The sequence below is a fragment of the Lagopus leucura genome, unplaced genomic scaffold (assembly GCF_019238085.1).
Source record: "Lagopus leucura isolate 7727_CA_CO unplaced genomic scaffold, USGS_WTPT01 Super-Scaffold_100001, whole genome shotgun sequence".
NCBI lineage: Eukaryota > Metazoa > Chordata > Aves > Galliformes > Phasianidae > Lagopus > Lagopus leucura.
Window position 1 is genome coordinate 54,189,501 of NW_024962262.1, and position 274,915 is coordinate 54,464,415.

At 36.0% G+C, this 274,915-nt stretch overlaps 1 protein-coding gene across 1 annotated transcript; it reads right to left on the bottom strand.

Annotated features, from left to right (window-relative positions):
- Positions 1 to 111,848: 111,848 nt before the first annotated feature.
- Positions 111,849 to 242,926, bottom strand: ANOS1 (anosmin 1). The gene is made up of 14 exons (XM_042868410.1): positions 242,738 to 242,926; positions 218,227 to 218,274; positions 173,041 to 173,103; positions 169,665 to 169,887; positions 164,115 to 164,299; positions 156,623 to 156,752; positions 146,026 to 146,228; positions 143,273 to 143,420; positions 138,757 to 138,906; positions 123,520 to 123,614; positions 120,505 to 120,676; positions 118,914 to 119,134; positions 116,251 to 116,392; positions 111,849 to 115,576 (listed from the first exon to the last, which is right to left on the bottom strand). The coding sequence occupies exons 1-14, from the start codon at positions 242,924 to 242,926 to the stop codon at positions 115,518 to 115,520; spliced, it is 2,028 nt and encodes a 675-aa protein (XP_042724344.1). The 3' UTR covers positions 111,849 to 115,517.
- Positions 242,927 to 274,915: the final 31,989 nt, after the last annotated feature.

Sequence of the window (274,915 nt, forward strand, 5' to 3'; positions counted from 1 at the left end):
GGAGTTAATTAAAAGTATGTATGATGATTACGGAGACATAATTTACTTTTCTGAAGTAAGGTGACTAAGTCAAGGTAAAAAGATTTTATTATTTGCAAAATGAAATCAAGTCCTTCATGGAATCCAAAGGAAAATTTGTGTGGAGTCACAAGATCAAAAAAGATGAAGATCAACTATGTTTCAAACCAGAACAGCTTTCAAAATGGAACGTAAACTTGTGGCAAGCTCAAGTTATGTCAAATGAATTTATGCATTTTGATACATTGGCTAAACGCAGTGCTGTTCACAGCGAAACATATGCAACCTTGCTTTCTGTTTTGATAACAGAATTTGAGAGTAAGTTTCAAGATTGAAAACCAAAAAAAAAAACGACCACCAACAAAAAAAAGAAAACACGCCAATTTTTGCTATATTTGTGACTTACATTACCTGCAAATTTTGAAGTGGAAGTATAAAGTTGCAATGAGACATTCAACTCAAATTCAATCATGCCTCTTTACCAGACTTTTATAAGACCTACCTTACCAGAGAAAGATATCCATCACTATTTATTCATGCTATCACTTTTTGGCAGTATGTATATTTGTAAACAAACATTTTCAAAAATGAAGACTACTTCTGAAAAAAAAAAAAAAAAAGTAAAATTGCATCATTAATCTGACAATCATCTTGAGAATTTGCTAATAATTGCAGCTTCCACTGAACAAGACTGATGTATTAATTTCACAAAAACAAGGTCAAATATCCCACTATGTTTTTGTTGCTTTTTTGATGTTTCATTAAAAAAATATGTAAAGTTTTGATACTTAAATACATTAATTATATTATGTATTTTACACGTGGCCCAAGACAATTCCTTTTAACTCAGTGTGGCCCAATCTAATCAAGAGGTTGAACACCCATGGTCTTAACATTGGAGTTCAACATGAGCAGTGTGAGAGACAGAACCACAGTCTACCATAGCATAAAGACAGTCATCTCCCTTAACTGTATAGGTTTATATAGATAATTAGATCTCTTGAATTAGTTAATATAAAGCAACCTAAAAAGAAACACCAGCAGTACAAAATTTAGGGGCATCTGCGAGGGGAAGCAACAGGAGGAAACCGAGTCCTGAACAGTGGGATGCTCAAATGACTTACATGGTCAAATATTTCTTTCAATGCAATTTCAGCAGTAACATTTTTAACTGAACTATCAGTGGCTGAGTGTAACTAATATTACTTCCTCTGTATGAATGAGAAATCATTGGTCTTGAAATCTTATAATTATTGGTTTACTGCTAAGTGTTTCTTGCTGCTCAGCAAGTTTCCACAGTCACCAACTTCACACCTGAAACATCCTTTTTTTTCTTGTTAATAAGGCTTTGACAGACAAAATAGTTACAGAACTCAACTAAGCATTTCTATAATTAACAAACATTAAGATGTTATAATTACAAAATAAATAAGAGAGTTAAGCAAAGCAGATTATGATAACAAAAAGAGAATAGATAGAAAGTTTACCCACACCCTGGACTCACCTACAAAACTCTAGCAGAGTGGATCTCCAAGAAGAGGGCCATCCCCATAGGTAGTCAGCTCTTAAGTAGGTCTTCTGGCAGCACAGGTGAATTGCCTTCTCCTGTGCTCCTGTGGCTGACTCATTGCTCACCTCAGGTGATCAATCAGAGGTTCAGGTCATGACTCAGCAGTTCCCATACAGCACTCTAGCAAGTTCTTCTCATAAACAAAAGAAAAAGCACTTGGCATTTATTCAGTTATTTGACATTGTTGATTTTTTTTTATCTTTAAGTGAATGTTGCCATAAAAACATAATCACTAATTTCAATGAACAAAGCTTGCCTAATATATATGTAATGACATGTAATATAGACATCAGAGTTAATTTAAATTTTATTAATAAATGCAGTGATTTTAAAGAGATTATCATTAAAATATCAATGAAATAAATACCTCTGAACCTAATTAAGACTATAGAGATAGCCTTCTTTTTCAGCTGAATGGGTACTGGCAGGACAAAACCATTCCTAGATGAGTAGTTGTATTAACTATATGACTTCAAATTATGTATAAAGTGTGGTAAAATTCAGTTAATGTCACAACAATTAACAGCAAAAATATATATATAATTCTTGAAATGGAGTACTACTGTGAGTGGCAATGAGGGATCTGTTAGAAGTTATGTGTGGAGACAACATAAATAGCTGAAGATATTTTTTTTCCTGTCTCACATCCTTTATGTGGGAGGAGAAAAGCAGAGAGGGACTTTTCAAACTATGTGGAATTTATGTGGGGGACTTTGTTTTGATTCTACTTTCTGTTTAATCTCATATTTTTTAGGGAATACTTTTGTGAGCTATTCAGAAATACTCATTTTTTAATGAGCTTCATTCAGTGTTAATGAACATGGCTTTATAAAAGGAAAAAGAATCCCCTGAACTATGCTGTAATTATCCATTGTTTTACAGCTCAGAACAAGATAAATGTCATTTTTTGTTCTAATGTTTAATATAATCATGAACAGCCAAAATGTTTCAAGACTTGAGAAGTACAATGAAAGAATCCTTTACTTAAATGCAAATGATCTTGGGAGTTATTTCCTTAATAATAGTGCAATTTTCTGGTCATACGTACATTGAAAACCAGAGAAAGAAACTACTGTCAGTGTGATATTAAAAATGCCAATAAAGGATTAAAATTTGTCTACAAATGAAGTTAACTATGAATTAACTCCAAACAGCTTGTAACTGTGGATCACAAACAATAAATGACTCTGAGATCAGAATACAAAACTTAATGGCAGCAGCAGTATAACAATAAAACAAGATAGGACTTTCCTATCATAATGGAATTATCAGAGATAAAAAATTCAGGTCCTGAATTTGTGTATTTATTAGTAAAATGCAACTGTTCTTTCTTGAAATTCAGGTTTTCTGATGTTGCTCTCACATTCTCAGTCAATCTCATACGTGTTCAACCAAATTTTACCTGTTCACCTTTGGGTGTTGACCAACAGATGTCTTCAGTTCAATAAATGTTGATATGTATAGCACTTTTGCTCCCTTTTTATTTTTGTTTTCAGGGATAATTTATCTCTTCATTATGCTGAAGCATACTCATTATCTACTGAGAAACTAGAGAGATCTTATGTACTAAAAAGTAACAGGCTAGGGCAAAAAACAATATTCAAGTTTTGTTCTTTGAGGTACTAATGGTGTATTTAAAAATATTAATTACTATTTTATTTAATAATTGGCTTACTTGTGTTGGTAATAATTCATATTAATAAGGAGAATAATAATCCACACAATAGTCTAAAAAGATTTTATAGAATTCTTCTGCAATAGCGTATGTCCAATCGTTTTTGGCATCTTGTCTATGGTTGCCCAGACCTAGTATTAAATCTAGCTGACTTGAAAGCCTACTGGAAAAAAAATAAAAATAATAATGATGATAATAATAATTAAAAAGGCTTAATTTATAGTGCATAACTTATCTAACTTATTTGAGCTGTGTATATTAGAACAACTAAAATGTTGTCTTCCAAGAGGTATTTACTCAATGATACCAGAGGCTTAGGGAACTGTTTCATATTTGGTTAGGTGAAATTAATTCCAATCAGAGTTCTACTTAAAATGTCTCACTGGGTATGTCTGCACTGCTAATGCAAAAGAGAGACTAAGAGCTATCTGTTAAGCTTCATTTAACATACTGTCCCATTTTGGAACTGCTCCTGCAAAGTTCCCCTTTTATTCCCAAAAATTATGCTTCAGATGTAGCAATTCCACTCTCAAAACTTTCTATAAAACTACCTTAGAAAAGGTTTGCCTTTCAAACAGCACTTTGCTTCAGACCAGTTTTGTAACACATACAGTGTTTCACAGTATAAAAGAAGCTCACTTTGTTTCAGATGCTATAAACACAATGAGCACTGACAAAGTAAAAGCACCTTAGATGCACACAGAATTATAAAGGGCACAGGAAAGAAAATCAACAAAGATCTACCCTGTCTGCACTAGAGAGGAAGAACTGAATAGTGTGAGGTTAAATAATTTGCGCTATTGAACTTTAGGGCTGAGGATGTCTCTGGCAATCTTTATTTAACAGTAAACTCTTACTGTTTTATTCCAAAGAGAACAGAAATGAGAAAAAAAGTATTCTGAAACCAATTATTTTTGTATGCTTCTAAATTCGGTATTTTGTTTTGTTATTTATGATTGTTTTCCATTTTCACAAACTGAAAAGAATTGCCTCTGAAATGCTTCAGTGCAAGACAGCCTTCAGCACTGCCTTAGCAAAATGTTTTGATTAAGAAATTTTTGTATAAATTTTCAGTGCTTGTGAAAACTTCACTGGGAAATAGTTCTTTATTCTAAAATACACTAAAAATTCTTCCTCCCCATCCATTGCAAAATGCAGCTCTTTCATCCTTTCCCATTGTAATACATCCATCTTTTTACCACTCCCCTGAAACACATGCCTCTTCATACCATCCTGCCTCCTGATACTCCTGTCCTGAAGGGACACCACCTTCCTTCCTATTTTTTTTTTTTTTTAATATTCTCTTTAGAATATGTTTTACAAGAAATTCTACATTAATAAAATCATTCCATCCAAGGGAAAAATTGAAGCCATACTGTGTAGTTTTGATCTCTGGAAATGGAGTTTTGTAAATAAAGCACAATTGAGATCATGTCACTCTTCAACAATAGAAGAAAAGGAAAACAGAGGATTTTTTTCTCTTCCTATGAATCCAAATGTTAATGTTGCCTGAGCGTAGGACAGCATCTTTCACTAACTACTAAAAATTCTGTTTCCTATTTTCAATAGTGTTGCCTGGAAAAGACATCCTTAATGTAGCTTTAAGACCAGAAGTATCACTTGCCCTCTTTGAAGTGCGGTTTCAGACACCCAGAGATTTTACTTACCCATCAATGAAAACTCATTGAAAACAAAGAGAGTAAACGTGTATCTTAACTGCATACTTCCATGCTTGGACACCTCTGGAAAGTTCCAATTTCCAATGATTTGAATATTGACTAGCTTTTTTGTACTTTATTTTAGTACACTGTTTGAAACTTCTGTTTAAATACAGACTACGGATAAAGGATATATGAACAACAGAAATTATATTTAGATCTGTGTGTCCATGAATATTTATCCAAATATAGAGGTAAATACTTCTGATTTTTTTCTTCTGAAGTGCCAAGAAAAACTGAAATTCCCTTTGTTAATTGCATACTTAATTGCTGAATTAACATATGTTCTGCTTTTTAAAGGAAATATTAAATCTATTGGGAAGGCATTGCTAAGGTAATAGTACTGGGGCAATATCTAATATTAAGATATAAATAACCAGTGCAACTCCACTGTGGGTTGTTTCTTCAGAAAACTACTAAATATCTTTAAAAGTGCAATGCTACCAGATGAGTAAAAGATCAAAAACAAACTAACAAAAACAACAGAAAAAAAGAAAAAGAGCTGCCAATTATACTTTGGGTATAATCCTCATCCACCAAAAAATATCCTTAGGTCTGATAGAACAACCACATTTTACTACTGCTAATGCCACAAATCCCACAGAAAGTATACAATACATTTCACTTCTTTGCATTTTTCATTTAATTCATTGAGTATAAATAAATTAAGAAAATTCCATAGTTTCTGTTTGTTTGTTAGCTAGTGCTGTTTTGTTCTTTAAGTACATTCAAGGTCCTAGCAATCCATTTTTAGACAGGCATTATGCTATATCTCTGCAGGCCATGTTACTCTCAGATGAGCGTGCTGTTTACATGAATAGTGGATATGAGACCAGATTTACTATAACTCAGGTGTAGCCGTTCCAGTCAGCCTTCAAACGGACTTATCAGTCAACATCCTTGAATTCCTTCAGAAAACAGATTGCCACTTTAAAGCAAGAATCGTGAAACTTCATTGTTTTGAAAGACAATCTTTGCTCCATGCTTCTTAAGATCTTCTAGGCACCTTCAGAATTTTCATAGCCACTTTGCTGTTCACAAAATAGTTTTTTTGTTATTTTTGTTATACCTTTATTTATTAATTATTTTTGTTATACCTTTACAGAGCAGCAACAAGTATGAATGCATATACAGAGCATGTCAATCTGACTTACAAGCTACAGCAATTAGGAGCACTCATATAACAGTAATATTTTTATTATATTAAACACTATGTTTGAATCTCTATGTATTTCAAGTAACGTAGAGAAATGTGATTTGTGTTATCTGTAGATAAAATAGGGAGGACCTCTTTTTATTACAAAAAATAATTCAACGATCCAATCAGGAAATGAAAAATAGGGAACCTTCCCAGCTTATTTTACAGTACTCTGCTGATTAAGACAAACAGGCTAGGGGTAAATTAACTACTTAGAATAATTGAGCTCAGTAAATAAGAAACTCAGAGGTGTTAACTTGGAAATATAAGCTATCACATACATGCAACATTTCCTTATCAAAAGGATGTCTTCTTGTTCTGTAACGTTTTTAAGTAACAGAGAACCAGTGTAGTGAGATATAAGGAACTTCTCAACAATAAAACCTGAATCTGAACACATTACAAACTGAGAAAACAATCCACAGTAGTCAATTATCAGTCACAAATCCTCTGTAATTTTTCAGGCAATCTAAAAGTTATTTACAGGTCAGTAGCCAGAAACTCTAGATTTTATTTAACTGCAACAGTACATTAAGGAAACAATTCATATTCTTATTGATTAGTCATTTGTTTTAGGCTACTGCAATAAGAAAATGTTAATCCAAATAAATAAAAGCTGATATAAGATTATTTTTTCTTATTTGTAGAGTTCATCAATCTGAAGAGTTTGTGCTTCCAAAATATACGTCATTAAGATGATAAAGAGGGGGAATGTGAAACCATTTACATGCATTCATTTTGTGATAAGATCTAATCCAGCTCCAACTTTACAGCCATGGAGACAATTCTTTTTTATTTTAAAAAATCAATCAAATTTAGAACAATAATCACTCTTAGAAGTGTAGTTCTTGTTGCAGTATTGTGCTGAAACTTGTACTCCAAATTGCCCCAAAGAGTCAAGCACTATCTTCTATTTAATACAGTATTCCCAGAAATATCATTGCTTCCTCATGACTGTAACAGCAAAGCAAAGAAAAATTTGTTTTTTCTTTCAGAAGAATAAGACCTGCCATGTCATGACAGTTTAACACAACACTCTCAAGAGTAAATCTTTGCTAAATATTTCATGAAGTAATATTGTGTTGTAGTATTTATAAAAAGCAATGTTCTTTTTTTCTTATTACAGGAAACCCACATTGTAACTACTAGGCTGTGGTACAATAACAACATTTCAGAAACTATTTTCAAAGAAATGCGTTAAAGAACAAGCAATAAATACAAAGAACTGAGAAACACTAACTGTTCCGAGCTTTCAGGGGATTCCCATAGAGTTTCCCTTTGTACAGGATACCTGGTTTTCTTTGGAGTCTTTGAATTTTACAAGTAATGGTAGGAAGAAAAAGGAAATGACAGTCAAATGACAATCACTCTAAATCAAACAGGTATAATTTATAACAGGATTCTGGGAGAAAGAAGAAGGAGACAGAAAAATGTGTTATGTTCTACTGGTGGAATCAAATTATATGATCCACATAGAGAAAAAAATATACACATGTGAAACTGCTGAAAAAATAATTACAGAACAGACTCAAACAGATTAATCATTGAGAAAAAGTTTTTAATGGGCCAAAAAGTAAGTGACGTAGTTCAAGGACTTTTCAGCTTATTCAGCTTTGGTAAGTAAGTATTCAGCTCTTAGTAAATTGAGATAGAATCATAGAATCATAGAATCACCAAGGTTGGAAAAGACCCAAAAGATCACCCAGTCCAACCGTTCACCTATTCCCAATAGCTCCTACTAAACCATGTCCCTCAACACAACATCCAGTCTTTCCTTGAACACCCCCAGGGTCGGTGATTCCACCACCTCCCTGGGCAGTCCATTCCAGTGCCTGACCACCCTTTCTGAAAAGTAATACTTCCTCATGTCCAGCCTGAATCTCCCCTGCCGTAGCTTGAAACCATTCCCCCTGGTCCTATCACTAATGACACGAGAGAAGAGGCCGACCCCCAGCTCACTACAACCTCCCTTCAGGAAGTTATAGAGAGCAATAAGGTCTCCCCTGAGCCTCCTCTTCTCCAGGCTGAACATTCCCAGCTCCTTCAGCCTCTCCTCATATGGCCTGTGTTCCAGACCCCTCACCAGCTTTGTTGCCCTTCTTTGAACACGTTCCAGGGCCTCAATATCTTTCTTGCAGTGAGGGGCCCAAAACTGGACACAGTACTCGAGGTGCAGCCTCACGAGTGCTGAATATAGGGGAACAATCACCTCTCTGCTCCTGCTTGCAACGCTGTTTCTGATGCAAGCCAGGATGCCATTGGCCTTCTTGGCCACCTGGGCACACTGTCGGCTCATGTTCAGCCGAGCATCAATCAATACCCCCAGGTCCATTTCCTCTACGCAGTCCTCCAGCCACACCGCCCCAAGCCTGTAGCGTCGCCTGGGGTTGTTGTGGCCGAAGTGCAGGACCCGGCATTTGGCCTTGTTGAACCTCATCCCATTGGCTCCAGCCCAGCTCTCCAGCCTGTCCAGATCCCTCTGTAGGGCCTCGCTACCCCCAGGCAGATCCACACTTCCAGCCAATTTGGTGTCATCTGCGAATTTACTGAGGGTGCACTCGATGCCCTCGATGGTCAGTAGTCTGTTATAAAAGTTGTGTACCCAATCCTGGAAGATATTTCAGTTCTTAATGCTTACTGACTTCAGTGCGGGTAATTCAACTATTACAGTATGCTTTTATTCTACTCACAGAAAGCCCTGTTGTTAGGGTTAAATCACAGTTCTCTACTTCTTGGCTTTCCAGCACTGGATATTAAAATCTATGTCCTTTTAAGGCAGTCCAGAGATGGTCTGTGCAACTCAAAATGCAAGCGAACTGCATAATTTATAAATGTATGTTGGAGTAAAGCTAAAATAACCATAGGTGTACAGCTACCGGCTGTATTTGGGCTTTTCATCATCCTGTAGAAAAATGTATTCTACTGTAGGCAACAGCATTCATGCTTTATGCATTTGAGGAATCCGACATCGTCATGTGCTGCAAAATTTTAACATTGAGAAGATAAATGAATAAACTAACAGATATTTTATGTACAGCATCATATTTTCCAAATCTTTATTTAAAAGTAGGCCATGGATTCCTCGTATTATTGAAGTAGTAGCATGTAATGTAGAAACAATACTAGAAATCCCTCTTATTCTTCAACACTCACAATATTCTTTGTGTATTTTCATAATTCTGTAAGACCTATGACTTACCACAGTGGTTTCCACTAGTAAAATGAAGTAAATCAAAGCTAATTTTTCATCTGATATAAACAGAACAGTTACTATTTTTTTAATATATGTATTGGAAGTTTTATGATTTTAACCATATGCAAGTTTCTTACTGTTTACAATGACATAGCAGATCTTGTTTCAATTTCTTTTTACATTTTTTTTTTTTTTTTTTTTTTAATCTTTAAGAATTAAAAACTTCCGTATTTTAATTCAGGATTAATAAGATTAAACACAGTTGTTGACTTCAGAGCTACTTATAGAAGTAACAGAAATGTAAATATATATGTTCTCTATTGCTACTGATGACTTTAGCGTTATGGTAACCTAAACATTATTTAGCATTAGCACTGTAGCTTCCAGAATTATTTGAAGTTAGAAAGAACGTATATGTCCTGAGCATCTATACAACTTGTAAAGTAAGTATTGTTTATTCTGCTCATGAAAATTGTTTTTTTGTTGTTTTTTTTTTTTTTTTGTTTTTTGTTTGTTTGTTTTGCTTTATTTAGTGCTGTGACTATATATCTATAGTACTTTCTGACTATGCAGATCATTATTCTGGAAAACCAAAGCAATCTTCTTTACAGATTTGATTTGTTCTATTAAGCAAAAAAGTTCTGCAAGTAAAAAAAAACAAACAATAAAACATAATAAAGGATTATGTTAGAATTTTAAAATATGGAATCTAAGACATAATTATCCATTGCTAATTCCAAATAGCACGGCTTTCAGGACCTCTCTTGACATTTCAAAGAAGGCTAACACAGGAGAGTACAGAAATGAAGTTGCGTTTTTGGGTTTTTTTAATTTGCTAGGGTAGGTAGTACATGTAAACTGGAGAATACAGTGATTCACTTGATTGCAAGTATGATTAAGGGCATGTGTAAATTTTACAGATGTTTTACAGATTCAATAAATTAAAACTGAATTTCTGTCTTGCTGCATGAGAAATAATATGAGAATAATTGAATTAAACAACGTTGATACATCTGTATATAGGAAATGATTTACTTATATGAAATCATCCAAGGGAAAAATCACTGTGAAATAGTGGAAGTCATAAAGCAGGAAGAAAGTAAAACAATTCATTATGAAAATAATATTTTTAAATCATGTTACACTAGAATTATTTAGCTGTAATAAGAATAGATTATATTTACAGAAATAGAATAGAAATTATAATTGAGGAGCAAATAGAGGGAAAATTCTGTTAACACACTTTTAATGCACAAGAAAAACAAGCTATAGGACACAGTTCTACAGGGCGTGATCTCCATAGCCTTGCTAGCATAAATGCAGTTTTGCAGCAACAAACCAAGATAGCATTAGTTCTTAGAATGTTTAGAAGATTCGTAATGAAACTGATAATGGCTTGTTTTAATAAAGAGAAAGTTTAATTGTTTTCCTGCTTTTGTCAGTGGCACAACAGTATTGTTTCTTGATTATTATTGTATCAGCAAATGTTAACTTTCTTCTCATTCCAGTTTGGAATGAGAAAGGAGAAAAAGAAAAATTTCAATATATTCACCAACAAAATGAAACTGCAGACAGGGAAAAGAGGTGAGAAGAATGGTTTGAAGTACAGATATCTTACTTAAAACGTGATAGAGTCAAAGAGTAAAATGGATTCAGTCACAGAATCATACCTCAAATGAATGCACATAACTTTCCCTTTTACTGACTTACAAGTAGCTATGAATAAAAACAGCTTATGAACGTAAACATGGTACCTTAATTAACAAAAGAATGTCATTATTGCAATACAAACCTCTAAAGAAAGTCCACATTTTATGATTACCAGTTTGTCTCATCCCTAAAAATGTGCTCTAATGAGTACAGCTACAGGAAAATCCTGAAACCCATAGCAGATTACAACACCATCTCTTCCTTTACTGACTTAACATACATTCTGAAAGAAAACTCTCTACTTCTTTTGCGGAAAATATCAAATGAAAACAGCATAACAAGAAAAGACAGGAACAATATAACAAGCAAGTTTGACGTGCCAAATTTATGTTTTAAACTAGGTTAATACACAAAAATTTTACTGGAAAAAAAAAAATAGAAACAGGCCTTATAAAAAGGCTTCTAATTAAGACCAATTAACAAATAACTGTGACAAACAGTGCTGAAAGAAGTGATAGAAGGTTCCTGGTTCAACAGCTGAAGTTTATTAATCATCTATCCCATAAATAGTGGAATAGTAGGAATCTCCTTTCTGGAGTACTGAACACTTTAAGGAATAATTGTACAATTGTTTGAACACATTAGAGTATATGATTTGCCTGTTAATGAGGAAATGTGCCCTCCTAGGTCTGTTGTTTGTGAACAGAGAATGTCTTAAGGGTGAAGTGGCAGTTGCTGGCTGTCTTGGCCGTAATGTCCATTAATTTCAAAACTTTAGTGATAGGAGGAAAACTGTCACCTAAGCCTCAACCCTGGCTATGGAGAGAGCAGGTTTCAGGCTGCTTATGGAATTAGTTAATTAGGTCCTCTAGGAAACTAATGGATCTTCATGCCTTCAAAGGCAGTTTTTGATCACTTTTCAGTTATCACCTCCAAAAAAGCAGCAGAGCAGATAATTGCAACGTGTTGGTAGTCAAGTAGATGGGGCAGGGAGATCTAGACAAATTAGAGAGCAAGGCAATCACCAAGTATACGACCTTACTTCTTCTGGCCATATGTGTTTTCCACTTAAGATCTAGAAGAACCCTATTCAGCCAAGAAAGCCTTCCACCCTGTTTGCTTAACTTTCAGAATTACAGAATTGCCTGTTCCTATGCTATTAGGAGGTGGCACTTAAAAAGTGACGAGATTAATGGACTGTAAGGTTTTCAAAAGCAGTTTCTAGGGGACCTTACTAACTAGATCTCTAAGCAGACTGATATCTGCTCTCCCCATATCCAGGGTTGAGATTTTCAGTCTTCACGGCACAGTTGTTGCAGAGAGTTTATGTCACTTCTTAGTGAGCTGTGTGCTTAGTTAACTTTACCTTAGAGATATGCAACAATAGCAAGGAGAAAATGAAGTTTGAGTCTGGTACAGATACAGCTCCTTCATGAGTTTTAAAAATCTGTTGCTCCATAGTTCTGCTGAACTACTACGGTACTGTGTTAATTTTTAAGACTTTAATTTTTAAGAGGTCAAGTTGTTCTCTTGTTTAAGCAGACAAATAAAGGACACTTAATTATCCCTAGTCAGAAAAAGAATAGTATTCTTTAATCAAGAAGATCCCAAAAGAATTCAGCAATATCACAATTGCATGTAAATCACTAGCAAAACATAAAGAGGATGGGTTTGGAAAAGTACTAACTTTTTATGTTTAACGTATAAGTAGCATGGGTAAGCTTGCTTGGTTTTTGGGAAACCACCGAGTTCCCAGGCTTGCACAAATCTGAAATGTTAGGTCTCTTCAGCAGTATTGATTCTCCCAACAGGAATTTTAGAATTGTATTAATAAATGGGATCAGAGGAAATAGTAATGCTAAGTAGTAGTTAGGCTAAGAGAAAAAAAGCTCAATGCAGTCTTTTTTAAAATTAATTTCTTCTTATTATTTTCAGTTATAAACTTGATTCCTAAATTACTGCTCTGAATTACTGAGAAAGTCATCAAAAGAGACATCACTCATGTCTGATGTGAAATACTGCAGACTCTCTGAGGAGATCTGGTCCAAACAATGATATGCCTAGAAAGGGCAGTTCAGACATGATGGGCTATGAATACCAGATGTCCCAGTGTTAGGATGTAGAGCTGTAACAGAAAAAGTCTTCTGGACGCTATTTTTTCTAAAGTTTTCTTGCAGAGCAGGGAATTTCCTCAGATTCTGTCTCAGAAACACCAGTCCCTGCAATTATGAATTCCCAGCCTCAAGTAAAAAGTAGGATAACCTCATGTGGGGTATGAATTTGCACACTTGGATCCCATAGGACAGAGCCCAAAATACAGGAAGAATCATCCTACCTGTGATGTCTGTCTATTGTCACATTTTCAGCCTGAGACAGCTGAGAAGTTCTCATAACCTATCATATGCCTCTCTTAACTTTAAAATAGGAGCAATAGGTGTTGCAAGTAATATAGTTATGAGAGCACAAAACTCACTGTTGAGCTGCCAAGCCTGTCTGAAAATCTATATACAGGCTCTGACTGTCTCAAGCCTCTGTAGCAAGTTTTGGGGACAGTGACATTGCTCTATTTTATCTATCGTAGCCTGAGAGCTGTAAGATAGAACATAAACCTGCTCAAAACCTTTGTCCTTTTGGAAACATCATTTCCTAAAGAATTTATTCATTTTTAAAGGTCAAACAACAGGATGGCCATAGGCAATGAATATTTGCAGAATAAGATCCCATATGAATACTCTCAAAATATCTCTCCCTGTGTAGTTAGTACTTTTTCACTAGCAAGGTCAAAGTAAAGTAAAATTTCATGAAAAGGGTGAAAGATTTTATATTATGTATATATAAATAGTGTAATTAAAAGCAAAAATGAAAGTAGTATGACAGTTTTTTTTCAGTGACCGCTAGTGAATTTGACAGTAAATTTAGAAAGTGTAAGGAAAATGACCAATGGACTACATATCCCATGATTGGCTTAACACAACAATAGGATCATTGAGCCTTAGATGGAACAAAATTAACAACTGATCTACAGGAGGAGAAACAGAGCATGCTCTGACATGCTGTCAGAGCATGGGACTCACCAAGTTAAAATATAGGAACAAGCCAAATAGCAAGGACTGTAAGGCCAAATAACTCAAGAGAAAGCTTCTGATTAAAGAGAGTGATAGATGATACATTTCAGCAGAGGGTAAAGGTTTATGTTTGAACATACAAGTTGTTTAGGCACATTTATTCTTAATGATTTTTCTTAACACTGTCTCCAAAGGACTGAACCAAGAGCTGATTTATTTTTATTTTTAGATATATAACTGTCTATTTAAAAATAGCAGAATCTCAAGAGTAACAAAGCTTCTACTCTTTCTTGGAAATATATGCATAGGGATTTCTCTTGAATCTCTCCAATAAACTAGTCTAAGAAAATAAAGCTATTATGAACTCTTAGGAGGATGTATAATAGAAAAAGAAATGCATAAATAAAGTACAAATGTTTTTGTTTGTTTGTTTTTATTGTACTACTTCACAATAACAACTCCATTCATGGAGAGTACATTGCTTTTGATATGCTTTATTTGGGCACTTTCTCATTTCATGCTAAATGAATAATGCAAAATAGAAATAAGAGTATTCCTATTGGTTGTTGAAGCATATTACATTTTTTTACCTAAATTGAATCTGCTAGTCTGCAAAATTTCATTTCTTCTCAAACTTGGCGCTGGGGGTGGGGGTTTCATACGCATCCTGTTGAGTTCTGTGTAAGCTAAACCGTTTCTGGCACCATCAAAAATATTTTATACTTTATATATTTCCAGTCCTGCTGAAAAACAGTAGGTCCTGACTTGAAGCCAAATCCAAACTTTTTTTTACAGCTGGATACCCTTGTGACTAACCACTCAGGAGTGATACTATTGTGTTCAGTGCCAAACTCCAACAACAAGCAGATAGACGTGTTTTTTATTTCCTTTGGTTTCTACTAAACTGACATGCATTCCACTCTCATGACAGAGGCCCTTTCAAGTGGGAATTTCTTTAAAGACGAGGAAAAATCGATTTAAATTAAGGTAGGAGTACAAAATCAAACTTTCTCGTAATTCACTGCAAGCAGTAAATCCTCAAAAAGTTAATAGCCCTGAATGGTATGGTATTTTGGTGATCTCTACTGTGGCATTAAATTTAGAATTGTAATTCTCTGATCTGTGTTCATAGATTGAAGATTCATGTTCCACTGTTTTTAACACGTTCTCCCTCCTCCTCCTCTGCCTAATACTGAAACCAGCTTGATATGGCCTCAGAAAGCCATCCTGCCTGCACATCTATGCAGAGATTGGGCAGACCTCACTGGCCAGAAGGCATAATCCACTGCTTCAGACAGCTCTTGAACCTGTTTATAACCAGATTAGAGGCAGTGTACGTATAAGTCAGGTCTGATTAAGCACTACTTTTATTGTTCCATGAGAGCTTCAACTATGCTATAAAAGATAAAGAGGTGAGTGAAATGGGCACCAAACAACAACATCCAATAAGCATTCTGTAATATTAACAGTTTTTGTCTTTGCTGAAACATAGGTGAAGAAAGACGGTAGTTATCAAACATAAACACCTCTAATTAACATAGAAAGAACATACATGATCCAGTGAAAAGCTATTAAGAATGGGCCTTTTATCTTTCCTAGGAGAAATTTCCTACTGTGTTTTTAGGATGAGAAAAGTGCCATCAACCAGGACAAAAAAGATGAGCTGTACAGCTTGAAAACAGTTTCAACATTGTAACGTCTGTGTTACACAGACATGTGTGGTCTGCACCTTGTGATTTCTCTGAAACAAAGCATGTAGTATATTTATGTAAGCTTTTTTCCATGTTTTTTTTCCAAAAAAACCCTTTAAGTTTGGAAGTTTACAAAGGAAGTCTGAAGAAAAAATTGGCAACAATAGTGTTCAGTAAAGAAAGGCTTATCAACTTACCAAGTGTATGCCTATAAAGAGTAAACTGAGCTTTATGAATAAGTAATGACTAACTATTATATAATCTGTTCACTTGATTTCATAGAATCATAGAATCATAGAATTTCATTTATACCAACATGAAACAAGCCAAATCCAAAAGACTTTGGTTGTACAATGCATAAAGAAAGTAAAATACAGGACATAAATATCAATATTTAAGAAAAAAAGAGAGAAAAAAAAAGTGAAGGTTTACATTAATGGTTAGGTGGAGAATAGGAAAAATATTTCTTCATCAAGACTTGGAATCGTGCCTTCCAAAGATTTTCTGCAGTGTTTAAATTATAAAACCCTTCTAACCATTTAATGCCATCTAAATTGCCAGAAAGAGTTCTCATCTGTGTATACTCATGGTACAAAAAGTGACTAACACCCTCAACTATCAGCCAAAGAAAGGATATGACATTGGAAATATTCTATTGCCACACAGTTGCTTGAATGTGAAGTTTTCAGCTTTGTTAATTCTGGAGTCACTTTCTGTGAGCTAGGCTGTCTACTCACCACCGCTCCAACAAAGATCTCTTTTTATGGATAACCATTAGAGCTTCCTCTCCCTTCTTAAAGCCAGAACAATGGAACACCCTGAGCACCACAAAGGGTCCATATTGCATATTGGTTGCTATTTTTATGGTAGAGATTAGTTGCATTTCTTATCAATAGCTGAGCAAAAAGCAGTCACCAAAATTCCATGTCTTCTGGTAGTATCCAGGCTGAGTAAATACAGGCATTTTTTATAAGCCATTTTTCTTCCCTTATGCAGAGCATAACTTTCTCTAAAGTAGTGTTAACACTCTGAAAATCAATCTTCCCATTTAACACTGTGGTCAACCTCAGAAAGAGTGGTTATTCTAAGTGATTCATAAACATTCCCAGTGACCAGTAATAACAGTATATGACTGAGGTTTTGAATTTGCACATAAGCATGTGTGCTCACACACGTACATGCATACTGTATATACCACACTTCTAGAGGTAACGAACACATGATATACTTCAAAGTCAAATATCTCAGATATCCATCTTTCTGCTAATACACTTACATTAGAAATTAAATACTTGAGTGTATGGACACCAGATCAAGAAATTTTAATAAAAACAAGAGGTAAAAATAATTGAGTATCACAGTCTTGTATCTATACACTGTTTACAAGGTGCATATGGTGCATCTTAGTTCATATTCCTTTAGAAACATTTTACTAAACAATCACATGGTGCAAGGACACATTGCATCATTGACTTTCTCTGAGCAGTATGGGTTTACATTAGCTGAATAACTGTCCCATCAAATTTGATTTCTAAGATTTTGAGTCTTGCTTTTCATTTACTTGTTCAACCATAGCATTACAACAACAACAAAAAAACTGATTTACAGTAAGCCCATTGTTTCCAGAGTGTATCGTTTAAATTTTATTTCGCCTAAATAGAGGAACTCTTCATGTAATGAATTCTTGTTATCTCCAATAACAACTAAAATCCATTAACTTCGCTGAGACTAGTCATATGTAGAAAATTAAGTCATAAAATATGATCTTGAGGTATAGATGTAATTTTATTCTCATTAAACTATGGTAGTGATTTTTTTTGAGAAAAAAAGATTTAGATTTGTTATTTTTTTTTTTTTTTTTTTTTCTTTTGGCCTAGTAAAACAGCAGATGCAAGAGCAAGGAAAAGTAAGTTTTTTCCTTTCAAGATTATTCAACTATTTTCTTAGAAAACAAATACAGTACAAAATGATGAAATAGTGTGTCCCATTATTTAATGTATTATATTAAGAATAATGCTTTTAAAGTTTTATAGGAATTAGATTTGTCTGGAATATAATGTGTGTATGTACCCTCTTTGTCCAAGCTAATAGAAACAGAGAAAGTTCTCAAGGTACCTATTTTCTTGCTTGCTTTATATGAAAATGGTAGTGTTTGTTGTTTATTTGTTTGTTTGTTTGTTTGTTTTAAATACATTGTCATTTTAAAATGTAAAAATAATTACAAGGAATTTTTTTTTTCCTTATGGTTTTTATGTTGATCTTGGAACACAGAACTTGGACCTGCCTCCAAAACACAAACCCTAAAGTGCAGTAGGCATACAGATAAACAAAGTTTTTGGCTGGACAAATAAAATTGGAAACTAAGTCTTTTGCTGCTGAGTATATTGAATCTGGCTTCCATTGTGTGCTCTTGGGAGATTTTCTTTTCCTATTATTTCACTTATTTTCTTTCCCTACCTTCAAAAACCTATTAGGGTGCATACAGGCCCATTCATTTCACAGCATTCATTAAACATTGTTGAGATTTTGAGCTATACTGCACATGAATGTGCTATTGCACATGAAACTATTCATAATGTGGCAGCCAAGAAGGACTCTCTGTGGAGTCATATGCTAGGTGATGAAAGGAAAATAAGATTCAGCCAGACTGGAAAGAGCCTCAGCTGGGAGGCAGGGAAAATAAGTTTTTTAAAATGGAGGCATAGAGTGAAAAAATAAAAAAAGAAAATCATTTAAATTTTCAAAGATACTCAAAGAATTGTCCATTAATAAAGCCTTCAAGTATATCTACCCCAAGGAAGCAAACAGCTTATGCTGCTCCAGGTAGGGACTCAAAGAGGCCACACTGAAAACTCACTGATTCCTGAGGAAGGACCACACTCCCTCCTGCACTACTGCCTCCTGTGTAGCAGTTGGGAAGCAACTTCATTGTCTTGGTACAAACACTCTGTACATCTTGTCAGCAAGGTAGCTCTCTCCAACCTAATTCAAACTGATTCAAATTCATACACCTGAAGTATGAGTTGATGTTGTAGTAGAAGTCTCCCCTGGGAAATTGCTCCTGGGAAACTGAGTGATGCACTAAATTTCCTTCTTAAGGAATATTCAAACTCTTTCCTTGCCTGAAGCCTGAGAAAGGCATCTCGAGAAAGTTCTCAAATCTGTTGCACAGAATGCTGCACTGTAGCAAATCCAGGATTCACAGAGTGGATAAAAAAATAAAGAATCACAGAATCGTAGAATCACAGAATTGTAGGGGTTGGAAGGGACCTCCAGAGATCATTGAGTCCAACCCCCCTGCCAAAGCAGGTTCCCTACAGCAGGTCGCACAGGTAGGCATCCAGGCAGGTCTTGAACATCTCCAGAGAAGGAGACTCCACCACCTCCCTGGGCAGCCTGTTCCAGTGCTCCGTCACCTCACTGTAAAGAAGTTCTTGCGCATGTTTGTGCGGAACTTCCTATGCTGCAGTTTCCAGCCGTTTCCCCTTGTCCTGTCTCCTCTCACCACTGAAAAGAGTCCGGCCTCGCCATTCTGCCCCCCACACCTTAGATATTTATAGACCTGGATCAGGTCCCCTCTCAGTCTTCTTTTCTCAAGGCTGAACAGACCCAGTTCACTCAGCCTTTCTTCATAGGGGAGATGCTCCAGGCTCTTCACCATCTTTGTGGCCCTCCGCTGGACTCTTTCCAAGAGATCCCTGTCTTTTTTGTACTGGGGAGCCCAGAACTGGACGCAGTGCTCCAGATGAGGTCTTACCAGGTACAGTTCAATGCACTTAGCTGTTCAACTTACAAAGTAGTTGTATTTATTATTTAATTTCAAAATATTTGAACTATCCTAGGAACCAGGATTAGGGCTCAGGTTTATCCTAAATGAAATGCATTAACTGCAATTCTATACCATTCAAGACAAAAGGATCTGCAATATTTTAACATTACTGTGTTGACAGGATGTTGTCTTGTACTCAATAAACAGGATCACTGGCATTCCGGAGGTGCCTGTGAGCACCTCAGTCAGAAGCCCTCTTGAAATAACAAAATGGAAATCTTATAGTTCATCTAAATTAGACATGAATTCTCAGATGCACTTCTGAGTTTTAGCAGAAACTTGGTGTGGGCAAAGAAGTACAAAAGAAGAAAGAATGTTCTGTGACTTAGTCCAGATTTATTTCCAATGTTTTGAGTGAACTGTTGGATGTTAAAGTCTTTTAGTCTTTCTGGGAAATTACAAAATTATAAGTATTTTTCTGACTCCTCACCCATTAAAGCTTGTGTTTTGTCAGAGGATCAAAAATCTAAAGCTTTCCTCCAGCTTCAGAGATACAGATCGAAGTTCAAACAGGCTCTTTTACTGTTACTGTACAATGACAGTGAAATCAAATGCTTCACAGAGTTCATCTTTATGTTAAAGAGATATTTGCTACATTTGCTTCAATAAAAACACATAGTAGTTCTGGAAGGAGAGGAGGGTGTAAATATTCCAGTTACTGATTTATGCATCACATAGAGATATGAATATATGCACATTCTCTGTAAAATAACTTAAAAATGTGATATGTTTTGCAGTTCAAATTTGCTATTGGAAAGATTTAAAATGTCCTTTTATCTTTATAATATCAAATTGTACATGAAAATCCAGTTTAAAGGTCAGGTAATGCTAAATGATTGTCGATCTTTCCCTGCAGCCTTAATACAGAAAGTTAGCTAGCTTTGATCTCCCACTATTTACTCCAGCTGACAAGACATTTTTAGTTCCTTGCAGACGGAGCAGATTTCAGTTAAATTCATATCAGGGGGCAAGTATGAGCCTTAACCTCAGCTGGGGATTGAATTTCCAACCTTCTAGTGCAAGGATATATTTGCTGTTAAGTCACTTGCTCAAGCACTGTGTCATGTACAAAGTTGCATGCTGTTATTCAACTGGACAAGATTTATCTACTCTAACTAGGCTCCTGAGTCAAGCCCATATAGAAATTATAACATCTAGCTCACCTGGAGCTGTCTTCACTTTTAAAATGTACTTTCCTCTTCAGGTGTATTGACCAATGTATTTTTAAGAAGCCATTTTTTGTGAAGCTTGTCTGCTTTATTTGACAGCACTCATCATCAACTGCTCATCAAAAGAATCTTGTTCTCCATTTGGTTTTAATCATGTGAGAAACTGAGTCCTTCATTTAATTCCCTCTTCCCTGTTTGCCATTCTTAAATGATTACCTGAAGAATTCATCTTAAAAATTAGTCGCACCAATTCTCATCTTGCTCATTGTCCTTTGTGTACAATCCACAATCACACTGCCATTTTCAATGCCAGGTCTCACTCCATCCCCACAATGTCACACTAATGTGTTTTTGTCTGCCCTTCTCCTAACAGCATAGCTATTGCTCTGTGCTGACTTTCACACGTGCCTGGGCACAGAGAGTAAAACATGGGGCTTGAGTGGGCAGAACGTGGACATGAGCACTTTTAGTTGCCAACCTAGACCCTGGTTATCCTTTCTGAATTCACAGACAACATTAGCTGCGCTGCTATCTTGCTTTGACCTTGTACTAGTTCTTTATGTATGTTTTACCTTTTTTTTTTCTTTTTTATTATTATTATTCTTTATGTCTCTGGTAGGGCGGGTAGGATGGTTTGCTCAGGATATTCTCTTCTGAAATACTAGAGGGCACTCTTTTTCATTACACTACAGTATCTGTTAACATACACCATACACTTACAGTTTCAGTTTCTGCATTATGTCCCTAAAGCATGCCATATTGATAGAATTTAAACAAAAATCCATCAGTAATTTAGAGAGTTCATAAATATGATCCTCACATGGCTCAGTTTAGTTACATTCATTACCAGAAAGGAACTATTTCTTCCTTTGTCTCTTTACTCCACTTTGGTATCATCTCCAATTCTGTTCTCCCTCTTTACTGAAATTTGACACCTTTCAGCCTCCTTTCTCAACACCAGAACTTCACAGAAACATCTCCATGAACTCCCACTGTTGTAGACAGTGAATAATATCTTGCATTTACAGCCAGGATGCAGAAGAGGAAGGCTTGGACCACCAGAACATTGTAGCAAAACCAGCAGGAGTTCATCTTGTCACAGGAATGGATGTGGTACTGAATCCATCAGTCATGTACATAACTGAAATGTGTAAAGAACTGCCAAAGTCAGCAATGAAGAAAACGTTGCTCAAATCTGTTCATGAATACAAAGGGAAATAATTTTGGAGGAAAAAAAAATAGGACTTTACAGGCAGTGTGGCTGGATTTGCTTAGTTATAAAATTGCATTTCATGGGACTATTTAGAGAATATGATTATCTTTCAGTCATTCAAGTGTTTCTATAAAAAACATGAGGAGCCTTACTTGATTGTTATGTTTCTAATCAAATGGGTTACACTCTGCTGTCTAGCTACTTGTTTAAGCCTACAATGTAAAGTAACATTATGACAGGACACAATACAGTCTTAATTCTTGCATCAGTAAGTTGTTTATAAGGTAGAAGGAACAGAATAAATCATTTGATCAGTGATAATTGATTATGCTCAGAAACAGCATTAAATTACAGTGTAAGCTCTTGCTTTTACGTGGGAAGATACAAACATGAAAAAAATTGCACTTTTTTTTTAATCTTATTAAAGGGAACTATTCATTCAAGTACTGTACTGCACAGTTTCTAAGGGCTGCAAAGAGTAAAATACTTCCCTGTTCAACAGTAAGCCATAAGTGATGAGAAAAACCTCCAAGGATACACAAAAGATTTTGGTCAGAATGAGTAGGATCATTATACCAACTCTTATTTTGTTCAACTGGCAAAACAGAATACCAGCCAAGTCTCACAGATGCCAAGAACTGAGAAAGAACGCTTTTGATGCACAGTTCACTCTTATGATTTTAATTTGTATTTATTTAGGAAATGTATTACAGACAGCTATGTAGAACAGTTTCACAATACTGTATTTCATTACAGCTATGTTCTGAAGCTGATGCAATCTGGGCATGAGCTAAAAGGACCATGAAAAAAATAATTCAATCAGGGTAGCAAAATGCAAAATGTGCTTATTCAGTGGTTTCTTAAAAGGACAAATAAACCATATTTTAGTTGGAAGTACTGTACAAATTTCACTTCTCATTAAAAGACTTTTTGGTCTATAAAGTACTTCAAAAATGATATGGAAGATGCTAATAGTTCTATCAATATGGAAGAACAGAAATTCATGCTTACAGCAGGTGATTCATATCACGTTGCAAAAAAATGTACTGCACGTTTTCACATACTTAGCATACATATTTTAAAGTTTTAATATCAAAACAGGTGAGCGTTTTTAAATGTAGCTGGTTTCTACCAAAAGGAAGACAGCAGCATTTTGCTTTTACATATTGTGAGAATTACATCATCAGCAGATGATACAGAACCTGCTCTGCATTGGAGATCTTTCAAAATGGCAGTTATTTGTTACTCTGTTGCTTTACTAACACATTACATCATTCTGCAGTATTCTGGGCCATCCTACAGTGCTTCGAGACAGTAACAAGCCTGTCAAAAAAAAAGTGCAGAACTTAACCCTTAGGAGTTTCAGACAAAAATAAACAGTATCTGATGAACATCTCTGTGGAAAATTCTATGAATTTGTTGTTTTCCCCAGAAATGACTGTGCTGATGATACTCATTTACACATCTGAGGTGGTCACTCCAGAACCTCATTACAGATGAAGGAGAGAGTGAGCAGCTTCAGGATGTGGTTGGTCTAAACAATGAGCAACTAAAATATTCTGCAAAAAAAAAAAAAATCTTCAAGAAAATACTGAAAGAGATCAGATGAATTTTCTCCTGAGATCTTCCCTCTATTAGAGGTTCTCTGGTGGCTTATTTATGTGACCAGAAACATTTTGTATAAACAGATAACCAAGAATTACTATTGCCAAATAAAAGTTTGTCTGAGGAAACCTTGTCCACCCTGGGATTGTCAGTAAGACTGCTATTCTGTCTGAGAATGGGCTGTTTCTCCATTGATTTTAGCATAAAATGGGATGAGAAATACAACTCAAGTTTATTACACATGCACATACATTGCGCATTTTCTCAAAACAGTTTAAGATACTGCATTATTTTATAGGCAAATCTTGAAGTTAATTCTACCATGAAGCTTTTCCCTTCAGTTCTGAATCTTAGGTAATTTTTGCCACTCAATATAAATATCTGAATATTGAACTCACTGTGAAAATGCTAACACAACACCAATACAGGTAGGTTACAATGAGGAAGACCCTAGACATTGCAGTCAGTGTTGTTCATGAATATCAATTCAGTTTTAACAGAACTAGAGTAGAAAATAAATTGTGGAATATATTTAAGGACCCAGAATAGTAATCTCATTTTAAAAAGAAAAAGAAAACAGAAAAATTTATGAAACAGTAATAATACTTAAATAAAGTGGATAAGTAAAGTACAGAGAAATCTCTTCCTGTCATTGAAAGTAATTTTCCAAGTATTAATGATAATGGCAAATAATAGCAAGAATGTAGTATTTTTTGTCAAAATTCAAAAGAATTCACGTTTGCGTATATATTGATTTAGCTAATTATCTTTTTCTTACAGAGGAATATATATACAAGCATAATGATTTTGCAGAGCAAAGTCTTACACTGATTTATTACCAGGATACAGAGAGCACTGTTGTTAATGGATACATTTACAAGAATGAGGGTCACAAGTTTTGCTGCCACAGCTGATAAAGAACTTTCCAGGAAGAAACCTCTTCTCTTTCTTGAGTGACCTGCAGCTCTTTACAACACTGTGTTAAATACAGCAGTTTCCTATTTCATATCTTTGATCGCACTCACAAGACATTTAGCAAACCTATGTTGGAATGGAGCTAAAACACCTCTTCTTTGACCCTAACATAACCATGGAAATAATATGGAATCTATGGATAGACTCTGCTGCTGCCTTAACTGTGCAGAGGTTGAGCTTGAAAGACTGCCTTCAGGAGGCAGCTAAATCTTCCAAATTCCTCTCTCAAAGACACTAAATTCTGTACACTGGCTAAGTTTCTTTCCCCACCTCTAGAAATCACAGAATCATTGAATTGTTTGGGTTGGAAGGAACCTTTACAATCATCTAGTTCCAACTCCCTTGTTAATTGGCATGAACACTTCCCACTAGACCAGGTTGCTCAAAGCTGCATTCAACTTGGCCTTGCATGCTCACAGGGAGAGAGCATCCACAACCTCTCTTGGCAATCTGTTCCAGTGTCTCACCACCCTGACAGAAAAGAATTTCTTCCTAATATCTAGTTTAAATCTACTCTCTTCCAGTTTAAAGCTATTTCCCCTCATCCTATTGCTACATATCCTAGTAAAAAGTCCCTCCCCACCTTTCCTGTAGGCTTCCTTCAGGTACTGGAAGGCTGCTATAAGGTGATCTCCGAGCTTTGTCTTCTGCAGGCTGAAAAGCCCTAGCTCTTCACATGGGAGAGGTGTTCTTTAAGAAGCAATTCAGGTGGAATTTGAGAAATTTCAGCTTAACTAGAAAGTCTATCTAACAGGCATTCGAGTAAAGGAAATTATCTTGAAACCTATCATTACAAGACAATCTCTGAAACAGAAAATCAGTAAGAGGAATATGAATGTTCTTTTAGATTTCTTTGTTTGTGTATTAGTGAAATTATCATAATATTTTCAGAAACTTACTATTAACAGTAGATGAAAAGATATGATTAAATAATATCTAGAAAACTATAAATACTTGCTTCTGATGTTCATAGTACTTGAAACAAAAGTCCATTAAAACAAGCCTGCAGTTTAGATAGGAAAATTGAAGATACAATATTAATTAGAACAGTATTATGTTACAGTTACTGTGTGTAATGATGCAGTTTTTTGATACATTCTTTTTTAAAATGACATCTCACTTGGTGTCTTTATTTTACAATTCAATGCCCCATTATCTTCTGCACTCGTCTCAAGTTCTTGAGATGAAATGCCTGGAATATATCATTAGTCCATCATATTCACCTTATCTGAGAGCAGTTTTTCTCTCTGAAAACAATACAAAGCAGTTCAACTTCACATTTGATGTAATATCCAGCATATAAATTGAATTAAATTTATCAGCACTTGGTTACTTTCAGGGGGGAAAAATGTAGCACCTCATTTTGCTGTAAAAAGGCTACAGAACCTTTCCAGGATTACAATAGTCTTATTTCTGTAATAACTACAACTGCTAATATGCTAATAAAACTATGACAGTGCCTGTGATATTACCTTACGTTAAATCTCTCTCTCTCTCTCTTTTTTTTTTTTAATAAATAAATATATAAGATATATATAAATAACACAAATAAAATTTTTGTTAGGACTTATTCCATACAAACAGACACTTGAAACAAACACACAGGGTAATGGTAATACCAGTGTGTTTCACCATGACAAGCAATTGAATACATGACCTGCTCCATCAAAAGCAAGACTGGCATAAATAGCCCAGAATTTCAATCATTGTTCATCAATTTCTTCACAATAATGTTCATTTTCTAATTGCATATCCGTTGCATATTCAAATAAGACATTTTGTTAAGTAAAGAACCACGATAAATGCTTTCTTAAGCATTTAACCATTAAAACACGTATTTCTGGAATTGCATATAACAAAGATATATCCTGTTGATTGTGTCATATTTTTCAAAAACATTTCTTATGCTTTTCAAAGCAGTACACTGGCACGAATTTTCTTGTTAGAAAATTTTAATTAAATTAAAGTAAATGTTTAATAACATCCAAATGAAATGTTGCATGACACATGCTTTTCAGGCCTTGGTGTTCTAGAAAGCTGTTTTGAATCGGTCTAAAAAGAACTTCTAAAATATTTCATTTGTCACCAGAGAATGCCACACAACAATTAGTCATACCACAAAAAACTGGAAAATAGCGAGGAGTGTCAAAGTCTCAAACAACCCCAAAGTTCAGAAGTGAAGAAACAGAGCTAAAATGCATCCTACTTAGAAGAAATGAATTTGACTGCAATGTAAATGAACCAGAAATATGTACAAAATACTATTTATATTTTTGATACTTAAAAGAAGACAATTTTTTTGTGTTTTTTTTTTTTCCTTCACAAAAAATATCTGTAGAAATAGAAGTAATTAATATTTGAGCAAATCTATATTCAGATGCACTGTTTGCATGGATAGCTCTTTACACTCATACAAACAGAGCAGAAAACCTTTTTAGAGATTATCCACTCTATTACTCTTCTCCAAGCTAGGATAGTCTGCATTCATACCAGTCCTCCTATGGTGGTCATAATGCCTGTAACCTAGTTTTCACTTTATGAATTCATAACTCATGTCAAAGGCTTCTTTGTGTGGCACTGACACTGTCACAAAAAATGTCAAGGCTACACTCATTGAAGGCACTTTACATCTCCAAGCTTCAGGAATGAGCTTCAGTATGGACTGATAATAAGAAATACTGAGAACAGTTATTGAAGTGAGGATAGCTGGACAAGGAGATACTCCATGCCATGTGATGTCATGCTGAAAAATAAAGCTGGGGGGAAAGAAGCAAGGGGAAGTGATGTTTTTAAGAATGATATTGTTTGTATTCCCAAAACAATGTTACACATGATGGGCCCTGCTTTCCTGGAAGTGGCTGACAACGGCTAGTAGTGAAATCATTATTTGTTCTGATTTGCTTGGGGACACATTTCTTTGTTTTATCTGATAAACTGTCTTAACTCATGAGTTCTCACATTTCTGCCTTTCTGATTCTCCCCTATCTGCTGAGGGGATGCTAGCATGCAGCTACGTTGAGCTTCCTGCCAGGGATAAAGCACAGTTGCTACTCATAAAGAATCAGGGTGAGTTTTACCTTGTCAGGATTCCCTGATGAATAACAGTTGAGATACAGAAAAGTCACCCCAAAATGGGCAAACATAGGTCATTGTTGAATGGCAGTGAGAGGAAAAATATCTTCTTCCTATGCATCAAAGCATCACCATCATAAAATACACTTAATATCATAATATTTACATTATTAATAATATCATCAAATATTTTAAAAAATGGAACACCTCTGTGCTACGGACCACTAAAATTAATGACAGTTTACAACTGTGCTATGAAACTGTCATAACATACAAGTCAAATGTTAAAATGATCAATGAAAAGAGAATCAGTGGTAAGTAATGGGTAATTGCAAATCACACATTCCATGACTATTAATAGTAAACTTTGTCAAATTATGTTGATATTCCTTTTTCAATTTTTAGGTTCTAGCTATAGCTTATTTAAATTGGTATGATTTTAATAATGGCTATAATCCTCAAGTTCATCAACAGAAATAATGATGACTGTTTGCTGGTGTTATACATGACTATCAATAGTAAACTTTAGGTTACGTTCTGGCACATTTTTCTTTTGCAAGCTTTAGGTTTTAGCTGCAGCTAAATTTCAAATTGTGATCATTTTAATAAGAATTATAATCCTTAGATTCATCAGCAGAAATAAGGATGGCAGTTTGTTAACTGGTGTTACTTAAATATTATATAAGTTCGAAACTAACATCTTATGAAAAAAATATAAAAACGTAGCATTTGAAGAAGTTAAACTACTCACGCAGTTCTATCATAGGGTTCTGTACTAAACCAGAATAGGATGAGGCTGTTAATACAGAAAATAAATATAAGAGATAAAATACATGGAAATTCATCCTAAAATATATCTTCTTATACTGCAATGGAAATCTTGAAGCAAATTTTTACTGTATTATTACAGAATGAGCATTACATAATATTTGTGAAAAAGGACTCAGAAGAATTGTAGCAAGTTCCAATGCCAATAAATTTCTGACAGCTATGATATTTTAAATCAGTAAAATCAGAAATCATGTACACAGGAAAATTACTATTTCCACGGTAATTGTGAGCACAATCTTTGCCATCCTTCTTTCACACTTTTACTTCAAAAGTGTATTTTTGTTCTTCAAATAGCTGAACATTAGTGCCTATAAGGAAAATACAGTTGCTATAATTTATTTGGGTTTACAAAAGTCTAGTTTCACACCCTTAGTACATTTTTAATGGAAACAGTGATGTTAATAAAAACAAAGTTTACATGTGAAATTGTACGAGGTTGCAGTGGAGACTGTTAACCTTGTCTCAACAGGTTAGCATATGGTAATCTCTGATGTAACAAATCTTATCTTTTGACCAGATGGGTTTTTAAACTCTCATTGCTATTCAAAATTGTTTTGGCACTCATGGAAATAAAGTCATCAAGATTGTACAGCACATATGTGAAGAAATAAATTCACAGAGAATGGATCTCTATACTTCCATCAGCTTTGCAGTTGCAGAGTTGCTTAGGAACTGGACAATGGAGCTTGCAAACCCTCTATTAATGTGTTGCAATTGTTTTCTTTTACTGTGAAATTCCAAATTATTTTATTGCATGTGTATCGCACTTTTGTGATACCTTTTCACTTAATTATTTGGGGTTGGACTGGATGATCTCCAGAAGTCCCTTTTAGCCTCTAAGATTCAATGATTCTGTGATTCTCACTCCTGAATATTACTTTCTGTTCTACAGAGGTTCTCTTTTTTTTTTTTTTCCTTCTTTTCAATATTTCTTTGCTTGAAAAGTAACCCAAATCCCAGCTTAAGAAGCAAATGTATTGTAGACACATGTGCCAGAAAATCTCTAATTGACTCCAATGTGCATTGCTCTCTCAATTTCCTGACAACATGGAAGGCATGGCAGCACCTTAGGTGCAAAATGAGAATAGCAGAACTCATAAAAAGAACAAGTATAATTGTTGTAGCAGGTTACTATTAAGGTCATCATTCCAACAATATCAGCAGCGGACAACAATTTATAGATCTGTCTGCAGTCTTTGTCTCTTAGTTTTACTGAGTTTTATGAGAAAATGCAATATGAATCAGGCTAACCGCAGCATACCACTAATCCACCTGGGTCTGGAAAAGTAATAAGCACTGGCAACATATTAGTCTTCCAGAGAAACAAGAAATTAAAAAAAAAAAAAAAAAAAAAAAAAGAAGAAGAAAGAGCCTCTGAGAAATTTGAGAAATTGAGCCACTTATGCTGCCTTTTTGGTCTTATAATAAGTATTCTTTATAGAAATTTTTGGTTGGAGTTCTTCCTGCATTTGCTTTCGCTACATTGGCTTAGAAACTTAAATAAAAACTGAACTGCACAGACCTGCTAGAAATAATATTGTTGCCTCTGAATTCTGTCACAATTTGTAATCTAGCAGCAACTTACCATTTGTTTTAATTCTGTGCTGGATTTCTTCCTGCTGTGCAACAGTTTAGTGTATATAGAAAAAGCTGATTTTTCAAAATAAATATATGTATAGATATGATACTTCAGTGGACAGTTAGGAAATTATTTTCATGTTTTTTCCCCTCCTGTTATTACTTTAACTCCTTTAACTATTGCAAGTATAGTGTATACATTTTTAAGCAGTTTTTGTTATTTTGAGCAAATACCATGCTTGGGTCCTCCAGCAGAGCCCACTGCCATATCACCATTTACTCCAGGGCCCATAAATTGCACATGCGGTTGTCTTTCCTCCAGGATACCTCAAACAAAAATGTTTTCTTATTTCTTATTATTTCTGAATAATAATTTCCTATGAATTCCTTGTCTCTTGTAAGGAGAGTACTTCCTTACTCTCAAGTAAGCCTGATTTACTTTTGTCTCATTCTGCTAACTTGTGTACAACATTATTACTCTAGGAAGTAGCTTGTGTTATTGCTCTTCAAGGTGATAAGGTCAAAATGTTGTGGCTGCATTTGATGCTCCCTGGCATTCCTATCTAAAGTACTCTCAAACTGTGTTTCTGCCACTCGTCTTATAATGGGGCCACATTGGCACCACTGGTGCTGATCTTGCCTCCCAGCTATAGCAGAAGAATAGTGCTGCTCTAGCAGCACTGCTCCTGGGATAAATTATGCTGCAGCATTTGAAGGATTTAATCACCTGACTCTTCAGTAAAAGACATTTATGTAACTATCCAGCAAACCAGCCATATTCAGCAAAATATAATTCCAGGCTAATTATGTGTTTAAGTTTTGATCTTTAAATGAGGTGAAACTCTTATCTGTAATTGGGCCCAAGAAGCTATTTTTATGGGCTTTCAGAACATTTTAATACCTCTAACATTTAGAAGAATTAGACGATCAGCATTTAACTAAATTGAGCAAAAATGAGACAAAATTATATAACTGTGATACATTGTTATCTTCCCAAATTACTCTCCCTGGTGGTTATAAAAGCAAAGAGGATATTCTCAAACTAGTTGGTTTAAAACTTCAATTTAGGGGGCAGTCAACGACTACTCAACCTAAACTGAAAAATTAACTTTAGTAGGAAAACTTTTCCTCCTCTGAGCTGTGTTTTGTGAAAGATCCAGTTCAGAACCAAGGAGAAACAGTAATCCTCACTATGAACCCCTAGGATTCAAGAGATGCCAACAAGATGGAAACACCTAAGAAGATCACCTTCTTCCTAATTACGTTACTTGCAAGTTTTTTACCTCCCTGCTGAGGCTGGAGAATGTAATAGCTTACCATTGGAGCTGGATGCAAAAAATGCTGCACAGGCACTACAGATGAGCATAGAGAAATGCTAGTGAAGGTTCTGCATTTGTATTTGTAATCTTGCTACAGTACTTGCCATGCCTTAGCCCTTCATATACACATTCTATAAGCTTCTTTGAATGCTAGCTGTACAGCACAGTATTTCCCCTTCTCACAGCCTAACAAACCATGACAGGATTATGAAGTGCACAGAGAACTGTTTATGTTCCCAGTTTGCTACTAGCTTAGACTCTGCCTCTTGCAGTGTCTGGATAAAAAGCAAAGAAGAGTCTTGTTGGCCTGATGAAAAGTCCATTCTTGTTCTCTCAGGTTCTGCTGAGATGCTGCCCAAGTACTGTGCCCAGGGATACAGGAGGTGGCTAGAGCAACCTAGGTGCAAGATGAGATACCTCTGCCTGTCGCAATTGCTTTGGACAGAAACAACTTCTGCTCCAGCATTTCCTCAAGCTCCCTGAATCTGTAATTTAAACACTCATGTATTTTCTCCTTCATCTTTGATCCTTCAGTAGCAAATATTTATTCACTTTTAACGTGCATGGTTGGATTACATGATAAGAGAAAAATAAAACATAGGAATTTTCATTTCCCTTCCAAACCACACCAAGAGAAAACTTTCCTCTATCAAAGTTTTTTGGGACATAGTGATATGGTTTTACAGCTGATTTGATTCTGAAAAGTATTTTATGTGCCTTTGAACTTAAAAATTTTATGTGACCTGGGTCACATTGGCTTTCAGCTTTCTCATAGAATCGTAGAATCATAGAATATCCTGAGTTGAAAGGCCTTAACAAGGATCACTGAATCCAATGTCTGGCTCCATGCAGGACCACCTAAAATTCAAACCATATTTATAAGAGCATTGTTTAAATGTTTCTTGTACTCCAGCACACTTGGGGCCGTAACCACTACCCCTCTGTTCCCTTCATGAGGAGCTGCAGGCTGCCATGAGGCCTCCCCTCAGCCTCCTCAGCTCTGGGCTGAACAAACCAAGAGAACTCAGCTACCTCTCATACATCTTGTCCCCTAGATACTCTGTCCTTTATTCTGGTTCCCAAACCTACATCCAGAGCAGGAGGTGAGGCCACAAAGCACAGAGCAGAGTAGGACAACCTCTCATTTCACCCAGCTGTCAGTGTGGGGCCTGATCCACCCCAAGGTACAGTTGGTTTTGGGCCAACTTCTCATTAACTGGAACCCCAGATCCCTTTCAGCTGGGCTGCTCTGCAGCCTCTTTACCCCCAGTGAGTACACAGATCCAGGGATGCCCCATCCTAGGTCCAGAGCCCAACACTTGTTCTTGTTGAACTTTATGTGGTTGATGACTACCTACCCTCCCAATTTGCCCAAGATCTCTACACAAGGGCTCTGTACCCTCTGGGGAATCTAAAGTTCCTTCTGATTTAGTGTTGTCCACAAAACTTACTATACCTTTGAGCTATGTATCCAAGTCATTGATGAAAACAGGAAAGAGAACTGTCCCCAAATAAAGCCCAGCGCTGCCCAAATAGTGGAGTTTCCAGACAGTAAAATTGAAGTCCTCCTAATAGTTTTTGATGGTTTACTATGTTGAACTACTTGAATACAAATGTTTGCACAAAGACACTACAGACTACTTTAAATGGGTTTTTGACCACTATATCCAAAAATGTTTTCAGTGCAGAGACAAGTTCAGAATCCAGAAATAGATTGGACTTCACAGATACAGCTGCAAAAGAACATGTTTACCTTGAATTAATATGCTAGACAATACAAGCATTAAACTTTTCACTTAACTCATAAATACCATGGAACAAAACCCACATTAATTACATTCAGATAGGACCTGGGGTAGAATAGAACAGGTTTTAAAATGATTAAATATTCTTTTTTCTCTTGCATTTCAAGGAAGCCCTTGAGAAGTTTGTTTGAGATACTACAATATATATCAAGAACCCGGATACATAATGCTTTCTACATCCTTTTTCAAGACCAAAACTATCTCTTACACTTGCATACTGCTTAAGGCAAAGAAGCCCTGATTTCAATTACAGTTGCTCAGCACAGCTCTAATTACTACACGTGACATCAGGTAAAACATATGCTTTATGGAGTTTCTATAGGCTTAGTTAATGGTATATGTTAAATATTTATATGAGATCCTTTCCATATCCACATAGGTAACAACACCATAAATGAGTACCATATGACTCACTACATCTTTTCAGTAATTGCTGTAATATAGTATTACAAATGCTGTCTGTGCATCCAGGTGAATCTTTGTGCTGAAATTCTCTTGTCACATGTAAGGAAGGACCATGTAGGAGGCTAAAGGGTCTCTGATAAGGAATACAAATCCTACCCAAAAAAAAAACTGATTTTTTTTTTTAATATAGGAAGCTGAATTGGACTGATTTGTAATACGACCTGGATCCTCGGTCTTCAGTCCTCCAAAGTGAGGCTTAATGGAATTTAATCAAAAGTTGCTGGGATCCTAGCCACACATGTGAATATATATAGTCACGTATTTGAATTACTCCTGAGGTTAGGCATTTGAGGGACTGTAACAAAAAAAGAAAGAAAGAAAGAAAGAAAGAAAGAAAGAAAGAAAGAAAGAAAGAAAGAAAGAAGAAAAAAAAAAGAAAAGAAAGAAACTCCATTGTTAGCCCATTACTTAAAGCATAGCTTTGCAGAAACCTTTCTTACATACTAGTTTGTTTCTAAAAATCTTTGCCAAGAAAATCTTCTTTGCCAAGTCCCAGCTTTGGTGAGAGTGGAGGGGGGCATCGTATCCCATTCTGCACACTGATCCTCTCACATCAGGTCACAATTATTAGCTACACAACGGCAACCTTTCTATCTCCTTCATAATTGTGTGAGGAGAATTTTTTTATCATATGAGCTTTCAGTTGCATAACACAATGTCACAGGTGTTGATATTTCTTTCAAAAGACCAGTCTTCAATGTTCTTTCAAGAGCCCAGTCTGAATTTTTTAGGAGATGTTGGTATTGCTGCAGCCAGGTTTGGTTTAGATCTAGCGAGATTTAGGTGAATGCTAGGAAGCCCACTGTTGAAACCAAGCAAGACTGGTCATTTGTGTAAAGCTGAGCTACAAGCACAGAGGGAGCTCAGTTGACACAGGCCTTCTCTAACCACAAAGTTACTGGGAAAGAATTTTACACTTTTCAAAATCACACTTTTCAATATGAGAGTCTAGCACTTCTTTGGATTTGATTTTAAGTCACTAAGGTATTATTAACATAGGTTTTTTATCAGACTGGGAGGTTCTTTCTGAGTGAAAATGTATTGCTTTTTTTCCTCATGTGGAATTCACATATGATTACCTTTGTTCATTCTGCTGGCTGCTTGCTAACACAGCATCTCTTTCCTATTTACTCCCATATGGATTCTTAATTAACTTTTCTTCAGAACTTATGAAAAATATTCTCCTTGTTTGCTTAGTCTTTTACTAGCAGTGTTCTCTCTTCTTTTGCCAAAGTATACATATCTTAACAGGTTTAAAAGAACCAGTGATATCATTACAAAGCAAAATGCAATACAAATCATAGTTTCGAAGCTGACAGTAGATAATCAGTTTGCTAGAAATCATCACCCTTGGTAAAAAACATGATCTACTTTAGACATCATGAAATCAAAAGTAAACTTTTATCTCATCTACATGTGTACTTTCTTTTCACATTTTCTTGTTTCTTTGTTGTTTTTCCTTTCCTGTATGATATCAGTGGAAAGTACCTTTATAGTCAGACAAAGCACAAATGTAACTATAAGTCATCACAAATGTATTTTTTTCTAGATTTTGAAGAAAATCTGACTTTGGATAAGTAATTTGAATGGAAATATAAACAAAGTTACATATATTTAGCATTCATATTTTACTCTTCCATACCTCTTTTGTTTATCAGCAGTAAACAAACCTATGTTAAGAGTATTAAAACATATTGGTCAACACACCATGCATCAAAATAAATAAATGAATGAATGAATGAATGAATAAATAAATAAATAAATAAATAAATAATTTTTTTGCAGTGAATCTACTATCTATAGGACCATCCAGAACCTGGCTCATCTTTCACGCCATTGTCCCTACTACTGAAACTCATCAGTCACCCCTCACTGCGCTTAGATCCACTGTTCAGCAAATGTTGATGCATGTCAGTGAATGCAATTTTTTCTGCAAGAAGGAATTCAAGGACACACCTTTTCTCCACGAGCACTTTTATGTCAGAAGCCACTTTGTCAGACTGTCCCTCTGCTGCCCTCTGAGGCACAGCTACAGTATGTAATGGAATATCGGCGGGAAGATTCAACATCTACTGCCACTCCATCAACATCTGCCTCTGACTGTAGGCCAACAAGGTAACATAGAAGGCATTACTTTTGGAGCAGCCCTGATAAATTTTCTGTAAAACAATTTGATTAACTCCTAGCCCCTCCCAGAGACAGAATAATATCTAAATATCTAGCTAAACCTAGTGTGACAATCTCAACATTTCTAAATACTTCATTTTGTGTAATTATCAACTATATCAAAGACTGTTGACAATTAATGATTATAGAGTTATCCAGTATAGTTGTCCAACTTGTCCAGTATAGCTAGTATTCAGCTAAAAATCTTTTTGCTTTCTAAATGAACACTAGATGAGAACTCAAATAACATTGTTCAGCAGTGAAAAACTGAATACATCTGTGAGGGGAAAAAAAAGAGGACACAATTCTATCCACTATTAAGATCAAGTAACAAATACCTGGTTATGACAAGGAAAAAGAGGGTCTCTTGTGATTTCTTCTTTTACATCAGAAGAATGCAGAGGCCTGTCTCAGGCACGCTCTGACACCAGCCAATTTGGTTATTAACACAACAGTTGAGGTGAAATCATAAGTCTCTTGTGTTTCCTTCTTTTCCAGCCATAAAAAAGGTGAAGCTTGGCTCATGCTTATATCAAACACCATTTTTAAATATTGTGGTTTACTTTTTCTTCACGGAAATCACTCAGCAGGGTCACCAGGCTAATCACAGTTCATTGTAAATCACTGGAAATGGGGAGAAAGTAGGAGTGTGTGAGAGAAAACATATTGATATATTGTTAGTGACATTTCCCAGCTTTGTGATTTATTTTTCTTTGAGAGCTTTGTGCACTTTCCAGCTTAAAAAGGATGTCTCCCAGTTCGCTGAGCTACCATTTCCAAATAATTCTGAGACAAAGATTTTCTGCAAAAGTTTCACTATTTCTCTTTTCCGTTTTCCCTGCAGTTCATTTATTCTGCCTTTCTTTTATTTCTTTTCTTCTGATGTGGTGTCTCACTGTCTGATTCATGAAAGCCTCCCCTCCCACTCTTTACAAGTGGGAACATAGCAACCGAGTGACACTCTATCAATGACCACGCAGGATGCTAAAGGGAAGATTTTGTTTGTTCCTTCTGAGTTAGAGGAGCAAGAATGTACCCAAAAAGTTTACATCCCAGTAGCTCTTTGAATGAGATACAACAGGAAACTAAACCATAATAAGCTAAATAAAATAAAAGCATTGGTCAACAAAGGCTTTTCCTTCTAGGATCTATTATTTATACTGACCACAGGTATTAAGACAGCCATACTTCAAACTGCTCTGATTTGGTAAATGATCTGTATGAAAATAAGCTTTCTAAAAACACACTTGGTATTTCCATCCTAACCATTGCAATCAGTTTTGACTTCTTCTCATAGACAATTAATAATTCTTCACTTGGTCCAGAGTCTCTCTTGAGAGCAATATTATTCAGTCCAACACTAAATTCCTCCATTTGCTGCATCATAGATCATAGTCCTTTTACAGATCTCACTCTTCCTGTACCATTCTTTCCTTTCAATGCTGCTTACAGTTTGTTTGTAAGGCACAGCATCAGAGCCTGACTTGGGGCTGTGAATCAACATCTCTCATAGTTACAACAGAAAAGAGAGCACTTCCAAAGCCAAAATAGAAGAGGTTGCTGTTACTTTGAATCATGAGCTTCCCAATAACTACAGTTGGATCTAAATATACGATACACTGTACACACATTCTTTAGCTTTAAGTAGCCTTCCATGTTTAACTAGAAAGGATTTTTATAAATCAATTATGACATAATACAAAAGGATAAGCTACAACAACAAAAAATGCTATAAATTTAACAAAGAAAAGAATGTAGGAAATCTGAGCCTACTGCAAGCCTGGATTTACTTCTGCTGTCACTATGCTCTGTTTGCTAAGATAAAATGGAAGCAGAAGGGTTTTGAAGATAAAAGATATTTTCTTCATTTAGAGAAGAAGAAAATGATGCAAAGGGATTTTCTCAAGAGTAATCTCTACAGAGGTTTTTGGTTATTTTTTTTCCTTTGAATCCAGACAGCAAAAATCTAATGCAAGCAGCTTATTCTGGGAGAATTCCAAAATACTACATGTCATTCTGCCTTTTGATCAGCTTTTTAGTAACTTTCTACCCTCTCCAGCAAGTAGCCATGTCTTAGACAATGCCTATACCTTTGAGTATTTGTAGATGCTTCCACCGCATTTTGTTTTGTCACTTTCTCTTACAGCCAGAGAATGGCCTGTGATCTCTTTCATTTCACATGAAAGACATGGTTTCTCTCTCTACAACAAAGAAAAATCCAATTAATTTAAACTTTTATATACTGGGAAATTCCAAACACAAGATTTTTTCCCCAGAATACCATGATCTAGAAAGTTCATCTCAGATATATTCCATGATTTGAAGAGCTTGGATGCTTTTAATGGGCTGTTATGTTTAATGGATCTGAGTCCAAAGGAGCTTTCTTGATAATCAGTGCTTATGGGTTAGCCAGAGAAGTGCTATGTAATTCCTACTTCAAGTCTTCAAGTGGCAGATGCCATCTCATTCTAAGAAATAGCTGAAGGCTATCTGTTTGCAGTGTTTTACCCACCCAGAACATGTAATTTCATTGCAGAGAGCATCATTCTCCTCAAATAGAAGGTAGCTTCCAGCACAAAAGCTGCAAGATCTGTGTGATTTCTTGAATGCAAATGAGAATTTCATACAACAAAAAGCAAAACTTTAAATAAAATGGCATATTACAGGAGAAAGAAACATTTCTGTTTCTGTGTGTCAAATTTTAATGTCCATTTTGCTTCCAATTCTCATGAATTTCAGCTTCTTACTGTAAATGATATCAGAGTTAATGTATTTCATTTCATTTTGTCCATAGTTCATACAACCTGTTACATGTAAAACTGATTTTAAAAGTTTTCTGAATTTTGATTGCCATAAAAGGCGACTTGTTTCACTCCTGCACATTTTGTTAAATGCAAGTAAATAAGCAAGAGGAGGACAAAAAAATAAAAAATTTATAAAAATCATGCAGTGAATTGAATTTGAAGTTTAAATTTAATAGAATTGACAGTAGGTTTCTACAATCTGTCCAAGTCTGCTTAAACAATATTATCTCTATTGCTGCATTTGAAGAAAAAGTAAAATTATACATTCCATTAATTGAAAGATATTCAGACTAGTATTAGAAGATAGACTTGTACTCCATTTCCTGTGGAAGGCTTCTTAATTGTGGAAACATGTGAGTAAATGAAGACACACATAAATACACACATAAAATCTCAGTACTTGATATAGGTCATAGAAATAATTTGTACCCAGATATTTGTCAAGACTTAATAGGAGAACATATATATGAAATGTATCATTCCATCTGCATCCTTTCCTGTGATAGTCCTGTATAAGATTTGCATTCATCCATTGTTGTTGTTTTTTTTCTATTTTAGTTTCATGTATTATATTATAAACTTTCATACATATGAGATCAAGTAATTCTGTTCTTTACTCAATATCATAAAAAATAAAACTTTCTTTTAACATTTCTATAAGAGAAATGTAAGTGGCACTCAGCCACTGGAAAATAGATTTCTATCATCATATTTCTATCATAATGTTTTTAGTTTTGCATCATCTATCAGTTTTCTTAAGTTAATATTATAAAATACTTGTTATTCCTTTGTGAAACAAATTTATCTATATAAATAGAAAAAAGGATTTTTTTAATTTTTTAAATGTTGAGTTAGACTTATGTTTACAATTTTCTCATTTAGATGACATTTTACATCTAGCAGCCTTCTGTGTATGTCAGTCCTTCTATTATTTGTTGCTACCTAGCTGATCAGTGCAAACCACAACTGCAATCTAAAAAGTATTTTAAGATGTTTTAGTCAGTTATTGAGACTTGCTGTTGAATTTTCAGCACTGCATTCATTTTCATGAAGCTCCTGATCCACGTAGGGATATACCTCACCCACATAAAAACATAATTTTACTTCATGTCATGACCATCTTGTCAAATCTACACCTGTTATATGTTGAGATAATGAAAACCAAATAATGCCCTTGTACAGACAGGATTAAACCTACAGTAAGTATATCAGATAAAATCATGATAAGACTTGCAACAAAATGAATATGTAAGCAATTTATACAGCATTTCTTCCAGGTGAAATACAGTTATCTCAAAACAAGTTTATTTTTTTAAAATCAAAAACACAGTTCTTTTGTAAGTACTCTTAAAAAAAGCAAGCATTGCTTCATTGCTTCTGTGAAATACTAAGTAAATAAAACATTTTTGAAATAATAGAACAGACAGTTTATCAGTACTCAATTTAGATCATTGCTTAATTCCGTCCAGGTCTACACTGGAAGCAATAGTGCCAAATGCAAGGAATTTTCTACCAATCTATCCAAATTTGTGAACTACATAGCTTCAGTTGAAAAAGTATCAGTGAACTTTAACAGAAGTCCACATCTTTTTCCTGTTAGTTATCACTGTCTCTAAAACTGTCTTTGCAGATCTTTCTCAGTGGCATGGGACACACTAGCAAGGCAAGAGACAGTCCTCAAGGCTGTACTTCTGCCTTAAATGTAGGCTGACAATTCTCCATCAAAAATCCATCAAAGACTCTCAAAGGTAGAGTATCATTAGGTACATAAATTGAGTTCATATCCATATTTCGAGCTCATTCTGAGAATCAGAAAATTGACTGCATCTTTTAAAACAGTAAGAAGAATCACAATATAAATTAATGTTAATAATGCTTATTATAATGCATAATTCAGCCTCTCACTGGAAATAATCGTGATATCTTACATAGTGTCCTGCTTGAATACTGATAAATAGATAGCAATGGCAATTTTTTTAAGCTTTGAGCCCTACTGAGAAATTGGTATGTAAAGAAGGTTTGTGGATCTCAGCAATGACCCAGTTTAAACTGGAACACTAATATTTTTTCTGTCTTTGCAAGCTTGATTCAGGGGTATTGGCAGCTACTTGATAAAGAAACACATCTTCGTAAGGAGAACTATCCAGCATCTCATCTGGCAACTTCAAAGTGATTAGTAGATGTCCAGGTCATTGGGCTTATTAACAGTGACATCTTATATTTTTTGCTGAGACAATATGTCATTTCAGCTCCAGACATCTCTAGGAATGTCATCATCTTCATCTGATTTTCCCCATATCCTTCCCCAGCTCTGTTATACCCAGTCCCAACAATTAGTTCCAATTCACTGTCCTCAGAAACTGAGGCCATTTCAAAAGAATGTCATGCACAATTTACTGCTCTGTTTCTTCTTTACACTTTTTTTCCCACACATCTGTGTTTTTTTTTCCTAAGGCACCCAAAGCCAGCTGGATATATATTTGTTAAAATATATGCATCATTCTACATGTATGAACAATCATTCAGTTCTCAAAACAACATAGTTTTATTTCTGTATTGGCTAACATTAGTTAAAAACATCAAGTGCCCAAGCTATAAGCAATGTGATCAGTAGATAAGAATTAAGGAAATCTTTTCTTTGAGACCAGGTTTCAGAACCTTAGAGGTTATCAGTAAGTGCTCACCAGTGCAATACAAAGCAAAGACAAATCAACTAACTACACATTCACTTACCCCATGCCTAAATCCAGACACACTACTTTCTACCACTGAGATCCTAAGCAAGCCCCTGTGTCCCAGAATAATCACACTTTCCTTTAGCAAGAGAGATATTCACATCACCTACCTTTAGGAAACTGATTAATAGGTTTAAATCAGGAGGTCAGTCTTCCCAGTATCCATACATAGACAATGAAAAGAGGTAGTGCATTACAATTGTGTTCCTGCTCTGACTCACTATATTTGGAGGATAACAAGGGAAAGTCAAAGCCAGATGTACAGAATGAGGCTGTGTGGATATCTCACAGCAATCAAATGGAAAGTAGCCTGAACATGCAAAACAAACACTGAAATTTCTAACTTTAGAAAAAATAGATTGGATGGAACTGAAAAACCATAATCTAGAATAAGCTTATAGTTCAATAGGAATCTCTATTCTTTTTAAATTTGTCCACTGTAACAAATTTATGGTGATAAACATAATATATAATCTTTGGGGAATGATTCTATAGTGTCTGCGTTTTCCCCAAGCTTTACTATTCAAAAAGATGCAGCCTTTGGTAATACAAAACCTAGGAAAAGACAGAGGAGACCATAAAAGGGTTAACTGGCTATTGAAGAAAAGTAATTATGATAGGTATCGCTTAAAATTTGCCCACGTTCTCTGTTGAGTCTCTTTAATGAAATAAGAGGTGTACTTTATTAGGTGTGCAATAGTACAAAATGTAGGAATTAAAATATTGGCTAAAATACCACATCTTATTCACAAGAAGTACCTTAGTGAAAAAACTATGAATTATGGGAGGTGAAGGAGTCAACAAGGATTGCAAATCTGAAGGTTTGGAGATGATCCAGCATGAGTAATGAGTGGAATCTATGCTACATGAAATAACACCAATGTTGAGATTTTCCTAACAGCTGAGGAAGGAAGAATTAGCTTAATTGGGCAAATATTTTATTTGTTGATAATATTTTTTCTACTAAGATTATATGGTGCTGTACTATATATAAATAAATGCTATGAGGTTATTCCTAAATGCTGACAATGGCTACATAGTTAGTCAAATTCTGCCTTAAACACACCCCAAACCCTTATATCTAAGGAGATACATTAGGAGATTAAGTATCTGCATCTGGCTCAGGGTTACCAACAAATGATGTGCAGAAAATCTGCTGGATTGAAGTAATTCCAAAACAACTTCCTACTCGCTTTAAAGGAGACAGAAGTAGGTCCTTCCAGGAAAGAAAGTTGTGTAATTCACTGTGAGTCTGAGAGCTGGGCTAATTTAAAGGGATCTGATTTTGTGGACTGTATACTTCACAGATGGGACCAAAAATATTTGATGTTCTTGTTCACACACATACAAATTAGAGGGTGAAGAGGGAAGGCATTAAAAAGGAATGTAACTCCCTGTAAAAATTCCCATCGTCGTACAGAACTGATTCCAGGTTCTGGAACTCTGGGTACTAGAAATCAAACCATCAAAACCATCAAAATGCTGCTAGGACAGTCATCATTCATCCATGTCCTCATTTCTGCTGCTGTGAACTGATTGCTTTTATCATAGTATCCACTATGATGTACCTAATGGCATCTAATGACCATTTATGACTTGGATTCCTATTTTAATTTTGCAAACATTTGTGCTTTTCACTGTTCAGTAGAAAACAAAGAAAAAAAGCACAAACATTTTGCAATTCCCTTAATGTCTTTCTGTGGACAGTGTCTATTCTACCGGGTACAGACAAACATATCAGCTCCTGCTGGCCTGTGCTTCACAGGATAACCTCCCAAATACAATTAGATAACAAACCCCCATATTCTTCTTTCCAGAGGCTTTTATAGATGTTAAGATAAAAGCCTGCAAAATTCTAGCTTCTGGGGGATGCAGTATCCCAAAAGTGAATGAAGCCTATGTGCCTTTGACAGTACAAACTCAAGCCATTTATTTTTCTGTATACTTCCCCTTTAAAAGCCCTGCTTTCAGAATAAAAAAATATCAAAATTTAAGCTGTTTTTATATCTACACTGAGATCTGTGTCAGCTGCCAGTGTTGTCAGAGCTGTTTTGGAAACACTGCTGTACCAGTATAAGATATATAGATAGACTGTCGAGAGTAAAATGCCAGAGCTCTTTGATAGAACAAAAAGTAAGAAGAAAACCAGAAATGAAATGATTTGTTATTATTTCAAACAATCAAAAATATTTTTAGAAAAAGGTGTCCAAATGAAATGGCAGGTTTAAAATAGAAGATACATCAGCTGCTAAATTCGCCGTCACAGAATACTGTGACAAAGGCTCAAAACATATAACCCAGAGGAAAGCTTCGTAAGTGGAAAGTTTTCATATAGAACCAGAAGAATATCACCACCACTCCAGAAGTTTTCACATTTCTGATAACCAGAATGGTTGTTCTGGATCACAGTGAATGCTTCACTGAGCAGAATCATCAGCTCAGATTACTGAGCCAATGGACTTTCTGTTTGAACTAGGTAGACACATTTTATCTTCTTACCTTTCATGCCGTAAGACAGGCAAATAATATATTTTTCATTTAATAGTCACCGGGCTGGGCACTGATCTATAGCTAACAAACCCACTTTTACCTTAAAAAAGCTTAATACCTGTGTCAAATTGGAAATCTGTACAGTATTACCAAGTGTACACCACTATCAAATGTCAGGTTTCTGGCTTGATTTAAGATGATGAATCTTCTTCATTTGTCTTTAACATTTTCACTGATTTATTTCAAAATTTTATGTCACACATTTGTACATAAGCTTGTGTTGTTCAGATTAGGACATAAAACACCTTTGCAATGTGTCCTCTTTTTGTCAATCCACAGCTATCATAAAAGCAATTTCTTATTTTCTTATCTTCTAAAAATTAAGAAATTAATTTGTAACAAATTAAGAAATGTCCCTTTCTTTGTCCATTGTATTATTAAAAAAAAAAAAAAAAAAAAGGAGAAGGAATATATTTGAAATACTTCACTGAATAAGCCATTACCTTTAATAAGACTTCTGTACACTGTGGCTCATGTAATTCAGATCTGAAGCTAATATGCTGTTTGAAAATGTACCTGCTTCTGAGATGATTCCTAAAGAGGGAGGTAGAATAGCAATTATTAGGTAGGACAAGACATGAGCTGAATTACTGAGATGTACAATAAGGAGATCTCGGCCTCTACAATTTGCCTGTCAAAAATGAAGCTTTTAATCAATTTAATCAGTGTAACAATACATTAGCTCAGCAGCCTGCCATCTCAGCATGTAATTTTAACTATAAAGAATATTCTACAAACACTATAAAGCCTCAAAGTGCTCTTTTAAAAAGTCTCTAAAACATAAACAAGGTTTTTAATAGCCTGTGTCAGCAGGACTAGAACAAATTACAGGAATGTAATGAAGAAGAACCTTTTTCCCCCAAAAGGATTCAACAGCACTAGTTAGATAATCTGACTGCACTCCTCATTCTTTTATGGAGACAAAATCAAACCTTGATTTGTCTTTTTCCCCAAACCTCTCTAGTTTTCACGCCACATGGAAGTACTTATACTAATCTTCATTAGTTCTCTCAGGACACTGAATTCATCCATTCCTAATTCCAACAATGCCTTGGCATGCACAGTAAAGCACAATGGAATGTTACAAAACAGAATTCAGAGCAGTAAAGAATCTGTTTCAAACTGCAGTGTCAGAATAGATTTTTCATAGGAAAGGATTACTATGTCCTATTAGTAAGTTTAAAGGAAGTGAAATCATCAATTCTATTATTTTGTTGCATTACAACATTTCAGTGAAGAAATTACTGTAATTAACTTTCCCTTGCGCTTTCAGTTTTCCTGGGACTGAGAAAATTACTTCAAGCTTCCCACAAACACACCAGTCACCAGAGATTTGACAGCTAAGAAAGCCAAAGTAACAGGCACGTATACAAGAGGGCTAGACATGAAAAGTTCTATATATATAAACACATAATTCTATGTGACCATGAGCACTTGAAATAGTATTTTAATGCAATACGGTCTTCAAAGTGAATTTCTGTTTCACAACATAAGAACATAGTTTTCTATGGCAGGAAACAAAGCTATTTGCTAGGCTTTCACCTTCCAACACACCTGGCCTGCTCTACAATTATGAGAAAGGATGGATTTGCCTTTGACCTCCTCTGCTGCCTTCCTCATTTCACAAGTTAAAGTAGGGAGTGGTGACTGAACCTCACATAGGGATGGAATAATTTTCTAAGAATTGCCTTTCCACAGACCTGAGCACGTTGAAGAGCCTAATGAGAACTATCCCTTAAAGAAAACTGTAATTTTCTTCCATAAGAGAAGAAAATGAATGCTTGGTCCTCAAAGGAGGTGACAGTATGTGCAAAAGGCCAACAGCTGCTCCATCACATCTGAGTCTTAAAAATTTATTTGAAAGAAAAACAGATGTGAATTTAGAATAAGTTTTGGGACATGTCTCCCTCACTGTTCTGACAACAGGGACACAGAAGGCAGTATATTAAATCCCATGACAGGCCTTTATAGTTAGGCAAAGCCTATGTGTAAACCATAAAACTAAGCAAGAGAGACTATTCTGCTTTGTGAAGCAGCCTAATCGACAAAGGCTTTCCCCCTAAATCAGTACTTTCCATCTTCAGAAGAAACGTGTAGAAACTCAATGAACAGGACAATTTAGAAAATTACGTATGTACATGTAGCAATTTATTTATCTGCAAAGATCAGCGGGATTCTGGTATATTCAACATCTAGTATTTGTGCAAATTGCCTTGAGAAATCTCTGAACTCATGGTAAAATAGGATTTTCTGGGGTTCAGTGAATCTTGCAAATTGCTGCTTGTGTGCAGCCAACTAGTAAGCCACCGTCTGAATTACATTTTTTTTTAGTTCTTTTTCACATAGCTCTTATTATGTGAGTGAGCACGAGAAAGGCTGATAAAATAGGTGAAAATGATCAGTCTATGACTTTTTTGTTGTTTATTTTCTGTGACTACTGATGTAAATATAGATATGTGTGTGTATATAAGATGGTCTGTGTGTGTGCCCATGCACACGTGTGTATTCTGCCTACAGTCTGTGAGATCTCTAATGGAATAATCATTGAAATAATGTAATGCCTCAGTGGCATGAAGAGTTTTGAACTCTGCTGGTTTTTCCTCTTCATTTCAACTGCTTTAGCTGTCCAATGAAGAAGTAGGAGTTACCACAGAAAAACATATATATATATATTTTTTTAATGGCAATTTTTCATTGCTTTTGATGGAAATTGTTGATATGTATTTTAAACTATGAAGGCTGATCTGAAGGTAATGCCTCCTACTTTATTATGTCATCCCACAACATCAGAGGTGCACATGAAGGTTTTTACAAGTGTAGCATGCAGGCTCTTGTTCATCACTTGTGAAAATGCACAGCTAATGGTGGTGACTATGCTGAAAAACAATGTTTTGTAGCTGGGAATTTGCTCTACCAAATATTGAAATTGTGCTCTCTGTATGCGCTGTAGTTTCTTTGGAAATAAATAGAAGGCATTACTTTCAGAGTGATCTAAACCTATTCATGGTAAAAAGATTCAGTACATCAGGAATAAATTTATTGGACTTGCATGTGGCTAATTCATAAATTTTAACAAGCTTAAACACACTGAATAAATCATCCTCTTTCCAGTGTTTGCATATCATAAGCCTTCTTTAGAGATTTGCTCCTAATAGCCATTGTTATACTACTGAAACAATGCAATCAAAGCCCACAAGATATTTCTTATTGACATAACAAAATGATTGACCATAAATGATGTGTTAGTCCAGTCAAATTAGACCTTATAGCATTAAAAAAATATACTGGGGAGGACATTCTAATATTCAAGGCACTGTATCTCTTGTAGAATAATCCTTCTATATCTCTCATCAGTTAATCATTTTAGACAGCTAATCAATTCAATTATTATTCAAATAGTTCAAATTTTTGGCTTGGTAAATCTTTACATACTGCAATGAATCATGCAGTTATACAACATATTCTTTCTGTAGAGTTGTTAGCTAATGAAATCCTGTTTGTGTTCTCCTTATTCTAGTGCTCATTTTCATGCTAAGTATTTTATCTTTGCCATCCTTAATACAATTTTTTATGATCCACAAGGCAAAATATCATATAGATTATACTGATTTCGACAACAAACACATGAAAAATATTCCTGTACTCCCGTTTACAGTGTAGAACATATGAGAACACCGGAGATTGTAATGGAAAGTTTTATATATACTGTTCTTATCAGGAAAAAACATTTTTTATAGTATTTCAAAAATAGTCTGTTCACAAGCTAAATGAGCACGAGGAAGGATTCCACTCATTAACTACGTTTATAAGGGAAAAAATCAAATTTATAATATATGAAGAACTAATATAAAATTAAATTATTATCCATTACAAATTAATAAGACAATTAATGGTGAATGATGAAACAAGCAAAACATGAGGAAGCAAGCAGTGATAGTTAATAGCTCACTGAATCATCCCTGGCCTCGCTGACTGTAGTACTCTGAAAAGCTGCTGAAAAAGTTTTAGTTGCATTCTTTTCCATAGTACTTAAGTACTTGACAAGTTTTACTGATTTTATTCTAATCTGACTTTTGGAACACAATAATATCTCCGTGTGATTTTTGTTTGTTTGTTTGTATGCTTGTTTTTGACGGGGTAGCAGCTGAGGCAGTGACAAAATAAAAAACATCGCATCTTTGAGATGCTTAGGATCTTCTGTATTGAAACAGTACAGCATTCAGTTTGTGTATGAGCACTTTTGTCATCTTCCATTGAGAAAGTTCAATTTTATCTCAAAATGGAATTGATATGATCTGATTTTAAACATGTCAGAGTTAGAAATTTCCATTTGACTTTGACTTTGGTATTTTTACGTTGAATGAAAATAAAGTGATCTAATTGACAGAGAATGCAACATGACATCTAACATTGATCTGAAGCATATTCTTCCAGGGTATTTTTTTCTTCTACTTCCTTGGGATGGACTACATTGAAATTGTCATGTTAATTCCATAATGCTTTATAGTAGATGAGAGAAAGTTAATTCCAAATGTATGTACATGAATGAGAATTGCAATTCCCCCTAGTTCACTATAACACTATAGAGCACTCAGAATAAGTCCTATATATGGACTATCATGCCTAAATTTTAAAATATGGTAGAAATTTTAAAATAGGTAGAATGTATCAGAATGGAGAAACCAGCCTTCTCCAGAAGTGAGTGAGGAAAAAGTGTTCTACACTCATACAGTCATACTTTGAATCATGGTGGTCCCAACAGTGGTTACATTCATAGTTAGCATCAAGCCTAGATCAAAACAAAAGTTTGTATGGTGCAGACACTTTTAAAAGATTGTTGTTGGAGCAGTTACCTTTATACAACTGCTAGTGTTTACAAAAAAGAACATCTAGGACCTGGACCACAAACAGTTCAAGATTACTGGAATACATAGGTAGCTGACTTCCCTGGAGATAGAAAGCACCTGGGCTGTGCTTTTATTTGTTAAAATGGTAAAGCATTAGCCAAATAACACTGGGGCAGCAGCTCTAGAAGAAGGTGGCCTACCGTGGCAAATCAGTCATCTGATAGGACCCTCCCTTTTAAACTTGAACAAAATTTTTGCTTTTTTTTTCATTTCAGTTACAAAATATAACAAAATCAAGCTTGGCACCAAGGAATGAAAACACAAAGTCTTCTTTAACTCAGGGTCTAAAAATGCATTTAAGAGAGTTGGAGTCACATTTCTTTCTTTTGGTGCCTCAGAGGTGGCCAACATAGCAAACACTCCTTTGATTTTAATGTTTCCTGCCAACTGTAATAGCTCCCTACTCATGATCATACTTCTTAAATGCCTCATACCTGCGGTGATTGTGTGTTGAACTGAATTTCCTTGAGTCATTTTCCTGTGATCAGATGTGTAATTTTCAGATATTTTCTGTTCTAACATCTAAGATTCTCCCTTGGAACTTATCCAAAGCTTATGATGTTCTTTGAAAAGCTTGAATGAAAGGTGTTTTAGGAATGAGAAGTCACTACTGTTATAGAAAAAATCTGACAAATGGACAGTTGTTGAAAGACATTAAACATTTCATTTACTACTGAAGTAAATTTTATGTGATAACACAATTTGTCTTTGCATGCCCACACTATGAATATCTGTAACTGCAGTAGTAACATTTAGCATACTGTAGAGACAAGAAGGGAGTGGAAGATACAGAATGTTTGAATTCTTCTGACCTGTTTTAGACATATATCATAAATTTCTTTACTGGCTTTGGAGATATTATAAACAAGCTCAAATGTAGAGGTCAACAAATACACTTTCATCTGGTCAGACATAATACTGTAATGTATATACCTCCCACACCTTTAGATCAACCATGTCTACAACATCCACTATGAAATCATTACCCTGGAAAGGATCTTTCCCTGGTTATGCTTTTGCGGGCTGTCTCTGTCTTGTACAGGTTGTGAAACATCTTGGCTCACGTAGTGTGAAATGATTCATTTTTTGGCCATGCAAAGTCTTGAATGTTTACAGATTTCTCTTAGTTCTGCTGAACAATTCAAATTAAGCAACTGACTACTAAATGTCAGTGTCTGCACATTCGAGGTTTTTGAGCTATCCAGTCTTAAGTTGTGCCTGTTCTTACCTTTTAAAAAATTATTTTATCACACACTTTTTTTTCTTAATATGTTGCATCAGAATTTTCTTCATAATAATAAAAAAGGTCCTGTTCATAATAAATTGTCAACAAAGAAACTTCAAGTTACACTAAATTGTAGCAGAAAATAAACCTGTATTAGGCTGATTTGTTAGCTTGTGTTTATACAAAGGCCCAAGATCTAATACAGTTTTGTAAATGATTTTTAATCAATATTCTTTAGTTGGTTAAGCATATCAACCTTTATATATTCTAAATATTTTCCTAGCTTATTTCCTGAGGGTATTTATGTAGAAACCAGTATAAAAGATACTATAAACTAAATGCAAATCCGGTCATGAATGTGCAAATGCTAAAATTACTGGACAGTAATTCCCTAGAAATGACAGCCACAGACAAATATGATGTGATTTACATGTCAGGGGCATCATCATATAGACAAAGACAAACCTTCAAACTAAGCCTCCCAATAATAACACGTTAAAAGCCTGAGACCATCAATTTTTTTCCTGGGAATTAATTAATCCCTTTAAAATGTAGCTAGTGGCTACAAAGCCCCATATGCACAACAAGCAGATTCTTAGCACTATGCATACAAAAGCAAAATTCAGAAGGAATGTTCTTTTGTATTAAAAGCCGGTCATTATCTGATCTATAGTTATGCCATTAAATTTTGTCCCTCCAACTTCTTACTATTTTACAAGAAGATCCTTTTACACTACCCACCATTTGTTACAGTGTTTGAACAGAGAGAAGTTTCATTGTCGTAGAAATGGTGTAAGAGATTATTCTTTTACATCATTGTCTCAAAGCTTGCTGGGGACACAGATGAACAAATCCAAGCAACTCCTGGGCAAGGGTTGTGAAATCCTTTGTCTGAGGGACACAAATGGACAAGGCCAGGGGCAAGGAGAGAGAGATGAGCTGTAGGCCGTGAAGCGGTCTTTTGTGTGGGCTTACCTCGAGGAAGATGGCCACCTCAGAGGGTACTCAAATGACACATGCTCAAGTGCCCAGGGATGTCATGTAGGCAGGAGAAAAGTAGGATAAAAGAGGAATCAAAAACCACGAGGTTTAGGTTTTCTGGCAACAGATTCCTCATGAAGAAGAGGTTTCTGCCATGAGCAGCTTCACGACCTGCCTCTCTCCCTCCTGGACTTGCTCTATGCTCTACTACAACGCTGAAGAAGAACAAAGGTGTCTGCCATCAGACTCCTCACTACAGAATTCCTGCACGCTGATGGACTCTCCTGGACCTGCTACCTGAGTCCTGCTGCTTCCTCCCAGATTGGCTCCGCAACTGCCTCCTGCTACCTGCTTGCTGCCCAAGGCTCCCCCTCCGCTGGTTTTGCCTTGGACCTTCAAAACATTGTGCAACAGGACCGCTGCTGGATCCTAGTGGTGACTATCCCCTCTTTATGCAATTCTTGCTTCGTTCATATCTTTTCTATCGCCCTCCTTCCCTTCCCCGTCTCCATGATTAGGATTTATAATAAACTGGTTGGACCAACATGTGAACTGTTGTTTTTTAATCTCACGCCAGGTATACAGATATTAAAAGAACCTCATCTCCCTCCTATAAATTGGAGCAAGACAAATGGTGAGACATCTGTTTTCTGAGTCCCTGAAACGAAGTAAACCAAGCTTTATGTGGATCTCTGATACTCATAGTCTGAGAATGAATGTATGGATCTTCTGATTTGATCGGAACATCCACACATTCACTCTCAGACTATGAGTCTTTGGCTTACTTAATATATAGCTGTTCTCTCAACTCAAGACTTTGTTCTCATGTCAAATCTTTCTTTAGTATAATCTGTCAAAGTAGATTCTTGGTTAATGGCTTTGATGAATGTGCCAACTCCGTATGCTTTAGTGTAATAACAAAAAATTGAAGGTTTTCTGTTACGGAAAAAGAAAAACCTGAAAGAACAAAAATGATCATGTCTAGACTTCAGTGTGTATTTTTGTTGCCAAAGTTCCAAATAATACTGACTGAGCAGCATTGCAACTAGGATTCTCCCTCAAAATTTGCACTGAAAAGAAAATGCCATTCTTATTTTATAACAGATGCATTATATTTAACTTCATTTAAGTTCACAGTTGCGTGTACAAAACATGTCCATACTTGCTCTAATTTTAATGAATTTCTGCTCCTACTGATCTAGTTACTGTCCTTTTCATTGACTGATTTAATGGAAAGATAGTGCAGTCTTCTGATAAAAAGTGGTAAAATGAATCAACAAATGTGGAATGTTCCAAGCATTTTCTTAAAATACTGTATTTTTGCAGCCTCCTCTAAATCAGTGAGCACAGCAAAAATCAAGAACGCAATATTCTAATTAAAAAGATGCAGCTTAAAAACTTCTGAATAGCAATGATAGTTAATTATTATTATTTCTTAACAAGTCAAACCATTGGGCCTGGGTCCTGAGTGATCCCCTGGCCTTGTCTGTCCCTGTTCACCCTAGGGCTTCCCTACATATACAGGCCCAGATCACCAAGTTGCTGCCAGGGCCATCAAACTTTGCCCCAATTAGGGAGCAGCAGTGCTTAGTTCCAGCTCCCCACAGCTCTGCCATGCTCAGCCATACCTCTGCACTGTTGGGCTAAGCCATTGGCCAAAAGCTTGACTTCATAGAACTAATAATATTTTATGGGCAGAATAAAAATACAAAAACAAAACAAACAAAAAGGTCAATGTGAGTCACATATAATGAAAAAGCATGTGAGAAGTGTGCATAAACTGGGAATAAAGATATACAATCCTGTGTGAAACTTGATATTTCAGTAGAGAGAAAAATGTTCTCTTCTAGTAGTTGTCCATGTGGCTAATGCCCAGCCAACAAAGCAAATAAAGTAAGTGAATTAAATGCAAATGTAAGTATATTTAAAGATAATAGCAGTATTCATATTGTGCATTGGTTTAGATTTCATCTTAACACATACTAAATGGTACACCACATTATATTTAAGAAATGATACTCTCATTCAAAATTCATGAACTCACTCGAAATCCACATTAGGTACACCTTCTTTTGGGTATTTATTTCCCATCTAACAACGTAACCATATATTATGTTAAGTCATGAACAAACACAAATTATATTTTCTCTTAAAAAAAGAGACAATTATTCCCAATAATTCCCAATTATTCTCATTATTATAATAAAAAATGCGTAAATTAACACAGTCTGTACATGTACTCCAAAAGTTTTTAATGTCTAATATATCCCTAAGAGGAGCTGATTAGACTGTCAACCACTGAACCTTTTCTAAAGCAAAAATGGAGTGAACTGTTTTACAAAAAAAGATACATAGATGTCTTTTGAAAAGGGATAATTTTAACATCTGACACTTCCTATCCACTGAACACTGAATGCCTAATTCAGGTAACAGAAGCTTTAAGTGTATGCAGGGAGATGTAGAGAAAAAGGATCCACAGAAACTGCTGAGTTGGAACAGCTTGAATAGTCAGAAGAATATCTCAAAGTGAATGAAAGATACCTTTAGTTTTCACTCTTCTTCACAACTCTTTGGCTGTGAAGTGACATTTTCTCTAGCTGCAATGCACAGCCTTGATCAGTGTCCTTCCGATGATTCACAACATATAGAAAGACATGCATATATTTATAGATACAAATACACATGAACAGCATGTGCACATAAACATATATTGTGTGTTCCTGTGCTAACATGTATGTGTAACTACTTACATAGAGTACATACAGTCATTAATCAGCTAGCATTGTAGCAAGCCAGTTCAGTTCTTCCTATTTCTGTGGGGATGTGAAATAAATGAGTTCACTAAATTACTCTTGTTGAAGTGTTCTGTTTTGAAGGAAAATATTAAATTTTTGTTTGGCCAGAGAGACAAGCCCATGTAAAAGAGTCAGCACGGCTTACTGGAAAGGACACACTCCAGTGGGTTCAGATTTCCATAGTCAGGTGCTGTGAGACATGACTGAACACCTCACAATTCTTGAGGTGAAAGGTACACTTTAAAAAACAAGGTTAGGCAACTGCTGATCATGAAATTTCAGACTGTGTGCAGTAGATACTAATGCAGTAGAAGTTTACCACCACCGCTTTAATCTTTCTGTCTTTGACATACTGTTAAGCACATTACCTGAAATTTCCAAAGTCCAACCTATACAAGGAACTATGACATTGTAGCAAAAATGATGTTTTTGCTGTATGTGATATAACATAGAATATATCTTAAAAATATAGAAGCTATCTTTTTCCTGCCATGTATTGGCAGAAATATTTGAATTAGAATTAAGGGAATAAGGTAGAGTTTACTGGACTTTTAAAATCATGAATAGTAAAGAAGTTCATTTCTTGCACTAATAACTGGCTTACACTAACTAGAGTAAATTGTTAATAATCTTTTTGTGACAGGTAGCATTGTGTATGAGAAAATATTAAAACATTTTTCTTTCTCACTCATGACTAAAGCTTTTTAAATCTCAAAGTACTGATTAGGGATATAATTGGCCATTTGATGGAATTTTAAAATTCTTTTCTCTAATACCCTTAATATTGGAATGAGGAAGAGGGGGTCATTTACATCAGTCTGAGACATAAATTTTGCATGTTTAACCATTTTATATGTATTTTTAGATATAGATACATAGAGATATATGCCACACTGGAAGATGGAATTTTTGTTCCAATTTTCTTGATGACCAACTCTTTGGGATTCTGCTTGAGGAGGCAAAACAGCTGAGGATCAAAGGTTCCTTTAAGAAAATAAAACTTTCAGGTCAAGTAGGCACAAAAAATGTTAATGAAAAGAGCACAGATGAAGGACTCTTCTTTTCAATCATATGCTTTGTGTATGTGAAGACACAAAAGCTTGCCAAGCACTGCAGAGAGCGGACATTGTGAGTAATATTGTAGATATGGCTTTATCTGTCTATATATTATCTAAAGACAACATATACTGCTATTAAGTTCATTATAAGTTAAAGATATTACTGAGTGGCACAATAAATTATATATCAATAAATTATATTTCAAAAAAAGGCATAAACTCTATAAGCTGGACTAGCATTTCACTCACTGAACATATTACAGCAATTTTTATTATTTACACATTGACTAGAGAACTAAAACTCACATTTCCACTATGCTGGGAGAAAGCATGGAAGGAAGGAAGGAAGGAAGGAAGGAAGGAAGGAAGGAAGGAAGGAAGGCAGGACGGAAGGAAGGAAGGAAGGAAGGAAGGAAGGAAGGAAGGAAGGAAGGAAGGAAGGAAAGGGAAAAAAGAAGGGAAAAAAAAGGAGGAAATGGAATAAGGAAAGAAAGAAAAGAAAGAAGGAAGAAAGAAAGAAAAATATTTTTTTCTAGTCATACATAGAGCTAATTTAAAAATGGAGTATTCTGAACAATTTAGAAGTTTGAAAGTTTGTGTGAAACTGACCTAAATAAAAATATGTGAAATAAATATTTAAAACTATGTATTTTGACTATTTTCAGTAGCAAAATAAATTGGAGTATCTATGCTCAAAATCGCATTAGACTGATGTTATATTTCATCAAGTAGAAAGCATCGCATTACTAAAAGACAGATTCTCATTTAAAAAAAAAAAAGCATAAATATTGAAGTATTTATGACAATTGCTTCATGCCTATGTTGAGCTCTGTCTTTCAGACTCTGAGAAAAATCTTTCTAGATCTTGTGTATATATTTAAGTCGAGAAGTGAGAAAAAAAAAAAAAAAAAAAAAAGATCATCGTACAGAATGAGAAACTATACTTAAATTAATTCTGGTTTTCCTAAGATGAAAATCAAGCTATGTTAAGGTACATTGTTAAGGTACATTTACTGCCACTGTGAAAACTGACTTGACATGTTGGGAAGCTAGAAAACATTCTCAGATAATTTTTTGTTTTTTTTACAGGATCTGGTTTATGTTGCTTACATTGAGAAACTGAGCATTTATTCTGCTTAACATAAGGTATTTAAGAAGTAATTCTGCAGCATATTTTGGACATATCAGATAGATAATCATATAAGTCACTGGAATCAGCTACTAATTTGATATAAAAAATCAAGTTATCAAAAGAATTAAACTGAATGTCTTTCAGGTAGATAGAATTAAGATAATTTTTGAGATACAAGTTACACTTCAGGTCTGCTAATGAAAGCACTAGGTGATCTCATCACCATGAAAACATTAGGAGACAGAATTTCTATCAGTTCATTTGAGTAACAGTCATTGAACAGCTGTAGATTGTAATGACTTTATCTATTAATTTAGTTGAGATCTGAATAAATGACTAGCCCCTTAAGAAATGAAAACTGCAATATATCTTAAGCATTCATTTCCCATGATTCTGACTTCAGCTAGCACACTTCATATTACACAAAAATATATTGCATCTATTTGGCTTATTTCTAAAAAAGAACAGTTCACATCTGGTTGATTGGCCTGCTATCAGCTATTAATATTCAGCAATACTTAAAAAGCTACCATAAACATTGTGATTTGTGCTAAGAGGCAACTGATGAGATTTCTTCCAAGATTTTTTATCATTTCATGTACATATCTGGTCATGAACAGAGCACTGCATGGATAAAGTTATCTACATTATGCGCCTACATGGCAATAGTGCCCAAAAGGAGATCTAAAGCTGTAAAAACACTAGAAATACAGCCCAACTTCAGCTATTATAGCTGTGAAACCCCCCCCCAAAAAAATCTGTTTGCCAGTGAGTCAGTGATCACTAAGAAGATGTTTGAAAGAGATTGTGAGTTTTCTCTGTATAGATCCAAGCTCCAAGTCAGAGAAACCAGATTGTGTTCTACCTAATGTTACAACTGGCAAGATACACTGTGATTCCTTTTGCTAGTCACATGGTCTAAGGAGTATAGTGCATGATCATATATGTTTACAGTGCTACTGAAAGACTGTCTTCTCAGCATGAAGAATGCCAGTTGCCAGATCTGCACTATCACAGGAAGAAAAAAGGAAGAAAAAAAAGAAAAAAAAAGAAAAAAAAAAAAAGAAACAAGGATCATCTGGGCTGGAAGATCAAGATCAAGTCCACCATTACCCTTACTTACTGAATCCCATTAGCACCACATTCATGCCTCATAAATACTTCCAGGGATGAAGACTACATAACTTCCTGGGCAGCCTGTTCCAATGCTTGATCCCCCTCTCCACGAAACAATTAATGTCCAATCTAAACCTCCAGTGGTGCAGTTTCAGGCTATTTTCTAATGTTCTATAACTTGTCACCTGAGAAACAAGACACCCTTCTTACTATAATCTCCTTCCAGATAATTGTAGAGAGTGATAAGATCTCCCCTCAAACTCCTTCAGCCTAAGCAACTCCAATTCTTTCAGTGTCTTCCTTCTAAGTCTTGTTTTCTAGTCTCCTCAATAGTTTTGTTACAATTCTCTGCACACATCTGAGCAACTCAATATCCTTCATGTAGTCAGAGGCTGAAAACTGAATACACCATCTGAGCTGCAGCCTCACCATTACTGTGTACAAGGGGACAATCACTTCCCTGGTCCTGTTGGACACAGTATTTATGATGCAGACAAGGACAGCACTGACCTTCTTTGCCACCTCACCACTGCTGGCTCATATTTATCCAGCTAATGATCAGCATCCCCCAGTCTTCTTCTGACAGGCAACTTTCCAGCGACTCTTTCCCAAACCTGTATTGCTGCATGGGGTCATTAACACTTAAGTGTTGCATTTGGCATTTAACCTTGTTAGATGTCACATGATTGGGCTCACCTCATCAAACCCGTCTACCCAGATCTCTCTGCAAAGCCCTCCTACCTTCAAGTAGACTGTCAGTGCTATTTAAGTCCTGGTCATCTTCAAACTTAGTGAGATCACACTATATTCGCTCACTCAGATCATTGATAGGAATGTTAAACAAAATTGGCCCAATACTGAGTCCTGGGGAATGCCACTAGTGACCAACCAGCAACTGAATTGAACTCTGTTCACTATGACTCTAAGCCCAATGATTCAGCCAGCTCCTCACAAAGTGAATTGCACACCTGTCCAAGCCATGAGCAACCAGTTCCTCCAGGAGAGTACTATGGGAGATGGTGTCAAATGCTTTACTAAAATCTATGTAAATGACATCCAAATGCTCCTGTCAGTAGATTTGATAAATCATAATGGTTACATCATATGGATTACATAATACAACCTTATATTTCTTAAATTATAGGCCTTGTTTACATTATTAAATTAAATAGAAATAAGAGGCACCAAGTTAAAGTAGGCAGTGCTACTTCCAAGCACTAGAACTTGTAAACTACTACACTCCTTGGTAAGTCTGTTGCACATTTTTCACATTTTGTTCCCAAACTATTTCTCAGAAATGACAAGGACCAGGAGCCATTCACAATAAAGTTTTCATGCAGTCACCTACTTTTGCAGGAAAAGGTTGTTTAATGTTATGAATGCAGTCTGCTACAGACCAGCTGCCCAAGTACTAAAAAACAGTCTTTGACACATTCAATATCCAAATTATAAATATACTTTGCAATAGGTACATCACACAACAGGAATATTCTGGTTAGATAAAAGGAATACATTTTACCATGAAAACAGTCAAACATTGGCCCAGGTTGCTCAGAGAGTCAGTGAGGTCTATTTCTTGGAGGTGCTCAAGATTTCAAACAACTTTGAGTAATCTGATCTGCTTTGAGAGTGAAGTAAGATCTAATGACCTCCAGAGGCCCCTTCCAGTGTAAATTATTTTGTGATTTTGTGATCCAGACTCTCTTTCGAAGTCAAAATCAGGCAGTGCACACAGATAAGGACAATTTAATCTGACAGAAACTGTTCTTTCTTAAATTGGCATAACAGGTCATATGGACAAATTTTCCATAGATCTTATCAGTGCAATTCATGAGTTTTAATCCCAAAGAAGACCATTCTAGAAAGATGACGTCAGTACGATGTTAAGGAAAGTAAACAGTAGGAGTTGAATACTCACTTAACAGAGACATGTCCAATCAATATATGAATTATATCTGGCAAAAGAGCAAGAAGAAATACGATCAATACCAGTGACATTGCATTCATCTGAATGTAACTGAAGAGGACATTAACTCCATAAAGACAAAATAACAAAACCTCTACCACTAGAAAATGTGCCTGTGTATCCTACAGTCAGTATTTGGGTCATATATAAAATATGGTATGTACACTTTTTTAATCCTTTGAATTTGATTTAACTTAATTCAGTATATTCAAGCCTTCATTTTAATGAATAGTCATTAAAATGTTTGGAAATTCCTCAGAAAAATAGAATGCTTTTTCAAAAGTAACTGGCACATCCAAGAAATATTTCCCGTTGGAAGTCAAAATGACTGTTAGTTTGTACAATTTTTACATTGTGTGTAAAACAGTTCTACATGTGCCTCTCTGTATTGTGCTTACTACATTGATCATTGTAGAGTAGAAAATATGATGAAAAATAAAGTTCCTGGTTTGACATAAGGACAGGAGGATCACTCACCAACTACCATCATGGGCAAAACAGATTCAGCCTAGGGAGATTCACGAAATTTATTGCTAGCTGTCCTAATTGCAGCTAGGACAAAATTGCTTTCTTCAGAGTGCCAGGTATGATGTTACATTCTGGTTCTAGGAGAAAAACGTTGATAATACAACAATGTTTATAGTTTTTTCTAAGCAGTTTTGCACAGAGCTAAAGCCATTTCAGTTTCTCAGTGAAAGAGCTGGGAAGAGACAGAATTAGGGCAGCTGACTTAAATTGGCCAAAGGGATATTCCATGTGACACCATGTAGGATGCAGCTCCAGCCCAGGCTGCTCCTGTGGGGGGTACCCATGGGCTGTGCCTCCTCCAGGCCGCAGCCACCGCTGCCCTGTGGGCTCCTCCATGACCACACAGAGAAATCTGCTGTAAAGCAGTGGTGCTTCTCTTCCTTAATTCCACTCTCCTAGAGCACACCCAGTGCCGCTCACAGCACAGCTCTGGCGCAGCAGGTCCCTTTGGATCACCTCTAGCTGCTCTGCTCTGATGTGGGGCACTGATGGGTTCTGCTCACAGGTCATCCCTGAAGCCTCCCTGCTGCTCAAACCTGAAATCCCCATACTGATGCTGTCTACCACAATATGAAACTTTCAGGGTGTTTTCCTTCTGTTCTTTCAATCTTTCTTTTCCTTTTCTTAGGACAGCAATATTGTTAGGAAAAGCTACACACCAAATGCAGTGGGGATTCATTCCTGATCACTAGTCACCTGGAATAATTAGTGATCCTTAATAAAAAATAAATAAATATATTATTTTCAGGTTTGTAAAATAAGACCTTCTGTTGAAAGTTTTAGTTTTGTAATGTATTCTTGCAGTTTGAAGGGCAGTTTGGTAGAACTCATTCCTTTGGGAGAAATATTGACAAGGGTCTTTCGTCAGGAGGAAAATGCTAATCAGAGAAGGTATTTTATGGACAAATGAAAAAACACAGCAGAAAAAAAGACCAAAACTCTTAAATAAATACTGTGTTTTCTTATACATAATATATGTAAGAGAGATGCATCTTCTAAATTCTACATTCAAATTCTAGTTTGTGTATTAAACCTGATTATTTTCCTCCCCACCCTTTCATTACATGGCTGAAGAAAAACATTATGCTGTCAAAGAGGATTAAACTAGATTTGAGATCCAGGATGGTTCCATTATATTAGGCATCAGCAGCCTTTTGGTTCTGTACAGCACTCAGCACACTGACAGCCTTCAACTTACCCTTCCTATTGTGGCACTCTGTGTAATGTCTGTAGCCTACTAGCCAGGGCCGATTTCTGAATATCTGTTTTTCTCTTAATCTGGTCCATTTTCAACATTACATAGGAAAAGTATGAACATTCTATTAAATCTACATAAAATATAGCTTAATCTGTCTAGCAGTATTAATCTTGGCCTCAATCCAGCAGAGCTCCTACTATTTCTTAATACCATCATTACATTCAGTATAACAAAACAGAAAAACAAACACATATCTAAGCATAGAATAACCTCAATGCTTTCAGCATTTTCTGTGCTATAACAGTGAAAACAAAAAGAATGCAGAAAAACCAACACTGAAGATCAGGAAGGTATATTTTTGAGATGAGGTTAAAACCAAAAGAATATATTAATTTGATTTTTATACTAATTAATCTACATTAATCAATCTATGTCCCAGACACAGATTCTTAAACTGGAGATATTTACATACAAATGGTAGTGATCGTTGTTTGAAATGTTTCTCTGTCTGGAGAGCCAGGTGCTGCACAGGATTGGGCAAGGTAAAGATCTTTCTGGGTTCCTCTGCACTGTATTAAATAAAGGCCAGCATGTGAGTGTAGCACTGGACTGTAACATATTTACTTCCTAATTGTTAGCAGCATTTCCTGACTCTTTTTTGGAACTTTCCAGCTAAGTCTCTCCAAGATAAATTTATTTTAGAGGCTTAGAGCCCAAAAATACTATGGACAAGAGCCAGTTGGGAGCAGTTAGTCTTTAAGAAATAAATAAACGAAAGGATAAATAAATAAATCCCTGTACTTATTTAGAAATACAGCTGAAACTTCAGCTCCCATTTTTGGGAAATATCTCATAAAAATTAAACTCCTTTTGTGAGATGTCTTGCTAAAGAACATGTGTTTGTCCTATTTTTTCTCTTCCTGATATCTTCTCTGGTCCAAAAGTTTTGAAATCATTTTAACTCCTCAAACCGATTTCTCAGCCATGTGTCTTTCTACAGCTAAAATAGATTGTCATTCATCTGGCTCTAGGTTGATGGAGCTCCTGAAAACCTCAGAGAACAAAGTACTTCCTAAAGGAATGTTTTTAGTTTTAAGTAGTCCTTTCTCTATTACAGGGAACTAAAACCTAAAATCAGAAATCTTATAGTATCATCAGGTTCAGAAACTTTTTTATTTTCTTATTCTTCCCTTCCTCCCCTAAGGCCTAGATCAGGTCTTCAATATGGTGTCTCAAATAAAGTAAAAATATTGATAAATAGAGAAATCAGATATAACTTCATTTAACTGATTGGGTTGTAGGAAGGATAACATTTATAATATTCCAGAGTGAGTGAAAGAAGTTTGAGATAAATTATTGACATTCACAATGAGATATTGATAACAGTGGTTCTTAAAAGCTATCAGAGATTATTTTTGACCAATTGTTGCAAAATCATACATATAATTATGATAGATAAAATAAAACAGATTTGTTTAACACACGGTTTTACTATGCCTACATGTGGGTGATAGTAATTTTCTTTAACTTACTGATTTGTATAATTTGTACATTGACAGAATTATGCCAACAATTAAATACATAATATCGACTTTAAGTGTTGTTAAAGATATCATTACATACTGTAGGTTGCTATGAATGTGTGTATTTATTTATTCCCAAGAAAACCACAACAGATACAAAGAGCAAAATAACACTATTTGTCAAAGCAAATTCTCAGCTATAAAACACTAGCTTTCAGCATAGTCATTAGCATTAGTTACCTTTTGCCTGCATATTGCTCTTGTGAAAATCTGTACCAGAGGAGGTGACACACTGTAGCTGTCACCTCTGATGAAACACACCACTCAATGCCTCTCTGTGCTCAAATCCACTTTTCAGTCTCCATAAATTTTTAGCAAGCATCGATGAAAGTCAATGGATGCTATTTTTTCTGCATGAAAGAGTTCAGTGATGCGCCTTTGCTTCATCCACACTTCCATGTCAGATGCCATTTTGTCACAGAATCATAGAATCATAGAATGACTTAAGTTGGAGGGTATTTAAAAAATGATCGAGTTCCAGCCCCCCTGCCATGATCAGGGTTGCCAGCCACTAGTCAGGCTGCCCAGGATTCCATCAAACCTGGCCTTGAATGCTCCTCTGCTGCTGTGTTACACAGCAACAGAAAGTAATAGAATGTTGGTGAGATGGTTCAGCCTCTACTGCCATACCACCAACGTCCACCTTTGACATCATGGACCAACATAATAAAGTAAGAGGCATTACTTTTGGAGCAGCCGTCATAATTCAGCAAATAATAATGAATTTCATACCTAAGTGTAGTAAGAAATATAACTATATATACTAAAGGAATAGAGGCATATATTAATACTGGATAATATGATTTGACATGCCAGGAAAGTAATAAAAATACCATGTACTTGGACATCCTTTAGAAAACATGAAGTATCTAACAGAGAATTAATATGTAAGGACATCAAATGTGAAGAATCAGTCATATGGCTGGATGCATACTTTTTTTGTCTAACTTACTTATAATTTGGGAAGCTGCATATCCTCAAATATGATATCTAATATGATGACCTTAACAGAAATATTTTTCCAAGTCAGTAAGACATAAATATCCTTTATCTAAACAACTGTCTCAAATTGCAAAAGCCAGGCAACTTTCTTCATTCCACATGATCAGACAGAAGCTACAATTCCTTCTGGAAGAAAGTTTATCTGATCAGTTTATGGTCAGACATAGTAATAAAGCTGAACTTTACAAGGAAAACAAAAATTCTCAGGAAATACGAAGAAATATTGCTGAGTCAAGATGCCTAAATTCAGCACACAAGAAAAGTAATCATATGTCTGATATTCAGTCAAGATCAAAATAGAGAACATATACAAATATTAGTAGTCTTGGAACTCAACCAAAAGAGCAAATGTGAGAGATAAGCAAAATAAAATATTCTTTAGGAGACTCTTTATAGTCTCTCGATAAAGACAGAATGATGATTCTGTTTCAGCTCTGCAAGACAAATATCTCCGCTGTGGTACACAGCCATTTTCATTAAGTAATCTGAACAAGTGTTGCTATTTCCTTTACACATTAACATGATTCCTATTTGCAGGAAGAGATCAAAGTTTGCCTATATCCATCTCCCTGTAGTTGTCTTTGACCTTGCTGATAGTGACATGGATACCTCACAGTGAGAATAAACAGAGGAAGAAGGGATAATAGGAACTAGATGGAGCAAAAAGAGCTTCACATTGTAAAAAACAAAAACAAAAACAAAAGAATGTTGGTAACCTAAGAAAACAGGCTATGAATACCTGAGTTCATTTTGGCAAAGCAGATATATTATGTAAACTTTTAAGTGCTTCTGGAAATGCATCTACATTTTAATGCATCTTCTACTTGTGTGGATTTTCGGAATTGCTGAAAAAGTCACATTCTTGTGTGAACAGCAACACCAAAATGGTTTTACATACCATGCAGACTGTGACTTCCATTGCCTCTAAGCATTCAAGCAAAACTTTTTTTCTCCATTTTTAGTTTTTCTTTACGTTAGCATCTTACACATTTGCCCTGTAACCTAAAGCTCACAACAGAAAGACTCCATCTCACTTTTTTTGAGTGATGAAACAAACCTAAGAAAAATTTCCCTGTTAAGATTCTGTTGTACCTCATTCATCTCATCATTTTCTCCTTGTGAAGCTATGTTAAGTTTTATCCAAGCCCCCAAGTCAGCACAAGGGTACTACAATAATATTTGCTGAAAATTCTCTGAAAGACCTCCTACTCTGCAATTCATATTTGCCTGGCACACCTATGTGTCAGTTCTTTTAAATCAAGTGTCTGAGCAGGTTTAGCACACATACTCATTTATAATTTATAAGCCTGTTAGGTCTGGGGCTCGCATTCTTTTAATACAGATTGTGTTGCTGTCAAAATTAATCATAGGTTACTTTCCCTAATGGCTCCTGCTGGGAAGTTGGGTACGCTAGAAATTATGTTTTGATCTGCAATAAAATATTCACATCAGTAACAGCTGCTTTGTGTTAGACAGTTCACTCTAAAAGTAATCCCTCCTATTTATTTCCATGGAAACTACAAAAGCTACAAAGAGTACAGTAACACTATTTGACTATTTGGCAAAATTTCAGCTACAAAACACTAGCTTTCAACACAGTTACCACCATTAGTTATTCATTTTCACCAGAGATGAACAAGATCCTGCTTGTTACTCTTGTAAAAATCCACACCAGTGGAGGTGACCCACTGTAGTTGTCACCACTGCTGAAACACACTACCCAACACCTCACTGTGCTCACATACACTGTTCAGTCTCCATAAATATTCACTGAATATAAATATTCAGTGATGATGAATGTCACTGGCTGCAGTTTTTTCCATATGGAGGAGTTCGGTGCCGCATCCTTGCTTCATCTTGCTTCCATATCAGACGTCTTTTGCCAGAGTACCCCTCTGCTCTCATCTGTCACACAGATAATAATAATGGTATATTGGTGGGAAGGTTCTGCCTTTACTGCCTTTCCAGCAACATCTGCATCTAAAATTGCAGGCCAACACAACAAAATAGGAGGCATTTCTTTCAGAGCAGCCCTCATATAATGCTACATATGTACAGTAAGGAAATTAGTTGCTTGTATTAGAAAGCTTTCCTGACAAATTACCACAATATTTTTGATACTGTAATAGTTTATATGGATGATATTATTTATCTTTCAAATGCAGACCTTATTTCCATAAAAACAAATTCTTATTTTTGCTACAAGAAACTCTTTGTTGTTCACAGTTTCTTGAACTGCAAATACTCATCCTTATCACCAGCATCACCACTATTCCAGTAAAGCAAACACATGCACTTCTGTCCTGCTCTTCTAGCACATTCACATTTAATTATAGATTATTCAACTACCATGTGAACTAAAAAAATAGTTTATATTGTACTGAACTTGAACTCTGTCTTTCAAATGCAGAATCACAACAGTTTAGAGGTTCAAGCAGGGACTGCTCTCAGCAGTCTCCTCAAGCTACCATTGATTTTAACAAAAAATAAATAATGATGAAAGGGATTTACAAAATAATTTGTTGCCTATTGGGCTAGTGTTGAGATGATAATCAGGTGACGAGCATTAAAAATGATTGATATTCAAAACTGCTTAGGGTCAAGATAAAAAGAGGAAGAGTCAGTGCACAAAGTGGTGTAAAATGAGTAAAATAGATAAACTGGAAGGAGTCCAAAAAAAGTTCCCTGCAGTACACAATCTGCATTCATACTTGTGATGGAATATACTCTGCTCTAGGAATATAGAGAAATGTTTTGGGAGAAGACATAGATCAAGCAAGAGATAGTTGTGAGAAGCTATCCAGTTTTGCCTTGTTTTGTTTTTTTTAACTTAGAGGTGAAAAAGAAAGAAAGAAAAATTCATTGTAGTGTGATTTCCTGGACAAATTTTCTTCTGAAGAAGGATGATCTAGTGTGATATTTCCTCTGAAAAGTGACAAAACCACTATTTCACTGTTTCCTGCAAACATTTTTAATGTATGTCTTCTAGACATTTATTCTTCACGCATATGACAGTGTAGAAGTGGTGGCAAAAAGATACTAGCCTCTCGGGCTTAAATTGATTTTGATGCATTTTTGTTTATTCTGCTGTTGTAGTAAGAAAAACAGATGTAAAGCATGATAAACATACTAAGCCTGTGGTCATTTCTTCACATTTTCTTTGTGCTGGTTTGTTTGGTTGCTTGGTGTTTTTTTTTTACTTAAAGAATCATATGATTGGCTCTGGCATCCTTCTGCCTGAGAAAGTGAGCAGCTGAACTCAGATATGGAAAAAAACTGTTAATAAAATGTTGTGCTGTATAATTGATCCCTGAGTCACTCTGGTACCTGTATAAACTTTTTTCTAAAGTCTCTTGAAAGTTTACTTCTGAAACATAACCTTATTTCCTAAACCTACCTACTCTGCCGGCTCATCATGCAAAAGTATTTCCAATCTTTCCTTTAGAATGATCAGAAAGTAAATGCGTACTGTCAGCATAAGCTGTCAGTACGAACCATTTCTCAGCTGACTCATTCACATGACTCCTCTCACCCTTTGGAGCCTGAAGAGTACGTATTGAGGGAGATACCACCATATAATTGGTCTTTTGGTTGAGTTTGAATTCTGAAACTCAGCTCAGGCTGGAAATACTTTCTCTGTGTTTGCATGATGGAGATAGCCATTTTGTTCCAGCTTACATTGTACAACTTTGTAAGAAGCAGCATTTCTGAGAATGGCTTTGATTTGATAGACTTTGCATGTGCAGTTAGCAAGCTCAGATGTGATCCAGTAAACCAGACATTCCTTTGAAATTTTGGAAATTGAAAGAAAAAGGGTTGCCACAGAATATGAATATTCCACAGATGCCTACTGCAAATAGTGACAGATTTATACAGGGGCTTCTATATATGTGCCCTAAAATGACACTCTAAGAGTTGAACAGTCTGAGCAAAACACACAAGATGGTCTTTAAAAGATGTCGCCTGAAACAGACTGTACATAGCCATGGTAAACAATAAAATAAGAGCAAGAAGCAAAGTCTGTCAATCTAACAAGAATTTATGCTTGTAATTGTGTCCCACATGTCTAATTTTGTAATTGTAAACCTAATTTTACTGCTTTACCTATAATGGAATGAGTCAATACCCCAGTTTTTAACGTGTTACAAATGTACTCTAAGTGTGCATTAACTGTCTCACCTTAGTGATAGCACATAAAGGTTTGTCTGTCTTATCCTGTTTATCCACATTGATTGTTTTCTTAGTGATTCTCCTCACTGCTCTGCTTCCATATTAAGAATATGTGTGACAGACAGCTTGTTGGCTGTAATTTCTTTGATAAAATAGATCTTCACCAGAAAATAGTGGTTTGTTAAAACTGAAATTTTGTAAGTTCACCAGTGTTAACACCATTATGAGAGATACTCACCAGAGAAAAAGCAGAATATCCATCCAAGTTATCACTCACAGCCTTTGCAATTAGGAAGAGCTATAAACTGTCTCATTTAAAATCTAAAATGGGTGAGAATAATGATGAAAAATATGCATTTAAATCTTTTCATGTAGGAAAGGCAATAAAATTGGGTGTTTCAGTTCTTAGACAACTGTTGCAAATGCAGATGTTCTTGACAAATTTTTGAAAACTTTTATTTGGAAAAAAAAGATTATTTGTTTTTTTAAGTCATATCAGTCTGGTTACAAAAGAAACTATGAAAATTTAGTTTAAAACTACGTGTTCTCAAGATTAGATACCATCTTAATTCAGGTGACTCGGCATGACGTCAGTTCTCAATCAGACTATGCATCACTACATACTTTAACTGGAGGAAATATTTGCACAGGATCTTGTCATCTATCAGAGACACTGCATTTAACACATACCAGTGTAAGAATACCCACTGCCTCTTCTGAATTTGTGCTTCATAATCTAAAAATTATTATCATGTAAAAATTTTTATTAAAATCTTGATAACATTCAGCAGCATGCTTTACAGTGCATGTAAAAATGTAGTAAAAAACTAGTTAAAAACTATCTCATTATTTCATCAAGGCTTTGAGTTTGCCACTGAGTCATGGCTTACATGAGCATATGTATATTAGATGTCTTTTTTTTTTTTTTTTTTTTTTTTTTCAATTTTTGTTCCTTGCAAAAAATTCCAGACTATAACATTGTTCCCATTCATATCCAGTTGAAAACAGTACATTACAAGTACTACAGATAGATTTCTGGATGTGATGTCATAGGTGTACTACTCAGGAGAAAAATAAGGAAAGAACAAGCAGATGAAAATGTGGCATCTCCAAAATTAACAGGCAAATGCTAAGGTTCTTCAGCTTAGATGTTCAGAAATATTTTAAATAATGAAATTAGATGTTTTATATTTTCACTTTATTAAACTATGAAAATTATGGCTGTTAGGAAACTACACATACATGTTGATAAATACAGATATTTCAGAAATCAAAAAAATATTGTACACAATTTATCCAACTGTGTTTAGTGTGTAGGGCATATGTAGTACAGTGGCATAATACACTTAGTGTCACATCCATAACACCCATCATTATTTCACATAAAATTTTCATGAGCACTCAGAACAACGTGCAAATATAAGATTTATTGTTCAGAGTTCCTACATGGTAACTGTAAGAAATTAATGGCTATTTCTGACAAACAAGTGGTAGTGAAAGCTTTAATTCTATTCTAGCATTTGTCTTAACTTTTGGCAACTTTCTGCAATTATTAGCATCACTGCCATATCATTACTGAATGCTAAAGTGCCACTGCTGCATATGTCAATAGAAGTTAAGAAACACAAAGACCATTTCCATGTTTTTCTGTACGTATGTCACTAATTCAGAGCAACATAACAAAAACTGGCAAAAGCTTGAGACTTACTTGAGGTTGTTTCTAGCATAACCAAAGTAGATTTTTATCCTGTAAACCTAGAGTGGTCTTTTTAAGACAGAAGATTCTCTAATAAGGGTGGTCTACTTCATAGGATTTCCTGCATCTAGAAGAATCTATCTTTGCTCTTTCCATTTGGGAAGTTAAAAGGCCAACACACAGGTGGTCAGGAAAGACTGGACTAACCTTTTCCAATTATGAACTAGCTGGGTCATTGGGAATGCCTGCCTGCTGACATACCTTATATCATGCAGTGACTGTTTGATGGCGAATGCACCACTACCCAAAGTAAATGTTTAGATATACATGAATTTTCATGAATGCCTAAGTGTATTGAAAGAATACACATTTCGTACTGTATCTGTGTACTGTTGAATGATAGATTAATCAGTAAGGTATCTCTGGTCTAATGAAGATCATTTGGAGTTTCTGCATATTCTCAAAAGGAACTACAGAGTTGCATTTTATATTTCTTCCAACAGCCATCATGTGTTTTCAATAACAGCAGCAATCTGCAGGTGCAGTTATCTTTTGCAGTACATAAATTTTAAGGAGACTGAATTCTTTTTCTCCCCTAACAAAGACCTCTGAGACTTGCCTTGCAGTTGAGACCTTACCACTGAGGTATAACCTTTGACCTTCAATGCAACATGCAGCAGAAAAAAGCAAACTTCCTGGTCTATGCAGAACACCTGCCTCAAACATCTGCAAGCAACAAGCTGAGGATTTAATGAACTGGCCCGTGCCATGTGATTACAATAGCTCTGCAAAGGTTCTTAAGGAAGCCAAGATTAAAAGTAATCAGGAAAATAAGTTGACCTTCTACAGACTTGGTATGACAAAACATCATCGCTGATGTACCCTGTTAAAGACACCAGCCCACTTTCCTGTTGCATGCTAATGCTTCATGTACTTATTGGTTTTATTCTTCCTTTTATGTTGGGATATCAGGTGGAGGGAAACTCCACTGCAAAAGCGTGAAGAGAAAAATGCTAATTTGTTTTATTCATGACAGAGAACAACATCATTTTGGAGGTTCCTTAATTTGATTATAGGTGATTAAAATAAAACTCTATAGCACTGCACTGTTTTTTTTTCCAATCTGGAAAAGTTAATATAGACAGAATATAAACAGAACGTGGGACCAATCAACATGGGAATTAGTATTTACATTTATTTAAGTTGCTGATTTCATGCTGCCTTAGAACACCTCTAGTAATATTGATGGCTGCTTATACAGTGATTTGAAATTCCTGAAAAGATCATTTTTGCCTTAGAGACTGCACAATCCTGGATGCTGTAAGTCTCCACAGAATCTAGTTGAAGTCCTACAGCACTGAATTGTCTGTCAATTTTGCTGGGGACACCATTATGAGTAATATAATCTTTCCAGTTTCTAGCCGCCTTGTATCTCTTTTATTTTTATTTTTCCTGAAGTGAAAGCAGTATGTAATTATCCCATTTTGATTGCTTCAGAAGCATAGCTTCTTACTTGGAAAGCACTGTGCTGTGAAACACACAACATACCTTTGATACACTTGTCGATCACTTCTTGCTACCTGCCAGAATATACATATGTGCATATAAAGAACCAAATGGAACTTACACTTATCAGTTCTGTACAACCATCTGCTCACAGAAGCTGGCTATGATCTGGGAGAATCTAGTGAGGTACAAGCTCTTTTTCTTAGTGTACTAAGCCTAGTAAGTATGGCAGTCATGCCAAATTCTGAGTGGTACATCTCCTACTAAAGTTAGTACTTCTGACTTGCTGAGAATCTACAATTCTACTTAGCTATTTAGTGCATTGTAATTGGGTCATTAACTGTTCCCACTTATCTGATTATTGCTGAGCTTATCTTCCCTGTTTGGCCACAACAATTTCTGTGCTTCTTTCTAAAGCAAAAAATGCACAACATAGTCCATGTCTTTCACTGTGGTAAAACTGATAATCCTCTCAGATTCCCAGGATTTTAAATGAGGAGAGCTTGCCTTGTGTTAGCCTGGCTACTTGGAAATTGTGTTCCAAGTACTTTTGTACAATAAATTGCAGTGTTGCTCTCCAATGCCTGGCCTTATTTCCTCAGATGCTATTTTTTTTTTTTTTTAAAGTAGGATTTATCCTACCATTCACTATAGCGCACCCCTATATTGCTGGTTCCTTAATCATCCCAGGCCAGAAGATACGCTAAATACCTTGAATTTTCCTTTCTATTTAGATTCTAATTCAATCTCTTAAAACCCAATTAATCAAAGGCATAGAGTTAGGAGAACACATGTAGGAGACTATGGCCATCTTCCTCGAGATAAGCCCACACAAAAGACTGCTTCCTGTCCATTAATCTGTGCCTTATCGTTTCCCCTGCCATTGTCCATCACTATTCTCCAGACATAGGATTTCTCAACCCTTGCCCAGGACTTGGTTGGACTTGTTCATCTGTGCCCCCAGCAAGCTTTGAGACAATGATGTAAAAGAATAATCTCTTACATCGTGATGTGACTGCTAGATCTGAGATGTATTTGCAGGTATTTAAAATATCCCCCTCAATTTAATTTGAAAATGAGATACATTTGTTTTGAGTACTGAAAACCTTTGGTGTCAGGGAAGAGGAAAATCTATAAAATAAAATTTTAGTTAATTATATAACCTTTTACAAACTTTCCTTTCCAGTTCAGTTTTTAATGTACCAAATAGATATGGTTTCTTTAAATGTCCCTAAAGTTTTCTTCCTATTGTTCCATTGTAAGAATGATTCTAAGCTAATTACTTTGAAGGAAATATTGTGATTATGCAGGGATAGAAATGTCTGAGAAAAGACAAATTTACAGGTTCTCAGCTAATTTATTTCCAGGAAGTCTCTCTGCTAATGCCTCTCTTTCCTACCTTCCAACCAGATACAAAGTAAAATTTTTATAATGAAAATCCCAAGGAAAAACAACAGAAAGTCTATTCTTTCTAAAATGAATCTCAATTTTCATAGACATCTACAAGAAGAAATAAGGAAGTGTGTTCATTCCAAAATACACAAAAAACAGTATCTCAAAAGCGTACAAACAATATTAACCATGTCCACATCTGACCAAAAAAAAAAAAAAAGATATAAATACACACATACACACACCCATACACACACTTGTTGCTTTGAAAGTAATACCTCCAGCTTATTTCCATGGAAACTACAACAAATACAGAGAGAACACTAGCAGTATTTGATAGAGAAAATTCTTGGCTACAAAACATCAGTTTTCAACAATGTCACCACCATTTGTTATGCGTTTTCATCGGAGATGAACGAGAGCCTGCATACCAACTCTCAAAAAAAATCTGCATGGCCATCCAGAACATGGCTTGTCTTTCACATCTCTGTCACTACAGCTTAAACATACCATCCACCGCCTTACTCTACTGACATCACTCTTTTGTCTCCATAAACATTCAGAAAGCATCAATGAATATGAACAGGTGCCATTTTTTTCAGTATGGAGAAATTCAATTCCATACCTTTGCTTTATCCACATTTTCATGTCAGACATCATTTTGTCAGACTGCCCCTCTGCTGCTATCTGCTGCACAGAATTCTATGATTCTATGATCTCAGTTTAGAAAGCACTGATTCAGCAGTGTTAACAGCCATGCCTCCTCTATCTCTGTGAATAAATGTGCTGCCTACATGATGCGTAACAGGTAAGATGGATTTATCTCTGTGACAAATTGCCCCTTCAACTACTTCAGAATGAGCCTCAGGGAAATGGGAAACCAGAGTCTATTCTTAGGTTAGTTAGAGGTTTGCATAAGACACAGGAAAAGATCTAAAGTGGCTTTCATTACTAAGAATGTTAAAAGTTTGGCAAAAAATAGGCTTCTAGGACTCTAAACATGGCCAGAGACAAGAACTTTCTAAATAAGGAATAAGGGAGTAAATAACTTCTCTACAAGCACTCAGACGACTAATTCTTTCCTTGAACAAAAAAATAACAAAACAAAACAAACAAACAAACAAACAAAAAAAAAATAAAACGTAGAATAACTACGCTGGCTGTCCAAAACACTTCTTGGAATACATGTAAGTTTCATACCAGCTATTTCATCTTCACTCATCAAGAAAGAAACCTTTCCCACATCCCACATGACAACTAAAGCACTGCTTTCTTTTCACTTGATTTTAAAAGCAATACTTTTAGCTTGTTTTAAAAGTGGAATATGTGGACAGAACTGACAGATATTCATAAGGGGATGGGCCTTGATGAATTCATCTACTGAGGAAGCGATGAGGAAGCCACGTATGTGATTTCAAGGCCATTCTCAAAATTTTTCTTCAGTTTTGATAGCTCAAGTCTGAAAATGAAAGCAAATGTCAACCATGTTTTCAGGAAGTGGAGGAAAGAATACACGAGCATGTCAGCTTCACCTATTTCCCCTTGAAGATAATAGAGCAGATAATTCTAGAAACCATTCCCTGCACACAAAGGAGAAAATAACCATTAGAAATAATTAGCATGAGTTCACCAAAGCAAAGTTATGCCTGACCAACCTGGCAATCTTCTGTAATTAAATCACCAGCCTGATGCACAAAGGGAGAGAAATGGATAATGTCTACATAGACTTCAGTAAGATCTTTGGCATTATCCCCCACAAGATCCGTATAGACTAGCTGATGAAATACGGGATGAATGAGTAGACAGGGAGATAGTTAGAAAACTGGTTGGACAGCAGAGTACCCCAGAGGTCAGTACTAGATTCAGTTTTGCTTAACATCTTCATCAATAATCTAAATGATGGGGCATATTACACATTCAGTATAAACACCAGTGACATGAACTTTGGAAAAGCTGATTTGCCAGAGGGCCACACAGACCTCCAGAAAGACTATAACAGCCTGGACAGGTGGGCTGACAAGAATCTCATTACTTCAATAAGTAGTACAAAGCCCTGCACTTGGGAAGGAACAATCCCAGGCACCAGTATATGCTGGGAATTACCCACCTGGAAAGAAGCTCTACGGATGAAAGGACTTGGGAGTTCAGGTAAAGATTCAATTGAACAGGAGACAGCTATGTATCCTTGATGCTAAAAAGGATAGTGGTTTTCTTGCTTGCATTAGACATATGGCCAACAGGTCAAGAAAGGTGATCCGTCCTCCCTGCTCAATATTGGCAAGGCTACATCTGGAGTACTGTACCTACTTCTAGGCCTCCCAGTAAAACAGGCAAGGATCTACTGAACAAGGCCAGCTTTGGGGCACCATGGTGATCAAGGTAATGAGGCACCTCTCCTGTGAGGAGAAGCTGAGGGTATAGGAACCATTCAACTTGGCGAAGAAGCTTTTGGGGATCATATAAATATCTGTAAGAACCTCAATGGAGGGTACAAAAAAGACAGAGACAGACTCTTTTAAGTGGTTACCAGTGCCAAGGAATAATAAGCACAAAGTGGGACACTAGAGGGTCCTTCTGAACATCAAGAAACACTTCACGTTGTGGGGAATGAAGCATTTGAGCAGTGCCAAGAGAGGTTGCAGAATCCCTTCTTTGGACAAATTCAGATGCTGCTTCTACATGGTCCTGGGCTGCATGCCCTTGCTTGAGCAAATTTATTGTAGATGAACTTCAGGAGTACCTTCCAGCCTTAACCATTCCATTATATTTTTTTTCTCCTTTAGAAAATGTACAGATTAAAAGAGGACATTTACAGGTAAAGACTTTTTTAAGGAACTGTTACTGACATGACAAAAAAAAAAAAAAAAAAAAAAAAAACCTTTTGTAGGCTTTACTTCAACAATTTACTTTTCTCAGCTTGCAATTTCTTAAGTTCTTTCAAAGGCATACCACATTAAGACAAGATAAATATTTGCTGCAGACTCCGATGATAGCAGTTTTCTGTAAAAATCATTCAGAATTGAAGGACTACTATATTGTGGAAAGTGTATGAAGCAATTAGCACATTGAATTGTTCTGAAAGCTGCTGGCACTGTTTAGAGATTAAGTTAGTCTTTGGCATTATTATTTGAGAGTTCTGAAGGGCAAATCTTAATGAAAAGTTATTGCATTAACAGTCTGCAAAAAAAAAAAAAAAAAAGGCTTATTTTATGAAGATGATTTAGTGGCAAGGGCAACAAAAATAATCCACTTCTGGTAAAGCAAAATGCTAGATATACTTTATGCTGAGATTTGGCAATCAAGTCTTGAAAGCAGTTTCAAAGACTACCAATTCCTGGAGACACCATCTCAGTCCTTCTCCTGGTTCTCTTATACTTTATTGTTGCTTTTTTTTTCCTTGTAGTTTTTATGAACTTTTGCCTTTCTCTTGTATTCATCCAGAACAGAATTTTGAATTGTGTCACTTTTTAAGTTAGATGTGCAAGAAATATTTAGCAATCAGCAGGCCTCTCATAGCACAGGGTATGAGTTCTTCTCATATGTTTTTTTTATCAGGGCAATAGACATTAATATTTATTAATCTGTTTGTGAGGAAAATGCAAGTGAGTCATACTGAAGATCAGCATGTTTTTGCTTCCGATTTTGTTGTTTTTCTGCTAGCATGTAAAGCAGATCTCTAAATAGAAATAGATAATAAAGAAATAGAATTACACTTGCTTAATGTATGGAATATGGAATTGAAATGGAATTAAGCTTGTTTAAAGTAGCTTCTGAATTAAGAAGAGATTCATTACAATTCACAGGAGATTCATTACAGTACATTCACCGCAGACCTGGAGAATCATATGAAAACCTTTCCTGAGGAATAGTAAAAATACTAGTGTCATCAGAATCTACAGACTAAGCACTGAAAAAGGATTTTTATCATTGCCTTATTCCACCTGAACAGATTAAAAAGAAAAACTCAATTTTCAGATTATCTTTCATTTCCAAAAAAAAAAAAACAAAAAACAAAAAAGTCATACCACTTCATATGGGCACAAAGTCATATCAACTAAGATTTTCACAAATCTTGTGACTAAGTACGGCTACATGTTGCTCCACTTTTGCCCCGAACTTTAGGCTCACACTGGATCTCTAGGACTTCAGGTAGCACAGCATTATCAAGCAAACTTCATGAGCAGAAAAGCTTGTAAGTTTAAGACAAGCTGATTGACTTGTTGCAGGAGTCAGAAGTGTATGTCTTCAGAGTCTGAGGTCCATTCAGAATTTTTGCCATAACACCTTCGCTTCTCTTTCTATGCAAGTTGGAATGCTTTGGCAGGCACCTTCAGCAACTCCTTACTTTCAAAAATACTTACTGTTATTTAAGAAATGCTATTGGTTATATTGCTGGGAGAAAATGGGATGAGAGAAAGATAGTCGTATCTGATAAAGTAAAAATATGTATTTTTTCTCTTTCAAAAGCATTTAGTGAGAAATAAAATTAGTATGCCTTTATAAAAATCTTCTCTGGAAAAACACAAATTAATCCGTGTTGTTCAAAGAAATCTTTCTTCAGTTTACTCTTCAGATTCCAACAGAGGCTATCATCAGAAATACCAGTAGGCTTCAGTATCATCTGATCAGATAGTACTGCAAGGACAATAAAAACCAGTGTCCTTTAGGACAAGATATTTATTCTTAATCATAGAATCATAGAATCACTAAGGTTGGAAAAGACCTAAAAGATCACCCAGTCCAACCGTTCACCTATTCCCAATAGCTCCTACTAAACCATGTCCCTCAACGCAACATCCAGCCTTTCCTTGAACACCCCCAGGGTCGGTGATTCCACCACCTCCCTGGGCAGTCCATTCCAGTGCCTGACCACCCTTTCTGAAAAGTAATACTTCCTCATGTCCAGCCTGAATCTCCCCTGCCGTAGCTTGAAACCATTCCCCCTGGTCCTATCACTAATGACACGAGAGAAGAGGCCGACCCCCAGCTCACTACAACCTCCCTTCAGGAAGTTATAGAGAGCAATAAGGTCTCCCCTGAGCCTCCTCTTCTCCAGGCTGAACATTCCCAGCTCCTTCAGCCTCTCCTCATATGGCCTGTGTTCCAGACCCCTCACCAGCTTTGTTGCCCTTCTTTGAACACGTTCCAGGGCCTCAATATCTTTCTTGCAGTGAGGGGCCCAAAACTGGACACAGTACTCGAGGTGCAGCCTCACGAGTGCTGAATATAGGGGAACAATCACCTCTCTGCTCCTGCTTGCAACGCTGTTTCTGATGCAAGCCAGGATGCCATTGGCCTTCTTGGCCACCTGGGCACACTGTCGGCTCATGTTCAGCCGAGCATCAATCAATACCCCCAGGTCCATTTCCTCTACGCAGTCCTCCAGCCACACCGCCCCAAGCCTGTAGCGTCGCCTGGGGTTGTTGTGGCCGAAGTGCAGGACCCGGCATTTGGCCTTGTTGAAACTCATCCCATTGGCTCCAGCCCAGCTCTCCAGCCTGTCCAGATCCCTCTGTAGGGCCTCGCTACCCCCAGGCAGATCCACACTTCCAGCCAATTTGGTGTCATCTGCGAATTTACTGAGGGTGCACTCGATGCCCTCATCGAGGTCATCAATAAAGATATTGAAGAGGACAGGCCCCAGCACCGACCCCTGCGGAACACCACTCACGACCGGTCGCCAGCTGGATTTAACTCCATTCACCACCACTCTCTGTGCCCGGCCCTCCAGCCAGCTCCTTACCCAGCCAAGAGTGTACCCATCCAAGCCTCTGGCTGCCAGCTTCTGCACGAGAATGCTGTGGGAGACAGTGTCAAAGGCTTTGCTGAAGTCTAGGTAGACCACATCAACAGCCTTTCCTTCATCCACCAGATGGGTCACTAGATCATAGAAGGAGATCAGGTTGGTCAAACAGGACCTGCCCTTCATGAACCCATGCTGGCTAGGCCTGATCCCCCGGTCACCCTGCACATGCCGCATGATCTCCCTCAAGACGATCTGCTCCATAACCTTCCCTGGCACCGAGGTCAGGCTGACAGGCCTGTAGTTCCCCGGATCCTCCTTACGACCTTTCTTATAAATGGGAGTCACATTGGCAAGCCTCCAGTCTTCTGGGACCTCACCAGTCAACAAGGAGCGCTGACAGATGATGGAAAGCGGCTCGGCTATCACCTCCGCCAGTTCCCTCAGCACTCTCGGGTGGATCTCATCTGGCCCCATCGACTTGTGACAGTCCAGCTGGAGCAGTAGGTCTCTGACTGTTTCTTTCAGAATCACAGGGGGGTTAGTGTGCTCCCCGGCCGAGATTACCAGGTCAGAGAGAGGGGTATCCTGAGGATAACTGGTCTGACTTTTAAAGACAGACGTAAAGAAGGCATTCAGAACCTCCGCCTTTTCCTTATCCTCAGTGGTCACATTCCCAGCCTCATCCAGCAAAGAGTGGATATTCTCCTTTGTCCTCCTCTTACTGTTAATGTATTTATAAAAGAGTTTCTTATTCCTTTTCACACCAGCAGCTAGGTTAAATTCAAGCTGGGCTTTTGCCTTTCTGATTTCACCTCTACACATCCTAACAACTTTCCTGTATTCATTTTGAGTGGCCTGTCCCTCTTTCCACAGGCGGTAGATTCTCTTTTTCTCCCGGAGCCTCAGGAATAGCTCCCTATTCATCCACGCCGGTCTTCTTCCCCGCCGGCTCATTTTGCAGCTCAGGGGGACTGCCTGCTCCTGCGCCCTTAAGACTTCCTTCTTGAAGAGCAACCAGCTCTCTTGGACCCCTTTGCTCGCTAAGACTGAATGCCAGGGGACTCCCCCTATTAGTCCCCTGAACAATTCAAAGTCCGCGACATTACCATAAGGTAACTTATGAATAAATAATTTCCAGGGAACACAAAGATTAAAGCAGAGCTTATGATTTTTATTTGATATATTTCCCTAGAACAACTTGGGACCCTAAGTTTGTAATATTTATAAGGCACACTATGAGTTCCTATTTCTTTTATTAAATTGTAGAAATTATTTTTTTGTAATCACTCTATACAGATTTAAGACAAAAACAAAAATAATTCTATTCTTAATTTTATATTAGCTTTTCATTAACACGGTAAAGTTGTGCTAGGAATAAGTATAGCAGTAAGAATCAAAGTAAAGATTAAATTAGACTATTCTGAAGCAGCCTCAATCTTTTATAGATACATTCCAGGTGACTAATATCCCTGACTATTAAACAAAGCAAATATGGACCATTTGGAACTACTTGCAAAGCCTTTCATCATTTTCTTAAAAGAAATGTGTCCCAAACAGTTCAGTACATCATTCTCTGGAAACCATTTAGCTAATTTATAAAAACAAGACCACTGTTGAGAGTGTGGCCTGCATCTACCAGGCATAATTATGCTGCCTTATGTTTTGTTCATTCTGGAAACAATCAGCCACACACGTGCCAGAAATAATAGTTACTACGTGTTCAGAAAATACTCAAACACTGACACATATGCATCTCATTGACTAGAAAGGGAGTATAAACCTACCTCAGCAAGCATCATATTTTGATATATGATATTTTACTTGACAATTTAAGATAACTTTAATATCTAATGGATCATAGTTAAAAAAAATACTAGGGAGATTAAGCATAGGAGTAAGAAAAAGAGATCTGTGGTGAAAAGTGAAAGTGGTAGAGATAAGAAAAGTGGAGGACAGATGAATAGTTTTCTGCAGCAAATTCCTGGAGCAGCAGGAGATACCCAGCAGATTTCACAAACAAAATACAATCCCATTTCTACAAATTCAATATCATGTGCAGTTATAAAATAAAGTTTACTCAGCCCAAGAATAACTCTCAGCAAATAACAACAGGATGTCTCAGAAGCACAGTCTATTTTCCTGAGGCCACTCATAGGATTCAATGCACAATTTCAGAAAATTTGATAGAATCAATTCTATAACAATTCTTTTCATAAATTAATGTCACTGGTAGGATTCTTTCCCTGAAAGTCTCTAATAAGTCATTTTAGAAAACTTTCTACTCATTTTATCTTCTTCTAAAGCTTTTATTTCCCAGAATTAATTCCCAGAATATTAACAGAATGAACTGGTGGGCATTGTCATAAGCATAGAAGAAAGAGCAGTGAAGAGTGTATCAATTAAATATAATTTGAAAGAATTTGTTGATACTTCAGCAATAGTTTACCTATCTGTGGACTGTCTAGTGTTCTTTGGTCTTTAATCCCTTCAATTTATTAAAATCTCAGCCCATGGTGGAACTGGAAGATACTTTGTCTGCACAGGTGATGCTGGAAAATCACAACACACTAGCATTACCAACAAAAGTCCCTTCTTCTCTTTTCTATTCACAAAGTACGTAAAAGGATGTACTCCCCAGCAACAAGATTGGCAGCAGAGCCTTCCTTCAGCATTTTGATGGGAGAAAATCTGCCCTTGAAGTTCTTTGACTTAGTTTGACATAAGAAAAACTTCAGAAAAACTTCAGAGTCAACTAATGTGTCAAAAGGGATGTAAATAAACATGTATGAACCAGATTTTGTAGGTGAACTAACCAGAAAAATTTGGTTTTATACTGATGCAATAGACAGAAAACACAACTGACCTACCAGGGGCAGGGTACAGAAGTTATTGTGTAGGGATCCGTGGATTTCCTTAACATAAAATCAATAGAAGTTCAGATTTTATCTCACAGGATGAAAAGATTAGTGCATCTGAGAAATATCAAAGTAAACAAGATTATGTATGGTGCATGTGATGCATAAAGTAATGTGGGTTAAGTATAAATGTTACTGGACCTGTTCTTTTGTTTTGAAATCAGAATAATCTATCATCAAATTCATCTTCTCTTTTGAAAATGTGTTATTACTAACTAGAGACCTCTGGTGCTCATCTGCTAAAATTCAGGAATGATCGAACATTCCCAGAACCACGTCCAGGCAGTTTTTGAATATCTCCAAAGAGGAAGACTTCACAATGTTTGGTTACCTGCACAATACATGTTTCTTGATATTCAGAGGTAACCTACTGTGTTCCAGTTTGGATCCATTGCCTCTTATGCTGTCAGTGGGCAACAGTGAAAAGAGCCTGGCTCTGTTGCCTTTGTACACTGCCTTCAAGTAGTTGAACCCACTTGTACCTCCTGTGGCTCTGAGCTCTGAAACTGACAAGCAGAAAGCGATTTCTGTGATCATGAATTAAAGGCACAGAATGAAATTCGGGAAGAAATGACTGAGTTCAGTCTCCAGAAGTAACTTTAATTCTGATATTTCCTTCTTTTCAGGTATACAACTTTTGGACTTAAATATGTTTTAATAAGTTTTGGAGATGTCATGAAATGCTCCATTTTTAACATGGTATAAAATTCAATCAGCATCTCAACTATTGTGCTCTCTTAAGTGCATCTGTTGCTAAGTGCTCTAACTAATTATATTTTTACATTAAAGATTATTTATTTTAGTATATATTACTATTTGAAAACCTTATGTATCTGATAAAATCTCTTTCCAAAGTCTTTTGTGATAACATAAGCAACAATAAATTTCCATTGTCTCAACTAGGAAATCAGCTTTGGGATAATGACTAGGATAGAAACTAAAAAGAAATATCATCTTCACTTTGCAATTTACATTCTGCTTGTTTTAGTTGAGAAAGAAAAATAAAAGAAAAAGGTATTTATTGTTTAGTTACTATTGTGCATACATATACATACCCTTATGATGTACATACATACTTGTAGATGCAGAGAAATATATAAGAACTATTTCTAGGTACAAGAAGCTTTTATGATAAGCAAAAGCTATCAGGCAGAATCTCTGACCTGGGTCAAGCTGACTAGGCAAAACTGATAGGTCACAAATGTCAAGACCTCTTTCAATTAACCCCACACTGTGTGAATGGCATTAGGTAATTACTGTTTTAGATGTGCCAAGGTAGATGAATTGTGTATGCGTTAGCATTTAGGCATTAAAGTATTTACCAGTGAATTTTATTTCATATTGCTGCAGACCATTAGCAGTATAATATGGTAAGTATTGATACTTAAAAGTACTTTTCCATAAATTTCATGTTTTAAGTAATAAATTACAATTACGGCCAAAATACTGTCATTGGACAAAATTTCCTTGAAGGCATCAGAATAAAGGGTAAACACAACCATTTCAAAAAAGGAGTGGCTCTGACCCTTATCCAAAAAGCAGTCAAGTGAATGAATGACAAGATAAAAAATATGGGTAGTCTTTAAAATCAGTAAGAGATAATGACCTTGAAAGAAATATATATTATTGATGTATAAACTATAAATGTATTAAATCTGACATCAAGATTATGTTTTTTTGGCTAATCTGTCTACCCTTCCATCATTCATCAGCATCTTGATTTTACTTAAAAGACTATATGCATGGTCATAATTCTTATGTTTATAAATATTTCTGAGCATTCCAACACAAAGAGTTTTTCACTGAATAAGAACTTAGAGGATCTTTTTATTCCTTGTTTGTAGCACCAATTAAGAAAATGTAATTTCCCTGCTATGTAAAGATAAGGGGAAAAAAAAAGACTTTTTTTGTAACAAATTAATGAAGTCTACAAATCAAAGTTCAACATGAGAACTGGAAAAGTAGGAAAGTTTTGAAAAATTTGTCTCTTCTCAGTTATCATACTGCACTTTGGGTGACAAATGGCTTTAAACTGTTAGATTGGTTCTTAATCTACTAGACTACATCTGGAATTTAAGTATGGTGTAGCTGCTGAGTATTCAGGACATGACTTTTAATTCTGACCAACCTTGACAAGACAGTTGCGCCTCCATAAGCAACATCTACATTTGTGACATCCTGTCTTGAGTATTAAGTTGCAGAATCTCAATGCCACATAATCTCAACACTACAACATTCAGCATTCTGTACACTAAGAAGAACAGGTTACTACAGTGTAATCACAATTGTATACTGAATTTCTCCCTCAGTGAAATCATTACAGCCCTTGAAAATTAGCATCCAATCTCTGAAGTTGCCTCTGCTCAGGATTGAGGTAACCCAGTAAATGGGTTCCTGGTTCTGAGCTTGCCCACTAAAAACAAGAACAGCTACAATGTAGGACGCTAGTTAGAAATATGCACCCTTCTTTCATAAGGAAAGAGCCCTAATTATAAGCAAAATTACACTACTGATGTTTGTGTCCTTCAATAAACGGCAGTATGCCCAAAGGCCAGATAAAATAAAAGAGTAAAGTAAGAAGAGAAAATTCAGAGCAGGTGAATAAATGGCATTGCTCATGTAAGAGAAAAGTGGATATATGTAAGTAGTTGGAGGAAACCTGACCAAAGCTCATTAATGCTCAGGAACTTCAATATTATGTCACTCTCAATAGCATTGGGAACTGGCCGCCATAGGTGATAGCATGATATTTTCGCTTTCAGAAAGAAAATATAATTCTTCATTGTTTTAGTAAAGTAACTGGTCCATAATGTCACATCCTTTAACAGCTATGTCAACTCTAATGAGTATAGGAACATTTGTAAACAGAGAATCTATATTTTAACTACAGCAGACTTTAGGTTTTGGATCTTTGTAATACAGTAAATTAGATAGAAAGCCTTATTATTAGTAAGAACAATAAAGCTTTATGCTTGGCTCAGCTCCATTTCAGTTTCTCCATCTGTACGCAAACATCCAGGTCACAAAGGTAAAGTAGCACTGTAAAAAGGCCTCAGAAAACACCTACCTATCTATCATATTCTGATTTTTCATTTTCTTTCTCCTATACCTCAGCAAGCCTCTGGCAGGAGAATGTGTTTTACATAAAAATCCATGTTTTCCAATATTTTTTTCACCTTAAAGTGCCAATTAATTCAAACCAAGCCTTTGTTTCAAAAAACGTTGAATTTTTATGTATCCAGGATGAAGAGGTTTATCAGTTGCCATAAACAGGAGGATCAACATAGAGGATTATCTGACAGAGCAGACATGTGTCTGGATGTCCACCATTTTGAGGAAGTATTCAAACAATAAATTATTACCTTTCATAGGTTGAATGTCTGCTTTTCTAAGGCCAGGTTTACTCCCTTGGAGTGAAGTACGGAGCTCCTCTGAATGATCCTTATTTTATCATTTTTAGATGAAGGATTCGATAAAGTAAAGAGGAGAGGTATTGCATTCCCTGTGGGATCTTCAATTTGAGATGTTTAATGAGCTACACTGAAATAAAAAACTTCCCAAAACAGGGAGAGGAAGGGGTCCTTGCCAATGTTTTACTGGAAAGACTAATGATGCGGGATTATTGACCTCTTTTAACCTTTTGACCTTAGTTAACTACATCTTTTAAAAATACAATTTGCTCTATGTATTCTTTTCATGCAAATGAAAGTCATTTTTTAACCCTGTGGTATTTATTCAGCATTTATCAGTAGACAGAAAATAAAAGTTTTAGAAAAGGATGGTGTCATTATGAAGTCTATCTTCATTATAAAAGATGTTTATTGTTAGTCCTTTTTTTGGTTAGCATTATGAATAAATATATACATATATTCTTACTTTCACCTAAAGAATTACGTATTAAATTCAGTGGGAATTTTCATTACAGTATATGAGTATTTTGCAGATATTTTTGTTATTCATTTAAATGAAAATGGTACATACGTCAGCATAAGATCTGGAAATTTAGAGACACAGTATTTTCTTTCATTTGATGTCCCAGCTTCTTGCTTATGACATAGGCTTTAATGACAGAGCACAAACTTCACGCCAGAATGAAAGTCTGAAAGCACCTTTGTAATCATCATAATTCAAGTCTGGTATTTACCTGTTCACTTAAATACTTATATTTTAACTGAGACAAAATTAGCACTTGCATGTACTTTTAAACCTCAGAATTAATCTGGAAATATATAGCAAGATCTCTGTAAAAGATTTTCCTTTTTTTTTTGTTGGAAGTATGTCACAAAGAATATTTCTCTGCATACATTTCTATACACAAACAGTGAGATTATCAATGTTCAGTCACAGCAAGTTTTTGCATTCTCTGTTCTGTACTGCTTCATTTGTGATGTCTCTCAAAACTAATCCCTTTTTTATAATATTGCAGTGTAATATTCCATTCAACTTTGTATTAATTACAGTATATGAATATACTGTCTTCTGCAATCTCAAGGTTACAATTTCAAAAAAATCTAAAATATGGGCAGTACAGCTAGAAACATTTCCATTCCAGTCCCACTGGTTCACTGAGACTTGGCTTGTGGAATATTAAGCGGTAACAAGTTTTCCAGCTACTAAGTTAATTAGGAAAGATATTCAGGACACAGCCTTAACAATGCTTTGTTCTAAGATACTTCCAACACAAGCCTCAGCTACACTTGTGAATTTCAAAGACGTCAGAAACAACATTCTCTGCTTTCATTACAGTGTTGATAGCATCAGGGCTACTAGGGTTTGTGAACATTAACACAGCTAGTAGTTAGAGCTTTCTCAACTGTAGCAAAAGACACGCAGGACACTAATAAAGTTTACTGCTTTACAAACATACAATACAAATCTATCATGTATTTTAGAGTAAAACACAGACATAGTCTCAAGTCATCCTGAGATTTTATGTCACTTTATCTACTTCTGGATGAGATGTAAATGCTAATTATCCCCAAATGGTTCTTGTGGTCTAACCTGATGTTCAGTGGGGAAAGTAGATGAAGGAAGCATAATACTTCCACCTTTGCAAGTGTTCTATTCCAAAATATAAAAAATAATTTAAAAAAAGGTTAAAAAAAGTGTTTTCAGATGTAAAGCAAGACAGAACATACTGTAGATCACAGCACAGTAACTACTGAGGGACCAAAGCATTCTTCCAGTCAAAGATCTGTTTACTGGTTAGAAGGAGCCAATGTGGGAAAGGTATTCAGCTCATCTCTATAAACAAAAACTGTTTATAATACCTTGACTTCACTAAACCATTTGTGTAATTTTTCAATATTGTAATAAATACATTTCTTCCAGAAGTATTTCAAGGCAATGTCTGACCATTCTTTGAATTAATAAAGAAAAAAGAAATACGTAGGAAAAAAAAAGAGAGAGAGGAAGAGGTAGGCATTTGCAAAGATATTCTGATCAAAATGATTCTGATTATTCTTTCAAAGTTAATTTGATTTATCTATGCAAAATTAATAAAAAATAAAACACCAAACCTAAATACCCACCCTGCAGGTGTGCATGTTTAATACTGTTTAGTTTTGCTATGGAAACACAAATATTCAAGGGATGCAACCTTAGTAATTACAAAGTACAGTGCAAGAATATGTCTGTGATGATTAATGCTGATCTATCAGTGTGCTGCTGTTTGAATTCATGACTTACAGTGAAGTTCTACAGGATCTCTTCGCAACAGCCTCTCTTTTGATAACAATATGTAGAAATAGAAAATGTGCAGGAGTATTTTTAAATTATATTCACAGCACACAAACTGGTGCTGATTGTGTCACACAGATTGCATAATAAGATATCAATAACTTCCCTGATTTTGTTTGTAGTATGCTTTCCCATTGCATTAGTTCATTACACTAAAATTGGAGTTCTTTCTCCTACTACAAATTCTCTCCTCAGAATAAAACTGATGCAACATTTTTTTTCATTTCTTTTACACTACGCCAGAAGATCCTGGAGTTAAAAGACACTTGGTGGCCTTTTCAAAATTCCTTAAAGCTTTACTTCTGAAGGAACTGTATTTGCCAATGTGATTGGTATAGTGCAGGAAAAGTTTTGTGAAAACCAGAAAGGTTTAGCTCCCTCTTCAAATAGCAACTTAATTCTCCATAAAAACTCTTGTGAATCCCTCATACAATAGTAGAGCCTTCAGGCTCATTTTTATTTGGCCATCTATACTTTGTACAGTGCAATTTTCATTGATCTCAGTCAGAAAATTAGTATTTTTCCCCCTACATGTAGGCTAAAAATCTAGAAGAACAAACATAAGGCCATATCTCTAGAATTAAATCTTTTATCACTTCTCTTTTTCCTCTTTTCTATTTAACCAGCGTAACTTACAAGGTTAAATCCCAACCCTTTGCTTAGGCCTACTGTCCTAATAGCAGAGAACTAAATGAATAACCTGGGAGAAAAAGTATATCATACAAAAACAACTTAGGGGATTGTGATAATGGAAAATACAGCAATGACAGCAGAGTAGCATGCTCCTAGGCTACAGCATGTGAGGACTTCTTCAAATGCAAGAGCCATAGGCACAGAAGTAAAGGAATGAATCTGCTTCCCTTCAGAAGACCTAAAGTAGGCAGGGATCATCAGCAAGGGGGCCTTGCCTCCACTACCAACCCTTAAATGAGGTCTGGGAAGGGCTAGATCCTGGCTGCACTCCTTCCAGTTGCTCAGGAACATTGCATGCACCTGAACTCCCCTGGGCTGGCACCGCGTTCCCACCAGGTGCTCAATCAATGTTTCAGGCCATGACTTAGCATTTCTGCTACAGGGATGCTTCCAGAATTCAAGGTACAGTAACTGATAAATGCTGTCTTATCCCCCTTTTTTTTTTTTTTCCTCCTTTTTTTTTTTTTCCTTTTCATTTCTTGGATTACAAAAAACAGCTTACAACAGAAACTGCGAATTTTACTGCTCTGGAAAGCATCTAGATCACCAAGCATTGTTGTTTGGAAGTACCATCATATTTTTAACACTGAGAAATAGTTCTTATGTATTTCTCCTGAAATAGGTGCAAAAATTCCATAAATATATAATTAATATTAGTTCATGATGGAATGAATTTCAGTGATCATACTTTGGTAATGTTCTGTAAAGGAGATTTGTTACTATACTTTATAACATCCAGACATATTTAATTGATTATATTGTAGTTCCATACAGAAATTTTACTACACTCAACACAAAACCAAATGTAGTAACAATCTTTTGCAACTAAAATAACTTTCATAAGCAGTAGCAGTGATACTGCTCAAAGGTATTATCTGTCATTCTGTGAACACCAGTATCATTTTTTGAACACCAGTTTTATAACAGCAAGTTTGATTTCCAGTCTCATTTGTATGGTCTAATTAGTGAATACAATTTTAGCATTTGACATGCATATCTTTTGCTACGCTCTTGATGAGTAACATAGAATCATGGGCTGGAAGGGACCTCTGGAGATCATCAAGTCCCACTTCCTGCTAACACAGTTCCCTACAGTATCCAAGCATCCAAGTGGATCTTGAATATTTCCAGAGAAGGAGATTCCACAACCTCTCTATCAGCTTGTTCCAGTGCTCTGTCACCTTCACAGTAACAAAGTTCTTTCTCTTGCTCTCATGAAAAGGCATTTAACAACACATTTTCAACTAGATATTTTTCCTCACTTCTGCAGTTCATTTCCCAAGTGGTGGCAAGCATTCTATTAGCAGTGAGTGGCACATAATTGCAGTGATTTTTAAGCAAACTTATAAGACAAGCTTTTGTTTATCAAAATCATAGAGTATGAATGTTTAGAAATACATATTTGCTTCTTTATTTTTTTGGAAGGGATGGCATGTAGTCACATGTATCTGGAAGCTTACTAAGCATATCTAAAGATATGAGTAATTCAAAGCATTTACATCAAAGCTCTAATTACTTTTTGCTGTTAAAGATTGTGGAGGTGAGCTTGGCAGATGTAAAGTCTTGCATTCAAAGCCAGAGGCAAATATGTTTACCTACAGGCTCGTTCTGTTCACGTTTTCATTAACTGCAAAGAATGTATTGCTTTAGGCTTACTTTATATTATAGATAACAATCAACTTCAGCAAAAATAAGAATTCTTTAAATCACTTATAGAGTTATCTTAGGAAAAAAAAAAGCTGAAGAATCTTCTGGTCTCCATTCTGCTACGAAAAAAAACTACTGCAGATTTCTCTCTTTTACAAGAACTATGTTCTCACCTACTTAGCTGCTCAGCAGTGCTAATGGCAGTGATTCTCCAAGTTGTTCTGAACTGAGCAAAAGGGTTATGGGAAAGAGAAAAACTGAGTGAGGAATAAAGGGATATAAAAAGTATTTTTGCTGACCCATGGCTCTACAGCACAGTGTTTTTGTATATAACTATGAAACTTCTGATCTTGAATGCCATATGCCTGCAGTGACCCATATTGTCCCCATTAACAGTAGCAGGCTGTCAGTTTCTCTGTTGGCTTCTTGGCTACCTGTAGGAATGGACTACATAAAGAAAGGCATTTTTGTTTATGGAGTTCAGAGGTGAGGAACTAAGGAAATAAGGCAGAAAAGCAGAGAAAATAAAGTGTAGGCAGTTAGTAGAACATTCAGGATGAAGAATAACCTTCATTTCCTTCAGGACAGGAAGAACATAGTGCTTTTAGAAGGCATCAAGCTCTCTAGAAACACATGCTTTCTCATTTATCATACCCATTCTCATTCAACAGTTTGCAAATATCCTTACCATACCAAACCAAACTGTTCTCTTAGGGGAGTTAGAAACCCAGAAGTAAGGAGAAAGACAATACTCACGAAGATCATCTTGAGCAGTATCATTTGAGGTTCCAGATGGTTTGGGTTTCAACTATGGAGAGTCATGCAGTTTGAAACTGACTTTTATGAAAAAATTGTTAAAAAAAAGACTAGCAGAGCTTAGGAAGCTCCTAATTCCATGTGATGCATAATGCTTGTACAGGTAACAGCCCCTCCAGTTGGGATCAGCGTGCAGACACCCTGAAGTGCCTGTAAAACTGGTGAGTAATTAATACTAATGGTATAATTCGCAGGTGAACCATAAGGTACCTGTCAAATGTTCATAGTTGACAAAGTTCCCCTCACTGGATTTTCACAAACATTGGTGATTGATTCATTCCACCTTACACGGTACATTCCATGTAAGGTGGAATGAATCAGTCAATTTAACTATCCTAATTATACCCCTGCAAAATGTAGATGCCCAGCCAAATACTTTCACTCTATCAGGAATGGAAAGATCAGAAGGAAACAAAGATCAAATTCTTCGGACTTTCCATAAGCATTAACTTTCTCAAGTTCTAGGGCCCTTTTTGCCTCCATTAAAGATTATTCTATTTCACAAGTGAAAAACTCTTGAAGGATAAAAACCTCTGGCTGTGCTTGAAACAAAAAGGAAAATTTTCTCTTCTCTGATGAGTAAGAACCCAGGCCACATAGGACCAAGATCACAGTATCACTGCCTACCGCAGAAAGTTACAACAGGAAAGCAGCAGCTCAGCAGGGTAATGTAAACATATGCTAGGGAATTAAGGGTTGCATTTAAGGAATGAAGTTAATGTTTGGGGTAAGTGATGATTTTTTCTGGAAGTTCTTGGGAGGTCTTAAATGTATTGTGGGAGATCTTTGGTTTCTCAGGATCGCAGAGCTTCTGAATGCCCTCACACACACAGAAAAGCAATGCTATGCCCTATGTTGTTGTATGAAGAAGTAAATTTCTCATTAGGATCTGCTCTACATTTTCTCAGTGTTCGGGTGAAAGCAGTGTTGAAATGCCACTAAGGTCCTGACGGCTGCTTTCTTAGTAGGTGGCTGGATGGAAAAAACACATACCCTGTCTGCTCAAGAGACAGAAGTGGCAACACAAGGACTGCAACTGTCAAAGCTGTGCATTTGCTTCATGCATGTGTAAATACTAATACAGTAATTTGGTTATTTTTAAAAGGAGAGGTGGTATCTTGAGAGCTTGGTTTAATGAACAACTATTTCAGAAGAAGAGTTTTTCTACAGCAGGGAATACATTCTCTGTTTTATGGTTTATGTTTCTAGTTTATGCTCCCCCCCCCCCCCACCTTATTACTACATATTACCTAACTCTTTACTCCATCTTTATCCATATCCTATTTACTCACTGCTATTTGAATCCTCCACCTCCTCATCCCTGCTTTTCCTACTCTTCAGCTCCCAACTTGTATCACTCTTTGTTTACTATGAGTAAGATACGATCATAATCGCACACCTGCTGCTGACATTTCATGAAAGCATTAGAATATGACTATCCCAGCAACATGAGACTTGCAATAGACAGAGATTTTTGTCAGATTTCCCTTTTTTTTTTTTAAACACATTGCATAACCAATGAATATACAGCTGTTAAAATTAAGAAATATACAGGAAAGTTAAACAGGTTATCATGCTAAAAAAGAACAGGTGGAAGGCTTACACTTGTCCATAGCTCAGTACAAAGGCACCAAGAAGAGCAATCTCCAAAAAGAGATCTTTCCCCTCTGCTTGTCAGCTCTTAAATGGGATCTAGGAGAGGTGGAGCCTTGCTCCACCCCTTCTAATAGCTCCCGGCCCTCCCTACAGGAGAATTGCCTTCACCTGTGCTCCTGGGGCTGACTCATTGCTCGCCTCAGGTGGTCAATCAGAGGTTCAGGCCATGATTCAGCAGTTCCCATACACGCATATTTTTTAATATTTGGTGTTAAGTGAAAAGCAGGTTTTTCCTTTCACATTTCTTCTGTTTTAAACAAGAAAGTTTTCAGTTTCCTTGAACATGACCAAACAAATAACCTGTTATTTGGGCACAATTTGATTTTTGTTGTACAACAACAATATTGACTCATCTCCTCATGCCATTAGATCATCTATCATCAGGCCAGAGCAAAAAAATGCTTATTTTGTTTCTCACCTAACCTTGAAATTAGTTTTAAAACTGCAGATGATATGTATTAAGTATGGGAGAAGATTTATGCATAAAGTATATATATCGAACTGTTTTTTTCTTTTCAGATTACCTAAAAGGCATGTTGTTACTCATTCTATCTTTACTTCTCTTTTCAGTGTGTTGTTTTTAGATTGCTTCCTCTAGTTAAGTCCTAACAACTCAGAGCTAATACATTCTTTCACTTTTAATTTTGTTTGTTCAGCATTTTCCTGGCTCACACCTTGAACATACCCCATCACCATTCGCTTCAAATTGTTTGCACCTAGAACAGTGCCATCTCTCTATTGCCTTTTTGCAGCCCCTTTTTGTGAGTGTTACTCTGTGTTTGCTTTTGCCATCTGCTTACTGCATGATACATCTCACTTACTAACCTGTTTGTGTTCACAAGGCTTGCAGACAGAGAGCTCTCTTTGTTAGTTTGTTCATAAATTAATACACTATCAAAGAAAAAGGAAAATTTGCCTGAAATGAGTGCTTCCTCTCAGTTTCCATTTTGTGGGGTAGGAATTGTAGAATCATAGAATCACTGAATATTTTGGGTTACAGAGGACCTTTAAGATTATCTAGTTCCAACTGCCCTGCTACAGGCAGGTAAACATCCCTCTAGACCAGGTTACTCAAAGCCTCATCCAGCCTGGCCCTGTGTACCCCCACAGTGGGGGCATCCCCATCTTCACAGTAAAAAATTTCTTCCTCATATCTAGTCTAAATCTTCCAGTTTAAAGCAATTTTCCCTTGTTTTATTGCTACATGTTCTTATAAAAAGTCCTTCTCCAGCTTTTCTGTAGGTACCCTTCAGGTCCTGGAAGGCCCCAGAACTAAACACAGTACTTCAGGTGAAGTCTCACAAGAGCAGAGAGGCAGCACTTGATATACAATTCTCTTTATGCAAGACAGGATGTGATTGACCTTCTGGGCTGCGAGCATACACTGCCAGCTCATGCTGAGTCTTTCATCAACTGACATCCACAAATCCTTCTCCTCAGGACTGCTCTCAAGCCATTCTCTGCCTAGCCTGTATTTGTTCTTGAGATTTCCCTTATCCGTTTGCAGGACCTTGTACTTGGCCTTGTTGAACTTCACGAGGTTGGCATGGGCCCTCCTCCCAAGTTTGTTCATGTCCCTTTAGGTAGCATCCCTTCCCTATAGCATGTCAACTGCGCCACTCAGCTGTAAACTTGCTGAGGGTGCACTTGATCCCACCAACCCAGTCACCTATGAAGATTTTAAATAGCACCAGTCCAGTACCAGTCACTGAGGAATGCCACTCATCACTGATCTCCACTTGGACCTTGAGCCATTGACTGCAGCTCACTGAGTCTGCTTATCCAGCCAATTTATGATCCAGTGTGGTCCATCCATCAAATCCATTTTTCTCCAGTGTGATGAGCAGAGTGTCATGTGGGACTTTGTCAAACACTTTGCACAAGTCCAGATAAATGACACCGGTTGCTCTGCCTTTATCCACTCATGCTGTAACTCCAACATAATAGGCCACCAAGTTTGTCAGTCATGACTTTTCTTTGGTGAAGCCATGTTTACCTCATCTTAATTTTCCATGTAACTTAGTGGGACCTTCCTGAGGATCTACTCTATGATCTTGTCAGGCACAGAGGGGAGACTGACTGGCCTATAGTTCCCTGGATCCTCTTTTTTTCCCTTGTTGAAAATGGGGATTATGTTACCCTTTTCCAGCTAGTGGGAACTTTACCAGATCGCCATGACCTTTCAAATGTGATGGATAACATCTAGGCAACTTCATCCATCAGTTCTCTCAGAAGCCATGGATGGATCTCCTTGGATCTCATGGACTTGTGCACCTTTAAATTCTTTAGATGGTCTCAAACTTGATTTTAAACCAAGCAGATCTTCCTTTTCCTCGTTCTTACCTGAACGAGGTAAGCTTTCTTACCTGAACGAGGTACCAGCTTTCTGCAACTTAGCTGGTGCAATTCTTGCTGGTGAAGGCAGAAAAGTCATTGAGTACCTCAGGTTTCTCTGTATCCCTCATGACCAGGTGTCCTGTTGCCTTTTGGAGAGGGCCACATCTTCCCTGGCCTTCTTTTATTTCTGATATATCTGTAGAATTCCTTCTTGTTCCTCTTTATATCCCTGGATAGATTTAATTTTATCTGAGTTTTAGCTTTCTTAACCTGATCTTTGGCTGCTTGGAGAATTTCTTTGTTGTCCTTCTAGGTAATCTGTTCTTGCTTCCACTCCCTATAGACTTTCTTTTTGCATCAAAATAAGTCCAGGAGTTGCTTGCTGAACCATGAATGCCTCCTGGAATTTTTGTCCATATATAATTCAGTTTTGTGTGTGTAAAAATATACACTCATTTTATAGATGCCAAACAACTTTTGAGTATATAATTATTAACTAAGAGAGAGAAATGTGCTTAGGATCAACAGCCATAATATGCTGTCACAGTTTCCTACTTTGCTTTGAATTAGGCTTTCATATTATCAGCTGCAAAATCCGAATCAGAAATTATCTATAGCTGTTTTGTAATAAATGTATAATGCTAAGATTATATGGAACGCTCTTACTAGATGCACATCCTCCACATCAATTAAACAAGTGAACAAAACATTATAGTCATAGCAGATTTTAGTCATGATTATGTACATAGAGCTCGGAAATAACTTTGCATAAAACCCAAACTCATTTCATCCAGTTGCCTTTGAATTTACATCAGTAAAACTCATGCCATAAATTAATTAATTCTCTTTAGAAATATACTTTTATAGTATCTGTGAAAATATAAATTTTGTTAATAATATAATTTCATTAATAGAAATTCTACTGTACATTTGGTATACATATCCTTTAAAAAAAATAAATATGTGGCATCTAAAACACTTAATGCATTTTCCCTGGTACTATTGGCATCCTAAAATATTAGGTGTATACAGCTTCTAGATGAAAAATCTGGACTTGATGCCATAACTCTTTAAAGGTATGTATATTATAAATAAAAAACTGCAGGCTCAATATTGCACATTTTTTTCTCAGTTTGATCCCTTGTTAAAAGTTTAATATATTCCTTCTTTTTCAAGATGAAAATTTAGATGTTACTTACTTGGGTCTCCCTCCGGGTAGAATGGCAATGTTGAAATAGTTCAGACTTCTTAAAAAATATACAGAAGAATTCTTTTACTCCCTGTTTACACTGACTACAAAGAAAAATGTTGAAATCCTGAGTTATTTTTGTTCTAGGCATTTGTCAGTAGCTTTCACGCTTCTTTTTCTTTGACCTAATAAGTTCTCTGTGTGTTGTCATGAAGCTGAGCTACTCTGGGACACTGAAAGAAGTGAAATGAAAGACCATGAGGTAGTCAAAAGTTCTTGTTTAATAAATCTTTATTAAACTCCTACACTTTTCTTCTCATTATGTTGATTTCAATCTTAAGAAGAACTTCAAATATATACTCAGATAAATTGCTTGCTGTGAAAAAGTTTGAGTTTTGAGGAATGTGGTGGTATGCCAATTCCTTCAGCATGAGAAAGAGAAAAACATTAGAGAGGTTAAGAATGCTCTGTTAAAGCAATGTAATATAGCAAGGTGGAGCCAGCCCAAGATTGAAATGACATAATTGCAGCATAACAATGTAATACTCATAAGGATTTTTGAGTGCCAGTTCCTGCAAGAAAACAAGTCTACAATGAAATTAATTTGTGCCTCAAGACCTTCACTAAGAAGACTAGCACTGAAGTGGGAAAGAACCGACTCCCTGTTATCCATTTGCCTGGGTAATTTAAATCAGTGGAGTTTAAATAAACGATTATTAAAGTCAGTATTGAGCAAGGAGGCAAAGGAGTCTTGCAAAAATACACATTAATTGGTATCACCTTAAAGTCAAAATATCTATGTTGATTTATAGTAACTGAGAACCTAGCCTTTGTCTTTGAAGTCCAACCTGAAGAGCTTATAGTCACATGACGCTGAAGTAATATTGCTTCCTTCAAGACAGTTTATCTGTTTAAGGGCACTGCTACATGGAGTGAATTTACTGATTGCAATTTCAAAGTTACTGACCAAAAGAAAACTGTATTGCATTTCCTGAATTTGTAAGCTCTGCTCTAAAGATTTTGTTACCAGTGCTTCTATCTAGTGGAATTACAGAAAAACTTGTTAATTTGCTCTTGACCTTGAAGAATAATTGTCATGAAAGACATTGTCTCCTTTAAGTGGCATAAGATTTATACTGCACTACGTATTTCTAACAGAGTACAAACTTTCCTAATCACACCTTGGCAGGAAGAACATGCCCTTTTTTACTGCTAGCAATCAATCCAGTTATGCTTTTAGGTGTTCAGGTGAGGCGTGCTATTTGGTTGAACAGAAGCACTTCAGGTTGTGGAAATCTCTGAATTAAAGCATGTTATATTAATAACGTCAAGGGAAAATTAATATTGAGCATAATTTAAAGAATGGTATGGTCTACACAGATTCTGATAAGTGTAATTGCTGTGACATTTCTAAAACCATCTCTATCCCAAACTTTGTACCTCCACATGGAGCAGCTGAGATAATAGTGTTCAACATATTTATGAGAGTATGTGAAAATTAATTTAGAATTCAGATCAAAATTTTGCAGAGTAACCATACATCTATCAGAAAGTCTGAAGAAACGATGGCCTACCATTTTTGCTTCAAGCACAGTTTTGCCACATAAAAATCTAGTCAGTCCAACACACTCAGACATTTCTCTCTATATTTATATTCTAAATGTCAACTGTTGAGAAGAAGCAGGCCGGGACTATATATTTATTTCATTCATTTAAAACTTTGTCAGTTCATCATCATCTTTCTCCTTCTGGAAGCAAGCAACTGGATAGCAGCATTTGCAGGGCTCTTCTTGCACTGTATCCTTAATAGCAATACTGGGGAAGTTGGAAGGTAAGCAGCAGGCAGGAGAGAAGATCAGAAGTGAATAATTTATCTTGTAAGTTGGCCTTGCAGCAGGCTTTAATTAAGCTAAGTAAATCTGGATTAAACATCCAACAAAGAAATCCTAGAGTACACACCAAAGTCTATTTCTTTTGGGATTCTGTCTTTTATTTCTACCCAAGAAACAGCTAATACTTATCTGTGCACTATAAGATGTTAATTATAGACAAAATTGCTATCCAGAGGAATTTATTGCTTACATAGATAACCAAAAATTGCTGAAATCTATATCTCACTCAGGAAATCTATATCTTCACTCAGGAAAAAGCAGATTTCAGTCATTTAACAAAAATTATACTGCAAATTGTGACTCTGATTTCAGAGCAGATTCTTCTGATTCCAGGACCTGAGAAGAGATTAACATTCTCTTCTGACAGGAGGGGCACCTAGCAGCATTTCTGTTGGATCTCTGATCCAACAGAATACTGGATTATATATCCAGAATATACTATATATTATAATATAATATATATAATATATTATATATCCAGAATACTGGACTATGTCAGTACTCAAGCTCCTTTGATTATATCCTCTTATATAGACATACCCTAAAAGATAAAGCAGTGCACAGCCACTTGATCATTCCTTTCCACACACTAAAAAGTATTAAAGCAAATGTCGTGTGCAGAAATGAATTGTACAAAAGTATTGAAGTATAGAGATTTATTTAGTAATGGAGGAAACTTACGGTTGGTACTGACCTTTACCGAGGTGACGTTATTTTCAGATGGTAATTGCAGATATATACACATGCATAGAATCTTTGACTTTCTATGCAAGTTTTGTCTATTTGGCCAACATTTATTCTTTCCCTACTGTCTATTAAAAGATATTAAAATGAAATCAGTCTACATTTTTTTTTTCAAAGATTTATTTATTTTACTAGCAGTATCAGGATTTTTTTAATCTAAAGCAAATGTTAATGTATGACCTTCTGCAATGGCAAAATTACACCCAAAAGGGCCAAATGGGTTTTAAAACACCCCTGACACCTTTCACCTACCACTCATAAGTGTGCCTCAGAAAAAGTGAGAATTGACTTTGACCAGCTTTTGTGACATTCCTGCATCAGTATGGTATAACTCAGAGTTGACAGAAAGGCAGAACTGTCATTAAATTATTTTGTATTTACACAAAAGTTTACTGACAATTTTGGCCATGATTCCAAGTGTATGACAGGGCACATTTACACCACTTACCTGTGTTGTATCTTATGAACTAGAAACCTTCCTGAATTCCTCTTAATTTAGTGGAATATTCTGCTGCAACAGGTTGTCTAATCCTGTTAAATCAACAAGAAAGAAACTGTTTATTATTCATGTTTCATTTGAATTTAAGATTATCTACAGAAATAGAGTTGCACTGAGTCTGTATGAAGGGTGACCTGCAGTGTTTTATGTGCACTGTCCTCTCCATGAGAGAGTGGGAACATTTCTATAGCCCTTCTGTCCAGGTTGCCTTCCTTAATTCAAGTCTGTAGAGGAGAAGGAAGGACCAGATAGTATCTTCAGACATTGGATGTCAGCAGCAGTCAAAACATCCATCAATTTATACATGTTAGATATAATTGATGGGACAAAATATGATTGAAGTAACAGTTTATTGATCCACATTACTGGTTTCTTTTCTTTTTCTCCACAGAAGATTTATATCCTGAAAGAAGAAATTGTAATCCTACACCGTTAAAAAATAGAAAAAAACATGGGTTTATACTTCCTTTTCAAATGGTCGCTAGCAAGTCTCCTTACAATTAAATTTTTGTAAATGATAAAAGTATCTGTCATTGATCTGTTGATTTCAGTCTTTGGTTCAGCATTAACTAACATCTAGTGATTTTTTAAAGTAGAATTTATTTGTTTATGAATAGGATTACTTATGAATGTAAGAAATATGCCTAGACATTGTGTTTACATGTGTAAAAATGATTTTTGAAACTTGTGAAAAATTTCAAACAAACCTTTAGTCTAGTAATGTTGCACACACAGAATGCCAATGCATTAGAAATACAGACAAAACTCAATTAAAATAAGCCACAGTGCTCACGGCAATTTCTTCTTTAGATTTCTATTTCCCACTGTGAACCTTTTATAGACAAGTATTCTACATTCAGTGAAGCCAAAAAGACTTATTTTGTAACTAATAGGAAAGACCTTTTCAGTTTTAACAGCAGCGTGCTTATAGAAAAAGACTCTACCTAAAAGAAATTAGAAGCATTGTTGTATTAGTAGTACAGTATTATTTGAATTGTATAATACTTCATGTATTTTCCAAAGCAGTATAATAATATATACAGAGTTGGACATAAAAGTTCCATGTAGAATGAAAACATATGCAACTGGATAACTAGACAGAGTGTACCCTCATCAAGTTTGCTGATGACTCAAAACAAGGAGGAGAGGCTGATATTCAGAAGGGTTATGCTGCTATCCAGATGGACCTGGCCAGGCTGGAAAGTGGGCTGGCAGCAACCTTGTGACGTTCAGCAAAGGGAAATACAAAGTCCTGTACATAAGGAGAAACAACTGCAAACCCCAGTACATGCTGTAAGCTGCCCACCAGGGAAGTACTGTGGCACAAAAGGACATTGAGGACACAGTGGACACAAAGTTGAATTTAAGTCAGCACTGTGCCCGTAAAGGAAGTATCCTTGGCAGCTGTAGGCAGAGCATTTCCATCAAGTAGTGGAATACGAAATTTGATACAAAAATACAAAATTTGAATTTCCTTTCCATAATCAGAAACCTTTGATAACTTCAATTTTTTCTTCTGCAATATTTTCTATTTTATTTACTATTTAGAAGACTTTTAAAGTATTAAAAAACAGTAGGTCTTTTTTATTTTTATTTTTTTTAATAACAGTAAAAGAAGATCACAACTATTCATGAACTTTGAATATTTAAAAGAAAATTAAACAAAGTTACTTCTTAGTTTTCAAAGACTCTACCAGGTAAGTAAAAGCCTCCCACTCTAATAAACCTCTGAAAAACTCAGACCAGGAGGTTTTTTTCAAATACTCTGCATGATGGCATTACAGGGTACCTCAAACAGGAGACTGTCTGCATCCCTGTTACTTTCCACTATTTCACCATTTCTTCATCACCACTCAGCTGGAAGAAGGGAAAGCCTTTCTTGGAGTCTAGGTCTTCTGCCACTGTAACCAGCAGCAATATACACCCTTTGAAGCAGAGTACTTAATGGCACTTCTTGGGGATTTTGTCGCTGTCCACTCAGCTTGTTCTGCAACTACTCAGTCACCCAGCTCTCATGAAGACAGGGCTTTCTCCTATAGGAATAAAGTAGGATCCAGATCCTCATATACTGAAAGTAGACTGAGACCTTTAAATATCTATGTGCTTGAAGGCAAAATGAATTGTGGTTAGGACAGAAGTTTATTTCAAGGTCTCTTAAACACTGGAATATTTCTTCAGGGGTGGTTTTCCATTGCTTCATCGTCCTCACAATTGCACAGCAGTCTTCAAATGCTAAAATTTGAGTCCATTACTTATTCATCATGTTGCTTCTCGCTGCAGAACATTTCTAAATAGTTGAAAGTAAATAACAGTTTTTGGTCTTTCTTTTCTGTAAACTACAGTACTCCAGAAGTTCTTCATTCTTTTACCGTAGCTCATGTTTTCTGACCTCTGATAATCCTCATTGATTTTTAAGTTTTCCACAATCTTTCTTAAAGTGAGGCTCATTCTTGAAATAGTACTCCCACTGAAACACTTGCAAGTAGAAGGAAAATTATTTTAATGCTGAATGCCACATTCTTGTCTAAGTAGTTTAGGATACTTTTCCTTTTTTTCCTCTGAAACAATGCAATATTTTTGGCTTGTAAGCAACTAGTGATCAACCCATGAATTCAAGTCTCTTAGATGACTACTAATTTTTCCCCAGCCCATACTTTTTAGCAGATTATTCTTGCTCTAGCAAAGTGCTCTCTGATTATGCCTATCATAGCACACACTTTTATAATAGGCATTAATTTGAGATGACTCCAAATTCCATTTGTTGATACGAATTTTCTTTATCATGTCTGTAAATCTGACGAGAATACTTCTTTTTCATTGTCCAGAATATTCATTGTAACAGTACATAATCCTGGACAGAAAAAGGCGTCTCTGAAGTACATTAGTAGATAAATTCTTCAGTATAGGCTTGTACCTTTATTACTTTTTAAACATGTTTCTGCAGCAAAGTCTGCATATGCTTTAATATTATTATCTGAATATATTTCTAATTTAATCCTAAGAGACACAAAGTTAAAAACCTTGCTAAAATCAAGATATGGAAAAATGTTATTCTTTTCAGCATAAAGATTTGCTACTGTACTATATGATGAAATTGTGCATTGTTTGGCATTTGCTAATTCATATTGACCAATATTTATCTCCTTGAATTAACTTCTAAGTTCTTACAGGTTGGGCTTTGATGATTTTTTTCCATCTTTTGCTAGATTTACTTCCTTTATAATTCTGCCTATCTATTTTAGTCCTGCATCTATACTGGTTTGCACTCAGAGAATATACTTTCTGATACATCAATTAGATTGTTTTAATTTAGTCCAGTTGCAAGTACATTTGATGTTTTTTCTCTAATAGACTCCAGCTTCTGACTCCTTTAGCCCATCCTTCTGCAGAATTTTGCCTTCTAAACATATACATGGTAAAACTAGCACATTCCAAAAACTGGCTAGACTGCTGGATGGACTTCACATAATCCTACTTTAAGTACCCCTGTGCTTCAACATCTGAGTTTTTAATTTGACATTCTCTATATTAAAATGTATAAAAAATAACATTGATCATTTTAATTCAGTTAAACAGACTTCAGCAACTTTGTTTCAACTTACTAGAGAATAGCCAGTGCAGATACAGATGTTCTCTCTTTAAAAAGCTGTTCTTAGTCGGGTGAGTTCCTACCTCATTATTCTGTATTCTTTTCCCAGATTGTGTTTGAGAAGCAAGTGATGACCAAGTAATTACTGTATTACCATGAAGTCCTACTTGGATTATTCTGATTTCCATGACCAAGACTGTGATGTTGGCCATCTTCTTTAGTTCTTTAATTCTTATCAGTGTGAATAGAGGTCTGGAAACTTCTGGAAACTTTATGCTTTTCCATAATTTAGATCTCTGAATAGAAGTTAGCATCCCTCACATTTAAAAATTTTTTCAAGCTTATTTTATTCCCCCCCTTCCCCCCCCCCCACTTGCCTTTTCTAATCAAGCTATGTCCTTCAATATTAACTCTGTGACATGTGAATTACCTGACAAGTTTTAATCAAGCAAATGACAACTGAAGCAAAATGTTGACCAAGTAATATAACCTTCAGTTCCTCCTACTTACTTCCTTCAGAATCTAAGATACTTGATGGTCCAACCCACCGTTCAGTTTGTCCCTCCTCTGACCTTATGGTCCCTCCTCTAACCTTATGCCTATATTCTTGCCAATATTCAGGCATTTGTTCAGGACAGAACAGTTTATACTGATCTGATGATTTTGTGGGGTTATTTTTGTTGTTTTTTTTTGTTGTTGTGTTGTTAAACTGTCTCTATAAATTACTAAATTAGTGAGAGAGAGAGATGCAGTTACAATTTGTGCTGAGGGGTTTATGGAACGTTATCCCATGGTCAAGGCAGCTGACATTCTGGTGGCAGCACCATCTGCTCACTCGCGTATTTATCTCCATGTCACATCTGTCCCTGAGCCTTGACCTTTGATCAGCAGAACTGCAAAAAAGCCACCTGAGCTCCTGACCCTTTCACCCTCCCATTCACAGAGACTTACAGTAGCTTTTAATCTTTGTAAACTCATTCCCAGTAGCTTTATTAACACCCACATGGAACACGAGCACAGAGTAGTGTTCAGTGGGCTGGAGAAGCCTTGGCAACTTTTCAGTAACACCCAGCATTTGCGATCCTTGAAGACCACATAACCTCCCAGAATGTCAAATCTTGTCAACAGATGGGTCTCACTGTCACTCTTATCAACACTGTCATTGACAGATCTTATAACCTTCTCCCAAATTGATGTTACTTGCTGCTTTTATGCAACCTAATCCTTTAAAATCTTCATGAGAATTTCACATTCTTCTCTTCCAACTTCTCTCCACTATGTTATTGTCACTCTCGTGAAATAACAACTTTTCTGGAGAAAAAGAACATAGGTTCTATCTGACAAGAAAGCAGGATGCAAATTAAAATGAAACAAAACAATACAAAACCACATCTTTCTCTCTTTCTAAAGAGGGATATAATTTTTCAAGTATGTACAAGTTAGTTTGGCAAATCCAGGGATCATTTTGCCAACCACAATTAAAAGTACAGTAGAATAAAAGAATACAAACTATTCATCGTTAGGGGTAAGTGGTTAAAGAGAAGATAAATGTCTTTAGTAATAAGCTTTTGCCTTAGCTAAACCTCTGCCTGCATTCTTGAAATACTTCCTGAAATATACTTTCATGAATAGTGCATTTTTGCAGTGGAAAGAATCAACACACACAGAATGCAGAGAACTTTCCCATAGACAAAATCATACTTGTGAGACATTTTAAGGAACACCCACTATAGTATCAAATCACTCTCTCTGTGGCATGATGATCAGCTGCTGTGAGAATGCATCTTTTCCTTTCTTTATAACAAGAATGTGGATAGCAGATATGAAAATTTTAGGGAAATCTCTTCAATAAAGCCAAATGCATAAACATTCCATGGTGCAAATTGTGACATATTATGTAATAATAGGAAGAATGTTTGCACGTCATAATAAACACTTTTAGATTCTTGGTGGGAAAAATATCCTCATTTCGAGGAAGACTAAATAAGGAAGATGACCAGCTGTAATTTTAGCTGTATGGAAGATGTCTCATAGCTCATTTATTGACTCAACTGAGAGGAAAGAATGAGATTATAAACACTGGAAAAAAGAAGCCACAAAAATCTGTGAAGGACAAAGCATCTCATAATATATGCAAGTAGAAGCAAATTAATATTGCCAGACCATCCCTATAAAAAGTAATGGTTATGTTATTCTTTGAAACAAGCACACAGAAGATAGATTCCAACCTAAGAGGAATATCATGCCCAAACAGGCAAGTCATCTGACATAAAATAGTCAGTGATCAAGAAAAGTTAAAGATATCATAAAGTTAACAGAGAACAAGGATTGCAAATTTGAGACTGAAGAAAACACAGCAGAGGGTTTAGTAATTGGAGTCTTAAAAACATGTTGCAGATAATAGCTGAACTTTCTCCTAAATGAGTGATGTTGAAGCATGACTGTTCCGCTCAGGTAAAATTCAGGATATTCAGCAAAAATATACAGGTAGCAGTTGTCAAGATCAAGAAAAGGGAAAATTGCTGGAAGAACAAGGAAGCCCATAAAGATGTCTTTTAGAGGAGTGGATTTCCCATGCCAGAATTCTGGCTGTTAGGGACAAGGCAGAACAAAACAGAGGAGAATGGCTCAGACAACGGATGTATACCCAAGATGTAAAAGTAAAATCAGAAGGATTGTCAATCAAATAGAAAGAATAAGGGAGATCACACAACCAAGGGTGAGTTCTGCATGTATCCTGGGATATGTTTTCAAAGTCAAACATGATGAGCAGGTTGAGCTTGTTAATCTCAAATCTGGCAGGGATACTATTAAATTTAAAATGGATTTAAGGGCAGAGGTGAACGTGGATTGTAAGGAGAGTTTACAAGAGATGATCCTTGGAACCAGATGGAGCAGTTGGAGATAGTGCTCAATAGCCCTGGGGACTTGCAAGTTGCCTTGTTAAGCACAAAGTCTACCTTTGCCATAAAGGGAAGGCACACACGTTGGACAAAACTAGCATTAATAGGATTCCAAACACTAAAACCCCTAACTAAATCATGCATTTGAAAGGAGATTAAAAATAAGTGGAAGAAGCTTTGCCTAAATTTGGCAATAATGCCATAAAATCAGTGGAATTAAATGAAACAAGACCTCGCTTTATGCCTTTTGCTTATGCATTTTTGCCAGTCTTGCTGCTCATATAGAAGGAAGACTAAACATGGCAGAACAGAAGTAGCAGCCATTGTTAATCTGACAGTGCAGTGTATTTTTATAGTGCGCACAGCCGTCATCACTGAGGGAAGCCATACGTGCATTTTTAAGTACATTAATGTGTTGAGGGCAACAAAGTGCTAATAAACAAGTGTAGTCTTCCAAGATGTTCAGCCTTGCTAAAATGCTGAAACTAACAGATTCACAGTATTGTGCAGTTGTTTGTTTTTTACTCCCTTGACACGCTGAAAAAGTTTTGTGAATTGATGCTGTAAACTTTACATAAATGTTCTTACCAACAACCTCTGACTGATTTAGCCACTTTTTTTTTTTTTTTTTTTTTTTTACTTTTCTATCATTTCTAGGAATGGCTAAGTAACATGTAAGTGAAAAATAAGGATTTTTGTATAGTATTCTTTAATCATTTTTACCTTCATCTCACTAAAATATTATCGTCTTTTTGATCTTTTCTTCCAATAGTGGCTTTTCAAATTCTCTTTTTCTTTTTTTTTTTTTTTTTCCATTTTATGAATCTGATCATTTAAGAGAAAGCAAAGCTTTACTTTACCATTCTACTTGAAGAACAATAGCAACCCACCAGAGAATGGAAGAGTTTGTTTCTGTTCTTCCTGGTGCACTGGCTCCAAGGCAGTACCCTAGCTCTTGAATTTGCTGCAGACTAACAGTACCTGGACACAAAGAACAGCCAAGATGCACAGCATAGAGAAATACAGGGAGAACAGTGTTCACATCTGACCTCCTTTTATTTCTGGTACATAAATTGTGGTGGGTTGTACTTGCCAGTCTTCATCCTCTCCTTCAAAAGTCCTTAAGAAATTCCTTACACTTTATTTTCTTACCTGTGGGTGTGAGTTCATTTAAAGAGTGACCATTTTTTCTTGCTTCTGACTTACCATGAAGTAACTATATAAGGAGACTGGCACATTTTATTTCATCTATAAGGATTTCAATGCTTCTGCATTTAAGATGATTGTAACATATGCTTCACAATGTCTGGAAATGGCTCTTTCAACTGGAAAACAGCAATTCATACATTTGTATTCATATTTAGGATACAATACTGATTGATTTCAGAATTCTAAGCTCCAGGATATGCTATATTTCTAAAAGCCAAAACAGCATCCCTTTCATTTGTTTGAGGCTGACTAATTCATTAGGCAAAACAGGAAGCTGATCATTTTGCAGAAATCCTTTGCCTACATCAGTTTCCCCACAGTTTGGACAAGATTTAGCATAAAGTCCGTGGGTATTTTCATTGTCTGTCTCTTTCTGAACACAAATTACCTCTTATTTTTATAGAAACAGAACAAAGCTTTTGCTTGAGCATGTAAGGCTCTTGATTTCAACCATGATGTGAAATACGCCGCCAACTGGGCTTAAGTCCTGAATTTAGGAAGATTGTCCTTATCTTCTGACCTGTTGCAGCTTCTTGGTATCTCAGAACCTTATTACTGTATGTGCTCTCATAGTGTATACAAGCAGAGATCACTCATTTATAGTCACTGCTAAAAACACCATGGCAAATCCTGCTTCTTGTTCTCACCAGTGAAGACTACTTTCCTCTATCCAGTTGAAAAGTTAGGTCTTTTCTGTGTGTAGTGCCAGGATGTGCCTTTTCCATTTTGTCTTCATTTATTCAGTTCTGCAGATCTGACACAGTCCCTCTCCTTTCAGCAACAGCTTGACAGTGAAAAGCTCACACAGCTATCTCTCTAACTATTGATAATCAAGTGATCATCTGGAATGGAGTAGACCACAGACCCATGTGTGTCTGTGTCATTCACAAGTGAAGATTTGTTTAGGGCAGCTCAGTGTTAATTTACCTAAGTGCATAGCAGTCCAATAGAAAAAAAAAGTCAGTAGTTCATGTGTTCCCTACAGTGGTGGAAAAGACTAGGGGATTCCAGGGTATGCTTCCACCACACAAATCTAAACTCCATGTCTCAAATCTTTTTTTGGACACTCGTCATCATGGAAGAGCTGCAACCTGCAAAGATGGTACCAGCAAAAAACACTGAAGCCTTATCAGAGCAGCAGGCAGTGTTAGTCCCAGAGAGCAGTGCAGCTATGGCGATGTTTTTTGTGCTGAGGTCTCAGTTTCTATTCTGTATCTGCAGATGTCTGGTCTAACAAAGCAAACTGAAGTATTTCTACGAGACTTCAGCAAGCCAAATCTCAATGGAAGTATGTTTGTGGTGGATTTCAGCATGAAGCTCTTTGCACCAGTTGTCTTTGCAGCTGGTCTACCCTCATCTAGTCTCCTCAGAGGGAGCATATTGGAGGTGTGAGCTGCTCCTCTCTGCCCACACTGTGGGCGCAGAAGCTCAGGATCATTTTGCTTCAATAGCAGGGGCATCTGCTGACCAACATGGCTCTCCTGCTCAATTTGCTCCTTCTTTTGTTCATGTTGTGCTTATGCAGTCAGCTATATGCCCTTCTTTTTAGGATAAGCAGACATTTACATGCTGAATCCTTTCCCTCCTGTTCACCTTACGCTTCTGTGATGGGAAAGGGGACTTTCCAAAGCATATGTACTGAACACACTCCTTTATTTCTTCAGACATCCAGATGATGGTGTCTTCTCCATCTGCCCTCTCCAGTCACAGGGGTTTCAATACCTGTGGCACCAGCAGAGCCAGTCAGGTGCCAGCCATGTTCTGCCAAAGCCACAACAGCTGGTTGGCTTAGGTCAGTTATTTCACAGCCCCTGGAAGTCTCAAAGCTTGTACTCTCCTATGGGTGAAGTGGTAGCTGAACAGAGGATTCAAGGCACCAACCCACACCACACAAAGAGGTAAAATAAATGGACCATAGCCATTGTCAATAACAAATTATTTGATGTTAATGTGGTAAATTACCACTTAAGTCCATTTCATAAGCTAAGCAATCAGGGTGAATTCTCTACAAATCTGGCTAATTAACTTTGTTTCTCAAGATTTCTGAAGTAACTGATGTCTGACAACATGAAGATAGATCAAGAAGCTGTTGGTTTCATTTTCTGCAGGCTTTGAATTTCCCAGGGCTTCATCACAAATCTACTGAGAACAAAAGCAGCTATATTATTGTTTTTCAAAAGAATATTTCCCCCCTTTTTTTTTCTTCTTTCAAACAGAATTGTTTATGACGTGGTTCTCCAAGCGCCATTTCCTTGAAAATTAAGACGCCACTATTTGCATCACTGTTATTTCACACACAATTAGCAAGAGGGGATCTCCATCTTTGGTAATATTCAAAACATGACAGGACAAAGCCCTAAGCAACTTGTCTTCTGTGAATGATATAGAACGTAATAAATTATTCTGGAGATTTTGAGATTAGCTGAGATAGGAGAAAAAATTCCCTAGACAAATTCTGAGAATAACTACCAAAAGCACTGACTATATGATTCTCTTAATTGCTTCCCAATACCAGTATATACTGTTTCCAAAAACAAATATTTTTTCAGTCAAAGGTTGAATTTCAGGAAGTGAGAGAATCCCAAGCTGAAGTGTTCACCCAATTGAACTACATTTTCCATGCAAGTTTGTTGGTGAGTGATATCAACAATATTAAATATATTGTAAACTTAATGAAATAAAGGGATGATTTTTCTTGTTATTAGTTCCATGTACTTTATGAAGTTTACAAAACCACCTCCGTGATTGTTATACAGAACATGTGGTATCATCTTATGCTTTTAAGGTAATCAGTACACTCTTAGGGGAGGAGAAGAATTTCAGCTTTGTCAGCTTTGTACTTTTTGATATTATCCAGGCTCAGAAGTTCATGCTGTTTCTTCTGTATCTCTCTCTATGCCTCTGGAATTCATCTACAATTCCTGTTTTCCAGATTAATTGGAAGTGATGTATTTAGCTAACTTGAAAATAATTTATTGTCTTAGCAGCATTTATTAATCAGCAAACTTGATTGATATCTATCAATTGAACTTGCTTGTTTGATAGCTACCATTTCCTGTGGCTAGCATGTCTTTTATTTAAATAGACATTAAAATACAGTTTCTCCATAAGTATATGATGTAGATAGTAATTTAAATGAGATACAGATACATTTTATATCTAAAAATAGCATTACTTTGTTGACAAGGGTCACTTTATTGAAATCATGTCTAAATACATGATTACATATATTATTTCAATGATTTTATTTATTGAAAAAATATCACAAACCTCAACCTTCATAGCAATGTACAGTGAAGAGAAACATGCTACAAATGTAACCTCTACAACCAAGGTAAATAAATGAGACACGTTCTTAAAACGAACATACAACAAAAGAAATAAACAGTGATCCCTTATAATACTCCTTTTCCCCTCCCCCCAAAAGATACTGAAATAAAAAAATGTGAGAAACTAATACAGTCCTCAGATAAGTGGAAAAACACAGAAGCATTCTCTGGTGCATCATTAGACTTCTAAGCTACTGTGTATACCTAGCAATTCAGCCACTCATCAGCCATTAAATTGCATCTTTTGTGATATTAGAAAAATCTCTGGATTCCAGTCAGAGCAAGGAGAATGAATGTGGATTGTCTTCAGTATGATTCAATGAACATCAAACAAAAAGCACAGTTGTCCCTGAGGGTTCTACGAGCATCAACCCACAAGCTTTGTTTTACTGCTGGTGACTTTTTGGTTTTTGTTTTTTTCCCTTTGCTTTCTTTTTTTCTTGTATATTCCAGTCTTATGAGTTACAGCCTAATTGATATTGGTGTGCAGATGTGCTTTCTGAAAATCTGAAATATAAATATTTCAAGCTAGCATTGCAGCTCATCTTGGAAAGTAAATTTAAAAGATTTTTTTGAGTGCTTGTAGATAACTGATAATACTGAAAATTGGACATCTGCAAAGGAGCAAATATACAAGATCATTTTAGATTCTTTTTTTTTTTTTGGAGGTGGGAAGCGATGGAGTGTGGGAAGGAGGAGGATTGATGATCACCTCTTCCACCTCTCACTTAGGTAGAAGTGACAGAGTGGAAATTACAGCTCATCACTCTACATCTAGTAACAGTTATGCAGTCTGAACTGTTTAAATCAGGCAATAATAAAATTATAAAAGTGTGAAAAATGTGTCGGGTTGGCTGATCAGTACTAACCATACTAACCATCAAATCTGGAGTTAAACATTGACAAATTTGAACCTGTTACAAATACGTGACTGGACAGTTTGTGAAAAAGACAAGCAAGTTCTATTTGAGGTACAAATATCTTTGCACACAAATAGAAAGGGATACTTGTGTTCAACGTGTTTGCCCAACTCTCTTAAAAAAATGGCAATCTAGTAATTCTCAAATTGATCTTCTTTTGAGAAGAAAGAGATCTCCTTTGAAGCTTATTATTAAATAACGTGAATTAATCACCGTCCCAGGTGATGAAGTGGGTAGAACTAGCATTCATAAATTCTTCAGTTTATGAGCCACACAGCACTCAGTAAATGCTTACAGCAAGGCGTTTATTAAATATTAATCTCTACTCCAACCAGCGCCTTCAGGAGAAGCAGAAAAGATATTATGCACAATACAAAGGAGGACAGAGCTATTTGCTTGTGTTGAACCATATCCCCTTCAAGCCTGCACTGGCTGTATTTCAAAGCCAAGCTCTCAATGTTCTCCCCAGTGCTTTCTTTCACCCTGACAGGTGCTGCATTGTTGCTGGCAGGCTAACAGACAGTGTTTTGGCTCAAGGCCTTCCTCAAGGAGGCTGGCATATATCCATATGACGACAATACAACACCTGTAATAAGAAAACAGAAGTACAAGGGATTTATTTATTTATTTTGGTACCGTGAAGAGCTTTCATTGTATAATCTTTTTCCATAAATGGACTTTTTGGATGATGGAGCATGTTCTGGTTTTAGATGCAAAATAGCAAAGTTTCACTGAAACACAAGACACAAAACTCCAAACTAAAAGGATCATTACTGCCCAATATATACCAAATTTGCTTTATTTAATATGATTGATATCAGGCAGTCATTGTCTCTCCTAAGTCAGTGTTGAATAGAATATTCACATGAAGCTATGGAAGGAAAAACAAAAGTGGATATTTGGAATTACAGTATACAGAACACTTCATCTACCTATCATCACATCTGACCTACGTACTGTGATATATCATATAACTCCTGTGAAGGTTTACTGTGCCATAATGGCAGATGTCATGGGAATAATCCTAGTTGAAGAGAAATTAAAATATAAGGAGTTTTCAAAACACTATTCATACGTAAAACAAAAAACAAAAAACAAAAAAAAACAAGCAACAAAAAACCAAAACAGTTCTTCTAGTGAGAAAGCAGTATCTGGAAATATTAATAACCAAAAAAATCACATCTGAGAATGACAGCAGATCTGTGACTAGTTGAAACACTTAAATGCTGTAGTAAGACACACATTTTCATTCATTAAAAATATCTAATATAAATCAAGTGATAATGTATTGTTAAATAGAAAATCTGGAGTACGCACAGATTTCACCATGATTTTGAATTATGGAAATCTTGACTTGCAGGCTCAGGCCACTAGCACTGATCTAGCAACATTTTAATTATTTTAAACAGTATCACAGAGGTTGAAGAAAAATTCACTGTGGGCGAGTCCATTAAAACAGAGCAACTGTAGGTGTTTGATTGTGTCTTGTGTCTGTTTCTTTATTTCAATAATTACTTTTCAACATAAAAATCTCAAATTATATCTAAGTTATAACTTTCTAAAGAAAACAAAATATAGTAGCAAACAGGGAATATAAAATATTGTAACTTCATGTACAATGAAATGTAGATGTACCAATGATAGTATGATTTTTAATAGATGACTCTGTATCTCCATAATAAATTAAAAAAAGGGAAACCTGTACAGAGGAGACAATGTAGCAAGACTTCAGTGTAGGATAGTTTATTAACTAAACAGTATGTACAAACTCTAAACATGAAAATAATGCATGAAAGAAATCAGACTCTATTTACATTTTTTTTTTTTTTTTTTTTTTTTTTTTTTTAACAAATTTTTTTTACAAGAAGCATTTTTCTTTCTCTAAATAAAAGGACAGACTCATAAGACCCATTGTTTTGTATTACATACATAAATAAATACTGACTATAAATGACTGTTATAGGAATGTAATTTCTACAGCCAATTTGGGTAACAGATGAACAGTTCTGTTACCTCTACTAAAATATAATTAAGTAAAAAGGAAAAAATTTTACATATAGAGCTCTGTTAATAACTTTGTAAATTGTACCTTAGTAATATATTCAGTAGAGGTAATACAGTCGTTACATTTCATGCCCACAACTGAACAATGAGTTTTGGCATGCAAAACCATATATAATCATTAACATCTGCAGGTATTCATTTACAATTTTTTAAATAAAGGGTTTTCTTAATTATTTAAAACTACATGCAACAGCTTATTAGCATCATATTCCTGGTTACAATGCACAAGTTTGCATAACATTATTTTTAGTCATCGATGTTCACAGATACTGATCAAAACAGTAGGAATATACCTGGCACATAGCATAAGAAAATGAATTAATAAATAAGTTAATATCACAACTACATTTACATATACACACAAAAATAAAAATTTCTATGATGTTGCAGTATACTTCCGACCCACTGACTTCTGTGCATATCAAAGTTTTCTTTTCTGTGCACCTCCCTGAATCAGGGCCTGCTTATCTGAAACTGCATGACTTCTGTAGGAAGTGCGGGGATGAAATTATTGTCAAATAGATTTATTCAGTATTTAGGTTTCTATGCGTTTCTGCTGATATAAATGGTAAAATTCCCATTCACGTTAGCAAAGACTATTTCTTTGATTTTGTTTGTGACTGTGCCAAACATTAATGTCAATGTTAGCACTGCCACACCTCAGCTCTTTCTGAAGCCACTAAGTTGAAGATGCCAAACATTTCAGAAGTCAGACCTCTTATTTATTCTTCACGTGCAGAATTCTCAATGAACACTCAAGATCTTACACATAGTAGTACAGCACAAGTTCTGCCTCACTTGATTTTCCTCTCCTCTATAAACAACTAAAAAGATATAATCAGAACATACTGTTGTCTTCTCAAACAAGAATCCCCAGTGAACCAATAAAAAGTCACAAAGCAGACAGCAAAAATGGCATACAATAATTCTTTCAGAAATACGGATAAACAAAATGCATCATGAAGCCAATGGACAAATCCATTGGATTCACTGGAATCGTACATAAGAAACAATACGTTAGTGTAAAGGTGCAGAGTACCTAAAAGCATCCCAATATCTAAATTCATTCTGTATTATACAACATCATTAGAGAAAATAAATCTTTGACTAGTGAATCAAGCAGTGAATTACAAGTCTATTACTGAATTAAATGTTTAATGTGATCTAATGTAAGTTAGGACAATAACCTGTACAATTCAGCAAACAAGGCTTTATGAATTAGGCACTAGCAATTTTAAATCAGCACTGCTAAATTCGAAGAATAATTAGGAAAGCACTCATTGCTGTGAATTTAGCATCTATGCATGAGCCTCACTGATTTTTTATTTTTTATTTGGAGGATCACTTGAAAGGTGAGTTGATAAATTCATTTGTTGAAGAAAAAATAAATTTACTTCTCATTGAATCTTGTATAACTCTTAAAACAATTCTACTTTATCAACCAAGTTGTTTTTTTTTAATGGAAACAGCCTCCATATTCTTTTAAAAGTATGTTACTACTTTTAAAAGTTGAGTGTTTCAAAGAAACAGACATCAGCAAACACTAACAATTCTGATTCCTCTCAATTCTTCTAACAAGGCTGCCACTCAGCAATTAAGACTAAGGACGTGATCACTCAGAGCTGCTAATTCCATTTTATCTCCAAGCCAGGTTTAGCATCATTGTAATAAAAACCAACATCCATGCAACATTATACTATCAATACAACATAATTTCATTAACATTAATCAAATCACTACAGAATGACTCCAGCATAACTGGAATAGATTCCAATGTAAAGATTTCGACAAAGGTTTTTAAAGAAGTCCGAAGTATTACCCTGATCCCACTTAAAACTATTCTCAGCTAACATCACAGAGATCCCTTCTATCCATACTTTACGCCCTGCACAACTTAAATGTCAAAGCAATGCTGCACACAAGTTCAATTTATACTGTTTTTTCTTTGAACAGTACACATCAAACATTTTTACCCCTCAAAAAATCTGAGACATTGGCCTTCTTTCAAAATTGAAAACAAACCTACTACCCTACAGATTTGATTAAGAATTTATCTGTTAACTTGTTAATATATTTTGAAAGAAAGGAGGTGACAGAGTGGCAGAGGAAGCAAATAAAAGTAACTCAGCATTTAATATTTTTGAATCAACTGTCAAATTCCCAAAGGATGTAGCAATAGAAATTATCTGGAAAAGTTCTTGGTCATTCATTGCGTATTAAAAAAGACATCAGGGAAAACAGAAAGAGAACAAGGAAAAAAGAGTACTTCAATAGCAAATACAGAAATGCAGAAAAACTGGAATGAAAAAACTGTCAGAAATTAATTCAGTTTCTTTCTCTCCCTGTGGTATTACCCCATATGCACCCAAAATTATACATTTCGGTATTGACAAACTATGTATGATTGTTTTTTGAAGGCTCTACTGTAAGAAGCGTAATTGTTATCCTCATTTTTCAGACATGTATTTCTTCTTCATGGAGCCAATACATCCTTCTTTCTGTTCAAAAGATCCATGGGGAATAGAGATTTGTGCATCAAAAGACAGAGAAGCTAAGAAGTAGCTCTACAACTACTTGAATAATAAATGTGCCTCATAATTTCCATTTTTAAAATGTTAACTGTTCAAGTTTTAGATAGAAAATTAGAATTTCTTTTCAAGATAACAACCAACATCGTAGAGATAATTTTTCTAGGATCTATAAATAAATTGTATTAATCATCATTAATTGAAAACAATTGTATTAACTGTCATTTACTTCTTTACAGTGAATGGAGTATCAACATTTTACATGACCGTTAACTCTATTAATATAAGATCTACATGCAGAAATGTTACTTCAGAAGAGATGGTTGATTATGCACATGTACCATCATTCTCTTCTGCAGTGATGCTGCAGTTATTAAATCTTGCTTATTTAAGGGATTCTGGTTCTGGTACCTAGTTTACTTATACATTTATTTCAGACAAATAGGTATTTTCTTCAAGAGCAAAATACACTAGGGTTTAAACTGTTGAAAGGCAGAGCTTTAAGTAAAATACATCATTTAAACATATTGACGACAACATGGCCTCTGAGTGTTCAAAAGTATGTGTACATCACAGGAAAACCTCTCACATAATAACATCGAAGCCACTAAGAGAAATAACTGTACACACTTCACTGTTCCAATCTACTTTAAACACAAAATACAAAAACATAATCAACACATTTGATTTTCTCCAACATGTTGAGTTTAATGCATTCTTCAATTTGTTGAATAATGGTGGTACTGAAATGGTACTTCTTGGATGCTTCATCCTGGCCTTGGTAGAAATAAAATTCTTCATGACTAAACTACACAAGAGTAGAAACAGATTGTACAGCATGGTAACTTCCACTGGAAAACTGGATTCTTTGCTTCTATAGATGTGCCTTTTCCTAGCCTCCATTTGGGAGCTCAGTTTTTCTCTCAGTTATTTGTATAATCATCTTAAACAGTTTAATACTTTTCTGGGGGTGGCTTGTAGTGGTGAGGATGATGTTGTTTCAGATGAGGTCCTAAACAAAAGAATAGAAGAGTATTCAGATATGAAAGCCTGAATACGTAATACAATCATTTATCAGATTTTACTGTAAAGACTTCTTGAGCCCTTCAGCTTGCAAGCCTTCAGCTTGTAAGTGAAATGTCTGTGCTGGCGATTATACACATATTGAGTCCAGACATCTTCAGTGGGACTGAAAAAGGACAAAAGGATTCATGCAGATTAATTATGGACTGTAAATTTTGCTGGGCTTCATAATACTGACTTGTTCTTTTCCAAAAGTAATAAAATGCTTGAAGCTACTAAAACTATTAAGAAGTTTGTACAGCTTTAGAAATATGGTCAGGTAATAGATATAACAGACTCTCAAACAGTCTAACCTAAGCAATCCCATGTCTAGGTAGTATTTGTAGGAGAGACCAGCTCTGAATCCTAGATACTATAGGCATAAACCAAAGAGCTGCAATGGAATGCAGTGATAAATGTAAGGTCATAGCAAATGAGTAAGAGAAAGGCTGTATTTGATTACATCAATGCTGATGGACAATAACAGAGAAAAAAAGCAATACTGTCATGCATGTTATGTTTACGGACTTCTACTGGAGCTAATAAAGATTCTAAGACTTAAGCAACCTGTTTATTTGTGTAGAAGTTTTTAAACACATAACCACATGCCAAAACACTACTTACTGTGTGGTAAAAATGGAGGAAGATCAGGTGTTCGGAACAATCTTATAGTAGCTGGTCCTTCCCCACCAGTTGTCAACACTTGAACTTCCAGTCGGTATAGCATTGATGGCCTGAGATTGGGCACGGTGAGTACGTAATGATCCTAATAAATAAATTACATTAATTCTCTTAGAATCTAAAAATAAAGCATAGTTGCTCTACTCACACAAATCAAGGTTCTATCACTCTCGGCACTCACAAATTATTTTTTTAGAAATCTGTGAAAAGGATTTAGCATATGTACTACATATTCTTTTTTAATAAAAAAAAAGTTCATTAAATGCAATTGTTTTTATTTTACATTTTTCTGTAAATTCTACTGAATGGGAAAATGAAACAAGACAATTTTCAGGGCTAGGGCCCCTGTTGGAGCTGGCAGTGTGGCTACACTATTTTCAGCAAGTTTGACCCAGATTACACATAAAGATCAGCTCTTCTATTCCCATTTCTGGCATATGAAATATCTGTATTCCCCTTACTTTTAATTGCTCTGTATCTCTGGTCACTCACACTTGGGCTAAAAACTTTTGGAGTAACTTTATAAATGCTCCTAAATAGAAAAACATCTGACTAAGGAGGACATTCAGGAATTGAAGTTCCAATTCACCTTATTTCAAAAAGTGAAAAAGCATCATGTAGTCCAGTTCCTGGGACAGGACAGTGGGACAGAGATACTGGACAGTGCACACAGAGTATGCTCATTCAATCAGACAGAATTTGCATGGCAAATTGTTCTGGAAGATCTTATCTCAAGCACACAGTAGAGGGACAAAAGTGGGCTGTGAGAAAACTGATAAGTTGCTATTCCTGGCAGTTCAGAAATCTAAGGGGAAAGGCAGAGGTAAAAGTGGAGCTTTATGCCAAATCAGTATACTGATAATACTTAGATGCAGCTACTCTCAAAAACCCTTGCTGAAGCTCTTCCATTGCATATAAAATACTCAGTGAAAAGAGAGATAAATGCCTACGTCACATTCATACACTCACTTTGCTCTTTTAGATGCTCCCTGAACATGTGCATTTCAGCCCTGGATGCACAATTACAAAATTTTAACAATTACAGATGGCCAACAAGAATGAATGAATGATCCTCACCATGAAATACCCTACACTGTGGTGGTGTCTGAGAGGGAGGAGATACTATTTCAACTGAAGCAAATGTTTTGTGCAAGTTAACCAGGCGCCATGAATAGATGGATACATATGGTGTTAAATAATTAAACATATGAAATCTCCAGACTCTACAGTAACAAAATCAGAGAAAAAACAAAGATAAGCAATTAAAACACAATGTAAAGGAATGTTTAAATAAAACATAATATATATCCCAGACCTAACAGAAGCAAATGCTTAAAAATGAAATAGTAATAATGAATAAACCATATGCAAAACAAAAGAAATTTTAAATGAAGAATAACATCCTATGGCCTGTAACTTCACTAAGGTTGTGGTCTGCATTCTAACGTCTGTGAAGAAGTAACCTCTTCAAGATAATCCTGCAACATATCCTGCTGAAGAGATCAAGGATATATATTCTTTGTGCCTCTGCTTCAGAAGTTGATTGAGCTCTCAATGAACTGATGTGGATCTCATTACGACTGCACAACTGTGGCAGAAGACAGCTCTGCAGAGTGCATAGCAGCTTCCTACATAGTTTTGGAGCATCTGTAGTCAACTTTGTTACTCTTTGTTACTCTGCTTGAAAACTGGCTTTGAAATTTGGCCATAGCCTTAGGGCACTCTGCAAGACGATAAAACTGTGGGAATCTTGTTTTGGACTTTAGAAAATGTGTTGAATGTAGGATGTGTTCAACACAACATTTTATTCATTCTTTGATGAAACAAATGTTGTGAAAAGACTTTCAGGCAATTCTGCTTGTGACACATTTGCCTTGATCTATCACGTTGCTAAAGTGCACAGAAAGACTCCCAGCACTGTTAGGAGACTTTGGATCAAGGCCAGCGGCCTAAATCCTTTTGTCGACCCTGGTAGATCTGGCAATGCAGTCTGAAAGAAGTGCTCTTCACTTGCTTCTGCCAGAGGAGGAACTGAAATAGCAAAGACCATTTTAAAGCTAAAAGGAGGAAGAATTCAAATTAATTGTTCTGATACTTTCAACAAACAGTGAATTCTAGTTCTCCTTCTAATTATGTATTTGTTGGACAACAGCAAGTATTCACAGAAGGGAAATGATCTTTATTTTACTTAGAGAAATGAGAAACTCAAAGGAAAAAAGCAATACTTAATCCATGAAATTTATTGACTTGGACACCAAGTAATTAGTAAAACTACAGTAATCACCAAGTTGAACAGCCTGATCACCAAAAGAAAACAAAAACTATCTACTGCCATACAGATGATCTTTTCCTCCCTTTGGGCATTTCTCAGATAATAGTTTCTGATTTGACAATTGTACACATTAAAATTTTTGATGTGCAATTGAGAAGAGTAGCTGTGCTTTGTATTTCTAAGGACAAAATTAAGGCATCTCCTGCTCCAACATGCCTGCAGAGAAGGAAAATGCTATGTGTGACATCTTCATTACCACTAAAAAAAATAAAAATACACCACATATACACACAGTTATGAAGCCACTAGAAAAGGAAATGAATGAGCAACTTACTGCTGGCAGTATCTGTGACTGTGAAATGATGCTGTTGGGCAAGCTATTTTGTCGGCTTTCTGTGGTTACTTCTGCCCATGTGACTTGAAATCCTGTCATGGGCTGGTGAAGGACTGTCTTAGATATCTTCCAGGAAAAATGACCGGTAATGTTACCTTCCTGAACAATGAAAGATGCAGATAGATTCTCGGGTTTGGCCAACACTTTGGGTAGAACTGGCACTATAAATTTGGAAAGCAAAAAGATAAGCTAAACTTTGAGAAGTAGTGGTGAATAATATTCATTTAATTTCACAAATTGAGGTCAGACAGAGCTCTTTTTTTGTATTACTCAGGATCTTTACATGGTTCTGCCACTGCATTTTCAGGTGTTAGCAAAAACCTATCTTTGACATATTCCATCAGCATTCTGGGTCAAGTTCAAACTTCAAATCAAATTCTGTCAGCCACAGGTGACAGGCAAGAAAATATATGCCATGTAAAATTATAAATGCTTCATTGATTGGCAACCATCCTGGCAGTTCTCTGTATTTCAGAATATCTGAGCTGATTTCTGAGATGAAAAGAAAACCTATAACATATCACAGAGCTCCATTATGTAGGCAAAAAGTAAAATTAATGCTATAAAACTGTACTACAAGTTAACAGGCACACTTTGGCTAGGTGAAACTTATGCCTGAGCTGCAGTTGTCCAGAAAGAAAATTATAATGTTGGAATTTTTCAAGCGAAGTGGGCAGGAAATTGTGGCCATTGACAGCAGGATTCTGAGGTGAGCCACAGAGCAGTGGGGGGCAGTAATAATTCAAAGTGAGAGTGCCACTCTCTTGCTGTAGATATGTCCAGACTTGGCTACTCAAAGCTATAGCTGACCTCACCCACTTCGAGTAGGTGGCTGGATTAGCTGATACCAAAATCCCTTCCAAAAAATTTCTCAGAATTGAATCACAGAATTGAATCACAGAATTGTAGGGGTTGGAAGGGACCTCCAGAGATCATCGAGTCCAACCCCCCTGCCAAAGCACTGGTTTCTCTTCAGATCGTATAAGTCTTTCTCCATCACTCTGTGATTTCAAATAACCTTTCAGCTATACCTTGGATTGTGGCAACACTGTCAAAGGTATGATTGTCTCTTTTTGCTACGTTACAGAAGTATTAACCAAAACTAAATCAAACTGAAAAAGCAGCTTTTGAGCTGAGTACTAGAACATTCAAAAGATGGATCATGCCACTGAATTGAATTAACAGTTATTAACAGAATTGAAATAACAGTTATCATTCATCATTATAGTGAATATATAATATATGGGAAGGTTTTGCTCCTTACATAACAAAAACTGTAATACGAAATGTCATCATATGTTTATAAACAACCCTCTAAAATTATAACCTAATAAACACAGCAGCAACATGGTAACAAAATCTATGTTGCACTGTATTTTACTTGATTTTTTGCATAAGCATTAGTCATCTTTTTTGTTGTTGTTCTGAATCTTTCATATTCCACTGCAGAATTGCTTTTACATACTTTTTCTTTTGTGTGATTTTAAGTGCATTTGAAATTATTTGGCAAATTCTGCAGATCATGTCTTACCTTCTTCAGCAGCACAGTTAATGTGCTTATGGGCTTTTTCTTTAAACACAGCGCAAGGTGGGGTGACAAAGAAAATACTCTCAGCCTTAAAACGACTTTTAGATTTTGCAGGTAAAACAGTTACTTTATATCTGCATGAAAATGACAGGTCCTTCAGAATCATGTAGTTCTCCTAGAAAAAGAAAAGCAAAAGAGAACATGATGCAAACAGATCCCTAGGGAAAAAAAAAATAGAAAAATAATTGAAAAATGAGTTTGGCAGATGATGAAAAGTTTTCTCCAATAAAATATTTTACTGACACAATTAACACACTCCAACATAGCTTTTCTCATCGAACAAAGCAAACAATACTTACCTTATAATTATTTTCAATTGTAAAATAGTAAAATACATTAGCATGGCATTCAGAAAGGTCCATACTTTCTACACAGCTCCTTCACCATGCTATACGAATGCATCTAACTTACAATAGTTAGAACAGTCTCCTGCATAGTGGCAATGAGGTAGCAATGTGAGGATGTAAATACTAATTGAATTAAATAATTGTTAAAAAGATGAAATAAATTGCTGTAAATGGCAGGCTTTGTCTACATTTAGCTTTTTTAATGCATTTAAAGTCCAGCATGGTACTATGAATCAATTACTTTCCTCTTTAGTATGTTTACTACTTCTGTTTTCTTATCAGGAAGGTAAAATCCACAGCTGAATTACACAGCAAAATTCTTTTAAAGATGTCATGCTTTTATGATTTTTGGTCATCAGTATTCCACACCATAACATCATGTAATGCATTGGGGGTGGGGTTTGATATCTGCCGAATGTTCGTCCGTCGGAGAAGAACTACATTTCCCCAGGAGACTTTGCGGTCAGCCAGGGGATATAACTCCATGCAAGGTCACCTGATTCTTCTTCTTCGCCTGCTCTTCGCTGTCTGCGCTTCGCCATCTGCACTTCGCCGTCTGTACTTCAGTCACTCAACTGGACTGCACTTCTCACCCCAGCATTGTGGTGAGGTCTATACAATTCAAACAGACTCTCTCTCTCTCTCTCTCTCTCTCTCATTGTATTTTACTAATACTATATTTAGTAAAATCATTTGTTCCACCTCAGATTAGTGCTGTTGTTTTCAAGTATTTTGGGGTCCCCTGCTTCCCCTTTCCCAGAGGTGCGGATCCGCAGATCCCTCCGCCCTGCTGGTCACGGAACTGGGCCGGACCAGCCCATAAACCGTTGACAAAAGACAATGATAGAAAAATAAAATTTTACACAAAGTGTAATTGTCATGGTAACTTCTTAACGTTGTATAAAATATGTTTGAAAATCAATCTGAAAGCTTAAGCACAAATCAAACTATGAGGAAAAGAAGTTGTTTTGTGTGTATGTGTGTATGTGTGTGTGTGCGTGCTTTTTTCTGGAAAAATGTACATTTTTCTGGGAAAATGTACACTTTCTTGGCTAACGTCCCAGGTCTTCGATGGACTTTTATATTTTTCTTTCTCTCTGGAATCATTAATCTCCAGTATTTTTCTGCTTCACACCAACTTTTTTTGGAAGTTAATCCCAAACTACATTAGCCAAAATTTCATGCGGAAGGGCATTTTCAATGGGACATAGATTGGGCTGAGAATGGACTTCATTTCCTATTTCCTACCTACTACTCTAACAGGTTTGACTCCTCCCTATAATTCTAACAGGGTTGGTTCTACTTTCATTGTAAGAAAACAAACAAACAAACAAAAAAGCAAAACTAAACTAAAGTACACGTTCCATTGCTTTATAAATGACTGCAATTTGATATCTGTTAAAGATGCTGGTGCATTTATGCAAGACTTCAGGTTATCCTCTCATTCAATCTTTAAAGCAGATACTTGCTAGTCAATTGGGGTTTTGACTAGACTTACTGAGGCTTCATGTTCACCTACATCTCAAAATGCACTCTAAAAATGGCAAATTGTCTAACTTAAAAGTGCATGGACCCTGGACAAAGCCTAAATGCTCAGCACCAGAAGCCTAAGTTCTTTATCTGCCTTGAATTATCATATTGATTATCAAACCCTTTGTCGCAGCAGATGTCTTCTGATCACTTGTAATATGAATGAGCCCACATAGTTATACAAAGTAATTGTACAAATTGGTGTAAAATGATAGAAAATAAATAAATTTACTAATCCCACAGTGCACTTGGCCAGATATACAAGTAATCTTTCCTGATTTCTATTGGAAATAAACTTATCAAATACAAACTTTTTCCTAAGTTCATTGACCATAACTTGAAATATTGAGACTGTTCATATCATTATACCACAATCATTTTTTTAATCCAACTCTAACATCTGCCTTACTGACTTCATGAGGTAATAAACCTTACAAGCTAACAGCCTCTTGCATGAGAATTATTTTCTTTTTATTTATTCTGGTTTTATATGACATTAACTGTACTGAATTGATCTGATAGTACAGGTAAAGTTAAGAAGAAAGGATGAATTATGTTTTATTTCAGTATGAAGAATACCCCCCCCCCATATGTATTTTTCCTGACATTACATGGAGCTTTTCTCCTTATCTGTGTCCAACCTTCAGATTTAATGCCTAGTATTTTCCAACTATTGTATTATTTTTCTAATTCTATTGTTCTTCTCAGTTCTGAAAACCACGTTTGCGTCTAAAAATACCATGCTAGTTTATAACTGCTATTATTACTCTTCAGTATTTGTACTTTTCTAGACATCTAGTTCTTATCATAAAACCAGCTGTTTTCTATCTGCCGTAGAAGTATTTATTAAATCTGTTTGCCTGCTAGTCTTCTGAACAGCACCACCACCACCAACAAAAAAATATTAGCCTAGCTTGGATTAAAAAAACAAACAAACAAACACAAAAACCACTCCAGATGAACCATTTCTATCTTATGTAAGAAAAAGTATAAACCAAACTGTGCTTTGTTGCAGAACTATCCTTTCTCTTGCAGCTTAGGAGCTATTCAGAGTCAAGTAGAAGTCTGAATGAAGACTTACATAAGTCAGCTCAGTTACTTTCTCAAGTCCCTTGGTGTCATTGTGTGCACAGGATTCCAGTAATGAGTGGACTTGGAATTGATTCATGCTGATACCTAAAGGGGTCAAAAAAAGAGGAAAAGACATATTACAATAACAGCTTCACAACTGCAACTTTTTCAAGCTTGTTTGGATACAAACAGAGTTTAAGTATTCTAGGGCTACTAGTTCCTCACTTGTCCATAAGCACTCATTAACAAAAATGAACTATTATACATTCATAATTTAAATCATACATCAGCTAAGAGGAATAACTTTAAAAACAGAGAATTGGCATTTTCAGAAATGTAAGCATCTACTGATGTGAACATTAAAAAAAGATCTCAATTCTGTTTCTTCCAAGCATCCTGCATATGATGGGACTGACCTTGTACCAATTGCTTGACACTGTTTATATTGTCAGTGTTGCAACACTGCTCACTGGCAGTACTTGAGAAATGTGTGCCTGGAGGTATGTGAAAATGTCTGCAAGCCTCTGAGATTCTCCCTTTCAGAAAAGGGAATTAGTTGCCATTTAAATCAAGGACAAAACTTACATAAGTATCAGTACCATAAACTTTCAAGCAATTTCCAGATCTTCATTTTTTTGAGGTCCCTACAAATAATTGTAGAAGTAGCCACTGTATTTTACAGTTGCTTTTCTCAAGACTGATTGCAAAAGAAAGTGAAAGAAGAGCAATTAAGAATTAGACAAAAGAAGAAAAACTCACCAGATACTGACAATACATCTTGTCATTTTTCTGGTTCTCCTTTGTCTTTATATAGGAGATGCAAAATTACATGTTTGTTACTATTAATTAACTTGGTATAACATAGCCACTAATACCAAATGCCTGATTGTGCATTTCAGGAGTGAAAACAAATATCTGTGATGCCCTTAGAGCTGCTCTGGCATTAGACTGCTACAAGCAAGTGGGATGCAGAAGGGGAAAATTATAAATTAAAGAGAAAACAAGCAGTGTCTGAAACTAGCTCAGATGGTACTCTGGTAAAAAGACTGATGAGAAGCCCCCTTGAAATTGATTTTTTTTTTTTTTTTAATCAGCTGTTAGCAATACAGTGTGTATGCTAATTCTCTTTGGAAGCTCAATACTCTCTCAAAGATACCTAAAGAAATAACTTGCTGCTTTGTGATTGTTCCCTTCCATTTGAAAAGTAATAAATAATTGGATGTGCTTTCACTTGCCTCTTGGTTGCTGGGCTTTCCCATTTGTTATGCTTCTCTGAAGCACAAATTCACAGTACATCTGGAAGCAGGTTTCATCTGAGTTAGTCTGTTTCTATTGCCTATCACCTGTTTGTGCCCCTCTCCTGGGACCTGAAAGCAATGTTCTGCTATATTACTCCTGCTATGTTAAAAATGTACAGTTTGTGCCACAAGCACACAATGAATCTGCTATTGATAGCATATTCGCTGATAATCAGAACTTATTATTTTAAACTATCTGCATGTAACTTGTTCTGCTCTTTGTAAAGCTACAAAAGCCCAAGAATCAAGAGCTTACAACATCTCAGCAGCCATCCAGAGATTTACTATGCATTTTTCTAGAAATGTGTCCAAAATATCTGTTAGTTGCAGCTCCTGGCAGAGAGGAAATCTGTTTGGATTCTACAGCTCCACCTCCATTTCTTACATAAACTATAAGCTTTTCAGAAGACAGTGCCCTCTTGCAGTTCTTCCTTCCTGTTTCTCCTCTCTTGCATTAGCAAACCCTAAGTAACCTACTCATAAACAGCCGATAACGTCTTTATTCAAGCAAGAAAATCAGGAATAACTAAAAAAAAAATAATAATTTCTCTCTTCCTTGCCCTCTCAACGTGGACTGTAAATGTATGATGAAAGTTTTAACAACCATAATTTTGTATTTGTTTATTTAAACAAAATTAAGAAATGAACCTTATATTTGATAATGTTCACATCTTATATTCTGGTAACAGTCTATATTGAAAATCAAGATTTTCTGTATTTTAACATTTAATTTTTGTATGCACATACATATGTACAACAGAAGCCATAAAATGGAATTCCTCATGACAACAACAGCTAAGTTTATCCAAAACTCTTCATTAAGACACATTCCTATATTTTTATTTTCAATATTAAAATTCCTTCACTTCTCACCTTAAGTAATTTGGGTTGAAAAAAAATGAAATATAAGTCTCCTATTTGAGACTTCTTAAAAAAATGTGAAAAATGAGGAAAATTGAGACTTTTTTATTATGTACAGCTAGAGGCATGAAATACTCAGTGTATATGCATGCTTGAAGTATGCATATTAAATAATGAGCTTGCTTTAGAAATTACCTTATTATATTATTTAGAAATTTTTCTTAGAGCAGGAGGCAAAATGTATGGAATGATCTAAAAGGTCACATAAGATACTTCAAAAAATAAGACAGAAACATGTACTTGTATCACGAAACTGCTTATAAAGATCATGGCTTTAGAGTTTAGTTCTTAGGCAACGGATTTGTGTGCACAAGCGAAACAAAAGCTTATCCTATCCTCCTTTTCTCTTTCCTTTGAGATTACTACTCTAATTTTATTAAGATTTTTCTTTTCAGCTGTCCATTACAAACTCAACAACATGCATCACATAAACAGTTTAAGCTGCAGCCTAGGTGAATGTCAGCTTCTATCACCACAGCTAATGGTTCTGCATTAAGTCCAGCTGAAGTTAATACATGTATTAACACACAGCTGTATCATCTTCAGAAAAATAATTTGAGTAGTTAATATATACAGAATATCCAGCATTTACTGGAACTGCTCTCTAGCAGCTTAATTGGCAAGCTCGACCATTCATTCTAGAATAAGATTATCACACAGCAAAAAAATGCTCAATTCTTTCATTTCAATTCTGATATTTCATGTTTCACATTGTAAAGAATCCTTGTATATAATCAGTCTTCCTCTTAATAGTTAGGAAATTTCTAGATTCTGTACTTCCAATTAGAAGACTTTAGCAAGTTTTATAACTCTCTTGCTATCGTAGTTAGAAAACGTACCTTCTGACATGAAAAAAACTGATACGATAACCATAAACTGCAATAATTCATCTTTCCTAGAACTGAAAATATGGGATTTGCAGGAGATACTAAGTGCTAGCACTCATTTGAGCAACTCTAAGCTTGTGTATTTAGTCAACAGTACAGCCACTTCAGAACTCCTTAAAGGACTGTTACAGCAGGCAGCTTAATCAAACAATTCCTTTTGTACCCATAAAAATACCTTAAAATAATCACATTAAGAAATCACTTAAAGTTATCAAAATGGACATCACCTGCCTAAGCAAGACAGCATTTCAGACAGTTGCATACAACTAATCCTCCCATAGAAATTAGTAGGTAATATTACTTATTTCTTCTATTATTTCTAAGGTAAATTTTCTGTAGTGTGTGATGAGTTCCTAGACTTAAGAAAACATTCAGACATCACATGAGCACGTTCTTAAAATTCCACATATGCTTAGCTCTTTTGCTTCTAACTTCAATGAATAAAATACCCAAATACCTTAGCTAGAAATGCCTTGATCTGGGGATGTTCTAAATCATGCTGAAAATATGTTTGTTGTGACTTTCTCCCTCTTATGTTCCACCCCAAAAAAAGATCCCTTAATTCCAAATGAGTATCTCTGCAAAGTTATCCTGTTATTGATGCTCTTCAAGCAATCTTTGATATATTTCCTCATTGGAATTAAATATAGTAAAAGAAAGCAGTTGTTATCAATGTTTGGAAGATAACTTGCCATACACAAACCTGCTATCTTCAACCATCCTTCAATTAGAGTACCATAATGAAATTGCAATTTCTAAGAAGTTATTCAGTAAGAAAATTACTGAAAGAACTTGTTCTGCCCATACCTAAGCCAATTGCTAAAGATGATGCTTCACAGAGAGAACTACAGTGATTCCTTATGAAGGGCCTGTGACTGCTTCTTTCTCTTACCATGGAGAGTGTTGATCTTACAAGCTTCTGAGTACTCTGGCCCTGTTTCAACAAAGCACTTAAGCACAGGAACAGTTGTGTTGACTTCAGTAGTTATGAGCAGCTAATGGATCAGGCAAGAAAGTTTAGTACTCAGTAGGATCAAGACATTAATGACTGTATAAAACTACAGCTAAAAGATGGTCTTGAACATATCTTTGATTGTCTTAGATTAAAAGGAAGAAGAAAATATGATGAAATTACATAATTCCCTTCCTGGATTGTGTGTCTTGCAGCATTACTGCTATAAAAATAGGCCATAGCAAAGTTTAACCAGATCAGGTAAAGATTTTATATTTAATATCACAGCACAGGGCAAAGTCAGCTTAGGGCACATGAAACACATTTCAACTAGCTTGATTGTTTCTAGAGTAAAGTTACAGTAAGGCTTTGGGGATCTCTATATAAATACTTTATTGAATAGGATACCACCACAAAACAATCCAGGACAAAAATTACTTATTTTAAGTGATGAAACTGTGCTATGGTAAATGGTAAACCGTGAAATGGTAAATGGTGAAATTTAAGTCTTGCATAAAGAAAAATGATTATTTGTGCACAAATTCTGTAAGAAATAGGAATAAGTTGCTCCCGCAACCCATAATACACCTTTACAACTGTGGAAATAGTTCAATAAATCAGTGCTTCCAAGATGCCATTTTGGCACAAGGATGAATGGCAATGCTTATTTTCCAGCACAATTTACCCAGGTTTCCACACCAAGAATTATTACTCAGTATTTGAGATACAATATTATGAAGTATCTTCACTCCCTCAGATCTTCATTCCCCTGTTTATCAGGTCATCATTCTCAACAGAAAAAAAGTCATAAAATGTATCACTTTTTAGAAACGCTTTTTCTAATAAAACTCAATTGCTGGAAATGCTCTGCAAAAATATATGGGAAAGGCCTAAATGTGGGGAGGAAAAAAAAAAGTGAATAAATGAAGCACTATTATTTAATACTAGTTGCTTCAGTTTTGAAAACATGATTATTATAAAGTTACCCATTCAATACTTATTACTTATGACAGTGTCATACTGTAACAATAGAATGACTGAAAAACAGTTTGGGAGGACATGCTTCAGCGTACTTCAGAGAAGCAAAACATGATCTTTATCACTACTTGATCGTAACACCTTATTTTCTCATGTATTGATTTACAAGCTATTTATGCTTCTGTGAGTAATGGAATTTCTTGTTAACATTTGAATCCTGAAGCTAACGACAGGGCAAGAAATAATAAAGGATTAAGTGTTTTATTTAACTTATGGTTGATAAGTAATGCAAAGTGAACAGTCAAACAATCTTAGGATAGATAGGGACACAGAACGTACCTTTAACTAACTATAAAATGCTGTACTGATGAGCTAATGCATGTTCCCTTGTAAAAACTATGCTTCTGAAGTGTTCTCTCTCAGTCACTGTAGCTAAGCTTTCCTATAAGACTAAAATGAAAACAGCTCTGGCTCCTTTAGCTGCCTGTGTATTGATTCACCCAGTGGTAAAAATAAATAAATAAATAAATAAAACCCAAAATGTCAAATATTTGTCTATGAAATTCATGGCATTCATGTCAACTTTTTAGTGATCAGCTATTCAGGGAGTATGATTAAAATAAACACTAAAATCCTCAGTTGACATTTAAACTTCATTCAATAAACAGTTATTAACAAGGCAAAATGTACGGTTTCCTGCTCTTATATGGAATATAAGCAGTATCATTTAAATAGCAAAGATTTTGTTCCTTACATTACGCCATTTAAAACAAACTTTCTTTCTATAGAACACATTCTTTGCATAATACATTAATAATCCTTTCAAAAAATGATATTAAAAATGAGTGTGTAATTTAAAGGTGGGCTTGAGCCACAGCATTTGTGTCCATATTTAGGTTTAAGATTTAAAGGTTAAAGGTTTAAGGATGTTTGTATTGAAATATTTAAATCTGGACTCATCTTTATTCTGGATTACCTCTACTCCCACTGCCTTTCCCACACACAATATCCTATGTAAAGTAAGTTCAACAACATCTCACTCTGGTTTTCTATTACAAGGAAATTTGCCTCGTGTAAACTCTAAGTTTCATAATAGCTGCTTGCAGCTTGAATAAAAGCTTCCTACATTGCTCCTTCATAGCCAGACATTCTAATATTTCAAAAATAGAATTCAATGAAAAAATCACAAACAAATCCATGCTTACTATCATTCTACACCTACTGAAAAGCCTTCTGTTTAATTCTGACAAATCCGGATCTTAATGTAGGTGAAGAGGCTATAAAAAGGGTAGGGAATGTGGGAGTTCTTCCCAGCTCCGGAGGCCAGGTACACATCCACCTTAATCATAAAGCCTCTGTGGGAGGAGATGCAGACATGAACCTGTTACTGCTTTCTCATACCTTATGCAAAGAAAAAATCAGACAAGTGGGTTGTTTGCATGTACAGTGCATGCAAAATTCTCCCAAAGGTCCTAAACTGGACATTCATGGTGTGTGCATCATGGTATGCCAAACCAGAAACTTAGAGAAAGCATTTACAGTAGCAGTTATTAACCCACAGTGGATGAAAGGTATCTTGATACGCTAAGTACCCCACGAAAGTTTTACTCACAATAGGAATGGAAGGATTGCTCCAGGTATGATTGTCTGAAGATGTAAGACAAAGATTTACAAACATCCCGGGGATACTGTTTCTGAAAATGAATTTTCTCCTGAAAAGTTAAGTCAGCTAGGAATTAGTTTATTAGCTGAATAGTTAATTTTTTCAAAGCCTTGAAGTGAGTTAGGTCTGATAAATAATTTCCCAATTTGATACTACATGTGTCTGAAGTCTGACTGCAGGTCTATCCATCTTTGGATTGTACTTACATTTCTATATGATCTTTTAACGTAAGTTCAAAAGAAATTAAATTTGTATTCAGTTAATAAGTTTAAGAATAAAAAGGGGACTTACATTTTCACAATTACTGAAGGAATTCTAGAGTATAACAGGTCATACTGAGGGCTCGTGAACATCACACTCTTTGTGAATATTAATATGTCATACCATATGAGTTAACCAGACAAAATGTTAGAACTAGTTTAATGTAGTATGGTACAGCCACTCTCTGCCTTCAAGCAGATGTCAGTGGGTATCAGCTAAGCAAAATCACTGTTCCGTGCTCTGTGCTGCCTTTGCTCTGTTACCACAATAGGTAATTCTAATTTGGCTTTTGTTATTTCATTTCCTGGCAAACTCTGAACCAATTCCAATTACATTCCTAGGGACTAATCACTGGAAAAACTTTCTCCTAAGTGTCTCACACCAAGAGCTTTAACCACCCACCCTGAGAGGTATGGTGGTTTGGAAGCGAGTGAAAGGCAATCATTAGTGGTTTTCTGTTGTGTCTTTGGAAACATGAAGCAAGGCTGTAAACTGTGACATTCAAAAATCTGCCTAACATTGTTTCCATCGCAGGGGAGATAGCCCTGAGGTTACCATTATGGTAAATATGATTTTAAAACTTTACCACTTGTCCAACTAATACATTGCTTACTATTTGAGAAGTTGTGCATTGTCTGCTCTACCATTTGTATTATTTGTTGATGTACCATTATCTCTTCACATTTGGACATAAACCAAATGCAAACTACCTATTTTTAGCCTTTTAATTCTCTTCTAGGAAGCAGAAAGTCAGAGATCTTAAAAATCAGTATTAGGATAACAAAAATTTTATTCCTGGAATTAGATTAGGCCTATGTGAGACAAAGTAAGGGAGGAGAAGGAATCACACAGAGAATATTTCTGACAAGATACTCTTTTAACTCTGGAATAACATCCCGCTAAAGTTCTAGCTGATAGTATTACCCACTACACTAGGAAAGAAGCTGAGAAAGCCCATAGGATATAGGCACCTGAGTCAATTGTAGCACACATGGAAAAGTAAAATTATGCAATATCTCCTGGTGAATGGCTGAACAGTTGATCTAGTCAAAGATTCCTGTGCCCAGGGAGAACTTTACTAAATACAACTGAGCATAATGCATACTCCCCAGTCAGCCTCTGCTGATCCAGTAGATTCACACAGAAAGATGAAATACATTAATGTATACATCAGTATAACTAACAGTGAGATCTTTTTCAAAGAACCATCTGGACCACAGTGATACTTTCAAGTACAAATATATTCCAGCTTAAATACATGATTAGAAAACAGTGAGCTGTTTAAACACAAGTCTTCTGATATAACAGTATCAAACTAAGTAATTACTTAGTTTTAAGAAACTGTTGAATCCTTACCAATAACAACTAGAAACTTCAACGTTACTGAAGGGTTTCATTAACTCCAATGGCACTAGCTGTGCAAGAAAGGACCACAGGATAACATGGAGAAACCCTTATATTACTTTAAAACCTACCATGTGAAATACCTTATTGCAAACAAAGGGTCAGCACACACCGTCACTTCATTTATCTTTCTGAACTAAGTGAAAGTTAATTTTGTTTTCCTAAGATCTGGTTTTAAAAGCATTTGTGTCAGCTTTCTGTTTGCTTTGCCTTGCCTTGCATTTTATCCTTCCCTGTAATTTAATTCATTATTCTTGTTTGCTTGATTTACCAGACAATGGAGGATTCTTTGCCTCTCCCTGTTTTAAGTGTTCTTTTTTTTTTTTTCTCTGCTTTAGCATTTACCAGAAATACAAAGAAAGAAGCCTGAAGCCAAGTCTTAATGCATTTTAAATATTTGTCTTTTTAAGCAAAACTAAGGAGTATATATATATTGATTTTAAATGTCTAGAAGTACTTCAAATGTTTAATTTGAACACAAAGACATAAATGTCCATACACTTCATTCAAAGACAAGTGAACAAAACTAAATCTTTACCTGAGCAGGGACAGTTAAATTATTCTCTAGTAACAAGCAATAAGAAAACAGTAGTGAAAACCATGCAATGCGTTAGAAAATACTACAGTGATATGTTGCTTTGGAAAGGAGTTATCATACTAAATTACATTCTAGTATTTTCATGTATGAGAATTATAACAGCAAATGATGAGGACTGAAGCAATTGTCATGGTTTTATGATTTTTGGTCATCAGTATTCCACACCATAACATCATGTAATGCACTGGGGGTGGGGTTTGATATCTGCCGAATGTTCATCCGTCGGAGAAGAACTACATTTCCCCAGGAGACTTTGCGGTCAGCAAGGGGATATAACTCCATGCAAGGTCACCTAATCCTTCTTCTTCGCCTGCTCTTCGCTGTCTGCGCTTCGCCGCCTGCGCTTCGCCATCTGCACTTCGCCGTCTGTACTTCAGTCACTCAACTGGACTGCACTTCTCACCCCAGCATTGTGGTGAGGTCTATACAATTCAAACAGACTCTCTCTCTCTCTCTCTCTCTCTCATTGTATTTTACTAATACTATATTTAGTAAAATCATTTGTTCCACCTCAGATCAGTGCTGTTGTTTTCAAGTATTTTGGGGTCCCCTGCTTCCCCTTTCCCAGAGGCGCGGATCTGCAGATCCCTCCGCCCTGCTGGTCACGGAACTGGGCCGGACCAGCCCATAAACCGTTGACAGCAATGAATTCATAAAGAATAAAAGTTTTTTTCTCCTTTAGTGTATGAGATATTTATTATATTCATATCCTAAAAATACATAACCATGCAATAACTTGAAGACCGCTCAGCTGAGGTCCAAAACCTCAGCTCTCTGGTTGCCAAACCATTATGGAACAGAGGAAACATAAAATTATTTTTGTTTTTACAATTTCAGTCTTGACTGCTGCCCAAGATACCAAGGATCTTAATAGTAATAAATAGCTAGTCTCTTTAAGCAAGGTTTTCAAAGTGCACCAGTACTTCATAATGGGTGGTACTCTGTGATTCCAGCACCAAGAAGTTAAAAGTGAGTTTTTTAAATTGGTTCCACTACTTGACACAAATAGCACATCATTTTTAATTTCACATAGTCAAGATAGCCAAAAAATCTGGCCACAAGAAAGTTCCCCTTTTCATTTATAAAAGCAGAATTCATGCTGTTTAAGGAATGTACTGTGTTTCTCTAATCCCAGGCCTAAGTCAGAGGCAGCAAGTGAAAGACATTTTCTTCTTTCAGAAAGAAATCATTGTATCCTATAATTACAATACACTTTTGTGATGACTGACTAGTAAAATTATGTGCATTTGCTAAGCACCTTGTACCGCCTGAAGTGTGCCGTTATTCTTGCTGGGATACCTCCTGAAGTAAAGTTATTATTGCCATCATACCAATGCATTCAGACTGAAAGACTATTTCATAAAGGTATTTCTTTTAATGTAAAGTTCAGATCCTACATTCCATTCATGCCTCATGCTTACTGAAGCTAATAGGACTGAGGAAATGACACTTGAGGAACTGGCCTATATAAGTCCTTCCAAGGTACCAAATTGTGGTACATTATGATACATAAATATGGAAATAGGATCTTCCATCTTGACTTTAGCACATTATTCAGTTCAACTTATAAGCAGTTGCTTTTTTAATGCATAAAATAAAGCCAGCTTACTAACAGTTTGCAACATCCCCTCTGTTTCATTTCTTGTACAGTCAGATTAATTCTATTCAGAGAGATTTCCTATTATTTTATTATTTATCCTTCCTAGAGGCACATCTGCAAATGACAACAAGGATTATATGTTCTTCATAGTAATGGCAGAACTATCTTTGACTGTCAGGAAATATCACCATGCCTTCTGGAAATCCTAAAGTGCATTGCACTGTTAGACGGCCTCAGCAGCTTGGTCTTCGTAAAGTACAAATTCTGGAAACAGTAACAGCATCTGTTATAGGTCCTTATATATAGGTCAGAACAACTTGATTTACCTTCTAAGTTATTTCCGTTTTGAGCAGATCATTGGATCAGATGACCTCTAGAGGTTCCTATCAACCTGAATTATTCTATGAGTCCATTCTGTCTTTATTAGACAGAGTAAAAGTGTTCAAATTCAAATACAATAAGATTTCTAAGGTAGAAAATGGAACAATGAAAATTAAAAAAAATAATCTAACCTTAGGAACATGTTTGTGTTTTTTAAGTACCATGAGACCACCAGATATCCATACAGGTCTTTCGATCTGATTGTTTCTGTAATTTGTGATGTGAGAAACAGTATGAAACTCTTTATGTAGCTGTCTTGGTTTCAGACAGAATTTAAAAAAAAATAATTATGAGGTCTAATGATACTAGCAGCTATTCTTGCAGAAAATGAGTAATATTACAGAGTGAAACATTTCTGTTTTGGTAAATTTTAAAACTTTCAATACAGCTAAAAGACACTTTATATCAACTTATCACATTGGTTAAAATGTTTTCATCTTAAGAAGCTTTAAAATCTAAACAACATATTTATATCATCATCACTGCAATCATCTCTGTTTAGGATCATTAAATCCATTGCAGAAAGTACCAAAAATCTTTACAAGCAAACTAGACAAAGCAAAGATTGCTACAAACAATTGAAATTTTACTTAATTTACAAACGTCTAACATATTCAAGCTTCATATTTGTATTTCTTGAATTATTTCTTATGTCATGGAAACTCTCAACATTATCAAGATACATACTTTCCATAGTTTAATGATATTTTCATAGTCGCTACTTGTTTTAAATTCACACATCCTATTTCAGGACTGTAAGAAGACTGTATTTCTGTTAAAAATAAAAAATAAAAAAATAATAGCTTTCAATAGTAAAACTGAACAGAATAATTTGAGTTGGAAGGAATCCACAAAGTCCAACTCCTGGCTCCACACAGTACTATTCCAAATTCAAAACCTATATCTCAGACTGTTCAACTGCTTCTTCGACACTAGCAGCATGGTACTTCTAGTGGTACTTCCACTGTCTGATCACTTTTGTAGTAATGTACAAAATAATGATAGCATTAAAGTAATCAATAGGGACTCCTGCTTGCTTTCATCCATCATGTAGGAATCAGAGGTCAGCTACTTGTCAGGAAGGATTTGAACTCTGATTGCCTATTTGCAATGAAAACAACCTAGACATCAGGTCATACAGTAGACTGAAGTATATCTTAGTATTATATTTGCTGCAATCACATACCTCCTACAAATCCCTAAACACAACTAGCGACAGTGCAGTTTATAAAGGACAAAGAAGTGCGTGTACAGTTCCAAAATCAGCTGTTTCCTCTGACTGCTGTCTTTCATTATGACAAGATACAGAAAATATGTTCCTTCTGCTGTGCCCACAAGCACAATGAAAAAAACTTGCTCTGAGCACATCCTCACTTGTAAATTTTCAGTCAGTATCTCATCCATGACATCCTCAACTCCAAACCCCTGTCAGAGCTCATGGAAGTTGCTATCTTCCAAGGAGGAGGTAATTACCTATATTTCAGTTTCACATAAGGCAATGGCTCCTGCTGAGTTATTGAATACGCTGTCACTTTGAACATGGAAATTTTTGTTGAAAAAAAAGAAAAAAAGAAAATCTGACAAACTTCCATATTCTGCCCCTCTTACACACATATTTGCTATCACAATTTGTTATGAGAGAATAATGAAGACATCTTCCACTATAGGACTGAAGCATGTGACAGAGCTGGCTCCCACCACATAACCAAACTGGACATCTGGTTGTCCCCCTGGTATAACGGGATGTACAGAGATTCAAACCAGAATCTGTACAGTAAGTAACTCAAGAAGTCAGCTAGAACATTGCTCGCAATTCAAGTAAAAGCAACAAGAAGTCAAATTATGTCATTTCTAAATGATGTGTGACATATCTGTCTCTGATGATTTGTAGTGGTGGGGATTACACTAGTTCCAAACAGTTAATTCTAAACAGTAAAAACTTTCCTAAGTTCCTTTGACCCATCAACTCATCTCAACAATGTAATTCCCTCTGAAAGTAATTCCTCCTATTTATTTCCACAGAAACTACAACAGCTACAAACAGCTGCTGCCACTGCTGAAACAAACCACCCACTGCCTCACTGTGCTCTCATCCGCTGTTTGCTCTCCATAAATGTTCAGCAAGTGTCAATGAATATCAATAGGTGCCATTTTTTCTTCATGGAGGAATTTAATTCCACCCCTTTCCTTCATCCACACCTCCAGGTCAGACATCAATTTGTCACACTGCCCCTCTGCTGCCATCACACAACAACAACACGTAATGGAATACTATCTGGCAAGTTCAGTTTCTACTGCCTTACCACCAACATCTGCCTCTAACATCATGGGCCAACATAATAAAACAGGAGGCAATACTTTCAGACTTTGCATTATAAGAATGCTGATTAACTTTTTCTTTTTATATACATTTATAGTTTTTAACACAAATATGACTTTCAGGTATGTGACAATGTAGAAAACAGCTCCAGATTTAGATGCCAACATTAGACATTCACAATGCAATGTCTACTCATACGCTTGACAGCTAATCTACCATTACCATTAGAGAAGAACTAGTTCAAGACACCTACTTTGAATCTTGAGACATTTTCTTTTTTTTTCAGTTCAGACTGTTCAGTATTGAACCTGTTACCAGAAAGATATGAGGTATCTCTAGGTTTTCTACATATGAGTTGTCAAGTCTGAACTGATCATCTAGGTCCCTTTAGTACTCAATAAGGAACACGGGCAACTACAGAAGATTATTTAGCTGCTGTATGGGATCAACTGCTTCAAAAGTCATCTGCTTTTCTGACTATAAAAGCAGATGAAACGACTTGTTGACAACCTGCTTTCAGAAGGATAAAGTTTGAGGCTATTGACATAAAGCTCCAAATACATAAATCTCACTTTGGATAACTGAAAGCATGTTATTACATAAACTTACCATTCATAATTAAAAATGCTTCAATTTTTATTTAAGCTTTAAATTATCTTGGCACTCCACAAAGTCAGGCAAAATTTAAATTCTAATGGGAAAATCTATAAAACAAATATATTCAAGAAAAGGACAGAAACTTAAAGTGTGTACACAGTCAGGTTGAGCCAAAGTTTTTACAGGAGGAATATTTAAGAGAATCTCATGCAGCAGGGAAAGAGATGTATACATTTAAACAGGTAGACACTTTTTAAAAAGTGAAAGCTACATCTCATAAACCACACTACCCAATGTGACATAGGATAGCTGAATGGCTATATAGCTTTTCTCAAGTTAGGATGGTGCTGTATAAACCTAATCCCTTCCCCCAGAACTAAGTATTTCTAAAATTCTTTGAAAAATTCCAGAGGAATAAGTTACTATTTTGTAGCCCTTTATTTCAAACGCAAAAATGTTATGCATGTGCTCCTGCTTTATTTGTAGATGCTTCCAGTTAAAACACTAATAGAGTAGGCGTATTTTCAAATAACAACATATGATGCTGCTATGGGTAAGCTAGAGCAATGTAGAAATGTATGCTCCTGGAGGGAAAGAAAGGAAAATTTTTTTTTTCATTTCTAAATCTGATTAGATACTTAAAATGTACAGTATTTTCCTCCAGTTTTAAAGACTTAGACAAAATCATCACTAGATTTTCTGCAAGAAAAAAAAAAGGTGCATGTAGCCTAGTAGACAACCAATGTACAAATTTTTGCTGTGGTCTTGGCAAACTTTTTTTCCTATTCTAATTCAAAGTGACTGATAAAGCTTGCCATCAAGCTTATAACGGCCCTCACATAACCACTGTAGCTCTAAATTTTGTGGTTCAGACTGTAGTTTAGATTTTGCGACATCACTACATGATTTCCATACAGACTCATTTTCTGACTCATTTCTCAACTGACAAAATCCAGGAAGTCATGCTGCAGCGGCATCCAAAGCAGTACCACATGGGAACAGTATGCACTTGAGATCTCTTGACCACATACCTGGGAGACTACATGCCTAGTCACAAAAGTTCTGTAACGTAAGGACAAATTCTGATTATTTATTTACAAGAAGCAATTTCTTCTGAACCAAAAATCATCTCAGCTCTGAGAAGATTCAGTACTCCAACACGACTAACTACAATTTTTAGGTAGCTAACACATAATTTCTTTCTGGCAGACATAACAAGAGGCAATGTTTCATTCTAATGTGAAGGTGAAGGGATAGAAGGATAGATGTTGTATTTGACTTCAAATGATTGAATGAGGCTCAGAATATTATAACAATGTTCTACAACTCTGAGACAGGTTAGGAGAGTTCCTCCTTAAAAAAACAGTAAAACAAAAATTTGACAAACCTGTCTTCTTCCAGTAGACTTTAACCTGAAGTTGATTGTCCTGATAGAAAGGAGTTCCAATTTTAAGAAAACGAGTGGGTTTTCTTCTTTGAAAATTTGGGTAAGGATCTACCAGTCCTTTTGGAGGTTTCCCAGCAGATGTCTGCTCATCTGCAGTACACAGAAAAATAAAGAAATTATTTATTTAATACAGTGCTGTCTAATGACAATGCCAACAATGTTTAAATTCAGAAAAAAACACAATCCTACCTTATTTTAATATCTTAGCTAAATGAAATTATTGTAACTATAAAAAACAAATGGTCCATATGGCTGAAAAACATGATTTGTTCGAAATTCAGTAAAGATATTTTGGAGAGACGAAAAAGACACACCAATACTAATATGAAAATGCTCTCTAAATTTTCAAAAGGATCATAAGTAAACGGAGTACATTTATATTCCCAGGAATAAGAGAAGTTAACAGTCTGACTTTTTCAATAAGCATGGTATCTAGCTGTACTTCTATACAATCATTCATCATCTTTATATTTGCAAAGTATTTGAATATAGCCAAAAACCTGAGGACAGGATTGAGTGTAACCCACAGAGGCTGCATGTGGTTATTACATCAAAGTAAATATAGCTCTTTGGTATGGTATATGAGAACACTGTGGTCAGATTAAAGATCTTTTTTCCTGCTTTCCTGTCTCCAACAGTGAACAGTGAATGCTTAGAAAAACACTGTACGAGCAGAATGAACTTTGAGCAAATCCCGTGATATGTGTGCCTTCCAACAAGCAATGGTAATGCAATGTCCCTCATCAAGCTCTTCATCTGGTAACATTTTATGAATATTTAGCAGTATTGTCAGTACTCCTAAACGTTTTCAGTTTAAGAGGCAGTAGTGTGGATTCAAAATGTACTTCATTGCACACTGTCAAATATAACAGTTCTGATTGAGGACAGTATTTGCATCAGATTAACAAAAAAACCCTGTAGTTAATTCAATCAATATTAGATATAAGTGAAAATTGAAGATTCCAATTATTGGGAAGTGGCAAATTATTAGCTGTATACTTGAGAGAAAAAGACTTAAGTTTCAACAATCATCATGAGAATCTGATACATTTTTACTTTTTTACTTGCTTCTTTTACACTGAAGTAAATCTACCAGATTCATGTATGTTCTTTCACAAGGTCATCGAAGTGTTTATGCTATCTGAAAGGAAATCACAAAGTGATAGAGCAAAATACAAACTTGAACCTGTTATGTATATTTCAATGTATTTTATTTTCAAAGTATTTTAGTTTAAAAAAAATTGTATTTTGCTGTTTTCTCTCCAATTTCAGAACAGGAACACTGATTTAAACTATATACTACATACACTGATCAAGAAAGAGAGAATCTTGCTGCATTTCCCAGAACAGAGGCACATGAATACAGTGAAGCAAGATATTTTCAAGAGCGAGGAAAGATAACACCAGAGGGCCAGGGTCAAAGCTCATAGAAGTCCATAGGACTAAATTACTTCAGTGGGCTATGGACTGATTATATTCTGACAACATGAACAGCCACCTAAAAAAAGACCTTAATTCCACAGCAAGTTGAGCAATTGACAGTGGGACTACTGCAAAATTGGAATGGTGCTTCTGGAACTACTTCCCAAAGGCCATAAAATTCCCCAAATGATGAGGGGGCACGAATGTCCTGTCCTAGATAATATTTCAGGCAATTATTTTTTCAGATTTCTCCATCTGCTTCTGAGTATTATCAAAAAATACCTCAAGCAGAAGTGGTTCTAACTAGCTAACTTTAGTGAGAGTCAGAAGATTAATTCAGATTTATTTGCATCTCCTTTAGGGGCAGATTGTATTTGGTTTTCCACATAAGCCATGATTTAGCTATTTTCATAATAGGTCCAAACATACTTCCAGTAGAATGCTCTGTTGACTAAAATGTGTGGTATCACCAGTTTGGGCTCAAATAATCTCCAATTCTTTCATCCACAGGCTTTAACAGAAAGTATGTTCAGATTTTTCTATATTATTATTGAAGTACTCTCTTGTAAAACAAATATGTCTTTTCAAGTTCTTACAGGCACAGATTTGCAGTTAAAAAGAAAATACTGCTCATTAGGTAAATGGATGGTCATACTTTGAATGTAGCATTCATACACTTGAGGTACATTTGCAATCAAAAATATTCTGAATGCAGTACTAATTTGGTTTAAAAAACAATACAGCAGCCATTTAAACTCTTAGTTGAAAAGGTCAATATAATGAAGTGAAATAAAGCACAAAAAATTATGTAGATAATAAACTTTCACAGAAACTACTGATAGACTTTTATTAAGTAAAAGGGGCAAGGAGTGGGTAGATTATCCAAGTGACTTTTGATTATTCAAGGGACTTTAAACACGGTAGGAAAGACGAATCACTGATGTGGACATAAAACGATGAACCCACCAGTCATTACTGGTAGAATAAATGTCACTTGGTAGAGGACTTAGAGGAGGATAATGTGGTTACAGGTGATCTGCATCAGATTCAGGAAAAAAAAAACCAGTGTTCTGGAGAGAGAATTGAAACAGAAGTCTTCCTCTCCCAGCATAACCCCATTATTGACATATCAGCAATATCAGAGAGAGTTGATACAGCACCATCAGTGAAACACTTTCCTATTGTAAAGAAAAAGTAAGGAATGACATCTACACAGGCGAAGTACAAACTCAGTTATACCAGCTCCAGTTTAGAGAGACTGCATTATGCAGAAAGTCTTCATTTAATGTTTTGAAAGACTATAACCTAACATCAGCTCTAATTAATAAAACCTGCTGAATATCAGTTGATTAATTAGTCTTGCTTCCAAGAAGGGAAAATTTAGAAGGCTATTATCATGGTAAAATGAGGGAAAAAAATTAATAGCTTCCCCAATAAAGCCCTGCCTCGGACTCGTGTGAAATTCAGGTATCAGCCTATTCCTGGGACATTATTTCTACTTAAAGTAGACTCAGTTACATGTTCTTTCTTGGAGCTGTTATTTAATCTGGCAAAATAACAGTAGTATGATATCATGCATGTTCCTGAAAACTAGGTCATTTTTGTGGGCAATGCCAGAAAACACAGGTACAATCAAGGTGAGCCAGTGGAAAGGCAAAATTTCTGTATTCACTTATATAGTGCTCCACCAAGGATTTAACATAAACTTGCCTTGTGTCCGCACTGTGCAGATTCAAGCTCATTTTCTGCTATGACTTCCAAGAAAAGGCAGTACATTCAAGATACCAAAGTTTGGCCCTTTGCTGTCTCTAAAATGGCCCAAAAAGGTTGTAAAAGTGAGCTTAATAGAGAGAAAGGAAGGACATGTATTTTAAGTCTGTTTTATCTTCTTGGTGCATTAAAACAGGAAGCAATTGTAGATGTAGAGATCAGTCCTATGTAGAAATTAAAGTATTTTATACATCTCCAAACAGAATATACATGCAGAAGGGTCCAGTAAAAATAGCCATCGGTTAGTTAGATGAGGCTATTTAGGGTAATGTAATGTTATGAAAATGGTGCCAAATAATTGATTGTACTTTAAAATCAAGAAGTAAATGGATAGAAAATGAAACAATCGGGAAAGAATATTAGAAATGCTATCCCTAGCATCTTCTTATCAGAATTTTGCTTTATTGCTTTATTGATTAATCAGAGATGTATCAGAAGCTAAGACAGTAACTCTGTATTGTATTGCAATTATAAAAACATTTAACTAAGACTTGGTTTACTCTCATATTCAGATACAATTTTAAGTTACACTGTCATAATAAAATGAGAGAAAGAAATTCGAATTGCTTAATGCTACTTTGGCTGTATGCCATAATAATGCATAATAATGGCACCTGGGATTCTTTTCCACTTACCAGAACAAAGCTGAACCAAGCATTGCTTTAGCATGTGAAGTTTTAAATATCTTAATCTGACCTCTAAAGATATCAAGATTTTAATTTGAATTTTTGTCTGTGTGTGTAATAATTTCTTGAGAATCTATTTATCAGGCAAAAAACAATTAAGTTTCTCTAATAGAAGAGTCAATGTTTTGTCTCACTTTCTACAACATAAATGGTCCAAGAACCAGAATTCATAGGCTAGTCAGAATAGTCAGGATTTTGAAAAGCACTGCAAGTCAAAACTGTCCAGGTAAGAGAAAGATACAGAAATAAATTTACAGCAGCCAGTAAGAAATATTGCAAGGATTTATAGATATATTGCATTTTTCAAGTCTTAACATCACAGTGGTACAAATGCATCCATTTTCATTGTGTTTCTTTAAGGTGAGTAGCAACTAAGAAAAAGAAATAGGCAAAAATTCTTATCAAGTTTTAAATAGGAAATTTAACATCAAAAGGTTACTCAACTTCATCAAGATGAGATTACTCTGCTATCAAACAGCCAGCTTAAAGAAAATAATTTAAGAAATCACTACTTAAAACACTCAAATTCCAGTTAAAGAAGAGATAAAGCATTCAGGTGTCTGAATACAATTACTCACTGTTATTCCTGTTGTCCTGTGCTGTGCTAAAATGAAGAGAAACCTTAGCACTTTTAAGGCGTATCTGACCCCAGCGTGTTACTGCCTGTAGTTCTACATTGTAGTTGCTGTTGGGCTGGAGTCCCTCCAGGACCACATAATTTTGGGGCTATAATAGAGAATATATATATATATAAGAAAGTTATAGCATTACTGAAAAACAGTTTTGTATTAAAACCAGGATTGTTATCTTAGGCACGCTACTCTTTTGAAATTAGAAAACTTACGTATAAACTTCAGGAGAACAAAAGTTTGCTTCTTTAAAACTATATTTCATTGTACTCTTCTTTGTCATTTTTTATAGTTATATATATATATCTATATAGTTATATATATATATATTTATATAGTTATATTATATATAACCTTATTGACATTTACAGACTTTCAGTAATTCCTTGGCAAATATAGTTACTTACAGTTTAGGGCAAAATTAAGATTGTAATTATATTTGTATATTTGTATAGTTTTAAGATAGCTAGTCTGAAAACAGCTACATACAGTGTTCAGTACTTTTGTTAGTACTTTCTATAGAATGTTTTTTTAAAACGAACAAACAACAAGCCAACCATCCAAAGAATCTGCTAATTGGTAAGGATTGTTTTCCTCTATAGAATGAAAAACAAAAAATGAAAAATACAACTTAGTGGAAGTGTATGTGAATAGGACAATCATGTTTAATAATCCGTAAATTGAAATACTTCCCATAATATTGCAAAGAAGAGACAAGGCTACTCAATATTCTTACGTTACGTTTGTAAATATTTTTTAAATATTTATAAAACTGCCCTTCTAGCCTATGTCTCAGACAGAAGAATCCATCTCTTTATGCAATTCATTGTGAAACTGAAGTTTAGCCATCAATCCAGAGTAAAGATAACCATATACTGCCACATTTAACAGTTATGGGATTATCAAGTGTTTAAAATCAGTGATGTTCATTTGTTTGTGCAGAAATATTTACTACTGACTATAATTCTAAACATTTTACTCAAATTATTTGAGTATTTCCATAGAGAAATAACTATAAAATGATTTGTATTAGACTAAATTTGAACTAGTCTATTTCTAAAGGCAAAATCTGGATAAAGAAAATTGTCAATGTTCTTTTAAAACCAAGATTTTTTTAACCTTGTTTTATATTTTCCTTAGTTTTGATTTCTAGAATGAATATTTCTATAATATTCATTGGCAAGCAATAGTCTGAGAAGTGTCCTATGGGGGCAGTCTAAATCTCATTGCTGTACAGTTTCACAGAATCACAGAATCACAGAATGGCCAGGGTTGGAAGGGACCTCAAGGATCATGAATCTCCAACCCTCCTGTCACATGCAGGGGCACCAACCTCCCCATTTAATACTAGACCAGGCTGCCCAGGGCCCCATTCAATCTGGCCTTGGGGCAGGATGAGCAAAAAAGATATTTTAAGAGTTTACCTTTCCGTTGAAATACATTTTGGTTCTCTTGAATTTCCTCACACTCAAGTTCGGACCTTGTTCCCAATTACTTTAATGCTAGGAAGCCAATGGAATCTTTCCTCAGAAACATAAATTCTACTACCTATTAACATCCAACTCTACTCCTATCTTGCTAATGTGATTTTTAAAAACTGCAAGAATGAGCTTTCTTTTCCGTGTATGTTTACTACGGCTTTGTGGATTTTCTATTCCTAAGTATTTGACTTGAGTAGAAACAAAGACACAAGTTATCACGGTTGCTGAAAAGAATCCACATTATTTCCAGTGGTGGGTATATTTCCTTTTCCCTCTTTCCCACTGTAGAGCTAGTGATGATGGCTGCAGCCTCTAGACCCTGAACCCTATCAGTTCCCATAGAAGGGATGGGTCCACAGTGCTCATCCAGTGGTGGGTCTGCTATGTCCTATACAACTCATAATAATATAACAAGAATACAACCACCCTGCTTTCATGTTTTGCAGGGTTTGGTGGCTAAGGGATAGAGGGACTATTACTCAATAGCTGTCATTCATCAGAGTGCAAGCAGTCAACCAGAGCCAAAACACAGTGTTAACACAGCCATGGAAATGCATTAATAAAAGTGATTCCAGATAATTAAGTCCAGACTTTTATTTGTGATACATTTCTATCTCTATTAACTACTTTTAGTTACTGTGCAGTATGCTTAAGGAAATGACAGCAAGACTTAATGCAGTCAAAAATCTCAAAAGAAAACTGCTGCTATGAAATATGTCACATCTTTGGCACAACAGATTATTTAAATGTTTATTATTCTTTTCCTTGGGCCCCTACTGATTATTTAATAGTTATTCTATATAATGGTGCCTTTTGTTTACAAACTGAAAAAATAATGCAACAGATTATGTTAATGTTTCTTAAATGAAACCCCACTCCATCTTTCAGAAGCGTGATAAAATAAACCCCACTCTAGAGGAGAAAAAGCAATGAACTTTCTATCCATCTCTCCTGCAAAATCTTATATTTGCCTGCATTCTAAGACAGAAGTCTGCTTTTCTCCTTGAGTTCAGTGAAGCAAAGGAATTGAGGTATCAAATTTGCCTGTGGGGTTGGTGATCTTAAAAATTAAGTCAATTACTTTCCAAGCAGTTGAAATTATTGCAATTTATCACATTTTTCTTACTTACACTCTGTTTATTTCATGCCAGAAATAAGTTTGAATGTTCCAGAATTAATACATAGTCATATTTCTGTTTCATATGCCATTTTCTTTCTTACCCCATCAGTAATCTTCCTTCTCTTTTTTTTAGCTGGGATCATGTATTTGCTATAAGTCCAGCTCCAGAAAACTTTGTAGTGGTGCACTGGAATATCAGGCTCTTCTGGAAGATCCCAAGTAATCATTACGTTAACAGTTCCATCATTGTTTGCACTGATATTGGCAATTCTGATATTAGATGGAGCTGGTGGAGCAGATGGATCTGAAATTAAAAATAAAATCAAATAATGTTAAATCATATGTAAAGATCACTCTTAAGTAAATTAAAAATCATATTCATCTTATATATTTACTAGTCATACAAAATCTGTATTAAACATTCTCAATGCACTTAAGAGCATTCAGGCAAATATTTCTCACAGATGCAAATTCTACAAATCCAAACTTTACTAAAAATACAATTATGTATTCACATGTAGGATTATAATTATTCTATATCATTGCTATGTTCACAAATGTGATAAAGTTTCATCATAATGTAATAAATCATTAGGCTTATTTCTGGCATTCACTATTATAAATACACAGTGAATGTAAAAACTCCTGGCTCACAAGAACAGAATAAAATCTTGGAGACACCAAATATTTTGGTCTGTGTTGTCAGAGAACTGTCAGATGAGAATAGTTCTAGAGTTTGAATCTTTTTTTCAAATTCTTGTACTGATATTCACTATCATAGACATAGACATGTCCTTAGAATAAATATATATATATATATTAATAACAACAGCAGACTCAACCACCCCTGTGATTTATTTCCCTATTCAAGTTTCTGTTCAATATTAACTGAGGTGTTGTTCCTTCAATTGCCTATGTGCCAACCCCAGATTTACGGACACCAGATAGTTAAAGGTTCCACTACTCAACAATTTCTAATATTGAATGTTAGGTCCTTGTGGTCCAACCATACAATATAATGGCTGAGTCATGTGAATAAGTGGAAATTTTTCATCTGAGCTTTTGAAAGTCAAATCCACTGTCATCTGAGTCTTACTTTTTAATCACAATTCCCAATCTAAGTAACCTTGGAAACATTACAAAAAATGCTATAAAGAGTGAATATGGCAATATACTTCTTTTACCAGCACTTTTGTGAAAGAATACTTCAAAAAGTTGTTTGTTCTTTTTTCAAGTGTCTGTGTTAACCAAACATTACAGGCAAGATATAATGAAAACACACAAATCAATAAATAACTATGTAAACAAATTAAACAGTGGAGCTCAAAAAAATCAGAATATTTCAGGCATGCAAAGAAAATGTGTAGTAATTAAGGCATGATATGAAGTTGAAGCCAAGAGATATACAATGTGATTGAGAAAATCATTTTAATGAAACCTTTCTGCCAAATGAGCCACCACTTATTCCCAGAAATAAAACTGGAGGTGTGCAGAAGATACATCAGGCATTCATTTATGGTGCAGTTCACCTGAATCTCTTCATAATGGTTAATGAGCTGTTAAATGAACTTTCCAGACATACTAAGTTCATCAGATAATCCCTATGACTTATGGTCTCACTGAAAAATTCCATCACCAGGTCATGCAAACTAACACATTCAGGGTTAATAAAGACAGCATTTCCTTTTTAAAGACCAGCAAATGTGAAATAATGTCTTATTCCCCTTATTTAACAGGAGTCTCCATTAAATAACAATAGATGCTTCTGTTTCCTCATGTGTGTCATTTTAGTTAAACAGTAAAGAATGGTCCTGTTATCACACACAATGGCTGTAACTGTTAAAAAAAAAACCCCATGAGTTTAAGAATTCTGGAAATTTAACTTCATTTTCCTAATTCCTTTTTTTTTTTTTTAATCAGATTGTAAGTTGGATTGTTTTATTTTTTTTTTTCCTGGCACTGTTCTTACATTTATTGTTTTACCTAGCAGCTAACCACTCTATTTTAAATATATACAAAGCTGCATGTTTTGGAAGAGATAAGTAATATGAAGATTAATTTCTAAAATTTGTTTTCGATAAATAGCTTGTATTTTTATCTAACATAATTCATCATCTATTTCTGTGCTTGATAATATAAGTAGAAGAGAAATGAAATTTGGACACAATAATCAGAATAATGAATCAAAAAAAAAAAACCAAAATCCTTTCAAGCATCCAGCTTCACTAACTTAAAATGTTGGGGTTCTTTTTTTTTTTTTTTTTTTTTTTTAATGCAATGTGACAACGCACTGTGGCCGTAAAACATTTATAACCTGAAGTGCAACTGATCGTATTACCACAGGTGAATTATTCAGGTTAACTCCCACAAGTACCATACATCATGTATTATGTATATATAACATATGGGATACAGTTAAAGTGTTTTGGAGGGTATGCCTTCATGAATGCTTTGACATAAGCCTAAACAATTATAACTGTACATGTCTTCCATGTCTACAAAATACTCTGAGAATCCCCAAAATTCTAAAAGTTAAATGAAATAGTACTTCAGAATAAACTCTTGATAGAACTAAAAACAAAAAAACAAATTTGTTTAATTTGTTTTCTTCAGAATTCTTTGGTATGGCCCTACAAGAAAATGAATAGCAATTTTTTTGCTAAACCTAGCAAATGCCATTGAAATGTGCCTTTTAAAAGGAGGAAGAAGAGCAGTCATAGACGTCAAGACAGAAAGGATGGAGTTCTGCAATTGACAGACATGAAAAAGTGAGAAATTTGAAAGTACCATATTTTCTAGAAAAAAAAAAAAATAGTAGACTAAGCTGGGGAAAATAATAATCTACGAGGGTTGCTCTAAAATAACACCTCCTATTTTATTATGTTGGCTCACGAAGTCAGAGGCAAATGTTGGTGGTATGGCAGGAGGATTGAACTCTCCTGATAATATTCCATTACATGTCACTGCAGTACAACAGCTGGCAGCAGAGTGGCAGTCTGACAAAATGTTGTCTGAAGTGAAAGTGTGAATGAAGAAAAGGTGTGGAACTGAATTCCTCCATATGGAAAAAATGGCAACCATTGATATTCATTGATGCTTGCTGAATGTTTATGGAGACCAAACAGTGGCTGTGAGCACAGAGTGCATTTCAGCAGTGGCGACAGCAATGTGGACAACAAGCCACACTCTGCACAGCTGTCACATCACGGAATGAAGAGCACCTTGATCAGCTCATCTATGTGAATTGATGGATTACAACCAGGGAACTGTGTACATAGTTCAATATAAGCTTAAATGCATTGGAAACAATGGTGGCAATGTTTGAATATTATAACATCTGCGTTAGGCTGTGTCCCACAGGTGCTCATACAGGAACAGAAAGAACCACATATGCAGGTTTGTCAGGACCCAGTGAACCAATACAAGGTTGAAGGTGACAGCTTCCAGGATCGCACTGTTACCAGTAACAAAATGTGGTGTCACCATTACGAGCTGGAGTCAAAACAGCAGTTCACAGAGTGAAGATATGTGAATTTCCCATTGAAGAAAAAGTTCCAGACAGTGGATAAAGTGATACACGCTGTCTTTTGGAATAGGGATAGGTAAACTTGGATTTCCTGGAATCTGGACAAACCATCAACTCTGACTGCAATACCATGTTGCTGACTAAGATGAAGACTCAAATTTTCAGAGACAGGCTAGAGAAGACAACAATCTTTCTCTTGCAACATGATAACACCAGGCTGCATGCTAGTTTGAAGACCATTGAGTCTCATTGCCAGTCTTGGCTGGATTGTCCTACCATATCCACTGTATAATCTGAATTTGGCATCTTCTGACTTTCATCTGTTCAGACCAATGTAAGATGGACTGTGTGGACAACATACTCCTAGCAACAACACTGCTGCAGCAGCTGTGGAAACAGTGGGTCACGTGCACTGAGGCAGGTTTTTATGGAGTAGCATGCAGGTACTTATTCATCACTGGCAGAAATGCAAAACTAATGGCGGTGACTGTTGAAAAATAGTGCTTTGTAGTTGAGAGTTTACTATATCAAATAGTCACGGTGTGCTCTTTGTATATGTATATGTTGCAGTTTCCATGGAAATAAATAGGAGGCATTAATTTTGAAATGACCAACACAGAAACAAGAAAATGATCAAAGATGAAAAAATAAGAATAGAACAGAACACAACACAATGGTTGGAAGGAATCTTCAGAGATCATCTAGTGCAGCTGTCTGACCACATCATAGAATCATAAAATCATCAAAGCTAACCAAAAGTTAAAGTATATTACTAAGGACATTATCCAAATCCCTCTTGAACATTGACAAGCACTATAATTTCACATTTAATCATGTGCAAGAAAGGAGAAAAAAACCACAAAAACTAACAAACTATTGTTGGATTTTGGGAAACCAACAATAAAATATTTCCTGGATTCTGGGTACCTGAAATATGAAGCCACTTAGCGAGCACTTTATATCAGCTGAGAATCCACTGCATATTATTTCCATATGATGATATAATTTATTCATCTAATTCTATGTCTCTCTATACCACTCATCACTTCTATAGCTGACAGAACTATAATTTTTTTCACACCGAAAAACAGGAACGTTCATGTTTTCCTCATTTGAAAAGTCTGAAGTAAGACAGAATAGCAAGGAGGCAGTATATTGTGACCTCTGTTATTACCAAGAAGAAAAGCAAACAAACAAACAAACAAGCAAATAAAAAAACACCGCACCCTCAAAAAATGAGAACACCCTTAATATCCCTAAAACTCAAGAAAGCAAGCAAAATGCCTGTCTTATATAACCTAAACAACACTCTCCTTCATTAGGCATACAGCCTATTTATTTATATTTATGAGATAATTGTAGCTTACTCAGGTTTGTTTTGTTGTTTTTTTTAAGCCTTCTCAATTCTGTTGGAAAAATAATGGGAAACTCATTCTTCTACAAGGCACTCCATTATGCTTATGTCTATCCAGACACAAAAAGCCATACACAACTTTTGTGCTGAAATATTTCTACGTCTAGTAACTGGTACTGGACTACAGAGCTTTCACACTTTTGTTAACCTGATTATGAAGCTAAACTGGAATTCTAATGACTGTAAAACTAACAACCATTCTGCTATTTGTGTTCATATACCTGTGGCCCCTTTGACTGACTGCCCACATGTATAATTTAGATATGTGAAAGTTAAACTACTGGAAGGACCAGTTTTTCTAATTTAAAGTTCTGAAATTTTATTTAAGTGCACTTATCCGAGTATTAAATTGAATAATTTGGTTTGCAGAAAGAGTGCTGTTAATTGTAGCTTTTCCTTTGCTGTTTATGCTACAGCTCAAATAAAAGAAAAATCCTTATATATATTATAATTTGGCACATACAACTGCTTTCAAATCTTAAAATATTCTGGTCTCAGCCATCTGACAAGTAAATCACTTCTCACTGCTAGAAATGATAGCTTCATTAGGTCAAGGCTGAGGCTGCTATTCCAGCATATGGAGTAAGTACTGCATTTGTCTGCATTGTATCTGGCTTGAGTATACCCAAATGACTTAAATGCTTGTCTTGCTGGCTGCTCAGCCATCACAAGAAAAACTGTCTCCAGTCCCCAGAAGGGAGGATTCCTTGCTGTTAATACAAGAAAAAAAAAGAAAACTCACATCACCATTTCAAAATGCACATCTTTCCACAATCATATTTTTAAACATAGCGATAGACACTTTATATTTTACAAAATTCTTTCTACAAATAGGATCTAGAAGCAACTTGCCACCTCAGTAAAAAAGCACGCGCAAGGTAGGTACAATAATTGCATTATACATTGCTGCAAAACATTCTCTTTAGCTTTAAATGTGGCAAGTGTAATGAAAACAATAAATGATTTAAAATATATAAGTCAGAGAGGAATAATGACATTCAAACATGGAATTTCCATCCTGAGCTGTAAAAATGACAGCAAGTTTGACTCCTGTTTAAACTTTTTCTACTGACATATTTTTTTCTCCTTAAAATAGATCATCCATCACTATCTTTTAAACAGTAAGTATCCCAACTCTAAAAATCTGCTGAAACTGCTCTACAGACATGTTTTCAACTATTAAACAGTTCCAAGGCATAAGTAAGAGGACTGGCTTTGCCCAATGGAAATGGCACACATAAACCAGCTGTGCAGCAGTATAAAAAAATCATTGGTCTCAAAGGAGCAACAGAAAGAATTTTATGGCCAGGAGTGGGTGTCTGTTCTGGTTTTACTAACACTCAGTAATGCATGCATGAAATCTCATCCAGCATGGTACTTATGTGCTGTGAAAACAATGTTGTCTGCTTCCTTTTGCTTGACAATTCATCCTGTGTATGCTAGCAGCTGCCTTTATGGTGAAGATAAAAACCTTTAGCAAGGTGGAAGGATCAGGTTTGTGCTCATTGTGTTGATCTTACAGCCCCTTTTAGCCTGTGAAAATAGCACAGTGTCTAACTACAAACCAGCAAGATAATATACTATATGGAAATGCTTAATGCTGGTTCCTCTACGTAACAGTAGTATCTTTTATTGAGAGGTCACTGTCATCATAGAACCTAAAAGCTAGAAAAAATAGTCTAAAAACTCTTATACAAATACCAGCTGAATTACTAGTGCCAAACATCTTCTGGCAATTTGGGTTAGGCTATGCAGTGTCCCATAATGGGAAAAAAGGAATCATAGCTTTTTTTTTCTTAACTTTCCTAAATAGACTTATTTTTGGATTGTAGGATCAGTTCTCTTCTCCTTCCAAACTAAATGAAACAGCTTGGAGAAGATCAGTTAAACTATGAGAAGTATATCCATATCTTTGGGGATCAAAAATATTCTGCCAGACATTCTGCTAGCTTTTTGCTGTTGCTGCAAATTATTGTCACTCAATGGAAGATGAAAAGGAAAGCAAACACAATTAAAAAAAAATAAAAAAATGAAGTGAAAATCACTATCAAGAATGCCAGGAAGCTTTGATCCATTTTCACTGACAGTATCAACCTGAAAATCCATGTACAGAGTCCTACTTTCAGGAAAGGACTCATTCTCCTAGGTGCTGCATTAACTCCACCTTCTGGCTATCTGTTCTAAGGAGATATGTATAATCTATTCTATATTTCTCGTAACTTTGGTATATCAAATTATGGCAAAATAAAGCATCGCTTTTTTCCCTGTGAAGAGCTATGCCAGATAGGCCAATATAAACGCTTTGTCTCCTTTTATAGGAATAAATAAACAGCATAAAAAATTCTCACAGTTTATGCTTTGAACCTTTCATAAATTATTTATCTCAGCAGTGTCACTTTGATTATTTATTATTTACATACTGATTCCATAAATGAATACATGAGGCAGTGTAAAATAGCTAATAAACCTTCACCTCAGCTGTTCACAGTATAGGACTATCAACGTCTATAGCAGATAAATAATCAAAACACAAGTAGATGAAGAATGGTGTAGAACCTTTATAGCTGAAATGCTTGATGAAATGCTCTTCAGTCTTCCTAGTTTTATGTTTTTTTGTGACTGGGATATTAAACTAATTTGGACAATAAGGAGCTTTTTAGTGAAAGAAAAGTTATGTAATAACTCAGAAGATGTAAAGTTATTTTGAATTTTAAAAAAATCTTGCTTTGTTGTATCTACTTAGAAATCACATTTTTCCATTTGCAAAAGACACAAAACAGCATAAACAGCATCATAATTACCAGACAAGTAAGTCACTCTCTAAGTAATTTTGGCACCAATGTTTGTGAATGTTTTTTTTTTAACAGCTTAAAATATTCAGTGACAGAAATTTTGTGGTTCCATACTGTTCCCAATATTCTGATTATATATCACATTTGCCCCCACTTATGAGCAACTGGTAAAGGTTTAACATCTTGTGAGAGAAACTGTTTTAGGAATTGTTGTTACATTTCCTAATCAAAGGATTTCCTTTAAAAAAAAAAAAAAGTTAATAAATCTGATGAAGATGATAAACCCTTTCTTGCTCTCTGGTGCAACATAATGAAACAGTACAAGAACTGACATGAGTTTCTGACCACACTTCACACAAATGTACCAAAGAGAGTTAGCAAACTTCCGAAGGGGAGGTGCCAAAATCCTCCTTTCTTTTCGATAACAGAGGTTAAATATGCCAGCAGGAGCTCTGTAGGAATGAGCAGATGCTGGCACCCAAAAACAGGCACATGAGATCAGTAGTTTTTTTGCCTCTCTGCCAGGCAGGGGCAGCCACTTCCCACTGAGTTCCAAAGTAGTAATAAATAGTCCAACTATAACTGTTAGTGCTATGTGTGCCTACTCAGGGACATGGAGGCTGAGAGATACTGACAAGCTAGTGTCATCCCTGCCAGTCACCACAATCACTTAATGCTTCCAGATTTCATCTGGTAAACATGGTATCTTCGCAATAGCCACTAACATAACAAAGCTTCTAAAATACTCAAATGAATGGATGGAATAAGATGTCTTTGACTACAGAGCTGACAGTTAACTGTATTCCTTTTGTTTGCTTGGCAATTCACAATGTTCTGTTATGTGCAGGAGCTTAGATTTGAAAACTGTTATTGTGAGGGTAACAGTAGGTGAGGGTTAATGCCAACTTTTGAACAGAACTAGCTGTGTATTTTCTGCTGTTTTCATTTGTTATGTAACAGCATGGGGATGTTTTGCTAGCTTCTGTACTTCTTGCAAAGTCCTAGAAGTGCTCAAAGTGCTCTCTGCCCACCTGACAGCCATGAGCAGTACAACTGGAGAGCAATGCTTCAGGAGTAACTGCAGAGAGTGCAGGAGAAGCGGGCTCTGGTATCTAACATACAATCATTTCAAAACCTCAAGCTCCTGAAAATCACTGCCAGGTAGGAGATTATTCTGAAGAAATATCTCTGTATGCTTATTATGCTGTCACACTGTTCTCCAGAAACCCATTTATGGATACGGTCAGATACTCAGCTAAAGAGATGTTCAGTATGACTTAACACAGATGTTCTTACATTCATTACTAATGTAGGTGTTTTGAACAATATGCTCCTGTGGTGAGCCCAACCATCAGGGACGTGTTTGGAACATAATTTTACACAAATGTCATGCTCAAGCCAAAATCCCAGTGTTATCATGATATATCTTTATGTAAATGCAGTTGTAGTGTTTTCAAGCAGAATAGTTGGAAAATCTCTAGCAATTCAGAAAAATAACTGACCATGATGTGAGTTGAAAAGAAAGCTGGTGCCCAATTCAGCAATGAGGCACTATATCTATTTAACTGCATTTCAAGAGAAAAATCAGAGGAAGCTACTGCTGCTGCTGAGTCCTTGCAGTAAACTCATCACAGTTTGGATGAACTGCATTTTTTATGTCACTGAAACTGTATGCTAGAAATTGCAACAAATTCTTAAAATTATCCTTTTTCTTTGTTTCACAGCAATAGTGGGATGACCACTCCAACAAACCTTCTTATCAGATACGAGGTTATAGCACTAAAAATTCTGAATGTAAACTGAATGTGAGTTGAATGTAAACTTATTCAGTAAATAATTAAAACATCCATATTATCAAAAGCACTTGCACGCTTATATAACTGTACCTACAATAAGATTTTTTTCTAGGATTGATTATGACCAAAAAGAAAGAAAAAGCTAACATGAAAACCCATAAATAGCAACTGTTTATATTGCAAGTCAACTCTTCAGGAGAAATAAATGTGTACTTCTAAGTATTCTTTATAAAAGTGTAAAGATTCTGTCACTACCAAGACAAAGACATGTCTATCTATTATAAACTTCATTTCCATTAGTAATATTGTGAAGACTGCTAAAACTCATTGTTTGGCACCAAAGCCAACTAGCACGGTCTGGCTATTTCCAGACTACTACTACTACTGTAAGAGAGGGTGACCACACCCAGATTATTGGGGATTGTTTCTGGCCTGTGATACAGTGCTTAAAAGTCATCTAGAAAAGCTCTAATTCACATGGGTCAAAAATACATCAGAAAAAAACTTCACAGGAGGGGAGAACTGTTTGAGCTCCCATCTTCCCAGTACCAATTACTGATCCGTTTTCAAAGTTACTGCCCACATACGTCCCTTGACAAATCAAGCAACAGCAACAAAAAATTCCTGCAACACTTAATTGACTGGCTAACATTCCTTCCCAGTGAAAAGTAACATGCTGCTAAATACACCCTTATTATCCTTAAGCCCTTATGATTAGTGCAAAAAGGGAGGGAGTCATATTAAGACAGCCCCTATTTCCATTAAAATAACGATGCTCCAATTACTTAGATGTAGGTGACAAATATTTCTGTACTCAGCTAAACATATGACAGTAACAAATTTCCTATAGCTAAAGGAACATAAGAGATCTCTTGGAATAAAACACTGAAAATCATTCTCCATGTTTCGTGGTCATGGTCTTGTTGTTTGATACCAATAGCATGGAAAATGTCTAAAAGGAGGATTATTTATTGAGACTTCTTACTGATAAAAAGAATAATGATACTACTAACCTTTAATTCTTGGGCAGACTTCAAACAAACCTCACACCATTTCTAAAACTAACGGCAAAACAACCAAAAGCCCCACTTCCTGCCACAAAAACACAGGCAGCACTCCACATTTGAGCAAGCAGAAGATGTGCTCCAGATGTAGGGAACCAAAACTCACCTTTAGAGGAGCGGAAATGCTTGCTGGGTGCCGTGAAGCCCCTTGTCCCATGCACGTTCACAGCTGCCACACGGAACTGGTACCACCTGCTTGCTCTGATGTCTGACAGCTGAACCCGCTCATCTGTTGTCTGGTGGGGAAAATGTCATGGTTAAGGTCTGCTTAGATGGGGCCAGTTGTGCTCTCTGCAATGTAACACCCATCAGTCAGATTGGGAGGTAGCAGACACACCTCTTCAGTACACACAAGTGTCAGTAGAACAAAACCATGTTGCCACCAAATTTTACAGTGCATTGCAGATCTCTTCTAGAAATGTGAATTTAGAAAATTGGTCAAGCATTAAATTCGCAAAATGATATTTTCAGTTATCATAACCTTCACCAAACAGATTGGACTTAGCTAATCAACTGGTGATTTTTTAGGGAACTCATTACCCCATATCAATGGACTCATTTCTCCAGACCTTAAAGAGTCAGGCTCCAAAATGACTTCACAAAATCCAACAATGAAAAGCCACCAGCTGGTTCATAGGAAACACAAAGCCCTCAGGTTTGTGGGGTGAAGTGTATGAATCGTCCTTCAGATCTTTGGCACTTAGGTCAAAATGACAATAGTAGCCTTAACTCTTCTCTGCAGACTTTTCTTAGGTCATAGGAGATGATCTTTTCTCCAACAACACTAACTGCTGGTGTGTCATGAGTTCCATTTCCAATATCTGCAGTGAGTGCCTTCACCACTCACATACAGAAAAAATAAAAATGCACTCTGAACTCTTCCAGTAGGAGGTGCTTTAAACACTCGTATTCTGACACCTGTTTTTATTCTTCTCCTTTAAGCTTTTAAGCAGCTGGCTTGTACACTTCCTGATTTTTTTTTCTAAGGTACAAACATCAGAGCTGAACACAGCCTTCTGATAACAGCTCAATCACTACCAAGTACAGAACAAATAGTGTCTGTAGAGCTCATCAGAAACTATTTGTGGCTATTTTTCATTTAACAGCTCTCACTTTTGCCGTTCTAATACTTTAATCAAAAAACACATAAGCTTGAAGTAAATGTCTTGCACATGTCTAAATAAACTGCACAACAAATACTAAATATTATTATGACCCAAGATAAAATCTCATTAACAAATTTACTGGCATCTATTAATTTTTATAACATCTATAATTTCAAAAACCTACCACATAAGATTCAGCATCACTTGCAATGATGCCAAGTACTTCCAGAAGAAGGACAATGTGGTGATCTGAGAAACTCAACACAGCTTCACAAAGTGCCTGACAAGTCTGGTAACTTTCTACAATAGGGTGACTACATCAGTCAACAAGGGAAGACCAATTGAGTCTACCTGGACTTCTCTAAGCCTTTGATATTATATCTCACATTACATCCTTATCTCTAAATTGGAGAGATAGGGATTTGAAGGCTGAATTATTTGGCGGCTAAGAAATGGGGTGGATGGCCACAGCCAGAGAATTGTGGACAATAGTGCTATGTCCAGGTAGAAGCCAGTAAAAAGCGGGATCACTCAGGTCTCTATCTCGGGGTCAGTGCTCTTTTAATATCTTTGTCAGCAATCTAGCCAGTGGGATTGAATGCACCCTCACACGTTTGGTGATGACACCAAGCGGAGTGGTGCAGTTGACACAACTGAAGGAAGGGATGTTATCTAGAGGGACATGGACAAACTTGAAAAGAAGACTTACATGAACCTTCCACAAGGTCAAGTGCAAGGTGCTGCACTTTTGTTGGGGCAATCCCAGATACGTGTACAGATTAGGAGAAGAATTCATTGAGAACAGCCCTCCAGAGCAGGACTTGGAAGCTGTGGTGGGTAAAAAGCTGGACGTGAGCTAGCAGTGAGCACTTGCCAACAGTATCCTGGGCTGCATCAAAGGAAGGGTGGCCAACAGGACATGATTGTCACAATCTACTCTGCCATCATGAGGTTTCATCTGGAATACTATATTCAGCTGTGAGAAGCCCAGCACATGAAAGACACGGAGTGATTGGAGTGGGTTCAATATAGGGCCAGAAAGAGCATCAGAGGAGTGGAACACCTCTCTTATGAAGAAGAGAAGCCTTCATGGAGACCTCATTGTGGCTTTCCAGTACTTCAAGGAAACACGTAAAAGATGGAGAACAAGCTTTTACACAGTCTTATAGTGACTGGACAAGGGGTAACAATTTTAAATTAAAAGAGTGGAGATTTAGATTCAATGTAAGTAGAAAACTCTTTATTTAGAGGGTGGCGAGACACTGGAACAGGCCCAGAGAATTTGTGGATGTCCCATCCCTGATGGCATTTAAGGTCAGGTGTGACGAGTTACTTGGCAACGTTTTCCAGTGAGAGCCATCTGTGTCCGTAACTTAGTACTAGGTGATTTTTAAGGTCTTCTCTAAAACAAGATATTACATGATTCTATAATTTTCTGCTTTTTGCTTCCATGCCAACCTAAATCAGACAGTCAAAACTTCAGAAATTTGCTCCAGCTCTCCAGCAACAGTATTTTCAGAGACTTGACCAATAATGTTTGTAGCTATTATCCTGTGTTTAATCCCTTCAACTTGTTGACGAAGAAAATTCAGGAAAATGGGTAGCGGGATTGTGTGTGCATATGAAGTAAGTAGGTGACCCATTGTTGCTGTCACCACTACCGTAACACATCACCCACTGCCTCACTGTGTTCACATCCACTATTTGATCTCCATGAACATTCAGCAAGCATCAATGAATGTCAAAGAGTGTAATTTTTTCTGTATGGAGGAATTCAATTCCACATGTTTGCTTCATACACTCTTCCATGTACTATGCCATTTTATCAGACAGCTCTTCTGCTGCTGTCTGTCGCATGGCAACAAAATGTAAAGGAATATTGGCAGGAAGGTTCAGCCTTTACTGCCATGCCACCAACATTTGCCTCTGACATCATGTGACAGCCTAATAAAATAGGCAGCATTATTTTAGGATCAGTCCTAGTAGATAGAAGGCGGGCATAATGTGAAAAGACTTGATTGACTCTACATTACTCAACTGAGAAATCTCAGTTGTCATTTCTTTGCATCAGCCCAGTTATTCTGTTAGGGCTCATTTAAAACACCAGATTTCATTTCTGTCATTCTTTGTGTGGCGATTGTGAGATGTAGGATCAAATAATGTGTCAATTCATATAACTAAAATTACTTTAACTTATGAACAGGCCCTAGGCTTGCTTCTTTCACTATTGGCTTTGTTGGCAAAGCTCCTATTAGTCTCACTGGCATGCAAGACATGTATCTGTAACTAAAGCTCCTGCATTATAAAAAGCTTTGGTCTAACTAACCTCTACAAAGACTTAACATAGTTGAAGCTAAATACTGCTGAGAAAGAGCTAAATACTGCTGAGAAATCTTATACTATTCTGTTAGTAATTTGAACATTTTTTTCAGTTAGTTCTCAAAGAACTATTAGAGTAATTATTAAAAAACAATTCTAATAATGTCTTAGAATGCAAACATAATGTTTTGAAGAATTTAATCAATGAAAAACAAAACAAAAAGATCAATCCTAAACAATCATGAGGTAATAATTAGGCTGTGCATTCATGCATTAACCTAAAAGAGGAAGGTTTTACATTAAGGTTCCAATCCTAATACACATTATTTGGAATAAAATAATGTAAAAAATTAGTCCTCAAACACAAACACCAGGCAACACATCATCATCCCAAATTCAGCAAAAACAAATGTATGGATGCAACTTTCTATAAGAAAAGCATGGAATACCACAATCTGGAGAGTAAAGAGAATAGCTTGAGATCCCTTCTCAAGAGGGCATCTCAGGTCCAAGAGCCAATGGACTAACCAGCGCTGCCACATTCAAGAAGCACTGACAGTTCTAATCCTTTCCCAGCAGTCCAAAAATAGTTTAGGTTCCAAGTCCCCTCCTGAAAAAAGTCCCTCATCCTGTCTTCGTTCCTGACTTCAACACACCTAGAGAAATCTTTCCCTGCTGTTCATACAGCTGACTTATGACTAAAGTACCTACCCAGAGCACAGATGACCTATATTCAATACCATCATCTGTTTGAGAGGGTAAAAGAGAATACTGCCTAGTGTCTTGAACGTTGCATGCTAGTTTGAATTAGGACATTTTATGGGCAAGACTTTTCCTCAGAACAAAGCAAGCTGAAGGTATCAACAACTTCTTGTAAGAAAAGGATAAAATTAGTTAGGATAAGGAGAAAGGAGAATGAAAAAATAACATTCAGCAGTGTAGAAACTAAGCAATTCTGATGGAATTTCTGCATCACTATTCCAAGGATTTTGGTGTGTGTCTTTTATATATAAGCAATAATTGGTGTAAGAAGGTCTTTGTGGCAAAGACTGGTACAGATGACCCTCAGCTACTCTAGGTTTACAATAATCAGTGGAGTATTTCAATGTGTTCACTCTATTTCTATCACATTATCAATCTTGAATTCTATAGTTTTACTGGAAATAGTAGGGGACAGTCTCTCTCACCTTGCTGAGTCACAGCTCCACAACTATCTTTTGAAATTATTCAAAATGATAAAGAATTTGTAGTAGATAGTGAAGAGATATCATCCAGACTGTAAAAAGAGCTGAGTTTTTATTTTCTCTGTCAAAGAAGAAGTCTGGCAGTGCCACATCCACTGTTCTATCAAAGGACATTAGACCTTCCATAATTAACATTTCTGCTTTCTAACATGATGAATACTTTAAATTCTTTTTAATGTTAAGATTAAATGTTAAGTAAATAACATAGTAATAGATTGTCTCCCTTCTTAAAAAGAAAGCACCAAAAGAGAACTAATGACAATATAATCCAAAAGACATACACTTTTTCAAAAAACACTTTTTCAATACCAAATAAAAATTTATGATACATGAGAAAAAATTTACATAATAACTCACAGTAATTAAGTAGAAAATGCCAGTGTGTTTGAAAACTAAATCCTTCAAAAAAGTTATTTAAAATTATAGCTTCACCTGTAAATGAATAGTTAAAAAGAAAAACAGAAAACTATGAAAAGCTCTGACAAAATACTATGAAATTTCTTTTAAGAACGTGCAGACAAAAACTTCACATAATTCGAGGCATATAATTTTGCAATATACAGGCATAAGGAAATTCAGAGCCTTGTTTACAGCCTTGTTGATCTGCCTCTGCTCTGAGCATGCCCTCTAGCAAAAGCAGGAAAAAGTAATGAAAGGGCATCATCACCTACTGACAGCCATGCCCCAGGAGTTCTTAACTGAATGGCTGAGCTCTCTATATATATATATTTAATCAAGGTCTCAGAGCCCAGTGTTTTGGAATCATAGAAGAAATATTCTCAGTTATATGAACAAGAAAAGCCTGGAGGAGATGCACACTGTCACTTTAGTCAAAATGGACATTCATCTTTGCTGCTGACATGGCAAAACCAATTCTAATGCATCCAGTCAAATCCAGAATTTGATTGCCCAGCAGGACGTCTAAAACCACAAACGCCATTGAGGTACATGATTATAGAGACCAAAATTTTTATTACTAATGCCCCTCAAGGGTGCCCAGCCTTTATGCCCCACTAAGTGCACATGGTTTGCAAAGTCAGGTAGGCATCCTAAAGCTTGTTTGGAACTGACTCCCCCAGTGGGGTCTGTCTCATAATCCAACGTATGTCTCTCAAGACATAGTAGGGACATCAAAGTTATCAGAAAGAAGTCAGTTGGAGGAGTCTTCTCCTGCCATAATGAATAACTCAGCCCCTTCTGCCTGCATGTTGCACACCGTCAAGAAAGTTAGCTATCAGGATTCTTACCATTCTGAGAAGGAAAGACATTTCTGAAGCCCTGTCTCCCGTACATCACTGTAAGAAGGAAGATATTCATACAAACTCTACCACTGTATATAGTGCTTGTTCCCAGAAATGTGCAAGAGGTCTATTTCTGAGATGAGGAAAAGTGTAGTAATATGCTATCTTTGCAGAAGAGCTATGTTTCTACAGCTTAGCTACACGGCATAACAGCGAGTAGCAGTTCACATCTGGTTTATGTTTGCTAAGTGGTATTCTCCTAGTAGCATAAGCAGGAAGCTGTTTTCTGAGTATGGAGAACACAGACTGAAGACATGAACCTCAACTGAGAGACAAAAATAAGTCACTGCAACTTTATCAGGTGTGAAGTTGTGCACGTTCCTTGGGATGAAATTGCACAGGCTGTGTTTCATGCCAAGCTCTGCTGCAGGTGACCTTGCCTGATCAGGACTCCAACATTGTAACAGTCCCCTGTAGTAAAACAGTAAAGCTAAAGATTTCACTTTTGAGTGCACAGTTTCACAAGCTTGACACTATTTTAAGATACCTCTTTCCTACACAACGTGAACTGAGAATGAAAACAGACTGCCACAGAATTTAAACTCCTTGTTTTATTTTGTGGATTGTTCCCTTTCTTTTTTTTTTTTTCCTAGCTGTAATGATCTTTTGCAGGTCTTTTCAGAATCAACATTTTGCTTTTCTTGTCAGCAGAGATGATGGTGAAGCAGTTAAGATAAATGACTGGAACTCTGCCATCCAGGTGGACTGTCAGCATGTTAAGAAACAGATTGAAAATGGGAAGAAACCTAAGTGAAAATTTATGCTCTGTTGGCTGCTTCCCATTAAGAAACATTTGCTCATGAATCTTACATTTTCAGCCTGGATTGCCCTGAGTGATAAAAGCATGACATCATAGGTCTTTCCGAATTAGGAGGGCAACATCTGAAAAAGTGACTTTATAGATAAAAAAAGGTTTCACTCTTAACACTTATGCTTTTAAAAACTGAATGGTCTTTTGATCAATTATATTTCTTAGCATTTTGCTAAAATTGAAGCCATGCCTTGGAGGACAGGCACTGGCTCACACTGACTTTAAAAGGACTATCTCTCACAAGATTCCTTCAGTAGATTTTGGTATCTAATTCTACATTTTTCAATAAATTGGTGGCTTTTTGGAATACCTGTCTGAATAGATAACAAGTATGTGCTTGTACAAAAGTTCTACTGAGAGCCTTATGGAAATCAAGATTCCAGGTACATCTATAGATCCTTACCTATACAAAGTAAACTTACAAAATAAACTCATTTTGGAAACACAAATGTCATTTCTGAATGTCATTTCCTTTGTGGGCAGGGAAATAAATATTTTCTTTTTTGCTAATATATTCACACATTTGTAATGATGCAATTTACTATACATATCAAAATCATTTGATGTTTCTGTTACTTAAAAACTGAAAGTCAAAATATTGAAGTTCATTTTTCTTGAATAAGTCTTTTAAATAGCTCATTGAGCAGTGGAGGAAAGCCTTGGAGATCTAGACCCTGCTTGTGGCTTGTGACTTAGAGAGACACCAAAAAGGGACATCTGTGCAACAGTCTGTCAGTTTACATGATCTAACTCTTCTCTGATCTGAAGAAGAACTTTAAGGAAGGTAGGGGTTCTTACCATTTTACAAAGAACTGACCTGTGCTACAGTTTGCCAGTTAGTAGCATCATCCTCGCTAGGATGGATTCCTTGATTCCATCTCCTCTGAACAACATAAATCACAGGCTCAATGGAAATATTGAATTTTGAAGACCACTTCACCTCCAGGTCTCCAGACTGGAGTTCTATGAATTTCAACTCTTTCCGAGGTTTCAATGGAACACCTGCAATAGGAACATAAAGATGGAAATATTTGAATAATTTACAAAAACAGAAAAAAAACATCTTGAGGTTAAACTGTATAAAAAACACTAATAAAAAAGAAGCTGGTTGGTCAGTTCAGAAGAAATAAAGAAGGGAATGGGTAGGGTGACACAAGCAGAAATTTCTGAAGTCTTCATTACTGGCAACAGTAAAACTAAAAAAAAATCTTCAAAATTATTTTTTTATTTCATTTAAGAACTAAAAGTAAGGATTTGAGAGCTGTGAGTTAAAACTGATCTCAGTCTCCATATATGTTTTGATAACCTGGAGAAAGATCCTTTGATCTCAAGCTGAATCAACTATACTGCCATTCAGATATTCACCCAATTGTGTTTTTGTACACTTCTCACCATGGAATTTTCACAGCATCACTTGGCAATCTTCATTTCTTTCCACTGCTTCTCTACCCTTAACATTACAAAAATTTCCCTTGCTTTGTCTTCTTTGCTGCATTTTAAACTCAGTACTTGTGTTCATGGATCATGGACAACAGATTGTATCTTTCACCTATGGAGGAGTCTTCTGAGCACTGCAGGATTGCTGTCACATCTTTCATTGCTTTCTTCTTCAGTCTAATAACTGCGGTGCACTCCAAGTAAGAATTTCTTTCTCTTCCTCTGATTATTCTTGCAGTTATACTGTTGAAACTCTTCCATTGGACCACAGCCCTTCTCCAAAGCCATGCCTAAAACTAGACACAGACCTCAGAAGAGCCTTTACCAACGCAGACTAGAGTAACAGAATTATTTTCAGTCTTTTACATTCATCTGATATACATAAGTATGCTGCTTGCCTTTTCCTGAGCAGCATGCAGCCATAGTGTATGATGTGTCTGTCACTCCAATTTTTATATTTCAGAGTCCAAGCTGTCTTTATAATATTTAGAGTAATTTCTCATTACGTTACTGAAGGACAGTTATTTCTGTTGCTTTGACACTTGATAGCATTGTCTCTTTGAAACTATTTGTAGCAGTTTGAAGGAGAATACCAAAATCAAATTTGGCATCTTTTGATTAAATCACCGTATCAAGCATTTCCCTAGATAGATATTAGAAGCTCATATATTTAATTGTGCACCATTTTGTCACTTTGGGATATGCTACACACAAGAATTCTATGCTGAAATATAAATCTACTTATTAAATTACTGTATGTGTTTTATCTTTATATTTATATTTTTATATTTCACCATTTCATTGGGGGCCAATAAAAAAACAACTGCATACACTGGTTCAATAAATTGTAATATGAATGTTTCTACTCAGTCCGTTATAGATGGCTGGAATAGTGAATCTTATATGACCAAACTACTTTTATGTTTTAAGAGGTCTTCTTCTAAATGTGATTCAATAATTAGCCCCAATTCAATACAAATAGATACTGTCGCTCTTGAAGAAACCTAAAATCAACCTATGGAAAATTCAGTATATAAATCCAGTACCATCACAGTTTAAACCATGCGTATATTCAACAGTCAGCTGTCTTAGTCTAATATAACTAACATTATAGATCCTGTCAGTTCTGATTTCTATGTTTCAAAATCCTTCTTTAATTACAATGTACAATAATCCTACAATTTGCATGTTAAGAAAATTCCATCTGCTCTGCATTAGGGGCAGTTGGATTTGCTTGACTGCAAGTAACTCAGCCTTTCTGCTGTCATGTAATTGTGTGCAGATGGATTTCAGCAGCACATACTAGAGCATCACACAAGTGCATTCTGAAACTTCTGCAGAACCAGCATCACCAGTTTCATATCTGGATGTGTAGATCCAATTACTCTTCAGTGTGCTCTTTATTATGCAAATGGATAACCCTTTCATTGTGCTGGGACAAATTAGTCCTTCAAAGTAGTGTTTGAAGAATTTAAACCACTGATTGCTATATGTGTACAGCACCAAAGCCCATCACCACCACCAAAAAAAAAAAAAAAAGTACTTAGAAAAGGTGTATTTCAAAACACTCATATGACTCTGTGCTACAAAAAATACTTGTATACCCTTCTATCATAAGAATCTGTACTTTAAATGTTGATTTTTCAGGAATTCCAAAAGCTTTCATAGAATGGTTTCAGGCAGTAAAAGCCTCATTCATGGCATCAATACAATTTTAAACACAATACAGTTGTTCAAAGACACAAAGATAAGCACCTCTAAAGCTGTGCAAATTTTTTTAAATATGCAATTATTTTTTGTTAACCATGAAAAAACTTTTAAACTATGGATGACAGTTCTGGCTCCAGCTGTCCTATTATGACACTGCCATACCATCTTAGCTTTTAAACATCATGATCTTCTCTTTATAACTCATTTTGCTCATGTCTGCATTTTGGTCTGCTGTAGGAATTACTCCCTAACACATTTCAGACAAAATTAATTAGGCTGGATTAGACAGTACGGACCCTGAAACTCTGATCAAAAGAGATCATGAAAATTTCACTGAAGTTGAGACATTATCACATTGGAGAAACCACTTACTTCTGAAAAGGAAAAAAGTGATGGGTAACTATTCAGCTGTAACCAGATAAGTGTGGAAAAAAAGATACATGTTCATGCCCTTACTTGGAAATGAATATGTGGGTGTTAGACAAAGCCACTGTGATCAAGCATTGGACAATAATTTCTCTTTCTTTTAGTTCTATGGTTTTATATGATCTTATTTCTAAGCAGAGATATTCCTCTCATTTCTATTCATAGAATACCAAGTCAACCTTAGATATTTAGATAGAATTATCTCCAAATAGAAAAAAAAAATTAAGTAGGCAATGGAAAAGCAGAAAAATTTTCTGAAGTCCTTTACTAATTGAGACAACACAAAGGAGGTGGATGAGGCAGATAATAGCGAGAGAAAACATTTCATATCTCCAGCAAAGGCAAAAAGAAAATAAAATAAATTAAAAAAAAAATTGAAGATTGTGTAACTGAGCACTAATACTACTCCTAACAGAGATGAGAAAAATGCGGCGATACGGACAACTTGATCATTAAAAAAAAAAAAAAAGGAAAACAAATACAGTTAAACCCAAAAACACTTTCAACATTTAACTTTGGTGTAAGCATACTTACCTTGATATCCTTTTAGGATTTGGCTTTTACACTCAGTACTAGAGGGCACGCCCAGTTATATCAGGTATTTTATATCCATTGCTGTAACTTTCATCTCTAGAGCTTGATCAACACTGAAACTCTATCAACTTCTGCAGACTCTTAGATTCAATCTGAGTTCACTTTCTAGCTGTGAGTGCTGTCAAAATGGTAAGAATAAGTACTAGATGTGTTCACAGATCTCAGTCATGCTTGCAGAGTTTGCTTTTTAGTGACAGTAAGGTCATTTACCCTTGGAGGAAATGAATAACAAGCCTGTTCAGCTTCTATTTGTTCTTTGTTGCAGAAAGACAAGTTGAAGAGGCTAATTAGCTGAATTCATCAGCTGAGAAGGCAGTACTGTATTGGGTTTGACCTTCCTCTGCAAAAAATATATGTTCTTACAAGAAAGCACCTCCTGCAGATAGGTGATAGAATGATAGAGAAGGTTAATTCTGCTACTACATAATTAGGCCAAGCAAAAGGAGACTGTGCAGTGTGCAGTTATACAGTGTATGATATTTGTGTCCCCCTCCAAAAAAATGTGTCATCTTGTTTCACTTGTTTCACTTGCTGCTAGTTTTGCTTTCACCTTCTTTGGCTGCCACATTTACTGGAATGCTTTGCAGCATTGTTTAGTGATTGTAGAATGTACCCTGCCCATGTAAACCATTAATTACACACGCAATACAAATGCTGAGTTTACTGCTCTGTTCAATAGTCTCAAGAAAATGACAGAAATAAGTAAATAGTCCATTTAAATAATTTTCATTTTAAATGTGGATGAGAGTATGCTAATTTCTTATAGTTTGACAGGGCTGCTCTGATGTCCCTTGAAAGAAGAATTTCCCTTCTATACTGGAAATCTGGATCACAGTATTGCTTGCCATTCAAACTAGTTCAAGTAGTGTTTTGATTCGTTCCTGCTTACTCAAACTCAATGACATCTATATCAAATTTTCTCCACTTATGTAAGTAAATATGACAGTGTTGATGGCCAGTGTTGTACATTCAAACTCAGGATACAAAAGTCAAAGTACATTATTTATGACATGCATTCTCATCAGTAGGGACATTTAAAAATATGCATTAACATTTCGGTTAAAAGAATTAACTTAAAAACAAATCACCATCTCCTTCACATATTTGACTTCCAACATCAAAACAGGCCTGATATTTGTTGTAATCAAACATACGCAAAATCATGATAGCCTGCTCTATTTCAAGTACTGTTAGCAGGTTTGTGTGCCAGGAAAGGTCAACAACTCTGACCTCATCCAAACATTCATCCTGTGTTTTCAGTGTTGCAAACAACTGGAGATTGGCAGATGGAAATAAGACTGGATTCAGACCTAAGCCTGAAATTTAGTTCAGAGTTCTGCTGATTGCTCTCTCCAGGGAGAGCCCAAGCTATCAGCAGCATACCTGATTAGTATTTATTTTTTATCACTAAAGTAAGAAGAATGGATTTCTAACAAAATGTTCCAACTCCATTTAGCAAGAAAATTTCTTTCACAAATGGTCATTGCTTTGTGTTAGAAGCATGTTTTAAAAGTATTTCATACATAAAGCTTTTTAAAAATAAACATAACAAATTAAAATCTGGAGGTTGTATAAGCACAAATCTTTCCTAAATCTGTATGCTCTTGCTGATGGATGGCAAGGACAGAATCTCAGGACTCCAGACAAATAAAAACTTTTTGAATAATTCATGGTGCCTTAAATTTAAATAATGCAGTAATATATATGTGGGCTTTATCTAGGTTGTTAAGTACACCAACTTCAAATACATTACACTGATTTGTTCTTTGGCTTTGTTACCACACAATTCCTATTCAGTAGTGCTATCTTTTTGGCTCGTAATCATAAATGTCATTTGTGATTAATAGGACCTGAACTATTTATTGTTAAATTTTCCTGGTGCATTCTCTCTCATCTGCATCAAATTAAGTGAGATTTCACCTAAACTGGCAAGTTTGTTCTGCATAATAGCCATATGCTTACATTCCACAGATTTCCAGATATGGCCTTTGTAAGGCAGAAAAAAACAAATCAGAAACTGGAACAGCATTTTTCTTTGTCTTTCCATGATTTATGCATCCAGTCACACCTCCACAAGAACCTTCCTCCATGTCTTCTCCATACAAATTCCTGTGAAATGAAAGTCCTAGTTCTCTAAGAGATTTTACTATGGTCTGAAGTTATTAGCCCGGTATAAGTACATATTAATAATAATTTCTACCTTTGTACAGGTTCTTGGGAACTTGGCATGTGTGACCACATCCGTTGGAACAGCATTTCTTCACTCCAGAACATTCACTATCAGCTTCACAGCTTTCAACGCAAGCAGCTGCAAAACCACTGGCCTTTTCAGGTGCTGGGCAGTCCCCTTGCTTCACTGACAGGATGTATTTAAGGAATTCACAGCTAGTTAGGCATTCATAATTCTTCTTGGGGAAAAGAGGCTAAAGGAAAAACAACAGAACAAAAGAATTATAAAAAAGTTTTCAAGAGGAAGAAAAAAAAAAAGAAAAAATGTTTTACATTTCCCAAGACCTCCAAAGATAATTTCAGATTTTCATCTTTTGCAAGACTATCCCTGAAGATTTGTATATTCAAGTCCCCTCTAAAAAAGCATTCCAAGTGCACAAACACAAATTCCCTCAAGTATGATCACCATCTTTAATGGAATAAAGCTGTTTACATCTGCCAGATTTCTCTTGTTTTCCTCACATTGCCTAGCTACAAACTTGCTCAATAACAGAGTTTTTAAAATCCCAAAACAAAGGGGAAGCAATGGTCAGATGTTTTTTTGTTGTTGTTGCTGTTTTGTTTTTTTGGTTTTTTTTTTGACTGCTCCACATTTCTCCCTTCTTATTTCATGAACTCTATCCACAATATCTGATGTAACACCATGCTAGGAAAATAAGTGAAATCTTGCTTCCTTGCACTGTCTGAACTGAGTTGGTTAAAAGAAGGACATCTTTATTTTTTTGGTAACATAGGAATAATTACTCACAGAACTGGAATAAAATTTCTGATAAAAAGATCAGCAGAAAATACAGATCAAAATAGAATCACAGAATCACAGAATCTACTTAGAGTTAGAAGGGACCTTTAAAGGTCATCTAGTCCAACTCCCCTGCAAAAAACTGGGAACAGAGCTTAAATACTTTAATTAAAGCTCAAATAAATGCTACCTCTCAGAGAAATCAGCTCCTAGCTATAGGAGACACTGTTTCAAAGCATATACGTTTTACAGTATGTGCACTACTACTTCAGACATTTGACAATTTTTTTTCCAGCTGTATTAAAAACAGCATCTAGAAGCCCATGGAGAACACTGTGTCCAACACAGGGATTCCACCTCTTCTTTTAGCTGGTGCTTTATTTAGTTTGGTGTATAACCAGATATGGCAATTCCCTCAAAGAGACCAGTGAAACTGTAGGTAGTTAAATTGCATAACAGGGGTTATCCAAGTTTACAACCTACTCTCCATAAACCCATTCATGTAATTTCTGCAACTTCGTTGCTATCTTCCATATTCAAATTTTACTTTTTTAATTTATACTGCTTGCAATTAGTAGCAAAATGAGAAATAGTGTTAAGTATAAGGAGGCCCATGTGAGGCCTCCCTGAGTATGTGTCAGTTTATGCTCCAGAATCCAGGAATGTGCCACTAACATACCTCTCACATATTGTCCTATAGAGTAGTACAACATTTTTGAATCAAACTCTTCAGCATATATTTTAGTGACACAGTATAACTACTGCAATGACTGCCAAAATAAGCAGTTCCCTTTTCTCTCCTATTCACCCCAGTGTTCCTTGGATATGCACTCATGCTGACCATACCTGATTTCACCGTGTCTTAAGAAACCAGAAGGAAATTAAACTTTTGGAAAACAAAGGAGACAGGCAAAATGTTTCCTTCTCTTCTTCATGTGAAGGTTACTTTAACAGTAGCATGCATTACCTAGATAAGGACTTACACACAACAACAGACCATGAGAAATACAAAGCTGAAGTTTTCATAGAAAGTAAATAAAGATGAATTTATTCTCAAACTTTAGTTTTCTCAAATGAAAACAGTCTGTCTTAATACATTCAGATAACGTCTAAGGAGCTTACATGAGCTTGAAAGAAATAAAGGAAAATGATCTGTGTGTCAAGCAAATTTCAAATACTAAAACATCACAAATTTGCAGCTACTTAATTAAAAACTTTACAGCTCCCTGAGGCATAATACATCCTCAAGGCTTCTCTTCCTCACCCTATTTCACAGCTCATTTTTCAGTTAGCTGCTAAATGTGCTGCTCTTCATTACTGGCCTTTGAAGTTCTAAATTTAGTTTCAACCACAAAACACTAATCAAAGAAGGATGCTCACTGTTTTTAACTACAATAGAACAGTGTTCTACAAATGTTTTCCTTTTAAACCAAATTTATACATTTTTACATCCATATCTGGAAACAGCCTGAGTAGGAAGTGATATATGAGGATGGCGTAAATTACACACGCTAAAACTGCTTTATTACACCTCTCCAGAATTTTGTTATATAAGGAAGCAGCAACTGATTCCAGTGAAAGAACTTGATTTTAATGAGAAATTTTTATTTGTTCTTCTAATATAACTAAATAGATTAGCATTCTTTTGATCCTTACTATGTAGGTGTAATAGCTACTATTGTAGCTACTAATGTAGCTATTTGGATCTAAAATTTACATTTTTAGTTGAAATGACAACATTTCCTAATCAAGATATTTAAAACTGTTTAAACAAGACGTGTTGTTCCATCTGCAAAAGAGCATTCACAGTGACGAACAAGATGATAAATCAATCAGTTGAGTATATCAGTTAAGGTCAATTCTGTTTTTATAAGACAAGCTGAAAATCTTAATAAACGCACACTTTAATTGATTTGAATAAAGATATATCTATATAATAAAGCAACCTTCTACTGAGCTGGTGTTTTACTTTGTACTAAAAGCCAGTTAAGGTTGCTTCAAAACCAACCCAACTATCTCCCATTTTGTACTAGTTTAACTGATCTATGCTTGTTTATTCACAAGGTTATTCTGAAATGCTGTGCAGAAACAGTTTCCTTCAGAAAAGACTTGTTTCTGAATAATTATGAATTTTTATGCCTTTCTGCTGAATCCAGTTAAAATCAGACTGATCTTCGCAAATGAAATGCCATCCTTTTTCCTAGCTATCTTGCACAAGGATTTTCACATTTGCGATGTTTTTATCCTTAAAAAAAAAAAAAAAAAAAAAAAAAAAAAGAAAAAAACCCTTTTCTTAAACATGTCCAGAAAAGGGGAAAGGTATGTGGGAGAAATAAAGGAGGTATTTAACAGCACCTTCTCAGAGATATTACGTGAGCGTAACCAATCAGTGCTTCAAACTTCAAGATCATTTAGTCAGGAAAAAAAAAACCTTTTTTTTCCCTCAGACATATTATGGCTACATCATTACAAGTGTCCACAAAAACGAAAGAAATTCTATAAAGATCCCATGTTTGTTAGCTGTCTCCTTAAAGCTCACCCCTCTAATAGTGTAAGCGAAAGAGGCAGCTGGAAGAAAGTGAGAAAGAATGCCCTTGGGCTGACATACCTCACAGAAGCTTTGGCAATGGTTTTTCTTCAAGTCCCAGGATTCTTTGCAGGGCTCCAGGCACTAGGAAGAGTCAAGAGGGGAAAGTGTCAAGAAGAGAAAGAAATAAACATCTACAAATGACCCCAGTTTGTTCTCTGATTGTTTGTGTGGCCCATAGGAAGTTAATAACAGGCTTTAAAAATCCACTTCTCCTGAGGATAAGATTGTGTCATTGAGTCATGGTGTCAGAGCAAGGGCATGCCAAACTCTGTTGAGATTACAAGAAACATTTTCAGTGCTACTTACAGTACAAGACAATTGCTCTTCTTATTTATATGCCATCCTATTTTCTGCATTACTGAGTCTAGGTCCTAATAACATTTAACATCATGTCATTGGATCACAGAGCAATGTCAAGAGTACTACTCTAAACTACAAAAACTTAAATCTTCTCCTTTCTGATCAGCCTAAAGATTAGATGGGGACATTGTCTTCCCATGGGAGAAACTATTTCAGCAAGCTATAGAGTAAACTCAGCAGAGATTTAGCCACTATTCTTGTATAAATAGACAATGTTCACTGGTCTGTTAGCAAAATCACTTTATTTCAAGTACCACATTATCATTTTTTCACCTTCAGTCTCTACTACAATGGATATATAGAGTTCAGATTCAAACACTGCAAATCTGAGATTCAAACTCTAAAACCTGAGTCAAACTTCTCAACATAAAAAAAACTTACTGCAGCTGAAACATAAATTTAAACTTCCATCCAGTTAAGTAAACAATCTTGGAAAGAAAAAAAAAAAGCATTGTTGGAAGTTAGTAGCATTTGTTCTTTCTGGTAATACTTGAAAGATAATTACCACACCAAAAGGAAAGGCCTATGACATGCAGTTCTTAGAATCTGACACATGTTCATATTATTTGTTTCTCTTATACATAGTATTAAATTGGAAGCATTTACATTTTTGTTAATCAAAAACAAGTACAAACACAAGTACTGTATATCAGAACAGCTATTCTCTTGTATCATTAATGTGCTAAAAACATCAATTTTTTAGAAGATAAATGTTTTTCTTTCTACTGACAAAGTCTAAAAACATAAAACCAATAGTCATACAGGTTACATAGTTTACGAATGCAAAATACATTTTCTCTCTGCTCTGTGTACAGGTATAGGCCAGTGACATGTGGTGTCCTGCAGTAGTCTATCACGGGACTGATGCTCTTCAACATCATTACCAGTAACACAGATGGTGGAATTAAGTGCACCATCAGTAAGGTACAACTCGGCTTGGCCAATAGCTTGAGAAGTGGGCCCATGAGAACCTAATGAGATTAAATAAAGCCAAGTGTACTTGGGTCAGGGCAACCCCAATATGTGTACAGACTGGGAGAAGAATTCCTTGAGAGCAGCCCTACAGAGAAGGACTTAGGTGTTCTGGTGAAAATTTGGACAAGAGCCAGCAGTGTGCACATGCAGCCCAGAAGGCCATCTGTATCCTGGGCTGTATAAAAAGAGGGATGGCCACTAGGGCAAGGAAGGTGATTGTCTCCCTCTGCTTTGCCCTTGTGAGGTCCCATCTGGCGTACTGCATCCAGGTTTGGGGCCCTAGCAGAAGAAAGATATGGAGTTGCTGGAATGGGTCCAGTGGAGGGCCACAAGAATTATCAGTGCCAGAGCACCTCTCCTATGAAAAAAGGTAGAGGGAGCTGGGCTTGTTTAGCATGGAGAAAAAAAGGCTCTAGTCAGACCTCAGTGTATAAGGGTTCTTTGGGTAGACAGTGATAGGACAAGAGGAAATGGTTTTAAACTAATGGAGGGAAGTTTTTTTATTAGAAGTCAGGGAAAGTTTTACACTGAGAGAGAGGTGAAGTGATGGAACAAGTTGCCCAGAGGGGTTGTAGATGCTCCGTATTCAAAGCCAGGTTGAATGGGGCTCAGGGGCTACCTGATTATCATGGCTTTGTGATTTATTATCGATATTCCACATCATAACGTCATGCAGTGCACTGGCAGTTAAAGAGTTAATGCTGCAGCTTCAGTCCTGGAAGAGAAGAATGAATCACAGCTTCCAGAAGACTTTGTTTTTTCATTTCCATCTTGTGGGGAGAGGGAAAAATAAAACTGACTGGAAGTCGTAAGGCTATCTCTTTTTGCTCTCTGGTGGAAAGAGTAAGAATTTTGGTTTTCAGAAAACTCTCTCATTTACTTGATTTATTAGATTCAATCCTAGATAACTTGTATTGTCGCTATTATAATTAGTAAACTAAGTTTGTTTTCCTTCTCAGATCACTGCCACTGTTTTTTTTTCCCTTTCATTCCATTTCCCTCCTTTTTGGGCCAGTGGGTCTGCTGTCCCTGTCATGGACACTGATGTAGTACTTGATCTAGTAGTTTGCTTCCCTGTCTGCAGAAGGGGACGTTGGAACTTGATGATCCTTGAGGTCTTCCTTGAGGGAGGTGATTGTCCCCCTCTACTCTGCTCCTGTGAGGCCCCATCTGGAGTACTGTATCCAGGTCTGGAGCCCCCAATACAAGAAAGACAGGGAGCTGTTGGGGAGGGTCCAGAGAAGGAGCACAAGGATGATCAGGGGACTGGAGCACCTCCACTACGAAGACAGGATGAGGGCGCTGGGCTTGTTCAGCCTGGAGAAGATAAGGCTGTGAGGTGACCTCATTGCAGCCTTTCAATACCTAAAGGGAGCCTACAAACAGGAGGGAGAATCAACTCTTTGAAAGGGTTGATAACTGCAGGACAAGGGAAATGGTTTTAAGTTGAGGGAGGGGAGATTTAGGTTGGATGTCAGGGGGAAATTCTTTACAGAGAAAGTGGTGAGGTGCTGGAACAGGCTGCCCAGAGAGGTTGTGGATGCCCCATCCCTGGAAGTGTTCAAGGCCAGACTGGATGGGGCCCTGGGCAGCCTGGTCTAGTATTGAATGTGGAGGTTGGTGGCCCTGCCTGTGGCAGGGGGATTGGAGATTCATGATCCTTCAGGTCTCTTCCAACCCTGGCCATTCTGAGATTCTGTGATTCTGTGTGTCCCTTCCAACCCAAGCCATCCTATGATTCTGTTCTATGATTCTATAATTATAGTAATGAGGGAGACTGACTTCTTACACGGTTTGATAGTGACTGGACAAGGGGGAATGGTTTTAAACTAAAAGAAGGAGATTCAGATTAGATGTTAGGGGGAAAATTTCACTGAGATGGTGGTAAAGCACTGGAACAGTTGCCCAGAGAAGTTGTAGATGCCCCATCCCTGGAGGCCAGGTTGGATGAGGACCAGGGCAACTTGATCTAGTGGTTGGCCACCCTGCCAGAGCATGAGGGCTGGAACTAGATGGTCTTTAAGGTCCCTTCCAACCCAAGCCATTCTATGATTCTATAAATACACACAGTGGTATTTTAGACCCAACTTTTAGCTCTTCAAAATTCACAATGTACTATACACAAAGTAATTAGAAGGATACATTATAAAATGACACAGAAGTCAGTAAGTTTAATTAATTCTGGAGTATTGTTTGTCTTGTAGCAGTTATTGTACATTTGAGCGCCATTCCATCATCATTACAATTTTACAGCTCTTCTAATTGTCTGATAGATTTAATACCAATTTACAGAGATATAAGCGGTGTAAAAATAGAATGGGCAACATTTTGATCATGCTGGGACTCTATCAGTATTTCCCAGGGCTTGTCACGATTTCCATACTCTTACCTTCTACTAATTCTTTTTTCACAGCTATGCCGCCACACTGACTGTATCCAAATCAGTACATCCACAATCTTGCCACAAGCTTGAGATGAGAATCAGGCACAAGTTCATGCTAAACTGCATTGTTGGACTACCCTCCTTGCAGGCTGTGGAGCAAAATGTTCAGCATGCCTGGAAGGAAACATCAAAATGCTGTGCACTTTAGGGGAACTGTTCTATTTGTTTCTACAACAATGTCTTTATCTACAGTGTAAGCAGGCTTCAGTGTTTGGTGTTTTGGCTGACTGCTGCTTTGTTCAGTAAACAGGTAGGACTGCCCAAGATATTCGCCTGGAGTCCAGCACCTCCTGGTTTTTTGAATGGCACAACTGATGTGCACCTCAGCTCAGACATTCCAAAGGGAAGTCGTACAAAATAAACAAGATCTGAATGGTATCCTGCCATCTGACTGTTCTCAGGATATTCTGATAATGCATCTATCCATAAGGCCTTCATTGTAAGATTAGTAAGTGCTGATTAGAGTATACACCTAATTACATATAAACAAAAAATCTTTCATATTTGCTTCACATTCCTGTTACATGAAGTCTCCTCAGAGCACTGGACTTAGCCTAGCACCGTGAGCTGATCCATACACCAATTGCCCAGCTTCACTGGAGCTGTGTCATTCTGTAAGTTGGAGAAGAGCTGCTACCAGACACCAATGTTGTCAGAAACCCTGCACTAGGATCATTTGGAACAAAGAGGAAAGAAGAGGAAAACAAAATAGAACAGAACAGTTGAAAGGAATCTACAAAGATCACCAAGTCCAATTGCCTATTCACTTTAGGGATAGCCAAAGGTTACAGCGTATTGATGAGGGCGTTACCCAGCTGCCTCTTGAACACTGATAGGCATGGGGGATTGATCACCTCTCTAGAAAGCCTGTTTCATTGTTAGACCACTCTTACAGTAAAGAAATTTCTTCTAATGTCCAGTCTGAACCTCCTCTGGTGCACTCTTCTGTAGTTCCCTTGCAGTGTATCTCCTGTATGCAGGAGAAGAGCCCAGCACCTTCCTCTCCTCTTCCGTTCCTCAGGGAGCTGCAGAGAGCAAGGAGGTCACCTCTCTGCTTTCTCCATACTAAATATTTCAGGTGCCCTTTGCTCCTTCTCACAGTACATGCCTTCCATCCCTTTTGTTGCTCTCAACTGGGTGTTTTCAAGGACCTTAACACCCCTGTTATATTGTAGAGCCTAGAACTGCTGCACATGACGTTCAAGGTTAGGCTGCACCAGTGCCAAACATAATGAGAATTACCTCTTTTGACCTACTGAAGAACACACATTTTCAGTGCTCTGCATCATACTGAAGCAAAACATTTCTTCCTCTACTATCGATCTGCATCATTTTTAGCCCACCTAGCCACAGCAAGCACTAAGATGAATATTGAGAACACACTGACAGTTTTTTTGACAGGTAGTTGTCACTGCACAGTAAAAATTCATCTTAAAATACAAAATTGGGGTATTACTTTTCTAATATCTTGAGTGTAATTCAGCAAAGACCTAACCCAAAGCTCCCCTGGAATATAACAGGAAATAATAGGAGTTATTTCTCTCTTGCACATGGGCTATGGCATTCCTCAGAAGATAATGGGTGTAAGCCACACTCACCTTGATAGGCCAAATCCTCCTAAAGCACCTGTACCTGGAGGTCCAGGCTTGCATTCTGCATTCAGACCACTGCTAAACAAGAGCAGCAAGTGATAGGAGCAGACCTAAGAACTCACTATTGGTCAACCTTCAAAATCTGTCCGTGCACATAAGCACATACACATACATATATCATTATTACTATAGATCAGTTAATAACCAGTCTCCTAAGGACCCGTCAAATCACAAAGACAAATTCTATATAAAAATGTGTTCTTACTATAAGGCATTGAGTGGAGAACATTCTTGGAGTCAAGGATTTAACAAAAGCCAAAGGAGATTACACTGTTCAACACCTTTACAGAGAAACTCTTTGTGATAGGTACTCTTAAACATATGACTGCACTCAACAGAGTGAAAAAAATATTTTCCATTTGTACATCTCAACAAAGTAACAGTAAACACAGTGCAAAACATAAACAAATGCAAGAGTTCCTGACATGTTTTTGTTTTGTTTTGTTTTGCCCATATCTATTAGGCATAAAAGTTGTTACTTTCTGTGTTTCAAAAAGTAGAATTTTAAGTTGTCTAAAGAACAATTTTTGACTGTTTCAAGACAATATAAACACAGTTGAAAATTTATCCAGTCCAAGTCCACTCATAGCACATTAATCTGGTAGAACAATAATAGATACTAGAATTGCCATATAATAGAACATACCTCCTTTTGAGGCAACTACTTTTCTTCTTATGAATCATGTGATACAGGATTTGCTTACTGAAAATATTTTGCATGATACAATGGAAAAGAAGTATCAGTAATACTTCAAATTAGGAAAAAAAGGCACATGAATTAAAAATAAAATAAAATAAAAAAAAAAAAGCAAGAAACAGTCTCACTTGTTTCCCAACAGTAGTACTCACACATTCCCTTCCTAGACGACGCATACCACATTTATTGATGCTAACAAGAAATACCATTCCTTTTATTACTATTTGAATTGAAGTCCAAATTAGATTATCAAATTCCAGCACTGCAACACTTGACATGAGTCAGCCATAGTACTTCTGTACTTAAAAGGATATTTTGTAATTCTGTACGCTATTCCCATAAGGAAATAATTAAGCAGAATAGAAAAATATATTATTACCCATAAAAGCATGTAAGGATCACAACTCTTCAACAATTTGCAATGTAACTTAAGAAAAGTATCCTGAGATGAGACCAAAGAAGTAACCTGAAGGAGTGTGCCCCCATACCTTTGGAATATACATATGTTTTTTAAAACCACTTTTCAAAAGTTTACTTATACATTTTTTTCTTAAATTTCCCGTAAAAATGAATTTCCTCATAAATCTAAGGTAGGTGTTTTCCTTCTATGGACTCGAAACATCATACTTGAATTCTGCAAACTGAAATGAAGAAATAAATCTTTCATTATGAAACCAGAGTTAGAAATATCAATTTAAAGATTCTTCTTTGTTCTGCTCTGCTGTATTTTATTTTTACCTCCAGTTTAAATTTTTGATCAGTGTTAGAACACACAGCTGTGGCCCTATTTCACAATGAATATTGCAAAATGAAAAACTTGGGTAGATAGGTACGCAACAAGAATTTCAGGCACTTGCAGTGAGAATTCCTGCAGAGATAGGTAGGTGAATCCAATTCACGGTGCAAAAAAACATGAATTTTCTCATTTCCAATCTGGATCATTCTCAGAGGTCTCCAAAAGCCATGCTTTATGATTTGGTTGATTCTGAGACTGCATTCATGGTATTAGAATATCAAACTCAAGTTTGTGAACGCCACTGGTCATTAGGTGCCTGCTATGAGTCACTTGGCTCTCAGGTGCTTGTATATCCTATCAGATCAGGACTCCTCTACAGATCTATCTTATCACAGAATCACCAAGGTTGGAAAAGACCTTCAAGATCATCCAGTCCAACCATCCACCTATCACCAATAGTACTCACTAAACCACGTCCCTCAACACAAAATCCAAATGTTTCTTGAACACCTCCAGGGCCGGTGACCACCACCTCCCTGGGCAGCCCATTCCTGTGCCTGACCACTCTTTCAGAAAAGTAATATTTCCTGACGTACAGCCTAAATCTCCACTGGCACAGCTTGAAGCCATTCCCTCTTGTCCTATCACCAGTTACATGAGAGAAGAGGCCGACTCCCAGCTTACTACAATCTCCCTTCAGGTAGTTATAGAAAGCAATAAGGTCTCCCCTGAGCCTCCTCTCCTCCAATTTCTCTCTTCTTTTATTTAAAACAATCTGCTAGAAGCAGAGATGTACTAATTTTTTGGTTGGTTCCTCATCCCCAAAAAAATCCATAAGCCCAAAGAGGAATGTTCAATTTCAGAATACGCAGCTGTCATATTATCTTGTATGTTGATACATGCTGGTCAAGAAGCCTCTGAGCATTTTCTAAGACCCATTTCAAGCTGAACCTGTCTATTGCTCCTCTGTGTCTTTGCCTCCCCTCCTCTATCAGTACAATGAGCCACTGGAACACTGGTCATCAGCTTTCTAGAAACTTAGTGTTTTAGCTTCTAAAACTCAGTTACACTTAATATAGACAAGAAGAGGCTTAAGTATCTTTAAAACTCTGAGACCCTAGGAGGAACAACTGTGAAAGCTATTCTTTTGTGTAAAATACCAGCTTCATATGACTACCTGGAGTTACTCTCTGTTAAAGAGATTCTCATGAGAATTACACGAGTAATATATTTTTCCTTGTAACTGAACAACAAATGAGTTAAATGATAGAGAAAGGTTCCCTGTCTGTGTTGCCTATTTTCCACTACCATAGGTCACTGAGCATCACGATTTGGTGAAAAGGAGTGATTTTGTATTCAAGGATCAAGTCTTAATTAAATTAGTTACAGTTAGGGTCATTCAACAATATTATCAAGTACACTGGGAACCCAGCTGATATGGTCTGAAAGTATTGCTAATCAAAGAGCTGGTTTTCAATGAAAACCAGGTTTCATGCTGACCTCATATAGAACTATTTAGCATTGAAGTAATAGGGGTTAAGTTGTGAGAACACAGCATTTTATGTTGAGTGCTAATATCAAGAAGTAGGAGGCAATACTAGCCTTACTTGAGGAGAAAGAGAGATGTACTTCCTGGTAGTATTTTTTAGATCTACTAAGAAAACACTACCAAAAGCTGTACAACAGAGATCCAAAACACATCATTAAATATATATTATTTTTAATAATTCTTAGCTAATAAGATAAAGTATACAATCTCCAAGAGGAATACTGAACTTACAACACATCAACTGCTTTAGCTAATTAATTTATTTAGTTAGTTTAACAAAAAGATGGTAAAGTACCTATATTCCTAAAATATGCTAAATATAAACCTACATGGTAAAAATCTATCTGGCATCTTGAAATTGAATCTCAAAAGATATGAACAACACTCACTCACTTATTCATCTCAGAATGGTATTAAAACTGAAATATTTTTAATTACATTTCTAAACACCATTAAACAATTTTAATTCCAAGCACTGTGCTGTAAATAAATGTAAATTATCTCTGCATATAGCATTATCACTGTCACAGAAGAGATCGCCAAAATCTCTAGTTCACCAAACTATACAGAATGTGAGTTACAGATCTTCCAATTACAAATTTTGAAGGCCTAGAAAAAAAACAGAATAGTCAAAATAATATGAAAATAATTAAGAGAATGACAGTATCCTTTAAGCTGGCTCTTGCTATTTGAATAGACAGGTGGACAAAACTATGAGTTTGTCTCTACTTGGCTTTTTAGAAGGCATAGGCATAAAGTTATTGAATCAAACTATTGTTTTTTATGTGTAACTATCTTCTCCCTGAAGAGTGAACTACTCATTTGTACTCTGCCATTTCACTGCAGAGTGGGACATTTACAAGAAAGTTAACTGGCAACAAAGTTTTGCAGAGCTTTTTAAACCGCTGTGGCAAACAGTTGTATTTGATACGTATTTATTTTACTCGGGAGTGGTGGCACTAAAAGCACACACAGAGACAGGCATTACTGCACTCCCCTGATAAACAAACCATGCAAATCAATAGATATGGTACAGGTAACCTTCAGAAATGGAACTGTTGGATATCTAACAGACTTGAGCTTGAAATAATCACTTCCTTTTGTTTTAATTGCCCACTTCATTTCAGTAGAAAGCATGGGGGATACCAATTCACAACTTCAAAGCTCCATGTGCTCCAATATCCTGAATAAGAGCAATAGAAATACCAAGACCCTTGCCAAGAATGACAGATCAAATTTTTTGAAAGTGCATGTAGCCTTTACTGTAAGTTCCCAGAATTTAACAGAAACTGATAGCTACCAGAAAAGTTTTACATACACTGAAGGTGAGAATCATTGAACGTGCTTACAACAAAAGAACAGCTTCGACATAAAATATTTGGAAAGTAAGCTATTACTTTGAAAAAAAAAAAAAAGGAAAGAAAAAAAAAAGAAAAAAGAATTCATCTTAGTGTACTTTAGCTGAAATGCAGCAGTTTGAACCCTTATCCTTTTAGAGTGAAAATAACTTTTAACATTAACAGCTTACTTTTTATCTCTATGATTTAGTTGTCCAGTATGCCAAATTTTGCCAGAAAAACTGTTTGCTTGAAAGGACAGAAGAACAATCCTAAGACATTTTTCGTATCTCTATTCTTTGTTATCAAATAAACAAAATCATGGCTATTTATGTCAACAGAGAATTGGCTCCCAAACGTTAGGGTTTATTCCTGATGTTTTTTACAGACTTTTTATACCAGCAAAAGAAATCAGGACATACATTCCTCCTTTTCCGCACCTCATAGCCTAGAGTCTAAGGCACATAGATAAACAGATAAATAAATAACATTGAGTTACTTTGTATGACTTTGAAACACATAATTGAATCTCAACCCACCTACATTTAAGATAAATCCCTGAAATATAATGGATCTGATGGAACTTCCTGACGTTTTACTTGTCAAGATAAAAGGCATTAGTGATGGCAAAATGCTACGAAGTAGGAAGTGAAGGAGCTCTCTTGTGCACACCTGAGCTATATACTGTGTCAAAGTGCACAAATTATTTTATATCAAATGAAGAGAGATCACTGAAAATGGTTAAGAAGGACTTCTGCATTGACCTCTTTCTAGTAGTGATAATTGCTTTAATTGCTGAGAGTCTTCCACACTTTGCACTATTTCTTCGGAATGGAATTCTGCAGTAGTGTCATTATTATAATATAGTCAATCATGTATTTAACTACGATGAATTAATGAATTTAAAACACAACAGCAGTTTTACTTTATTGGTTGAACTTCCATATTTCAGGCTGCAGTACTGTGGTACAGTTTACATCTGTTATGTTTGTATATTTTGCACGTGTGTCTCAGATTAGTCATGTCAACTCATTCTACTTCTAAAGCTCCTCTAAGACTGCACCTGTAACATAGAGAGTAAGTAACATGACAGAAACTGTTTTCTTCTGTCCTTAGTTTCTAGATTCCTGTTTCCTGCCCCACTTCTTTGAAGAATGCATCTATAAAAATACCCCGAACAAGTACGCATAAAAATAGAGATCAGCAAAATGCAATGACTTTTCCCTCCCAGTGATTAGAATGGTGGATAGGCCATTATAATTTGTTTCTAGCAGTAGGTACACAGAATGGATGATGAGTCAGTCTAAAAGAAGCCCATCTTGTATTCCAGTGTAATTTCTTACACTGTCTTTTTAATTTCCTAATGCTTGACTATTTGCTTTAGTGATTACATAATGCTTACAAAATAAAAGTGATCATAAATGTTTTGACATTTTAGACAAGCACATAGTTTTCATTGAGAAAACGTAATTCTTCTAATTCCAAACAGACAAGGGAAAACCTCTTCAAGCTGGCACTTTCCCCTACCAATCTGTTAGAAGGCAGCTTCAGATAACCACACACAGTCTTGCTATAAACACCATCTTGCCATGGAACTTGGAGTGCCTGTCATATCAGCATGACTCTCTCCAAGCACAGTCAAGCTGTTTTTGTTTTTTTCTTTTTTGTTGCTGTTTTATAAATCACTTAAACTAGTGAACTCTTCAGATAACAGATGACTCTCCTTATACATCACCCTGCAATTTCACACATACATTTCTGAATGAAAAAGCCACAAAATGTTCTTTTTGCTTTATCTATCACAGCATTATGGTTTTATAGACCATCTAACACTCAGAGACTAAGAAAAAAAAAAAAAGGACTGGGAGGGGGGCTCTTTGTCTAAACTGCTACTTTGTTTCTCTTCTCTGGCTTTCTATTTCCCTCCCAGCACTACCACCACCATCAGAAACGACATATTCTGCATTACTAAACAGAAAGAGCCGTAGGGCTTTTCACTTCTAATTTCACGCCATAATAAAATGCAGTGGTTGTTTCACTGGGGGACCTGAAAAGCCTGTCTTTGTGAGGCTTGTTTGATGGTCAGGTTAAGCATCACATTCTGGCAGCAGGCATCTGTGCCTGCCTCTTCATGCAGTTAGAGCAAAGGGAAAGGAAAAGGAACAGAAAAAGAAAAGGAGGTTGTCTTGGGAAAATAAATAAATAAATAAATAAATAATAATGCCCCTACTCTGAAGCAAGCAATTTACATTACACAGCTATTGCTTGGTCTAAGCATTTTTAAACATATCTCTTTGTCCATCACGTTGACAGATGGATAAATCTAATGACAGTAAGTTTAGAAAGTTTTCAGTGTATCCAGTTAGAACTGTTGCTTTAACAGGAAAAAATATATAGACTTGAAGTAGACTTTGTGTGGATAAGCAGAAAGAAAAAACAATATAGTACTTCTAAAAATAACAGAATCATGCATTACAGAAATATAGCTTCCTTCTACAGAAAACAGAAATTAAAATTCTGTTAATTTTAAGTAGAACAGGAATTTTAAAAAGCAAGATGTAACAGTAAACTCTGAAGTCTTCTACACTTACCTTGACTTTTTCCAAATATATTCTCACTAGATAAAGAAGGCTTTCCTGTCCTATGTTTAGATTCCCTTTTGTAACCATTGTATTTTTTTTGTAAAAAGAGATAATGTGATTCTTTTTCTCAATAATCTCTTCATTCATCTTAACACAGTCTACTGAAAAAAAAATAAAATGGTTAAAATTCTATCAGTTTACATGACAATTCATAAAATAAACTGCTACATAATACTTTAAAAAGCTAGGTAGTTTCACATAGTATCTGCTTAAAAAAAAAAAAAAGATTGTGATGTAAATAATAAAGTGTCTGAATACCTCAGGAAAATTCAAACTAAGTGACCTAAAATTGATATCTTGCTTAAAAGGGATTTCTTTCAAAGGCTATTAAATAAATGACTTCCTTGCTATTACTTTTCAATATATTTTGCACATTAGCAAGGAAGACAATATTTTCATGCTAAATTTCTTGGTTAGTCTTCTAAACGTTTTGTTTTTGAGATTATGATTATGTTGTGAACAGAAGTGAATCTATATCAATGATGCCATCAGTAGATGGAAAGTCATGTGCTGCGACTAGCAGTCCTTTGATGTAAATGAGCTTAAGCAGAAACCTTAGGTAAAAAAGCAATTACATTCTTAGTCAAGTATACTTCCCCATTCAGCTCAGTCAGTAGCCTCACCAAAACTAGCTGTCTAGGGCAGGGACTTGTGCAAAAGGGAAGGAGAGAGGAGTTTGTAAACACCGCTTTAATTGATAGCTTGTACTTACAGCAGCTTAAGCACGTCATAAAACTGCATAAAAAAACAAATACTGACTCATCGTACCAGCAAGGCTGAGAAATAAAGCTTAACATTATAGTATTGAGAGGTAAGTAGGACAAACTAAACAGTCTGAATCACACTATCACAGAATGTAATAATCTGTCCTCAGCCTTGTGCTGGAAGAATTGAGCTGGATACATTTTCCCTGGCAGTAGATTTGGGCTAGACCTCTGGACATTTCCAGTCCTAAGACTGAAGAATATGATTCTGCTGACCAGAATATCATGAACAGCTTCTGGTTTCAGCAATCATCAGCATAGTAGTTCATTTCTGAAGTTCAAACAGCTTTATTATTTATTATTGCATTACTTTGAGGTACAAATTTAGAATGTTATATGGGCAAGCACAACTCTTCTTAAATATTAAAATTAGTTGGCAGATATTACTCCTAGAAGAATAAGTAGCTTTATTTTTTTAACTTCAGCTTGAAAGTTGACTATTTCAATTAATTATCCACTGATTTCTAACACCACTAAAACACCCAGATCCTTCCAGTCATGGACCACTGTACATAAATGGAAAGACTGATAACGATATCTTTCTAGTCACCCTAAAGTAACCTACCAAACTCAGCAGATGCTGAGATAATGAAATGGAAAACAGTTGCAATAAAAAATCAATGCTGTAGCATAGCAAGAAAATGTAAAGTGGAAATTCGGGACATGTAATGCTTAATCTAGTTTTCTGCCTTTCATTCATTTTAATGGGACTCATGGGCAAGCTCTCAGAGGAAGAAGAGTAAGATTTTGAAATTGCTGGAATGAAGTCCCCAGAGAACAACTGTCCGAAAATCCACCCATTGAATAGCTCTTCCTACACTAACAGGCAAAAGGACAGCTTGCCTTTTATGTAAATACATCCAAGAAAACCAAGTAAAGCCAAGCCAAAAGGTCTAAACTGAATATTGTAATTCTAGATTTAATGAGCACCCAGAACATTTCAAGAACTTACTACAGAACCAATACACACAGCTGCAAAGAACTGCTCTGGAGCCTTACAGAAGACAGCTCCTCCTGTCCCAACATCTGCTTTTCTCCTGAATCATTTTTCCTAGACCCATCACCTTACAATTCACTATGAAAACTGAAGCAGGTAGATAGCTAAAAGCAGAATGCTTTTGCTGGCCATGCACAGAGAGAGTGACTAAAGGCTAAAGACAGAAGGGAGTTACGATCTTTTCTATCAGAGAAAGGAAAGCTAAGTAGGAACTTGTGCCAGCTTTATGTGCCTTTATGAATCTCCTGATAAGAAGAGAGCTTGTATTCCCCATAGATCATGTTACCTCTTAGTCTCCAATGTCCGGCACTTTCTCTCAGAGTTTATACTGAAAATGTAATATATCCTACAGTTTTGCAACAGAAAAAAGAACAATTCTATATTTTAAAATTCAAAAAAGAAGTCATTATTCTGTGCAATTAACTAGATAGTTTCCTCTACTTCCGTAGGATCTAGGCCCAATTGGCCACATCTTACCTCATGAAATAACTTCAAATTTAAGAAAACACGTCTGTTTTCTTTTATGATCCCATCAAGGTTTCTCTTTGCTATGACTGACAATCAGCAAAAAGCATGAAACCAACCTGTCTTTCTTAAAAGATAAATAAACTTCTTAAGGTCTAGCCCCTACAGCAATACCAGATATCCAAATCAACAGAGACAGGAAACCATGCAAGCATTATCTTCAAAGCTCAAAGGAGCATAAAACACTTATTTCAGGAGTTATATAACTCTGGTCAGCAAATTCGGTAGGAGCTGTGCTTCGAATGTGCCAGGACAAAGCTAACAATTTCCCCAGACAGAAAATTATCTAAGGTTTAACTTAGTTTCCCATTCACAGGTACCTATATCCAATATAAGATGGCAACTTGCCTCGAGCTGTCTCTCCTAAAAGCTAAATGCTTTTTTTTTATTATTATTATTATTTATTTTTTTTTTTTTTAAATAAAGGCATCTTTTACATCTGTCAGCCTCTAGAGTCCTGACTCCAGGACTCAATGGAAGCTGAAATGCAACTAGGTGCTCTTGTGTAAAGAAACAATACAACCCTTGTCTGGAACCCTGGTTTGGATAGCTAAACTACAAATATACTTCCCATTAGCTGATGACGATCTGGTCAACAGCACATAGAAGACCATTCAGTGGAGCTGCATCTCCTAGAGGGTGAAATAAAAAACTCTCTGCAACTGGATCCTACAGACAACACTGAGAACATGTTTAATCCCACAACATACAAACTGCACAGAATCCAAAGTTTATGTTTGAATCCCAAGTTAGGTACAATCGCTGGTCAAAGTAGTTTTAATTTTTATGAGTATGCTTGGACTATCATAGTGAGAAAGTATTTCTTATTCAAGAACTGTAGTATTCCACAATACTCATGGAAATACAGGATACTTCTTTAGCAAGTATTTCACAAAATCACAGAACCGCTTGAATTGGAAGGGATCTTTGAAGGGACCTTTGAAGTCCAACTCCCTTGCATTGAACAGGGACACCTACAACTAGATCAAGTTGCTCAGAGCTCTGTCCAGCCTGACCTTGAACATCTCCAGGGATGGGGTATCTACCACATCTCTGGGCAACCTGTTCCAGTGCCTCAACACTTACTGTAAAAATCTTCTTCCTTACATACATTCAAATCTCCTTTCTTTTAGTTTGGAACCATTTCCTCCTGTCCTATCACAACAGATCCTGTAAGGAGTCTGTCCCCGTCTTTCTTATAAATCCCCTTTAGATACAGAAAGGCTGCTATCAGGTCTCACCAAAGCCTTCTCCTCTCCAGGCTGAACAGACCCAGCTGTCTCAGCCTGTCCTTGTAGAGGAGGTATTCTACCCCTTGGATCACTTGGCCCTCCTCTGGATGTGCTCCAACAGATCCACGTCTTGTTTGTATTGCAGATTCCACTTCTGGATCCAGTACTCCAGCTGAGGTCTCAACAGCATGGAGTAGAGGGGCAGGATCACCTCCCTTGACCTGCTGGCCACATTTCTTTTGATGCAGTCCAGAATACTGTTGACTTTCTGGCTGTAAGGGCACATTGCTAACTCATGTCCATCTTGCCATTTACCTGAACTTGCAACTTTTCGGCAGAGCTGTGCTCTATGCTTTCACCCCACAGCTTGTATTAGTAATGAGGCTTGCAATGACCCAGACATTTCTAATCCTGTGGCTATGCTTTTCTTCTTAAATATCTGAACACTTAGTCGTAAAAAACAGACAGAAAAGTTATCATGAAGAGACTTCTAAAGAGGTAAGATATAAGATACAATGTAGTTTGTTTCACAGCCAGTTACATTTGTTACACGATTTCATTCATTTTCACTCTCTCAATCCAACATGAATTTACATAACTTTTGATCATTGTTATATTTTAAATATGTTTAGCACTATGTATAAAACTACCAATGCAATAATGCTGCTTATTCAAATAAACTGCCTTAGTCATTTTATATTTTCCAGAGTATTTCTTTGGGCAAGAATCTAGAGATAAATATTTAAGGACCTTAGGGTAACCATCCTTATATCTGTCTAAACAAATACATCAACTCATGCTGTAGAAGAAAAATAATTTTCTCTTTTCCCTAATGTCTACAAGACATGTAGATAAAATTTTTCTACCACCATGTAAAATTTCTATTGCCAGCAGCAAAACTGCTAGTATAGAGAATTGTAACAAAACAGACATGAAGTTTTATGATAAATGCCAGGAGTTATAAATCGAATCATGAAAAATACGGAGCAATGCAAATTTTTCTCAACACATTTTTGTTTATTTTGTTTCCTTTTTTAATCTTCAAAAGAATAAGGACTATTTCAGAATTTTGACTACTAAAAGCGCCTTAACGACTTATGACTGTGAAGAAATAATGTCCCTCTCCTGCATTTTACAGTTTCCTAATGGAATGGCTGCAAAAAATGTACATGCATCTGACAAATACTTTCTTCATCTATACTCAAATCTGCTTACACATCCATAGAAAAATGATTCATTTTAGTTTAACTTCAGTGATCATAAAGCCAATTTCGTGCTTAAATTAACATATGAAACGTTCGTTAAAATCTATAGGAGCCATCCAGGCAACCAGGGAGACAGTTTGGCCCAAAGTATCTTAAGAATAATTTGGCACAATTTCTGGAACAATGTTTAGGCCAAGTCACTTACATAAACAGTCTTTCCACTCATATTCTTAAAAAAGCCAACAGCAACAACAGCTGTCAAAGGCTGTCCAAATACATCATTCCTTTTTTCACTTTAACCTTTTAGACTAATCTGTACCTGCATTTTTAGACACTTAATTTCAAATTATGTCTTTTTCACTTCTTCAATGAGTACAATGTTCTTTCAGCCAATAAAAAAATAGCTTGAAAAGAGTATAATTCTAAATTGTAGCTATTACAGGTGATTTACTTCTTCTTCCTCAATCATTCATCCCTCTCCTGTTTGGTGTAACAACAGAAATTGCTTCTAGGCCTTTGGAGGACCAAAAAGCGTTGGCTGTATCAACATACCTTAGGCATAAAAGCCTTTCCAGAAAAAGGACATCATAGTAGGCAAAGATGGATTTTATCCATGTTAAACTTCTTCAGCGCAGTTCAGGATTTTTCTTGGGTTTCAAAGATTCATGATACGTATAAAATCATTCTAATTTAGATGAATCTTGTAGTATTATATAACTTACTCTTAAAGATACAACTTACCATGAAATTACATTGTGCCATTAAGAGTCTTTTCATGCCATTATTATTGCACCTCTACAAGAATTTTGCTGAAGAAGTATCATAGTTCTACCGCTCCAATATATACTGCCAAGTAGCTGTGGATATGACTTTTTTTTTTCTCTCCTCCAGAATCTGATGACAGTACAACAAAGGGGCACTGTTACAAAACTTAAAGTCCATTTTAAAAGAGACTAACAATTTAAACAGAGTTCATTATAACTCAGCTTTTGAAAAATGTCTCTCCAGGCACAAATTTAATCCAAGAAGTCAAAGAGAAAAAAAACATGCCAGCTCCATCTGTAACACATTTTAAACTAATTTATTGCCACTAACTGTTCTCAAGTAACTGACTTGCCCTGCAAATACTATAAGCCAAAGCTTTCAGTTAAGAGCTTTATTTTATTTGCTTAATGGATCGTTTTGGCACATTTTGCTGTTTCCCACTGCAAAAATAGTAGTACATTTCATGTACTCAGAAAACTTTCATTTAATGTCTCAGAAGAAAGAGAGAATAATCTGAAATTTGTTATTTGCCACATTAATAATCTAAACTGCTTCAGTCATCCCCATTTTCCTCATGTCTCCAGTAGTGATTTTCCCTATGGGACCATTTTACTGATTTTTCTAAATGACATACCCTTTTACAGATTTTCTTTAGATCACTTTGGTTATGTCAATGCAATATAGTCTAGAAAGAGTGACTCCAAAACATTAAATAAATAAAAAGTAAAAATAACAGAAGCAGACTAAACAGTGACATCTACTTCCTATGATTACACAAGGAATGCTTGATCAGCCAAAAATGTTCTCCATCTTCTCCCTTCATATAAATATGCTTCAGGGTCTGTATATCCTAAAGCTTTTCAGAATTTTTGTATTGGTTTGGTTTGTTTTCACTGTTGTTGCGATGTTGTGTTTTTTATCCTCCAATAATGCCATCTCTTTACAAAAGCTTTATTCAAGTGGATGAAGCTTATGTACAATATAAGACCTGTTTACCTTCAAGTGCACAGCTTCTTCTACAGCCACTCAAACCAAGCATAACACAAATTATATCAAATCAGAACAACACTGCTTTCCAACTCTTTTTTTTGGATTCAGTCTGGAAATTAGAGATTTCCCTTACAAAGAAACCAGTGAAGGCTGAGAGGCACAAAGAAGCATTAGTCAAGATGTAGATGACAAACGGTAACCTTCCTCTAGGCTGTTAATTAAGTAGTACAAGTGAGAGAAGTCACATTGCCCTTTATAACAAGAGAGAGAGCACCTTGTGCAGAGATGGGCAGGTAGGTAAAACTCCATGAACAGCTTAAGCTAGTTCTGTTTGCTCTTTTACTCTTTAAGTGTACAGCAAACTGGCAATGCTAGAAAATCATTTTGGCTAGACATGTGAGCTGATCTTGCTCCCCGCAAAGTCAGCATAAGGCAGTGGATGGAATAAACTGATATAAGACTGAGCCTTGCAACAGCAGCCAGTATGTAAAATGGCTTTATAGACAACATACTCCAACAAGGTATTCTAATTAGGAAATTTCCTTTTCCCTTATCCTTTCACTAAAATGAAAAAAAAAAACAAACACAAAAACTCGTGGATTTTAAAGTGACAACCAAATGAAAAAGGAGTAAGCGGTAACGTTCTTTTCCTTCTACTTGCGCATATAGAAGATTTGAACTGTTCAAATGATTGTTAAAAACAAAAAAGGAGCACTGCATTCTAGAATTATAAAATCTTATCATCTTATTTGTCCTATTTCTGTTCAAGGCTTCATACACAGAGACATAAACTGAGCAACCTAAGCATTAGAAAACATATTCACAGATAAGATAGGTCACCATGCCGCTCTGTCACTGGTCTGGAGAGGGAACTTTCAGATTGAAATTAAAGTTCAGTCATTAAGTCATCTTAATGACAATACTGATGATGACAACTTGTTAATAACTCAGGAAGAAAGCTTATATATATATTTTAGGCTGGACAATACCATATGCAGTCACGCATTCTGATCTTCTTGCTTTGTCAAACCAACACACATGTTCAAGACCACAGTAAAGATTTTTACCCAATTTTGCATCCTCACTCTTAAAACTATTGGTTATGAGAGTTGAGGAACTTACCAGGTTGCAATCCTGGCTCCCAGCTGCCCGAAGCAAGCATTCCTATATCTCAGTAGTGCTGCACTCTGCCCTTACCTTTTCCCGCTCAAAAATGTTTCACCTTCTATCCCAACTACGTATCTGTTGCTGTGGATGTTTACAAGAGTTTTGGGTGTATACAATTATTTTTTTCCTAGAGAAATTCTCATTTAAAAAGATCAGGAGCTTCTCAATCAACACGAAGAATACAATCCAGAGAGACAAATATTTCTTACCTCTCCTGAAACTGATACTTTGAGAGATCATACAAATGTAAATGAACAGATCTTTATCAATCTCTGAAAACCTTAAAACTGGAATAGTTGCAGCTATGGTACTGGCCAGATTAGAAATAAAATTCCAATCAGAGGAAGAACAAAAAGTTGCATTCTGAAATTACTGTTGTAAGAGTTAAGATTTTTTGAACTGCAAATAATAATCAGTTAGAGCCAATAGGATTTCAAATCAAAGTCAAGTAAACTCGATGGTATCCTTACATTTACTTCAGAAGGCTTTCAATAGGAATGCAATTGCTTTAATTGAATCTTGAAAAATAACCTGTCAGTGTATCATGTACATTATTAACAACAGATAGTTGAAAAATGAGAATGTTAAACAACAAAAGGCCCTTTTTTTGCTACTTATTTGCCATCTCTGTGGTTTGAATGAATGCATTTTTTCTAAATATTCAATCAGGTTTGCATTTTTCACCAATAAAACTAAGTTTCCTAAACTAAGTTTTAAGCTGTTTAAGCCCCTTTGTATATTTCTGTTTACTCAAAGTGTGAAGCAGCATGCCTTCAGAAGAAAAGTCACAAGTAATTTACACAATTTCCTTCTGGTGAAACTCATTTTTCATTTATTAATGAGAAATTAGCAGACTGTTTTCAAAGTTGAGCACATTTTCAGTGCAATGTGAAAACATGGACAAATTTAAAACCATGTTTACTGAACTTCAGCAATGCTGTAGCAATTAACTTTATATGCAACTATTTGCATTTTATTGCAAAAAGTTCTATAAAAAAACGATTTTATGAATCTAGTCCTAGTAATCCTGGACTACTGCCTGGAAAAAAAAAAAGTCAAATAATTGCACAGGATTTATAGCAAAAACTTGATAGTAACTTCATTAGCATAGCTCATAGGTGCTGTATTCACATATGTATAATAAAGAATTGTTCAAAGAAAATGTGTCCAGCTGAAACTGCAATTCTTAATTACTTAAGCAGATCCAAATTAGCATTCACAGCCTGCATTGCCTTAACAACAGGCTTTCAAGCTGAAAATAATTTGTAATTCAAAAAGGATTTTGGTCAACAGATACTGAGCATACAAAACATGTTTGGCAATTAAAAATCCCAAGATCTGTTGAAAAGTTAGCCTACGAGTTTACATTTTCTTGTTTCCTGTAATTTTTCAGTGAAATATTATAAAATGTATGCATGAATTGATATACATTGGAAATATTCCCAGATATTCAATTTAGACTAGGTCTGTTCTTAATATCTGACGAAATCTTAATCTATATTTACAATAGCTCTTTAATTTGACTCCAAATGATGTAATGTCCTTACTGCTTAACAAACAGGAAAACATGTCAAGAAAATAATCTGTTACTTAAATTTGAAACACACCAGCCTTCTCTTCAAAATGCTTGTCTGTACATATGCAGGGATCATAAGTATAGTTGCTGCTATATATGTTTATTCCAGTAACAGATGCATTAAAATGAAATAAGGCTGATTCACTGATTAATTAGACCACCGTGTGTTACATCTACTACTGAATGTGCAATTCTAATTGAATTTATGAAGATTTTATGGTAAATAGCAAATCATAATAAATAAAAATATCCAGTACGTTCCTACAATAAAAGTAAAAAAGCACATCTAGAATAGTTTACTTTTCTCCCTGTACTTAGTCATGATCTAATGGAAGTAATTTCTTGTATCAGTGTTTCTGTAGCATTCCTGCAGAATACAGAAGAAACGTCTGAAATAGTTCTCATAGGACTTAAGACATCACTTATCCCATGAAGTCTGTTCATGATTTGGGCAATACGTGCTTTTCTTTTATTTGCCTTGGAGCAGAGGAAAACAGTTATAGTCCTGTCAAGTCTCCTCTGACAGAAGAGACACTTAGCATTTTAGCCCTCACCTGAAATTCTCTCTCCCACTTTCCCCTCCAGCTTGATGCCCTCATCTGACACATCTGCAGTATAGTGCTGCTACCTACCAACTACTGCAACTGGATCTGGCCAGTTGGAAGAGCTTGCTAAAGAGATTTATGTGATGCAGGGAATGTCATGTTTTAAGGAACTGTGCTGCAACAAGAAAAATATATGTTTAGATATATACAAACTTTTACAAGAGTCTACATTCTTATAGAAGAGCAATGATTGCACAGGGGGAACATGATTCAAAGGACTGGATGACGATTCATTCCTGCACATTTCCCTGAAAAAGTATTTTGCCCTGAAGAGTAGTAGCATTCCAAATAAATTCCAGATCATGACAAAATAGATGTGTTATCTCAGCTGTAAGAGCAAATTAATGTAACATCCTTGTTCACTGGAGATTTAGGACGCAGAAAGAACTTTTCCCTAAAACGTTAATGCTGTAGCTATATTTTCTGTGCATCATTGGGCTCATCTGTATTTTTATTTCACTTTTCTTAATCATCTTGCATATTTTTTTAGATAGGCCACTGGTGTTGTGTGGAAAAACATGGGTAATCATATAATGGAATTCTAAAGTTATTTTTAGTAAAAGAAAGTTGCATTCTCTAGTGAGTGAAAACTGAAACAACAGTACTTATACCAATTTCACTTCTTATTTTCTAAGCCATACAATATGTTTTGCATATTGCCATGATGTTAGGAAATATGTCATCTAGGAAAAAACAAGATCCACAGATCAAAGATCTGGCAGACAACTCTACGGATTATTTTATTATGTAACCACCCTTACACATTAGCCCCAAAAGCACAAAAGCTGCTGCAGATGGCTTAGATACCAATTATTCCCATTTGTGGATGTAAGATACATTGGAATGACTCACAGATGAAAGAACGTCCAGAAAGACCTGTACTTCTTTCAAATAAAATTAGAAGTGAGATCATTGGGTTTATCTTTATGCTTCTTCCACCCTTTCAACCTCTACATTTAAAAAAGTTAACTGTGATTGCTTCCCACACTCAGGTGACTCAGATGCTTTCATATGAAATTCTTCAAAAGGACACAAACTTAAATTTGTCTCAGATTCACCTCTAGCTCCTTTGTCTTTCACAAATTATTTAAACAAATGAGAGCCAAGTTGTTACTGAAGTTCACCAAAAAAATGGAGAGCAGGATAATATAGAATAAAAGTTTTAGTTACAGAGAATAAGGAAAGGTAAATTGTTTTATTTCAAATGAACTAGATTATTATTGCTTATATTCTGAATCACAATACAGAATAAAAAATACACATTCATAAAATTTCAAATCAGACTTTGGCCACTGCCACTAGAATGACTGAGATGATTCACACAGCATGTTACTGCTTTCACACACACACACACACCAAAAAAAAAAAAAAAAAAAAAGAGAATAAGTGAGTTGAGCTGCAGATAAGACATGATATTTTCACACTGATTCTACAAATACCCATGAAAAAAAATGCTGATGTTACAGATATATGCATTAGCTTCTTTTTTCTAAACCTTTTTTGAGAAGTTTTTTTTTGTTTGTTTGTTTGGTTTTTTTTTTGTGGCTATGGTGCTTTGAAGGAGCTGCTTTTGCAATAGCAAACTGAGAGATGATGTGGGATTTGACTGCTTTTACCTTTCTCACACTGGCTATCTGCTCCTCAGAAGAGACTCCAGAAAAGAACACATGCTCAGACTTCATCTTTCTTAGCTGATAAACCCTCATATATAAATTCACCAGTATTATGCTTATGAGTTCTGGTGATGCAAACAAGGAAGCTAGTATTCATTTATCCCCTCCTTTCTTCCTTTCTCTGGGACAAATATTCAGATGCTCTATGCCAGGCCACCTGGGCAATGCTAATGCTCTGTGTAATAACTTCTTGAGCATTTCCAGAAAGACCAAACTGAGGCAAGTAAGATAACAGAGAGCTAAATGGAAGCATAAGGAATGGATAAAATACTACATAGGCCAATTATTTACTCATCATTTACCCACACTGTTATCACAGGATATTAGAACAAAGTTAAGATTTTGTCTTCCACGGCTAACCATGTAGGTGTTCATTACCATCAAAATAGTATTTGTGCCAGGGCAGCATACATTAATAATGTTAAAATATTTCATCAACCACTAGTATCTTTGGAGGACATAAATTTAAAACAATCTGCTAGAGCAGTTTCTGACGTATAAGAAAAATTAAGCTATTTATCTGTCGTGCTGAAAATAGAGAGCCAAAGCATGGCAAAATTATTTCACACCTATCAACTTACCATGGTATCAGTTATCACACAAAAGAAATGAAAGACAATACGATTAATACAAAATTTAAGTGTAACCAAAGGGAACACATACATTATGACACACTAATTATTACAAAAAATATTCCACTTAAGTTCTCAGTTTCGCAAAGGCATTTGTACTTTTATAGTTATGACAGTATAATCCTTTTCCTGTTTACCACAACTAGATACAATCAATACACAGTTATAACTAAATCCAATGGAACTTACGAAAAGGGTAAATGATTTCCAAGATAGAAAACATAAGCTGCTCTTGGTTGTATTCTGATAAGGTGTTACGCACTCATATTTCTTTCTTCTCTGTATTTCCTTGATGATTTCAATAAAATCATCACACAGCTCTGAATTGGTGCAAACACCTCACAGAGACACTGGACAGCAAACAACGCACGCATTCACTAAAATATTTCATTCTATAAAGATAGCCATAGGAGACAAGTAATATTTTCATTTCAAACATCATTACATTTTTCTTCCCAATAGGTATTTCAATTATTTCACAAACCCATGTATGCAGTCTCAAATTTAAAGAATGGAGTTATTTTTCAGTTTAACAGCAAATCAAGTGTTATCTACACACTTTTATAACCATGAAAAAACTTATGGGAGGTAAAACACAATTTCATTTTACAGATGGGAAAGTTAGAGAAGAGAGAGGACTCAGAATTTGCCAAGACTGCTTAAAATATACCAGTGACAAAATCACATGTCTCTCAAGTCCAGATAAATCAAAATCTTATTCTTACCTGAGTTACTTTCAACATTTAAAATCCTTTTCTACCCCTAGGTGATAGAGCAAAGTCCCCCAGGCTTTAAATACTCATGTCTATATTTTGCTGTGACAATCTCTATATTCCAATTTTTGTGCTCCTTTTATACTAGAAAATATTGCACCTCATGATTTCCTCAAGCAAGGGGGTCCATGACTTTCTTCAGTCAACATGAGGCAAGCTCATAAAAACTATAAACTTGTTTGAACTGAAGAAGGCTAGGCTGTGCTCTCTGGAGCCACAGAATGGAGAAGTAGTAATCAGAGATACTGCTGAGAGGGTGAAGTGATAAAAATCTGGGGAATTTAATATCTTCATTGGTACTCTAAGAAACAAACAAACAAAAAAAAAATCACAGGACACAAACCAGCTCTGACTGAAGGGAACACATGCACTGAGCCTTTGACTTGCACTGATTAGAGTTATTTTATCCATACAAGATATATTTTTAAATTTCTATACAGGGATTCCAACTTCATCAAAATGACAAATGAGAAATACAACTTCAAAAATACAGGTTAGCCTATGACCACATCTCATTCTTCTGCTAATAAGATCAGGGAAGATACACGTATATTGGAAACCTGGAATCATCATCAATGAGATAGCTCCCTGGACAGAATCCAGAGAGCAAATTCAATCTCCTGTTGTTCGTCAGCACCTAAGAACTAGTCACAGCAATATACATATGTACACATGCTTACAGATACACACATATATAAATATGCATGGCCTACTCAAAAATTAATGTCTCTTATTTATTTTCATGGAAACCTCAACTGATATAAAGACCACAATTTGATATTTGATAGAGCAAATTCTCAGGTACAAAACACTACTTTTCAACATAGTCACCATCATTAGCTATGCATTTTCACCAGCAATGAACAGGAACCTGCATGCTGCACTCATAAATATCTGCATCAGTGGAGGTGACTCACTGTTTCATAGCTGCCATGACGACGTCGTTACTAGAAAAATGTCACCCATGCCATTCATCTTCCATTGGTCCAAACAGATGGAAGTCAGAAGACATAAATCCGGGCTATATAGTGGATGTGATAGGGCAGTCCCACCAACATTAGCAATGTGCCCCATGGTCTTCAGACTCACATGGGACCTGGCATAACCATGTTGCTAGAGAAAGGTTGTCTTCTCTGTCCTGGCTCTGGAATTTCAAACCTTCAGCTGCATCAGCATTGTGATGTAGCAATCAGAAGTGATGTTTCTTTCTCGGTTCTGGGAAATCCAGAAGGATCACACGTTATCACTGGTAACTGTGTGATCCAGGAAACTGTCAGCTTCAGCATCACATTGGTTCAATAGCTCCTGACAAACTTGCATACGCTGCTCTTCCTGTTACTGTGTGAGCATTAGTGAGACCCACCCAGCACAAACACTGTGACATTCTAACCTGGACACCATTGTTTCCAGTGTGCTTAAGCCAATAGTCAGCTTTGTTCACTGTTCCCTGGTTGTAATCTACTGATTCATGCAGATGAGCTGAACAAGACTCTCTTCATTTCACTGTGCACGTCTGTCCAGAACGTGGCTTGTCTTTTATGTTAACACTGCCACTGCTGAAATTCACCACTCACCTCCTCACTGTGCTCACATCCACTGTTTGCTCTCCAGAAACATTTAGCAAGCATTGATGAATGTCAGTGGGTGCAATTTTTCCCCATGGAGGAATTTATTTCCACCCCTTTGCTTCAGATGCACTTCCATGTCAGATGCTATTTTGTAAGACTGCCCCCTCTCCTGCCATCTGTCATGCAACAACGTGTTAGGAGATATTGGTGGGAAGATTTAACCTGTACTGCCATACCACCAACATCTACCTCCAACATTACTTTTAGAGCACCCTCATGGGTAAGTATGTATATACACATACTCAATGCTCAATAGAATTCACCAGAGTTATTGAGATCATCAGGTATGAAAAGAATCCACGACACATCAAAAACTAGGAAGTCCAGCAGAAAGCTTATCAAGGTAGCTTTCACTCAAAAGCATCTCTTGTGAAAGTAACTAACCTCTTTTCAAATAGAAGCCACCAGAGATCTCACCCAGTTAGCAACACATTAATCTGAAATATGGTTAATCAACTGAACTCAAGGAAAAAAACAAGAGCAGAGAGGATGAAAATAAGTTACAAGATCTAAATGAGAGATGAGAAAAGGTACTTAATTTTCAGACTCTCATCCAGTAATTTAGACCAGCGTGGCTTTCCACTCTGCTCAGTAATAAGAATGAATATAAACTTTAAAAGCATACAAACAATTTAGCCTTCTTAGCTATTGCCCCAAATGAAATACTAGCATAACTCTATTTGCTGTCAATTATCACAAGTCAGCATGGCAACAACTTTTTATTTTCTTGAAATTCCTCTCATAATTACAAACAATACAAAAATTACAAGCAGTGTCCCTGTTGCGAATAAAATCATCTGCAAATATAAAGTGAAAAAATAAACATAAGTACTAGCTCCCATACTCCACAGCAACAAAGATCACTAAAAATTAAGCAGTGATACTTCCTTGCAGTTCAAGAGGCAGACTGTACAATCCTAACACACCCCTCCTCCAGGACATTTTATCTGGTCCTTGAAAAAAATATCACGTCAACCTGAACATGAATTAAATGCTGCTGCTTTTTTCTTCCTTCTTTTAAACAAAATCTGCATTTCAAAGGAAACAGACAATTTTATGTTGGATAATGAAGACAGCAGCTGCCAGCTCTTCCCTTTTTTTTTTTTTTTTTTTTTCCTCAAGTTTCATATCTTCCCTTTTCAACTTCTTATCTTAAAGCACCTGTTTTGGCTAGTAAGAAACTTACTATCCCAAGGATGCACATAAGCAAAACAGTGCAGTGGTCTAATTTTTCTTGCTATATTATACTTCATGATGACATCTATGTCTATATCCCACAATAGCTTAAGTTTGAAGTCAGCTCTGGATATCACCTACTTTAAACCCCTCTATTCAAAGCAGAGACCACTAAAGCAGTTTGCTCAGGATCTGTGTCTATGTAGTGAGAGAAAGGTGCTGCTGTTTATTCATTCACAATACAGCAAGAGTCTCTGATTACATCAGAATGCCATACAGTTATATGCACAAAAGCTCTTTAAGAAACAAATTCATGACCTGAAAAGTTTCCCATGATACAACTGATGACTGTACCACAATATAAAGAATATATCAATTACCAGTGCTGTAGTCCCAGTATTTTGAACAGAATAATCCCTTTGTAAAACAGAGTTTATGGTAGTTGCAGATGGAAATTTAATTTAGACATTTTCATAGACTGCAGTCTATAGACTCTAGGAACTCGGGCTGTAATTATCTGTAAAGATTTCTGCATCAACAAGCAAAAGCAAATCCTGAAGTTGCATAAGCTGTCATAAGTGGGGCACCACCGCTCAACTTCATAATTACACTCTCCTCCCAATTCTAGTAGCATCAGTGGTGTTCCTTAACAACTGACACAGACACAGAAAATAATACACGTATTTCCTTGGGAAGTGGATTTTACCTCAAAGACAAAATACAGAAAGCATGTACAAGCGTCTCTAAGTTGAGGCCCAAGTGAAGATACTGATGATGGATGATCACCAATTTTCTTTAACAATTTTCTAGCTTTCTATTATAATCTCACTGCACTATCCAGAATAAATGCCTTATTAAAAATGTCTCTCAAGGCATCCTGATAGTCATTATTATTTTGGAATACTTTATATGTTCAAGAGCAAACATGGCCTTTTCAGACACAAGCTTTATAAAAATATATTCCATAAACAAACAAACAAAAAAAAAAAAACAGGGTACTTCTCTCCCAAACATTGTCAAGCATAAAAGAGAAACCAACAAAAAAGCTTACAGCAACTGAAGCGCTCACCACGATGAACAGCTCATCTTCACCATTTCAAAAGCTCAAAGCCTCACAGTCCCAAACACATTTTGGCACAATTGTCTTAGGATGGCATAGTCTGTGTTCGTTGAAAGTCTGAAAGCAACTTTGTGAAGTAGCAGAACCAAGAGCAGATACAGATGTAAAGCACTCAAAGTGCACTTAGAACAAGGCAAAATTTAGAGTTTTCAAAGAAAAGTCCTTCCAAATTCTTTCCCTATGAAGGGAAGAAAGTCTGTTTATCAGGAAGCTAAAACCTGAGGTGAGAAGATATGCGTGACATCTGGAAGCAAAAGGTGACAGTATTCATGCTTCTTTTCTCCCTTTTCATGGCAACTACCTCTAGAAAAGTCACAGTCTTGCAAATGCTAGAAAAAGTCATTATACTGACCAAAACTAATTCACATAATGGAAGAATCAAAAGGCTTTTAAGCATTTAGCACTTTAAAAAATAGAGTTTAAACAAAAGGGATTTAAAAAGAAAGTAACATATTTGAGAATTGTGTATTTCTATAAAGTAGAGTGCTAGATTACATAGATGATGCAGCAGAGATAAAAGCAAGTGAAAATGTTCTACCTTTTCTATGTACCAGTTTCTACCTTAAAAAAAAAAAAAAAAACAAAAAAAAAAACAACCCAGATATGTGAAAATACAGCTATGAAAATATGAATTACATATAAAAACTATCATTCACAACGCAATGTAGTTTTGTGACAACCTCAGTCTTTAGCCATTTCCAAAAATGAAATTGTGTGCTATCCTATCAGCAACCTCATGCAACTTCCAAAAAGAAAATCACCTCAAGGCTGTTGCGCGATTGCTAACTCTCAACTTGAATGAAGTAATTACTAGGAAAAGACTTTGTGTCACTGCAGTGCCCTGACTTTCACTGAAGTTTTGTCAGGGTAGAAAGTAAGACAAGCAATGCTGGATTTGTCTTTTGGGAGGAATGACCAAGATCTCTAGATTCAGATTTCAGAAAAGCCTCCTGAGCCAGGTGATTGAATGTCATTGCCAACATCAATTCATCTGCTTCAAAGAGAATAACAACTACTTTAAAACTTACATGGATATGTAGGTATATACAGTATCACCAGTCAACAATTTTCTCATTTAATAAAAGGTTAAATGAATACCTTCATTTAGAAACTGTTAGAACAAAGGGCATGTTCAATATTTCCAGTAAATGTTGAATATGATGGTATCAAAACAGATTCAGATAATTAACATCTTGAAAATATACCACAGTAGCTTACATTAGAACTTCTAGTCAGGAAGTCTTGTATCTCACATGAAGCGTGACTAAGAGGATCAGGCTGCTATATATAAATTTGGAAACTCTCATTTGTAGTCTTTAAATTTTCCTTCATGCATATTTCCATCACATTTTTACTATCATACTATCTATAAATCAAGTATCAGTGATACGCCAGCCTTCTTTCTGCAAGTGCTTGCCATGGTGTTCTGTATTAACGGGCCACGAAAGCGGGAAGATCTTGTTAAATTCCTCATTCGTTAAAGGAAATAAAGAAAATAACAACAAAAGGGTGTTTCTTCATGTGTTTTTCTTTAAATTAGCGTTAGGGAATGCAAGAAGAAAGGCAAGAGGGAGAACATCCCCCCCTCTCCTTCCCTACTCTCTTGCTCTTTCTTTGTTTTTCTCTCCCCTGTGACAGAACATACAATAAAAATGTCTTTTCAGTAATTTGTTATCTTCGAAATGATTCATTTCAATATAACCTTTTGTTAAAATAGGCAGAAGAACACACTGTTTCTGCAAAGAGGCACAAATTAAAATTCTTCGTAGTATGTGCTGAGTAGAGCAGTTCTACTGACAAACTGCATTCTGCGAACATTAAGGCTTTATAGTTGGAAAGTGACACAGAATATACTTTGCAATACGATGTAAAAATTTGAACTAGTGTCTTTATCACTGGTGTGTTCATCGTATTTCAAAGTTTAAATTTAATATCTCAAGATCTTCCTAAAGTGGATAGTATGTGACAAATGTTAGAATCTGTGGTTTTACAAAATTATCTATTCTTGCTTACTCATTTTGTGTGTAAGCGTATAATACATGGGAGGAAGCAAATAATGCATATTAAAGCATACTTTGTCTTCTTAGCATCTACCCCCAGTATTACCTATGAGACATGAATACTGACTTAACCCTTATTTCTAAACATTTTCATGCTACTGGAAGACGTGTATAAACATGCACAGCAAGGTTGAACCTTTATAACTGTCCTATGTATTTTAGTAAGTTTTAGAAAGTTTACAAACCCACTTTTTTACAGAAAAATGTCCTTTTGCCTTTAGTGCTCAGATCATTTAAACTACCTCTCCATGTCCAAAAGTGCACTGACCACATTGCTAATGCCCGTATTTGTGCATATAAATCTCTAATCTGTCAGTCCGGTTCCCCATGAATAGTCTATTTAGGTTGGGCTTAAAGCAGTGGGGAGTCGACCTACACGAGAGAGTTCTCTTGTAAAATGACCGGAGGTCAGTGTTATTATCTCTGTAGGCTACCAATGGTGTATTTGTTCCACCCTGTGTATGAGTCATTCATTTATAATAAGCTCCACTGCGCTTTGAAAGTGCATGGAGGGATGGGTACAAGAGCTTATCTTCTGTCAATTGGCTGAGGCATAAGACTCAAAAAAGAGATGTCCTCAGTATTTAGCTGTTCAACTAGAAGATGATTAACTTTGCTATAAATAAATTAAAGCTTACATCCAAACCTCAGTAAAATTATGCTACAATCACGCTTTCATTCTGACAGCCACTTTGTTAATATACTTCCCTCACCTTTGAAGTTCTCATTGTTTACAAATGCCTACTGAATATGCGTACTGCCAACAACACCTTCTCATTAAAAGCAAAAGTGGTTAGAAAAGCTATTTAAGCAATTTGATGAAAGTACAGCATCATTATCAAGATGCGATTCTGTATCCTGTGTTTATCTCTCATACATTAAACTCTAAAGTGAAACAATTTAAATAATCCAAATAAAACAAGCTTGATATTCAACTTGAAGTAAATTATGCACAGATTAGGTTCACATTTTCCAGAGTCTAAGGAGTTAGAAGCAAAATCCTCCTACAGTTTGACAATTTCTCATTTATAGGTTTCTTGGGGGAGTGAAAGAGGAAGATGAAAGGAAAACGCAGTAAAAAAAACAGTTAAGGAATTACTGCTCTCACTGACATTTGTAAACAGCTGCTGGATTAATGAAAAAAAAAAAAGTGTGCTTCCAATGAATGTATTTGTAAACAAATATACACAGTAGTGCTATTCATACTGATCTATAAACCATACTACAAAAGTGTTATTTAAATGCTTTGCATGCTTTTCTTACCCTACAATTTCATGAATCTCAGAATCCCTTACACAATTCCATTGCTGCTATTTTTTCCTATCTTACTCCATCTCCCTGAGGCCTTTTCTTAAAAGCCTTTCCACCTGTTCTCTTCATACAATGTGGCATTTTTAGATGGTAGACCATCAAGCTAAAGAGAAGTTTGTTAAGGCTTTCTTAATACAAGATACTAAGGTGTCAAGACAGATAAATTTCTGTGGCATTGTCTTGAAAAGATACAGAACAATATAACTTGGCGGCTTGACAATTCTTTCAGGCTTTGTTTACTGTTCCTGCAACATTCACAGTAAATGAGATCACCAATAAGACAAGGTCAGAATATCATGCTATCCAAATGCTGGGTAAAATATAGCACAGAGCATGCAAACAGAATGTCATATATCATTACAGAGGAGCTCACATTACTGTAGGCATACAGTACTACACATCAGTAGTACTTGGACTTAATGCAACATTTACCACTTCGACAGACCACACAAAAAAACTACATATATAATTCAATGAGACAAATAATTTTGCTACTTTTAATAATATTTTGTAGTCATGAAGAGAAAGTATAGTCAAGTGTTTTGAGATGCAACTGAGACATTACAAAAACTATTTTTTACCCAAGCTTCTCAAACCTATTCATTGCATTTCCAGGTTATATGCCTGCTTTCAAGTCAAGTACCCAAAGTGGAGTCATTTGCAAAGCTGAAACAGTAGAAGACAAACAAGAAGCAGAAAGGTCAAAACAGGCCTGACATCTTCACAGGCCTGTCTTCTCAATGACAGATTTCTCCAAACATACTGTGCTTCTTGTTAAGCAAGTGTCTCAAGTCTCTTTATTGTCCTCTTCAAAGGTGTTAAACAACTCCATACTGTTTGATAACCTGTCATCACCCAACAAATGTGGGTAATAAAAAAAAAAAAATGCACTAGCTTTCTATGACAGCACTATAAAATATATTCAAGAGCTTTCCTTGAAATTCACTATTTGATAGAACTACCATAAAAAATACAACTGTATTGAGGTATTTCAGCCTTTCCCCAGAAAAAAAAAAAAACCAACCATCAGTAAAAACTAAACTATAATGCGCTTAAGATGTCACGCTGAACCAATGGATCAATGAAGCAAGTTTCTGTGCAAACTCAAAATGCACTTGCCACACATACATCTACTTGAATTGCATCCACACTGAAAATCATGGCAACCTGGGGAGAGGAAAAAGCTGTTCAAATTATTATGATATAAGCTTTTTTTTTTTTTTTTCCTTTTTGTGAACAATTCCACTTTCTGAGTAAAAGTTAAATTTATACAAGAAAACATAGTTCATTTCCTATCAAGAGGAAGATTGTATAGGAAGAGATCAGATACGCAAAAATCTTCTGCATACATGATCCATCTGGCATGGCAGGCACCATCCCTGCCAGTTTTCTGTTAAGATGAGGGTCATCTGCCTACCCCACCTGTACTGACCTTTCGCTGCTCCTTCACCACTATGCTGTCCTCTTACCATTACTTTTACAGAAAACCACAGAAGTCTTTAAAGTGTTGGTATCATCCACCAAAAGTAGAAGTTTAAGTGGCCATTAAGCAAGTTATACACTTTGCAAACGCATGACACTTTACATCAGTTTCACAGCTGACAATCTTCCTACCACTGAATGAATAAAATTTCTGATTCATTCAATCTTGCTGTCTTAGTAATTAAAAACAATCTATACGAATAGTGTTTGCAACTCTATTTTTCCACTGTCTCTGGAAAAATAAAAAAAAAAATTGAAGGGATGTCTTTAAAGAAAAGCATAGAGATATACTTGTTTCCTTACCATAACTACTTCCAAATGTATTATAAAATGTACTTGCAGAGTGATGAATCTAGGAATAATGAGGACAAAGCAGCCTTTCTCTGAAGATGCTGATGACCTACTTCCTTGCCATTTACAGAACTAAATTCTTTCTGCAGTAGTTTAAAGTCCTTATTAAATCCAGGAAACACGAAAATCAGATGATCTTCTCAGTCAGATACTACACTGAATGAAGTAAATATTATTATTTTTATAGAGCAGTATTCTCCTTTAAAAATGCTTCTACATAATAGAATTGCACTGAGTTCTGGTTTCAGTTTATTTTAAAAATTAAAAGCAGAAAACAAGGAAAGAAAGCAACAAACCAGTTATCTCTTTTGTTTTAAAACACTTGGTTTGTTATTCAAATATATAACTGTCAATTAATTTTAAAATACTCAGCTATGAAACTGAAAGATTTAATTCCTCTTTTGAAGAAAATGAGCAAATAAAACGATTTTTATTTTCTCTATCATGACCCCACCCTACCAAAAAATATAATCACAATTATATGAGTTGTATATGATGATTCAAAGTGAAAGATGATTTTTAACAAGGAAAACTTGGAGTAGTAACAACTTAACTCTTAAGAAAGACGACACAGCACTGCTAATATGCAAATATCTTCAACTATAAATGACAGTAGGGAAGTAGAACCCTAGATAATATATGGGCAGAACAGACTTTCATTATAAAGCTGTTGGAGGCTTTTTTTTTTTTTTTTTTTTTTTTTTTCCAAGGCACCAGCAGTTCTTAAAAAAGTATTTGTTGAACTGATGATCTTCCAAGGTGACTATGACAGGTTTGGAAAGTTTGTCATTGATTTAAATTGTTACTTGTCAGCTCTTATTGTCTCAGTGCTGCTTTATAACTGCAACTCCTAACCTCACAAAGATCTCACCCAGGACCCTCTGATTCCCTCCCTTGCTCACAGTCCATTATTCTTGCCACCCAGTGAATGAATAATGAGATCCTCAGATATCACTAGATTCAAACAAAAATTAACAACTGTAGCCAGACTGATCTCTGCCTGCTGAGTCTGACCACACACCTCCCTGAGCGCTCTTGCCACCCAGAAAGCAACCATCGTTAGAACTCCTCCCAACAAGGGCAGCATGAACCAGGCAAGCATTTGATGCTTTATGTAGTATTTTCAGGCCAAACTGGAAAAATTACAAAGAGCAACATATCAGAATCCATTTGTTGATGAAGTCTTATTTGAATGGACATAAGTTGTAAGCAATGACAAAGCAGTAATTCCATGCAATACCCTGGTTTCTAGCCATATTTACTAGGGCTAACAGAGTATTATGATTTATGTAAAATAAATATTTTTCTATCTCAAAGAAGTTCAAAATGTAACTAGCTACTATATAGCTAAAGGCTTAACATAAATCAACGAGTTGGAGATATTTCATTCCTAATATGAAACTGCTTTAAGAATAGGTTCTGGATTCCCAAATCTGGAAAATTTCTACTATCCTCAAATTATGTAGTTCAAATCCCAAGTGCTTTAACCGAATTTTCCTTTCTTGCTCATACCTGGATTCATTGCAGATATTTAAAATATTTTGGATATATTCAAACATACATAGTTCTATAACAATTACATAAAATCTCTTTGAAAGAAAAACATAGGTATCTGTTTTCTTTATTTTTCTGTAAATTCTTTGCATGTATTTGGTGGAATCCAGAAGTCTTACATCTAAAAGCAAGCACAGCATATTCTGGAGTAAAGACCCCTGTTCATAGCTTCAGGATTCCTGTTTTATACTACAGAGAAAAAATCCCTTTCCAGAAATCTTTCATTTCTAAACACAAACTGAGAAAAACCTTCCTCAAAAAGCATATCCCTTTTATCCCTACTGCGCCAGCAACAAAATAGTACTGAGCTGAATAGTCAGCCTTTTCTTCTTCCATTTCCATACAGTGGATCTTGATGGTATTCTTTCATGAGGAATTCTGTATATTGAAAATGAGCCCAAAATATTTCTTCACCTTTCCCATGAACATTAAATACATTTAGCAATATTCAAGAAATATGCATATGATTTTCCCCTTTAGTTCATACCTTCTGTAATTCTTCACTTTGTATGAAGTGAGGATGCAAACCAATTTTAAATTAGAGTTAAGGATGTAGCCTCCAATTTCAGAGACATATATGACTTCAGAAAAGTTACAATATTGGTAAATAGGCTAGAATATTCTCCTGTGTCTGCTTTCTGTCAGAATGTTACTTCTGGGGATTTCTGTCTGGTCTATTTCTATGCTGCCTCAGTATGTTCAAAATTTTCAGGCTATTAAAATAATTAAAAACATTTGAGTTGATTAAAATCAGAATGTATGCAGTTCGTAGAGTAAGTATGATTCTTATGAATGAGCTGGCAAAGAAGAGTTACCTTTCTAATCCATTAGCCTAAGAATACACCCTGAACTGATTTTAGGCAGAAATCTCCAATAAAAACCAGCAAGGAGATCTGCTTAAACTCCTTAGCACAACAGATCTTTGACACCATACTCTCTAAGAAACATTTGTTTTTCCTCAACATAGAGAGTTATTGTAATTTACAGATGGTGCTAAACAGCAATTAACTCTGTAATGCCTGATTAAATATCAAACGGAGTATATGAAACTTAACTGGCAAGTTCTTTTTCTGGAATGACCATGCTTCCATGCTCAGGCTGCTCTTCAATTCTTTGCAGGCACTCAAAAATGGAAAATAGCCATAATTCCTACTTCAATTTCAATGCACTCTTTACAACTCAACCTAAGCGTACAGAAAAGGGCTCTTACCTCCTTAGCTGCATGCCTCAAAGACAAATGGTGTACTCTCAGCACAGTATCCTCAACCTAAACACATTTTTATATCTCCTTCAGCATCATGATAATGGAGAAACTCCAAGGTTACTTGAAAAAGTACAATCTTATGCTTGTTTAAAGTCATTATTCCCTACCTCAGTGGGTTTTGGATAAGGCCCTGGGTATTTTTAAGCAAAACTCCTTTTAAAGTCAAATGTTAAAAGAGACTTGCATGCTTTTCAACCTCTATCCCTCTGCAGTGGCTTGAATGTATTTTATTACTACATTAAAAGGTCATTGTAAGAACATTTTGTCTTTGTCACTTAACTACATCTATATTTGATCTAACTTTGCAGTTGTCTCCTACAAGGGGAGAAAAGGATCATACATTTAAACAGACTATTACAGCCTGTTTTGCATCAGGAATTAATTAGGTTAATGAAATGTACTTTAATATGACAAAATCAAGATTCTGATCTCAACTGCACAGTTATAAATTTTGTATAGATTCTCTGATTTATATGAGCTATTAAAATTCCAGAGTAGCACTCATGCAGCTGAGCTCAGGGAACTAAAAATGTGTCTGAGAAATCAAAATATCAAATATACGTGTATGTTATATATTTACCTCTGCCTTCTGACTGCAAAATTACTGAAAGATGAGGAAAAAAATACATACAACGTCAGAGCAATCTGAATGGTGAAAGACCTGGGAAAACTCTAAAGATTTAAAAGGATAGTTCTTTTATCTGTTTTGAAGATATTTACTGCTAATTTGTCTGTTTCTGTAGTATTGTCTGTCTTTCCTATCTGACCAGTGCTGCTCCAGTGATGACTGGAGTTGATGATCTGCGAGTTGTTACTTAATCAACTGCTTGCTAGATGGCAAAGATTTACAGTTGATTAGGCTGCATAGCTCAGCTGCTATTTCAGAAGTTTCTAGGAAGGGATTATTTTTGTGCTCAAATACCTCTAAATAAAGGGTTCTGCAGTCTCAATATCCCTGGATTCTGAACAGTGTTCACTGAAGCAGACAAAGCTAAGTTAAAGCAGCATTTAGTGCTTCAGAATGCCAGCCTCAATAAATATCTGTCGTGCATGTGTGTGTGTGCCCATGCACACATTTCTCTCCTTAGCTATACAGCATTTTTGTATATATTGTAGAGTATGCAGACTAAGGTCTAAAGCCAACATTTGCATTTTTGAGGCTGGTGCTGAGGCTCCTGTGCTATAATCCTCAAAGCCAGTGTTAGTACAATTCAGCCACTAATGATAATTTTGTGTCCTTTCTCCATGAAAGAGGGCTACTTAGTCTTTGGCTGGCTATGCACAGCGTTGGCTCATTTTTCTCAGTATTCAGTATTCAAATTTCAAACAGCACAGTGATCAGATTTGCTTACTTCTGCTAGCAAGTGGGCTAGATACAACCAGCCAGAAAAGCAAGATTCGAAACAGGCATCCTTTTCTCTCTCAATGAGAAATACAGCAGTATTCCAAATGAATGAAAAAATGCTGCACAAGGAGAGATAACCAATACAATCCCCTCCTCTCTAATCATCATAAGGGTTCTGGCAGTCTTGATTAACTTTTAAAAGCAGAAAAAATGAAAAGAATGTATTTCTAATTGTTTGTTATAGACATGGAAAATTATCAGTAGAACCACTCAAAATGAAGGCCACCATAATACCTTCCAAGAGCCCCAAATATTTATTCTTCAAGTCAAAAAAATCTCAAGTTGAACAAACAAGTAATAAAAGCTGAGTAACCAAAACTAGAGTCCAGGAAAGAACACCTTCTGTTTCACACTAGCACTCAAAACAACTAATAGAGACTTATTTTAATAGCAATTTATTCTACACCTGCAAGCTTACTTGTCTAGTTGGTAACATGGTAGGAGAATGGAGTTATGATCTTGCATGCAACTGTGAAGAGTATAAACTTTATCTCCTTTTATTTCAATATCCCATATTCTACAACAGCTGCTTTCTTTGATACTCAAAAAAATAAGACTTAATATTTACAAGTATAGAGCAACACATCAGAAGATTACAAAAGTATTGTAAACACTTTGGATTTTAACTCTGTTAATTTGTCATTTCTCAAGGCCCTTAGAGAACAAAAGAATTCTTGTCATCATTGTGCATTTATATAATAATGCTTTTGTGTATATAGTGAATCACAAAGCTTTCTACTTCTTCAAACAAAAACATCCAGAAACTTTAGTCAACTCTTAGCTACTTTAGCTCTAATCATCTAATCACTATTGTTCTTCCAGCCCCATCTACCTTTCTGTAAATGAATATATTAAAAAATTAAATCACCCACAGGAACGCAAGCAGTATTACCTTTGCCTTCTTATTTGATATATGCTTAGGATTATTTTATTTATTTAGCAAACTAACAACGTGAGCAATTCTTATAAACTCTGACTCTGTTAAATAGTTTTACCTTATCTTTAAGTAGATGAAAGAAAAATACTGTGTAACAAATTAAGAAAGAAATGTTATTCCTTATCTCTTTTTCAAACAAAAAAACAAACAAACAAAAAACAAAACAACACATCAATTACCTTACCCTCACGGCTAGCACTTAAATCATTTTAATTGACAATAGAAGAATCACTATTCCTCCTAATTATTAAAAAGTTACTGCTATCCTGCTGTAGCATTCTTGTGTAAGTAAGAGTGGCTCAACATACTTTCCAGCAGAGATGTGAGTTTCCAGGCTAAGAAATCTGGAATGTTCCAGCTATTTCAGGCTAATGATCTCTCAAATGCACACTAATATGTTTGATAAAAGTCTCTCAGCATGTGTGCACAGAACGCTTACCATAAGAATGACAGTACTGTGGGCAGGGCAAATCACTGACACCATTTCAGACTGAGTTTGATGCTGGAGGCACAAATTAAAACTGTGAGCCTTCATTTCAGTGGGCTTTGACAGATGGAAGAGTGCATCAAATCTCTAATTGTTTAAACCATTAACTCATCTTTCCACCTGCATTATCTTTGAAAAGAGCTCGGCTGGAAACTTGGAAGAATTACTCATAGACTGAATTCAGTAGTGTGTCTTATTCTAAAATGAAATCAAGGCTGTTTTTTTTGAATGAGCATGTTAAATTTGGATGCAGTATTTGTAAACTTATTAATCTTTATTTTCACATTTTCATCTCAGCCCTGAAAACTCAAAATAGCCTTTCAGCCTTCCTGAAGAATCAATCAATCAGGGACCGGTGCCTTGGCTGCTGGGAACAAGAAAGTTCTACTGCAATTCACAGTGCATTACGATGATCTCCATTTATCTTCAGTCCTTGCAAATGCCACTGCACATGCAGTTCTAAATTGTGCCTGCTGGTCTTTTGACTTTCAGTTGCTTAAAAAAAGAAAAATTTGTGTAAGGAACTGTAAAATGTATACACACACACACACACACACACACATACATATATATCCATATGCCTTTCCAAGACATCCTGGCTCCTCTTTGGAATAAAATGCATTATTCACTAAACAAGAATAAATGTAGAACACTTTGTCATTACATGTTAACCTCACCAGTGTTTAACTCACTGTTTTTATGGAGAAGCACTTGTTATGTGCTCAGCACTTCCAAGTACTTGAGAAGTAAATAGCGTCTGTACTAAGGAGCTCACAGACTGGCATGGATAGAACAGGAAGAGTAATTCTATGTGTTACATTCACTGTAGCAAGACTCAATATTAATAAAACAACAGAAGGCAGTGGGATTTAAGGAAGGATCTTTGTGAATGACAATTGGCAGGAGTCATTTTGGGCTTAGAAAGCATAAGCAGAAAAGAAGGGGCCATGAATATGATTAAACGACTGGAGCATCTGCCATATGCAAAGAGGCTATGAGCTGGGACTGTTCAATCCGGAGAAGCAAATGCCTGGGGGAACTTACCTTCCCCTTACAGGGGTGAATAAGAAAATGCAGTCAGACTCTTCCAGTAGTTCCCACTGATCAGACCAGAGGCAATGGGCACAAATTTAAAACAATTAATTTCAAAAACAAAAACAAGAAATACATTCTGGACATAAAAACAAGAACGGACAAATACTAAAACAAACTGAAGTTGAGGTCTACATTTGTGGAAATGTAGATGTAGTGTGATGGCAGTGAATAATAACTGCTGTTACCAGAACAGGCAGCTTATTTTGTGATCCCATAGCAGTCCTTATTATAACATGTAGGTTGTTCTGAAAGTAATGCCTCCTATTTGTTTCTATGGAAACTACAACAGATATAAAGGGAACACTAACACTGTTTGGTAGAGCAAAACCTCAATCAAAAAACACTACTTTTCAACAGTGTCACCACCATTAGCTGTGCTTTTTCACCAGAGATGAACAAAAGCCTGCATGTGGCACTTGTAAAAATCTACACCAATGGAGGTAAACCACTGTTGCTGTCACCACTGTTGAAATACACCACCCATCAATTCACTGTCTTCACAGAATCACAGAACCACAGAATCACATTCACATCCACTGTCTGGTCTCCAGAAATGTTCAGCAAGTATTGATGGATGTCAGTGGGTGTCATTTTTTGTCTTCATGGAGAATTTCAATTCCACATCTTTGCTTCACACTTCCATAAAGATACCATTCTGCCAGACCTTCCCTCTGCTGCCATCTATCACATGGCAACAAAATGAAATGGAATACTGGTGGGAATGTTCAGCTCGTATTGCAGTACCACCAACATCCACCTCTGTCATAGTGGATCAATATAATAAAATAGGAGGCACTACTTTTGGAGCAACCCTTGTAGACTATTATTAATATAATAAATTCACCACCTAATCTTAAAGCAGTATATGCATTCAGGAGGTCCTTTGACTCTTACTTTGTAAAATAGACCACTAGAGAGATCTTCTTAAATTACATATAAAAACATCGGTGCATATTCTGATGTTCAGAATCACGCTTTTGTGATTTGCTTCATTACCATAACAAAACTAGTAATGTGAGCGAGATATAGGTAGCCATCTACAACCATTCCTGTGAGAGCAACATCAATTTCACTTCATTAGATTTGCATCTGTTCGAAAATTAGTTGCTCTTGAAAGTATTCATCTTCTAACTAACAGTTGTTGGCTATATTTGTATTAGAGGGCAACAGTGTAATTGCTTGAATTAACTTCAGAGGTACTTCACTAACAAAATGAACAAAAAAGTGATCTTCTACAGCAAACTTCTAATACAGAAGTGTCCGTGTATATAAAGAATACAAATTTCCATGAGGAAAAAAATAATTGGCGTAGTACACAAGTATTCCAAGATTTCTCCTAGTTCTATATTCAAAACTGTATGCACAAAATTACTACAGATTTCTGTGTCATACTAATCTTATTCTCAGAAAATAGTGGAAAAGGATCTACACCTGCTTTTGTCAATTCAGGTCTAGGAAAACAGAATCCAGAACAGAGAGTAAAGGTGTTTCCAATGAGGAAAAATGAGGAAACACAGGCAAAAGCCCTACAGTGAATGTTTCATGACAATATTTTCTTCCAAGACTTGTACTTTTATAGGCTATCCTAGGATAAGAATGAAAAAATGTTAAAAAAAAAAAAAAATTGTAAGTAGTTATGTTACAAGAAGAAGGACTGCACTGTACCTTTTCTATTTTAAAAACACTGTCATGAAAGAATAAAGTAATTGAAAAGTAACTAAATTGACTATATCATCTTCAGCGCTGTATGAGTTACAATGACACAGCTTTAAAACAAAATTTTATCTGTGTGTCATATGCACATACTTCTGCACTTGATTATAAGAGATTAATACAATCAAGGTAATTCTTAAATTCATTGTACTTTATATCTATTTTATGTGGATTCATAATCATGGAACAGATCCTCCTGGAAGACATGTTAAGGCACATGAAGGAAAAACACGTGATCCAAGACAGCCAGCATGGTTTCACCAACAGCAGATCATGCCTGATCAATCTGGTGGCTTTCTATGATGGAATGACAGCATCAGTGGACAAAGGGAAGGCAACTGATGTCATCTACCTGGACTTTTGCAAGGCCTTTGACATGGTCCTCCACCACATCCTTATCTCTAAATTGGAGAGAGATGGATTTGAAGAGTGGACAATTTGGAGGATAAGAAATTGGAAGGTAGACTGTCCCCTTCTTCTCTGCCTTTGTGAAGACCCAGTACTGCACCAAGTCTGGGACATCCAAAAGAGTCCAGAGAAGGACCACAGAGATGATCAGTAGGCAGGAGCATCTCTCTAAAATATAGGCTGAAGGAACTGGTCATGTTCAGCCTGGAAAAGAGAAGGCTACAGGAAGACCTTATTGCATCTTTCCAGTATTTAAAGAGAGTTCACAAACATAAGGGAAATCAACTTTTTGTGTGGGTAGATACTGATAGAACAAGGGGGAATGGTTTTAAACAAAAGGAGAAGAGGTTTAGACTGGATGACAGGGGCAAGTTTTTTTACTGAGAGAGTGGTGAGATGCTGGAACAGGCTGCCCAGAGAGGTTGCGGATGCTCCATTTTTTGGAGGTGTTTAAGACCAGGTTGCATAGGGCCTGGGCAATCTGATTTAGTACCTGATCTAGCAAGCTGGCAACCCTGTCTGTGGAAGGGGGACTGGAACTTGATGGTCCTTGAGGGCCCTTCCAAACTAAGCCATTCTATGAACTTCATATTGATCCAGACAGATGTTTATATAACCTGCCTTGCTTTAAAAGCTGGGCTTTCCCTACATGACTCATTCCTTGCTAAGCAGACACAATTGGAAAATCTTTCAGACTGGATACTATAGCAGCTTTGACAAGTGAATTAAAAAAGAAAAGTACAACAGGATCACTGCAGTACCACACAAGACCATTACACCCTCCTTTAAAAGCAATTTAGTTATGACAAATCCCTTTCTCACAAGAATGATAATATTCCATGTCAAAAACTAAACACCCAGCAGTGTGACAAAACTAATCTTTTCCACTCTCTTCCTTCACTGATGTCATGACACGTAGTTTTTAATACCAATGACAGTGTTCAATTTTGTTTTATTTTCTTACAGTGGAACAGTCAATAACAGTTCATTTTCAATCTCATGCACTTTAATGAAAACTAGATTCTCTCTTCGGTGAACCAGCAATCTCACTTCTTAAATGTAGAGAAACTCTTTCATGTTAAAAATAAAGGTCAGCATTTACATAGATTAAGAAAACAATACAGAATAATGCTACTTCGTTTTAATTCAATTTGTAATATACCCTTTACAGAATAAATCGAAGATAAAATGCCCATATTATTATAGAAATACATTTTTAGGAAGATTAGGTAGGAATACTGGAAAAAAAACTCATCATCAGATTCAGGTAAACTTCCAAGCCATTTAAAAGATGCATTTCTCATGACATTTATGAAAAAACAGTTCCTGGAATGTGTAATTCCACTCTTACCATCAAAGCTCCCAAATCACAGCTTTTTCTGTTCAGATACCATAGTAAAATTTTTGTACAGTCAGTTGACTTAGTTTACCTACTCTCTAAGCTTGCTAGATCAAAATGCTAGGATGGGACAAGGCATAAGTGATCTGTTTCAAGAATGATTTCCAAGAAAATTCAGAGTCATGCAAAAAATTGAATAAAGAGTTGAATGCTGGCATACCTTGGCACTACTGAGTGAATATTTTAAAGTGACTGACAGCTTCACTGCTTATGTCCAAAAATATTGAAACAGAAATGATATAGAAGATTCCAGACAGTGTAAAGTTTGTTGATAACCACAATCACTTATCAACCAATTGTTTGGTTTTTTTCCCAGCTAAGAATTATATTGGTTTACCTATGCTCAATATTTATCCTCAGACATAATTCCAAAGTCCTGAAAAAGTAGTTCACTTGGTATTAATTTTGGACATTTATGGATTGAGGTTTCCAAATAAAAGGTGAAAACTACTTAATCTACAGACAACATGGAAACAATCATATAACTTCATAAATGGGACAAGGAAGAAAATAACATACCTTTGAACACTGTTTGTGATTCTGGCACCAAGCAAGTGATCCATTGTTCTGAAACACAAAAAATACATGAGTATAAATGTTTTGTTAAGAATAGATCTGATCATCGTAACAGTTTCAAACAGAATTAACCTTGCAGTTCTTTTTTAGAGTATGATGTGTCACAGCATTAGTAACAATTCTGAATCCACACTGCTTGTGCTGAGTAAAATGCTCAGGCAAGTGTAAGCAGACCTGAGAAAAGCTAGAAAAACATTTAATCATTCAAAGCTGGTGAAAAATTTACTTGAGTCTCCTCTTAGTCCACTTTTGCGAACACTTCGTATCTGGATTTACCAGCAAGACAATAAAGGTAACACTTGTATATAAGAAACCGATATGGATGTGTAGATTCATGAACTGAAAGCTCATTAGTTGCATTTCAATATTACACAGTACTTAAAATAAACTAACAAGGAAACATAATGAACAGCCTTGAAGAAAACAGAAAATTGGATTAAACGTGAACTGCATTTACCAGAAGTCAACCATAACAGTTTTGTTTAACATTTTCACAATATAACAGATCAGGAATTCTCATCTATCTTAAACTGCAGCAAAACAATGAATTCAGCATCATGTGCAAAATAATTTTTTAAACTAAGAAAAATGAGAATATGATGAAAACAGAAAGAGAAACTTGAAACAGGCCTGGCTATATTCATCAACCTGCTACTTTACCACAGCAGCTCATAAAAGGTCAACTTCGGAAACACTATTTCCCAGTAATAACCAGAGTTCAGGAAACAAATGTTTGCGGGGCTAATGCAAGACAAAATATTCATTCACTTTCTGTATTGATGAGAATAGAAAAACCATAAAGAAGATCTGGGTAATCCTATAGACTAAACACTAGAAATAAGGTGTATGACTAGCAAGTTCACAGACTTGAGAACTTAGACATACGCATATTTCTTTCATCTTTGTGAACTCATCAGCTGTAAAGAGAACAAATAAAAATTATGGTAAATTTATTGATCACAATCTGACTACGGTCCAAAAACATTGGTGAATTCCATGAGACAGTAATAGGACACCCATTCCAAGGAATTAGGCATAGTATTTCTATATGGAAGAATTAATGCTACTGTACTGTGCCTTCACCTTTTGAACTAATTATAGATATAATATAGATATAGTTATGGACAACAGTCACAAATTCAGGTAGGACAGAATACAGCAGGATTAGCAAAACTACAAGGTTTTGTCTGCTTAAATAAGAGGATATGAAAATTAAGGTAACCTATAGATACCTAACTTCTAGCTGTGAGCTTCTAAACCTATGACAAAAATACTATTGGGATGTATAACCCAGAAGTATATGTACTAGCATGCACTGTATTCAATCCAGCTACACCAGTCTGTCAGCAGAGCACTTCTGTTCTCAACAGGGCACATGAGCTTGAATACACCTGCAAGTTGCCACAGTGATGAAGCCAATAGTTTGAAGGTGGCTCCCTCCTAAATAGTGTTTGGGGAGACAGTATTTGTGCATGCCTTCACACAAGCTCCCAGAGTTGCTCAATTCCAAAAACCTTTCCTGCTGTCCCAGGAACGATATTTATACAGATACATAGTTGCAATACAAAAGCTAGTAAAGAAAGTCCCTTTTTATCCGATACTCTGAAAGAGTATCCAGTACACTGAAAGATAAAGGCTTCTTAAAATGAGGAAATCTGCTTCTAGCCTAACACAGGTGACTCTAATTATACAAATAGGATACAGCACTGTTGCTTGCACTCTTAGACAAGCACACAAAACAAAATAAATTAAAAATAAATAAATTTAAAATACAGAGATTTACTCAGAGTAGGAACAATTTTCAACTAGATCAATCATCTAACTGAGGACACCTCTTTCTTGCATTTAAAGCACTGTTCACTAAAGACGATTTCCTAAAAATACCAACAGTGAGTCACTCCTGAAGGCAATTCAAAATCACCTTCCAGGTTTTGATTGGCAGGAGAAATAAAAAGAGGGAAGAAAAGGTAATCAGGCTACAAACTGTTGTTTCAGCCATGTAAGAAAAATTAGTGTCATCTACATTTCTAACACTAAGGGTATTTTGTACTGGATGAGAAGTCATTAATACAGATTTGGATCAGACACATCGCGAAGTCCAGGAATCAAAACAAAGCATCTAACTTGCATGTTATTCTTGTGCCTTAAGCACCACATATCTATATATGTCATTTTTTTTTCATATGAGCTCTAAGACTAAAAATTTCTATTCCTGTATTATTTAAGGGGCTCTGGGAATAATAAACGTAAAGACGTATCTACTCCTAAGCTCTTTTAGGAGCAATTTCAAGATTCTAGTTAATACAATTTAATTTCGATATTTTATGAATATTTGTTTAGTTTTATCATCCCAGCAGTTGTAATCATTATTTGATTTTAGAATACCACATTTTTCCTGACATTATCATAGAATTTAGCTAAAATTGAGATTTGTTAACATAAGAATAGTTAGCTATGAACAACATGTCAGGTCCAACCCCTAAAAAAAGAGACATACATAGAAGAAATAAAACTTTAGAACAGCCGTAAATAACACATGCTAGTGGGAATACTTTAGTATTATCCTCAACGCCATATGAGGATTTATTATTTCCACTCACAGATCTAGCCAACAGTAATGTTAAAACAATATTTTATGTGCTGCTTCCGATTTATCCTCCCTTTCTTCTTCATATAAAATGTGACAGAGATAGCTGATTGCAATAACAGATTAGTAGTAGCTCACCACTTTATTTCAGTTATGCTACTGCTTTCCACTGAACTAGAAAAAGCACTTCTGTTTTTGAATTACATCTGTTACTTGAGACAATAAATGCAGTAAATGTCCAGATGCGTGGCTCTCCTTCATAATGTATAATGTCTAGCCATGTTTTCATTTCTCCACTAAAAACTATTATTACTTGAATTAAAAAGTAAGTTTAGCAAAACATAAAAATATCGTTCAACAACCTTAATGTTATAAAAACTAACATATGAGTGATTTTTCACTGTACAAGGTGAACATGAGTTCTACAGGCTTGCTTTGAACCACAGGGTATGAGAGGAAGAACACTCTTCATTCTCCATCTTAGCAAACAGATACCCAAGTTACACAAATGTTCACTTATTTGTTTTATTTTCCCTGTTTTTAATCCAATATACCTGTCAGAAAGTCTAATTTCAAAGAATCAAAAATCTCGTGTTTTAGCTAGAGCATTTTGCATCCCAAAAATCCTCAGTTCCCTCATTTCTGTTTTTCTTCAAGCCAGTTCTGACGAGACTTACATCCATGAGAGTTTTGACTTGATCCTTTCTATGTTTGAGGGCCTTCTGGGCTGCAAGCAACACTGCTGGTTCATGTCCAGTTTTTTGTTCCCCCCAAGTCCTTCTCTACAGGGCTGCTCTCAGTGAGTTTCTCTCCTAGTCCATACACACATCTGGGATTGACCCAATCCAAGTGCAATAGCTTGTACTTGGAAAATCTTGTTGAACTTTTTCGGTTCACATGGGCCCACTTCTCTAGCTTGCCATCACCTGGATGGCATTTCTTCCTAAATCTACCCACTTTTTAACATAGAGGGTATCTTCCACATCATTCCTGCTTTGCCTATCCCTTCTAAAAAGCTTGTAGCCTTCAACTGTAGTATTCCCATTGTGCAATTTATCCCACCATGTTTCTGCAAAAGCAATGAAATTACAGTTTTCTAATTGCACCATAGTTTTCACTAGTCCATGCTGCATGAACTGCTGTAGAGACACTTCATTTGGGTTTTTGGCATCTTTACTCTTTTGGAGGAGTCTTCCCAGATTGCTCTGTGGCAAATTTGAGGCTTAACCCTGCTGCTTCCTAAAGTCACAGCATTCCTCAGCCCTTTTCTGCCATTTAGAAGCAATTCCCCTCCCCCCATAAAATTTAGCTCTGATGATCAGCCAAGCCAGCCTCCTGCTTGGTATATTCTTGCTCCTCCTAATCAGCTGCATCCCATCAGATGACCATATGCTCAGTCTCTTGACAATTCAAGATCATGTGAAATCCTGAGTACAACATTATCCATGCAGTCATTCTTATAACTGGCCCATTCTCTTCCTTCTACCATCCCCAGCCAGAAGGACTGAGAACACTACCTGTCCTCCCAATACTTTCAATATCATCCCTAGGGAAAGAAAATCTTTTTAAATATTTTGTAATTTCCTAATTGCAGCCTACTGTGACTCTGCTTGAAAGAGCTGGGGTAGAGAGTATTTCTTGAGCTTTATCACACCCAGTAGCCTTTTCTTAATGTCCCAGATACAGGCTCCCAGCAAGCAGCAAACCTCTCTAGAGACCAGCAAATAGATGCCTCGGCGCTCAAGTGATTACAAAAACCAAGGAATAAGAAATCAGACAAATATAACAAAATTTATCATTCAAACTTATCATGAAAACACAAACCGCAACTACATGGGCCATAACAAGCCAATGCAGCAGAAGAGACTTGGGAAAGAGTAGCTGGTTAGTTGCCAGGCAGAAAACGACTTAAAGAGTCTGGCTGACAGTCAGCTGAACATGAACCAGCTGTGTGGCCTCCCAGGTGGCCAAGAAGACCAGCGCCACTCTGGCCTACATCCTAGATAGTATGGGCAGCAGGACTAGGGAAGGGATTCGTCCCTCTGCTGCTGAGATCACACGTCAAGTATTTTGTTCAGTTTTGGGCCCCTCATTAGAAGGATATGGAGCTTTTCAAGTGGATGAAAAGAATTACTATGAAGCTGGTGACAAGACAAGAAAACAAGACAAATGAAGAATGGTTGAGGGAACTGGGGTTGTTTCATCTGCAGAAGAGGAGGACCAGGGGAGACATCATTGCTCTCCACAACTACCTGAAAGGAAGTTGCAGCAAGAAGGGTGTCAGTGACAAATGACAGCACAAGTGACAAGGAAACAGCCTTAAGTTGCACCATGGGAGGTTTAGATTGAACATTTTGAATAATTTTTTTATTGTAATTGGCTGGTCACAGAAGTAGTGGAGTCTCCAACACTGCAAGTATTTAAGAAACAAGTGATCGTGATTTATTGATGGACTTGGTAGTGTTAGGTTGATGGTTAGATTTGATGATCTTAAGGGTCTTTTCTAATTGAAATGATTTTATGATTCTACTTGCAATTAAATTGATTAATTGGTATCTGTCAACAGTCTGAGTGAACTTCATTTCAACAAGCATAAATACATGCTTGCTTTCCCCCAGTAAGCAAATGCCCTGAACAGTTAAGGTAAAAACCTCTGTGCCCTGAAAAAAAGCAAAGAACTAGTAAAAATAAAAACACATGTTAGAGAGGCAATGAAGACTTAGTTTTCATCTATCTACAATCTGTCCCAAGCAACTCAAAACTACCCTTTTACTAGAGCAATGGCAAAAAAAAACAAAACAACAACAACAAAAATGTCTTTCATTTGTATCCTCATCCATAATTATCTTTTAGAACATACAATTCTTCTTTTGAAGTGCCAAACATCAGTTGTGAAAAATCAATGAGCCACTTAATCTGAAATGACAATACCTGGTATCCCTTCCACCAGTTTTGGAATTCTCTTCTCACCTGAAGAAAAGTGCATATTCAATGCACTTTTGAGTGAAATTACTATCTCTCTGGATGAACTCTCTAAAACTTCCAAAATGACCAAAAAAAGCATAAAAACAAGCTCTTCCAATAACAGTTTCCCACTGATGTACAATAGAGCAGAGAAAACAATAGCTGCTGCAGTGATGAATTTAAGGACATACATTTTCAACAGAAAATGCAGAATGGAATTAACAAATTCAAATTAGGCCTAGGCCTTTAATATCTAAAATGCCAAAGCATTCACCTAGGAACAAATTTCAGAAGAAGAGATACCAAACCCAGCAGATAGCAAATCCCAAAGAAAATGTTCTTTCTCAAAGCACTTCTCTTGAGCATAAAAGTGAACTTGAAGTAAATATACAAAAAAGGGGAACCAGAGTCCCACACATCTCTCCTGGGCTCTGATATTTTAATTATCCTTTTGCATGCAAATAACTGGCTCACATTTTTCTTTGGAAACTTGGCTGAGAAATGAAAAGATCATACCTTTTTATGTAACAGCTACAAAACTTGCCACACAAGTGTCTCACCAATCCGGAATAAATGTAAGCACTTATGCCCTTTGAAATTACATTTCAACATGTTTGAGGCAAAACTGAAACCTGACCAGAGAAATTAAACCACCCTGCAGAAATAAGTGAATGAGCGAAGTCATAAAGCCCAATTACAAGGTCTACCTCTGGAAAACAAGACTGATACTTAAAGGACAATTCATGCAAATATGTTTTAGTTTATTTATTTCTAAGTATTTCCCCCCCATAAGGCAAGTTTGAAGATCATCCTCTGGGAAAGTCATGGAGAGAAAAGAATTAGTATTCTATGATACCATCCATACAACACAACAGAATCCCAGAAATTTTATGGTTCCTTGGCTTCCACCAAGGGAAGATACGTTCTATGATCCCTCATACAAAGAACTGAAATGCATACGTTTTGTTCCTCTTATAAATTTTTTCATTTTATTACAAATTATGCTTTAAAGAAAAAATAAATCCCTAGCAAGGCATTTGTCTTGCTTTCCAATGGTTCTAATAAGAAATTAAATTGTATAAAGCAAGAATCAAAAAATCATAAAGTGAACATTACTGAGCAGGACCATTTCTCACTCCTAGATAAACAGCACTGGCATTTGCATATATAGCAACTGTTTCCACTATAATCATTTGAGTGAGATGCTTCATTCCACCCTGATAGAAAATGATTAGACCTTGGTCAGTCACACTTTCATCACCTCTAGGCTATATTTAGCCACGTGGCAGCTCCAGCCACTACTGGAAAGCTCCAAGTAATACAAAGCAAGTGGTAGGCTGAGCTACAGGTGTGCCTGGCTCTAGCCCTGCCCCATGGATGCATTTCACATCCCTTTAGTTAGCAGTACATCCTGGATGTACACTGCAGCTCATCTGGCTCTTTCCCCCAGCTGGACTTGGGCCCCTGTACTTAGGCTTCATCTTCATCCCAGTCTTCTTTTTCCTCAGACTGGAGCCCCAGCCCGGCTGTGGCTCAGTGCTATGCCTTGTCATCTACACTGCTCATCCTGGGCAGGCAGTCTCATGGGCTGTTCCCCGTGAAGAGAGCACTGCCTGTACTGGGGAAATTTTTGGTTCCCTGGCCCTATGAGGTAGTTGTCCTTGTTGCAGCCAGAAGCAGGAGACTGTAGGCTGGAAATCTGTAGCAACATTCATTTTTCCCTGATGCGTAAGAAATATTCCTTGATCTCACTAGTAAAAGCAAAGGTTAAAATTTCAACAATAAAAGCAAATAATCACCTAACCCACGTAAAACAATAACACATGTAAAACCTATCAAAGCAAAGAAAAAAAAATTACTTAATGGGACACTAACACAAGACAACATGTTGTTTTATGTATTACCAACAGGCACTTGAGTAACCTTACAGTGTGTGTTTTATATTAAAACTTGTACAGATATAACAAATGAACCTTGACTATGTACATTCCTCTGCCATCCTATGAGCACATACAACAGATGTAAACCTTTTTCTTTCTTTCCTTTTTTTTTTTTTTTTTTTCCCCTTTAAATAAAGCAATGAACAGAAAAATGCATTTTGGAACAAATACGTGGAGACTCTGTTACTGTACCTAGTCACCACTGTCCTTCACAGTAAACAAAACATACATCCTACTTAATAGAATCCATTTCTGTACTTAAACTGCAGAAAAATAAGTGTTGGTTACTGGTTAACCCAAAGTAATTAAGTTAAAGAGGTGACTGAATGTGAGAAATAGTTATAAAACTGATCTGCCTTACAGTTGGCTCTGATTACATAACTGCAGTTTGTAAATATAAATCAAAGTTAAATTATCATAGATAACACTTCAGCCTAATTTTAAACATCTGCATTTACCACCAATAAAAGCATATCACCAACAATTTAATCAAAGTATCAGCACCAGTCTTACATTTTCTTTTGCATTTAAATTGATGCCACAATCACGTAATGCAGTAGCTCTGATCACAGTGATATTGTGGGTTCCTCTTGTGGATAAACAGAACTGTACTGAACTTAACATTGCATTGATATTTTCCAAACAGTTCCTCAAAGTCATCTTTAATTATTGTATGTATTACAGAAAGTTCTCATAAGAGTTTACATTGAAATATGTAAAGTCACAACTTTATATGCGTCAAATGGAAAACACAAAGAAAAAAAGAAAGAAAAAGTTAAGATCTGAGTAATTACAAAGACTGAGTAAAATCAGCAACCACCACCTACATTGTGCGACACAGCATTATTCATCATATCACTATCGTCAGTAGGTTCCTAGAAGACAGTGATCAAAACCCAAAGATCATTACCAACGAAACAGCAAGAGACAGTAATTTCGAAAACTAATGATTTTGTTTTGATGTGTTGTTTTCATTAAATTTGTACCTCCAGTATGCAACACCATTTCTCCTTTTACAGTAGTGCCTTCTCAAATAGATAGAAATACGACTAAATAAACGCAAGCTGTAAAAACAAACCAGCCACAAGAATCCTTGTGTCTCACTTGTGAGTTATGACTGCCTTCTTGTGGTTTCACAGACTTCACTGTTACCACTTCTAAGACTGATCTCAACTGGAGTTTAATTCTATATATCAAAAGTGTATATCAATTTACAAAGGAAGCCAGGATGACATAAACTTTACTAAGCAGAAGGAGGAATTAAAGACACTGACACTAAGTTGAAGACTTTAGAAGTAAATGCAGAATCTCACAGTAAGACATACACTTTGGGCCAAATTTGCATACGTTTCTTGAGGTTATGTAATCCAGTTGAGATGAACAATAGCTAATCTAAAGCATCAATAGGTAACATAAATACATCTCACTGACTAACTGTTCTAGCTCTACTTCAAAATCCCCACCCTTCCAACATATTTCTTAATGTGACCTTTCTAACATGTCATAAAGTAGATTTTGCCACACAAATGAAATGATAACAAAAGTGTATGCTGGTGGGAAATAAACACTTAACAAGAACAAAATAGACTCTAAAAATGCTTTTACAAAAGACGATGTAGACATATATGACCTATTTAAATACATGTTAGAAATAGAAAAAAATTGAGAAAATGTGAACTATTTACAAAAAAAAAAAAAAAAAAAAAACAGTAATATCCCAGGTTTCAGAAATGTGTATACATGCTAACTTATTTGACTTCATAACTGAAAACGTCAGTCCTTATCACTGTTCTGTTTAACTACCAGATTATTATGTAGCAGGGCGATTCCCAATGTGATGTGGCATACTTTCACAGGTTTCATTCACCTGCATTTCTTACCAGCTGATCATTCCAGGGTCAGCTACAAATACACAAGGGTATCTCCACACCAGAAATTAGATAGAGTGAGCCACAGCATATCTGTTGAGCAAAGCAATTGGTGTTGACAGATCTAAAGCCTGCACTAGATGTACACCAAGATTCCATATCTTTCAGATTAGTCTGGTCCCATGGACTCAATTCCCATTAACTGTTACAGCACATTAAATTCCCAAAGATCACATCTTCCAGGAACGTTCATCCAGAAGAAACCTATTGCATGAACTCTGAAGTTGGTCCATGGTGTTGAAAAAGATAATCATGTAACTAATTCCAAACACACACTTTGATCCACATCAAAAAAACATGTGTAGACACATCTGTGAAACTTCTAACAGTTCCCACAAATACAGCAGAGAAATATTTCAGTTGTTCCATCTAGACTAGATTTTTTTCTCATAAGCCATTTGATTTCATAGCCATTCAGAGCATCCACCACTCCTTTCTGGATTTGCAATGGGGTAAGGATTCTGGTGTCTTACATACTGAAGAAAATAAGAACAAACAAAAGAGTAAAAAACACGTATTGTTAGATCATCTAAAAGATCTAAAATCTAAATGTTACATCTAATCATCTAAAATGTTTAATATAAATAGTTTAACTGTATAAAAACATGGGATACTCCATGCAGTTTGTACTGTCATGAAGTAATTTCTGATTGTAAAACTGCAAAATGCATTGTACTACATACTGACCATGGGATATTTTTCTGCATTTTCTCATGTTCTGTTCTGACATGTATGTGAGAAACATCATTAATGCTTGTATCTTTGAGAAAAATGCATCAACACAGCTGCCCTTACCAAACTTGACAGTTCTTTGGTACTCAATTTGCTATTACTCAAATAGCAGTCAGTATCAAACTTTATACTCACACTGTTGTACTTAACCTACCAATCATTTCCAATACAATCATATGAAATTAACATGATACATTTCAGAACTCACTTTATTTGCCTTCTCTTATTAAAAGTTTCCAGTATACTAAATATTTCAAATGTGAATTGGTAGCTATATCGACTAGAACCTGGCAAATATACCTATTTCTTTTCAGAAGAAAAATACGTTTCGTGCATCATCTTTCCCAACAGAAAGAATTTGTGACAAATATTCCTTAGGCTATTCTAATTATCTTGATACACTTTTTTAACTGTGAAATGTAATAGGCTCAAACATAATTACCAAAATATATACTTTGTTTCAATGCCCCAAGTTCATTCAATACTGTAAACGTGTGCAGAAAAGTGTGTAATCTCAATATTAAGAAAACAGTGCAAGTAATGATCATAAAGATTAAATACGCAGTCTATAATTTTGAACACATTGGTGTTCCCAAAGATTCACATACACTTATAAATAATTTTTTCTGCAAAAAATCCTATTTCCAAAGACTGTTACTGCATAGCATTGCTCTCAAAAATAACAAATGTCAAAATGAGCACAGTTGTTGTAGATCTAACAGTTGTATAAAACAGTCTTGGTTGTTTTTTTTTTCCCCTGTTGTCTATAAAAGATCAGGCTCAGTAAGTGAGACGCACTTCACCAAACCTGGGACTTCCTACTGACATTTGGACAAGTTTTCTGCAGTCATCCAGGAAAGAATGGCTCAAATGAAAATATCTCTTGGACTCGCACACAGTACAGCCTATCTTCAATCTGAGTGAAAAGCAAGATAATAATGTTAACATATGCTCAGAAAACACTAATTCAAAGAAACATATGTCAGCCACACAAAAAACTGCTTTCATCACAACAGTTAAAGCAGCACTTCAGGAAGAAGTCCTATTTCCTAGACATGTTTTAATTGCTGCAGTTCTTCAGTATGTCTGCCTTGATTGTAGGCATTACAGGAAGACAGGCAAAATGTAATGGGTATATTTTAATTAGCCCACAACTTTATTATCTCATACATACAGCATAACACAGCTACTAATCATACTCATCTCTCTACAGCTTCTATTGGTTTGGCCCTCAGCCAGTCCCTTCCCAGTTCAGCTCAGTTGTGCAGGAAGCAATCCACACTACCACATTATTAAGCCAATAACAAAGAGGATGCCAGTTGCAGCCACGTATCACACCAGATGATGAATGTCCCTCCCCTTAGTTTATCATTTAACAAAAGGGAAGCTATGACCCCTTTCTCCTATCTTTAGTTGAGTGCTGCTGTCTCTCACCAGCTCTCAGTCCTTCAAATCTTGTTCATATTTGTGTGCAGACCACATTTTTACTCGCACACTCTTTTAAGGAACTGCAAAGGCTCACACAACAACAAAGGTTGCAATGGCATTGTGTTGACAATGGATGAAGAACAGGCATCATGTGAAGTTAGACACAGTAGGGTGGGATATATGAGTCTTTCCACTTGATCCTAGCTGAGAGCCTTCTACCCTGCACAGACGTAATATGCTTCTGACAGAAGAGAGGCATTTAATTCACACGGCAACGGATACAATTCATTTCTTCCACTTAGGAGCTTCCAGATTGTTAAGAGTATGCCGTTTGATACGTACACAGTTGCTACAGTCCAGTCTTCTATACCATCCTGCAGCCAATTTTAAGTTGTGGGAAGAAGGACAGATGAAAAGGAGAGGAAATGAACATAAAATGTTATTGCTTGAGAAAGATACAAGATACTAAAACTATTTGTAATGCCTGAGCTACAGAGATATTAACTGGATCTCTCTACAGTGCCAATTTCAGTGGAAGTTCTAAGTTGCCACGCCATATTGTGATAAATCTTTCCATAAATAGAAAGTCCTTTCAAATGCCTGTTTTCAAAAATACAGTCTGATAACTAGCTAATGAAGACATACCATGAAGAAAAAATAAATCTTCAAGACAGGACTGAAGTATTTGTCATTGACACACGTCTGGTTGCCAGAGATATAGCTGCTATGCACAGCAATCGTTTCCTGACGAGTATATCATGTTTCAGACATATCTGGCATTAGGTGAAAGAGTTCAAAATTTAGACAGCTTAATTTGTGTTGAAGTTATTGAAAAGCTTGTAACACGAGAGGTATCAAAACTCAGCCTAAGTTCCAATCCAAGCCACAATATTTTACAGAGTCCAGTCAATGAAAACAATTAGACATAGAATTTTTGAAAAAAATCCACTGGTAGGATCAGAGCTGAAGTTTAAGATTCTGTTTTGTGTCTTCAATCTAAACAAAGAACTATAAAGGAAAATAAAATAACAATTTCCACATATTACAAGCTGAATTTTCTACAGCTGCGATTGATACCAGTTATCAACATCTTGGCTTATCAGTAGACTTTTCCTATTAAAACTTTGTTTCTCTTTCTTAATATTAAATAATCTATTCTCACAAGAATGACATATTTTAGTTGTTCCATCCCTGGAACAGATACTGGTTTCAGGACCTCTATCCCTATTGCATTGTTACCTTCTCACCTGTGTCTTCTCACCTGTGTAAAGCAATTAGGAAAGACAGTGAAGTGAAATGGGTTGTGGTACTACAAATATGTTGATAATATTCAGGTTTGTTTTTCATTGGACTGAGGAGCTCTGCTTGATTTGCTTTCTCAGTGGGAAGGTCATGGATGAGAACAAATTGACTGAGGCTCGATCTATACCAGATGGATCTACAAGGTATGAGTAGGCATCTTAAGGGCATGAAAATTTGACATCTGTTTCTATTATTAAGAGGACAAGTCATGCCTGTTGATGAAGCTTACAGGGATGTCTTGAAATCCCTAAGGGCACCTGGATATACAGAGTAACAATCAGTAACTGGGCAGTATCATATTTAACAAAAAAAAAATACTGTCTTTAGTGATATTCTTAACCCTGATTACATCAAAGTGTCTCTCTACCTTTTTATACAATCTGAAAGAATCACTTCTAAAAATATCTCTGCTGGAAGTCAGGGATTTCTGCATGTGGTAAATATGTGGCTGAATTGCCAAAATTGAATTTTTACTTTATCCCAATAGCATAGTAGCATTTACTACCACAATTAATTGTAAAGGAAGATTAATTAAGATAGTATTTAACAAATTCATGTTAATATAAACAGTATATTGGAAATTCTGTGTATGTATATACACACACACACACAAATTATGAACAGATAGTTCCCATACGTTGTGTAGTGGCCTAAGAGTATTTCCACTCAAATCTCTAGAGACATTACCATCAACTGTAGAGATATCACAGAAAAATTCTGTATTAAACTACTGATCATATAAATGAAAGTGCTGATGTTCTTTCAAAAAGCTAAAAAATCTCCAGCAAATGAAATTACAGGAACTTATAATACATTAATGTGTAAAGCTCTTTAGTCTTTAAAATCGAGTCACGCTTTCTACCCAAAAACAAATATTTCAGAAAACTCCAGATGTTCATTTCTTTCTACAACTTGGAAAACAGTTGAAGTTCAGTTCAATTTTCAAGTCGAGTCCACATTTCTGCTCTTTTGTTTAAAAAAAAATAAGGTTCACAGAGGCTTGAAATAATTATTAGTTTCTGTTAAACATAACTGTGCTGAAATTATGGCTTTGGTTCTATCTAGTTCTCAAATGTATGTTTGTGTTTCTCTATGCTTAAGCAAAATTTTTCACAAGATGAGCTAATAAGCTGCATGTGCAATATCAAATGCACTTCTACTCCAGTTGGTCAGTGAGGATCCACTGGATGAAAAATTCATAAAATTTAACAAAAGCTTATAATCTTTCATACTGTTCATTCAAATTTATAACTCAAAATCCAACAACAAGCAGCCAGTTGCAAAAATCCACATCCTAGTTCTCTCTTTATTCTGATAAACATTCTATAGCTGATAGTAACTACTATATGCAGAGTCATACATCTCAATAATTGGATGATTTTTGCTTCTTTCTGACAGTTTTTTAATGCCAAACATTCTTTCCACCTATTGCAGATCCAGAATGACCAAAGGGGAAAGAAGCCTCAGGCTCAATACATCCATTTCCCTTCCTAAAATTGCTAGATATTAATCAAATGTCAACACATAAACTCTTTATGACTAAGAAAAATGGGGACAGATAATGATGTGATTCATTTTTATCTAGCTGTAGTTCCACAGTAACATGATTTCATTGTATTCATAGGAGTTACAACCTTCACCTAATTGGAAAAAAAAAAAAGAAAAAGAAAAAAAAACACAACACCTTATTGCATTAGTTTCTATATAAGAACACCAATTATAAAAGAAAAAAAAAAAATAGTCATTGTATAAGTACTCAATTGCTATCTCTCCTCAGTTTCATCTATTTGTTTCCTTACAACTTTGTCCATCCTTGTTCTGAATTCCAACAAAATCCAAAACCCTACAGCAAATGAGGTTAAGAAACAAATTTACAGTGCCCAAGATCAAAAAAGCCTAGAGGCCTGATTGGAATGTTTTTGTTACACATATTAACAGTTTAAAAACATCACCAATTCACCACAGATTATGTATAGTCCTATACCTATGCTTTAAAACATGAGATGAAAAATCACATTCATGGGTATGAAGTGCATGTTCTTTTTTTTTTTTTTTTTTTTTTTTTTTTTAATATAAGTCAATGCAAAGATATCTCCCCCAAAGAGTAATCCATAAAGAAGAAAAACAAGGCTATTCTTATAAATTATGAGAAGGAAAATCAAACTATGTTTGCACTGTATCAAATGAGCACATTATTCTTTTATAATCTTCACTATCAACTTTAGTCTCTGGTTCTGTGAAAAGAAGACATCTACTTTAAAGCAATCATTATTTGCCTCGTATTATCTTGTTATACCCATAGCAGCTAGACTGGAACTTTCACAGGCAGCAAAAGCATGATCTCTTTTGGCTAAATGTGCAGTTTGACACGTGACAGTAGGGAAATAGCAGTAGTTTGTCAAAACTTCTGACTAGGAACAGAAGAACTTTGCAGTAGACATAGCCTAATATTATGCCTAAGGAGGCAAACAAGCTTTGTCTAATGTATGGAAATATACCATGCATACAGCTCTTCACTCATCACATGACCAAACTTCCTGTGTATGTGCAACAGAGTAAATCCAGCACTTCTGAAAAGGCATGGAGTGCACCCATAAAAGGATACAAATTTTCCCTGAAAAATTGGGATCATTATTTAATACAAAACACATGTAAGCAAATCACATATTGATTAACTCAAGGGAACAGGCTGCCACTAACAGAACCTATGTCTGGTTGAAAGCTCTCTGCAGTAACACGATAATGTTCAGAAAGCAAAAGTAACCTCTTCCTCTGCATCTCTTTTCCTCACAATTCATCAGAGTGATTGGTCATGGTTAAAGAATCTAGCAAAGACAAAAGGAAAAGCAAGATGCCATCATCCAGACACAGCTCAACTGCCTTCACCCTGCCAAGGTAATTTTAGTAAAGAACTGGACAAAACCAAGGTGAATAGAAGTTAGCCAAATGTCAGCACGTTTGTCTGACAGGGTGTACACTTGAGCATCCCTACTCTAGAACAAACTATTTGCTTGCATGGGACAGGTAAATGACAGCACTATGAATTAACTAGATCTTCATGGTGAATTCTCTTGGAGGTGTTGCCTGTAAGCACTCTTCCTGAAGAAGAAATTTTCAAACCACATTTTTTACTAAATTACAAATAAAAATAATTAGCCTTATCAAATCAGGTAAAACCAAAGCAGGTCAGAATTAGCTGACATTAAAAGTATTCACAAACAATTCTTACTATGCCCACTGTATCCATGACAGAGCAGTTCCCTATTTTGAGTCCCAGTTTCAATTAATTTACTCTTCAATCTCAATAAATCAGTAAAGTCCACAATACCCTCTACTCAGACACAGTTTCTTTTCCCAGCTTTGTCTTCCCCAGTGAATGCTTACTGGAGGTCATGTTTGTCCAGCTTTCTCCCTTTAGAGACTGTCTCTTCATTTGCTTCTCCTTCAACTTCTGGGCCATGACTTCCTCTAGTAATCTCAGCTGCTGCCAGGGGATTTACTCCTTTTGCAGACTGAGTCGAGACACTTGTTTTAAAAGATGATAATGCAAAATGCAAACCAAGGGAAAACAAATAAATAAATGCTGAACATTCAGCGTCCATAAGGGTATAAGATGTAGATGTTTTCCTGTATTATGTTTTTGATTAATAAGTATGTTTAAATCATTTACACATCAAATCTCTTTGACAATCTAGAGGAACACTGATGAGAATATAGTTAAGAGAAATCAATGGAAATTTTTAATATAAACTTTAGGCAGAGAATGTTCCCCAAATCTAGAAATATCTGGTATTCTTTCTGGTGGATGAAAATGAACATAGTCTATTTTCAAGCTTTAAGGGTCCTCTTACCTTTCAACACCTCTAGTTTTCCACCTTCATACCCTGTGATCTCTTGGACATTAAAGGATCAAAAAAAAAAAAAAGAAAAAAAAAAAAAGAAAGAAAGGGGATACAACTACATTTGGGCTAGCAAGTTCACAGCATTCTTCTTTGCTGACAAAGGCTGCATAGGTCCAGTGTTTATACATGAACCTGATCCAGCCGAAATCAACAGTAGGCTTTTCATAGACTTCAAAGGTTTTTGAGATTTAAGGCCTTATAAGGCTTAGCTATGAGAAAGATGAGAAAATGAAGATGCTTGGTGTAAACTCCTAATCAAAAAAGCTTTTGGTTCAAGGTTTATATTTGCTAGGCACTGATTACTTAAAATCTTTTTGAATGCATCTTTTCTATTATATCATAGTCTCGATCATTAACAGTACTTCTAATTTTTAAACAGATGCAAAAACAGTCATATTTTGTTTCTCTGTTTACAGAAGGTAGAGATGTTCTCAAATGCAGACAATCACAGAAAGCAAAAAGTTACACAGAACAGCTAATGGAGATGCAGACCAGCTTATGAATAACAATCTCTATCTGTAGATACACACAAATTCAGAACTCAGTCTTAAGAAATTTGACCTTTGCAAAATGACAAACGTTCAGCATCTGGGAAATCAGTCCGGTTTTCAAGCCGCCTGAGGAACTGTATTGTGTTTTTTGTAGGTTTGTTTTTTATTTTTTGTTTTTTTTTCCCCATTACAGGACACTTAAACCCAGTAACAGAGACAATTCGTATGCAGACAATAGTTCAATAACCCTATGAACAGTACTTAGTTTATAACCTATCTTTTCATACTTTTTTTTTCACTGCTTTCAGTATTAAGTGCATATATGTTGGAATGGGAAAAGGATTTGTATTTGAAGAAATCCCAGTATTTCTCTTTCAGAAGTTTTCTAATACTTTTCAAAAGTAACACCTCTTTTCCCTCAACATAAACCACTGACATTAAAAATATGCCTTGCCAATATTTTCTACACACAGAACATCTACCTCAAAATGCAACGCTCAAAATTATATTAACAAATTAGAGAAATCAAAACCGCTGGATAGCAATGACCAGGCTCTATAAGCCTTGAGCTCACAGTGACTGTGAAAGCCTTCACTAATGCCAAAGAGATTGGTCATGAGAAAAAGTCACACCCCTGACCTGGATGTGACTGCAAAGACGAATTGGGAATCAATTTCACAATATAGATTCTCAACACCTAGAACAGCATAGGATTTTTTCTCTAGCTGTAGTCATCATTATTCAAAATGAACATTTAGTCTTCAAAAACTTTACATAAGATCGTGTTAGAAGATCTGTGCATCTCTTGTTCACGATGGCAGATCTCCATAATACGAGCACACCAAATGTCAGAATAATTATCCACACCACATGCCATCTGAACAATAAAAAGCAGAAGAATAATCTAGAGTTCTACAGTTTTTTATGAAATCATAAAGTAACAGCAAACGCTCAGATCTGTCTGTGGAACAAAATTAACAGCTGTGTTCTTATAAAGAGACATATGAAAGTCAGAATTATTTAACAGAAGGACTATTTTTGGAAAGAAGATGAATACTGAAATGGCAATACAAGCAGATGGCACACATTTCCTAAGTGGTAACATTTCCTAAGTGGTAGAAAAGATTATGAACACGCCCTGGAAGACCTACATCTCAGTGCCTGGGCAGCCTGTGAATTGAAACTTAAGTGTTCCATGATTAAAATACAAGTGGTGCCTACTAAGTAGCATTGCAGGTATTTCCAAAAGACACTATGAAGTATGACAGCTGCTCCAAAAGTAATATCTCCTATTTTATTACGTTGGCCCACATCAGAGGCAGATGTTGGTGCTACTGCAGCAGAGGCTTAACCTTCCTGCCAGTACTTCATTACAGAATCACAGTTTTGCAGGGGTTGGAAAGGTCCTCAATACATCACTGAGTTCAACCCCCTTGCTAAAGCAGGTTCCCTATAATAGGTCACACAAATGAAGTTCAACAAGGCCAAATGCAAGGTCCTGCACCTGGGTCAGGGCAATCTCGAACAGAGATACAGATTGGGTGGAGAATGGCTTGAAAGCAGCTCTGAGGAAGATTTGGGGGTGTCAGCTGATGAAATATTAAACATGAGCTGGCAATGTGCACTTGCAGCCCAGAAGGCCAATCATATCCTGGGATGCATCAAGAAAAGTGTGACCACCAAGTCGAGGGAAGTGATTCTGCCCCTCTACGCTGCTCTAATGAGACTTCACCTGGAGTACTGCATCCAGTTCTGGAGCCCCCAACAAAAGGACGTGGATTTGCTGGAGCAGGTCCAGAGGAGGGCCACAAAGATGATCATAAGGCTGGAGCACCTCCCCTGTGAGGACAGGCTTGAGTGAGCAGAGGGCTCTTCAGCCTGATGATGAAAAGGCTCCAAGGAGACCTCAAAGCAGCTTTCCAGAGCCTGAAGGAGGCCTACAGGAAAGCTGGGGAGGAATGTTTCGTAAGGACAGAAGGAAAAATGGCTTTGAACTGGAAGAGGGTAGATTTAGACTAGATATTAAGAAGAAATTCTTTACTGTGAGGCTGGAACAGGTTGTCCAGCAAGGCCATGAATGCCCCCTCCCTGGAAGTATTCAAAGCCAGGCTGGATGGGATTTTGAGCAACCTGGTCTAGAGGGAGGTGTCCCTGCCTATAGCAGGGAGGTTGGAACTAGGTGATCTTAAAGGTCCTTTCCAACCCATATGATTATATGAACAAAAAACTGAACGTGATAGTTTACTGGATTGCATCATTACTAATGACAAAATGTGGTGTCACCTCTACAAGACAAAACGGCTCAATTGGCAAAATGGGAATTCCCTTTGAAGAAAAGGCTCCAGATCCAGACGATTCAGCCCTCAGCAGTTAAAGATATGTGCACTGTCTTTCGGGATAGGAAAGGGGTGATCCTTCTGGACTACCTGGAACCCAAACAAACCACAACCTCCGACAGCTATGTAACACTGATTAAGCTGAAGGCTCAAAATTCGAGTCAGGTCAGAGAAGAACCTTTTCCTCTGTAACACGATAACCTCAGGCTCCATGCCAGTTTGAAGACCATGGAGTATGTTGCCAATCTTATCTGGATTGTCATACCAGACTCATCATACAGACATGCTTTGGGGCCTTTTGACTTTCAGGATGATGAAAGATGGACTGTGTGGGCAACATTTTCCTCAAAACGATGCTGTTATAAAGCTGTGAAAATGTAGGTCACCTCCACTGGTGTAGATTTTTTACCAGCACGGCATGCAGGCTCTTGTTCACCACAGCTGAAAATGCATAGCTAATGGCAGTGACTATGTTGAAAAAGCAGTGTTTTGTAGCAGAGAATGTGCTCCATTTAATAATGTTATTGTGCTCTTTGTATCTGTTGTAGTTCACTAAGAAATAAATAGGAGCCACTACATTCAGAGTGACCTATGTAATTTAAAGTTTTCTAATTATTCAAGACAGTTATAATAAATGATTTCTTCATGATCTCAGTCTTTTCTGCAGTAGGGCAGAAAGAGACATATGAATGCTAGATTTTTCAGTTTGGCCTACAGCTTCCATCTGGAATTGATTGCAGGTTTTTGCAGGTGCAATCACTTTGGAGTTACAAGCAATTTGAAGGCAGATGTGCTGGCATTTAGACAACTAACTGCTTGACTTGTAGGTAAAATCTGGAACTGTCTATCTAGAGGTAATCACTTGCACATTATTTGCTTGAAGGTATAAAATCTGAGAACTTCTAATTGTTTCTTTAAAAGAATTGTCTGGTTTCCCTCAAAAACTTTAGTTGTTCTGGTAAGTCATACTCTATTCTAAAAAGTTAGAATGGAACTCATCTAGTATTCAAGAAATTTAGTTTACGTATGAACACAGAACCCCTATGTGATCAAGTTCATCCTTACTTGCTGGTACATTTTTAATCTGTGCCCACCTCAGTGAGTTTAAAGCAACACCTCATAATGGTAATTACAATTCTGGATCACACTATATCTTTTTTCTATATCTTACATATCATTTATATGTATAAATATATATATGGATTTCCATCTTAATAATAAATTAATATATTTGCAAGATTCAGTTCACAGCTGAAGACTATCAAAACAAAACAACTATAGAGATATGCAGATATCCAAAAAAGAGCATCTGCTTGGATTTACCACTAGCATTTTGTTTTTAAATGCATAGACAACCACAAATGACCATTTATGATCATACATAAACCAATACAAGAAACTGATAACACTGAGAGTGCATTAAAAAGCACTGTATCTTTAAGATGTAATTACTCCTATTGTCTGTTCCTGTCACCTCTTCAAATCCAGTGCTAGGCTCCCCAGTACTCAAAAGATGTGTAGTGGAGTGTATCCAGCAAAGCTCCATTATGATTAAAGTACTATAGCATCTCTTGTAAGAGTAGAGCTTGGTTTGTTGTGCCTGCAATAGAAAAGATTCTGGGGCTATCATCACCACTTATAACTATCTGATGGAAGGGAATAAAGAGAACAAAGCTGGATAAACTCTCCACAGTGGTGCCCAGTGTCAGGACTAGAGGAAAATGAAACAAAGGAGCTTCTCTCTGAACATGAGGAAGTTTTTGTTTTGTTTTTTTTTTTCTTTTTACTGTGAAGGTGACTGAACACAAGAGGCTGCTCAGAAACATCGTGGAATCTTCATCCTCTTAGGTATAAAAAATGTGACTGGGGATAGCCCTGGCCAACTTGTTCTAGCTGACCCTGCTCAGTGGACTGAACAAAATCCCAAAAGTGCTGCTGGAAACCTACTCAATGACTCTGTGAGCACGTGGTTGTGGCTTCTCCCTGTTCCTGTGTGCAACTCCACACATCACACATCGACAGTCTAATCACTAACTACCAACAGACTCTTGCTGCTGCAGTTCTTCCATCCTCTGTTATGTTCCGCTATGCTCTTGGCTCCTGACCTGGCACACAAGATGTCCACCTACACTGCCTGAGCCTATTTAATAAGCTGTATGTATAAAGCAGAAAGACGTTTGAGAGGTCTGTAAGATATTACAACTAAAATGAAAGATCCACAAGCTCACGGGTCCAAGTAAACACTGTTCATTCTTCACAGTATTTTCATATTGCACATTTAGCCTATGAGCTTGCTCTGACATTTACCCCAAGCTTGTTCACAAATAAAACTTTCAATCAAGCTGTTTTCTGAACCTGGCTGAGAAGACAGGCAGTAGAGGTTAAAATCCGAACTGGGCTTTTACTCAACTTGAAAATGGAATGCTAGAGGCCGTTGCCATGCCTGCTCCCTCAACATGGGACAAGTTCATCAAAATGGGACAAGTTCACCAAAACTAATACCACAGATGGGATAGGCTATGTATATAATAGAGACATAAAATATATGCATGTATTTCATACGTCTATGATCCATGTAGTGGGATATCTCCCATATTGATCCCATACGTCCTTGTTGCGATCTCTGCTTAGAATTCTCCAAATCATCAAAAACTGGAAAATTCTTGGGAACTGCATAGCAAAAAGCAGACATCTGCGCCTGTTTAGCAAGCATTCTGAAGATTATACAGTTTAGATTTAAATGACTCATTCTTCTTCTACCTCACACCAACATGGAAAACAAAATCAATTCTTTGACTTGTGTCTTGGTTAAAATAATATCCTGCTGAGAACGCACCTTTAAAATGGGCTTTTAACTAATTCTCAAACACAACTTAACAAAAAGAAAAGCACCAAGAGTACAGCTCTCTCGACCTTCTCAAACAGAGATAGTGTTCTTCGCAGGGGAAAAAGTGATGAAAAAAACCTTGTTTTTCATGGCAAACAAAACATGGCAAACAGCAATTAGAGAAGCAAATGATTATTTGCTATTGATATCACTCACCCTCATCCCCTGTGAAGTGCTTTTGGCACCATGAACCACATGACTTGAACTCTCTAAAATGTGGTGAAGTCCTCCAGCGAGTATTTATTTGCTATCTCCATGACCTCTCACCATTGAAGTGGTACCTAAGGCAGTGCTGGGAAATGAGTGGGTCACTTCTTTCAAATTTTGTCCTAACTGTGGGATACTACAATTCTTTTCTGATCCTGTTTGGAGGAGCTGGTGTTTGGTTCACTTCAAAGGTTGAATCAGATTACAAGATAAGTGGATATCTCTGCAGTGAAAAGAACTCCAGAAACTGCTGCCAGTTTAGATGAAAACGGAGGGGCATGAGGATGGCTGTGTTAAAAGGAGGAAGAGGAGAGAAAGTAAGAGCAATATCACATCCTCTGGCACTCTTGGAAGTCTATTTGGGAGAGAATCCAGTGCTCCCTGTACTACACAACTCTCCTCTTTTCCCTCATTAAAAAACAATGCAAAGCTTAGCTCTTACAAAACGTGAGCACTTTATCTTCTAAACACTTACAGTTTCGTATCTTGCAGGAGTTCAATCTCTGGTAATTTAGATGAATTACAATGTGCACGTTGGGGTTAAAACTGCAAGATTTTCACTGATTACAAGAAAACAGCCAGTTATTAAGTCCTAACTGAGTAATTTGCAGCTTATTTCACCCTGGCTAATTAAAACGTAATCACTATTGTTTGGCAATGTGCATTCTGTCAGCAGTTTTAAGTCAGAAAAGAAATCACGCCAAGAAAACACGCACATACAAAGAAAAAGCCTTTCACCAGGAATTGGCTTGATCTAAACTGCCTCGTTAGCGCTTCGTTAGCCACTGAAACTGTAAAACAAGTAAGTTACAATCTCCTGACAACGCAATAACCGCTCCCGAGATAATGAACTATTTTAACGAGCCCTTCGCTTCCAACAGATGCCGCGAAGCGGGGCCGGCGCTGACAGCGAGCCCTTCGCCGCTCCGGACCCGGCGGAGCTGCGGCGGAGCCTCAGCCTGGGGAGCGTCCCCGCTCCGCCCAGCTGGGAGCCAGCCACAAGGAGCACGTTAAGCTTTTCTTCCACGCTTTTTCTTTTCTGCTCTCGGCTTACCCTTAAGTATCTCGGCCTTTGTGCCAACACCTTAAAGCTAGTTTACACCCAAAACGTTGGGTCCCGGTTTCTGATTCAAGGAGACGCACGGGGAAGGCGAGGAGTGCGCTGCATGTAGGGCTGCGCTACCCCGAGGTGAGGAGGCTGCGATTCCCAACCGGCTAAAAGAACCCTTCCCAACAGGGAGCTGGCTACTACCGAGCGAGCAGCTCCGGCCGGTCTGAGGGCTTCCGTCATTCCATTGGCTCAAATGTTTGCATCGCTTAGAACAGGTGAGGAGGTAGGAAGGGAAAGGCGTTTGTTGGATGGGGAAGAACAGGCAGGCACTCACCTCCCGTAGTCGCTTGAGAAGCTTACAAGGCACTCCCCCTCCCCACTCCCATTCCGTTAGCCAGAAGCGCTCCCGTTTGTTCCAGGGACACCTGCGAGGAGCCGGAGCGCCCGGCCCGCATCCCGCCGCCCCGAGGGCAGCTGACACGCGCGTGCCGTGCCGGGAGCGCGGGCGGCCCGAAGAGCCGCTGCCTCCTCCCAGCGACGGAGGGGCCGACACCGTGGGGCCGTGCCCACCTGCCCGCCGCCGTCCCATGGAAAGCCATCCCGAAGTTCACCCCGGAGAGCTCCGTCCCCCGCAATCCTTAAGGCCGCGCCGGGCGGGCAGCGGGGGCCGAGCGTCCCCACGCGGCGCCGTGCCCCTACCTGGAAATGCTTGAAGAAGGCGGAGATGCGGGTGATCTGCAGGCTTAGGCACCTGGAGGCGCATCTGGCGGCGGAGAACGCCTCGTCCTGCCTGCGGGCGGCGGCGGCACCCGGGCTGGCGGGGCTGCCGCTGACGGCCGTCACCCAGAGGAGCAGGGCGAGGGACGCGCCGGGCGCCTTCCGCACCATCGCTCCGCGGGAGGAGAGGGCAAAAAGGCGGCCGGGCGCTGCGGGCTGAGCTGCTGTTCGCCGGGCGGGTGCCGGGCTGTACTGGGGGCAGACGGCTCCGCGCCGCAGAAACTAAACAAGAAAGTTCAATCATTCAACTCTCCTCACCCTCTTCTCTCCCTCCCCTCGTCCCACAGCCCTCCCCCGCTCGGCGGCGGGCGGGCCGAGGCTGACAGCGGCCGCGCCATTGGCTGCGCCGAGCGGCAGCGCCGGGGCGGGCGGGCGGTGTGGCCGCGGGCAGGTCGGCCGCTGGGAGAGGCGTTCCTGCTGCGCGCCGCCACCTGTGGGCACCCGACGGGCAGGAGCCGCGCGCCGCGCCCTCACGCGAACGTAGTAACGCGTAGGGGCCGAGGGTGACACCCGCGCGTGCTGCCCGGCCGCTGGGGAGCGATCCGTAGCAGCGCGCCGCTGCTCGGCCAAGCCCCGGCCCTCCTTCTGTTAGATCCAGGGACGGGCAAGGGCGTTGTGAAATGACTTTTTGAAGCGCAGTGCGCTTACAGGGAACGTGGTGAGCGTTTGTCCCGAGGTGGAAGCTGTAAAGGCTTTCCTGAAGGGAATTATTAAAGAATGTAAGTGTACGAGTAATCATTCCGACACCTCTGGGTAACAGCTGCTAAGTTAAAATACCGTCTACGGCTTTAAAATGGCTCCCGCACAGTACGCGGCAACTCAGGTCTCTTCTGCTCCCTCAGCTCCTGCGTGCGGTGGTATGTAGCACAGAGGTTACACGCTGCATTCCTCCCTGCACGTACAATGCACGGACTCCTCCCGCTGCAAGTATGTGCTGCGAGAGAGCAACGGGGTCTGCTAGCACTGCCATCTCTGGTTTGGGCCTCCTGAGCCTGAAAACTCCAAGCATAAGCTGAAATGAGCCTTCAGGCCATTGCAGGAGGTGTTGTTCAAGATGCTAATTGTAGTGCCATTGATAGTACTAGCTATAATACTACTGCAAATAATTGCATAACGTGGTTATCAAGCAGTGTATTAAACACAGTATGAAACAAGCTTTAGCATAAGCTGAGTGTGTTTTAGGAAAGTCACTTAAAATTTCATCAAAACACAGCAGTCTTTGACCAGTCGTGTACTATTTTTGCACAGCTATAACTCTTTTCTTAGCACGTGGGCCAGTGTACACAAATGTGAAGTAAAGCACGTACCCTTGTGATTACCAGCATATATCTATACGTACCTGCCACAAACCTATGCGTAAAACATGTCTGTTAAGTCTAGATTAGGAAATCAGCAATTAAGCTGTGCGAGCAAGGTAACATACAACTGGAAGTGAAATAAATGCAGTTTAGATGTTACTTTGCAGCTCACAGTGTTTAAGCTAAATTCTCTTGTCAACTGGCTCAAAAGCACTGGAGTGAAGCCAGTAGGCTGCATTCACTCCTGCAAGTGTTAACAAATCGCAATGACAGTTTGTGTCCTTCCATGCTGGAGGGAGCACAGTAACCAGAAGAGGTCACCTGCCACTTCCTAGCTTAGAAGCCTCCCCACTGCGTGCACTGCATGAGCATTCTCCACAGGCTATTTTGGAAATGAAGCAAGGAAGACTGCCTCAGCAACACCTTCCTCATCTGTGGAACTGGAATGATCACCTGCAGCTTTCAATGAGAAAAGAAGTCGTAGGTGAGCCAGAAATAGTGATCCCAGTTCAGACTCATTTCTTGCTGCCTAGAAAACCAGTTAGGGTTCTGCTGGCAGCAGCTGATGAGTTTAGTCTAATTTGTCATCTCTATGTTGGGAAAGAATAAGGAACCACATAATAAAAAAGCACAGAAGTAAAGCACAATCCTAGCTCTACTGTGATAAATAGTGATGAGGCCATTCAGGATTCAATTCATTGAATTCAATGAATTCATAAATTCTCAGTTTCTAACAAACTTTCACACAGATTTTATTAAGCGTTAACTGAATTCTTTGTAACTTTTTGCCTCGAGTCAGGAAAAGACTGATTCATAGTGTTTACAGATGCACCAAATGCTTTCAACTTTTGCCATATTTCAGCAGATAATATGAACTGCCTGAAAAAAAAAATATATATATATATATATATACCGTCTATAAATCAGACTGCAGATCTGGAGGGGGCAGATGGTTCTATAGATATATCCACAGTGTTAGTGCCAACGCAATTTATTTACTTCATTACAGATTTAAGTAAAAGGGTAGGAATCCTGTTTCTTTTGTTTTATAAAGCATGGCAGCAAAGGGCATAGAGCCCTTAAAAAATGTAAAAGTTCATGAATACACAGTTTACTCAGTTGCTTGTGTTGGAAAGGTCATCAGTGCACCCTGTGAATTTCTTTTAAGCAAGGGCTGACTTGGTTAGCACACAAAAGGCTGGCTGTTCAGTGGCAGCAAAACTGAACTCATGCAGGTCCTGTTCCCTTGAAGGAGATTAAGAAACAGCCTCCTCAGCTCAGTAATTCTGTGGGTAATCAAAACCCACCATGGGCTAAATATCCAGCAGACTAAAAGATAATGCATATTTGTAAATACAGTTGTATTGAAGAGGTTAATACATTGGATAATAGAATACATAAATGTGGGAATAAATGAGATACAGGAAGCAAGCAATCTTTATTAAGATAATCATGAAATCTTTTCATTAGTCTGACATTTTTGGAACTTTCAGAAGTCCTAGGGGATAACAGTTGTAGTCTTTTAATATAGAAATGATTCCTTTTTTTTTTTTTTTTTTTTTTCTGAATGCTTCTTGCAATTATGCTTGGATTTAGTTTTGTTTTCTGAATCACAAGTTATTTTCCAGATAACATTTGTTATTTACTTGTATATAACATGCCTTATTTTTCTTTTTATCAAAATAAAATCCAGAACCACAACAGTAGGCATAATAAACACATTCTTACATTTTGACTACTGCTATTTTTTATCAACAAATGAAATTGAATATTCTTTCAATATTAAAAGTAGTAGAATTGGTACCAATGCATTATTTCAAATTCAGGATATTGATATTATTTGAAAAAAAAATATAGGGTTTGCTGTCCTATCTGTACTTCAAACCAGGGTGACATACTTCTCACAATGTAAACATAAGCTGTTTAGGAGACCGGCTTCGCAAAACTGGGGCTGATTTTTTACAGGACACAGCGCCACATACTGGTTTTGCGAAGTGATTTATTTCTCTTTAATGACTTGGTTTAAATCGATTTTACATCAAGCTGACTGCACCTTTTACTCATAAGGTAATTACCAATAGTAATTTCTAACTGTATGAAAACAGAAAGGAGATAATATAAAATACTAATAATAATATAATTGTAAGACAATTATTAAGTTTATTATAATAAATAGCCCTGAAGTGCCATTCTTTACTGAGTTATCTCTGATGTTAATTATGTTATGTACAAAAAAGATTATAACTTCCAGTACAATTTTTGAACAATAATTTGAATAAGCACATTTACTTCCAAGAGCATCTTCCATATCAGAATAAAATAAAATAAAAATTATAAACAGAAAATTATTACCTTTACTCTTCACCTTGAAAACAAGTTGCTTGCTTGTTGAAGTCTGCATGGATTTACTGGGATGCATTTCTTTAATTCAGTAGTACAACGTCGTTTGAACTATATTGGGTTTTCAAAGAGCAGTAGCCCGTTTGTTTTCTTATTGAATTCATAGGTAGGGATTCAAGAAAAGATTAAAGCTCATCTACACTTCACATTCAGTTCACTAGTATTCAGAACATACATGAGGAAGGTGATGTATCTGAGATATGTACATTAAGTTAGAGATAATATTAGATGTTTTAAATCTATTTTAACATTGCTTACAAAATTGGAAAGCTGTGGGAGTTGGCTGACCTACCTGTGATATTTTGATTGTGATTTTCTGCTAGAGGTGACTCACCAAAGAAACTACAGTAATAAGGATTCTGCTCAGTAATGGTCTTTAATTTGCTGTTAAGCTTTGAATCCAGCCTGTGTCTGCTACTGTTTACTGCTGCTCAAAGGAAGAATTTACCATGTAAAATGACTTCATTTTGAAAAATATTTCCACAAAATTGTTTCTTTCTGCAAGTGAAACAATGGAAGCTAGAACTGACATTGAAAGCTAAATGAATTTGTGCCAGAAATTATGCCTTCTGTGGTCAAATCCTGATGTTTTTGACCAGGAGGATGAAGCAGACTCTCATATGACTGCACATTCCTTCAATGACCAAATGCAACTTAATTCCTATGCTAAGGACAGTTTAGTCACTCTTGAGACTTACTGTGCCCAGCTCTGGGCTCTCAAAGTTTAATTCCTTGCACATGGGATCCCTGAAGTCACACAGGTATCCCTGAAATAGATGACTTTCTGAAAATTACTTTGAGGAATAGGATTTTGCATAGTTCTAACTTAGGCCTGTGAGCAAACTTCAGAATATATCCACCTATATCTCATATTGCTGATACTCCTTTCTCCTTGATGAAGAACTGTAGTCCTTTTAATAACACTGTCTGCCAGGAGAAAATCAATTTTTTGAGTCACTGTTTTCTCTTGTACAAGGGAAATCAGTGGTAGGTAGTACGAACTTTAGCAGTGGAGTTAGTCATGGTGAAGCAAAGGACAAAATAATGGTTTGCTGCTCCAAAATTTTGTCATTGCTGTTTAAAGCAAGAGTCAACAGATGCCTGTCTAAATATTGCTGGTGAAAAAAAAAAAAAAAAGAAAAAAAAAATCAGTGATTTTAAAATATGCTGTAGCTTCATAACATATATGCAGGAAACACAAGCATAATGATTTATAAGGAGGTGTCTTGAGGAGTACAGTGACATAGCTTGAGAGATTTTCATTCAGCACTCTTCCCAAACATGAAAAGAAACATAACAAAAAGCATAAAAGTGCTCATTTAAAAATAAAAAGGATGAAAAATATATACTGACATCAACGGTTGTCCGTAAGGACAGGATTCTTCACTGCTGAATTAAAACAGTGGCATCTTAATGCGGTGCAAAAGAGGGGAAAAAAAAGAAATACAAAGGGAGATGACTAGGGAAACATCCTTTGCCCTGTTTGGACAAATGAAAATTTTCTATTCTTGTATCAGGAACATAGAAAAGAAGTCAGTATTTAGATGGAAAATGGTAACAGATAAGTGTTTGGATGCATGAATAAATGAGAAGAACTGAATATGAGAGACACTGTACCAAAGAATGTAAATTTAAACAAGAGATCAAGTCCTTATAATCAGTGATGGTGCCTGAATGATACTCCTGACTGAGGCTTGATCCAGAATGCTAAAAAAAAGAGGCAAAGCAAGAGACAAATTATGAACATACTGAACTTCAGACCCCCCATAAAGAAAGGTCAGAGGCAAACAAATGCTATTAGCTGAATGAACACACTTATTTCCTCCGAGGCACTCTCATCTTTTTCAGGGTCATATAGAATAGAGCAAAGACAAGGCCTCACTCCAAATCTATGTCTTCAACTGTTTGGCTCAATGAAAATAGATCTTACTGACGTGTAACCTGTTGCCACTCAGGTCATTTAGTCTGTGATCTTGTTTCAAACAAGACAGTTCTTGATTTTGTGATTTGTACTCATATATCCCGTATTCATCTCCTGATTGAATTAGAGCATGTTTCTAAAAAGGTATCTACTCTTTATACCAGAACAAAAAACAATGTAGAAGACATATCTTTGGGGAAGGTTTATTTTGTGGTTGTCTTTGTTAAAAACTGCCTACCTCATTTCTAGTCTCACTGCACTTTTTATTAATGTTGAAACACTGAACATTTTCAGATAGATGAAGACTTTAAGATAAATGTAGCAATGTTCTGCTGTATTACAGATTTCGTAAACCCAAGGCAATTTATGTATTTCCTTCTTGTATTTTTGGTTTGATTTGGGTTCTTTTATATTTTGCTTGGTTTTGGGTTTTATAGTTTGTTTGTTTGTTTTAGATTTGCACATGTTGTCCTAATAATGGTGTCAATAACAGCATAATAATGTCATATCATACCTGTAGTTTGTATGATTAGTCTTCACCTTAAGTGCTACATTGGTCTGTGTCACTGTATTACAATGTGAATTCATGTTCATTTGGTTATTCACCAATCCCCAAAAGTCTTTATAGAGATTGACTTTCTAAGAAACACTTTTTGTGTCTTGTATGTATGACCTACTTTCTGTATTCCTAGATGTACAACCTTGCATATGGCAGCATTAAAATGTATGATGTTTAAAAATGAATTGAAATTACTGAGTGATTCAGAATTCCCTATATATTATTTACCACTTGAGTCAATAATCATGTCATATGCAAACTTCATGAGAAGTAACTTTTTTATTCAGTTCTAGACCACTACACAAACTGAGTCAAACTGAGACAAGAAAAGCACTAAATCCACTAATTCCTGTGAGAAATTTCCATTTACCATTACTGTTGGGAATTTGCTATCCATATTTTTTTCCCAATCTAAATAATACAAATGTGTTTTACATTTATTATTACTGAATATTTAATTTTAGTTAAAAATTCACATTGCAATGAATTAAGAGGTATGTTTTGGACATAGTCTTTTCAAGTCAGATTTGTAATCTCCTCAAAAGACATTGTCAGATTTCTTTGTATATGTGTGTGAAAAGTATTTTCATATTTTCATTCATTTGTTCATTCATTTAATTTGTCTCCATGCTTACCATTGTTGCTTTAGCCAAGGAGAGACAGACCAATCAAGGCGAAGGTCCTTTTGGTTTAGGCTATATGAAGAGCCAACCAGTGTGTGCAGAGTCTGAAAGGAATGTGTGACAAAACTGCAATAATTCTATTTAATTAGCCTTAATCTTTAAAAAACACTTAGGATTCAAGTGTTACATAACACACATCATTTATTCTTAATGCCCTTTACTGCATACTTCTAATAACATATATCCTTTAAGATTTATTTGCAGTATATTTCAGAAAACAGAATTCAGGATGACAGAACTATAGCAAGTGATCCTTATAAATACATCTGACTAGCATATATATAGTCTTAATATTCCTACTCAGTGCTTACATTACCTTTTTTTTTTCCACAAAAAATAGCTAAAGGTAAGGTATGGTATATAAAAACATTCTGTGTTCCCTTGAATTAATGTGAAACCTTTTGATGTGCTTAAGAGTTTGTTGTTTGTGCAGTGTGTCCTTCAACCTAAAATAACACCAAAAGTGATAGAATGAAAAATGACAACAATTAAGTAGCTGAACCTGCAAATTTGTTTTTATAGATTTTCCTCCTCTGTGTTGCAAATGTTAAGATTTAAAATACAGAATAATTCAGACTTTTACCATTCACAAATCTCTTTTCAATGTTGATTAATTTTGAAATGAATAGAATGAAAATCCATAGCAATATGTTTACCTTCATACCCTATCTTTCATTAAGCGTACTCGAACTTGTTAAGTAGGTACTGGTACCTTTCCATGGGCAGACAGACATGTGGAAACTCAAGAGAGTAATGAGTGACCCCAGGTAAGTGGCTTTGTTTGCCTATATTTACTTAGCAGCACATTTCAGAATGGGGCTGTTCCTAGTACCACTCAGAAAAGCAGAGGCTGGCAACAGTTGTGTTACTCCGCAGTACTAAAGGACCAACCCAACAACACAACTGTGGACATCAGTACTAATATCTGCTTTCTCATGCCTGCAAACATGATGTCTTAATTAAAAAAAAATAAAACTGTGTGAATTGCTGCAGTCCATCAGTCCCCCGTATGTTTGCCTTCCAAAATATTGATTGTTCAAACCAGTTTGGCATCATATGCAAACACTTCAACAGTGCACTCCACTATGTCCCTCAAGGCAATGGTGAAGATGTCAGACTTAATAGATCCCCTGCAGTATCCACTCATCACATACATCCAGGTAGAGTTCTATCCACTAGCCACCACCTTCTGGCCCTGTCTGCCCAGCTAGCTTTTCGCCATCGAGTTGTCAAATCAATCCATAATGGCTTAAATTGGTTGAAAGATTAGATTACTAATTGTAGTTTAGCTATTCAAGCAAACTGAGACTGACAAAATGTGGATTAACCCATACTCCCCATTAGTGTGCAGAATTTATTCTGCTTACCTCTAATGCTAGTGTTAAAGAGCATATGTTAAGCAACTTGATTTGTTTGATTTGTCTTTACAACTTGTCCAATGTCAGCTTATGTATGTAGTTACGTTACTGGGTATTCATCAGGTCTTCAGTAGCAAGAGCAATTAGTTGTAAGAACTGCCCTCTTTCCTCAAAAAAGTGTGTTTGTTTGTTGTTGTTCTCACAAGAACTGAAAGATTATTTCAGAGTTTGAAAAGTAGCAGTTTAGCAGCTGAGTGAAATAGCTGTATAGTATATATTTCAATACAATATAAACACCAATGTATTTAACCTTTTTTCAATGCAGTTGATACCATAAATCACTTAAAATAGGGTACTCAGATAGATATTTACAATCAGTACCGGAAGAAAATTATTTTTTTCATACTGTCACATGCCAGCAAGTAATGCTATATATAAATGTTTTGCTGCTCATATGCCATGAACTAGCTAATAAGTACAATACATAATAAAACATTCCAAATCCACCATATTAACAACAATGGATTCTTACAGTTGTATTTTTTTAAATTTTAGTAAAGATAAGTTATTTCAAAGTGATATTTTTGGGGGCATTTTTGTTAGCAGGAGACTGTTTAAAAGTTAAGTTGTGGTTCCAAAGCAGAAATAATTCAATTTTCTAAAGGCTGCATTTTCAATTTTAATTAGAGCACCAAGAATTGAGAATTTCTGTCTTCAGTCAGAACAGCAAAACAAACAACATAAAATAAGTAATAAAAAAGTCAATTAATAGTTGAAATATCTAGGAAATAAAGATGCATGTCTCTGATAACCTAGTGATCAGATGCAAAATGTATATCCTCAAATAATGTTTTATTTTTATACTACTCTTTAAGCTTCTCTAATTTAATTGAGGAGTTAAACTAATGTTAAACTGGTCTTGAACTTGAGCTTGTGCACTTTTTCTTGCTTGTATCAAGTCTGTGTATCCCAAAATAATATTCCCCACTGCCTCCTTCAAAAAAAAAAAAAAAAATTTAAATCACAGTTTTAAGGTTTTTTACTGCAATGACAAATTTCTGTGTTGTCCCAGTCTTCACAGGAAGTACCACTTTTCTTTACCTCAAATAGTTTTTGTTGCTTTCATGCTTGTGTAATGTTCATATTTAATAACCATATTTAATAACATCTATTTGATACTGCTGTGAAAACTTTAAAAAATTATGTGCTTGTCAAATCTTTTGACCCTATCAAAATTCCATGGCTGCCATGGTAACTGTGGGGAAAAAAAAAAAAAAAAAAAAGAGCAGAAAAAAGCAGAAAAAAAAAAGCAGATTATGGCTTTCTTAAAGGACAGTATTTCATGGTCATTGCAAATAAAATAATAAAATACTGCAGTTTCTCTGTTGCTTTGCAAGGCAGCATTAAAAAAAAAAAAAAAAAGGACACCAAATCTTCTTTTTCACTTCAGTTCTCTAGCCTCAGGCATTCCTGAAAAAAAACACAAAGCTGAATTCAAGTTATATGTTTTAACAAAAGCAAAATCATCATGAACGTTATAATTTTAGAGAGCTCTTTAGTCACTGCTAAATTATTCTATAGTTTTTCTTCTTTCCTTACTTTCTTATAATCACAAAAGTGAGATTATTCATCCTCCTAAACTAAAATTTCCTGACTGTGAAAATGCAAGGTCATTTCCTAGTTATGAATGACACTGTGATAAATTGTTCCATAACAGTGTAGAAGAAATCTCCTCTACTAGAAATCCTTTGATTTTACTCAAGATTCATTTCTCAGAATTGAGCAAATTACACAAAAATACGTAATTCACATAGTTATTTCAAAATAAATCTTCTAAATGTTAAAATGAATGATAAGATCAGACTGCAAAGGAAAAGGGCTGCTACTCTTATAGAATCATAGAATCACCAAGGGTGGAAAAGGCCTCTAAGATCATCCAGTCCAGCTGTCCACCTATCACCAATATTTCCCACTAAACCCGGACCCTTAATACAACATATAAAAGTTTATTGAACTGGATCCACCAACTCCCTGGGCAGCCCGTTCCAGTCCTGAACACTCTCTCTCGAAGAAGCGCTTCCTAAAGCCCAACTTAAATAACCCCTGGCACAACTTGAGGCCATTCCCTCTAGTACTATGCTACATGGTTGCTATGTCCCATGTTGCACATGTAAAATGGGCATAATTGATTGCTAGAGTAATTTAGATTTTGCACTGTAATTTCATTTTTTAACTCTCGGACTTCTAATTTTAATATCATTCCTTTTAAGGGTTTATATCATATAATATATTAATATCTAAAACTCCTGTGTTCGTTAGTTATCCTATATCTTTAATAACTGATCTTTACTGGCAATATTATATAAGGCATAGATGTAACATGAAATAAATGGCAACACAGGAGTCCCATCATAAAAGAGCCTTTTTCATAAAACAACCTTCAATCTAATGATCCCTAGCTGATCCAGTTTAAATGAAGCAGCAGGATGAATAGAAGTGTATCTGTAAGTAAGGATTTTGATTTCGAAAGGGCAAACTTTGAGAAATTATGGGAACCAATCGGAGACAATCACTGGATTGAGAGATTAAAGACTGTAATATAGAAGAGACATGCACTCTAATTCAAAAGAGAAAACTCTATCTAGAATTTGCAGACTAAGCAAGGAAGAAAAGGTTGCAAACAACATCTCAGGACTCTCAAGGTAAAGCCCCCTGGAAAACTGCATTGGCTACAGAAAGAAAAAACGGTAAAAAGAAAAAAAAGTGATTTATTTTTATTTGATAATAGAAAGAGTAGTCATAGAAAAACAAAATAAAGGTAAAGCCTTCTAAAATATATTCATATACTTTTAACAAACAGTATATTTAACCAAAACTGTCTCACAATAGAAAGGTTGAGGTGGAAATAAAATGCAAGATACTGTGAATATAGTTCTAAAAATGCATGCATGTTTTTCTTCAATTTCCAGTATAACCGATGATGCAAAGCATCACCTTTTGGCTCCCAGTCTTCCCACAGACCGGCCACATGTTTTGGGCAGTTACGTACCACAGGCCATCCACTTGCCACACATTCTGCCATGCAGTACATAATAGACCTAAGAATTCCTGCACAGAAAATTCACAATGAAAAATGAAACAATGTTGATACCTGCAAATCTGTTTAAGTTTTGTACCTTAGGTAGACTGCAGAAATTAAAAATAAAAAGAACATTTGTTTCTGCAATCTTTCTATTTCTTGATATATTTTTCTGAAAAATATCATTCCTACCAATTTACACTCAAGGTAGTATTCATCAGCAAGAAGTGAATATTAAGAACAATGTAGATTGTTTAAAATTCCATCTTATCTTACTTCAGAAAAAAGAGCTTACAAATTTGCTTTATCAGATTCGGGCCCAGGTAACTGAAAGCAGGTCTGTTTGAGACCAGTATTCTATATACTTAATATTAAATTATTGCTTTTATGAAGAATAATATTCTATTGTAAATTTCTTAATTTCCATACAGAAGAGAACAAGCTTCCTTCCCTGTGAATCTTTCTGCATGGATTTTAGCCAGAGAATATAGTTTTCCTAAGACACCCTACTGAGAATACATAAAATGTTCACTTATGTTGTATTCAAAGAAAATAATGCATTTAAAGACTACGTCACAGAGGCACCATCTGCCCTTCACTAAGGACTTACTCCAGTCTGTGCTAAATGCAGATTTGTCTCCAGCATGACCAACATGAGGAAGCTAAATTTAGTTTTCCTTGGTGTTCTGTCTTTAATTTTGCCAGAAAGATGAATTAATATTTGCATATAGCCACTTTTCTCACTAAAGTTACTGGGTAATATTTTATAGCGTGAAGAAATATTGCTGCTAATGGACATATTGCCTCACATATCATTATGAAAAACTGCAGTGTAGCCATTTCTTGTCACTAGAGTATAATCCCTGATCTATGGATTTCTATGCTGTATGCCCAGCTATGCCAGTTGTAAGTGGAATTTCTGAGAACCTTGCCAGTAATGTTTTCTGTTCAGAACTAAGGATGTTTTAACTTCTTGTACTGTCCTGCCAGCAAAGGGGCTGAGAGTCACAAGAAGGAACCAAGACAGATGATCTAAACTGTCCAAAGAGATATTCCATACTACATGGCATCCTGCGTAAAACTGCAAAATTGGGCAGAGTTTGCTGAGGATTCAGTCACTGCTTGTATTGCATATGTGTGTATGTATGTGTATATATGTGGGTATAGTGTATACATGTGGGTATAGTATACATATATATGTATATACACATACATATACACGTGTATTATTATTGTTTTTTATCTCACTTCCTTTTCTGTCTTAGTAAATTGCTTTTATCTAAACCCATGAATTCTACTTTCCAGTTCCTTCCCCCATCCCACTGAGAGAGTGGAGTGAGCAAACGGCTGTGTGGTGCTGAGCTGCCTGCCAGGTTAAACCACAAAAATCTTCTAAATGAAGTGTGGGGCAAGCAATTAATCTGGTAAAAAATATACTAACTCTGGCATTTAAGTGCCCGGAACTGAAGCTGTTAGCTCTACAGAAATCTTCCTGTGTGCTTTGTATGAGGCACTTGGGGAAAGGAGAATAAGTTTCATAAGTAAGTAAGAGTAAGTTTCATAAGAGTGTCAGATTTTCTGTATTTTTTTTTTATTGATTTCTTGTTAATTTAAAATGATCATAAAAACCTGACAGTAAAACTTTGTAATAAGAATTTGGCAGGGTAGGTATCCTTGATGAATGGGCCCAAAGTTTCTGTTATACCTAATGCATTTCTGAGGAAACCATAGACAACAACACTGATGGAATTCAATTTCTTCTATAAGTGTCGATGTTGCATGCAAAACATGGTCAAAAATATGGTTGGGCCTATATTTTATTGCCTGGTAATTTATATAATCCAATAATTATTTTCTTCTCACAGGCCCAGGAAGTGCATATATTACAAAAATCAAATTCTGTAATGGTATTTGGAAGACAGTCATTTAAATGTGTTTCACTGTCTTACTTGTACACAATGCTGAGGGATGCACCATGGCTTTCAATGAAATCCTAAAAATTCAAATCCATCTGCTAACCACACAGTTGCAAGAGGATCCATTTGCTGTGTAAGTTCTTTGATCACAAACAACTGTAGGTGACATTTTCAGCCAAAAATTCTACTCCTTCTAAGTAGACCTGTTTTCTTGTAGAAAAAATCAGACGTATTTGCAAATGCCCTTCTCAAAAGTACTTCCATAAATACCCATACTGAGGTAGGTAGACTAAACTGCTGCCTACCTCAGAATCAAAGACAAATAAGATTGGAAGAGATCTCAGGAGGTCATCTATTCTTTTCCCTACAGGCAGAATCAGCTGTACTTGTCAACTCTGATAGATGTTTACCTGATCTGTTCTTAGAAATTTCCAATGACTGAAACTCCGAAAGATCTTCAGGCATTCTATTTGAGTGCGTCATCATCCACGTTCTTAGAAAATTTTACTTAATATCAAAAATTTATCTGACTGTAATTCAAGCCTAGAGATTATTTTTCCATTCTCTCTAGGGTAGGCACAGAGAACTTTCTTTCTTTCTTGTAGAGGTATTTTATGTACTTGAAGTTCGTTACAATTTTGTACTCCCTTTTTTTCTTCTTTTCTGAAGCATTCCCACTAGTAATTTTTTCAATACCTTCCTTCTGACCAGTTATTTTCACCATTCTTTCCAGCCTAAGCATTTTAAGCAAAAAAAAAAATTGCTTGTAATGGCAGTGGTAATGTAATTTAAACAAAAGCAGTCAAACTTCATTTGTATGTCTGTGACTTCAGAGTTTAAAATAACGCTTTAAGTATGATGTTTATTCTAGGTGTTTTACCTTAGAGGTATACTGGATAACATTTAACGAAGGAGGAATCAGGCTACGCCATTTGCTGCATGAGTCATACTTCATAATTAGTGTGGTAAGATTTTATGAACTAATATGTTCATTCAGAGCTTTCTGGCTCAACTTAATTGATGTGATAGTATTGAGGAAGTTGGAAGTTTTACAGTCCACAGAAGAAAAATGGAAAAAAAATCGTTCTTGAAAGCTACATATGTTGAAGTGATTACTACAAAGAGCTAGGAAGTGCAGTTTAGCAATGGTGCTATTTAAAATAAAAATTAGAGTGGAGGGAGCAGTAGAATAAGACATTATCTGTAGAAACAGATGATGAATAAGGTCAGTGACATCAGAAAAAATTATCATCATCCTATTGAAATACTGTGTTCCCTTCTCTATCAGCTTTCTGGTGGTGATACAGTCACCACTCAAAACCTAATTGTTCCTGGTATAGCCTGCTTCTTTCCAACAGACTGAAGGTGTACAATCAGAGGTTCTGGATGCTGCAGTGGAAGTTCAGGTGAAAAATGAATGTGGAAAGATTTAGTGCTTGTTTGAGGGTTCTTTTTTGTTTTCTGCAATACTATGTAACTTTTGACTGTCTATCAGTAGAGAAGAGCATTGAAGAGAGCTCTGTTAAAGTGTGCCAAAGATAAAATTGTATAATAAACAATAATAAAACCTGTAATTAAAGATCTACAGCAGGATTTTTTGAATCATTCCAAGTAATCAAAATATTCTCCTTGTGTATTCAATCTGCAATCTGCATTATGCCTTCATTTTACACCACTTCAGAAAGTTCTGTTTTACCTCAAGCATATAAGTCATCATTCCACTATTGTATGCTACGTCCTGACCTAACAGAATTTTCACAGGCTCCACTGAGACTCTTCTTCCTTCTCTCTATTGTAACTCCATAAAGAAGATTTAAACCAGATCCTACAGAATCAGATGTTCTACAAACGTAATGATTGTTTGATGGTTACTATTCTTATTCCCCCAGCTATGCTGCAGATATTGTGCAACTGTAATCAGATCTAATGTTTTCTTTGTGCTTCAGATTGCTGATTGCAAGAGAACAATAGTTTATTTACCCTGTAAAGCCTTTCTGAGAAATATATGTAAAAACCTGTTAATCTGTTTATCGCTTTTCTTATGTGTCACAAATAACATTGCTCATGTCACAGTTGCTTCCATTAACGCTGCATGGCTTTGAAACATTTTGGCCTTCTGCAGTATTCAGGTATGGTAATGAATTTTGCTTTCATAAGGACCCAGTATCTTCTAAAAGAAACAATGCTATATGTTACAGCTACCATAGCCACATAATGAGTCTCAAACCACTGTAAAACATTAAGATTTTGCTTTTGCACTCCACATTTTCTGGTCTAATTATTCACATCCATCAGAACTTTAGTGTCAAATGGAAAGTAAGTTTTTTTTTTCATGTCATGTGTTCTTTATTCTTTCTTTATAGCCAAGATATAGCTTTCTGATATATACCTCAAGAAAAAATGATGTGAGAATCACTTAATATAATTACCTTCTTGTTCTGTAAAACTTATCTCACATACAAGGATAATTGATCTCTTCATGTTTCTTTTAAAGCACTTTATCACCTGCTGTTTCCAGCTTTTTTATGCCATATTTTATATTCCTTTCAAGCCAAGTTAACAGATTTATCTTTAATAGTCTTAAACCTACACACTGTGTCTACATAGTGAACTCACGTTTTTCCTTTGGTCAATTTTTCATCTACATAAACTGTGCAAAAAAGCTGCATGTAACAATTATACTCCAGAAACCTTTCCAGCCTAGCTTTTGAAATCCTTGTGGTGTTTTTTATTTCCTTCCTCTAGTGTTAAGAGTCCGTTCCATTTTTCTTGTCTGCTCTGGTATTGCAATACCCACTAAAAGTAAGCATTTGCCACAGCATTTGAGATTCTGCAGTTGCCCAGAGCTGAAGACAGTATCACTACTGCCACAATACTTTGGATTAAAGTGAGGTTTTTGAATGGTGACCACTGGCATTTCATTTTACAGCCGACGACTGCATTTCCTACAGGAGCACAGCAGAGCCCAAAAATTAACCAAAGGACATGCAATATACTATCCAGTATATTTCTTTTCCCATTATTTTTGATATTATGAGCTATAATATGCACCCAATAGTTTCATTAAATAAAATTGTTTGCATTGTTGGGTGCCTTTTGTCTTTTGTTCCACTAAAATAGTATTTAAATACTCTGAGGAGTTATTAAATGGAGTCTGTATTGCATGTACAGACAAGGATCACCTTTAATGCACATGCTGTACACCAAACCCTGCGCCTCTCACAGTTATTGAGATTTGGGGAGATGCCAGAACTGGGAAACAAACTGAAGCTCCCAGAGGCAGGCTTTCAGGCACTTTGTACTCACAATACATTTAACAAAAACTTTCCATCTCTGCACTGAGGCCATGAATGCAGCTGGCTTTTGAAGCTCCTGGAGCATGCAGGAAGGCCTGGGAAATGTCTAACATGGTAAAACTACCCAGACAGGTGGAAGTGCTGTCATTGGGTACAGTGTTCTCTGGTAAAGTAGTAAAGGCGTGTGGGAGATTACGTAATGTTCCTTGAAATAAATGCTTTTTCTTAAAAAAAAAAAAGCTCTCTCTATGTTTTTTGATTTTCAACTTGACTCAACTAGATCCAAAAGACCTACAAACAACAAAGGATGAGATACTACATCATTTTTAAAGAATTTTTATAATGAATAAGAAGTTACATAAAACGTGATCAGTGTGCCCTTCATAAGATAGTTATTCTAAAAATTCTGGAATGCTACAGGCAATGTAGACTATCACAAATGAAGTGCTTTTCCTACACCACTGAACATAGCCCTCTGTAGTTCCAGTGAAGGCAGGAAAAAAAGAGCTTGAAGTCTCGATTTGAGCAAATCAAAGATTTTCTAGACAAGGAAAGTAGATTCCTGATAATGGGGCAATCCCATGGTATTTGAGGAAAAGTTTTGTCACTCTACTCCTATTGTTTGCCCTGAGCGATGCAAATATAATGCACTCCTATGTGCTGAATAAGTTTTATCAAATCTCCTGTTTGATATAAAATCTGCTATATAAAGCGGCAATCGCTGTATCTCATTCATATGCCAGTAAAGTCTGGCCCATACACTAATTGAAGTAATGTACAAAGTCATGTCTGTAACTACTGAAAAAGATTCTGCAATAATGGAGGAAAAAGTAATCCATCATATGTTCTTCAAAACGAAAATGTTCTTCAAATATTCTCCTTTGCTGCAAAATATCTGTGTGGGTTACCATATTGTCTTCTGCAATTCATTAAGGTACTTTTACCAGCAGTCTTTGAAATCCACCTAGGGCTGGTAATGACAGGAGGTTCTGACTTTCGGTGGATATTGGTCCACTTGTAAAGCAAGCTGATGGTTAACCTTATCTCCAGTTCACAGCACAGCGCTTTGCAAATCTGGGGCAAATTCTCAAGTGGTGCAAATCAGCATAGCCTTGGTAAGCTACAGTATGCAACAGCTGCAGTCTGACCTCAGTAAAGTCAGTGATGACATTCATATTTCAGTCAGTGGAACCAGGTATTTATACTTCAAATTCAACTAACACAAAGTCAAGCTTATGATATTATTTTATAAGAAATTTTGTTTTGCCAATTAATATGCCACATAGACCCTAGCTCAATCAAATTTATTAGGGCTTCTGTGCAAAGGAATTTACATTCTCCTTTGCAGTGTATGCTATGTATGGGGTCAGCTCAAACCTAGTATGGAAGGAGATCTTGAGCAGATCTCTCCTCATAGCAGTTAGCCTTGTGAAAATGTGAATTTATGGTACTAGACAGCAATCCCACAGAACATCTCTGGTGCACTGAATTTGATGAATAGAGTTAAGGAAATAGTGAAAAAAAATCCACGATACTGCACTTGTTACTGCATTAACATAAAGTTGTTGTCTCGCAAAGTGAAGAGTAAGTGGGGTAACTCCTTTTTTCTGTCTTCTTCTGTCACAAACACATTCCATGCTTTAGGTCTTCTAATGTCATGAAAGTAAATGCAGATGCTTCTCTAATATATATTTTTATATTACACTTTATATCTTCATCTACTGTTGAGCCACTTATCCAAACTTTTAAAATAATTTGTAGATAAATATTTTCATATAAGGGACATGAAAAGTGGCATGTTGTTACAGTTGACATTTAGAGCTTTCTTTTGTCTGGTTTTCCTTTCCATGATGAACACTTTTCCCTCCAAGACTAATTCACCCAAATTTACCAAGACACGTTATGAGCTAGACAAAGTAAGGAACCAGAAATACATATTCAATTAGAAGGTAAGGAACCAGAAATACATATTCAATTAGAAGGTAAGGAACCAGAAATACATATTCAATCAGGGTAGCTTTAAAATGTATGTACTTTTGATGAAGCTAATGCAGCTGAGGATCACTTAAGTTGAAGCTGTGCTATGACTTTTCTCATAGCATGTACATTAACACACATCATAATGGGCCTGCATTAACACAGCAACTTTCACTGCTATTATATGCACTGTTTAGATGAACAGAATCTTTGAATATGTAAGTGCAAAAGACATCCTTTTCAAATCTTTTCAGGGATTTTCATTTCACGAAGGTATCTCATACTCAAGAGGTTGGCCAAATTTTTTTTTGTAACAAAACAGTCAGCATTTCTGAGACTACCATTAAGCCAACCACCACCCAACAAAGCCACACCTAAGTGATATGAATATTAATATAGATTTTACTATAAATACAAGTTTATAATAGGTTTTCTAAATAGATTTAGAAGTTCTTCAAGAATATCTTGAAGAAGGAATTCCATTTCACGTATCTTTAATTTGTAAAATAACAGAGGCATATCAGTATTACCCTATTTGCAGACCACATGCTTGCGGCTCACCCACTAGTTTACATCCACTTGTAAGTATGGATGATATAAAATGAATGGCTTTGCGTGAACAGCCGAAGTAATATTACATACACTAATTATTGTCACTGAATGTGTTGGAAGAGATGCAAATTGTATTTGATGACATCTAATTCAAGAGAAAATGTACTACACTAGACTTTATAAATGCTTATACTTCTAATGCCTTAAATAGAATAACTTGTTTTTAAAAAAAAAAAGTTGTAAAAAGAGATTACTAACTAATTTACTGTGCACACAATTTTTGACCACTCCTTCGCTAGATATTTAATTTAAAAGTTGGTTTCACTTCTCTGATTTCTACAAAACCAGAAATATATTCCAAATATTCCAAATATTCTTGCTTTTCTATGAATTGCTTAGAATTTTAAGTTTGGAAGGCATTCATTTTTGGTAATATAAAAGTTTCTTGAGTTAGCAGACTGAGAACCCAACACTGCAAAAATATCCCTTTTAGAGAAAGTGTTTCCTGTTGATTCCTTTTCCAAACTGCAAGAAATATAACAAAATGGAATTTTTTCCCGTATCTAATATGAAGACCACCACCAACATTGTTCCAGTGAACTGAATTCATATTATCTTCTCTGACATACAACAGTTTCATAATCCCAAGCAATTATCTGCATAACTGTGGCCAGAGTTTATTAACTAAAATTTGTTCACCTACAAAATTTTGCATGCAACTTTCTGGGGAAAGTTAAACAAATAGAAAAATAATTTGATAAAAGCATTAAAAAATTTCTGAGCATTGTTTCTCTCAAAGATTTTAAATGGAACAGTTTCTAGATTTATTTATTTTTGATCACCAAGGAATATTTTGTCTGCATTTATTTATTTTTTTGCCACTGAATTTACTGCTTTTTAAAACTAATACATAGAATTACATGTATTTCTTATAGAAGAAAGAAGTTTTACTCTTCACAAAAGCTCAATCTTGATGATGTATTGGAATATTACAGTAGAGGAAAAAGGAAAATAATAGAAATGCATTCAGTAAGATAGCATAGATATCAATTTTTTGGCAGTAGAAGGAAAGGATGATAGCAAAAAGACTGCAAGTTTAGACAGTTTAGGCAGTGAGAAATAAAACACATTTTAGCTAAGAACAAAGGGAAAAAAACTAAGATTTGTTTAAAAACTGAGGTTAAAAATTATGAAATAATAAAATTCGTGAAATCTAAATAAGGTTGTCATGTGTCTAATAAAAAACATTTCCTCTCTTCAAGTTTTACCTCTGGTCATAATGATATCATAATGTGACAAAAGGATAGTATCATCTTTTTTTTCAGAGAAGACACATCTTTAATTTTAAAAAATCTTCAAAATATCAAATCATAATTGTGAAAGGACACCAGATTTTTCAGTAAAGTATAATTTCAGCTCCTAAGTAGTTACAGTTTTCTTAACATTTAAAAACAATTTTCATAATATCGCAAATTTATTATATGTAAATACCTGATACCCATGGAACTGCATGTATCTGAAGCTGATGAATCTTACATTCTTAAGAGTCAGTTTGTCAGATTTTCTTTTACGATACTGTCTTTGAAAAGTAAAAACTCCATTTCCAACTTCTGGTCATCAGCAGCTTCAAATTTCATCTTCCTGAATACTTCTAGGAATACATCAGGCCTTTAACACTACCCTAAATAGGATTTTTTATGGCTTAGTGTATACTTGAAGCCTTTGTGCATGAGAAGGGTAAAACCCATCTGATGATCATCACGTCACAGTTAAGATCTGACTGGTGTCCCAAGAGGTAATTTAATCTGTACATGCAGAGTAGCTGGGCCTGGTTTACATTTCCAATGGATATGATTTAGAAGCTAGGATCACATATGCTTGAAATAAATAGCTGTCGGAAAAGAGAAAAAGCACAACTTCATATTTTAATGGTAGCAAATGAAACATTCAGACACAATAGGTGCATCTAGCAATCTATCAGTAATTCATCCAACCCCTAGTTATTTGGTTGATCTAAAGGGTCACGAGTATGCACCAAATGTCAGCTCAGTGATTCATACAAATGTGTCATTCCTGCCTGATATCTTGACATAACATGCTGTTTTTAGTATTATTGCCCACTTAAAACCAAGTGGATTTTAAGCACATAGATGTAAACTGTTGTATTCCCTGCTGTGTACCTTTAAAGTGGCTATATATGTGACATGTATCTCTGAAGGAACACATAGACATATGAGCCATGCAAAAGATACAGTACACCAATATACTTGCCTGAGCCTAGTCTTCGTTTTTGCCATTCAAATTTGGATGCGATTCAGGTATATGTCATAAAAGCGATGATTCTTTCCATAATTTCACTCACTGGAGCAACTTTTTTTAGATCATATTACTCTTTTTAGAGTATATAGTAGAGTATATTATGTTTTCTCTGAAAACATAAAAATAATGTGAGTCAAAACTGAAATAACAATAATTATTATTGCTATACCTGGAAGTTTTTACAGACATGTTTAATAAATAAAAATTAAATTACATTTTATTATTTTTACATGTCTAATCACAAAGTGTTTACACTTTTTGTTTGCTGGTAGAATTAAAATAATGAGCATGTAATAAATATACTTTTACACAAGCAATATTTTAACATTATTTTTCTTCATTTTTTGTTATTTTATTTTACTAATCTTTTTATCAGCTGGATTTGGCGGGTCATAAATTAAGAACTTTTCTGGCTCCAATACATCCCAGATACTACATGACACTGTATAGTTTGGGAAAACAACCTATTAATTTGTCAGTGAACAAAATTGAGAGGTGGTGAAGGATTCAGCAATGCAGTAGTCTGTTCTCTCTCCACAGCCAGAACTCCTAAAGATTTCCTGTCAGTTAAAATTAAAAAAAAAATTCCCTGAAGACTTGTAAGTTTTTGAGATGATTCTGTCTTCTATAAAAGCTAGGTTAGAAACACTAGAGAATGAAATGCAAATGATAACAAAAAATTATGAGGCACTGAAGCTGCTTAAATGAAAAAATAGAGGATATTAATGAATATTATGAAGGGAAAAGCAAACAAGCAAGTTGTTAGTAAGTAAAAAAAAAAAAAAACCTTTCAAGATAGTTACAGAAAGAGATAATCCATATTCTTTCTACATAAAACTGTGTTAGAAAAATGTACTTTAAATTGATCTTGAAATCATCATAGATTCCATTCATTGAATGGATCCTCCCACATGGATTTCAACATTAAGGAAATCACCTATTATAAGAGGGTGTAGACTTACAGATTGATGAGTTCTGCTCCAAAAGTAATGCCTCCTATTTTATTATGTTGACCTTCAGCAGCAGAGGCAAATGGCAATGGCAGTAGAGGTTGAACCTTCCCACCAATATCCCGTTACATGTTGTGGCTGTGTGACAGAGGGCAGCAGAGGGGCATTCTTACAAAATAGCATCTGACATGGAAGTGTGGATGAAGCAAATGGGTAGAAATAAATACCTCCATGAGGAAAAATTGCACCCGTTGACATTCATCAATGCTTGTTGATCATTTATGGAGAGCAAACAATGGATTTGAGCACAGTGAGGAGGTGGGTAATGTATTTCAGTATGCATATTTTTGCAAGTGGCATACAGACTCTTGTTTATTGTTGGCTAAAATGCATAGCTAATTGTAGTGACTGTGTTGAAAAATAATATTTTGTAGCTGAAAATTTTCTCTATCAAAATGTGCTGTTTTGCTCTTTCCATCTTTTAAAGTTTGCATAAAAATAAATAGGAGGCATTACTTTAGGTGTGGTTTACACATTTAGAATATTATAGTCATTTACCCAATAAATATGGATCTTCCATGGGTTCTGGAGTGTGAACAAAGACTCTCATTGACATTAGCGGAATAAATTGAGCCTGTGTGTCTATATTTCCAGAGAACTTTAGTCTTTCCTAAACTTCCAGGAGTTAAAAAGCCTTCAGTGGAATCCAAGGGCCATGGAAAATAAAATATGAAAATGTCAACTATATTCACTTTAGATAACGGCTTTCAACTTCTGCTTTATAGAAGTAGTTATTGCCTAGAATAAGGAGATTTGAACTGAGTACCTTCTTTCCTTATTTAACTGTTCATAGCTTTTCTGAAAAGCAAGGACTTCCCTTCAGACAGAGGAATTATGTAGTGACACATAAACTGCAACAACATTCTCAGCAGCCTTTCTTCTCCAAAGTGAGAATAAATATCTTGTATTAATTACAAGTAACTCCAGATCCATTGTTAAGATTTTTTACTTTCAGTTTTTTCTACATTCCCAAAACACCTAATGCTATCAAATCAGTTTTCACCTTGTATTGAATTAATATTCTAGAGTGAAAATAAGGAAGAGTAAACATTAACAAGCTACATGAACAACACCTAAAAAGCTTTCCAAAGGTAACAGGAATTAAAACAGCAGTTACAAGAGAAAAGGTTACACTGGGTGAAATAACCTGTCAGAGCCAAATTCTTGATAGCAGTTGAATGATATTGTACAAAAACATTAGATCATGTGTTAATAATACTAAATAAGAAGGGAAAAAAATAATTTGTAATTCTGTAGATTTTCTTGACAACAGAACCTCCACAGCAAATATGTTTTGCAGCAAGCTCTGCTTCAGATTCTGGAGTAAGCAATAGCATTTAATTCATGCAGTCTTTGAACTGCTCTAATAAGTTATTCAAACATTTATATTCAATTGCCATTTACCTACAGCATGCAGAATTTAAGCACTTGTTGATTAAATTTCATGACAATCTGACATGTCTATGGGTGTTCAAACTTTTTTCACTGCATCTGTAGCATTAGCCACTGTTAAAATATCTAGGACATAGACAGGATTTGGTGATTTCTTTAAAACATTTTATAGTAGTGCATGTATACTCTTAAATACATCAAAGTTGATATGAACTGAAGTGGGAACAGGTCCGTATTATATAAAGGGTTTTTTTTAAAAGTCTTAATACATTTTTATATGTTTATTTTCTCTGTAGTTGATTGGATAGCAATAATACCAAAGATACAATTATAATTGGTGTCTACTAACTATGCCATCTATAGCCTTAGCACACGACTACTTTGTATCTGTCTTCTTGTTCTTTCACCTTTGTATCTTCACTATTCTTAAGACTGTACTGTAGGCTCTGATACATTACATCATACCCAAGGCAAACTGCAGAGTGGGAGCAATTACTTCACCATACCCTCTACGGTCACACAAGATTTTCTCAGGTTCATCTTTGTAGAAAACTATGCTTAGTCTCCACTTTCTATTCTGTCCTTTGTTTATTAAAGCTATTGCTTAGAAGATCAAAAAGCCTTGTGTCCCTTGGAACTAATAAAAGAATAGGCAATTTGCAGAGTTTCCCACTAATCCAAATCTGCCAAGACATCAAGAATAGTGGAAGGCAGCTGTTGTATTTCTTTTTTGCTATGAAATTCAAATAAGATGGGAGATGGATGGTCGTAGAGGAAAATACTAGAAATGGTTTGCTTCATACAGTGCTATTTTCCTTCTGTTTTTCTATCATGAGACAGATTAGGAAAAGAGACATTCATATTATGCCTCTGAAATAGCTCATTTTGGAATAATGAATCAATGAAAAATTGAATACGAAACAGAAACCTTAATGGAAGCATAATCCCAAAAGTGAAATGAAGTTTCATGAAGTTTTGTGTTATCAAGTTTTACATTACCAAGTTTTATGTTTATGAAGTTTTTTTCTGACTGAAAATTTAAATTCCTAGTAATCTTGTCTCTAATCCCCTCTAGTCACAATTCATAGAGAGCTTGTTGGTGAGTTTATTGAGAATTCATGTAGGAAAAATCTTTAAATTAGTACTTCTCCTTATTTTATCAAGATCAGAAGCTTTAGAGTCCTATGGTAACACGGAGATAGCACCTAAAGCAACTTGAAAACTGTTATCAAGTAGAGTTCAGCATTTTCTACATTTTCTAGCCTGAAATTCCTGTTTTGTTTCTATAACTGATTATTTTCATCCTCTCCTCTTTCCTCCTCTTTCCATCCTGAAAATAAAATACTTAGATTGTTCTTAACTGTTGTTTGCCTTGTGAATCTCTTTTCCCTTGTGTGCTGATCATGATCACATAAACTATATTAATAATGAGACAAAAAATCATATTTAAATAGAATTTTACTTACTTTATATTACCTACTTTATATTTGAAAGTATACTAATTATTTAAAAATAAAGCTTATTCAAGGGCTTAAAAATTCATCAGAAATATCAATCCCATGCTTTCCATGTAGTTTATGAACAGCAGATTTTTTTATGATGTCCATGATAAGGATATTTTTATATCATTTCAACGTATGTCTGTTGATACCTCAACAAAACAAAGGAGGTACATAGCAGGTAAAAAAATACTGGATTATCCCTGTTAATATACAAGCATGTGAGTAAGAATCTCAAGGTTGAGTCACAGCCTCAGCTATCCCTGTAGACAAGAATGGTAGGGCAGCTGCATAACAACACTATTTTGATAATGAGGTGCAGGACTTGTTATTTTTCTTACTTCATAGTTCATACACACTCTAGAATCTACCTAAATACAGGTACAAGAATTGAAGAAACTTTTATTATTGCTATGTCAAATATGATAAGAATTTACTCATTTATGATTTCACACCTAACGTATGACATATTTAACATTTGAAGTATTACATATCGCACACATTAAAAGCCTGAAAAATGAGAGGTAGACCAATAATTTGTGTATCCATCACAGAAATCAGAACATCACAGAAATATCAGAAGGCAGGTTAGCTATTTGCCTGTGCTTTGTTAGTCATCTCTCCAGGTGTGAGACAGTTCTCCAGAAGAGTAGAAATCGTATTTACCTACTTTAGAAAGTATATTGATGTCAGTGATGAAGCAGCCAGTCAAACTGTCTGATTTGAGCTGAAAGGGAAGCGTAGCTTTGGACAGATGTTATTACAAACTGCTGTAAAATACTCTATCTACCACAATGCCAGAGAGTGGTCTAATCATGAAGAAACCTGGAAGGAGTTATCATTAAGATCTATAAGTATACTATGTAAAAGTTGATTTGGGTGGACTGGAGTTTATTTCAAGGGAGTAAAGAATTTGGGGCACTTGTCCTTCCTACTTCCTCTGTAAAAATCTTGTATGATGAGTTATGTATGTTTCTGTACTGCTCTCTTTGGTCCAGATTTGAAATCTCTTGAATTATGATGGCTCTAATAGAACTGATGGACTGTAGTCTCAGTATGATGCAGGTAATTACACCTCCTCAGGAGTTAGAGTGAAAACAAATTAACTCAGCTTTATAGCACAAGTACTTTGGATTATATCTAAACTAGTAAAGCTATTAGAAAAACATTAGAAAAATTTCTACATTAGAAAAAATTCTAAGTGTGGAGTGATATGGAGCGCTCTGATCATTTTGCTAATCTTGGTAAGCGGACAGGGATCATAGCATATACCAAGGCAAAATATCTTCTATACCATAGATTGGTATCACTCCTACGACAGTATCCAAAACGGTTGAGAGCTAAAAGACCATTTGAAAAACACAGACATCTGATCAGAATGAGCAAAAATGAAAAGTGAAGGCATAACTTAAAACAGAGAACATAAAGTGATCTTGGAGTGTCAGTGCTGTCTTTGTTCACCTAATCATACACATTCACAAACAGGTTTAATCTGTGGAAGAGTTTCATAAGCAGTTCTCTCTTTCTAATAATAACTTATGATTAGATACATACTCTAACTTACATACTCACATACTTACATACTCACATACATACATACTCACATACTAAAATGTTACTATGCTGTAGTGTCAAATAAATAAAAACATTCTTTTTTAAAGAAAAAGATTTAATCATAAATGAAGTCAATTGCTACAAAAGAAGTGATTATTTTTGTACAAATTTAGGGTGGGAATGTTTGCTATTTGTTTGTTTGTTTATTTTAATTCAACCTTAAATTAGAATGATGAGAAGATAAGAGGAAGGAAGAAGTTATTCCTGATGGCATACATCTAACAGAAAGAAGCAAAAGGTCTTCTAATACTTTACATAAAGGTGTGTATTTGAACTGTTACAAATTCAGACTAACTGTAGTGGAAACTTTCAAATACTGTATATAGCTACTAAGCAAAGAGGGTTTGGGTGGTCATATTACAAAAACAAATGTTATAGAAAATATTATTCCAGAAAGTATCACTAGAACAGAATCAGAAATTCCTACAGACCCTTTGGGTAATGAACTGCAGATCCTTAAAAAGGGAAAAATACCTTTCTTTTGTAGGCATAGAACACTGTCCTTCATCAACATACACTTAATTGTTGTCACTACAGCTGATCTGATTGTGACCTCAGGCGAGTCCCTTTGCTTATGTATGTTTTGTTCCTTTCTTTTCAGGAGTAGCTCGGTCTTTAACTTTGCTCTTTCTACTGGAAGCACGCATTCTTACAGATTTTAATAATTTTAAAGTTTAAAATTCCTGGATAAGTGTGAAGTATTATTAAATACCATCTTCCCTTTGCTCCCTCAATTCTTTTGGAAATAATGCGCAAGTAATCAGAACCTGTAGTCACCTGCCCTTTTGGGAACTAGCTTTGTTAAGTAGGAAAACTGACATTGCTGCAGTTCTTAGCCTGCAGAGAAAAATGACCTTACATAAACTCATAAATGTCAAATTCTGGCAGGAATAGAGACAGCCCTGTGGGATAGTTTGAGTCAACTATATATGTTATTTTAGAGATTCATACCAAACCAGCCACCCAAAAAAAGTACACTGAAAAAGAAGGGTTCTGTCTATTTATCATGTTATTGTATAAAGGTAATGTGGTGTTATTTTTCAGTTTAGTTTTATATACTAGTCTCAGGCTTGGATTTACTGTAATGGGTAAAGGCCATCTAACTTCTTGGATTCAAGCACCAGACCTGAAGAGAAGTTGTAGATACAGTTACTAAAGATGCAAAGCAAGGAATTGCTGTTGTGGTGAAACAGAAGTAGAATGTATTCACTGTATTACCATGTTTTATTTTGCTCATCACCTTTTGCTTCTATTGTGATGACATTTTCAAATGAGTAGGGATAGAGAAGAGGGGAAAGCTTCTGTGATTTTTTCATAATTGCAGGAGTGTAACATATTACTGCAGGTCTTTATTGCAAAAAATGACTTCAACAGCTTTTGTATCAGAACGTAATTATATATCCGGTAAAACTAGTATTTGAAATTGTTTCTCATCCCTGTTGCTAATTGACCAAACTGAAAATTCGTTTGAAACATTTTATGCATTTATTGATGACCTTTAAAAGAATGTTTGAAATTGTTGTTCATTGAAATGAAGATGCTATACATAGTACCAGCATGTTTTCCCATGCTGTTTCCTGACCTGCAGAATCCCTGCTGCTCTACTGTTTTGATTTTCTTAAACACAGACCACCAGTTGTGTTAAGTTATTCCCTGGTACCCGCCTGAGGAATTATGTTGATTTCAGTGACTGTAATACACCCCTTTCTTTTGACATGAGATGTCTACATAAACATTCCTTTAAATTTTTTATACGGAAGCTATATTTGGAAAAAAAAATTCTTATGTCAAACTTCTAAGCAACTTGTTTAATGGAGTGTGCTGTACTATAACTTGGTTATAAAGTGTTTGTGTATGACTACCATTGTTGATGGCTAGGACAAACCATCAACAGTCTAATAATCATCTTACAGTCTAATGAACTTCAGAACAAGTACATTGATTCATATTGTTTCACTTACAGAAGATTTTATCCAAACTTGTTCTTGAAGTCTGTATTTTGACACAGCCTAAACATTAAAACCATGTTACAACTTGCATTATACTTAGAAAAAAGTTCTAAATGTTTGGGGATGACCTGATCACACATTTAGACTTGTGTCAGTATAAGATAATAGTATATATTATCAGTAGTTGTCTTTTCTCTCTATTGAATAAATAAAAAGTTGTTAGCATCTTGTATTTTGATGACACCCATACAAATTAATTGTATTACTCATTTTAGAAAAACATGAGTTGCATGAAGAACCTTCTTAATTTTTTTGTGAAGTTATTTGGAGCCTTGAGACTCATTTTCCAAAATAACTGCTTTTCCTTTGCTTGTTCAGACTATACTTGCTTATAATAAGTTGTCTAGGTTTTCACAGCTGTTCTGTATTTATGGTCTAATGGGAAATTTCACTTGTCAGGGCTGGTATGACAAATAAATGTCCCATATGTGTATTTTATTCTTAGTTATATCTTCCTATCAGCCAACAAAATGTCAAGAAACAAAGTTTGAAGCCATTTAACAGCACACACACAGAGACTGTCATTATTTCTTTTTCCTTCCTTGTCTTATTACTCAATTGAGAAATGAGCTTCAGTTCTCCTTAAGTGGAAAATATTACTGACCTTTCAGACCTTCAGGGGCTTTTTACTTCAATCATTCCCATTTCAGGAATTCTTGGAGTGGCTAGCTGGAAAATTTTCTTCCTCAGCGTGGTGGGGGAGACGTGTAATAAATCTCCATGCCATCAAATTTTTTTGTGTAGTATCTTCCTTGTGAGCAAACTCAAATAGAACACTTCCAAAACTGCTGAAATACTGAGGCTCTACAGCCCAATTTTCAGAACCTAAACATTTCTGCTGTCACAGCATGTCCTCTAGGGTAGATTGGGCAAAGAAATAAATGACGTCTTGACGTCATTCTTGTTATTTTTAGAGATAGCAGATGAGCAGGTACATTACAACAGATCTATGTTGTTGACAAAGATTTCTATAGTAAATTGGAAGGAATTAGTAATAATCTTCCACATTTTTCATGGATATTTTGGCTTAGCTAGTTCAATGTAATAGTTCCTATTACATTATATGAAAGTCATGGTGAAAATGGCAGCTTCATTGCCTTCAGCTGCCAGACAGAACTAATTACTAAAACATATACTCACCCACACATTACACAAGATTTACCAGTTGCTGGTACAGTTCAATATCCCATTAAAATGTTTTTGTTTTTTTTTTTTGCTACAGACAGTAATATGCAATGCTGGTAGCAGATTTTCACAGATCAGTGACTTTGCAAGCATGCTAACAGAAATAGCTAAAAGCGATCAACTTTAAGTCACAGCTTACTTAAATAAGTGGCTAAAGATTTTATTGGAGTGCAGCTGCCATGATGCAAAAAAAAAAAAAAAAGGAACAACAATCCACAAACTCCTTGTTCTCTACAGAGTTACTTTATAATTTCATTATATTTCATTATATTAATGTATTAACAATTTCTGTCCATAGTGATTTCCTGTGAGCTGGCAAGATCTTCTGGCTTTTGTATGGAATGCCGTTTCCACCATACCATGGCCAAGTATCTTGCCTTCTGAATTTGCCTATGCAAAAAACTGCAAAGTCAGACTAAAAGCCAGGCTCATCTCCAATCCATAGATGTCCTAACATGCTTCCTTTCAGTGCAGGACAGCCAGAATCTGTCAGAATGTGAGTGCCCAAGACCCTAACCTTATTTGCCTCTAAGGTGGTTTCAGAGATTCAAACAAAATCTGTCATTAATCCTCATTGCTGCTTTCACTCATCACTTTACTAATTCAGTTCCTGCTACCCTGCCTTGAAACTAAAGAATTTCAAGTCTCAAATAAATGAATTTATTGAAGGGCTTGCTTATGGAGTAATTTTCATACTGCGGTCGTACTTTGATAGAGACTCAGCAAGGGTGATTGTCAGAGTTGACCTTACGCGTGACTGTGGTGATTATATATCCTCACATATTTTTATTATGTTTTAATAGTATAAGTCATCAGCAAATACTCCATCTCCCATAACAATGTAACCACACTATTGAAAATGTTGTGCATTTGTAGAGTGGCAAAAGAATTCATCTTCTCTTATCCACTTACCTGACTTGCTAAAGGTTTTTAATAATGTCTAAAGTAATGGGAATTGAATAATTCATTTCCAAATTAGATATGCATTAATGGTCCCGGTGCAGTTAACTGGAAAACTCTGGTCTGGATTAGTGCATGCTTATAGCAATAAAATACTTTGAAAGCCACTGTGACTGTAACTGCTAATTTGAATAAAGCTGAGTCACTCAAATGAGATGATTTAATCTTTCCCATTTGCATTCTATGAAGTACATTTTCTACCAAATTATTGCTATGAAGGAACAATTTACATGGCAAAGATAAGCGGATTGTTGCTTTATTTGCAAAACACCATCATTTCATTACACTTCTCTTCATTGAAGCTGATTTTATATATCCTCTGCAACAAGTTATTCAATATTTTAAAATTTTGCTAAATGAGATATATTTTAAAACTTACGGAAGTGTCTGCACAGCTGAACAGATTTTATAGCACTGACATTTCTCTTGGAGTAAGTTAACTATGTTAAATTTAAAAAAAAAAAAAAAGAAAAAGAAACCTCAAAAATACATAAAAACTTATTTTAAACTACAGGTTTATGACTATAGTTGAGACAGATAATTTGTCTGGGAGTAGTAATCCTAAACACATATGAAATTGATTTTCCTGAGCATGCCATGAGATAAACAAAACATGCTAAATTTTCGCATTCTACATTTACTACTCTGTGTACAGTTTTGTTGGTGTATATTTATTCTAAGTCTGTGCAGATCCGTATAAATATTCAGATTTAGAATCTCAACAGCTTCTCTCTCGCGATAGACGATGTGCTTGGGAGTTTTCACCAGCAGTTGAGCAATGCTTGGTGTCAGCTCAGGCACGAGGTGGCAGTGTTTCCATTTTGCTTGTTGCTGTGCTATCCGGGAGCAGGGGTAGGACGAGCAATGGCAAGTCTATCTCAGCAAACTTAAGAAACGCTGATTTCTTAAATTCTATTGATATATTTACAAGAGATAGAGCTGTAATGGAATATAAAATTAATTTTAAAATGTTGTTTAAATTAGTAATCTTTTTTTTTTAATTGCAAAACCCCCTTTTCGTGAGTTTCCTTCTTCTTCTTTTTTTTTTTTTTTTTTTTTTTTTTTTTTTTTTT

Coding starts and splice junctions, on each gene's coding strand:
- ANOS1 (XM_042868410.1), bottom strand. CDS start 242,926: ATGGTGCGGAAGGCGCCCGGCGCGTCCCTCGCCCTGCTCCTCTGGGTG. Junction 164,300..169,664: donor TCCCAAGAACCTGTACAAAG/GTAGAAATTATT, acceptor TTCCTATTGCAG/GTGTTCCATTGAAACCTCGG. Junction 156,753..164,114: donor ACTGGCAAACTGTAGCACAG/GTCAGTTCTTTG, acceptor TTTCCCCACCAG/ACAACAGATGAGCGGGTTCA.